Consider the following 288,358-nt stretch of genomic DNA (forward strand, 5'->3'; position numbering starts at 1 on the left):
AAATAATACTCAAGTTTTCAAACATTGTTTTCATGATCTTTCTAATATGCCATGATGTTTGATGCTTTTTCTAAAACACCATGTTGTTTTCCTGACCCTACCTTGTAGGGGTGGAAACCTTGGATCTTGCTTCACAGAGGAAGACTCTGAAAGGCAAAGTTGGCAAACCTAAAAGAACATCATCACGTAAGTGTTTTGGGTTAAATTGTGCGCATCTCCACAAAGGTATGTTTAAAGTGCTGATCTTCTGCACCTGTGGATGTGAGCTTATTTATAAAGAGGAGCTTTACAGAAGTAATTCAGCTAAGAAGAGGTACTAATCCAATATGATGGATGTCTTTATAAGAAGAGAAGATAGAGACATGGAGAGCAGACCACCTTGTGATGGTGGAAACAGATTGGAGTGATAACATCTATAAGCCAACAAATATCAAAAATTTCTGGCAAAAAGAAAACAAAGAAAAAACAATCTAGGAAGAGGCAAGGAAGGATTATCCTACATATTTCAGAGGGAGCAGGGCCCTACCAACAACTTGACTTCATAATTCTAGCTTCCAGAACTATAAGATAGTAAATTTCCTTTGGTTTTAGCCTTCTGAGTTGTGGTGTTTTGTTATGGAATCTCTGGGAATCTAACACAGCAGGTATTTTTATATTCAAGCAGACACTGTACCCTGGCACAAGAAGACTGTGGCAGACACTGCTGTCCACCTAGCCAAAATCCATCACTCTTTTTCCCTGTTGGAAAGCCCTGATTTGTTCAGATGTTGAACACTAACTTGCCCAATGTGTGACTGGCCCCACACAGAGGATCAAATATGAATTAACAGATTTCTCAAGACCATTCCATCTCCTTTACCTGCAATTTTGTTTTTGAAAACTCTTTTTATTTGCTGTTAGAATACCTAATATCCATGTAGCTTCTTCCACCAGCTCCCATGGTTATTTATGTTTTCCAATCAGGCTATAGTTATGAAGGGAAAAATCAAGAAGAGTCAGAGAGACTCAACTTAGAGACCTGGCAGCACCAGTTGACTAATCCACCAATCCTGTGGCTTCTTATGTGCAACAAGGTAAATGTCCTTGTTTACTTGGATTTTCTGTTACTTATTCTTGAAAACATCCTAATGGATACAAATGTGAAGGCAACAGAATGCCATAGACTGTCCATGTCCTCATTCCACCATCCACAGGCAGACAGGACCTTTGACCCTCTCTCCATCAGGTTCAGCATCACAGAGGTCGGCTCTGTTTCTGCTAGAGGATGCCAACTAGATCAAACAAATCAACAGATCATTTCTGCATTACAGATTATTCATTTTATACTAAATGTATTTGGCAAAGACTTTTACATTATTTAGTTAAGGAAGCAACATACATTTAAATAATACATTTTGCAGAATAACAAATAGAAACACAGAATTTAAGGTTTTCACATATTTCAGTTCTAGAAGTACACTTTGTAACTTAAATGACTTCTTTCGATCACTCTTTCTGTGCCCTTCAAACCCCTTTACATTTCCTCTTGTGGTTCAAGATCTAAATGTTATAAAATGACAGAATCTAGGATTTGGGAAGGATCAAAAATTCATTTGACCCCGTTACCCACCTGGTGCTGGAATTCTCCCTGCAATACCCTCACTGAAAAAAAATTTTTTTTCTTAAATCATTCTTCCATTCATAGGGAGGTCACTACCATCTGGGGAAGCCTACTCTGTCTACAAATAGTTTTGATGTATAAAAAGTTAAAAACTATCTCCTTGTATATATTATTTAAGTAGATTTCATTATACTCACTGAAGTCATAAAGAAGTTAAAGTTCTTCTTCCACATAACAGCTCTTACGATGTGAGGTCACCTCATATCAGTTCCTTTCTTCCAGTCTCCTCAATCCTTATTTCTAGGAAACACACACATATTCACAATACCCAGGTCCTCCACTCCTTCCCTGTCCTCTCCATGTCGATGATGATAACTATACAACTTAGATTCCAACTTGGATATTGCTGGGATAATTGGTCCCTGCTCTGGGCCAATCAGATATACAGTATCTAGACTTATTTTTCATAGAATAAATATGGGACACAGTTAGAGATTTCTTTGCCTTATGGTTACATTTTTCTGAACTCAAACCAGTTTATAGAAAATTACATTAAAAATACCTCATATCCTCATATGGCTGCACTCACATACATGTGGACACACGTGTGAACATACACACACAGAGACACACACACAAAGACACATACACGATCCAAGAGCCTGTTGACCACTTGTTGACCAGAGTTGTCTCCTTTTTTCTTACAGTCATTAGAAGTGTAATAAAGCATTGCAAAGTCTATAGAAACCCTTAGCTGCTTATATGTTCTGCAGATAAGCCCAAAGCTTTGCTTAAAGACTTAATATTATGCCCACCTACCTCATCCCTATTACATTTCACTTTGATAGCTTTGACCCATCATTTCAACTATGGAATATTTTTTAGATCCTGAAAAAATCAGCCACATGTTTATCATGACATACTGCTTCCTTCTTTTCTTAAATTTCACTTGCCTCTATAGGTGAACATGATTCTCTTTAATTTTCACTCAACTGGTTCCTTTCCTTCAATTGGAGATCTTAGTCTTTGTAAATTTAAGTTTACACTTGACATTTACCTAGGACTTCTTTTAAATTCCAGGAAGACTTGGATGATGCCCATGAATTTCAAGGTAGATAACAAAGGGAACACATGCTCAGGTTGATGTCTTACCACTTTGGAATCTACTGAGCTATTCTCATGACCACTGGGACCTTGATCTTATTATTTGTAATTCTTGAACTTTTGTTTTTATTATTGTTCTTGTTCTTGTACTTTCCAAAAGTCCCTTTCAGGTCTGTGCCATGCTACACTCTTTGGACACAAACACTCATGCTATTGATCTCTTGCTCATGTGGAACTCATGAGCTCTGTGAGTAATATTCTGATACCTGGCAGCCATATCTACTCTAAATATTGGCATCCAGTTTATTCAGGAAACAACTTTGAATAACTCAATATCCCTACTGCCAAATCCCTATCCATTCATGATGGTGAAACCTGAGCTCAGGGTACAGAAACTAGTTATCGTCAAAATACTATCATCTAAAACCTTCCCATTAGTTCTATCCAGTTCTCCTTCCTCTCCATCCAAAAAACTTTTGTCTTAGATATAGGCATTTATGTCCTTTCATCGTGTATTTTAACCAATGTACTATTGTTACCAGAATCCTCATTGCTCATAGGATTTCAATTTTGATGCCTAAGAGCCAAGAAACAGTATGTTTTCTCTGCTCTACAGTTCCTTCTGACAGCAATGACTATAATATGCACTAGCTGGCCGAATGGAGGGAGTGTCCATAGGAAAGAAAGTTTAGTAGATGAAAAGTAGATAATAAATATTTCAGAATATTATAATGATGCCTACATTTTATAACTAATAAATAATACTGCTGACAGCAGAACTTAAAATTTGGGGGTGTACTGCCAGAAAGCAGAAAATTTCCTTAAAGTTAAAGCAATTCCTGAATTTTCAGTTAAAGTTTTGATGTTTGAAATTGGCATTGGTTAGTTGAAGTTTCAAGCATGAAGAATTACTCAGCTTTTCTAATATCATAAGTGTTTCAATAAATTTGCATTATCCAGTTGACCCTATTTTCAAAGTTAAAAATCTCTGTCTTAATACATTTGATCAAATGGCCTAATTCTACTGATGGAGTTATAGAAGTTTAAGACCTCTTCCATGCTCTCTTGCTATGTGATCATTATTTTGTTCTGAAAAAACGTTCATTAGTCTTTGATAACTCTCTTACTTTTTCTATTATTTATCATAAAATTAATAATTTAAAATTATGCAAAGAATCTTTATATATAAAATAAGTAATGTTATGGTAATATAAAATTAATAATAAAAATTCCCATAATTACCGGGTGCAGTGGTGCCTGCCTATAATCCCCGAGACTCAGAAGGCTGAGGCAGAAGGACCACAAGTTCAAGGATTTACTTAGTCCCTAAGAAAACTCAGTAAGTCCCATTTCAAAATAAAAAATAAAAAGGACTGGGGATGTGGCTCAGTGGTAAAGTGCCCCTGGGTTCAACACACAGTAGGCAAAAAAAACCCATAGTAATAAAAGTTCCACTGATCACTTTTTCCCAGGCTTATTGTGGTATAATTGACAAATAACAGTCACATTATTAAAGATGGACAATTTAATGTTTATACACACACAAATATAATGAAATAGTCACCACACTCAAGCTAATTAGCAACCCCATCATCTCACATATTTACCATTTTCTTTTCTTTTTATATGTGTTTATGGTAAAAACACTTAAAATCTACTTTCTTAAAATTTTAAGTGTACAAAATCCAGCATCATTATCTAAAGACCTTGTTGTAATATTCCACTGGTTTCCTTTTCTACATCCCTCATTAGAAGTCATCCTTTGAGCCATATACATGCCCTTGTATATAGTCTCTTCACCAACCCTTGGCTGAATTTTCCTATTAGTCAGTACTCGTAAAAGCATAATGTTCAGAATACCTACATCAGAATAACTGGTGCTATTGGTAAAATTCAGATTTCTGGGTAGCACTTGAAACTTGCTAAATCATCCTATGGAGATGTGGTTTTAGATATATACATGTGCAGACTGCATCCAAAGTGACTTTCATGCACAAGATAGTTGGAGAACTTAGACATGTTTATTCTACCTTTTTTCCCATTGAAAAGAATTATTTTCAGTATACAAGGCAGAATTAACATACAACCTAAAAATATTTTAGTGTTGAAGGCAAGGAAAACTATAAACTTGATGTTCAATCCCCACATTTCGACAAATGAGGAAATAAGCTAAGAAATATTAGATTGATTTGCCTGAAGTATAAAGAAAAAGTGATCAAGAATTAGAACACACTTACCTGATATAGTTCCAGTATATATGCTTAATCTGCAGTTAATACACAGGGTTCATATAGTGTGATTTTTATTCCCTTGTCCTGAAAATTGAAAATCTTTCTGTAGCTCTCATATTTTTACTAAGAACCAGTTCTTAGCTAAGCATCCTCCTAACAACTTGCTAATATTTATTCTTAGTTACCTTTCCATAGTTTGTTCTTTATAAGACTCCTTTGAAGGCTACCTTATTCATTCAACAAATACATATTGTGAGCCCACTGTTGGTCAAACACAGTTTTGGTTAGCTAGGATATAGCTCTAAATGAAAACACAAAACTTCTTGCATCATGTTTGAATATAATGGCCTTGCTTACAGGCATGATCTCATTGAATTCTTTATATGAATTATTCATGTTTAAATACATTTATGCTTTGTCTTAATAATTTACTTTTAATGTAAGCAATTACTTTTTTCTAAACTCATTGGATTCTCCTCCCCAGAGTCTAAAGAACATACCTCGGTTTGTTTTTTCCTAGTCTCTTTCCATTATTTTGAGTAACACCATATCTTAATAATTCCAAAGAAATTGGCATTGGTTAATTGAAGTTTAAAACATGAAGAATTACTGACCTTTTCTAAATGCTTTAATAAATTTGTATTATTCTGTTGACCCTTGAATAATGTTGGAGTTAGGGGCATCCATCTACCTACCTGAGTAGAAAACCTGTGTAAAATTTTGACTCTTCAAAAACTTCATTACTAATAGCCTGCTGTTGACCAATAATACTTATCAACAGCATTATCAATCAATAAACATATTTTATACACTATGTTTTATGTGCAGTGAAAATATTCCAAAAATATGGAATTCAATTACCACACTGTTCACTTAGGTCAGCACACAGCATTTTAAATATCTCCATGTACTTCACAACACTTCAGCTCCTGACAATACCAATGGTAGGTGGTTAGGAAACTATTATAGTAATTCAAAGTATATTATAATTAATTGTATGCAGTATGATTTATTACTGCATCTTTACATTTATTTGCATTTCTTTCTACTGCAAATGGTGCCATGTCCAGTTTGTATGTGTAAGTTTTGATATATTTTAAAGTTTACAATAGATTTGTAAATGTTTTATGGTAACAAGTGATTAAATATATATTATATACATATATTTTATGCATTCATGATATACCTAACCTTTTCATTAATTGTTTCAACATTTCTAGGCTATACAGTTCATCTGTGAGTTTTTAAATAAATTGTTGCAAATCTTTTTTAAAAAACCTCACGTAAGTGGAACAGAACACTTCAAAATTCTGTTGTTCAAGGGACAAGTGTATATTGAATGCAAACCCTTAATGCTGACAATTAAGACACTTTGCTCAGTTCTCAGCAGAGAAGAGGTGGGAAAAAGAGAAATAAAGGTTAAGAATGCAAAGTTTCAGATAAACAAGAAGAATAAGCTTTAGTGATCTATTGCATATAATGGTGATTAAAATAAATATGCAAGGTGATGGAATGTATAACAACTATAAATGTGCACACATATAAAATAAGCCCCCAAATATATAAAGCATGGCCAAATTAGAATGAGAAATGCACAATTTAAATATATAATGGTAAATTTAAGATACATAAATAGCTAGACAAATATCAGAAAGGATATAGAATATTTGAACAGAATTATCAACCAACTTGATCCAATAGGAAAAAAAATACTTGTTTTATAAATGTACATAGAAGACTCTCCAGTACAGATCATGTATTAGGATGTAAAACAAGCCTCAATATATTTATTCTTATTAAATTCCCTACTATATGTTTGTATTGTAAGTTTTTCATATTTAAAATATGTTTTCATGCTTACATAAGAGGATGAAAAAAGATCTAAAATCCATAATCTAAGATCCTACTCCAGGAACTAGAGAAAGGAGAGTGAATCAATTCAAACTATCAGTAGGGAAATAATAAAAGTCAGATGAGAAGCTAACAAGATAAAAAAAAATTATAACTAAAAAATAAAATAGAATGAAACAAAGAGGTGGTTATATAAACATAGCTAAAAATTTTGACAAAATTTTCTTTTAACTGATTAAGAAGAGAAGGATGAAACACAAATTGCTAAAACCCAGGATAAAAGTCATATAGACCTTAAACCAATTTAAATGATTATGGGAGAATATTAAGGACAAACAAATAAAAGGATAAACAAATAAAAATCTTCATCAAAGATACAAAAATTTGACCTTTACAGAGTAAAATAATAATAGTAATTGAGAATCTTCTCACAGAAAAAGTCTATAGCTAATTGAATTCCATCAAATATTTAGGAACAAAGCTGATCCTATATAAATTCTTTTAGAATACAAGAGTAAACACTTTCCAAGTATTATTTAAAGGCCAGTATTACCTTGTCACCAAATTCAGACAAGGATATTATAAGTTTAAAAATAATGACTATGAACCAATATTTTCCATAAACCCAGATCTGAAGTGTCTTTTTTATGGCGGGAGGATACTAGGGTTTGAGCCCAGGGGCATTTTACCACAGAGATACATGCACAGTCCTTTTTATTTTTTATTTTGAGACATTATCTTGCTAAGTTTTTGAGGGTCTTTCTTAATTGCTGAAACTGTCCTGAATTTGAAACCATCCTGCCTCAGCCTCTGAGTCACTGGGATTATTGTGCACCATTGTCCCCAACCAGACTAAAAAAAGAAAGAAAGAAAGAAAGAAAGAAAAACAAAAATAAAAACACTTAACAAAATATTAGTAAAGAAATCCAAAAATATACATAGAGGGTACAATGTGGGGTTTATCCAGGAATATTAGGTTTTTTGATTTCCCAACATTATTTATGTAATATTCCATATTCATAGAATATGAAATAAATTTATATCATTATATTAATATATAAATTCATAAAAAAGGTTTTCAAAAAATATGCAGCACAGATTCAAGGTAAAAACTCTCAAAAGCTATGAAACGGAAAACTTTGGAACTTGATAAAGGGTATTTATGAAAAACCTTTACTTAAGATCATACCTAATGGTGAGGAACAAGTGATTTTTCTTGAAGATCATGCACAAAACAAGGATGTACACTTTTGTCACAGCTGAGTAACTGGATCTTGTGGCAAGTGTAATAAAGCAAGAAAATGAAATCAAAGTTTATAGATTAGAAACAAAGAAGCAACATTATCTTTGTTCACAAACAAAATGATTTTGCATATGAAACACAAACACTACTAGAACTTAAAAGCAAACTTAGCAAGGTGACAGAATATAAAATCAGTATGTAAAACTATATTTCCATATATAAGCAATGAAAACTATGAAAATAAAATTGAAACAAAGATATATTTGCAAATAATATAAAATGCTTAGAGATAAATTTGACAAAATAAAATCAGAACCCACACACTTAAAACTACAAAGAATTGCTAAGAGAAATTAAAGATCTAGAGAGATAAAAAGACATTCCATAATCCTGAATTGAAAAATTAAAATATTAACATGGCTATTAACCCCAAACTTTATCTGTATATTTGAAGCAATACCTATCAAATTCCCAGAATACTTTTTTGGGGGGAGGAATTGAAGGAATTTGCACACTGATCCTAATGTGTATGTGGAAATAAAGAGAACTCGGAATAGAAAAATATGTTAAAAAAGAATAACAAAATTGGAAGGATAATGCTTTGGTGTTGATATATGAATAGATATAGGATCAAAAGGACAGAAAAGTCCAGAAATAAACACATATTTTATTGTGTTTATTTATTTTATAAATAAAAACATATTTATGGCCAAGTAGTTCTGAACAAAGTTATCATGACAAATCACTGGGGGATGTTGAACACAACATCTCTAGCAATTAGAGAAATGCAAATTTAAACTACACTGAGATTACATCTCATTCCAGTCGGAAAGGCAATTAATGATACAAGTAACAATAAATGTTGGAAAAGATGTGGGGACAAAGGTACACTTTTATATTATTGGTGGGACTACAAGTTGCTGCAACCACACCTAAAAACAGCATGGAGATTCCTCAAAAAATTAGGAATGGAACCACCATTTGACTCAGTTATTCCACTCCTTGGTATATTCAAAGGATTTAAAATCAGCATACTACAGTGGGTGCAGCCATATCAGTGTTTATAACAACACAATTTACAATAGCTAAGCTACGGAGCCAAGTGTCCTTCAACAAATGGGATAAAGAAATTGTGGTGTATATACACAGTGTATATATTTGGCCATAAAAAAAGAAAGACTTTATGACTTTTGCCAGTAAATGGATGGATCTGGAGACTATCGTAGTAAGTAAAATAAGACAATCATCAAAACCCAAAGGTCAAATGTTTTTGCTGATATGTGGAAGCTAACACAGGGGAGGGAGAAAAGTTCAGTAGATTAGACAAAGGAGAATGAAAGGAAGGAAGCGAATATTGGGGGGGAAAGTTGAATAAATCTAACATCATTTTCATAAGTATATATATATATATATGAAAATCCCTAAGTGAATCCTACCATTGTATATACTCACAAGAATGGAGTCCTAATTAGAATAAGATATATTCCATGCTTGTACAATTTTATCAAAATGGATTGTACTGTCATGTATAAAAAAAGAACCAATAAAAAATAAAATAAAATATCTGTATTTAAGAGCTAGTGTAATCCTAGCTCAATGGCCCATGCCTGTAAAATAAATAAATTAGAGGGGGAAAGGAGGATAGCCTTTCTAATAAAATTGTGTTTAATCAGTGGATAAGCACATGCCTAACTCCCCTCCCAAATCACCTTAGAACATGTGGTAGACAAACCCGCACGTGACCCTCCAATATATGCCACTTCATATCTATGCCTTCGTTTATTACTCTCCTTTTGAAGGGTGGAAGCACCTATGGCTAACCAATAGAAAATGTCACAGGTTCCAGATGTCACTACTTTACTTAGATAATATTGTACAACATAGTCATGGTAATCATGTCTGTAACTACAAGATATTACATAAAAATCTGTCCTAGCAGCAAATCTTTACCACAAGCACATCAGATAGAACACTGATCTCTAGAATATATAAAGCACTCAAAAATCTTAACACCAAATAAAATAAAATAATCCAATTAATAAATGGGCCAAGGAGCTGAACAGACACTTCTCGGAAGAGAATATACAATCAATCAACAATGTTCAACATCTCAAGCAATCAGAGAAATGCAAATCAAAACTACTCTAAGATTTCATCTCACTCCAGTCAGAATGGCAGCTATTCAGAATACAAACAACAATAAGTGTTGGCAAGGATGTGGGGAAAAAGGCACACTCATACATTACATTGCTGGTGGGACTGCAAATTGGTGCAGCCAATATGGAAAGCAGTATGGAGATTCCTTGGAAAGCTGAGAATGGAACCACCATTTGACCCAACTATCCCATTCCTTGGTTTATACCCAAAGTACTTAAAAACAGCATACCACAGGGACACAGCCATAGTTTATAGCAACACAATTCACAATAGCTAAATTATGAAACCACAATGGATGTGCAACTGATGTGATTCTGCAATCTGTATACGGGGTAAAAATGGGAGTTCATATCCCACTTGAATCAAAGTGTGAAATATGATATATCAAGAACTATGTAATGTTTTGAACAACCAACAATAAAAATTAATAAAATAAAATAAAATAAAATAAATTATGAAACCAACCTAGATGCCCTTCAGTAGATGAATGAATAGGGAAACTGTGGTATATATACACAATGGAACATTACTCAGCATTAAAAGAGAACAAAATCATGGCATTTGCAGGTAAACAGATGAAGTTGGAGAATATAATGCTAAGTGAAGCAAGTCAATCTCAAAAAACCAAATCCAAATGTTTTCTTTGATATGAAGATGCTGAGTCGTAATGGTGACTGGAAGTGGAACATGGGAGAAATGGAGGAACTTTAGATAGGGCAAAGGGGAGGGAGGGGAAAGGAGGGGGCAAGGGGGTAGGAATGATGGTGGAATGAGTTAGACATCATTACAAGTAAGCACATGTATAAGATGCGAATGGTGTGAAAATACTTTGTGTGTAATCAATGTCTTGAAAAATTGTGCTCTATATGTATAATATGAAATAAATTATATTCTGCCATAATGTATAACAAATCAGAATAAATTTAAAAATATATATATAAATATTGTCTCAGCAAACTGGAGTAAGAGCTTCCTCTTGCTGGCTTGAAGAAACCCACAAAAGCAAGAAATATGTGTGGGCTCTAGGCCCCAAGGCCATAAAAATACAAGCCACAGAATCACAGAATATAACTGTAAATTACTTTTCTGATAATGAACTCCCTCCAGAAAATATAAAACTCTTATGACTTAATAATAAGAAGAAAAATAACCTGAGACAGGAGGATTGCAAATTCAAGGCTAGCCTGGGAAACTTAGCAAAACTCTGTCTCAAAATAAAAATTAAAGGAAAAGGCCTGTGGATGTAGCTCAGTGAGATTTTACCTAGCATGCACAAAGCCCTGGATTCAATTACCAATGACTACAAAGTAAAATACAAATAAAGGAATAAGAATAAAATCCATTTATAAGTGGGCAAAATACTTAAATAGACATTTCACTGAAGATATGGCTAATAAAGCACATGAAAAGAAATTCAACATCAATAGCTATTAGTGAAGTGAAATCAGAATATGAGATACAACTATACAATCAAATGGTAATTAAAAAACATGAAAATGTAAAGTTTTCGTGAAAACTGAAAAATATGGAATCCTCATTAATTGTTGATACAATTGTAGTAAAGAACTACAATTACTATAGAAAACAGTGTTTGTTTGTTAGTTGGTTGGTACTGGGGATTGAATCCTAGGACGCTTAACCACTGAACCACATCCCCAGCCCTTTTTGGAATTTCATTTTTAGAGGCAGGGTCTTGCTGAGTTGCTTAAGGCCTCACTGAGTTGCTGAGACTGGCTTTTAACTCGAAATCCTCCTAACTCAGCTTCCCAAATTGCTGGGATTACAGGTGTGCACCACCGCATCTGGCCAGCATTGTTGTTTTAAAAAAAATATATAAACATACACTGCCATACGTAGTATTGAGAATTCAAAACTGGAGCCCCACAATTTCTTGTCCCAAATCCCCAGCACTGTGAATATAATACATACTGTTCCTATGATTATTAGGTTGTATCCGAAGGGATTCGCAGATGTTATTAAAGTTAATAATTTCCCTTTTGTGGGATGAGATTATGTATTTGGGCCCATTGCAATTGCCTGAGCCTTTAAAAGCAGAGTTTTCTCTAGCTGATAGGAAAGTGGAAAACTCCCAGATATCTGAAAGAAAAGAGTTTCTCATTCCACTATTGGCTTGAAGATAGAAGGGACATCTGACAAAGATTGTTGGTGAGCTCTAGAACTTGAGAGCAGCTCAAAGGAGAAAATAGCGACTACAGTGCAACAACTAAAAGGAAATGAATTCTGTAATATAGATAAGCTTGGATCATCATTATTTTTAATTGACAGACATAGGAAACAATCCAAATGCCTATCAACTGGGGGAATGTATAAGCAAATTGTAGTACCTACATACACTGAGACACTATTAGTAATGACAGAAACAGGTTGTGATCAACAAAATCATAATGGTTGTACCTCTAAGTATTATTAAAAGTGACAGGCAGATGTAAAAGATTATATAATGTGTGATTTTTACATGGGATTTTGAGAATGATCATATTATAAAGAAGAAAAGCATATTCATGGTTTTCTGATTTGGAGACAAGAGAAATGACATTACATTCAGGCATGTGGGTATTTTTTGGAAACTTTGAAAGTGTTCTACAATTGAATTGTTGAGATTGTTGCAAGGCTGAATAGATTTACTGAAAACCATTAACTATACACTTACAGTGAAATAAATGTACAGAATTGAAATTCAACTTCAATATAATGGCAAGCAATGCAAAATAAGATGAAGCCAAAGAAGAAAATATGATGCCACAACACATTCTTCTGCAAAATAAAACTAAATATTTCCGAGGACATGCAGTAAATGAAACCTTCATACACTTCAGTAGGAATATAAACTATTTCAAAAAACTGCTTGGCAATGTGTATGAAACCAAAAACAAACATACTCTGTGAGTCAGTAATTATACCACTATGTAGGTAGTGTAATTTTGTAAGTGCAAATTTGTACCAAAAAACATCTTAAAAGAAACTAAAAATTTTTGCATAACCACTTTGTTCATAACTAAAAACTAGAGAAAAGTCCTCAACAGTAAACACTGTTATGTGTTCATAAAAAGGAAAACTGCCCACTATTGTAAAAAAACACGTCTGTATGACACAAGAACTTAAATAAATCTAACACATCTGATGCTGAGCAAAAGAAACAATACATTAAGGCTAAGGCAGGAGGATGGCAAGTTCAAAGCCAGCCTCAGCAAAAGCGAGGTGCTAAGCAACTCAGTGAGACCCTGTCTCTAAATAAAATACAGAATAGAGCTGGGGATGTGGCTCAGTGGTTGAGTGCCCCTGAGATCAATCCCTGGCACACCCCACCCCCTCAAAAAAGATAATATATAGTATGATTCATTTAATATGAAATTTTAAAACAGATAAATGCAATCTTTATAGTAATCAGAATAATGTTTATCTTTCCAGGGAGGCGTTGTCCTACACAGGACAGAGGGAAGACTTCCAAAATGCTTGCTATTTCTGTATTTTATCTGGGAGAGAATTATACAGGTATACACATTCGACAAAATTTATTTAATAATTGTATATCCCAAATTTATCACTTTACTGTATGAAAGTGATATATCCACAAAGCATCAACAAAATTATATCTTTTTAAGATTATAGTAGAGGGACAGAATAACAATGAAAAATAAAACAAAATGATAAACATTAAGAAAAATTAAGTGAAAGATACAACATTGAATTTCATGGAAATTATAGCCAAAGAATAATTTTAAAAGGAGTCATGCATGCATATAATAAGTAAATATGAAGTTTATAGATATAACAATATTTAGAGTGAGAAATTGAAGACTTTTCAGGCACCTAATATTTAAGTATTTCTATTATGCCATTTTTAAGGATAAAATAACAGCCATATTTACCCTCCCACACACTTCAGAAATGTAAGCAGTGTGTACTACTGAATCAGAAAAATAAATTCTTACAATCTATCTGGAGAGCAGTTCAGCTTTCTAATGTGTATGCTTATAATTATACCATAAATTAATGTAAAACTTTTATTTAAAATACTCATTCTGTGTCTCAATTCTTTGCAATTACATATCTTAAGTTATAATCTAGACCAGTAAAATGTAAATGCCTTATGCTTTTTCTTGATATAACCAAATTGAGTCAATGAGAAAAAAAAATACATGAAATTTATTTCAACCTGGCTTGAGTTTACAGTAATCAAATTCCCATCAAAGGAACTATAAATGGAAAATATTTTACTCAATATCCAGCTCCTTGCCATAATTGTCCAATTATTGCTTTTCACATTATCCTTTCTATGTAGAAGGCATATTACATATTTAAAGTCTTAGGAAAATAAAAAACTGGTTTGTATAGGAATGATAGGAATGATAAATAAAACTCATTAAGCACTTAGTATGCACTCTAAGCATTCTATGACCACTCTTTCATTTAATCTTCACAAGAAAGCTATGATGTAAGTGCTATTATTCTATTTAAAAGATGAGAAAACTGAGCCATAGAAAGTTAAGTTGCCTGAAGTCACGAGCAAGAAAGTGGTAGTCAAGAGTAGAATTGATCATTCTTATTCCAAAGGATGTTCTAAGCCATCAGGTGGCTTAGCATCCATGAATATACCAAAAGAAACACATGTAGTTTAAAATATAAAATAACTGCAATATATCAATCAGTGAGGTGGCTTCATATTGATGATTCTGTTAAAATCTCCCAAATAAGGCTACCAGTGTCCACATGATGTCATAAACACACCTGCTCAATAGTGACAGATGCACTGATTTATCTGTCCTGTGCTCCATCTCACGGTGGTTTCTCCAAGAACTAGCTGCCTGAATAGAAAAGGGAATGTTAGCTCAGCTCTGAGAGTCAACACTCAGTCCACCTGCAAGTTAAACAAAGGTTTTCTAGGCCTTAACAAGAAGCACTCACGTACATCACACAAACCTCAGACACCTGATGACATGGGAATGGTCCTGTCCAGTGCCATTCATTGGATCAATTCAATGCTTTCTGGGAAAATAGCTATATAATGGGTTATAGGGAAGAACCTCAGCATAGCACAATGAAGTGAGCATGGACTTTGGAATTGCAAGATCCTGCAGTACTCTCTGGCCCTAATAAATTCTGTGTGACCTTCTGTAAATTGCCTCTCAAGGCCCAAGACCTTCATTTGACAAAGCACAAACTATATACACTTTATAGAATTTATGGGCCCATGAAATGAGGTAGCCACCATGATGCTTATTAACAAAGAGCCTGGCACAGCAGATTCCTCCAGGGGAGTAAACTCTAAGAGTACCACTGCTCAATCAATCTAAGAACAGACTTTTCTCAAATAAGTTAGAATGAAATTATTTATATTTTGACATTTTTAAAATTTACTTTCCTTTGAAAAATTAATACATACAAAATAATAGGGAATATGATGGAAAATAAGATACCCACTATCCTTCCTCCGTTGACTAAAAATTCTTTTCCTCAGGGACACCAAAATCACAAACTTCCAGAGATAGTCTATGAATATAAATATATATCATAAATTGCTAAACTAGTTGATTTTTTGGGGTCAAGTCTCTCTCTCTCTCTCTCTCTCTCTCTCTCTCTCTCTCTCTCTGTATATATATATAAAGTCTTAGGAAAAATAGGGCATTATGTAAAAATGTGGATGTGTAACCGATGTGATTCTGCAATCTGTATTTGGGATAAAAATGGGAGTGCATAACCCACTTAAATCTAATGTATGAAATATGATATGTCAAGAGCTTTGTAATGTTTTGAACAACCAATAAAAAAAATTGGTTTGTAGGATAGGATATACACACACATAATTTTAAACAAAAACTATGTTGTTTATTGCTCTACATCTTAGTTTTTCTATTTTGTATATTGGAGATTACTGAATATCATCAATGCTTTGGGAATTTTGAGAGAGTCCAATAAAAAGCATGTCTATTTCTCCCCAGGCTTTCAAACCAACCTAAGTGTGACAAGTGTTGCCAGAGAGAGAACCTAAAATCTACCACTGATACTGACAAATAAGTGAGAGGAGTTATCTTAATATGAGAATCAAAATGGCCTGGTGCTTCCTTCTTCCCCAGCAGAGACTCACTTGGCAAATTACTTCTGCAGAGGGCATCAAAAGGACAGATAGAGACCAAACTGAAAGATAATTCCACCCAATTAAGAAGTATGAATCAGTTCTCATCTCTCACCAATCAGATTGTTGACATAAACTAAATGCAGAGGAGTAAAGAATCAGTAAAGCTCACAACTGTTTGGAGGCAGGATATCTCACTATTTATGGAAACTTTAAATGAAGCAAAGAATACCATCCCTACCTTTAACAGATGTGAGAAGTTAATTTTCAATTATTACATAGTACTCAACTGGATAAATATATATAATAAATTACTAAACTAGTTTTTTTTGGTCAATTCTAATTTCTTTCTTCTGTTAACAGTGCTATAATGATTATCTGTGACCACAGTTGCTATACACATGTAAAAATATGTTATTGTTTGGATGTCAGGTGTCCCCTGAAAGCTCATGTACAAGAGACAAATGCAAGAACACTCAGAAGTGAAATGATTGGGTTACGAGAGGCTTAACTCAATCAGGGAATTAATCCTGATGAGGATTCACTGAATGGTAACTGAAGGCAGGTAGGGTGTAGCTAGAGGACTGGGACATTGCAGGTGTGTCTTTGGGATGTATATTTTGTATCTGGAGCGTGGAGTTTCTCTCTGCTTCTAGGTCGTTCTGTGAGCCACTTCCCCTCTGCCACACTCTTCACCATGCTGTTCTGCCTCACATCCAGGCCTGAGGAATGGAGCCAGACTTCTATGGACTGAGACTTCTGAATCCAGGAGCCCCCCCAATAAACATTTCCTCCTCTAAAATTGTTCGTGTCAGGTCTTTTGGTCACAGCAGCCAAAAAAATCTGACTACGACAATATGCTTAGGATATTTTTCTAGATATGGAAATAGTATTTGGCAGTTAAATTTTGATAAGTACTATCAAATTGTCCAGGGCAAGCAATGTATTAAAATGTATAACAGGTACCCATGTCATCTTTATTAAGTCACCAAAATATGGTGTTAGTTTCTTGCAAAGCACAAGGCAGAACTGGAAACTACAGATCTCTACCTCAACTCAGTATTTCATCTTCTTAATGGAAACATGCCCTCAGAACTAGGAAAGCGTCATTCTGAGGTCAGAGTCCTCAGGGACATCATAAAGCTTCCAGGACATAACTTTTCCGGGCTCATCAACCTTCAGGCAACTCATTTAGTCAACATGAAAAAAATTTTTTGCATAAATGCACCATCTTCTTTATAGACCCAAACAGCGAGGTACCAAATCTGGCAAACGAGACAAAAGGGGACCTGAAAGACTGGGGACAACAGTAGCTCATGTGTAAAAAAACACTAATTTTTCCACACTGAAAATTGCAAAAATTCTCTTTTTGAAAAAATTTCTCAGGTCTTTTGGTTTTTTTCAAAATGTGACACATCTTTTCAACCAAAAGTTTTGTAAAAGCAAAACATTTATGTCTCACATGTGTGTTCGTCAAACATTTAATGCATACTATATTTAGCCTTTAAATATTTTATATAAAACTGCAAAAAGCTTTTATTTGAAAATAGAGTGAATATATAAAATATTTTTGATTGTATACACTTAAAGTTCATACCTATCTAATCCTAGGACATTTCTTGAAAAATTAATTGCCAAACACCACAACCAATAATTTTGACTTTTCTTTAATACTATAGCCAGGGGCATGGTGGCACATGCCTGTAATTTCAGCAGCTTTGGAGGAGCTGATGCAGGAGGATTGCAAATTCAAAGCCAGCCTCAGCAATTTAGCGTGGCCCTGAGCAACTTAGCAAGACCCTGTCTTAAAACAAAAAGAAATTTTTTAAAAGGGAAAGGTATATGTTGCTCAGTGGTTAAGTACCTCTGGGTTCAATCAATAGTAAACCCCCCCAAACATAAACACACACACACACACACACACACACACACACACACATACACACACACAAAAACCATAAAGATCCCACCTTTATGAGCAAGTAAACTGGACACATTATAAAAATAAATATAATACTGTGAATACAGAGGCAATCATAATATGAAAAAATGTGTTTGATTATTCTAAATGGGAAAATGGGACTCTCATTTACTTAAAGATTCATTTTGGAATATCGCCTTATATTCAGGAATCTAGAATTAAATTTTCTCTAATTTCTATTTCTTTCATTCTTAAGGTTAGGCAACAGAATTTACAGCCCTCTTGCTCCTATATTTCACTTCTATTGAATAAAAGATCCAGTAAGATCCACTTTTATTCAGTAGATCCGTTAAGATAACTTGCCATCCTGTTTTTTCAAACATTCGTGTAATACATATTTCTTGTTCTCCAATTAAGTACCAGGAGGATGCTACATTTTAGGAACAAAATATGGAGCTTAATTAGGCATAGCCCTTTCCCTCAGAGAGACCTGCTTCAGAAATCTTAAGTTAAACATATAAATGGAATCTTTAGTCCTATGAAGGAAAAATATAGAGGGATGAGAGAAGATGTAACATCATGTTTAATTAGAAAGTTTCATTGGAAAGAAACATTGTGATCTGAAGGATGAGTGCAAGTTAATTTGAGGAAGACTGTACCAGGCTAAGGGAACAGACAGACCCAGAAAAGCAGAGGGGTGAGGGAAAAATCAATGTGGAATCATGCTAGAGTGGCCCCTGAGTGCCAGAATTTTCACAGGCTTATGCATCATATTATCGGGCTTGTTCTTCTTCCTTGGAACAAAGGAAAATTACACTAGGGTTTCAAACAGGGGGATGACATGGTTGTGTTTGCATATTAGAAACCAAAATTCTAGGTACAGAATTCAGGTGAGAATTTGAATGAGGCAAGGGAGGCTTTGGGGGAAGAAGGGATTTGCAGTGGCTCAGGAAAATAATATTTGTGGTTCAAATGGGAGAATGGTAAAGGAGATGGAGAGACTGGAATGTATCTGAGAAACACTTTGAGGTAAGATTGGTAGGACTTGATGAGTGAGTGATTGTATAGGTGGGATAGTGAGAATACCAAGAGGTTTAAAGAGTTTTCATATTGGGTTGTCAAAGTGCAGTGATTCTCAGGCATATTTCTTGCTGATGTGTATGGTTTTTAAATTGTGATCTTCATTGAAGAATAGGTCTAGAATCACTTTGCAGTTAGTATGTTAGGAGGTCCTGTGTCCATCAAGTAATTTTCCAAGAGTCTTGAGCAAGGTCATATGCAATAGGCGGTTGGAATCCCTTAAGAAGCTACCAAGAGTTAAATATATACAAACCATTATCAAAGGCTGCAGTGATAAGACTCCTGAGAGGAAAACACCCCAGCAGTGTTGGAAAAGAAGCAGATAAAAACTAAACAAGTGTTGCAGAAGAATAATTTTCTCAAAATAATACACACCTGGGTCAAAATGGGTCACATTTGTAATTTGATCCATGATTAAGATTTCCATGAAGTTATTGCTGTGGTGTCATGAAACTTACGTTATTGAAGCAGTATTTTGAAAACAAAGTTGATATTTATCAGTTATCTTGTCACCCTGCATGACTTAAGCGCCTGAGGATATTAAAATACTGCGCATAACACCTTTAAAACATACCTTTAGAAGCCATCAATCTTTCAATAATCTAAGATCTTTAATTCATGCATAAAGACTTGTGAAAACTTATATAACCAAGTTAAATAAATACAATAGAAATATAATTTTTATTCCATTGGAAATCTATTTTATTCTGAGTTTGAAGTATAAAGATATTTTCTCTCATCCTCCTCTATGGTGCATAAAAAGGATTACTCTTAAGGAAAAAAAAGAACTTCTTTTAAAAAATCATACAATTAAACGAAAAAGTAAAGTTTCAGTATATTTTCCAAGGCCAATTCTAATGAAAAACTTACTATCATATTTCAGTAGCAATTAAAACTACAAGAATGGTATTTTCAGGTAATTAAAACTAGCTAACACAACAGAGAAGCCTCAAAATCATTGGCTTAACAAAATAAAGGCTTAATTCCTGCTCTTGCAAAGTCTAATGCAAGCCAGGCAACCCTCTTTGATTTAAATACTAGGCCATGTGGGACATTTGAGGTCTCCAAAGCAGTGGAAGAGAGAGAAGCTGCCCATTAACTCTTAAGTGCCTTAGCTCGGAAGGGACAGGTATCATTGCACATACATTCCATTGTCCAGAATTCATCACCAAAACCCAACAGAGCTGTGAGGGAAGCTTAGGAAAATCTACAGACGGCTGGCAAGTCCTAACTGACTTAAGTAATCTTCCGCATGGTAATTCTCCCAGATGTATCTCTGTTTGGAATAGTTCATTACTTTCAATTCCAGCCTACAGAAGTACTTCATACTAGATAGCAAAATAAAAATATTTTTAGTTTTCTGTTCAGATTCCCCACTCAGTTCTCTATGAACATAACTTCTCGTATGGCCTTGAACACAGCTACAACAATGTGGTATTATTACTATACTATGATAACTTAAGAGTCTTCACCTCCAAGATCTTTGTCTGAAGTGGCAGCCCAGCCATCTCAGTAGCATTCACTATGTGACTACAGGAAGCTGATTACCAGGTGTCTGACAAATGTATTTGCCTCAGGATTCAGGTAATGATGAATGCCTCCTAAAACATATTTAGAAATAGTTCTTCCTTTTCTCTTTAAAGTAAAAAACAAAAAAGGAAGGCCTGGCCTGATGGCACACGCCTGTAATCCCAGCAGCTCGGGAGGCTGAGGCAGGAGGATCGCTCCTCAAAGTCAGCCTCAGAAAAAGTGAGGCGCTAAGCAACTCGGTGAGATCCTGTCTCTAAACAAAATACAAATTAAGGCTGGGGATGTAGTTCAGTGGTTGAGTGCCCCTGAGTTCGATCTCTGGTACCTGCCCCCAATCTAATTTGTGCTCAAATATTGATCACGTGCCCTACAACTTCTAATAAAGATCAAGTAAGCTTCTGTGAGACTGATTCTTCTCAGATAACAATAATAAATGCTGGGATAATCATCTAAACAACTACAAGAGGGTGTGGAAAGCAAAGAAAAGGAGGAAGGGAAGGAAGATGTGAAAGAAAAGGAAAAGGAGGAAGAGGACAAAGAGTATTGAGGAGTAGAAAATTCTGGAAAAAGAATCATCACTTAGAAGGAGGAAGCAGCCCTGGGTCCTTTTCACTTTGTAGGTCTTTCTGCTCTGAAGGAGCTTCAAAGTCTGGCATAGTAAGAGGGGCTGAAAATGTGATAGAAACCCCACCTTATTTCTAGGTTAAGAACTAGAAAATGGGGTTTGGGTCAACCACTGGAAAATGAGAAAGAGTTCCTGTAGAAGATGGGCAGAGATAGGTAGACCAAAATTTCATACCTTCCATACAACTAAGCCTAAATCCCTGGCTCCTACACCATTTCTGTATATGAACAATGCCAAGAAAAGACTAGCATTCACCTGAGATGTTTCTTGCTGCCCAAGAGAGAGTTTGCCATTTGAAACAAACTAGTTTAATTACTGAAGCATGCCAAAGTCTATACTCTTTGGGAAGAATATAACAGAATATGAAATCTTCACAATATAACCCTGGGTCAAGTTAATCAACATACAAACGAGCAGGAAAACATGACCTGTTCTCAAGGTGGAAAAAATCAATCAACTGGCAATGATCCAAGATGATTCAGATGTTGGAATTAGAACTGGAAATTAAAGGCAATTATTTTAACTAGGCTCAAGAATGTAAAGAAATAATGTTACAGAGAACTAAAAGTAAGAAATCTTAACAGAAAAAAAAATTAAAAACCATAAAGAAGAATCTAATCAGATTTGTAAAATCATGAAAATAAAGTATCAAAAATAAAATACTGGGCTGGGGTTGGGGCTCAGTGGTAGAGCGCTTGCCTAGCATGTGTGAGGCATTAGGTTCAGCACGACATGTAAATAAATAAAGGCTCATTGACAACAAAAAATATTTTTAATAAATAAATAAAAATAAAGTACCCAAAGAATTTATTTAATAGTAAAGTGGAGATAACAGAAAAAAACCTCTGTAGATATGAAAAACGTTTTGAAAACCAAATAATTTAAAAACCTTCAGTGACTGGTGGGATGATGTCAGTTTCTGAGGCACAACTGGAATCTCCAAAGTAAATGAGATAAAGTATAGAGCAGAAAATGTTTTTGGAGAAATGATAACAAAATATTTCTCAAATTTGTGAATAATATAAATTTATATATTAAAAAATTTTCAATAACATCAGAATAAATTGTATCTACTTACAAGATAGTCAAACTTCTGAAAAGAAGTGATAAAAAGAAAATCTTGGGAAGCATCAGAGACGATGACACTTTAAGTGTAGAAGAAAAATCGAATGATCAAATGATTGTAGAATTCTCATGGAAAACAATGAGGCCAAAAGATAATGGGATCTTTGTTATGGTTTGAACGTGAGGTGTCCCCCAAAAGCTCATGTGTGAGACAATGCAAAGGGGTCAGAGGGAAAGGACTGGGTTGTGAGAACTTTAACCCAATCAGTGAATTAATCCCTGATGGTATTAATTGAGTGGTAATTGAGGTAGATGGGGTGTGGCTGGAGGAGGTGGGGCACTGGGGGCGTGGCTTTGGGGTACACATTTGTATCTGGCAATTGGCATCTCTGTCTCTGATTTCTGATCACCAAGTGAGCTGCTTCCCTCTGCCATACTCTTCTCCCATGCCTGGAGCCCCAGGAAATGGAGGTGGCTGTATATGAACTGCAAACTCTAAACTGTGAGCCCTCAAATAAACTTTGCCTTCCCTAAAATTGTTCTGGTCAGATCCTTTAGTACAAGCAACAACAACAACAACAAAAAAAAAAACTGACTAAAGTAATATTTTTAAAGGAAAGTTGTCAACCCAGAATTCTATATACTTGTGACAATATCCTTTGAAAACAAAGAAGGAAACAAAGCATTTTCAGGTTTAAAAGGAAAAACAAAATGTTTACTTTTTTCTACCAAAACAGTTGTTCTGTGTAAAGATGATATAGTAGAAATAAAGAGGACAGAGATATCACACAAATAGTAAATAAGTCTAAGGAGATAATGGTATGTGTATTAATACTGGACATAGTGAAAAATATCAAGGAAAGTCTTATTAGAGACAAAGATAAATAATTCATAAAAATTAAAATATTAATGATTTCAAATAATTTCTTTTTTTATAATTGTTGTATATGTCTAATATAAATTCAAAGTGCATGAAGCAAACATGACAGGAAAGAAATAGTCATATCTATATTAATAATTGTATATATTAATGGTTTCTCTCAGAAATTGGTAGAACTATCCCCTTCCTCCAAAATAAAACAGTCAAAATATAGAAGATCTGAAAAATACTACTCGTGACTATGACCTAATTGCTATTTGTAGAACTCTCTGCTTATGAACAACACAATGCTCAGTGTTTACAAGTACACATGGTAACTTCACCTGGAAAGACCATATGTTGGGCTAAACATCAGCCTCTATAGACTTAAAAAGTACAGAGATCATGGAGGATGTTCACTGATGTGTTTTTTAAAATTTGAAATTGATAATATAATATTTATAGTAAACCTTACATATTGAGAATTTTAAGAACTTCCACATAATCAATGTACCTAGATAAAATTATAAAAGACAGTTTTAAAATTTTAAACTAAATAAAAATAAATCAACACTTTCTTGGTATATTTTAAATAGTGCTCAGAAAGAAATCTATAGCTTTAAATGATCAGGTAAGGAATGGAGCATTTTAATAAGAAAGTAAAAATGGAGAAATAATTAAAAGTAGAAATTAATTAAATGAAAAAAGAAACTCAACTGGGGCTGTAACTCAGTGGTAGAGCGCTTGCCTAGCTTGTGTGAAGCACTGGGTTCAATTCTCAGCACTGCATATAAATAAACAAACAAAATAAATGTCCATTGACAACAATTTTAAAATATTTAAAAAACAAAAAAAGAAAGAAAAAAGAGACAACAAAGACCCAAATTGGTTCTTTGAAAAATTAATAAATTTGATCAGCTTTCAGGTAAAATGATGAGAGAGATATACAAATATCTTGGAAAACTACCAGTCACCAAAAATTTACCCAAGATTTGAAAATCTGGATCAGAAAACTTGAATAAATTTATTGCGGCAAAAGGCAATTTCTTATCCAAAATCTTCCTATAAAGAAAATTCCAGGCCCATGTGGTTTTATTGTTAAAGAAATCACAATTTTCTTACTCCTTCAGAAATATAAAGGTAGGGAGGAATTCTCAACTCATTTTATGAGGTCAGCAAAACCCTAGTACCAGAATTGGGAAAATAATATATCCACATTGAGTGGGGAAAAAAACATATCAATAACCCTTATAAAGAAGAAGTTAAAATCCTTAACAAAATATTAGCAAGTTAAGGGCTGGGATTGTGGTTCAATGGTAGAGCGCTCACCTAGCATGGGCAGGACTGGGTTCAATTCTCAGCACCACATAAAAATAAAGGCATTGTGTTGTGTCCATCTACACCTAAAAAATAAAAACTAAAAAAAAAAATTAGTAAGTTAAATCCAGCAATACATAAAAAATTAACAATAATTCACATCTGTAGACTTTATGGTTTATTCATTTATTCAGCAAATATTTACAAAAGATGGGAATTGAAACCACAATCTTGCTATAAAGAGGAGCAGCTGTAGTTTCATTCAGTAACAGATTTGAGGCACCATTTTTTTCATGGCCTATTTGACCTGTTTGGACAAAAAAGAAATGTCAACAGTATTTAAATGTGTGATGTAATTTGACAAAGACTTCGCTTTCATTTTCTCCTTCTGCTCTAAGACAGACAATCAGAGTCATGATGGACAGCAAAGTTTATTTTTCCAACTTGAAACTGTTATTGATAATGTATCCTGGGAGTGATAGCAATTGTGCCTCCCCCCATTGTTATGAATAATCTTTCCCACCAAGCTTTATGATTAAGAGAAACCACATGTGAATTGTTACAAATAATGAGGTGCCACAAGATCTTACACATACTCTTAAGTGGGTGGACAAGTCAAGTCTGTATTTCTGCCAGAAGGGCATGCTACTGGAACCTGGCTAGCAAACACACCTGGGTGGGCACCCACGGTCTGGGTGGTGTACTGGTTTATATACCTAATGTAGCGCTGCCCTTCACATTGATTGGAAAACTCAGATGTACAATCTATATGATTGGCTAATTTTAAAATTAGGGCCAGCAAAAGGGAAGTGCTACAATTGGAACCAGTTTAAGGATGAATCCTGTATTCTGAAAATGGACAACCAGACTTTCTATTTCTGACAGAATGACACAATATGCTAAATTCTTTTTCTTTTTTATTTTCTTATTCCTATTTTTTGTTTTGTTTTGTTGTAGGGATGCACATTTTATTGTTTATTTCCAGTAGACCACGTTCATTGAAACCTGAAAGAGTCATTTCCCATATCCCACTCTGCTTCCCAGATTTTCAGAATTCATTCATGACTCACGGAATCCAGACTAATATCTGGTCTAAAACCATTTTACTTTGATACAAGGACTTTGGCTAAATCAAATGATGGTTCAAATGAACCATTTGATGGTCAAAGAAAGACATAAATTATCCAGGAAAAGAATCTAAGTTTAGGAGTCTGAAGCACAAATTTTCCGGATGTCACTTCCAGGGTCAGATATATGTCTCCACCTATGTGTTTGAGAATCCATTACCCATACAGTTGGTGCTACAGTTTGGATCTTAAATGTTCCCTAAAACCTATGTGCCTAAGGCTTGTTCCCCAGAGTCAAACTGTTGGGAGGTTATGGAAGTTTAACAGGTGAGGTCTAGTGGGAACTCTTCAGGCCATTCTGAGGGTGCTCTCCAAAGGGACTGTGGGACTCTGGCCCCCTCCTCTTTTTTGCTTTTGCCCCCTGACCATGAGGGGATCTGCTTTGCTCTCCCACATGCTGCCACCATGATGTGCTGCCTTCTCACAAGCCCCAAAGCAACAGGAACTTCATGGAACCTTCAAAACTGCCCAAATCATCCTTCTCTTTTCACAAGTTGATTATCTCCGGTATTTATAGTGTTAGAATATGACTGACACAATAGGTGTAACAGTTGCCAAGGAATGTAAAATCATTTCCCGATTTTTGCCCTGATGCTTGACTAAAGCAGAAAGTTAAATTCTCTTCAATGTACTTGTAAGATCCAGTAGCGGAACTTCTGACCCTTCATCTACAGTCTGTTGTTTTGTTGTTTTTTTTTTAATCTGACCAGGATTTTACCCTTCACTAATATGTCCCATCTCGGGTCATATAAATGTTTCTTCCTGCTTACTTGAAGATTTTTCTACATTCTCCTTTCTTGGATTCCTTATGTGGGAGGTAAATACATGAGTATTTGGTAAGTATAGATTGTCCCCAAGATGATGGCATTTTACTTTCAGTGTGCCACTATCTCTGTTAGTGATTATCCAGGCCATGTATAATGATATTTCTGACAATGTGATTTAATGTGATTCATTTTGGCTTAGGTTTATTAAATTGAGAGAGGAAAAAAATGTTTTTAATAATGGAAAAGTGGTATTTTATGGCCTGTTTGATAGAGATATCTATTCCAAAAATGGTGAAGGGTTAGGGACACCCATTGGTAGAGATAAGATTTGTGTTCCTCCTGAAATCAGTTCTATTTTCATCTAGCAGTAGCAACTAACACCTTCTCCTACTCACCCAGACTCTCAGTTTTATTAAACTAATTGATTTTACCTCACCAAATTCAAGATGGAATTTTTAAGGAGAGAGATACAAAGCAGAAGAGTCCCAAGACTATTTGTTTAACCAAAACAATGTACTGTAAACACAAAGCACAAGAAATTCCCTGAAGCATATGTTCTTGATATCAGGTTTAAGAAGGGCATATATTATTCAGATTAAAACTAAAAAAAAAATTCTATCACCAATGAACTTCTAAATCTATACAGTCTAAACACTCCTCCATGCCTGGAGAGTGAGCAGAAAAATATATTGTACTTAAAATATATATTTACTTAATATTCACTTCACGACCATCAGCTAATTTGAATTGAGGAGTCACTGGGTACATAGCAGTGTTAAGCATTTGACAAGGCTAATTCATCAGTGAAACTCACTCTCCTCCTCTCAAAGGACTTAGATTCCAAGGTGAACAACACTGAATTAATTAGGATGGCACAAAATTTTTCTTTTTCACTTCTCAATTAGAAAATGGAACAAAGGGCATAAATTCATCTTTTTGGGGGGTAGTGGATAGGATACTGGGGATTGAACTCAGAGGGGCTTAACCTCTGAGCCACATCCCCAGCTCTTTTTATGTTTTGTTTTGAGACCTGGTCTTGATAAATTGCTCAGGGCCTGCTAAGTAGCTGAGGCTGGCTTTAAAATTGTGATCCTCCTGCCTCAGCCTCCTGAGCTGCAGGGATTACAGGAATGGACCACCACACCTGGCTCTTCCCATATATTCTAAGGTTTACATTTGGGTAGATGGAAAACAATTTGGCCATTGCCATATTTTACAGCTTTTGGACTATTTGATCTTACATACCCATTTGCTCATGATTCACCTGTGTTTGCTACTCTTAGTAACTGCCTTTGGAGCATTCCCAAGCATCTCAATATGAGGAACAGTGTTGGTCAGAACCTGTCTTTGCCTCACCTCCCTAGGCAAGCACTGCACTTGACCTCCTCTTCTTCCACAGTCCAACCATGGGAAACATCTTATACCCCACCTCCCCTGAAGCTTCCTGGAGAATCATTAATTTGGAAAGGAAGGAAGGAAGGAGTTGGTTTAGTTTGCATTTCAAAAACCTTACTGAATAATTTCTTGTGTATGCTTAAAGAACCTAGAATTTTAATTAGAGAAATGACATGATCAATTTTATAGTTGTCTAGGGGAATAGAGAGCATCACATATTCTTTCCTAATTTTCTCCTAGATACTATACTAGGAGCTATGGCTATGAAAGTGACTAAGAAATGGTCCTTTATAGCATAGTGATGATAGTACAGTAACAGATGCAGGCCTCTTAGAAAATAATTGAAGTATAATGTGATAATTGTTTTAGATAAGATTACATCAGTTACCTTGTCCTGCATAACAAACCACCATAGAATTTAGCAGTTCAAACCATAACCATTTATTAACTCAAATTCTGTGGGCTGCCTGGTTGGTTCTTGTGGTTTGAATGCACTTAGATACTCTCTTCAGAAGCCTATAGAATATTGAGTTAAGAGGGTGGCTAGTGACTTAGATCCTCATTGAGACGTCTAGTGATTGGCTAGGGAATATAGGGTAATAGGGTAATCCAACAGGCTAGCTATAACTTCTTTACACAGAGGAAGCATGGATCCAAGATCAGGAAAAATACAAGCCCTAAGCCACAGTCACTTTCAATCTTCCACTTAGGTCAAATTTGCAAATGTACCATTTGCTGGAGTAAGTCACATGGGAGGGCAAGTCACAGGCAGTGTGAGAAGGCCACACTCCTAAGTCAGAGTGTAAGGACTCTGATAAGAAATGAGGATACTCTTGGTGGGAAGGCCATTTAGCAGAAATTTTGCCTAGTTCCATCTGATACCCACCCCCCAATTCCTATCCTTCCAACTTTTACAAATATATGCATCTTCTCCAAAGACTACCGAAAGCATCATACATTATAGTATCAAAAGTAAAATCTACAACCTCATAATCACTCAGGTACAGATGGGCATTGTGGATACAGCTCCTCTTGATTAGAACATATAAATTAAAAATATAAGTTATCTAACTCCCAATTCACCTGAAATATAATGTTGATACAGAAAGAGAAAGTGTGTGTGTGAAAGAGAGGCTGCAACAAATAATCCTACTCCAAAAGAGAAAGAACAAAACAAGTATAATGTTCAAACCCTTTCAACACATTTCCATGCACTTTGTTCATTTATCATTGCCAATAAGTTATAAGGGCAAACTAGAGTTGGAACAGGAAGTCACTGTGAAAGAGTATAGACATATAAAAATAAACTATTCTAGTCATTCTAGCCATAATCTATCAGAAACTTCAAGAACACAACAAATAGGAAAGGAGAAACTGACTACCTATTAGAAAATGAACAAATCTAAGTCATATAAGTTTTCATAACATATGCTCAGAGATTTAAATCTAAAGAAATATAGAGAAGTCTGGAGTTGGCTTGGTTTTATAAACACTCAATTTAATGGGCCACACACTGCAACTTATGTGCACTATATATATCATGGATGCACATAGAGATCAGAAAGCAAACAGGTTATCTACCCAGGCACTCTTCCATCTTATACATCAACTCACAGAATATTATTTTGATCATGTTTTAATTTTCTTTGAAATAAAAAGGAGTATGAGTTAAGATGACATAATTTCATTTCATCGAGCTCAAGCGAGGGAATTGAGCTGAATCATGGGAAATGTGTTTGCTATCTTGCAGCATTTCTTAGAAAGATTAGCATAGGTAAATACCAGTAATAAATTATAATTAATTGTTCAGTACAGGAATTAGGGGTCATTTAATTCTTGAGCCACAACATTTTTATCAACTAAATTTAAATCTGAGATCCTTCTCTGTACTTAGCCTCTAGCTTGCATGACAAAAAATTTTTAAAAGATAGGTGTCCAGGGATATACATGGATATGCTCTGCCCTATTCAGGGAAATAAAGCACACACCAATTATTGTAGTTTTGTCTACAGCATAAATTAAGAGATAGTATTCCCATAATGTACAGCAGGAAGAGTTAATAAAATTATCCCAACAGTATAGCTGAAATGAATTAAACCTAGCTCCATGGTAATCAATCCAGAATATCTCATGATAGCCCAGTATAATCTAGTGACTTTAGTGTCAGTGCTACTTTATATCTGTTAGAAATTAGATTACTTGCTGGGAACCAAGATGGTGGGCTAGAGAGAGGCAACATTCTGTGTCACTCCGTGCTCTGTGATTCAAGTAGTGGGAATATGGCTTCATGAGGAGTGATAGAGGATACCCCACAGCTGCTCCCGCACAGGAATCATGGCCACCATGCCTGCGCAGGGTTCCAGACCTCAGTGGCAGAGCAAGACCCCTGACTACTCACCCACACAGGGCTCCTGGGTGCCCGAGTGGGACCACCAACATCAGCACCCTTAGTACTCCTGAGCATCCACCTGCTCAGGAATTCCAGATGCCAATCCCATGCAGGACACCTGCCACTAGGCATGCACAGGAACTCCAGCTGCCACTCCCGTGTGGACCCCCATCTACCAATGTGAGGCTCCTCTGGTCACCTCCATCTTAGGACTCTTCAGCCACTGCCATAGTCCCCTGCCACGGAAGCCTGCATGCACCTAGAGATATCGCACAGGCTCTGAAGACAGCTGACAGCCACAACACTGCATGGCACAGAGCTGCATCTCTGCATACATCGCCCAACACCATCACCCATCCCCTCACCCAGTCAGACTCCCCGTCCCTGAAAGCAGCCACCTCCATCTTAAGTCACCTTCATCACCATCTTTAGTTGGAGCAACTCCCAGTTTGGAACACCAGCTGGGCAGGTACCTAAAATCCCCAACTCCCCACTTTTCCTGGAAGGCGCTAACCATTCACATTGACTGCCCGATACAAAACAGCTGTCCAGACAGGTGCACACAACCACAAAACCTCTGGAGAGAAAGGTCCCTGTTAGGAAGTAGAAGGGAGAGGGTGAGTGATGAGCCACAGTTTAGAGACTAATTTAGAGACCAGGAACTCTGAGGTCTACAGGTGATATAAGGAGATAAGACCAGGCACCCATATCACATGAGTGGGCCCCAAAGGAGATCACTGGGGTGCAGTCACCCATCAGGGACTGGAGGGTGCCATACCCCACTTCCAGGTCCCCTGCAACCAAGACCAACCCTCTCACCCTGTTAACCTTCACCATCCTGAAATGGAGATACCAGCAAACAACAGACAACCCCATCTATGAGATGAGAGGGGAAGCATCAGAGATACTGATCTCCAACCAAACAATCCTTGTTTCTTCATTCTAGGTTTTTGTTTTGTTTTGTTTTGTTTGGGTTTTTTCTTTTTCTTTTTTCTCTCTACCTTTCTATTCTCTTGACCTCACATCCCCAACATAAGTGAGACCAAGTACTTTGCATGAATTAGGATACTGAGGACTGGGATGTCTAAATAGTATATTACAGTTGTGTTGTATAATCTCTTTTCTCCTATTTTACACTTTTTGTTTTTATTAATATTCCTATGTTTGTTTTATGTACTCTATCTTCCCACATACCTGTCTACCCAAATCACTTCCTCTCTCTTCTCCTGCTACTATCTTCTTTATATTCCTGTTTCACATTTCTTAAGATCTAATAACTCTATATCCTCACCTCCTACCCCCTCAATATCTCATCCTACACCTCACCCCCAGTTCTTTGTCCACAATCAGAAACTGTAAATTCTATTGCAAACCTACTATTTATAATGAAGATAATAATTGAACTCACCATTTCTGTATATTGTGACCAAACTATAAATGTCTTAATAGCAACTATTTGGTATAAGGTTGTATATTGTTTGTATTGAGATCTGTTAACATTGCTCTTCTCCTCAAGGGAGAGGTATTGGAACCCTGTAGGGGCACTATAAGCCCACAGGGTAAAACCGGTAATGCCTCAGATCCACAGTGCTAGAAGGGAAGACACATGAATAATATGAAAAAACAAGGGAAGAATGTGTCCCAAACAAACCAAGATGCTACATTATTAGAGTCCATGGCCAACAAAGCAGAAGAAATAACAGAGAAGGAGTTAAGGATTTACATAATTAAAATGTTCTGTGAATTAAAAGATGATATAAGAGAGCAAATATAGGCACCAAAAGATCATTTCCATAAAGAGCTACACAAGCAAATATGGGAAGAAAAAGACTACTTCAATAAGGAGATAGAGGTTCTGGAAAAAAAACCGGAAATTCTTGAAATGAAAGAAACAATAAATTAAAAGCTCAATTGAAACCATCACCAACAGATTAGACCACTTGGAATACAGGACCTCCGATGATGGAGATAAAATATATAATCTTGAAAAAAATGTAGACCACACAGTGAAGATGGTAAGAAACCATGAGCAGACATTCAAGAAATATGGGATTGCATAAAAAGATGAAATTTGAGAGTTATTGAGATAGAGGAAGGCATAGAGTTTCAAACCAAAGGAATAAGCAATCTATTCAATGCAGTAATATCAGAAAATTTTCCAAACATGAAGAATGAATTGGAATACTAAATACAAGAGGCTTATAGGATGCCAAATGTATAAAATCACAACAGATCCACACCAAGGTACATTATAATGAAAATGCCTAGCATACAGAATAAGGAGAGAATTTTAAAAGACACGAGAGAAAGGAATAAGATTACATATAGGGGGAAACCAATTAGGATCTCTACAGATTTTTCAACCCAGACCCTGAAAGCTAGAAGATCCTGGAACAATATACATCAGGCTCTGAAAAAAAAAAAAACAACAACATATTCTTGAAACTCTAGCCAGAGCAATTAGAGAAATGAAAGAAATTAAAGGGATATGGATAGGAAAAGAAGAACTCAAACTATCACTATTTGCTGATATAATTCTGTACCTAGAAGATCAAAAAAATTCCACCAAAAAAGTTCTAGAACAAATAAATGAATTCAGAAAAGCAGCAGAATATAAAATCAACACCTATAAATCAAAGGCATTTCTGTATATCAGTGACAAATCCTCTAAAAGGGAAACAAGGAAAATTACCTATTTACAATAGCCTCAAAAAAATTAAAATATTGGGAATCAATGTAAGTGGTAAAAGACCTCTACAATGAAAACTACAAAACGCTAAAGAAAGAAATTTTAAAAGACCTTAGAAGATGGAAAGACCTACCTTGTTCTTGGATAGGCAGAATTAATATTGTCAAAATGACCACATTACCAAAAGCTCTATACAGATTTAATGTGATTACAATCAAAATCCCAATGACATTCCTAATAGAAATAGAAAAAGCAGGCATGAAATTCATCTGGAATAATAAGAGACTCAGAATAGCCAAAGCAATCCTTAGCAAAAAGAATGAAGCAGGTGGCATCACTATACCAGATGTTCAACTATACTAGAGTGAGAGCGACAAAAACAGCATGGTTTGGCACCAAAATAGACTTGTAGACCAATGGTACAGAATAGAGGACAAGTAAACAAACCCACATAATTACAGTTATCTTATACTAGACAAAGTCACCAAAAACATATATTGGAGAAAAGATAGCCTCTTCAACAATTGGGGCTGGGAAAACTGGAAATCCAGGTGCAACAAAATGAAATTAAACCCCTATCCCTCACCATGCACAAAATTCAACTCAAAGTGCATCAAGGACCTAGGAATTAAAGCAGAAATGTTGCACCTAATAGAAGAAAAAGTAGGCCCAAATCTCCATCATGGCAGATTAGGCTCTGACTTCCTTAATAAGTGTAAGAATTAAAATCAAGAATCAGTACATGGGATGGATTCAAACTTCTCGCAAAAGAAACAATCAGTGAGGTGAATAGACAGCCTACAGAATGGGAGCAAATTTTACCACATGCACATCAGATAAAGCACTAATCTCCAGGATATATAAAGTACTCAAAAATCTTTAAAAATAATCCAATCAATAAATGGGCCAAGGACCTGAACAAACACTTATTAGAAGATGATATACAATCAATCAACAAATATATGAAAAAAATGTTCAACATCTCTAGCAATTAGAGAAATGCAAATATAAACTATTGTAAGATTTCATCTCACTCATAGCAGCTATTAAGAATACAAACAACAATAAGTGTTGGTAAGGACATAAGGGAAAAGGCACACTCATACATTGCTGGTGGGACTGCAAATTGGTGCCGCCAGTATGGAAAGCAGAATGGAGATTCCTTGAAAAACTGGGAATTGAACCACCATTTGACCCAGCTATCCCACTCATTGTTCTATACCCAAAGGATTTAAAAACAGCATACTACAGGAGCACAGTCACATCAATGTTTATAGCAGCACAATTCACAATAGCTAAACTGTGGAACCAACCTAGATGCCCTTCAATAGATGAATGGATAAAGAAAATGTGGCATTTATACACAATGGAATATTACTCAGCAATAAAAGAGAATAAAACTATGGCATTTGCAGCTAAATGGATGGTGCTGAAGAATATAACGCTAAGTGAAGTAAGCCAATCCCCAAAAAACAAATGCTAAATGTTTTCTCTGATATAAGGATGCTGATTCATAATGGGGATGGAGGGGAAACATAGGAGGAATAGACGAACTCTAGATAAGGCAAAGGGGAGGGAGGAGAAGGGAGGAGGTACAAGGGTAGGAAAGACAGTGGAATGAATGGACATCGTTACCCTAAATACATAAAGACATGAATGGTGTGACTCTACATTGTATTCAACCAGAGATATGAAAAAAATGTGCTTTATATGTGTAATATGAATTGAAATGCATTCTGCTGTCATATATAACAAATTAGAATAAATTAAAAATTAAAAAAAGAAATTAGAGGGCTGGGATTGTGGCTCAACGGAAGAGCGCTCGCCTAGCATGGGTGGGGCCCAGGTTCCATCCTCAGCGCCACATAAAAATAAAGGCATTGTGTTGTGTCCATATACACCTAAAAAATAAATATTAAAAAAAAGAAATTAGATTACTTTTCCTATATGGACTCAAGAGCTCATGCTGTAGAGGAAAAAAAATGGCAAAAGAAACATTTAGTATCTTTTAATCATTTGGGGTCGGGAGGGAGAGTGTATGTCCTAGAATATTTTAGTGGGCAAATTATTTGGTTTGGTTATAAAAATAAATGATATCAATGAAATAAAATTAAAAGGCTGAGGTAGAAGAATCAATCTTAGAATATATAACTAGAATCAATATTTTTTAAGAATCAATAGGCCTTAGATTTTTCATTACTTTTATTACTTTTCCACATTTTAGAGAGGAAAACTCATATTATCAATTAATTTCTTGAGATGACTTCATTGTAATACATATTTAAAAATATACAATCAGTACCAATCATATTTCAGCCTATCATAACACTGCTGTTTTCTCCTCAACTATTTATCTTAACACATTATGCCCCATCTATGGGTGGCCTGTATATGTACAGGTTTAATACACACACACACACACACACACACACACACATGACAATGCGACCTAATGGGTTAAGATGTAGGCAGTAGTATGATATATCTGAAAGGAATTCAAAGATGTGTCTTGTAATCTGTAGATTGGTTCTGGGTTCTCCCTGCCAATTTTAATTATTGGCAGATTAATCTATCCTTCTAACTAAAGGACATTGTTATAACAATGTATTTTATATTTTCTCCTAATTGTTAACATTTTGTTTATTGAAATATGACAAGATTCTACTAGAAATACATTTGAAAATTTCTTATCTGAGGAACAGCACAGTAGGGAAAAAAGAAGAAAAAATTAATTTGTAATAAGACTAACTTCTTTTCCAAAATAAACAAGCACAAAAAATAAACACAAAAATTTGCTCTTTGAAATTCACATTGTGCATATTAAATCATCCATAATTCATAATCCTCACTGAAGATAGTCTATTACTTCATGTGCTATAAAATGAATTAAATGTAAATCTTAATTAACAAGGTTAATAAGAGGCTGCAATCAACATAGTTAATGTTGAGGTTTATTTTTTGTTTTTCACTTTAGAAAGTGAAAGCAATAGTTATATCTTTAGTTTAGACCCTTAATATGAAGCATAATATATTTTATTGAGGTGAAAAATATATAACACTAAATCTACCCTCAGCGTTTAAACAACAGTGTTTAAAAATAATTATCATTTGAGAACCTGATAGAATAAACTATTTTTATATCAAAAGGAGACAAATGAGAGAAAAGTATAAATTTATTTGATGCTTGCACAAATCAAGTTTTATGCCCTCGACACAATATGTTTACAAAAAAAGAATATAATAAAATTAGTAATTCAGCCATTATTTATTGTGTGGATGCAAAAATGACAAGGATGAATAACATGGTCCAAGCCTTCAAGAATTTCATGCTATACTTGGGAGACTAATCTTGAAAATAAATTCCACCAAAATGTGCTACATGTTAAAATAGAGGTAATCCCAGCACATAAATAGAACACATAAAGAAGGAACACCTGAGTGCATTAGAAGCACCTATGAGGTAAACACAAATGCAAAGCTGGAACCCCATCACACTCTTTGGCAGAGGATATTTTTTAAATGTCTTTAAAAGCTAATATTAAGTGTCAAACATACATCCAGACTGAGAATCCATGAATAAGGAGGTAACCTTGATATTGAACACAGCAGGGGAGAGTTTCGGTGTAAACAGCACAGGCAACACTCTGGAAATCTAAATACACATGACTTAATTTGGAACACATGTAGTTAAGATACGCTACAGAGCAGATTCTGGACAGCAAGAGATATTTACAAGGGACAATATAACTTAGGTGGTTTTTTGAGCCAGTACTTCTCCATCTGTAAAGAGAAGGGCTACTGAAAATGTTAAATGTGATATATATCTAAAATAATTATCCTAGTGCCTGCAAAGGAGAAAGAAGGCAGTATGTCATCAGCATTTTCATTTGCAGGTAGAGGAGGTGCAGCTTAGCGGCATCTGAGATGAGTAAACGGGTCGGGTGTGAGGGCAAGGAGAAACCGAGGAGGATGTTTCTCCATGCATTCTAAGATGAGAATCTGTTCTAAGAGATCTGTGGATTCTAAGGATGACAAGTGCCAAGATGAAGATCCCATCAGGAAGCAGGATAGGAAGGAGGAAATGATGACGAGGCAGATGATGTTTGTAAAACTGTCAGGAAGGAGTGATAGAAGTTTACAAATTTCTTGAGAGCAAGCTGAGGCTTAGATGCCTATGGTGCAACTAGCTAGAGATATCTAGGCACTTGGCTATCTGAAACCAGACCAAGAAATATTAATTATAGGAAAAGACTCATATGGCTATCAAAGCTCTAAATCTGACTTTGAGCATCATCATTGTCATCGGCATCATTATCATCATCATCAATATCAATACTATCTACTGATGTGTCCTGCAATTAATTGAGCCATTTATGTACATTATCTAGTTTAAGTCATCCAACAACCCAAGAACATGGAATCTTGAAAATAAAGGAACTAAAGTTTATACATTTTAGTAAATTATTCGAGTATTTATATTATTAACAATAATAACTCTATATATCACTATCTCATAAAATAATTAAGAATGAAATGTGTATAACTTTTCAATTGATTGCAACTGATGGTAAATTTGAGTGTCATCCATTATTCTAGGACTTCCCAGGTGTCCTGACTGACTATCTTTGTTTTGGAAAGATTCCTATGGTTATTCTCTGAACCCAGGAACCAATTTGTGAACCCAGCAGGTCTCAGAAACAAGCTCTCTCTAAAGCCAGCTAAAAATTAGAGTCAGTTCTTCCCAAGCTGCCCATATCCTGCTGCTTACCAAATCATGCAATTCCCTGTCCCTTCTGAAGATGCCTCATGTTGAGAGGATTGCTTATCTTTAGAAATTTTGATATGAGGGTTATATTTCTTTATGAAAAATGCCAATATATTTTTGTGGAACAGAAGTCCTCTTGAGGCTAAAGTTAATATTAGGAGAGGTCTTTGTTTCACTGCTACCTCATAGCAATAAAAATATAAGAAAATTCTCAACTAAATTGGTATCTGAAAATGGAAAGGATGAATAAAACCTCCTCCTTCCCCCCAAAAAAAGGAAAGACTGAAAAGAGAGATGAGAAGCATGTAAGAGTGTTCCAAGAAAAAAGGAAGAAGGAGGGAAGGAGATGGGGAGAGAGAAGGAAAGGAAAAGAAAAATGGGGAAAGGGGAAGGAGAGATGAAGGATAGATCCATGGCAGAGAGACTGATGCGGACATACACATAAACTATACAAATTTAAATTAAGCCCTAAAATATATTTCATTCGTTTATTTTGTTCTTCCTTTCCTCCTCTCTTTTTTGTGTTGCCATAGTGGAGACTGAACTCCGGACCCTGCACTTGCCACACAAGCGCTCCACCCCTGAGCTAGCCCTCAGCTCTTCTAATTTTATTTTGAAACAGCATCTTGCTAATTTTCCATGTCAGATCTGGAACTTGCGATCCTCCTTCCTCCTAAGTAGCTGGGATTATAGGTGTGCACCACCACACCTAGCCTTTTGATCATTCTTGATCAAAATGATATTCAACCCAAAGGTCATCAGTTTCAACTACTGGTTAATGAGGGAAAATTACTGAGATATGGTGAAACACTATTGGTTCTAGTGCTGAGAGGATAAAACTTTATATTAACCATATACTTTTTAGAGTTAAGAAAGAAGACTGCAGAATGTTTACATATGGACAACCATAACATAAATTAGGTTTACATTTACTTGCTATTTTGTTATCATAAAGTTGAGTTTCTGTTAACTAAAATATGACAAAGAGATTTCCCACACTATTAAAAAATGCCATTACAGAAAGATTTCATAAAATGATAATTTGTGATCCTAAGATTTATAAATGATTATTTCAGAAAATGCATTTGTTAGCATTTCTTTTTTGTAGAAAATTGTTTTGCACCTTTTTTGGAAACCATGCTTATAATAGATTTATTTTTCTCTCAAACTTGTGATAACGAACACACTGATTCTGATCTCACATATCTAATATATCCTATTAGTTAAAAACACAAGAGAAATTACCTATAACTAGAGGGCTGGAGGGAGGATTTGTTAAGGAGAAGAAAAAAATCGTAGTTACTTCTCAAAGGTCTATAAATTATTTCCATGAGTCTACACCGTATGCTCCAAGAGCTTAGTTTGCAGTAAAACCGATGAAGTCCATGCACATGGTATTTGAATAAGGTACTGATTTTTCAGAGCTTCGGTTTTATCTTTTTTTAAGGGATAAAGCAAATAATATTAGCATAGTAACTAGCATATGTAAATATAGGACATGTATTGAATAAAATAAATAAATAAATGAAAAAACATGCTTAACATTATACTCAGCTTATAAAGTTCCCCCAATATCTTTATATTCTTCCACTCTAGGCATTAATTTATCTCCGGTTTACAGCTAAAATAAAGCTATTTCTTATTCACAACTTTTGAACTATTTTGGAACACAGGCAAATGGCCACATTTCAAAGTCCATATCTGTCACCTGTTTCAAGCTCAACTCAAACACCTTGTTCAGGGGTCTCTCAAACGTAGTGCTCCACCGTCTTCTTTCACAGTTTGTTTCCCTTATGACACATGCTTCACTGCTATGGAGTTTGTCATTGTTTTCAAGCTGTTATGAGTCTCCACTTTCTCTTCTGAACCAGATCCCTTCTTCAAAGACAGAAATGTCTTTCACAGCACCTACCAAAATGCTACATTTAGACACATAGCAGATAGGACCAGAAGAAATGCATGCTACCAAACCAAGGAGACACATACGACTTTGTCATAAACATCTTTGTACAGAGCATGTGGGACAAAAATGGCTTTGACTACAGTTGACTAATGATGTCGACATTCTTCTCTATGACATGGCCTAAGAAATAACTTCACTGCCTTTTTGATCTACAACAAAAAATCATTATAGTTTTAGAACTATTGAAAACACTGAGTAAACCAAATCAATAAAGAATTTTTTAAAAATACAAAAACCAGATCTCTCATTGTAAGGAAATGAATCAAGCCAGTAGTCCACAATAATAACTACTATTGTTAGATATTTAATATGTGACCAATGTGGTACCATGTGCTTGCAAAAAAGTATTCATAGAATATTCCTCATTATAAGCCAAGAAAGTAAATGACAGCTGGGGAGATAGAGTCAGATCAAACACACATCCAAATCCACCCCACTAGCAAGAGGCAGACTTGGGACACAAAGGTTTTTCTAACTCTATAATGTAATTAACTTTTCCAGTTGTGCTCTGCAGCTTCTCCAGGGTCACAAGCTTTCATTTGCTTAGAGAAAGAAAGTTTATAGGTACCTAGTGACAGAGAGAATATACTAAACTGAAAAGAATACAAAAGTATCTGTCAACTTTCTCATCTCTAAAAACAATGACTTCCAGTTCAAGTTAAAGGAAGCTCAAGGTGAAAACTGCATGTTGCTTTCTAGTAGGCCTTGAAGATTCAGTGGCTAAGAATGAACTGCTTCTACTTTCTCAATTCCTGATTGACTTCCACTTCTGCTTTCATGACTCTAATGTAATAAAATCATTCACATTTCCCACAGGCTCAGTAGTCATTCTGACTGATGTCCATCAATCCACTGGATTTATCAATGAATAACATAAGGCTTTGGAAATATGTAGCACATGAAAAAAGGAAGGTAAGACAGACAGACTTGATAGTATATCATAAATTCAGCTGCAGCTAAACATCCCCTCTAAAACAATATGCTTCCCCAAACTTCTTCCAGATCTAACTAGCTTCAGTGTGTCAACTGCACTTCCTGCAGCCATTCACTCCACACGCCTAGTTTAGAACAATCACATTTCAGTGCCACCAGGATGCAGCTGGTTTATGGTTCCAGGGTGCATTTTTCAGTGTCTGAGATTCATTCTGTCTGTTCATTAGTGAAGAGTGAGGGGCTGAGTCTTATAGTGTCCTATTTTTTAAAGAGAACCTCAGCCAAGAAAAATATTATTTCAAGTCAATAACTATGCTTAATAAAAATGTGATTCTTTTCTAAAATTTGTGAAATAATAGTGTCTTATACAGATACCCTACTTGCAAATATTAAGCCAAAAAGATGCTGTAACAACTCCAATTCCTTTTATGTCCAAGGTCTGCCTCCTTGAAATGGCTGGTGACAGATCTGTTCTCTCTTCACACACTGCTCCAAAAGCTGTATCTCAGCTGAGGATAAAAGCATCTCCTTGAGGTCAGCACTATTCTTCAGGCAAGTGCATATGTACAGGACCCCAGTTCCTTAAGAAATTGTTCATCCACGGCACAAGATTTAAATACCAGTTGTGAGTCTGTGATTTCACAAGGAGTTCTGCAGACTCTCTCTCTTTCTCTCTGACCTTCCAGTTGGACCACACAGTCTCGGTGCATCTCCTCAAAGCCTGAGATGCTTGCCCACTGTATTCCCACAGGTCTCCTGTGACTCAGTCCTAGTGCACATAATATCATTTCTCACACCAAGTCCCTGTCTATTCTCTTGTGTTATGAACTTCCAAACATTTCATGATTTTAATAAGTCTTATAAAATCCAGGGTTAGAGTCATTGTTAGGGGGAAGATCTTAGAAGAAGGTACTATTATAGAATATCTAACAATTTCCCAGCCTAACTGGTTCCTATTCATTTTCTTCTCTCACCCATATGTGCCTAGATTACTTTCTGTCTGAAACCTTCACATGTCCATAAATAGCTCACTGGTACGTGTTATAGAACACCCCTCCCACTCTGCTCATCCTTTCCTTCTTATTCTTCATTGTATTTTCAAGGTCTCCCCAACTCAACCTCAGCCAGAGGTCTGAAAAATAACCTCAGCATTTCAGTTGCCCTCTTTTATTGCCTTCCAACATCGTAAACAAAGAAATGTAGAAGAAATAAGCAAGTGGGGCAAGGAAACAAGCAAACCATTTTCCCTATGATTTTGTAAATGAAACAAAAGTAGTTACATGTCATAAAAAAATGAAATGAACTTTTCCTTCGCTCAGTTTTCATACTGTTTAAAACCCACAAACCTATCTCCATGTAAAACTATGACTAGATCAAAACAAAATTGCTAACATTCATTTTCCCTAATTAGTGGCTTCATGTGTAAAGAAAATATTGTATCTACGTAATTAGTAAAATAAATAATTAGGATTTAATTGAATTGTTGGGCTGTTTTCAACTCTGGAAGTTTAAATCACTTAAGTATCTATAATTTAACATTTGGCATGCAAATAATTAGGGTGACATAAAAAGCTTGCTCTTTATTAGCACTGTTTTTTAATTTTTATTTTTTATTTTTCAAATGAGCCAAAGGTATCCATGGGAACATATTGTATACTGCAGAACAGGAAAAAAATAGTTATGGATCTGTCACTGCAATATTAATATTGTAATTTTTGCCCCTGGAGAGTCATCTCAATGATGACACAGTTCGTGGTTAATGCGGCCTCTTTCTTCAGAGGAAGCTCAAGGGTTTTTTTCACAGTATCTCTATTCACATTCTTCAGCAGGTGGTTTTAATGATTCAATTTCCCAATGGTATTTCCATCGCCCCTGAGGAAATTGGAGTAAAATTAAGGAAAGTTTCATCTCAGGGCAGTAAAGAGACTTCCAGGATAAACTTGCGACTTTCATCCCAGATCTTCTATGTATGAGCCGCTATCATGCTAAGGTTGAGACATTTATTTTTTAAAACTCAGGTGTAATAATATGCAAAGAACTTAAGTGGGTCCTGTTTCTTGCTCACCTAAAGTATCTTTGTGTGTTTGAGTGTGTAGGGGTGATTATACTCCTCTGTTACACATATTTCTTACTTTCATGAAAAGTCAAAAATTTAACCTGATTGATTGGAGTCAACAAACAAAATCTATGTATTGTTCACATGTCTTAAGTGTAGAGAAGAGGTCACCTCCAAGGAAAATAGCCTATCTTACTCACTTCCAGATCCCATGTATGGGTCTTGCTAGAGTTAATGCCTTCATGACCAGCAAGTGCAATAAACTCATCCTTTGAAAAAAGAGTCTTTTGGAATTAGTAAAGGAAACTAAGATTATTAATAGAAAAGTATGAAGATAAAAAAAGTATGGAAAGAAGATTATTAATAAAAAGTATGAATATAAAAATTATATCATGATATAATTATAGTGAATTGTAAAATTTGTTAAATGCATGCACTTACCAGTGGGTCCTGTATTATATTCTTTTTCTAAATTGAAATAATATGCATTCTTATAAAAAAAATAGAAAGTACTAGGAAGCAGAAAAATTTAGCTTTAATCCCAATACCAAAAGGTCATTTTATCACTGTAGAAACTTTAGCATATTTCCTTTTAAGTTTTCTTTTTTCAAAATACATATTTACCTAGTCAAAATTCTATTTATTACACTAAAATTTTAGCATAATTTTTTTAATAGTTGTTCAAGACAATACAACGATCTTGACATATCATACATTTGATTCAAATAGGGTATGAATTCTCATTTTTCCATGTGTACAGATTGCAGGGTCACATTGGTTATACATCCATGTGTATACATACAGCAATCCTAGTGTCAGTTTTATTTTGTGTTATTCTTCAAAATATTGGCTGAAAGCAGCTGTAATGTTCTGTACCAGCCCTGTTTAAATGAGGATGAACTCAAATTAGTTTCACCGGTGACCTTGGCATCCAGTAGCAACAGCAGCAGCACCTGCTTTCAAATCTTATTCCTCAATGCTAGGCAATAAGATTGTAAAGCCAGTGCTGCTGCTGTGCTAATGGCATGCCAAGGTCACAGGGAAACTAATTTGTAGTTCTTCCTCTTAAACAAGGGCTAGGTACAGAACACTTAATCAGATGCTGTAGCCAATATTTGAAGTTTTGATATTTTTTTTAATTTAAAACACTCTGTATTAGGGTTCTATAGAGGAACAGAATCAACAGGAAGAATAATTATAAAAGAGTGACTTATTAAGTTGGCTTATAAGACCAGAAGCTGAGTAGTCCACAACGGCTATCTACAGGCTGGAGAGCTGGAACAACAAGGCTGAAGCCCCAGAACAAGATGGATCCAGGGTGCTACCCTAGTCAGAAACCAAAGGCTTCTGAAGAATCAGCTTTGGAAGAGTGAAGAAGGGAGAGTCCCACATCCTCAAAATTGCAGCAGCAATTAAGAATCCATTCAAGAAGAATCTAGCTTGCATCAGCTGCTGCTTCCTTGTTCTTCCAAATTTTATTCCATCCAAGCCATCATCCTGTGGGTCAGTGTGTCCACGCTTAGGGAGGGTCTCCATTTATCCCACATGCCAATCATTCCTAGACACATGCTCACTGACACACCCATAATTCTTGGCATCTCTTAATCCGATCAAATTGATAATTCAAATTAGCAGAATACAACAGACACTAGTATGGCAGTATGTGAAAAAGTGGATGTGGAACTGATGTGAATCTGCAATATGTATATGGGGTAAAAATGGGAGTTCATAATCTACTTGAATCAAATGTATGAAATATGATATGTCAAGAGGTTTGTAATGTTTTGAACAACTAATAATAAATAAATAAATAAAAGGGAAAAAAATAGCCATTACACATTGGAAACGAATTTTTAAAAATAGTGTTGCCTTACTGGTCTGAAATTTGAATGAGATTCTTTCATTTGAGACATGGATAGAACTAGAGATCATCATGTTAAGTGAAATAAGCCAGTCATGGGAACACAAGTGTCATGTGACATGCCATTCATCCGTGGAATTGCAAAGAGTTGACCTCACAGAAGGTAAAAGTAGAAAGGTGGTTACCAGAGGCAGGGCAAGCAGGCAGAAGAGGAATGGAAAAAGGTTGATCTTTGGGTACAAAGTCACAGACAGGAGCAGAGATTATGGTGTGCTACTGCATGGGACAGTGGCTACAGATAATGATAATGCACTCTCCATTTGAAAAAGCTAAAGAAAGAATTTTAAACTTTTAACCACAAAGGTATGATAAATATTTGTAATGTGACTTTAAACATTACACAATATGTACATGTATATATACATCATGTTACCCATTTCACATGTATAACTTTTATATTTTTATGCATCAGTTAAAAAGAAAATTTAATTTTTAAAATGAGAAAAACAAAGAGAAAAATTTTAAAAAGAAAATTGACATCAAAAATTTTGTTATAAGTTTAAATACTGATAGAAGATAATTTATGGCATACTATAAATATTGATATTTTTAATAAGTTTATTGTGTTACTCAAATGTATCTAGAAGACTCTAAAAACACAGCAGTTTGATATTTAAAACCCTTTCAAATAATCCACGAACAAGTATTTTTTTTAACATCCAGAAATTTTATACCATTCCTTTTAATCTTCCACATTGTATTTCTATTTCATTTATCCTGGATAATGTTATCTAAAGATAATACATTATTATAGTTCCAAGTATTTCCTGGATCACCATAACAACAAAAAATGAATATAAGTTGAAATTCAATTTTACTGATTGCCATATGGATTAATAGATTTATTCTGAACCGAGAAAATCCAAAAAAGCAGGTATTCAGACTGAAGGAAGCATAGTGTTATATTTAGAAGGCTACAGGAGAACATTTAAATGATATTTACACAACCTCATATTTCACTTGGCCAAAAACCAATTGTCATCCATCAGGGGACTCTTAGCTCGGGAAAAATAAAATTAAACAAAGTAACTAACCACTATGATAAACGAGTGGTATTTGCAAAAGTAATTGTGCCTGTAAGCACCAATGGAGGGCAGACCTTGAAGGAACTCACAGACTTTATTGTTTTTGTCAGAGAAAAAACTATGAATTAGAAGAAAAACACTAGCAAAGATGAGGATACATAGTGTATTGGTGATAACTTTTGACATTCAATAATGACCACCTTCTGACCAAAGATTTCAAGTGGAGCTGGGCAAAGCACTTCACTGTTTTAAACACAGAGCAGATTGTTAACAATTTGAAAATAACACTGGCACCTAATTTTAAGAGTACTGCTGAGAAAAATCTCCAAAATGCATGTCCAACTTGGCAATAACATAATCCTAACAAAACTGAAAGGGCAGGCCACTACTAAATGGTATACAGTGCTCCAAGAAATGGGCTTTGACCAAATTATGGATATTGTTTACCTATTCTTAGGGTGAAGTAAGGTTTTCCTGTAGCTCTAAATGTTCTGATGTTAGTAATAATGACTGTTTGATTTTGTTTTCTAGATCTGGAATGAGGTAGGGTAATGGGATTCAATTATCTCTCCAATGACAAGGGCTTACATTTCACTAGTGTTGTGATTCCATAACATGGAAAATCATCCAGTTGCTCAGACACTCCTTTGTCTTTCTCCTTCAAAGTCTTCAGGAAGAGTGGAGAGAACCACTGGAATTCTTAAACTATTATGAGGAAAGCTCTCAGAAGTTCTTGAAATTTCAATGTCTGCAATATTACCATTTAGACTTAATAACAAGTCTGACTCTTTAGGACCCAAAAGTTTTCACCTCTTGACTTAATAACATATCTTCCCATGTGATTTGAAATTTTGTTTCCAACCTCTCAGTATACCATTAACAAAGTAATGACATTAACTCTTATAAGGGGCTCATATGATATCTCCAACTTTGTGATCAATAGGCTCAAGCTTTATTTTTAGAAAAACATGTAAGCAGTCACTGACTAGATCTGAAGCCAGAAAATTGGATCCTCGGAGAAACACATCAGAGAATTCTTCCCCTGAACTATGATGGAAAGAATATTATCATGCACTGTTAAGAACTCAAAGGCAGTGCCATTCCAAGATATTAATCCTTAGATTCATACTTCTCAGTTATAAGGATATAGACCAATTGCCTCCAGCCCAAAGGATGTTCATTCCACTGGTAACAGTTTAACAGAGAATTATGAGGAAGCATGCAGAAATAGACAATTGGAGAGGACAAACAGTATCTTCCTATGACCCTGTGATCAAACTGATTACTGCAAACATAGACTACTTACCCCCAAGACAATGGCACAAGACAAATTTTCTGATTTCCTAGTTTTTCATTTTCTTTGTTCACATCTAATCTTGATTATTACAATACTTTGGCATACTCTATAAACAGAGTAAAGGTATTCAGCATATTCTCCATTATCTTCATTCTGTTATCATTAACCCCAGCCCCTGGAATCATCTTCTGACTCTAACGAAAAATGAGCCCTTTTGTTCATTTTTCCCTTAGCTACTATTCTGAATTTAATTCATAGCTAGATCTGTCATCTTTCAATTGACAATGCTGACAAAAAATATAGTAGTGATTTCCTTTCAAAACTTCACAAGGTAGATTTTGTATTATAGATTCCTTCTAGTTCTTAAATTCTATTACACTATGAATTTCAAACTTCCTTCTTGTAAAAAAGTGAACTTTGCCTGCACATCAACAAGTTGCTTCTTCTCAGGTCACCAAACCCTATCAACAAAAGCTTGCACACTAGTAATGAAAGCTAATATTGGAACTATCATTGCAGTCATTATTAGCTTCTTCTCTTCAGAGGTACTCTAACCAAGAAAAATCCTTCTACTTTAAAGGAACAACTACTGGCCACAACTATTGAAGTGAACACTAAATATGTAGATATATGTAGGATCTATGTCCTTTATTGCTTTGTGTGTGTGTGTGTGTGTGTGTGTGTGTGTGTGTGTGTGTACTAGGGATCAGACCCAGGGACTCATGCATGCTAAGAATTTGCTCTGCCACTGAGCTATATGCCCCAGGCAAGCCCCATATCTCTGTACTTTTAAGATACTCTTTATGAGGATGATTTCTGCTCTAGAAATTTCACAAACTGGGTTAAATTCAGTACTCCGTATTGTTATGAACACTCACAGAGCTTTAATTTCCTCTAAGTTAACCAAGGGAAACCACATACTCTAGCTAACACTTCTGATTACTGCAAACATAGACAACTTACCCCCAAGACAACAGCACAGGATGAAGTTAATCTGTGACTAAGGAGATGGATTTCCCATGGATTTTTAGAAGCACCCAATTTTCTGGCTAAAATAGGCAAGAGAATATGCAGTCATGTGCCCGTGTGCACACACGCGCGCACACACAAAACTTGGTGCCATTTCTCACACTTGAAGCTTTAAAACATGGTGATTTACATGCATTATTTTAATAGCTCACTCATACCTTGTTTGTCTCTAAAACAGTTTTCAAAATTGAACCAGAAACAATGTGATTGTGAGAATTTCAGAGAAGCGAGGGAAGATAGAAAGTAACCTCTTTAACCTAGCTACAGGAAAGAATTGGGATCTTCTGGACTAGATAAAAACATGGTGTTTTTATTTGCATTTGTTTTATCCTCCTAAATTTTCAAAACCCTTTTCTCTATGAACAACTCAAAGGAAATAGTGTGAGAATTTCAAAATGAAGAGCTAGCAGAGGTGATGGGTGCGCTGTCCCGACCCACAGTGGCTGCCTGTGTCACTGAAGGGCTCAGACCTGTCATCGCTGGAGGAATTCTCTGGGGGATGCTGCTGCCTCTACCTCTAAGGTTACAGTCCCAAGAAGATACTTGAGAGAGGGGTTGTAAAATTCCAGCCCTCTTACCTTAAGGCAAGGTAAAATTTTTGTGCAATTTACAGGTCAATCCTTCAAAGAAGGTTAGACCAAGACTAGACTCCCTCTGGAATTGCATTCTACCTGGATTTCTTCCTTTTCCCTCACCTTTCTCCCTATCTCCTGGATCAGTCTCAACAAATTACTTGTACAGAATTCCTCTTATTGGGCTTCACTTCTAGTGAACCTGACCCATTGATTCCCAGGTATAATGCAATGCGCAATTTGGTCCCTGTCCTTTCTGATTAAAATCACATTCTCACATCTAAGCCAAATTGTCTCAATATGGCTCTTCTGCCACCGTTCTTGTAAGAGCATCCATCCATCCGTTCACTATGTGTGTAATGTGTATAATACCTGCTCTGAGCTAGATTTCTGGTGACCTCAGAGGATTCATTAGGGACCAATACAGCGGCATTTCTGCCTTCCTAGAGATTTGTATTTAGTGACATCCCAGTGAGAAGCATTGTGTTATGGTTTGGATATGAGGTGTCCCCCAAAAACTCACTTGTGAGACAAAGCAAGAAGATTTGGAGGAGAAATGATTGGGTTATAGCCTCAACCTAAACAGTGAATTAATCTGGGATGGGAATACTGAGGGGTAACTAGAAGCAGGTGGGATATGGCTGGGGGAAGTGCTTCCCTGGGGCGTGGCTTTGGGGCATGTGTTTTATATACGGAGAGTGGAGTCTCTCTGCTTTCTAATCATCATGTGAGCTGCTTCCCTCTGCCACACTCTTCTGCCATGATGTTCTGCCTCACTGGAGCCCTAAGGAATGGAGCCTGCTGTCTATGGACTGAGACCTCTAAAACTGTGAGCCCCCAAGTAAACTTTTCCTCCTCTGAAGTTGTTCTGGTCAGGTTTTTAAGTCACAGCAGCAAAAGAAAGCTGACTCACACACACTGATTTGCCTTTCACTTTTATTTATGGCATCTCCCTTACCCGTAATGCAGTATCTATCTCATTTTATGTCGGGCAGAGAACTGAAATAAAATCCTGGAGGTTTTATGGAAAGAGGATTAATCAACTTTAGATGATATTCAAACCTCTATGCCATCTCAACTTCACTCCTCTTTCTCTACCACTCAACAACTTCATATTTTTCAAATCTGTGCCACGTGCATGATAAACTATTTTAATAGCTCTGAGAAGCAGTTAAAACACTGAATAGCTATTATTTCTTCCAGAAATCATCAGAAGTTCTGATATGTGGGGAATTACTAAGTTTTTTCTAACATGTCCAAACAACCAAGTATTTTAGTATCCAAACTTATTAGAGTATCCATATTCAGTGTTCTCTAATAAGCTCTTTTTATTTTTAAAATATTACCCTTTCATAAAGAAAATTGTAAAAAAAATCTCTTGACCTATCATATTTAATAATTATTTGATTATTATAAATAAAATCTTATTAATGAATCACCTTTTTGTGAAGTCCTTCATGGTATCTGTTGCTCTGAAGGCATTATCAAGGGTGGGAGGTGTAGCTCAGTGGTAGAGTACATGCCTGGCATGCACTGGGCCCTGGATTTGGTTCCCAGCACTGTAGAAACAAAACAATAATAAACAGTCTTGAGTTGAGAGAAAAAGCTGAACTAAGGGTATAATGTTTATATGTTGATTTGTGTTTATGCTCAAAGAGAGTAATACAGGGTAGTGAGAACTTGTACTCTGAATTCCAAATGCATGGTTTTGAATCCAATAAATGCTACTTCCTGTGGATTAGTGGAATTTTCTACACCTAAATTTCTTCTTTACACAATGAGAATGAGAATAACAATAGCATATGACTCTTAGGGATCTTTAGTCTCTAAGGTGCTTATAGGATTAAATGACTTCAATAATCAAGTGCCTCGAAGAGTACTGTGTATGTAGTCAATCTCTGATACATGCTGGCTGATGGTTATGATCAATATTATTATCATTATGATAACTGTTTCTAATCACCTTTTCACAAGAAGAAAATGTGGCCATGATCTAAACATTTTGTAGGTAGTTCACTCTGGGTTATTTAAATAACTGCAAAAATAGAATATGACTCCAAACAGTTCAAGATGATGCATTTTACTCTCACTGATATAATAACTATGAAAGAAAGCTAATGCAGAACAATTGATAGATTCAGGCACAAACTATTGCTTGCAAAAGGAGATTCAGCAAGTGGTGAGTTTTCTAGGACCCCTGGCTGGGTGTATATGTATCCTTCCCACTCAATTTCAGTGTATTTGTTGGGCAAGGATTGCTACTCTACAATAGGCATTATGAAAGGCAACTGAATTTGCATGGTTACTTAAAGGACCCTGCCCTAAAGGACAGTCTCCTAGAATGAAGAAAGACCCACTGTGACAAGCTGACTGGGTTATACCACTAGGACAAAGACAGAAGAGAAGTTATCTGGAGAGAGCTGCTCCTCATCAGGGACCATAGCACAGCCTCAGAGGCTTGAGTTTGACAATGGACTTGTATCATTGCTCAATGAAAGAAGGACCCATGTCATTCATAAAAGTACATTTGATATGAAAAAAATCTTCAAACTCTCTAGCTAAATAAGACGTTATCTCCTTCCCCAGATGCATCATGAAAATTGAGGATAAAGAAGCTAAGACAATAGTTAAGCTAAGATGCTAAGCTGGGGGAGAAGAGAGATTTGAATCAGATTATAGATTGAAACTTCAATGTCCATCAGATTTGTAATATCTGAATTATGAGATCTGCATGAATGATGATAAGTGACCAAAAAGCTATGGTTCTTACAAGATTATCTTTCAAAGATGAAAAAAGCAATGGACCTAAGGTTGAAGGGCATTGATGAGAACACAGCAAAGATATTTCCTCATTATATTAACACTCAGTGTAGCTAACTCCATAAACTAGTTGCATGTGGAAAACACCTGGAATATGGTATGAGTTCAAAATATGAGACTTCCCTTCTTTCCCATGTTATTCTTCTTATAACCTATAGACCCTTCACAAGGCTCAGTCCCTGGGAGTCTATAATGTTCACCCTGTGAAGTACTAAGAGTCACTGTGATATCTAAAAGAGACTGGTTTAATATTTTTTTTCATTCACAATCTTGGGACCCTTTATTTTCCTATGTCCATTTTTTTTCAGTTGGCAGATAACATTGTATGTTTTTATCAGGTACCACATGATGTGTTGAGTACACAAATATTGTGGAACTAGTTAGCAAATGCATGGTTATTATTTTTGTGGTGATACCACATAACTTCCATCCTCTGATTAACATCTGTCCACTTCCTTCTTCCCTAACCATCCCAGTCTTTGCTAACTACCATTATATAACCTCTTTCCATGAGATCAATTTTTTGACATTTGTAAAGTCATGCAGTATTTGTCTTTCTCTACCTGGCTTATTTAACTTAACATAATGCCTTTCAGGTTCATATATGTGGCTCCCATTGGTAGGATTTCATGCTTTTTTAAATAGCTGAATAGTATTCCTTTGTGCCTATATACAACATTTTTTCTTTACCAATTGATGAATGCTTAAGTTGTTTCATTTCTTGACTATTATGAATAGTGCTGTAATAAACATGGAAGTACAGATGTCTCTTTGACATACTGATTTCATTTCCTTTAGATTTATACAGAGTAATGGGATTACTGTATCATATTGGCAGTCTTATTTTTAATTTTTTAAAGATTCTCCATACCCTTTTTCATAATGACTGTACTAGTTTTCCCAGCATCATTTATTGGAAAGAGTTTCCCTTTCCCCAATGTACACTCTTGGTACCTTTGTCAAAAATCAGTTAGCTATAAGTGCATGGATTTATTTCTGGACTCTCTGTTCCATGCCATTCTGACTGCTTTTATTCTAGGATTATGCTGTTTGGGTTGCTATATCTTTGCAGTATATTTTGAAGTCTGCCAGTGTGATGTCCCCTGCTTTATTCTTTTCACTCAAATTGCTTTGGGCATTTGGGGTCTTTTGTAATTGCATACAAATTTTAGAATTTTTTTTCTATTTTTGTGAGGAATGCCACTGTTATTTTGATAGAACCTGCATTGAATCTTCAGTTTGCATTTAATAGTATGGACATTTTTAATAATATTAATTCTTCTAATTCATGAACTTGAGCCATCTTTCCATTTATTTGTATCTTCTATAATTTTTTTCCATTACTGGTTTATAGTTTTCATTATAGAGATCTTTCAGCTCTTTGATTAAATTATTTCTAAGTTTTTTTTTCTATTCTGTGTTTTTATTGGGAAATCCCAAATATAGGGAAATAATATCAAGAAAGAACAGGAAAAAAAGAGATAACTGAATCTAAGTTGACCATATACTGACCTCTCATGATTAGGCCAAACATGTTTTAACATTGCTCAGATTTACAAGTTTTTGATGAAGTATAGAAAAAAAAACTATCTTTAGTAGTTATCTCAAATTGAGAGTTTGAGTCCCAAAGATTTGCTATTACATGTGATTGTTAAACTCAGAAATATGTGTATATGACAAACAGTTTAAATTATCACAATAAACTCTTGCTAATTGTGCCCAATAAAGAGAGAGCAGAAAATTAATATACAAAATCTTATTAATCTACAAAGCAAATGGAGTTTATTTAAAAAGTATTCCTTAAGGGAAGGGCTGTTGTGAATACATAAGATACCCCAGGAATTTATCAGTAACTTATGTAAATAGGTGAAAAGAGCTTAAATGTGTTTAATAAATGTATTCTCTCAAAAAATTATTTGTTTTTAGCAGATTGTTGTCGTAATGTGATATTCACATCTAATTTAGCCTCCATTCACATTCCTCCAAATTAGAAATCTATAGAATTGAGTGTACAATCAAAAATCTGTATGGGTTTTTTTTTTTCTGTTATCATTTCCATCAACATTGGGAGATGCTGAGCAAACTGAAAAGGGGGTGATGGATGCAGAGGGAGATACCTCTGGAGAATGGAGATACCCATAGCACAGTTGGGTGGTCTTCAGGGACTGGGCACTGGCCTGGAGCTCTTACACCAGGGCTGCGGTGGATTATGGCAGGCAATCACCGAGGGGGGTCCAGCAGGACACAGTGCATGCCTTGCCAAGTGAGAAGAATGCAGGCACAGGATAGGGGTTAAAGTGGGACCCACTGGCAGCAAACTTGTCGCAGGAAGCAGGGTACCTAGATTTGGCTATAATTTTAAAGCAAGAAGTCTAGTCTTTGGGAGTAATTTATATAAATAGAAAATGACAAAGTAGTGGTTATGGTTTTGATATTAGGTATCCACCAAAAGCTCATGTGTGAGACAATGCAAGAAAATTTAGAGGTAAAATGATTGGGTTTTGAGAGTCTTAACCTAATCAGTATATAGCCTACAGTCACCACTCAGGGATTGACTGAGTGGTGACTGTAGGCTGCTGGATGTGGCTGCAGGAGGTGGGACATTGGGGCGCATGCCCAGGTCACGTATGTGTGTGTGTGTGTGTGTGTGTGTATACTTTCTGTGAGCTGAGCTTAGTCTCTCTCTGCTTCCTAGTACAATGTTCCCAGCTGCTTTCCTCCACCACACACTTCTGAGGTGATGTTCTGCCTCACCTCAAGACCTGAGGAATGGAGCTGGTCATTTGTAGCAGCAGAACTCTGAACCTGTGAGCCTCATAATAAACTTTTCATCTTCTAACACTATTCATTGGGTCAAAATAGCAGCAAAAAAGCTGACTAAAACAACAGGTTCCCCCAAACAGATCCCATCCCAGAAAATGTTATCAGAACTAACACACAAAGTAAGGATCAGACTCTCCAAGGGTCATCAATCCCTGATCACAGAACTAGATAAATTCTTTCTGTTCAAGATCAGAAGAAATGATTCTAGCAGTTGGTGCCACCCTGAATCTGACTTCAAGTGAATTTTTTTGTTAGAAACACAGAGAGGCAGAGAGCAGGAACTTAGTGGGATTGTGTGTGTGTGTGTGTGTGTGTGTGTGTGTGTGTGTATACACTTTCAGATTTGTTAGATCCTTGAAATAACCATTTATCATTTTGACTCTGTTTTTCCATTTCCAAGATGAGTTAACATTTGTGTACATTTGTTAAGGGTAAGTTGAGATGATTTAGTGTGATTATAGATCTAGAATGCTTTGCATTTATTTTCTATGTTGGAAAGTCTCAAATTAAAAACTTGGTTTAGACAGGCTTAATGGAAAGAGTTTAAGTGCTACTGTTGAATGTCCTATACTTTGAAAATGTCACATTAAGTTTCACTGAATGAAAGAATCTTATTATCACCAGTCCCCCAAATTGTATATTTATACACACATAAATACACAGAGATGCACTCCATGTGATTGCACTCTTGGTCTTTCTCTATAAATGTATACATCTGTTTAGATTGTATATACATAAATATATGGCACAAGCTTACTCTTTATGCAATAATGAGAAAAGAAACTAGTTTCTAGAGTTAAACAAACAGAAAGAAATGTTTACTTTGTCGAAAGTTCAATGCAATCACTTCTTTGCTTTTACAGGAAAGAGGCTAGAATTCAAGACCAATTTTTCTACACAGTTTATTAGAAGATAAAATATTTCTCCAATCAAAAAGAAAAATTGAAATTACAAAAGGATAAACTCTGACAAAGCTGTCTGTGATCCTTAATGGACTAGAATAAGTATTTCCATCCTCTTGGAAAAAATAAATGTAATTTCCACAGCATGGAAAATGGAAACAGACTCAATGCATTGAAATTCCTCTTCCCTTTTGACATGCCTTCTCATGAGACTTAGACATCTGCTCAATTCTCCTCTAGTGCACCTGCTCGTTCCATCATGCTCTGTAGCCATCTGATGGAACTCTAGTTACTATAAACCATTGGGTGCTCAATTGACCTTTGACTTTTCTTTCATTCATTCTCTCTGGTCATTTCTAGTCACCTTTACCAGTTTCCTTTCTTCACATCTACTTCTTTACTTGTAGAGTTTCATTTCATTATTTTTTCCCCGTCTCCCTCCAGACTCAAAATTACATATGATTGAAATACATCATGAGGATTTAACTTCAGTTACCAAATGGAATCTCTCACTTCTTCTCCTTCACCCTGTTCCTCCACCTCCTGCTCATCCCCTTCCCTCTCACTCTGGGCATATAGAAAAGTGCTCTTGGTCCATCCCTTTATTTCAGAAGTGTGCGTATCCTTTCCTCTGGGCAATTTTTTAATTCTTCCAGGTAGTTTAGTCTTCTTCAACAACTTATGGAGTTCAATTTGCATTGTCTTGACATTTTTCCTAGAGTTAACTTATACACAGTGAAGCTATTTCTTAGATGAATAGAAATCCTTCAATGTAATAATTAGACTGTTTGTTACAGTTATTGATCACAGTTGAATTGTATTTTTGTAGTTTGTTTTGCATACAGAGTATAGATTATAGTACATCCATCACAGCAGGCCTGACTTCACAAAAAAAAAATCACAAAAGAGGAACAATCTCTCATTAACAGTTTTATAAGAATTCTAAATCTGTGCACATGAAAGGAGCATGAAGTTTTATGTTCTGAAGCATGTGCAGATAAAAATTTAGATTTTTGGGGAGACTCAGGTTAATGTCCTTATGGTCACCAGTGAGTTAAAATTTATATATTACACATGTAAGGGAGTGTTTTTATATTAAAATTTGTTGATAATGTTTTAATTAAGTTCTATGACTTTCAAAAGTGCTGAAATATTTTTCAGGAATAATAACAATAGATAAAACACAGCTTCAAACCCATTCTTCTATTTTTGTATTTTTTCATCGTTCCCTATCAAAAACTATTTTTTGTATATTCTACTTTCTTTTTGATAAATGACAATTGCCTCTTATTTTCTGTTCATGCATAATCACCAAATCATCTTATTCCTAATTTCAAATTTCACTCAGACCTTTCTTTCCTTACTGCATTGCAATTACCCTTGTCTAGACTATTGCTTCCCATTGGATTACCATCACAGCTTCTTCACAGGCTTCCTTTTTATCCCCCACACTGAACCTTATGTAAATACTGCTAGCCTCACATAGTTTTTGTGAAAAACTGTTCACAAAAATTCAATAGACTCCTATGGCCAGAAAATAAGTGGATACATAGAATGAGATAAATACTTATTACAGAAAATAAATGCTTGACTTCTAAGACTAATTGTTGCTTAAATCTTTACTCTTTTCATCTCCAACAGTAGGCACACATGCATGCCCACATATCTATGTACACACATACACACACCCCATTAACTGAGACTCTTCAGTTGGTTTCTCAGAGTAAGACTTAATAATCTGTGATTATCCCAAATTGATCATATCTTATTCATTTTAAAATTCTGTTCTAGGGTCTTCCTTCACATCTTCCCTAACTTCTTAGAGCCATTAGTTTCTCATGATTTCCCATGTTCTTGTGGCCTGTATCACTTGCTTTGGCAAACAATCATATATTGTTGATTTGTTCTCAATGTTCCATACACATGTCTCCTCCACACTAGATAGTATGTTCTTAGGGAAAAGGATTTTGTGTATGCTTCATCACTGTATGCACATGAGTGCGTGAACATGTACACATGTACACACCACACACACAGTGACTAAATATACTGGGCATATGGTAGTAACCTCTCAAGATGACTTGAACAGTTTCAGTCTTTGGTCTTTAAGACCCTACTCTTTTTTCCCCCTTTTTCTCAAGAACTTCTTTTGTCTTTATGACTTTCTCAAGAAATGTTTCCAAATCTGCATAATTCAGTTTGGTTGAATCAAAGTCTTGGGATGGAGAAGGACTTTCCATACTAGTAATGCTCAAATTCCTTTATGGAGTTGAAAGGATACAGCCTTCTTAATATTTTGGAGCAATTAAAGAACATTTTAAAAATTATACATGACCTTCACACAAACACACACACACACACACACACACAGAGAGAGAGAGAGAGAAAGAGAGAGAGAGAGATGTGCATTAGGCAGTTATACTAGGTCCCCTATTCACACAAAAAACCTGTGCCCAGAAAGGTTACTAATGTGCCCTTGACATGTCTCCAAGATTGGTTTAAATGAAGGAAAAAATAAGAAATGAGTTAAAATAAAAAAGGAAATATTATTTACATTTAAATATGACTGCTCATTTTGGCAACAACAAAAAAAGATCTAATGGAATTAAAAAGCAAATAATCAGATTTAGATTTTTTTCTTACTTCCTACCTTGGATCAGCCTTGGAGAAACTACAGAAGATAGACAGAATCAAGGATCTGAAAAACTAATACAAAACCTTAGAGCCCCAGAGAGACTGAATACCCAGTCACATCTGTAAGAGAATGTCAGAGGTGATGTACTAAGGTTTATTCATCCCTCCACATTGCTTTAGATAACCACTGCATGATTGATCACTAAGGAAATTCCCTCAAGCCTAGACTGCCTGGTCTTAGGGCAATAGATGAATAATGAAAGAACTCAAAAGTAGTAAGAAAGAACTCTTTGATCTGTAGGATCAAAGAGCTGATGCAAATAACTGTTGGTGGACCACTCTACTTAAGCAGTCATTCTTTACCCCTCTCTGTTCTAAAGAACAGGGTTGACACCAAACCAAGGAAATGACCTTTTCTAAGCAGCCTAATGCTGCTTCTCCCTAGGAAGATCTCATGGGGAATCCTTCAGTACCTAACCGTTTACACAAAGGCTCTCTATACCAGGAGCTGTGTGCACTAGTCTCCCCTCCTCTCTTTTCTTAAACTCACAGAGATGACATAATTCAACTCAGAGCAGAAAGATACTTGAAAAAGACATAAACTTACAAGCCAACATGACTAGATGCTTAGAGCAATCATTTTAACAATAAGTAAAATCAACAATGCACATCACATGTCACAGTTACTAAAATAAAGAATTTTGAACAAGTTTCATAGATGCTTTTGAAGATAAAAAAGATAAATATCAGTAATGTGAAGTAGGAAGGAATCATAAATAGGTCATGAAAATGTTCTGAAAAAATAGTTTAAGATTAAATAATAGGGTGAATACAGTTGAGAAATGATTTAGAGGTTTTATAGATTACACAGAAGAACTTTTCTCAAGAGTAGCAAGAAGGGGAACTGAAAAATAAAATGTAAAAGAAAAGCTAAGAGATATAAATGAGAGAAGCAGAACTACCAGCATATGTAAAATAGAATTATTATAAAAATATGAAATAAGACTGATAATTAAACATAAGAACATCAGAAAATTCTAAAAGCTTCTGACAAAAAAAATCAGAATCAGATCCACATCTAATTTTTAACAGTGACTTTGGTGACAGGAAGACAATGAAGTTAATATTTTTGAAGTATCTAAAGAAATAAACTTTAAACCAATAATTTTAAAATCAGACAGACTGTCATTTAAATGTGAAACATACACACAGTGAGACTACTTTCCCCACTTTCTTTGAGGCTGGGTGTGGTCCTGTGATGATTATATTTCATACAAGGGAAAATGGACAGAAATATACCAGTCCAGGTCTTCCCCATAAGTATCATGTGTGATTCTCCTGTTTCCCATGCGCTGGCTGACACTGACACCCACAGCAAATTCTGGAGCTATGTTCTCGAGGTAGCACTGTCTATCAGCCCTACACCCCCAATGACATTGTGGGACACTCCACCCTCTGTAGTTCATTCCTCTTGGTGTGACATAAAGAGTATTTTCTGTTGTGCTAAATCATAAAGTTTCACATTTCATTGGTTATCTATGGTTATCTAATAGCAGTTATCTTTCTATTTTTAGTTTATCCGAGTCCAAAACTGAAGATAAAGTAGGAAAAAGCTAAACAAAGATAAAATCAATAAGGAGAAATATAAAGAAATATAAAGAATTTTATATTGTGATAAAGAAATCTTAGAGAAGGAAGTTATAGCAGTCATAGGCCTATTAATATGCTTCCAAAATGTATAAATCAACAACTGCAGTGCTACAGGAAAAAAAGATAATACAATGATTATATCTGGAGATTTTAGTTTATCCCAGTCCCAAACTGAAGATGAAGTATAAAAAAGCTAAGTAGAGATAAAATCAATATGCCTGAACTATTTGCTATTGTTATACTTTATTAGACATCTACACCTAACAAGTGGAAAATGTTCTTTCCTTGCAGGTACGCATGGAATATTTCACAAAGTGCATGAGGCAGGAGGACAGAGAGAAAGCTTCAATAATCCCCTAACTCAGTATCTTACACACTGGAATGCAATGACTAGAAATTAGTGACAAAATAATGTTAAAATTCCTTATTTCCTTTTTTAATTGTAAATTTTATTTGATTTAGGAATTGATATCATAAGCTTCATGAAATGAGTTAAGCCATTTTGCTCTTTTAATTTTTTTTCTAGAAACACTTTTACTAGAGATTAACTATTTCTTGGAAGGTGGCAAAACTGTTTCTAAAAGTGTCTTAACCTAGAGTTTAAGGGAAAGACAGTGTCTGGAGGCTGTGTTAATTTCTTTCAAGTTTACTGGCCATTTCAATTTTATATTTATTCTTAAGTTTTAGCATTTTTACTTTTTCTGAAAATGTGTCTATTTAATGGAGATCTTAAAATGAATTAGCATTTGGTTTTCCATATGTCTGCATTTGTGATTGTGTGTGTCTTTTTCTTTGGGATATAATGCCAGAGGATCAATTTAATCATACTCTCTCGGGTCAAGGTAAAATAGCCACCATTTTATGTCCATGTTAAGGATAACACTGCTTCTTTAAGTGTTTAATTTTACTCTTTTTTAACTATTTCACCCACTTTAACGACCATTTAAGTGTTTGTTTTGCATATATTTCTTTGCATATGCTTTTGCAAAACCTAGACAATGTTGTCACACACATTTTAATTTAAATAAATGATGTCATATTACTGCATTTTTCTCTGAACTCAATTTTGCTACATGTCATCTAATCTGTTTAATTCTACTCCTGCATGATAACCTATAGTTTTCTGCCACTGTATTTTACATATATACTCTTCTCTGATGGACATTCCAGATGCTTCTACTCCTTGTCTTCTCAAGTGTCACTGCAATACATATAGTTATAGGTGTCCTCTGATGGACCAGTATGAAGACTTTTCAAATCAGGCTGCAGAGTGTGTGTGCAATTAATTTGACCAAGTACTTTAACACTGTTCCTACTATCCCCGCACAGTAATTGCTGTGTCCCCAAAACCCACCAACACTCAGCATTAAAAACTTTCTAATTTCTTAATTCTACACGTCTAAAGTAATACTTATTGTTATTATAACTACATATCTCTAATCACTTATAATTTTTTTGAATTAAAATTTGAATATTTTTATTTTTATATTCTTAAATATTATCTTCTCATCAATCACTTATAATTTTGAGCCTGCCAATCAAGCAGTATTGGATCTGAGTCTTCATTTGTCATATATTATTATTCAGGATAGATTATAAGACAGGAAATGGAAGTAACTGAATCTTTCTTTGAGGAAAATAAGAACATTAACAGGCCAGGCCCAAGAAGAAAAGGGTAGGTATAGATTCCTCACCTGTCTGTCCGACACATCCTGTATCTGCTAGACTGTCTGAAGGTTTGCACCCCGGGGGAAAATATTCTCTGCCATCATTCTCCCTTCCTGTAGGACCAGCATGAGAGCTTCCTTGACAGTAGATGACAGGCAGCTAGACAGTCTAGACTTAGATGGCAACTTTATACAGCTGTCTGGAAGTGACAGCTGTTCACGACTTAGAGATATTGGAATAACCCATGGGTTTGTTCAACAGCATGACTCTTCCAGTGATTTACACCAGAAATTTCATAAGCATCATTCTGCTGACTCATTTCCTTGGCAGTGAGTTGTGTTCTCCACATTCTTCCCTGGTGAGTGGCTTTCCCTGGCCCAGTGTCTTAGAAGGAGCTCCATAACACCTGCTGCTCTCCTTTACACGTGGGTCTGGATGCTAAAGAATCTGCTGCTCGGGTGTCATAGGATCCTGTCAGGAAACAGAAACCAACTCAGGATTTCAAATGGAGGGAAAGTAATATGGGAAATTTGCTACACAGGTGTTGAAAAAGCTGAGAAATCAAAAGGAATAGAGAGATGGCTCAGAAGTTAGTAATGTAGAAAATGGTTGATGTCTCTTGGGGCTGTGGTAACAATGGTGTGTCAACTGAGACGTATGAAAGTGAGACAACCGTGTTGGGGCTAGACTCATGCGGGAAAGGCCCCAGGACCACGGCTGAATTCTCTGAAGGGAACAGCCTCTTCCAGAAACACCTTCTGGAAACAGAAGGGAAGATGTAAGCCCTTCTTCCCTCCGCCCTCCTGGACTTTCATTTGTAGAAAACTAGACAAGGAAAACTGAGAAATGTAATTTTAACTTAGCTTTGAAATTGCAGAGAAAAACAGAGATGTACAGGTAGGTACAGGGCCAGAAGATAATTGGTAATGATGAGCATAGGGGAAAATAGGCACATGATTTTGGAGTTGATATAATTTTAAAAGAATAATACTAGAAAACTTTTAATCAGTTTCATTTGGGAAGGATTTTTTTTAGCTATGATTCAGTGTTTACCCTAGCCCCAGAAAACACTGCCTGCATTAACAGAACTTGGTCTAACCTCCAACTTACTAAACATAAATTATTCCAAATGTTAAAAAAATACTTGATTCTGAATGTTTCATTTTATTTCTTATTTTATTTATTTATTTATTTATTTATTTATTTATTTATTTATTTATTTTGCTGTTGTTATTTTGTCCTTAAAGGATTCTATATTGAAACCTTTTAGGGGGTGAGGAAAAATAGCATAAAGAATGAAAATAGGTGAAAAGATTGGCAGAAATTATTACATATTTTTAGAAGACATAAAGAAAATGAAATGAATAGCAGTTTGAAGTATTCAAAAGAAAATCTGATTTTACGTAACTCAATCCTACAGAATGGACTGTATGAAAACAAGACAAAATACTGATGGCTGATACTAAAGGTATGATGTTTATGATTCAAGTTTGTGAGATAGTGTCTAGCATTCAGTGAATCAGTCGCAAAATTTTGGTCATATTAATAACAGTTTTCTTAATATAGCATGTGGTAGATTTGATTACTGTCCAAAAAACTTTAACAGTTCCTCACCCTCTCCCTCCATTGGTGAAGTGTAGTCTCCTGCCCTCTGAATTTAAGTTTGAATATGGATTTGCTTCAGTCAATGGTAATGGACACAAGGTGACCAAAGACTTGAAAAGCATTTGGTGATTTGGTGTGTTCTCTTGTATTTCTGCCTTAGAAAGATAGTAAGATCATGAAAAGAACTTCCAGGATAGCTCACTGGCCTCAAGGGGAGAATGACACGATATTATGTAGAGCTACCCTATCAGATCTGTCCCAACTAAGCACCCCACCCCCAGGTCATCCAGCATGTCCAAATTGCCTATGTGTAAGTCAGTCACATAGCAGAGATTGCTATCTGAGCTGTTTAGGTCACAGATCAGTCATCTGAGCAAAATAAATACTCATCTCTGTAGGATACTGAGAATGGTTATTCATTATACAGAAACATTACAGAGCAGAAACTGTAACAAAACTTTTAAAAATAGTATAGGAAGAAATTTGTGCAGAATATAAATATCAGTGACAAATAATATAATAATTACAAAGGAAATAAGTTATAAAAATAAATAATTAATCACATTAGTTCATTTTGAAAATGTAGGAAACTCCAAATGTTACCCAGTTTTTTTTTTGTTTTGTTTTTTTTTTTTTTTTTTTTTTTTTTTAGATTCCTCAATAAAAGGCATGTGGAAGAGATAATGATTAGAGTTGGACTACTCATTTCCAAGCTGCATATTATTCCATAAAAAAATAATTTGAAGAATTTTGTCCAATAGATAACAGGATCAGGATTGCAAATTTATTTATTTATATGAATTATTTATAAAAATCTTACTAAATAAAACGTTAGAAAAAAATGAAGGACCAAAAACATAATACTGTAAATATGTTGTAATATAATTTATGGAATAAAATTTTGTATAAAAAATCCATAGCCTTTATATATCTTGCTGAGTGTCTTTAAACATTTTATAAACACAGTAATAAAATTAACTTCAGAATTGATACTACTTACTACTAACAAAGATTGGAATTTGTTGAAAAGGCATTTGCCCAACCAATTTGAAGCATTATAAAATAGAGAAGGGAAAATATAATGTTATCAAGTCTCTGAAAATTAATAATCACTTATTACTATTTTTGAAGAAGTCATTGATAGTAAGATATTAATTACAGGATACAAAAAAGATATCTTTAGAAAATGTTCACTGATACCTTTCACAGCTTAATGCCAATTTGGCATAATGTAAGTAAAATTAGTATTTTAAACACATTTGTGCTCAAATTTAATATATTTACTGTCATTAGAAACATTGAGAGTAATTAAAATGATTTGAACTTATATTGTTTTTAAAGATGTACTATGGAGGCTAAGACCCTTTGATGAAAAATAAACATAGGAATGCTAGAAAAGGAAGAAAAAGAATTTGCTTTTATAGCATATCTCAAGATCTTTCCTTTTTCAATTTAAAACCAAAGTTTAGAGTTAATTCAGTTTTCTACATTGGATAAAATTGCATCAATTTTTAAAGACAGATTTATGTTTCTGAGAAAAATATCCTGACTTTTCACTGTTATATATTGCATGCAGCTATAGAGTCATAATAAATATAAATGGTATAATAATGTAAAAATTTCACAATTAAAATTACTGAATATTGACTATAAAAATATATAATGAACTGAAAATATTTAAGATTTTTAAAAAAATTTGTCAGAACCCCTTTGAAGTATTTTACATATTTATTGAAATACTTTCCTATACAAACTTTTGAAACTTTTGCAACTCTCTAAAGTATCTAACTTGTAAATTGGTCTCATGCGGAGAAAAGAACATCTCAAAAACTACTGCTGAAAAATCACAGATAGACCAGTATCAAAAAAAAGAGTACTAAACCCAGCATTTTTTTCTAAATAAAATCCAATAATGGAGCACATAAGCATTGAAGCTGTCATAAAAATTCTTATCCATGAAAACAAACACATAACTATTTTATTGTCATTATTATATTTTATAAAGAATTTCTAGCTATTATCATCAAAATTTTTACATTAAAATTTTTATTTTTGAGATTTCTTATTTATGCCTGTAATATTATACAATTGCTGTAATCAGACATAATTTATATAGTTGTTATATAAATTATACACTGACATATATTTTATTTGAAGAGCAGATATTTTCTAAAAACTATTAACAGTGTTCCATTGGCTGGAAGCAGCTCTTTCTACAGTCAATTTTTATCTTCATCAGGAGTTGTTGGCTTTGTAAGGAACAGAACACATTCAACTTAGTTTAAATTTAAAATGAAAATTAATTTTAGGATAACAGGAAAGTAGATTATGGAAGGAAAGTATTGGGAATGAAGCCAGCCAGTCCTTTTTCCCCCCCTGTGGTGCTGGGATCAAAATCAAGGTCTCACGTGTGCCAAAACAAGTGCTCCTACCATTGAGCTCCAACTCCAGCCCCAAAGTCCAAATCCTGTAAGAGTTTGAAACCAGAATGTGGAGAAAAATCAACATTCCAGGTGCCCAGGGACTCTGGCTCTCTTTCTAGATTCGCATGGTCAGTTACATGTTTCCTTGAATGATCCTTTCTACCTTCTATCACTCTTCATTTCACATTCTCTACTGCTCTTGTATACAAAGGATACAGCCAACTTGATCAAGTGTGGACACTTGCTAGATCTTCTTTGTCCCATGTCCAGGTGTCTAAAAGATAAGTTCTGACTGGCCCAGCTTGGTTCAGCTGACTCTGGCTCAGGGGACTGGACACTGTGATGAAGACACATTCAGCAGGAACCATAGGCTTTCTGTCCTTGGGCAGCACAGGTGAATGCCTCACCAATGAGGGTCAATTGCTCCGTTTCTGATCACAGAGGTCTTTTTCCCTGTCCAGTATTACAGGATGCTCAGTCCAGCCTGCACAAGACCCAAGTTTTTCAAGCTTCAGCACCAGGCTGCTCCTACCTTTTAGCTTATATAAATCCTTCCAATTTTTTGGAAGGATTCCAGAGGAATAATCATTAAATGATGTCATAAACAGGGTTCCCTTCATTCAGGAAATTCAGAAGCACTCTCCACAAAAGGAGGTCTTTGTAGGTAAAATTATTTTTGACCCCAAAGGCCACAGAAAACAGTCTCAGGGACATGCTCAGAAGTACATGGACTACAGTGCTGATTGACTTTATTCCAGTTTTCCTAAAGGTTTATTTTCAGAATAAAATTATTTCTCATGGAATCAAAGAGCCAGAATTGAACATGAAGGGAGACTGCTGGATGAGTAATTGCAGGAAAGCAATGAGGGAGCCAAAGCATGGTATCACACTGAACATTTTATTGGTCTTGCCAGGCCTCACAGCAGGCAGAATCTGAAGGAGCTTCTTAGATAGGGATTTGGGGGGATGTGGGAACAGTGCTGCATGACAAAACATCATGCTTCAGTGCATAGAGAACCTCAGTCTTTATAGGGTTATTTAGAACACCAAGAAATAGAACTATGGTTACAGACATCAGCTATCTGCGGTGTGGAGTGCCCTCGTGGAGTAGAGAGAGAAATGGGCATCTAGGAGGCATCAGAGCAGATCACTGTGTTCCATACATTTATGTTCTCATGGTGACGTTCCTAGAGTCTCAGCAATAACTTCATAAAATTTGAAATGATGCTAAAGATACTGCATTACCATTTGGATCCTGAGGTCAAGGACATACTGGTGTCACCTCATTTGTACCTATAGCAGGAAAGAATTATGCATGTGATCATCATCTACTTATTAAATATATTTCCAAGACTCCAAGGAAAGTCTTTGGGTGATATAGTATATTGTTTATCAGCAGTTTTAATTTTAATATTTTTATGGCCTCACCAAATTTGTGTTAAATAATTGAGGTGTACCACGCTGTTCCATTTTCTGATTGGTAACTAACAAGATTATGGCTTCTTTCATTTACAGGAAACAGAGCAGAAAATGGACCTTACCGACTTGATTTCCCCCCTAAAATTGGTTCTTATAATGAATCTTGAATTGTTCTTTTCCTGGCAGCCGTCACTTGGGTTTCCTGGCAACAGTCACTTGGGTTTCCAGGTATTTTCAAGCCCAGCTTGTCGGATTCCAGCATCAGGGTCCTATGAAACCACAGGGTGCATCAAGTATGAGCAAATGATGAGTAACTTATATTCATGGGAGAGCTCTTTCCTATGGGGGAGAAAAACAATTATCTCTTGGCCTTGGTTTTAGTCATCTTCATTGCTGAAACATACCAAATTGTTTCTAGTTTATAATCATTTCCAAAAGCAAGGGAGAAAATGTGTTACCAAGGAAACTGATAGCATACAGAGGAAGGAGGGGTTAGGGTAGCCATGACCAGGCATCTGGGATCTCTCCTGCCTCCCTCTCTTGACCTGCAGAACTCATAAAAGCTTCCCTGAGACTAGGGCCACATTAAGACATTGGGAAATCCCTCACAGTCCTCAGATCGCCTCTTGTGCCAGTTCATTTCAATCTACCAACACTAACATATACCTTAAATAATTTCCTTAATGGCAATAAGAAATCTACCAGAAGGTATAAGCCGCAGTCAGAATTTTACAACTTCATTGTGGATGTGGAAGATAATTTTCTTACCCCTGTATTTAGATGGGAAGGAATGTGGAAGCGGTGTGTTGATTCACATGGTAATTATCCGAGAACTTCAGAGAAGTACACTTTAGTGCCACAATATCCTGAAAAGTCATGGGGGTTTTCTATCCTCATCTAACCTCTTTTTAATAAAACCCAGGATATAAGTTCTCATGTCTTCTTCGCAAGAATAGTTACATTTTAAATATCACTTCATCAACTCAAGTCTTATCATTTCCATAATTTGAAAACCTAAAATTGCTAAGGCCACTGAAAACAGCGTGACCTTGACACACTAGCAATGTCAAATTATACCACAAAGAGGAAGAACTTGGCCCAGGATCTGATCACTGGATGAAAGTTGTGAGAAAAAGATAAAGGAAGACTTTTTCAGAGGTAAAGTCCAGGTGGAATGTTTCCCTCAAGTGGCTCCAAATAGCAAATTCATTGGAAAATTTAAAAATCATAATTTTGAAAGGAAACCAAAGATAGTGATACATAAGTATGACCAGGTTTTCAGACTCACGATGAGAACAAAACCAAAAGAATAAACATTAATTGAGAGCAAAGGGTCTGCAAGGTGCAATGTTGAAGCAGGACTGGACACTATGAACAGCTGCGAACAATACCTCTGCGCTGGCAACTGCCTGGCACAGGTCAGGAGGGGGGGTTTGCCAGTATTGTTCACTAGCAGTCAAGAATGGAGGGTAAAGTTCCTCTAATGCTCAGCTTAAGTCACATAGCAGTCTTTATTTTTATTTTAAACATTTTTAAGTCTCTGTGTGCTGCAATCTGGCTGGGCACAAAATCATGAGCCACTCACAGCTTTGTAGATTCAAACAGCAATTCTTTATTCCCGATCTCACACCGACACTCTACAATCACGTTCTGGGGGAATCCACGTTCTCTGCCCAAATACTCTCTGAATCCCGTGAGAACTCAACGGGGAACTACTGGAGCCGGCACGCCTGAGGCAGCAAGATATGCCCTATTCCCAGCAGGGTACACCTTAAACCTGGAACCACCCTAAACCCAAGGAGAGCCCTAAACCCTGATCCGCCCTAAACCTGGATCCGCCCTGGTCCTTGAGCAAGGTCGCCTTACATGCAATGTCACTGCAAAATGTCGAAGGCAAGTCCATTTTACCACGAGTTCTTCCTGTAAGCAACATAGGGTACGCTGGCAAGGAAATTGTCATACCTACTTGGCTAATGGCTCTCAGCATCTGTGAAAGAAACAGCCACACATTATGCAATTGGTTTCTATTTGGTCAAAGGTCATCGAATACCAAAATCAATTAAAATTCTAAGATCCTCTAATAAACCTATGTAGAATGAAAACAAGCCATTCTGTAGCTGGCACATTTTGAAAAACCAGTTGTTTTTCTTTTTTATGTTATTTTTGGGAAAGTAAAATTAGTCTTCACATTCAGTGCATTAGCAGCAAATTTATTACTTTACTAATAGTAATTGCATTGTACAACTTTTACATTACACTAATATGTAGTGTTATCATGTGTTTTTCAATGGAATGGAGCTTTTGTTTATTATGAAAAATCCAAAATTGATTAGACCATATCAGTCACTAACTTTACCACTACTGGTAACATATCCTCTGTGTGGAATTTTTTTGGTGCTACAGAAGCATGCACCTTATTGGCTATAAGAAAGACACAGAAATTCCTTCCTGGCTAGGACCCCACAAGCTCACAAATTCATTCTAGATGAAGTGATTCTTAATTACTAATTCTATAAATGACCGTAATTGACTCAAAGGCATTCTACTGAATCTTCTTCAAAGGCTACTTCCTATGCTTATTTTTTAAAAATCTGGTGGAATTCTGAAACAAACAAACAAAAAAAGCATATTACTAGAATCTGAAAAAGTAATTAAATACAAAAGGAATAAATAAATAAATGAAGAGTATGCATTCAAAAATACAGACTGGCTGATGGTTTACCCAACAGCAGGTACTTTCAGTCATTGGAATTGTGTTTGATATGCATGTAAACCTCATGAGGAATCCCTTCTACCACAATGACAAAAATCACTCCAAGTAATTTTTAGCTCATGAGGGCAAGATATACTACCACAGAAAGATTAAAGCCCCTCACTATTTGCATTCTCTAGTTATTGATACAGACTGAGGTTTACCCAATAGAAAAAAAAGGCACATATTTAATCTGAAAAATATATTGCAAAGGTATGAATTCTAAAAATCCCAGTTATTATCCAGTGTATCGGCACTTCATTTTATTCACTCATAACCAATGTTGCAGCATTGAGAAGAAGGTGTTCTCTACTCACAGGTGAGATTTTTACTATTGACCTCTGAAAATCAGGGTTCTTAGAAGCACCCTCCGTCTTGCCTTCATTACTGCCACCACTGTTGGTTTGCTTTTGCCATGACCTTCAGACCCATCTCTGCCCTTCTCCTCCCCTAGGCAGGACCAAACCTGGTCAGAACTCCTCCCTGGGACTCTCCTGTGGATCTTCTCCCATAATTCAGACTTGCAGATTTGTGCCACAAACAAAAAGGAGGTGTGGCAGCAGATTTAAGGAGAACCCTTTTGTTATTATTAAGTGGAAATAAAATGTGAAATAGATTGAGTTCAGCTGATAACAGTGATTTAGCAGTGATATAAATCACAAATGGGGATTTGATGGCCTCTTTCATATTTAAGAGAGTAGGTCTAAAAATCCCTTTTTTTCCTCTCTCTTTGTAAATTTTTACATTATTCACTAAGTTGTATAGTTATTTGCTTTCTTTCTGGAATATCTTTTGGTATTGAAGGCTTATGTGTTTATTTTTTAAATTTAATTAACAAATAATAATTGTATATATTTATAGTGTACAATGTCATCTTTTAACTCTAGTTAATAAGAATGTAGTGCATATAAGTATCTTAGAGCTTTCAATACACTTGTAGCCTTTTGGATTATATCTAGTTTTGTGCTTTATATTGAATGTTATTTGCCTGGAATACCCCCAATTTGTCACTTAATAACCCAAGTCAAATATCATCTAGGGAGAGTGAGTTGATCCATCCCTATGCTTCCTCAGTTCTTAATATGTGTTTATAACAGGTGTTACTGTATAACCTTGCATCTAGATGGGTCTACGTGACTTACATCTCATAGGTATGTGGAGTGTTTCCCTCTGCCTTTATGTCAATAAGGGAAAAGTTCTTACTTAAAGTAACCAAAATATAGAGATTTGTCTGTCATAGCTCATGTTCCCTAGGTAACACATGCCCCTGTCATTCATTTTGTTTACTGAAATAGTGACCATCCACTATTTAAGGCACTGAAAATAACAATATGAACAAGACACGTAAACAGGCTGCCTTCGTAAACCTTACGCTGTAGGGGAAGTATAATTTTAATGCAGCAGTCAGGGACCTCAGGAGGGACATCTGAGCAGGACTTGAACTCTAGAACGAGTTCATCATTTCCATCTTTTGTCAGAGCTGTTCTGGAGCAGCTTCCCTAACATGCTGCCTTACAGCTGGTGGGTGTTCAGAGATGGAAACTTAAAATTATTAATTTCATTGCAAAATGTTTTTGTGTAATAAATGGATGAGTGAATAAATGAGTTGTGAAATCTGTATCTGGTAAAAAGCTCCCTTAAACTTAAAATAATTACATGTAAATTGGCCTAAATCAAACTTAGTTAAACATGCTAGATACTTCATTTTAGTCATTTTTTAATTTAATTAGATAATTAACATGTCTGATCATTTCACAACACTTTTACAGATTGCTGATTACAGTTGATAAATGTGCATTGTACCATGAATATTTAATTTCTTGTTCATAACAATAAGAATTGCACATTTCATAATATAAATTAGAGTCAAAAAGTCATCATTTTTTCTTTCATGGAATACTGCTACGTTTTGACAATATATCCTTACAACTTTTTCTTTAACATTCACTTCACTTAAAATTTCCCACAAATAATCGCTAGTCTTTTCTCAGTCTTGACCCAATTGACTGTGAAGGCATGTCCCTCCACTGGTCGATTTCATTTCCTTTCAAATCTTCAAGGATAAAGTTGTTAAAGGAAATCATACCTGTATCCTTCTGGGGAAAAAAAAACATGATAGGGAATTTGAATTTCTAATTAGAATTTATCCATTTAGAGAGACAACATTATGTAAAAAATCATCAGCATTGTGCTAGTTATTAAGCAAATACCCATTTTATAAATAATCACTAGTGTTATACTTGTATTAAAAATTCATTGACAAAAACACATCCAAATAAGAATCAAGTCCCGAATAGCTTATCTACCAAGAAGAAAGGACATAAAATAAATAAGCATACACTGTACTCAAGATGGGGTAACAATAAAATGAATCTGAGTTACTCCTTTCCCCACCTCTTGAAGGGTCAGCCTTCCCAAGGGAATTAAATGTTTTTCAACAGAGAGATTAATCCTGATAAATAAATTAATTAGTAATATGAAATGTCAGGTGTCAGGATCAGTTTCTCGATGGTAGCACTGGCCAGCTAGCAGTCACAGCATGGTTAATGGGAGTAGGGACAGGGCTACTTTTTCAATTTGGCCTTAGAATTGCTGTAAACTCTCTTGACACTATCCATCTAAATGGCACCAACATAGTGATAAGAATAAAAGATCAAATCTCAACATAAAATGCCTGGCTATTGTATGATCAATGTATGGACAGGCTAAGATCAAAAAGGGAAAGATTATAATTCAATTAAGGCAGTGTCTTGGTCCCTTTCAACTGCTATAGCAAAGTAACATGGATTGGGTGGCTTAAAAGCAAGAGATGGCCAGGCGTGGTGGCCCACTCCTGTAATCCCAGCAGCTCAGGAGTCTGAGACAGGAGGATTGCAAGTTCAAAGCCAGGCTCAGGAAAAGCGAGGCACTAAGCAACTCAGTGAGACCCTGTCTCTAAATAAAATACAAAATAGGGCTGGGGATGTGGCTCAGTGGTTGAGTGCCCCTGATTTTAGTTCATAGTACCACCCCTGCCCACTACAACAACAACAAAAAAAAAAGATTTCTCACAATTCTGGAGACTGGGAAGTCCAAGATCAGGGTTAGCACAGATTCAGTATTTGGGGAGAGTGAATCTTATCATTGTAACCTCAAACAGCAAAATGGACAAGAGGTCTCTTCCATGCCTCTTGAATAAGGCCACCAATCCCATTCATGATTTAATCATCTCCCAAAGGTCCTGCCTGCTGATACCATTACCTTGGGGCCAAGCAATGTGAGAATTTAAGGGGATATAAATATTCTTTCATTGCAATCAGGAGACTATGAGGACTTTTTTCTAACGTTTTATTTTTAACCTTTACCTTTTAGCTTAGAATATGAGGATATTTGCTCAGGGAAGACACATTGTCTTTTATTCAAGAAGTCTAGAAACAGAAAAGGCAGAAATTTGGAAGGAAGAAAGAGGTTAGAAGGAATAGTTAAGTAAAATATCAAGTGAAAATTCTGTAAGGAACATTATTTTTTAAAAGCAATCTGCATATTTGAACCATGAACTCTGTTGAAAGCAACCGAATAAGCAATTATAAAAACAAATATGGGCCTTGAATTAAATAAAAAAAATTCATTTTCTTAAAAACTAAAGGTTCACTCCTTACATGTAACTACTGTTCTTAATGCTATTATAATGAGGTGATGGAAGAGCACATTATTCAGCATATTTTTTGTTTAATGAAGATATTTATGTCATTTTAAAAATTTTCATATACAGGTAGTTTTGTACACTCAAAAAGAGGTTGACACATTGACTTTGAGTACTCTTTCCTCTAAAAAAGAATATTAAATCTTTGAATCTCACCATAAAAATTATCTTCCTAAACATGCAATGTGGTTTGCACAGCAAATGGAATTTCACATTTGGGAAATTTTTAAATTCATTGCTGTGAGAGAGCTGCTTCAGAATTCAGATACACAAGTTTAAAATAAAATGATGGCAAAGCCTTTAAAAGTCAAATTTTTATATTAAAAATTTAATGAAACATCAGTACAGTATGCTCATTGCTTGCAGAATGATTATTCTTTCAAAAAACTCTTTATGATATTTAACTTTTCCTCACTATTCAGCTTCCTATCTAGCTGAGATAATGCACTCATCATAACTCCATTATGTCATTGTTTGGAGGTAGACCCCCAAACTCATTTCTTGGAGGTGTGATCCCCAGTGGAGTTTAGAGATGCAGCCTTTAGGAAATAATTGGTTCTGGATTGGAAGGGCTGTAACCTCAGTAGTGGATTAATTCATCTGATGAATTAATAATTGAAATGGACAATTGAGTGGTAACCATAGGCAGGTGGGATGTGGTTGGAGGAGGGGAGTCAGTAGGAGAATGCACTTGGGGAATCTGTCTTGTCCCTGGCTATTCTTCCTCACTGCTTCCCAGCTGCCATATACTGAGCAGCTGTCCTCCTCCATGCCCTTCCATCATTAAGTTTCTGCCTTGCAGTTAGCTATCTATGGACTAAATTTTCTTAAACAATGGGCCAAAATAAATTTTTCCTCCTCTCAGTAGTTATTGTCAGGTAATTTGATCACAGAGATGAACAGCTAACAGCTGGTGTTAGTTGCCACATTTTTCTTCTTTGTAAATACTTTTGATCAAGAATGACTTTTCATTGTAATTCATGAGAGCCCTGGTGAAATACAGTATCTCACCTGTCAATTTAATTCATGTTGCAACCACAATTCCTCCCAAAATAATTAAAGCATGATCTTCCCAGTCAACCTCAAGTTAGAAATGCTTAGTGACAGTCTTCAAATTATGGGTTAAGCAAACCCATTTTCCCTCCCTCCTAGCCAATCAAATACCTTGGCTATATTTTCTGATCTCCCCAACAGCTATGTGTCTTGTGCCTGTGAGCTGTAGCCCATGGCATGTGAGTACAAGTGACAAGTCTATGGAATGTGAGTACAAGTGACTAGTCTGTGGAATGTGGGTACAAATGACAAGTCTGTGGAATGTGAGTACAAATGACAAGTCTGGCTTGTAAATTATCTCAAGTATGATCCTCCATGTGCTTTCCTCTGGCCTCAGCTTTAGAAACTTCATGAAGAAGATCACAGAGCCACAAAATCAAAGGTATCTGGATCAGGAACACCAGCTTGGAACTTCATGTGAGGAGAAAATAACTGATTGAATTAATAAAGAAGATTTTAAAGTTTACCTGTTACTGCTGTTAGCATTAACTTTACTAACAGATAACTGTAAAAAGATATCTTAAAGAAGCAGGAGTTTAAGAATTAGGGGGTAATAGACACGAAACAAAGATAAAGCACAGTTGGAAAAATCTTTAGAAAACGCAAGGAATGCAAAGATGTGTGATTTCATCCAATTTTGTTTATATTGTGTGCTCTGATTTCACATTATAAGACACCTAACATGTTGCCCAAAGACTAATCTTGTCTTTAGTAACTTGCCTGCTAACCATTTTTCACTATTTCTAGGAAAAGTTGGAAAAGAAACCACAATAACTAGATAAGTGGTTATTTCTTTTACATCAGCTTCCTCTCTTCCATCTCTCTCTATTGTAATACATACTGCCAAATTATTTGGTTAACATCTGTGCAGCTAAAAGAATAATTTGAATTGGATATCATGATTTGGGAAACAACCTCAAGCAAACAGAAGAGATAAACAATAATTTTGTTCAGTCTTGGCACTGGAAGGATTTTTTCCTGATTCATGCCAAGAATGAATGTGGGAAATGAAAAGATTGCAGAAGTATAACTTTTGTACGGTAACCAGCTTTATGTCACAATAATAAGCACCTGAGGTAATCAACTGAAGTCTTTTCTCAGCTTATTTTGGCTCATAGATTTGGAGACTTCAGTTCATGATTGACTGGTTCCTCTTGGGGCCAGTGGGGAGGAAGAACAACATGGAAGGGGCACATGGAAGGGCAAAACATCCCATCTCATTGCCAAGGAGCAAAGAGAGAGAGGAAAGAACCAGGGTCCCATCATTCCCTTTCAGGGCAATTCCCCAGTGACAGAAAAACTTCCCATTAGGTCCCAATTCCTAAAGGTTCCACCATCTCCCCAGAGTACCATGCTAGGGACCAAGCCTTTAACATATGGGTCTTTGGCGGGGGTGGGGGATCAAGATCCATACTATAGCACATTTGAATCAATACTCCTTACTTTATATGTTCCTATCTGAGGACAGAGGTATACTATATCAATGCACATGCAAAATCAACATTTTCACCTTAACTTATATATGGGTACAAAGGGGAAAATTGGAGAAAACAAAATTACAAAGCACTTCAGTCAACAGAACACCACTCTTCATTTATTGAACAAAGCATTTATAAATGATAATCACACTGGAATCCTCAAAGAAGATGGCAGTATATCTTGAAATATATACATTCTTCTAAAGGTTAAGAGTAAAATCAAGAATTTCTTTGCCCAATTTCCTTTCATATGAAAAGAGAACATAAAATGATTAATGTACCCTCAGAATCTTCCTGAAGAAAACACTTGTATTCCTTTGGCCTTGTTTCTGAATTTTTATTATAATTTGTTTTTCAAGTATCATTATTTTTTTCTTCTAAATAGTATTTTTTGATGCACTCTTCTATTTTTCTTAGATTCTTTAAACTGAAATTCTATTGTTTGGAAGCCATTCACTTTAAAATGCTTTGTTGATTAAAAAATAGAAAGGATGGAAAAACAGGGAACATTAGACACAGATTCACCCCAAAGTCAATACATTTGTCTTTATTTGTATCCAGATTTTGATGTCTCAGAACAGATGCATTTTAAATATGAAAGTCTTTGTACAATAAGAAACTCATATTATTACTCATAGAAGTTTTTTTTTTAATGATAATGGGATATTGAGTTTGATAGACCCTAACATCAGAAAGAAAGTTACCCCACTCTATGTGGAATTAACGATCCAAACTTTTCTTCCTATGTGTTCAAGGAAAAGTCTGGTTTGTAATCACAATACTTTAAAAAATTGCAAGACTGTATTATTTCCATTTTAAATATGAGAAAACATATGCAGAATGCTAGATTTTTAATCTAGGTCTCTCTAGCTCCAAATACATATTCATTACCATTAAACAGCCTCATGTAAACATAATCAGCTAATTGATGCAATCATATTTGGTACTTGTGCAAGGTACCACAGTGTGATGGCTGATTTGGGGTGTCAATTTGGGCACTGAGCCCATCGCTTTTCAGCTGAAAATGAAAGCAAGATGGTTTCACTTGTGATAGAAATTAATTTTAAAAAAACACACACATACCTGTCATCTGGATGGAAAATTAATTATTGCTGGTTAAAGACAAGATATACAGTCTTTTCTCTGGGCACAGCCACCGCTGTCTCCAATGCTACCTGGGAGGTCACTACCACTGACACCCAGAGGTCTCTTCTCCAATCAGCTTCTGCCTGCATGGCTACCACCATCACCACTGCCTCTGATGATGCAGCCTCTGCTGCTACCCCAAGGTCACCTGGAGGTCTTCTTTCTGGCACTGCTGCCACAGAAGACACCACTGCCCTGGATGTAACTGACACTGACACCACTGCTGACCCCCAGAGATGGCCTGGTGATGCTGCATCCACAGCTGCAGTTGCAACCACAGCTGCTGCTGACCTGCTGCCTGTTGCAACAATCACCTCCACTGCTACCACTTCTGTGGGGGAGACTCCAGGTTTGGTTGCATGTGGCTGCACCCATTTTGGGACACCAGCCAGGGCCTGGGGCCTGGATGCCAGCAGGCTTACCACCATAAGATCCTCTGTCTGGGGACTCCCACTGGGACTGGCAGGTTCAGTGTAGGGGTGCCTGCAGGTTTGAAGGTGCCTGGGGTCTTCCTGCTGGGAGTGCTGTTGGCCTTTGTCTTGCTGCTGCATCTCAGGGTTGCTCCTTTGTATGAGTGTGTCCCAGGTGGTCTCTCTGCAAATAGGAGCAGCATTGAGATCTTGGGACTATAGCGTGGCCAAGCCTGAGGTATCTGAAGCCCAGATTGGTGCGATAGTGACTGGGTCTTAGAGGGCTAATCTGGGCCTTGTGATCTCGAGAGATGTCAGAGACAGGGCTGAGAAACTTTTGAATGCTGATGGAGAGAGTCCAACTTTCCAGCATGATTTATTTTATTTTATTTCTCAATTCACTAATATCTCTACCATATTTGGAACAGGGTGTTCTTTATGCATCAGTGTGTGGAGGACAATGATATATAAATGGTGTTTTGCATTTTTGTTTTGTATTTTTATGTCTTTAATTTTTTTTCCTTATTCGTATTCTTCTTCTTTTGTCTGTTTTCTTGTATTTTCTTTCCAACTTTTCTCTGACAGCCAATTTCTGTTAGCTCTTCTTTTTGTGAATTTTTGCTTCTAGCTTCTCTCTTCCTCCCTTGTGAATATTGTGTTCTACACTGCCTCTATCCTCTTGTCTACCATTTGAGATTGAAAGCTGTTTTACTGAATTTTCTGTTTATATTATAGATAGTTATTGAACTTGTCATTTTGGCTTAATGCAAGAAAGCAGTAAACACCTTAGTGGGAGCTATAAGGTTTAAGGCTACATATTGATTACACTTGGTGCTGTTGATATTGGTCTCACCACTAAAGGCCAGGTGCTAGAAACCTTCAGGGACAATATAGATCTGCAGGGTAGAATTTATGCTGCCTTATATCCATACTTCTAGATAGGAAAACACATGAACAACATTTTTTAAAAATTAGGGAATAAAGTGCCACAAACAAACCAAGATGCTTCAACAACAGAAGCTACTAATAACACAGTAGAAGAAATGTCCAAGAAGGAGTTCAGAATGTACTTATTTCAATTGATCTGTGAAGTAAAGAATAATGTAAGGAGTGAAATCACAGAAAAAATACAGAAACTGAAAGATTGCTTCAATAAAGAGTTAGAGATTGTGAAAACAAAAAAACAAGCAGAAATCCTCAAAAGGAAGGAATCAGTAAACCAAATTATAAATTCAATAAAAAGCATCACCAATAGACCAGACCACTTGAAAGATAGAACCTCAAACAATGAAGACAAAAATCTCTTGAAAGTAGAGTTTACTATGAAGAGAATATGGTAAGAAACTATGAACAGAACATCCAAGAATTATGCAATAATATGAAAAGGCCAAATTTAAGAGTTATGCAGAATAGATAAAGAAGCAGAGATACAAACCAAAAAAATCCACAATCTTTTCAATGATATAATAACAGAAAATTCTCCAAACCACAGGATCCCAAATGTATGAAATTTCAGTAGACTCACACCAAGACACATTATAATGAGAATAATTAACAGAGAATAAGGATCTTAAAGGCTGTAAGAGAAAAGGAAAAAATTACATATAGGGGGGAAACCAATTCGGATCTCAACTGATTTCTTAACCCATACCCTCAAAGATAGGAGGTCCTGGAATAATAATATTCAAGCTCTGAAAGAAAATGGATGCCAACCCAGAGTTTTATGTCCAGCAAAATTAAGTTTCAGATTTGAAGATGAAATTAAAACCTTCCATGATGAACAAAAATTAAAAGAATTTACAACTAGAAAGTCTATACTACAGAACATTCTCAATAAAATATTCAATGAGGATGAAGTGGGGAAAAAAGTGAAATCAGCAAATAGAGGATCTACACCAAAGTAATATTCAACCAAAGGAGAAATTAAGTCAAAATTAAAAACCAGAAATAAATCAAAATGACAGGGATATAAATCATATCTCAATAATAACCTTGAATGTTAATGGCCTAAATTCATCAATCAAAAGACATAGATTGGCAGATTGGATTAAAAATCAAGAACCAACAATATGCTGTCTTCAAGAGACTCACCTCATGGGCAAAGACATCTACAGGCTGAAGGTGAAAGGATAGGAAAAAACTTATCACTCATATGGATTATGTAAACAAGCAGGGGTTTCCATTCTCATTTCAGGTAAAGTAGACTTCAAACCAAAGTTAATCACAAGAGACAAAGAAGGACATTTCATACTTCTTAATGGAAGTATACATCAGCAGGACATAAAAATTATAAATATTTATGCCCTAAATAATTAAGCATCTACATAATCAAACAAATTCTTCTAATTTCAAGAGTCAGTAGACCACAATGCAATAATACTGGGTGACCTTAACACACCTCTCTCAGTATGAGACAGATCTTCCAAACAAAAACTAAACAAAGAAATATAGAACTAAATAACACAATCAATAATTAAGGCTGAACAGGCATATATAATGTATTTTATCCACCAACAAGCAGCACATGGCTCCTTCTCTAAAATAGACCATATCTTATGCCACAAAGCAACTCTGGGTAAATACCAAACAAAAACAAAAAGAGATAATACCTTGCATTCTATCGGATCACAATAGAATGAAATTAGAAATCAATGATAAAATTAAAAATACAAGCAACTATAACAAATGGAGACTAAATAATACACTATTGAATGATGAATGAATAGTAGAAGCAATCAAGGATGAACTAAAAAATTTCTTATAGGTAAATGAGAGCACTGATACAAATCAAAATTTCTGGGACATGATAAAGGCAGTACTAAGAGGAAAGTTTATTGCATTGAGCACATTCATTAAAAGAATAAACAGACAACAAATAAATAACCTAACACTATATCTCAGAGACCTAGAAAAAGAACAAATCAATACCAAATGCAGTAGAAGACAATAAATAATTAAAATCAGAGCTGAAATCAATGAAACTGAAACAAAAGAAACAACTGAAAAAAATTGACAAAAAAATTTGGTTCTTTGAAAAAAATAAATAAAACAGATAACCCCCTGGCCATGCTAATGAAGCGAAAGAGAGAAAACTCAAATTACTAAAATACAAGATAAAGAAGGAAATATCACAACAGACATGTCTGAACACAGAAGATAAATAGAAACTATTTTGAAAATTTATATTCCAATAAAATAGAAAATAACAAAGACCTTGACAAGTTTCTAGAGACATATGACCTATGCAAACTAAATGAGGTGGTCAACCATGACTTAAACAGATCAATTTCAAGTACTGAAATAGAAAATGCCAGCAAAAGCCTACCAACCAAGAAAAGCCCAGGACCACATGGATTCTCAGCCAAGTTCTACAAGACTTTCAAAGATAAATTAACATCAATACTCCTCAAAGTATTCCATGTAATAAAAAAGGAGGGAACCCTTCCAAACTAATTCTATGAAGCTAATATCACAATGATTACAAAACCAGGCAAAGACACATCAAGGATAGAAAACTTCAGACCAATATCCCTTATGAACATAAATGCAAAAATTCTCAATAAAATTCTGTCAAATTGCATACAAAAACATATCAAAAAGATAGTGCACCATGATCAAGTGGAGTTCATCCCAGGGACACAAGTTGTTTCAACATATGGAAATCAATAAATGTAATTCATCACATCAATAGACTTAAAGATAAGAACCCTATGATCATCTCAATAGATGCAGAAAAAGCATTTGAGAAAATACAGCACCCCTTCATGTTCAAAACACTAGAAAAACTAGGGATAACAGTACTATATCTCAACATTGTAAAAGCAACCTATACTAATCCTCAGGGCAACATTATTTTAAAGGAAGAAAAACTGAAGACATTCACTCTAAAAACTGGAACAAGATGGGGATGCCCTCTTTCACCACTTCTATTCAACATAGTTCTTGAAACTCTAGTCAGAGCAATTAGAGAGATGAAAGAAATTAAAGGGATGTACATAAGAAAAGAAGAACTCAAATTGGCACTATTTGCTGATGATATAATTCTATACCTGGAAGACCCTAAAAGTTCCACCAGAAAACTTCTAAAACTAGTAAATGAATTCAGCAAAGTAGCAGGATATAAAATCAAACCCATAAATCAAAGGCATTTCTGTACATCAGTGACAAATCCTCTGAAAGGGAAATGAGGAAAATAACCCCATTTACAATAGCCTCAAAAAAATAAAATAAAATAAAATACTTGGGGATTAACTTAATGAAAGAAGTAAAAATCCTGTACAGAGAAAACTACAGAATGCTAAAAACAGAAATTAAAGAAGACCTTAGAAGATGGAAAGATCTCCCTTGTTCTTGGATAGGCAGGATTAATATTGTCAAAATGACCACACTACCAAAGCACTATACAGATTTACTGCAATTCCAATCAAAATCCCAATGACATTCCTCATAGAAATAGAAAAAGCAGTCATGAAATTCATCTAGAAAAATAAGACACCAGAATAGCCAAAGCAATTCTTAGCAAGAAGAGTGAAGCAGGTGGCATCATTATACCAGATGTTCAACTATACTACAGAGTGAGAGCGACAAAAACAGCATGGTTTGGCACGAAAATAGACTTGTAGACCAATGGGACAGAATAGAGGACAAGTAAACAAACCCACATAATTACAGTTATCTTCTACTAGACAAAGTCACCAAAAACATATATTAAAGAAAAGATAGCCTCTTTAACAAATGGTGCTGAGAAAACTGGAAATCCATATGCAACAAGATGAAATTAAACCCCTATCTCTCATCATGCACAAAATTCAACTCAAAGTAGACCACAGACCTAGGAATTAAACCAGAGACACTGCATCTAATAGTAAAAAGAGTAGACCCAAATCTCCATCATGTCAGATTAGGCCCTGACTTCCTTAATAAGACTCCTTATTATAGTGCAAGAATTAAAATTAAGAATCAATAAATGGGATGGATTCAAACTCAAAAGCTTCTTCTCAGCAGAAGAAACTATCAGTAAGGTGAAGAGAGAGCCTACAGAAAGGAAGCAAATTTTTACATACACACATCATATAAAGCATGAATCTCTAGGATATATAAAGAACTCAAAAATCTTAACAGAAAACAAAACAAATAATCCAATCAATAAATGGGCCAAGGAACTGAACAGACACTTCTCAGAAGATGATATAGAGTCAATCAACAAATATATGAAAAAAATGTTCAACATCTCTAGCAATTAGAGAAATGCAAATCAAAACTACTCTAAGATTTCGTATCACTCCAGTCAAAATGGCAGCTATTAAGAATACAAACAACAATAAGTGTTGATGGGGATGTGGGGAGAAGAGCACACTCTTACATTGCTGGTGGGACTGCAAATTCATGCAACCAATCTGGAAAGTTGTATGGAGATTCCTTGGAAAATTGGGAATGGAACCACCATTTGACCCAGCTTATCCACTCCTTGGTTTACACCCAAAGGACTTAAAATCAGTATACTACCATAATGCAGCCATGTCAATGTTTATAGCAGCGCAATTCACAATAGCTAAACTATGGAACCAACCTAGGTGTCTTTCAATGGATGAATGAATAAAGAAAATGTGAGATGATATATATATATATTTTTCCAATGAAATATTGCTCAATTTTAAAGAAGAATGAAATTATGGCATTTGCCAATAAATGGATGGAGTTGGACAATATCATGCTAGCAAAATAAGCCAATTCCAAAAAACTAAAGGCCTGAATGCTTTCTCTAATATGCAGATGCCCACTCACAATAAGGCAGGGGGCACTAGAGAAGAATAGCATTAGATTAGGTAGAGGGAAAAGAAGGGAGGAGTGGTAAGGGGATGTGGGGATAGGAAGGATAGTAGTACAAAACAGGCTCTATTACTTTATGTATATATGTGAATGAATGACCAATATGATTCTACAACATGTACACTCAGAAAAATATGAAATTATATCCCATCTATTTATGACATATCAAAGTGTATAAATGTATTCTACTGTCATGTATCACTAATTAGAACAAATTAAAATTTTTTTAAACGATTGTTATTAAATTATCAGATAATATCTATAATTTTGCGAAGTTTAATTAGAAATTATGCGAATTAGCATGAGACCAAACAATTAAACCAAACAAAAATAAATGTATAAAAAACAAGAGAAAAAAGAAACTCATCCACAAGAGATAATTAGACACACATTCACTAAAGCAAATGTGCTTAAAGAACCTCAATAAATTAGAGGAAAGACAGGAAATTGACTAGAGAATTGGTGACTATGAAAAAAACATAATAACAAAGTTATTGTAATTGATATGTTATTAACACATATTAGTTATAGTTGAAGAGAAAATTAATAAATTAGAATATAAGTGACTAAAATGTAGATTAGAGAATAGAGAATTACACAGATGGAAATGTCATAAAAGAGTATGAGGGAGAAAGGGGGATGATAGGATCTAACTTGTTACTGAAGTTCCAGAAGCAGAGAAACAAGAATCCACAACACCAATAACTTAAGAGCTGATAACTCAAAATATTTTTAAACTGTTAAAAGGAATTAAGCTATAAATTCAGCAAAAGATAAAAATGCCAAGCAGGAAAAACATGACTTGGCATAAAATGGAAAAAAAAAAAAAACTTCTTATGCTCTTAGAGGCAAAATTCCTGAACAAATATTGGAAAGCTTAATCCAATATTACATGAAAAAGACTATTATATGGCCATATTTGTTTATTTTAGGGAAGGGTTATGGCGTGAATTAAAAATTCAACCAATATATAGTTACCCCAATGGAAGATAAGGAGGAAAACTGCATGATGCATGGTTATCTCCAGAGATACAAAAAAAAGCAACAAGCATAATTCAATAACCACCACGAATGAGTTTTTTAAATGTCTAAGCAAAGGAGAATTACTTAATCTGATTAAAAATATCTACCAAAACATGTCTTAGCTAGACTTAAATATTGTGAGATTTCCCTTAAGAAGAAGAATGAGACAATAAAACCTACCATAACTTCTTTTCAACATTGTACATGAGGTCATAGCCAAGTAAAAGTATAAGAGATTAAGAGTTGGGAAGGAAGAAATAAACTTGTCATTATTTGCAAATGGCATAATTATGTGCACTAACAAATCTCAAATATATTTATTCACAAACTTAGAATTATTAATATGAATCTATCAAAGTTGTTGAATATAAGATTAATTTTGAAAAACAATTGCACATCTTTTATAGTAAATTGGGTTATTGAATCCATTCTTCACCCCTGTCTGCATTCTTTTTTTTCACACAAATTCTCTAATTTTATTACCAGTTTCTTGATTTGATGTGGCATAGATAGTACTTATAGCTTTTAGTTACTACTAAATCAAAGCAAAAAGTCAGTTGTACAAATTGGAATCTTAATCATCAACTGACTCCATTCAAGTAAGTCTACATATGAACTTTGAATTAAACTTAAGTACTTTTGTTTCTCTGACCCTGGGGATTGATCCCAGTGGGCACTTTCTCATTGACCCACATTCCGGTCCTTTATATATTTTCATTTTTAGACAGAGTCCTACTAAGTTGTTAACATTGGCCTCAATCTTGTGATCCCCTTTCTACAGCTTCCAGAATCACTTGAATTACAGGCATGTACCACTGCACCTGGAAAATATATCTATTTTTATACAGCCCTGTGGGTCGCATTGTACCACATTCATACATGCATATAACATAATTCGATAAATCTCACTTCCCTTTACCCACCCCTTGCCCTCCGCTCCATCTGATCTTCTTCCTCTACACTAATGTTCTCCCTTCTACATCCATGATTTTCCCCCTTCCTCTAATTTCCACATGTGACACTTGTCATTCTGAGTCTTATTTCATTTAATCTTATTTCGTTCATTAATCTCCAGTTCCAACCATTTTCCTGAAAATTACATAATCCCATTCTGTTTTATGGCTGAATAATACTATGCTGTATACCATGTCTTATTTATCCATTCACCTGTCAACAGGCATGTAGAATAATTTCATATATTGCCATGATAAACATGGGCATGCAGGTATCTCTAAAGTATGCTAACTTTAATTCTTTTGAATATATACCAAGGAGTAGTACAACTATATCAGATGGTAGTTCTATTTTTAGTTTTTAAGGAACCTCCAAATTGATTCCCATAGTGACACTAATATATTTCTACCAATACATATCCTTTTCCCCACATGTACTCACTAGCATCTATTGTTATTTGTATTCCTGATGACTGCCATTCTGACTGGGGTTAGATGAATGAAACTTCCATGTAGTTTTGATGGCTAAAGATGTTGAACATTTTTTCATATAATTATTGACCATTTGCAATTCATCTTTTGAGAAATGTCTGTGCAGTTCATTTAACCATTTATTTAATGGGTTATTTGGGATTTTTGTTGTTTGGTTTTGGTGTTGTTAAGTTTTTGTGTTCTTTATATATTCTGCATATTAATCCTCTGTTGAAAGAGCAGCAGGCAAAGATATTCTCCCCTTCTCTTTGTTTCCTTTGTTTTGGAGAATTTTTTTTTTTAACTCAATCCTGTCTCATTTAACGATTCTGGCTATTGTTTTCTGATCTATAGTAGTTTCATTGTTTATGCCTATATCCTGAAGTGTTTCCCCTGTGTTTTCTTCTACTAGTTTCAAAGTTTTAGTTTTTATGTTTAGGTCTTTGATGCATTTTAATTTTCTTTAATTGAGAGATTGGGCCTAGTTTCATTCTTATGCATATAGATAATTACTTTTCCTAGCATCATGTGTAAAAGAGGCTGACTTTTCTCCAGTTGTCTTTTTGGTGACTTTGTCCAGAATCAGGTAACTACAGCTCTGTGTTTTTATTTCTGAGGTATATACTAATTCCTATTATTTTATTTCTAATATTTTATTTGTTCCTAATTCTCCTTTGCTTATATATTCTTCTAATAAGAGGTATTCTTTCCCATACTCTCTTGGTTATTTCTATTTTTCTCTTCTCTTTGTAAGATTCCTTTAAGTATCTTCTGCAGTGCTCACTTAGTGGTTATAAATTCCTTTAGTTTATGCTTACCTTGGAAGCTTTTGATTTATCCTTGAATTCTTAAAGATATATTTGCTGGATATAGCAATCTAGGTTGGCAATTAGTTTCATTCAGGGCCTAAAATCAATAATCCAATACTCTGAGATCTTTCAGTATTCTGATGGGATGTCCTTTATAAGTGACTTGGCATTTCTCTCTTACATCTTTGAAAATTCTTTTATTTCTGAATTTGGGGACATTTTAACCATAATATAATACGTAGTAGCTCTTTTCTAGTCATGTCTATTTGGAGTTTTAAATGCTTCAAGATCTGAAGGTCCATTTCCTTCCCAAGAAAAAAAAAGTTCTGCTACAAGTTCACTATGTCATTGGCCTGTATCTGCATTCCTTCCTCAAGACCTATGGGAGGTACATTTGGTCTGTTAAATTGATCCCAAAGCTCTTGTCTATTCTGTTCTTAGTTTCTTATTCTTTTATTACTCTCCCAGTGTTCTAGTCCATCCACGTTCTTCAAGCCCTGATGTTCTTTCTTCTGCTCAATCTAGTCTATTAGTGAGAATTTCCACTGAGTTTCATTGAGGTTTTTATTTCCAAGATTTGTATTTGGTTCCTTTTCAGAATCTCTCTTCATTGAAATGCTTTTTCAATATCCTGTGTTTTCTTCCTAATTTCATTCATATATTTGTACTTTCTTTAAATTCACTAATCATTATAACATAAAATTTTTTTAATTCATAGGCATTGCCTTCACATTGATATCTACATATTTAGATATTAGGGAGTTGTGAACTTTGAGAGGCATCTTGTTACCTTGTTTTCTTCTGTTACTTGTACTTCTTTCTATGTTGAGGTTTGCATATTTGGGATGAAATTTTCTTTCACTGTATGTGAAGGACTATTTAATGAGCTGCTGTTTATGATGTGACCCAGGCTAGATGTATATCTTAGCATCATAGAATCCACACATCATAATCCCTAGCACAACTCCAATTGGAGAAAAAACACAACTAACAGCAACAGCTTGAAAAAGAGAGTTAAGAACAAAGATGGAGAAGGGAAGATAGAAAAAGGAATAGGAAGAGAAAGAAAGCAAAAAGTTATGGGGTAGATATACAAATGAGAAATTTTAAAAAAAGTGAGGGAGAAAATCCAATTAACAACAACAAAAAGCCACAAAACCAAACCAATAATGACAAGAAAAAACAACACAGAAAATAGTACAATAAAATAAAGAGAAAACTCAAAAATGACTAAAATTCATCCTAGTCCAGATATTTAAGATGAAGAAACTTCCTTTAGGGTCTTCCAGTTTTAAAATCTGCCAGGTATCTGGATCATGGCCAATGTTTAAGCCTTCATAGCATATTATCTGAATGACTCTGTGTCAAGGAACAACCAAACTAATCAGTTCTATGTTATTTATTTTTTCCCCATTTCCAGATTAATATCCTGCTTAGTAAAAACTGTTAGGCTCAAACTCTGGAGCCTAGCCATACAATTCTCTACTTGCTTTTCCTCAATGCATGCTTTGGTGGTTCTGCAGATTACACAGCAGGTCTGGGAAACTGTGAGTTTTGCTGCATGGAGGGGTGCCAGGCATCTCCAGGCTGGCAGCCATCCTTTCCTGGGTCAAGCTGTGGCTTTGTATATCCCTCAGGAAGTCTTTGGTCCACAAGGAACTGTGCCTCATGCCCAAGGAAACTCACAATGTCCTTTCCCATCTTTCTTTGGGTGCAACCCTATGCAACTCTGGAATCTCAGAGGTGGGTCTGTATACAGGCAGGCTGCCTAATATCACAGAGAAGATGATGTGAGACTCCTGCCCAGTGGACAGTTCCATCTCTAGTGCAGGCAGGAATTTGCACAACTAAGAGTCTTCAGTCTGTGGATGGCTCAGTGGGTCCAGTTCTACTCCTGCTGCTGGCAATCAGTAGGTCCCAGAGGCCTTTAGCTGGCAGGAATCTCACTGCATATATTATTCAAATGTCTTGCTGTAAAGGCATTTTCCCCATAGTAATATTTGCTGTGATCTCCAGGGGAGATGAATATGCAGCCAAGCTACAAGTTTAGGCATGACTCCAACAAAATGGTGCCAGCTCTTCACATATAAGTTGGGATAAATGGAGCACTTTTAAAGCACCAGCCTGCTATGTGGCTTCTTGATCAGCTAATTCCACTGACTTTCTCTTAAGCAATTGATTCTATAACAGTTTTAAAATTTTCTTCTCTATATTTCCCTTTTTGTCAGCCCTTTCCCTATCCTTCCCTGGCACCACAGGTGCAGGTTTGGCTCTGATGAGCACTTTCTTGCCCTTTATTCCAGTAACCAGAATCTCTGAGTCTCTCCAAATCCCTGACTACCCAATAACAAAGTTCAGTGCTTTTCCTCAGTCATCCACCTTACTAAGTAGCTGTTTTCCAGCTGTTTTAGTTCTGAACTGAGAAAACCTGAGAAGTACAGTCTGCTTCTGCGTCGCCATCCTGATCTCACCTCATGAGATCTCTCTTTGCCTACGTTTTATGGCTGCACAGTGAATTAAGTGTACTTGCACACCAAAATTTGGGCTGGAGCATTTGTCATAGTTTAACTAATGGATTATTAAGGAATGATGCAACAAATGTTTGAGGAGCACTTACCCAGTTAGCATTGCCCTCTCTTGTTTCTGCCATTACAATGAAACACTTCCTTTAGGAACTGACAAATTTTCACCCTAAGGCTCAGAATGAGCAGATGTTTCATCCAGCTATAATGAACCAAGCATAATTATACCTGAAGTTGGCAGCAGAGCTGCCCACCTGAATCTAGCCTAGATGAGCTTTTCCAGTTGAATGATACAACCATGAACATAAATTATTTTTAAGCCACTAGGTTTTTCTGTGGAACATCATTGTATTAATATATGATAGATATATCTGTATGATAGGAATTTTTTAAAACAATTCTAAAATTATGTCACTTAAAATAGGACCAGCAAACACCAAATATCAAGCAATAAATCCTTCAGAATGAACATACTTTCCAAACTTAAGTTATAGAACATTATATTAGAAACATTAAAGAAGATCTAAATATGTAAGTGAAGGAATACAATGTTTACATGGATTATAAAATCCAATATTTCAAAGATATCAGTTTTTCCCAAACGAATTCATAGGTTCAATAAAACCTAATCAAAAGCCTAGTAGTGTGGAGTTTGTTTTGTTTTGTTTGTTTATGGAAACTAACAAACTTGATTCCAGAATTCATAGGAAAATGTAATAGGCCCAAAATAGTCAAAACTCATAAGAACTAATATGATGTATTTTTATTGCTTAATATTATAATTTATAAAGTTTATAACAAGTTTTGCTGAGACAGGGATAGAAAAATAGGCCACTGCATTTATACATCTATAGACATAACTTATGACAAGTGATACTGCAACACAGTAAAGAAAGAACAATTTCAAAAAGCTAAGTTTATATAAACTGGTTTCCATATGTGGAAAAAGTTCCTCTTGAGTTTATTGCATAGGAAAAGTAACTTTCAGGTAGAATATAAATGTGAAAGTTAAAATGACAGATCTTCTGGGGAGTAACATACTTACATGTGAGAGTAAGTTCCTGACTTTGAAGTAAGAAAACTCTCTCTCTCTCTCTCTCTCTCTCTCTCTCTCTCTCAATCTCTCTCTCTCACACACACACACACACACACACACATACACACACAAAAGGTATGTTGGGGGTACTTGTTCCTGCAACTCATGTACTAAAATTAAAATGACACAGAGATCAGCATGCCCCTACGAAAAGATGACATGCAAATTCTTGAAGCTTTCCAAAATATACATAAAAAATACTAACGGTAGAAACATATTAACAAATTTTTTCACATTAAAATCAAGAATATATCCTCAAAAGATGATAAGAATTATTATAAGAACTAAAAGGCAAAACATAGAGTGGGGAACACAATTTGTATTACAAATATCAAAGAATTCAAATTCAGAATTATAAAACACTCTTAAAAATCCATGAAAAAAAATAGAATTTTTTTAACAATATGCAAAAAAAGTGCTAGAAATAATTAGCCATCAAATAAATGCAACTTTAAAGTGTTTTTTATGCCGTTTTATAATTATACATAGCAGTGGCATTCACTGTAACATATTCATACATGCACATAACAAAATGTGCTCCATTTCATTTCCTAATACTTCCCCTTCCTTCCTTTCCACTCTCTCCCTGAACCCCTTCTACTACTCTACTCTTTATCCTTATATTTATATTTTTAATTGGCAAAATAAATGCAATTCAATGTCACAATATGATACTACTTATATGTAAGAAGGTTTAAGACTGACAATGTAGAGTGCAGACTAGGAGATGGAACCCTCAAGCACTATTGATAGGATCCCAATTAATACAACATTCTCAGAAAACTGCTTATTCCATTGTTGTAGTTTGGATATGGACACTTACCAAGCTTCTGTTGAAAACTTGGTTCTGAATGCAGCAATGCATAGAAGTGAAATTTTGAGAAAGAGATTGGATAGTGAGGGCTCTAATCTCTTTAAGGAATTAATACATTGATAGATCTTCCTTTCTTTCTGTCTGTCTCTGTTTCCTGTCCACCATGAGGTCATATCTTTTTCTCTACCACATGCTGTGTGTTATGATAGTCTGCCTTGCCATGGGTGCAGGAAGCAAAAGAGCTTCATCATCTTGGGCTGAAACCTCTAAAACTATGAGCCACAATAAACCTTTCCAACTTCAAGTTGTTTATCTCAGGTATTTTATCATAACAACAAAAAGCTAACACATTGTATATACTAAACAAAGCATATCTATGTACTATACCCAGCAGTCCTACCCCTAATTATATATCCAACAGAGTGATATATATATATATATATATATATATATATATATATATATATATATATATTCTCTCTAAAGAAGTATTAAAATTATTTATAGCAGTATTATTCACAATATCCAAATTCTGGAAAGAATTATATTTGGCTTAAAGCTGCCTATATATCTTGATTTCATATGCAGAAAACTGTTACCTAAATTTGTATATAAATAATATGACCCAACAGTCTAACAAGAGTGAAATGGACAAGGCAGGCGTGATATGTGTGTATACTCTAGTAATGACTATATGTCATAACATGGCTAAATCTCATGAATACAGTTATAATTCAAAGAGGCTAGATGCAAAAGAATAGGTACTATTTGATTCCACCTTATGTCATGTTCAAGAAAACATTAAATTCACCTCTAGTGTTAGAAGTCAACATATTGGCGAATTGTGGAAGGGGTGTGTACTTACTTGAAGAAAGCATAAGGAGGCTTATGCACATTTGCATATAACTTGGGAGATATATATCTTATTTAAAATACATATACATATATAGTGATCTATATACACATACAAATATAGTGATATATATTTTTTCTTTTTAGTTTTTTTTTTATTTTTAAATGTTTTACCAGTGCAGCAAAATTATATGTAATAGTGGGGTTCATGGTATATGAGTCTGGGGAGGTTGGTTGTTTTTTTCTGTATCAGGGATTAAACCCAGGGGCACTTAACCACTGAGCCACATCCCCAGCCATTTTTATACTTTATTTAGAGACAGGGTCTTGCTAAGTTTCATAGGGCCTCACTAAATTGCTGAGGCTGGCTTTGAACTCACCATCCCTCTGCCTCAGCCTCCTGAGCTGCTGGGATTACAGGCATGCACCACTGCACCCAGCTAGAGACATGGGATATGGAGAACTCATAAGTGTAATAACTAATGAAGAATATAATGAATCTATTAATATAAAAATCAATGAAAATTAATAACAAATAGAAGTTGAATCAAGTGAAGCCTTTGCTATGAATTCTAAACTATATATAAGACTGTAGTAGGGCTATGAAAAGTGAGAAAAATTGGGGGTTCACCAGATAGATGATTGGGACAAACCCAACAGGACAACTTTCTAAGTGCAGGTAGCCAGGTTTCTAGCAGAGGTTCAAATTTACAAATAGAATGCAAAGTCTCTGCAAAATGGAGATGAGATGTAGTCCTTAACATAAGGTGCAGAAAGCCCGGCTGGCTGAAGACTAGTTCGTCAGTCACAACCACATGGCCAGGTCTAGTTGTGCATGTATGAAGAATATGTGGGTATATCGGGTATACCATATGCATAGACATGATTTATTTATACCTTCACTCTATTCTTCCTATTGTCAACTGAGAAGAATGATTAAGAGAAGTTTGTGTTCTGTAGGAAAGTTGATTATTCTATTTTAAAATCACATTTATACTAGAAACCCTTCCTTAGAATTGTATTTTTCTAGCCTTTCACAGTCCTTTAAGAGTACCTTTTTTCCTTCTTTCCCTTTCTATCTGGAAACTAATTTTTCATTTTTGCATGCCCAATCAGGTTGAGAAATTTTGTAAGTGTTTAGCTAGGTACTGACCATGGGTGCCATGTATGAATGGAGTTAAGCAAAATGACTTGTGTTTAATTCAGTTTGCCATGCATTAGTATTTGTCTCCATATGTTAGATAAAACTTAGCTTATTTTAAATGTAATAATCACCACAGAAGACAACATAAACCTTTAAAACTTTTGTTTGTTTTTGAAAATAATATTTCTTTAAAGATCATAAAAATTATAGATCACTATATTTTCTCAAGTAATGTTCTACCTTCTTGCACTGAAGGATAAAAATATCAGAATTGTTCTTATTTATTTCTGACAGTACTTCATCACGGGAACCAGCTCATCAGGAGCTGTTAGTCATCTGAAATTCTACCTGTTTGCACAGCAACAGGTTAGCCTGTCTCAATTCATTAGCAGTTCATGAATGCAGGAAGAAGATATAAGCCTCCTGGGTCAAAAACAAAGGACTTTATTACTAAAGTATGGTAAGAAGCATGAGCATCAGCATATTTGTATTGATTCCTTTTGTTGCAAGTCCCATAGAGATGACATGAAAAGGCTAAGAAAGATTCCTCTGCACAGAGTGGTTCTTATTAAAGGAGAAGAAACTTAGTCTTCTATAATTGCCAGTATGCCTGTGTATCCTTTGCTCTAAAAGAAAACTATCTTTTTACTAGACAATGAGCATATCTGGTCTTTGTTTTGGAGAAAGACACACCTTTTCAAGGCTTAGATCTACAAACTCAAAAAGTAGCTCAGAATAAAAGAGAAGTTATTGTTCTGTCATAGGATAACATGAAAGACCCATACAGAATAGTCTCCCAAGAGTATAAAGAAAACCTTAATAAATAAATAAATAAACAACAACCATCATTCTGCTAATTCTCAAATTCCTCAAAAAAAAAACCCTCCAAATAATAATAGACTTGGAAGACAATTAAATGTGTAAATAGAAATGATTATTTTGTATTTGACAGCATTTTTTTGCATTCATTGAGTGAAGCCTGAATAATGTACACCAAGTAATTTGCACATGAAATAGAACCTCCTTCAGGATGATGGTGAAAGTTGGATTGCTCTTCACCACTTCTCACTGTCCTTCTCACTGTCCTTCCTCTGCCCCCTCCACCCTGTGATACAGCAAATTACATGAAGCAATGGATACTTCACAGAGATTGTAGAATGAAATCAAACAAGCAAAGAATATTTGCTCAATAATATAAGGATAATATTGAATATCTATGCAAACCATACAACCAACTCTAATCTATGAAAACTCCAGGTTTAAGCATGAAGGAGAATCCTGTTGTCTTAACAGAACAATTTTTAGCCTCTATGAAGATGTTGTGTTATAAAGGTAGAACTTCTAGAATCAGTCTTTCAAACTCAGCCTAATAGAACTGCCCATTCCCAGGAAGGCTATCTCACCAATGTAAAGAAAGTGTGGAGTGGTGCTTATATCATTATTTCAGGTCAGACACCCAAAGGTTAAATCATGTTTATATTGCTTAACACTTTGTGGCATTTAAATAACCTCTCAAGTTGACAATTTAGTTTTCTGTAAGGTGATATTCATATTATTTAGCTGGCAATGGCAAGGACTCCCAGAGATAAAATACTTCATACCAGAGACCAACACCTAGCAGGTGCTACATTTCCAATTCCCTGGTTTTTCTATTGTTGCACAGATTCTGACAATCCCAACAAACTCTCCTTCTCAGCTATACAGGTAATGAGCTTAAACCTAATGCGCTTATTCTGACATAGTAACTATTCTGTATCTCATTTTCAATTCCCTTTTCTCCATTCAATTTTTCTTTTCCCCATTTGACCTGTGTATCCAGCCACATTTCATCCAGCTTAGACCCAGAAGCTGCCCCTGTAATTGTCTAACCTCCTCTGGCTCCAAAGCTGAGCTGCCCTTTTTATAATCATCATCATCATCATCATCATCATCATCATCATCATCATCATCATCTTATTTATTTATTTATTTTACTATCCTCCTATCCTCTCCCCAGGCTTCCCGAATAAACTTCTTTCTAAACTTCATAAAGCAATGGCCCAGATTAAGTCATTGGTGTGAATCTTCTTTTTAATTATGCTATTCACAGAAACATTAAGCTCTTTTCAGAGTGCAGCATGGCTCATTCTTTTTAAAAAATGTGATAACCCGGGTTATGTGAAAAGGCTATAAATGAGGCAGATTAGAGGCTCTTTGATCAGCTTCCTCTAGCACCAGGAGATTCAGCTTGAAGTTGTTTTATAAAAGGCCTCCTAAATATGGTGAGACTTGTTTTACCCTGGGATTTTATTTCACTCCTTGATTCTCAGAAAAAAAAAATGTCTTTAATTCACTGACATTCAAATGTGTGTGTATCTGAGAGAGAAAGGAAGGGAGGGGGAATGAAGAGAAGAAAAAAGGAGAGAGAGAAAGACAGATTGGAATTCCAAAGAAAATTCAAAGGAAAGATTAAAATTAATACTACATCTCTTATCAAAGTAGAATCTGAACTCACAGAGGGAATTTTCAGTATCAGAGAACATTAAAGATTAGATGAAAGGATTTAGTTCAAATTCTCTATTTCACAAACGAGGAAATAAAGTCCAAGGTCACAGAGGGAGTCAGAGGCAGAGCTTGGAACAGGACAGAATCAAGGACTGAGAGGTCAATGCTATTTCCATTTTAATGCAGGCAGTAGTAGGCCAGTCAAGTAATATGTGGAACACTTGCTGATATGAATTCCAAAAGGTTTTATTTTATTCTAAGGATGTTATCATAACAGACTAAGGAATTTACAAGTCCTGAGCTAGTACTCACCTCTGCTTTCCTGGGAATAGATGAGAAGACTCTAGGAAAAGAAGAATCATCACCCGGGGAAAGAGATGTTTATTCATAAGCAAGCCAATATTTGACTCTATCAAAGAAAGATCTTTTGTAGAAATCCAAGATAGAGTTGGACTGTGTGTCTAGACTTGAGCTTTAACAGTACTCCTACATCCTCTAAATGCAGTGGGTGTGCTGGTGGGGCCAAAGGTTGCAGGATGAAAACAACAGAAACCAAAGTTACGTGCATCTTCTCAGACACTGCATTATTTACTCAGAAGAAACAGGAAAGGGGATAACACCCTGATCAGTAGAAAACAACTCAGGTGAAGAGAGGGCCACACAGGTGCCAACCACTGATCCACAGCAAGTCTTCCATCTCAACTACCGAAGCAAGATTCAATGTGCATCCAAACTCTGCTCAATATAATTTTTTTTTTAAAGAGAGAGGTGAGAGAGAGAGACAGACAGAATTTTTTTTTTAATATTTATTTTTTAGTTTTTGGCGGACACAACATCTTTGTTTGTATGTGGTGCTGAGGATCGAACCTGGGCCGCACGCATGCCAGGCGAGCGCGCTACCACTTGAGCCACATTCCCAGCCCTGCTCAATATAATTGATAATCATTTCTCTCCAGGGAGGGACTTAGGAAGGAGATGATCAGAGGAGAAGAAGTGGGACTTAGAGGACAGAACACACTCTTACCAACAGTGGTGCTAGAGTAAAATCACAAATAGGAAAACAACTTCCAAGAGGGGCCATGTATCCTCTTTATTTGGTAAGATAACCCTGAAATGTTTGATTAATACAAAGCAATAATGCCATTAAGTGTCCTCATTAGCCACAAATGTAAGAATCCACTGGTATTTGAACCATACACTTAAAAATTTATGATTTGAGTCAAGGGTAAGATGCTCCCTTCAATATTTCTTAATTTTAAATTACATCCACCTATTGGTTGATAAATTACACCAAGAAAGAAAACATAGAAACCAATACACACACACACAAAAAAAAAAAAAAAAAAAAAAAAAAACTGGCCTCAGAAATCTATCCCACAGTTTCTACTCTATCAGCTAAAAAGACAGAGGTACCAGGCTTAAAGGTGCCCATTCACGTAGAAAGGTGGAAAGACCCTAGGTTCTAGGATCCTAGCTCAACATGTTTTTCTTTATTACATCATGGTCTCTGAATGCAGGAATTAAAGCATGCACATCTGTTATTGTTCCAAATCATACACATGAAGGTTTGCTGCAAATATGCAGGATCTGGTCTGCCTAGAAGTAGAAAAACAAATTAATGACCAACTGGTCACAGTTATGACCTTTAGTTTATGATCTTGCTGTTCCTGACATTCCAAAACAACTCTCCTTTAAAATGATCCTCAGAGCATTCTTTGCTACCATTTCAAAACAAGGCTACTAAACACATGCTAAATTAGCACATTCAGTAGCAATGAATTCCCCTCAGCTACCAGAAAGCCATTGAACATTTCCCTAAGTTCTCTGAATTCCAGTACAAATGTTAAGAAGACATCTGCCAGCTATCCTAATGGCGCATTCAGAAAAGTCCTCCAGCAACCCCTAATCAGAGAAAGTTGAAATCAAAATCAAATCACTTCTCCTCTTCCCTCTTGCCATTTAACTGTATAAAACACAGACATAAAAGATGGACCCCCACCTGCCTGAAGAGCAACATTTCAATCTTAAGCGAGCTGTCAAAATGGGTGAATTTGTCAGAGCCTGTTCACCAGGCAACAACTGCTGCCACAGGGAGGCTCCTGAAAGATGTGCTCAGCCACTGACCTGAGGCAGAAGTAAAAGTCCAGCGGCTTGAGTGCCCTCTGAATCAACTTTCCTCCTCCCTCGCTTTTTCATAAAAATCTAATAATTTTCAAGATGAAATTTTTTAGTGTCTACTTAAACTGGAGCTTTGCTTCTCCTCCCCAATAGGAGAGCCTGAGAGACTACAATTCTCAACTGCAAAGGACATCTCTCAAATCTAAAGCTAAGTCCAGAAGAATAAATAGACTTTTCTTTGCCAAATTATTTATCAATCTAAGAGCCTCCTAGATCATTTTACTTTAAAAGCCGGGACATTTGCTATGGTTTAAAGTTGTCATTGATGGCATTCCATCACCTTACCTTGATATAAAAGAATAAAACTCAGAAAGGTTTTTTAGATGCGCTGAGTTTAAATCTCATTACAAGGCTGTGCAGAAGGCACAAAAGATACAGATGAAAAATTCTGACTGAAAAATGTCAAATGCCCCCGACTCTCCTAGTCGATGTGTAGCAGAGATGGAACTTGAATTCAAGATGGCACAAATTCAACTCAAATGATTGTTTCCACTGCTGCATTTTGTTACCCATTTCCCAGAAAGTAGCACTTAGACTGGCCTGGCCTCTAGAAGTCAGGGTAAAAACCTGCAAACTCTCCTTCCACCCTCTGCCTTTGTCACTGATCCCTAGAACCCTTTCAAGTCCCTGGAGCAGGACTGCAAACTTTGAACTCTGACTCTGCAACAGATTATCTTGTGACTGGGGACTTGGCAAGTTTCCTCTTTTGCAATATTAAAATAACGGTATAAATTTCATGAGCTTTTGCAAGGAATAAACCAGTTATCTCAAAGAAAAGGTTAGAGGAACATTGCCTGCTATAAAGTAAGTACTGGGTAGATGTAAAGGATTTTTATTGTCCCTGATACTTGGTTGAGAGATATGTAATCTGGTTTAGTTTAAGAATAGTGAGCTCCAGGTACTTTGTCTTCCCAGAATCTGTTTACCCTGAAAAGTAACCCTCCCAGGACCCTTCTTTTCCTACCTCCCTATTACAGCCATCTGTTTTAGTCAGCTTTTTCACTGCTGTGAATAAAGACCTGACAAGAACAATTTTAGAATAGGAAAAGTTTATTTGGGGCTCTTGGTTTCAGAAGTCTCAGGCCACAGACAGACGGCTCCTTTCCTCAGGGCTTGAGGTGAGGCAGAACATCATGGTGGCAGAGTGTGGTGGAGGGGAACAGCTCCAGACATCATACCAAGAAACAGAGAGAGGGCTCTGTTCAACAAGGATAGAATATATGCCCCAAAGGCACACCCCCAAGGGCCTCCTGCAGCCACACCCTACTTGCCTACAGTTACCACTCAGTTAAGTCCTATCATTCCCTGATAATTCACTGAGTAGGTTAAGGCTCTCATAACCTGATCATTTTGCCTTCTTTCACTGTCTTTATACACTTCTCTCTCTTTCTTCACTAAAACACTCATATGTGGGTTTCAATTGCTCAGAGGCTACAGATAGATGATAACTTCACAATCTAACTGGTGTCTATGGGCTAGCAGGTATTTATCATCTTTTCCTTCAGAGACACTATATTTACATTTTGACAGTAGTTTTTCAGAGGTAAAATAGCATAATTAATGCCTCACAAACTTCTCATAGTTTGTAAATCATCTGCATCCCAAGGCCACCCCAAGCCTGAATCAGAATCTCTAGGAGAAGAGCCTGATTTTGTTTTAAATAACAATTTATTGATATCCAATTCACATACTGCACAACACACCACTTTAAAGTGCTGGTGTGCGTTCATGGAATTGTGCGATCATCATGGCCATCTGATTTCAGAACATTTTCATCTCCCTACAAAGAAACCCTATGCCCACACCACACATTGCCCTCCTTCTCCTTGACAGTCACTAAATTACTTTCTGTCTCTATAGACTTGTCTAATTCATAACGAAGCAGATTAACAGACATGTACAGCATGTGGCCTTTTTTTTTGCTCTCTTTAACATAGCATTATGTTTTCAAGATTCATCTATGTGAATAAAACATTTTATTCCTTTCTTGATGAATAATATTCCATTGTATGGATATACCACATTTTGTTTATCTATTTATCAACTTGTAAATGTGTGATGTTGACTGTTATGAATAATGCTACTGTGAACACTGGTGTATAGGTTTCTGTGTGGACATACATTTTGATTTCTCTTGGGTACGGCCAAGAGTAGAATTGCTATGATGTAATAATACCTAAGGAACCACTGCATAACTCAGGGCCACAGACTTATCCCTATGTTTTCTTCTAAGAATTCTTTAGTTTTAGCTCTTATATTTAGGCCTTTGGTCCATTTTAATTTTTACCTTTGGTGTGAGTCTTATGGAATCTAGTTGTCCTGGCACCATTGTCAAATTTAATTGGCTCATAAATGCAAGGATTTATTTCTGAATTCTAAACTCTATCCTTCTGATCTATATGTCTATCTGTATCCCAGTACCATGCAATCTTGACTACTACAGCTTTATAGTAAGTTTTAAAATTAGGAAGTATGAATCCTCTTATTTTTCTAAAAAGCCATCTGGGATTCTGATAGGTATAATATGGAATCTGAAATAAAGCTAAAGCATATTCCTATGAATAATATTAAATCTTTCAATCCATGAGCAAAAGATGTCTATTCATTTGAGTGCTTTAACTTTTTTCATTCATGTTTTGAAGATTTGTTATAGAAATATTCTACTTCTTTGTTAAATTTATTCCTACAGATTTTATTCTTTTGAATGATCTTATAAATATATTTTTTATTTCATTGTTAGATGATTCATTGCTAGGGTACAGAAATATAGTTGAATTTGTTAAAATATGGATCATATATACCTCGATCTTGCTTAATGAGTTTATTATTCAAACAGTTTTCTAATGCATTCCTTAGGATTTTCTGTATACAAGATCATGTCGCCTGCAACAGAGATGGTTTTACTTTTCTGTTTTCATTGTGGATTCTTCTATTTCTTTTTAGTGACTATCTGTCCTGCTTAGTACTTCCAGTACAATGCTTAATAAAAGTGATAAAATTTGAACTCTTGTCTTGTTCCTGATCTTTGAAGAGTTTCAGTCTTTAACTGTTAAGTAAGATGTAGCCATGATTTTTAAATAGGTATTCTTTATTAGGCTAAGGAAGCTCTCTTGTATTTCTAGTGTGTTGAAAGCTTTTATCATACAAAGATGTCTCCTTTCATCAAATGCTTTTTCTGCATCTACCAAGGTGATCATGTGAGGTTTTATTTTTATTCCATTAACATAGCATATTAAAATTGCTTTTTTGTTTTGAACCAATTGTGCACTGTTGGGTAAATCCCTTTTAGTTATTTTAATAATGCACACACACACACACACACACACACACACACACCGCGCCCCATATGTAGAATGTTGTTGTATTTAGTTTGCTAGTTTTTGTGAAGGATATTGGTGGTCTGAAGTTTAGTTTTCTTATAATGTATTTCTCTGGTTTGGGCAAAAGGTATGACCATCCTCAAAAAATGACTTGGGGGAAATATTTCTTCTTTGTAATAAGTTGAATAGCGGCCCCTCCCCAAAGACATGTTCACACCTATGAATATGACCTTGTTTGGAAACAGGATCATCACACAGATAAGTTAATGACTTAAAATTAGATCATCCTACACTTTAGGTGGATGTAAATGGTGCTTTTATAAGAGAAAGGAGAGAAAGATTTGAGACACAGAGGCAGAGGGAAGAAGACTTAGTAAAGACAGAGACAGACACGAGGAGAGTTCTATTGATAAAAGCCAAGGAAGATCTGGAGTCATCAATAGCTAGAAGAGGCCAGAAAGCATTTCCTATTGTGCTAGCCAGCTTTCCGACACTGTGAGAATAAACCTGAGCAAATCAACTTGGAGAAGGAAATATCTGTTTTGGCTCATGGTTTCAGAGATTTCAGTCCATAGTCTCTCGGCCCTTTGCCGTAGGCCTGCGGTCAGGCAGAACACAAGGGCCAGGAGACTATGGCAGAGTAAAGTTGCTCACTTCATGGCAGCTGGAAAGCAGAGAGAGAGGGAAGGGAGGGAGTCAGGGACAAAATACAAAATATGCCCTCCAAAGGCCCCCTGCAGTGAACTACTTCTCCAACTAGACCCAACCCTGAAACTTCTATCACCTCCAAGTAATCCATTCAGTTATGAACCCATCAATGGCTAACCAGTGGATTAATCCATTGATGAGGTCACAGCCCTCATGATCCAATTACTTCCCCAAAGTCTCTCCTCTAAACATTATTGCATTGGGTATCAAGCCTCCAATATGTGAGCTTTTGGGAGACATTTCACATCCAAACTGTTATGCCCATCGGTCCTTCAGAAGGCAGGTGGCACTACAGACATTGTGATTTTGGACTTCTGACTCCAAGAGCTATTAGTAAATAAATTCCTGTTGTTTTATGCCATTGAATGTGTCATAGTTGGTTATAGCAACCCTTAGGAATTGAGAGTTCTATTTTGGGGGAGAATTTGTAAAGGATTGATGTTATACTCCTTAAATGCTTGACACAGTTCACCTTAAAGTCACCTGGATCTGAATTTTCTTTGTGAAAAGTTTTGGTGTTGAGTCAGTGTCTTTAGTTGTAATTACATTTAGATTTTCTACTTCTTCTCAAGTAATTTCCAGTCATTTGTGTTTTTCTAGGAATTTGTTCAGTTTTTCTAGGTTATCTAATGGTGGCATATGATTGCTCATATTATTATTTTAGAATCTTTTTCTAATTTTTATAAGGTCAGCAATAATGACCCATCTTTCATCTTTTCATGATCTCTCCCCCTCTCCTTCCTAAAGGTTGATTACTTTGCTGATCTTTTTGAAGAACTAACCTTCAGTTTTATTGGTTTTATCTATTTCATCTTAAAGAACATCATTCTGAAATTCCTATTTCATTTGTTTGTCCTATTCTTATGATGACAATTCTTCAGCTTGCTTTGACATTAGTCATCCCTTCCTATGTACTTAAGGTAGAGAGTCAAGTTACTGATTTGAGATTTCTTCTTTTTTCAAGTTAGGGATTTGCAACTATAAATTTTGCTATAAGTGATGCTATAACAGTGCTATAGTATCCTATAACAAGATTTTTTATGTTGTGTTTTCATTTTCATTTATCTCAAAGCACTTTCTAATTTCCTTGCTATAGTTTGGTTCTTGGGATGTCCCCAAAAGGCCCATGTTTTAAAAATTTGGTCCCCAGGCTAATGCTGTAGGGAAGTGGTGGAACCTTTAAGAGGTAGGATCTAGTGGGAGATCCTTAGATCACTACGTGGGGGGCATGCTCTTGAAGAAGATTGTAGGACCTAGACCCTTCTCCATCTTTTCTGCCAGGCTCATAGTGGGGTGAGAAGCTTTCTTCCCGACATGTTCCCATCACTATATACTGCCTTTCCACGGGCCTGAAAGCAATGGAGACAACAAATCATGGACTGAAAGCTCCAAAACTGTGAATCAAAATAAACCTGTTCTCTTTATAAGTTCATTATATCAAGTATTTTATTGTAATGATGAAACATATTCCCCACAGTGTATTGTTTAAATTTCACATATTAATATATTTTTCAAATTTTCTCTTGTTCTATACCTCTAATTGTATTCCATATGCTTAGAGAGTATACTATATCAGTGATTTAAGGCCTGAGAGGAAGTAACCCTGATTTTCCTGGGAGTACAATTCCTATGAATCATTTTAAAAAAATAAATGTATTAAAATTTTTGACAAAGGTGAATAAGTTTGATGAGTTTATTCACGAAGCAAAAAAATCTTATGAATCATTTACTACAAATTGTTACATGCATAATATGCAAAGAGAACAAAGCTAAAATTTTGTGTTTTCTTTCTGTCAAAATTGAAATGTTTTTTTTTTTTTTTTGGTACCAGATAGTGGAGGTTCTTTTTTTAACAAAATATTTTGTTATACTGTGTGCTTTTGATGCATTCTTAAACCATTTTAACAGAATTTCTTAATAATCATTGTAACTTACTTTTAAAGACATTTCCTGCAACCATTTATTTCATTTAAGTAATTATGAATTAGTCATATCTTGACTCCTCTAAAAACTCTTCTCTTTTTGATTTTTCCTTTATCTAATTCAATACTCAGTTTTAAACTTTGAAAAATGTCAGTATTTTTTTCATTCATAAAATAGTTTTATTTTGTTTTTCTATACAGGAATTGGTAGTACAAAGAATTTCTTCTTTATTTTATAAAGGGAACATAATATAAAAAAATTAAGTTCATTATCCTCTCCAAAATTTAGTTAACCCAACCTTATTGAGACCAAATTTAGGATTAAAATAATCTGAAAGAATAAAACAAAAGTTCAGACTTCTTAGTTAATGGTCAAATGTGTTAACAAAATGTTTCACTGTGTACTTTTCCAATATAAAACAAAACACACGCTTAGATTCAAAGATTGGTGAAATACTATAAAAATATTTTTTTCTTTCCTTAGTTTATATGTGGATGCTCTATAAAATGGTGAGAGAGATGTGTTGAAATCACCCAGTATTATGGTATTGTATTCTATTTAATTCCTTACAATGAGAAGGTTTTATGTTCATAGATGTACTATTTTGATGGGGGGCATAAATATTTACAATCATTATATCTTTTTGTTAGGTGATTCCCTTAACTAATCAATATAAAGTGACCTTCATTGTCTCTTCTGGTTAATTTTGGCTTAAAATCTACTCTGACAGATATGAGGGTAACTGACCCCTTGCTTTCAGTTTCCATCTGTATGGTCTATCTTCTCCTATCTTTTAATGTTCATTCTGGGATGTCTTTGCCTGTAAGGTGAATCTCTTTATAAATAGCATATGGTTTGGTCTTTATTGTATTCAAATATTGAATCTTCTGAAAATGAAATTAGGAAAACCATTCCATTCTTGATAACTTAAAAAAATAAATAAATAAAAATTTTAAGAATAGAACACTGAAGAAAGAAATTTAAAATATACTTAGAAGATGGAAAGGCTTCCCATGTTCCTGGATAGGAGAATTAATATTATCAAAATGGCCATACTACCAAAAGTATTATATAGATTCAATGAAATCCTCATCAAAATAGCAGGGAACTACAAAAAGCAGTTCTAAAGTTCATTTGGAAGAACAAGAGACCCAGAAAAACTAAAGCAAGAAAAGCAGTGCTAGAGGCATCACAGCATTGGACCTCAAATTATATTACAAAGCTATGGTAACAAAAGCAACATGGCACTGGAACCATAACAGACATGAAGACCAATGGAACAGAAGACACAGAGACACACCCACCCACATAGATAGAATCATCTGATATTCAACGAAGGTGCTAGACATGTATGTTGAAGGAGAAATTGCCTATTTTTAACAAATGGTACTGGGAAAACTGGATATAGATATGTAGAAGAATGGAACTTGATCCCTATCTCTCACCCTGAACAAAGGAAAACTCAAAGTGGATTAATCACCTAGGAATTAGGTCAGATACTCTGCAAGTGCTAGAAAAATGTCGGCTCAATACTCCAACATATTGACACATGCACTGACTTCCTTCATAAGACTTCTATAGCTCAAGAAATAAAATCAAGAATCAATAAGTGGGATTGCATCAAATATAAAAGTTTCTGTACAGAAAAAAAGCACAGTTAAGAGCATGAAAGGAGAGCCTACGCAAGCAGAGATCTTTGCTGGCTGCTTCTCAGACTCGGAATTAATATTCTGAATACATAAAGAGCTCTAAAAGCTTAGCACCAAAAATAAATAAATAAATAACCCAATCAACAAATGAGAAATTACATTTCTCAAAATAAAAAATACAAATGGTCAAAAAATATAGGAAAAAAAGATTGGACATCCTTAGCAAATGGGAAAATGCAAATCAAAACTATGCCAAGATTTCATCTCATTTCAGTCAGAATACCAATCATCAAGAATACAAAGAATAATAAATGCTCATGAGGATGTGGGAGACAAGGTACTCTCATAACATTGTTGGAGGGACTGCAAGTTAGTACAACCACTCTAGAAAATAGTATGGAGATTCCTCAAAAGACTAGGAATAAAACCACCATATGACTTAGCTATCCTACTCCTTAGAACCATATCCAAGAAATCTAAAATTAGCATAAAACAGGACACAGCCACATCAATGTTTGGAGCAGTGCAATGTACAGAACCAACCAAGTTATAGAACCAGCCCAGATGCCCGTCAACATAAGGATAAAAAAATGAGGTATATACACAAAGAAGTCTTACTCAGTCATAAAGAAGAATGAACTTTTGGCATTTGCTGATAAATTGTTGGAACATGAGAATATAATGCTGAGATAAGCCAGACCCAAAAAGTCAAGGATCAAATGTTTTCTCTCCTATGTGGAAGCTGGACCAAAATAAGGGGAAATAAAGAAAAAGGGGAAGGGAAAAAAATCCCATGAAAATAAAAGAGAGATAGTGGACTGAAGGAAAGGAGGTTGAGGGGAAGACAGGAGAGACAGAATAAAGAAGAAATAGTGAAATAAAACTGGCCAAATTATCTATGTACATACATAAATGTACCACAGTGAATTTCACCTCCAAAAATGCACTAATTTTTTAGAAACTATAAATACAGGAAAGGGAACAGGGGGAGGTTGGAGGGTAGAGAAAGGGGAAATACTGGGGACTTATTTGGAGCAAATTAAATTCCATCCTTGTATAATGATGTCAAAATGAACCCCAATATTATGTATGACTATAATTGGCTATTTATATTTTTCAAAAAGGATTTGTTTCTAGGCTAAATTATGACATTCCAGGACAGTCATAATATACCTAGTATAAAAGTAAAAGGCCCTGAAGATTTATTAACAGTCTCTATATTCATTATAGCCTCTTACTTCCCCAAATATTAGTTAGTGGAAACAAATTTAAATGATAGGCTACAGCCAAAGAGTTCTACTCTCTTCTATTCTCATAGTTTGATTGCTACAATAAATCACCCAGTGGTATTTAGTTGTATGATTCATAGTTGAAGACTGCCTTCCCAATACAGCTATCTACATAGTTTACACATGATATTCAACAAGATACTGGGTATTATAGGAAAAAGACCACCATTACCTTTGTCGGAGAGAACCTTGCAAGGAATTGGTTCTTAGATACATGTTTCTAGACCAAAACAACATTATAGCTCCAGATTTTAAAAACAAATTATCTACTGCCATATGTGCTTAGAGGTAGGCTATTTGTGCTTAAGACCACTGAAAAACATGTTAATTACATGTTAATTATATCAGTTATTGGGTAATACTCTTTTATTCAACATGATAGTGTCACTTTTATGGAAACTATCTATCCAATATCTATTACATTGTGATTATCATTTGTGAGTCAGATCAATCTGTGATGGTTAATTTTATGCATCCATGTGGCCAGGCCATAACACCCAGATATCTGGTCCAATACCACTAGAGATGTCTCCATAAAGGAATATTTAAGATACAATTGGTGTTTAAATCTGTAAGCTTAGAGTAAAGCCGATTACCCTCCATAATAGGAACAGCCTTATTCAAGCAGTTGAAGGCCTTAAGAGACAAAAGTCTAAAGTCCCTCAAGAAAGAAGGAAATCTGTCTACAGATTGTCCTTGGACTTGAGCTACAACATAAATTCAGAATCCCCAGTCTACAGCCTTCTCTACAAGTTTTGAACCTGTCATCCCTACATTCAAAAGAACCAATTCCTTAAAATGAAGCTCTCCCTCCCCATCCCTCTCCTCTTTCTTTATCTCTCTTCATCCTATTGGTATTGGTTCTGTTTCACTAGAGAATGTTTACTAATACATTTTAAGGCTACCTTGTTGCCTTTTTACCATTTCATATAATGTAAATTGCCTAAATACAAATTGTTAGTATTTTCTAATATGTAAATGTCTTTAATTTATGTTTATTTGGAGTGATACTTTTGCTTGGTAAAAAACTTAGGTGGGCATTTTTTCTTTCAATATTTTATAGAGTTAACTTCATTCTTTTTTAAAATTTTTTATGTGTTCTTTTTAGATATACACGACAGTAGAGTATATTTTGATATATCATACAAACATGGAATATAACTTATCTGAATTAGGATCCCATTCTTGTGGTTGTACATGATGTGGAGTTTCACTGGTCGTGTATTCATATATGAATATAGCAAAGTTCTATCTGATTCATTCTACTATCTTTCCTAATCCCATCCCCCTTCTCTTCATTCCCTTTTGTCTAATTTAATGAATGTTCATTTCTCCTCTCCATCACCCTTATTGTAGGTTAGTAGTCATATATCAGAGAGAACATTCAGCATTTGGTTTTGATGAATTGGCTTATCTCACTTAGCATGATAGTCTCTAGGTCCATCCATTTACTGGCAAATGCCACAATTTCATTCTTTATGGCTGAATAATATTCCATTGTGTATATATACCATATTTTCTTTATCCATTCATTTGTTGAAGGAAACCCAGGTTGGTTTCATAGCTTAGCTATTGTGAACTGAGCTTCTATAAACATTGATGTGACCCCCTCACTGTATCATGCTGATTTTAAGTCCTTTTGGTATATGTCAAGAATTAGGATAACTGGGTCAAACGGTGATTTCATTTCAAGTTTTCTGGGGAATATCCATATTGTCTTCCAGAGTGGTTGTACCAATTTGCAGCCTCACCCTTAACATATGAGTATACCTTTTTCCCCACATCCTCACCAAATTTTATTGTTGCTTGTATTCTTGATAATTGCCATTCTGACTGAAGTGAGATGAAACCTCAGTGTAGTTTTAATTTTCATCTCTCTAATTGCTAGAGATGTTGAACATTTTTATATATATTTGTTGACCATTTGTATTTCTTCTTCAGTGAAGTGCTTGTTCAGTTCCTTTGCCCATTTATTGGGTTTTAATGTTAAGCTTTTTGAGATTTTTGTATATCCTGAAGACTAATGCTCTGGGGTGCAGGTAGCAAAGATGTTCTCCCATTCTGTAGGCTCTCTCTTCACATTCTTAATTATTTCCTCTGCTGTGAAGAAGCTTTTTACTTAACTTCGTTGTATTCTGACTTAAAAGTTTTATATCATCAACCTGATATGATTTATGTTTTCTCTCTATTTTGGTTTTCATTTTTCTCCTAGCTGTTTTTAAGATTTTCTCATTATTGGTCCTTAACAATTTGATTATAGTATGGTTTTGATTCTTTTCTTTTGCTTATTCTGTTTGAAACCAATTGAGATTCTTGAAAGTGTGGGTTATAAGTTTTCATCAAGCTTGGAAATATTTTGGCTATTATGTCTTCAAATATATTTTACCACCTATTAGACTTCTTGATATTTTTCACAGGTTATTGAAGGTGTGTGCTCTTTGATTTTTAAGTCTTATTTCTCTCCATTCTTCATTTTTGGAACTTTATAGCTACATCTTCAAGTATGTGGTATTTTCAGTTAGTCTCTATGATTATGCCATTTAGTGTCCTAAAATTTTCATTCTAGTTATTATCTTCTTAACTCGATTTGTACCATTTATAAATCTTCCATTTCTTCTCTCATAATTTCCTATAAATCCTTGAACATATAGAATATGTTAATAATGACTCTATGAAAAAGTTCTTACCTGCTAATCCCATCACCTCTGGCATTTGAACAACTATTTCTATTACAAGATTTTCTTCATGTGATTATAGACCATATTTCCTTAGTTCTTTGCCTATCTAAAATTTTTGTTTGTATGCCAGATATTATGAATTTCTCTTTGTTAAATAGTAGATATAATCGTGTTTTAAAGTAGTCATGAAGTACAATGGAATAGGATAGAAGACACAGAGAAAAATCCACATAGATACAGTTCTCTGATACTTGACAAAAGTACCGAAAACATGCTGGAGAAAAAGTAGCCTTTTTAAGAACTGATGCTGGGAAAACTAGATATCCACATGTAAAATAATCCCTGTCTTTCACCCTGTACAAAAGTCAACCCAAAGTGGATCAAGGACCTAGGAATTAAACCAGAAACTTTGCAACCGCTAAAAGAAAACATGGAGTCGACATTCCAACATATTGGTGCAGGCACCAACTTCCTTAACAAGACACTTCAAGCTCAATAAATAAAACCAAGAATCAATAAGTGATACAGCATCAAATTGAAAAGCTTCTGCACAGCAAAAGAAAGAACTAAGAGCATGAAGAGAGAGTTTAAAGAATGGGATAAAATCTTTGCCAGCTACACCTCTACAGGGGACTAATATCCAGAATATACAAAAAAAAAAAAAAAAAAAAACCTCAAAAAACTTAACGCTAAGAACCAAATCACCCAATCAACAAATATGCAAATAGTTCATAAAATGTTTTTTTTTAAGTTTTGAGCTTTATTCTAGCAGACAGTGAGATTATTTGAATGTAACATTGTAACTTTAAGGATGATTTTTTATTTTTTTATTTTAAGATGGATCTGGAGTAGTCTTTTCTCTCTTAAGCCCAATGACTAAGCAATGACCATCTGGAGACTTTATTGAATTCCCTGTATATTCAAAGAGATTTCTCTATTCTTCATGCAAAGGATTTTGTTTCTAGCTGTTGAGAGCCATCTGTGGGCTATGTGTGGATCATCAGCACAGAAGCCCATTGAATAGGAAAATCTGGTATTTGGGAACTTCCAGTAACAATCCTGCTGGCAAGACCGCCCAGATACATGAGAGTCCTATTCAGCTCTGCCAGGTCCCACACAGACTCCCAGAGATGGGTACAGCCTGCCAAGATGCCAATCAACCTGTTGACTGCAAGACATCATGAAGCAAGACTCCACCCCTGACCTGAAACCTTATCCCTGCCTTTGATGTACTCTCTTAAATAAACCATGGGGGCCATTTTCTAGTTGTCCAGCTCCAGCGTATATGCTGGCTGAACCTATCAGGTGCTCCATCCTTTAAAACTATAATTCTGAATCTGTCTTTTGTACTAATTATTTCAGACTTTTAAGTTCTTCGGAGGCTTATCCTTCTGAGCAGGCAAAAGTACCCTGGTGCAGTGGGTGCTGGCCACCCTGTGATATCTAGCCATGTGTAATCTCTAGGAATAGGTTAGCTTATGGCACCCTAACTGTTGCCTTTTCTCAGGAATTATTCTTTACCCCTGCGCACAATGGTATTGATCAAGGATAAGAGGATGGCTGTGCACACTTCACCTTCAGTCTCTGTATTCAACCCAGCAAGACTGCTGATTTCCCTTTGTTCTGTGGCCCAGCAATTTCTTTCAAGAAAAAAATCCAGGACAATAAAATGACGCCTACACCACCCTCATCCATTCCCAGCTTTTTTGTTTCCCTTTTCTCTGACACCAAGGCCAGGTGTCTGATGTATTGCAAATAGTTGTCATGCATAGTGTCCAGTTTTTCAATAGTTTGGGTGAAAATGTAAAAATTCTTTTGAATTTAAAACTTCCTTTACCCCATCATACAGAGAGTTTTGAGACAGGATTTATATAGCCATGGATTTCTAAACCCAGAATTTTTCATTTCAAGGAATGTAGCAATAAAATATTTTCTGAGTCAGAACATTAGTATTATTTCATGATTTACCTCCTCATATGCAACTATAAATCTGACTCTAAATACCATAGGTGTTAATTCTGTGACAGTATGGAAAATATGGGGGGAAAATTCTTATTTTGCAACAACCATCACCAAATCCTGGCTCGGCTGTTTACATGCCGATGTTCACTCATTTGAGGATTTTATTACCAAATCAAAAAAGAGATAAGAAGTGGATTTCTTCAGACACATCAATTCTACACACTATTAGCTTCTCTAAAATTACAAAGAAACTAGAATCTCTGAAGAAATCTTTTCTTTTGCTGCAGGTGACAGCTATTTGGTTTTATGCTACTTTTCTTTGCTTGGTAAATAGTTTGTGGAAAAAATCATAAGTGTGTTGCTGTCACACTACAGAAAAGATATTCAAGATCCAGAATGGATGCAAGGTTAAATGACCTTCTGACATTCAGCACAGCTGCTGAAAAGTAATGAGTGATGTGGCATTTCATGACCTGTGAATTGAAAGAATTTGGCATTAAAATAGGGTAAACACGTAGTACATGGAATTTTTATGTAATAGCATTAACATTAAAATCAACAAAACTTTTCATAGATTTCTTTCAATAGATGCCTTTGGATCAGTAAGCATTCTGGGTAGAATAAGATAATATTAGATCCTTATAACACACCACACAAAAAAATAAATGTTTGGTACAGATGCAGCCATTGTAGGTGTAACTACACTTGAACCTACAGGTGTGGAGGACCAACTGTACGTGCTTACTGAGTGAACAAGGTACAATATAAAAAGTAAATTACAAAACAGAAAGTATAATACAATATAGCTCATGTAAACTTGATAAACATTCAAAATAATACTACCCATAAGTACTTAAAACATTTAAAAATTTATTATAACTAATAGTGATTGTCTATGAGAAAAAAATTTAATGGGTTAAAGGAAGGAAAATAGCACTTCAACTTTAATGTGTATTTTCTGTTTAAAAATACCGGATATAAATATGGCAAAATTTTTATTTTAAAATTCTGTGGATAACTTCTGTGTATATTTAAATTAAAATGAAAGGAATCTGAGGCCATTTATATAGGATTGGACTAATACTCAAAATTCAGAAGTTGCAGGTGGTATAACACCTCTCAGTATAATTTCACTAGAATTCAGCTTCCACCTGGCGTCCTTTCCATCTTTACAACCAAACATCCAATACTTTGATTTAGTCTATTTATTTAAATAAAATAAACAAAATTCTTCTGACCTCAAATTTATTCTTTCCAATCAGCTAAAGTAAAAAATCAGTTTCCTGTTTCTTTTTACCAGAGATGAAGTTGGTATCCACTGTTGGCCGCACCTTGAGGATTGAGAAATGGGCACCCTAAATGCCACGTGTGTTTGCTCAGACAACAGCAGATCCAGGGGGAAGGCCAAGAAGGAGCAGCCCACAGTGCCTGCTGGAGCTCCAGTAGGTGACAGAAGATGAGCTGCCTGAGAACTTACAGTGGGGCTGGCTCTGAGAACCCCATAAAGTTTCCCTGCTGAGCCTGGGTCCTCAAAGTTGTCAGCAGGCAGCATGACATGACGATGGTGTGCTCAGGTACTCTTCACTCTAGGGAAGAGGCTGAGTTCAAAGTTCAATCTGACATATAATCAGCTCTCTGAAGCTGACCCTCCATAAAAATCAACCTTCCTAGAACTGTGTGGCCATTGGTCTATTCGGGTCTCAGAAATAATATGTCTCATGAATCATCAAAGCAGATGTTATAGGTCAAGAAGAAAACAGTTATTCCCTACTAAAAACCCCTTTAAATAATGTCCTCCCACATAATATATAAATACTATTTCACTATTTATAAATTTAAAATGTATCCTTATATATTACTGTATTATATCTGATACAAGAGAATATTATTTAAATACATAATGAGTTCTCCAATATGAATCCAATAGGTCTATCAAAGAAGTTTTATGAAAAAAATAGTTTTACAAAATTTTTACTGCACAAAGGATAAGAGAGAAATAATAAATAACATGAAATGAACAAAGATACTGATGCTATTCCAGCCCAAAACACAGAACCCTGATATTTGAATTTTATCCCTCCTAAGATAATTAAGTGTATGATTTCCACTGAGCTTTTATACTTACAGAACCTCATCTCTACCTCTCAGAATCTTACTGTCCTAATGCTTGCTTATCTAGACTTTATAGGGTAAGGTTAAAATCAAACCAGGGGCAGGAAAGTTAGAATAAAAGTTGTTCTTTTCTTACATTTGCCAAATTGTTGGATTTTTAAAGTTATGAAATCCAATTGTTCCTTCACTTCTTCGTGTATTACAGCTTCATAACTGTGAAGCCATCTCCATGGGGCTTGAAACAGATCATCTATCCTGCAAAGCACATCATCAAGAGTTTCAAAGACACAGATGGAGTTGGAGAACATCGTGTTAAGTGAGATAAGCCAGGCACAGCAAGACAAATACCCCTGTTCTCACTCCCACAGGTGGAAGCCTAAGAGGCTCTTTTCATAGAAGTAGAGGGTGGAATAGTGGTCATTGGGAACTGGGAAGGGTTTGGTGTCACTCCCTGCGACAAGGGTCCGTGGGATACAGGATCAGCCTGTCGTCTCCAAGGCACCAGCTGTTGGAACCATCCTCCAACAGAGGTAGTGTAGCGCACTAGACCAGTTAGTGTCTCCTGGGCTGAGCGAGAGGGTAAGTGCCGCGACCTGGCCCGCTACCCAACCTGGCCCACAATCACACAGAGTCCGGAGTTGAGTCAACCATCTCAACTTTATTGTGTCAGGGACAAGGTTATAGAGTGCTAGAAGGAAGGAGTAAGAAGAGACAGTAACAAGAACCAATAAGGGGCAGTTATGTCACTATCACTAAGGGCCTAGGCAGATTTCAGATTAAACCATTAGATGGGACTAAGGTCAAAAGCCCACGCGCGGGCTAAAAGCCCCTGAATGCCAATCCAGCCAGGTCACGTATATGGAAATGCTCTGGAAGAATCCATGAGGCCACCTCAGCCAACACCCAATAATGGCCGCGGTCCCAAGGGAGGTAAAAGGTCCCAACAGTAAGGAGGGGAGATGGAGGGTGGTTACAAAATAGCTACAAACACAATTAGGAAGGAGTTGTAAGTTTTATCGTGTTATAGCATGGTAGGGTGACTATACTTTACAATAATTTGTCATGTATTTTTTAAAGAACTAAAAGAAAAAAGATCAAAGTTTGCCCCAAACAAAGAAACAATCAGTGTTTTAGGGGATGGGAATTTTAATTACCCAGGTTTGATCATTATATATTGCATACATGTATCAAAGTATCACACTTTACCCACTAAATATGTGCAGTTATTCTGGAGAGGACATAGGTGACAATGGAACATTGGACAGGATCCTACCATTTCAGTGTCCTTTCCTTCTGGTACATGTAATTACCCAAAGACAGCTATCCCAGCATTATGACTTCCTTGCCCGGAGATATGCCCTGGGAATGAAAATCAAAATGATAATAAGAGGTCAAACTGTCAAGCTTCTTTGAACTACATAAAAACAAATCTAATAAATGTTGCTCAGAAGATGAACATGAATAATCATTAGGGGTGTTCTTGTCTGCCTCTCTTTGAAAATGCATACTTCTCTCAGGATCCTTCTTTACCTGTAGAATTGCTCCATTGAGCTGACTTCGAAAATTATTTCACTGATAATCCAAGCTTTATGCTCTGACTTGATAATCAACCCACTATCAGCATCAGGGAGTAACTCTTATAAATTAGTTGAATAATTCTATTAGAAATCCCTTTAACTCAAAGAAAATAATCAAGTAATCAAACAAGCTTAAAAAAAATCTCCCTCCTTACACAAGCAGCCAATGTGTCATTTAAATAAAAATGATATGAACCAAGTAAACTATCTTTAGAAACATAATTATCATGATAAAGCATGTAAGAATGGTAGGTTGAATGCTGGATCCAAGAGTAATAATACTTGAGTAAGCGGAAGGCTTATCATTACATTCTCTTGCCCCTAGCCTTGCAAGGAAGTTAAGCTAGGCTAGTTCACTACCTAATGAAATTTTTAATACTGGGAATGGTTGAATTTCATGTAAATGATGTTGACCAAAATTCTTATGACCGTAATGTATGCAGTTTGAATCTTATTATGTAATGGTAGTAAATTTTTATGGATCCACAGGCACATTTACACCCTGCTGAACTTCTAAACAGTGTTTTATGTTGTCAGGATGAGTAAATGAGGCAGAAGATGCAAAATATGAAAAGTAACTATTTCATTCAGCATGGAGTGAGACACATACATGTGTCTGAGTTAAATGAAATGACTCTAAGCATATGGAGCTCACTGGGCAGACTGTAGAGAAGCCAATGGAGTTTTCAATCCATCTTAACACAGCTTTTGTCTTTAACTCAAAGAAAATAATCAAGTAATCAAACAAGCTTAAAAAATCTAAGTGTTTTTCTCCCTCCTTGCATAAATTTATTAAAAAAAAATCACAAAGATCCAGTTAGTTGCATTTTAGTTGCACTGTAAATTTTATTTCTCTTAAACCACTATCAAGAAACTACTGAAAATTTTTCTTGTTTTGATAGGGGAGTAGGGAGAAACTTCCAATCTTGCATGATATTTCTTCCTAAAGAATCAGGAAACAAATGTATTAGAAATAGAACATTTTTTTCCATTCCAATTCCAGGTTACACTCCTTGAATAGACTCTACGGAGCTGGTATTAAAGGTAGTTCTTGATTTTTTAATTATTAAATATCACCTGATACTAATTATACAAATTAATGGTTTTACTGTGGCATTTTCCACATGCATGTATCATGTTTTAATCACACTTACCTTCCCTACTGCCCTCTCTAATGCTCCCTTTTCTCTCTCCTTCCCTTAATTTACTCCTCTTCTCCTTCCCTAATAGTTCCTCTTACACTTTTATCTTTTAATTTTTTTTTTCTTTTTTAGTTTTCATATATGAGAGAAAGCATTTATGCTTGTCTTTCCGTGTCAGGCTTATTTCTCTTAACATGATGATCTCTAGTTCCATCCAATTTCCTGAAAAGAACATTAAAGGATATGAAAAATAACATTCCCCAAGACAGGAAAGAAGGCAAACATTCATCCCTTCCCAGTAACCACGGGTCCTGAAGGGAGAGTCCACTGAACACTGGGCCCTGAACTTTCACCCTTTCCCATTGCTGATGAGTCCTAAAAGGAGAAAAGCAAACAGAGAAGCTCTGGGTAACAATGGATCCTGGAGGAAGATAAGCAATGAGTCAGGCTTTTATCCTTTCCCAGTAACACTGAGTCCTGGAGGTGAAGGCAAACACATAAAGTAGGGGCTCTAAATTTTTATACCGGTAACAATACATTTCAAACTTTTACAACTGTTTCCCTGAATTCGATTTTTTAAAAATGATTTTTAGTTGTTGATGGACCTTTATTTTATTTACTTATTTATATGTGATGCTGAGAATCGAACCCAGTGCCTGACCATGCAGGGCAAGCACACTACCACTGAGCTACAACTCCAGTCCCCCCTGAATTAGATTTTTAACCAGCAAAACAAGTTTCCTTACTGCTCAAGTCTCTGATGATTAAGTCACACTAAACATTCAGCTGATTAACTCTCATTAAGATCTATAAACAGTGGGCCCCTCTTGTAATCAGGGCCCATTTTCTCCTCTGAAAACTTGCCATGTGCCATTTCACCACTACTTAATAAAGACAGCTTGCTGATCCATTTGAGGTCTGCTCTTGTCTCTGTTATTTGTGCTTACAGACATGATTTCATTTTTCTTGAAAGAGGCTCAGATAATAACTGATGCTTGAATAATATTACATTGTAATATATATACATATATTGTATATGTAACATATATGTTATAATGTAATATATATATATATATATATATATATATATATATATATATATATATATATATTATATACACACACATAATTTAATTGTATTTTCTTTATCCATTTATGCATTGATGGGCACCTAGGCTGATTCTATACATTGGCTGTTGTGAACAGTGCCACAATAAAAATAGGTATATAGGTATTGCTTTTGTACGCTGATTTCATTTCATTCAGTTATATACCCAAGACTAGTATAGTTGGATCATATGATAGTCCTATTTTTAGTTTTTTGAGAGCCATCCATACTGTCTTCCATAGTGGCTATACAAATTACAATAGCATATCGGGGTTACTTTTTTCCACATTCATGCCAGGCTTTTATGCTTTAATAATAGACATTCTGACTGGGAGAAGGTGAAATCTCAAAGTAGTTTGATTCTTATTTAAGAGTGGACTTTTCTGAACCTGAAGATATGTCCCACCATATCCTGAGGATCAACAAGTGTTTATGTAAGTGTTTTCTTTCTTTTTTAAAATTTTATTTTATTTTATTTTACTTATATATGACAGCAGAATGCATTACAATTCTTATTACACATATAGAGCACAATTTTTCATATCTCTGCTTGTATATACAGTATATTCACACCAATTTGTGTCTTCATATCTGTACTTTGGATAATAATGTCCATCACATTCCACCATCATTAATAACCCCATGTCCCTTCCCTTCCCCTCCAACCCCTCTACCCTATCTAGAGTTCATCTAAATGTTTTCTTTCTGTAAACCTAAAAATACTGTTCTCAGAAGGCAGAGTTATATCCTACCAACTGGTCAGACAGAAATAAGAAGGAAGATGGAGAAAAAAACCTGAAACTGGGTTGGTATACTCTATTTTTTTCCAGAGTTTGTGTGGTTAACTGTTCTGACCTTTACGTACCCAGTCAAGAGCCTAGTCATGACTGGGTCTAACCTGGTTCAATAACTGCCTCCCGCACCACAAGGTAGCTGCTCCACAGAGGGGAACACTTGAAACTTCTTTGGCCTGGAAGAGGAATATAATTGGGTGTGAAAGACCTAAAGTTCTCAGAATAACCCAGAATCAGAGTTGTGAAGATTCCAGGAACCCTGTAAATACTCTTCAAATCGGATTGCCTCATCTCTCAGGCAATTTCCCCCAAAAAACCTGGTGAGCAGCTTCTGAGGAATCTTTCCCTCCAGTTCAGGAGCATAGTCACATCCACTCCCACCCTCCCACCACCCCTGCCTAGCTGTCCCATGTTCTCAGGCCTCGGCTGTCCCTCCTTCACGTCTGACAGAAAGCAGGCAGGAGAAGGGTTGAGCTTTCTGCATTACAGTCCAAGGGCAAAGTTTCCATAGCAACGTGGTCACTGGAGGGATTTCTGACCCACCAGATCTCAAATGCCCCTATTACTCCCTCCTGCTCCCCTGCACGCCCCTCAGCCAGTCTCTGTTATCAGCTAGACTCTGCACTTCCTGAAGAAGGAGCCATAGCATTCATTTTCATAGCCCTTGGCAGTTTCCAAGAGGCTCAGATAATAATTGTTAATTGAACACTATTCCAGCATTGTTCAGAAAAGACATACAAAGATTCATTAACATTAGCTCCAAAGCAGTCTAGGAGTCAATGTTGCAGGGACAGACGAGGGAGAATTTTACTTTTTGTCTTATACTTTTTGTACCATCAGGATTTTTTGCCACATGGACATATGAACATTTTTTAAAATGAAATGCTCACTTCTAATCCTGCTTCTTTGGGGCACTACATCTGTGCTTATGCTGTGAGATGGGGGTGTTGAGGATTTCAGTAAGAAAACACAGTGACTAAGATCTATAACATGAGAGAGAAAGAGAGACAATTTTTCAGAGAGACACCAGCCCCCCTCTCCTCTAAGAACCATGACATCCTTTCCTGCTGGGCCCAAGGACCACATATTTCTCTTTTTCAATCCAGCATCCTGGATAATTATTATGAATTAAGTGGAGTAGACATGTAAGATGAAGCTGTGCACCATAATTCTGCAATGTATTGACAGCCCCCTTTGAATTGCTAACTTATGCCAGTGAATCTAAGTTAGAAACTAGAGGAATAGGTCTAGACTAGCGAAGAAGGAAGAAACCAGGGATATAGAACATAGTAAAATGGATTAAAATAAGACTACAGGGCCATCACCAGTCTCCAGATCAAAAGTAAGTCTAAGAAAGAAGTGTTTCTTGTGAAGACGCTGCTCTGAGCCTGAGTGGTTGCCTCCAGACCTTGGTGAGCTCCAATTTGGGCAAAAAAAGCAGTGGTCACCAAGGCAGAATGCTACCTCCCACCGTCAAATCCTTTTGCTGACTTTCCTGTCAAAGATCTGCCCTTACTGGCCATCATTTCATAATTTTATTATAATTTCTCAAACTATACGTAGTCATCTCATCAGAAATACCATAAGGATATGGATTTTTAAAAAATATTTTCAATATATTCTTTTAGTACTATGATGACTATAGGCAGAGAAATGCTTTGGGGAAAAAAAATGGCTACTACTGGAACCCTAGCTCTCTTTGGAAGTTCAATAATTCACCTACTTGACAAAATAAGGCACTCCTAAATCTGCTAGAAATAGTAGAGGAAAATCACATTTCAATTCAATTCCAGTATAAAGGAAAATGGAGCATTTATTTGTCCAAGAGGTCACAAATAAGTAAGTGGCTTGCTCCAGCCAACTGGAAGAACTGGGCCAACTACTGTGAGGTTCTTGAATGCTCTTCAGAGTTCTGAACACTTGCTAAATGACATAAAATGTTCTTGATAAGCAGAAACATGAAGTTATCAATTCAGATAAATCACTTACCATGTACCACTGTGCTAAATGCTAATTGTGGCCTTTGCATCCAAAATGTTTGCACAGTCAAAACCAAGATATCTGCTCTCAGTAAATGAAAAACAACAGATGAGCAGGGGACTAATATCAGAACCAGGAAATAGCCACAGAAGGCCAGAGTCAGGAGAGACCAATGTGAAACCAATAGCCAGAGAAGCTCCCTGGACCAGACAGATCTTAAAGACAGTGAGTGTCCAATCACAGAGAAGACAGGGAAGCACATCAGTGAGGGAAGTGGCTTAAGCAGGCCTTAAAAATGGACACTGAGATAGATGATGTGTTTTGAGAGTCATAAACCAAGCCAGGTAAAGCTTCTGATGTGAGTCATGGCAGGTAACTCGAAGCAGGAAAAATGGACCCAGATTATTGAATCATTTGATAATGTATCAGACCCAGCATAAGTGGTGCTAATGGAAACCAACACAACCTAAACTCCTGCAATTCTTCCAGTGCTTACACCCCTGTTGGGCCCCCAAACCCATAAATCTAGAGTACATGCCCTACTTTGGATTTTATCACTCTATGTAGGATTTTAGAAATCTAAGCCTGGCATCATTGTGGGACAAATTCAGGAGCCTTAAAAATTACTCAATGATAAAAAGTGGAAGATGGCTTAGTCATTTTCTGATCTGACTACTCTGATGAATATGAGCTGCGCATCTGTGACAATCACTATGCCCTATCATGAAATCCTTACAGCAAACCACTGAAGTTGATAATTGATCTTCAAATTAAAAACGTGGCACAGTGAGAATAAGTAATTTTAGCAAAGTTACACAATTAGTGAGCAGTCTAATTGATCATGAATCTTTGTGACCCTAAATGTAAGTTCTTCACACCCTGGCACTCTGTGCTTACAATGACCTAACCTGAAAGATCCTTGTCCAGACAGCACTAAGGGGACTCATGCTCATTCATCATGGCCATTAAGGACATGAGCAGGTTACTCACAGATTATCATTTAGAGTCACCCATTTTGAGACTCTTTCCCTATTAATGCAGCTAAGCATCCTCTTGGTTCTTTCACACATTGCAAAAGCAGCACATCTTGTTTTGTGACTGACATTTCTAGAGGGTCTGGGACAGAACCATGAGCAACACTCTGCTCCTGCCTTCATTTGTGTACCTTCCCATGTGGAATAGATGAATGCTGGGGGGTAATTAGAATTTGTTGATACACAGCATATAACAAACTATGAGCAATTATTATTTAAATTATGGCATGTTTCCTAAATTACTAACATAAGCATAAATAATACAGCAAACCATAAATAAAACACAGCTATAGATATGATAGTATGATCTTGTATTTGATGACAATCTCAATTTCAAAATGTCATTGTCCCTTTCCTATGTGCAACTCTCCTTTGCATTCTGCATCCTTTACTAGTCTATTTCTGATGCCTGTGGGATATGCAGAAAGTGAAATTTCAAAGACCACTCAGTCTAGCCTGCAATCGCTCAAGGTAGAGACTTTAAAACCACAAACTTTTGTGAGTTGGTTCTCAGTTCCTGCCACTGCTCAGGTATACGCAGCCTTGGGTTTTCGGGCAAGGCAGCTTTTCTGTACCAGGTGCCCTGCGAAAGGCCTGGTGGCATCTTCCTTTCCATTGTGCCTTCTCCTCTCTCCCACAGAGATGATGTAGTGAGCATTGTGGGGGAAGAGAAGAGGCAGAATCCTCTAAGTTTCACTTTGACTTTTAAAGAAAAGAATCTTTTCTAAAGGGTTATTACTATGAGGTTTTCTCTATCACATTAGGAAGTCATTGTTCTGCTTCTCCTCAAAACTCTGCCATCACCCTCTCCTCACACTTTCCTTCTGCATCACCCATAAAATACAGTTCTGGCTTCTGAGCCACTGTGATGCTTCTAGTGGTGACAGTCAGAACTCTGTTCGATTCATCAAGCTAAAGCAAAAAGTACTTCAGTGTGTAACATGGTCTATTATGGTTTGGATGTGAGGTGTCCCCCAAAAGCTCACAGGTGAGACAGTGCAAGAAGGATGATTGGGATTTAAGAGTCTTAACCCGATCAGTGATTTAATCCCCTGATAGGGATTAAATGAATGATAGCCAAAATGGCAGGTTGTGGCTGGAGGAGGTGGGAATTGGGGCGTGGCTTTGGGTATATATCTGGAAAGTGGAATCTCTCTTTCTGCTTCTTGATCACCATGATATGTGCACTTCCCTCTACCACACACTTCATCATGATGTTCAGCCTCATCTCAAGCCCTGAGAAATGGAACCAGCCTTTTATAGACTAAGACCTCTGAAACCATGAGCCCTCAAATAAACTTTTCCTCCTGGACAGTTATGCTGGTTGTGTCTTTAAGTTACCGCCGTGAGAAAGCTGACTAAAACATGGTCTTTAATTTTTCTATGAATTAGATTTTTTAATCCTGTAACTTCAAAAGTATTCATAAAGCACTGTTGAAATAAAAATGTGAAAAAAATTTCAAAAATTTTAGCACTTTCTAAAAATGAGAAACAAACTGATTGACTTTCAATAGGTCCCCACTTTAGCTCATTGCAAATTGTGTTTTTTGTTAAATTTTATTGATTAAAAACAAACATTTTGTTTATTCAGCATCATACAAGCCAGAATGCAAAAAAGTCCTCATAAGATGTGAAACTTTTACATTTTCACCATGTGTCTATGGTATCTACTGTAACAGAGTAAAATCAAGGCAGATACAGTAGAAAAGTTCTAAAGGAGTATAAATAAACAAAAAATATACCTTAGAACTCAAAGTTACACCTCCATGGTAACCACTCCACTCACTCACCATAGTATCTCTCTAGGAAGAAAGAAAGCAGACAGGTTCCTGGAGTAGAAAAGGGACATATTAAACTTGGGAGCAGTAGCTGAGTCCCACATGCATCCCAAGGCCAGGAATCTACGTCAGCTTAAGTGCAAGGCTTATAATTTGCTCAGGCATAAAATTGCCTTGTTATCCTTCAAATTTTCAACCACTAGCAACTACTTTATAAGTTGAGAGGGTTAAATTTGAAGGATGCATTTGAAAATATTAGTTATTAAAGCTCTTTTTTTTTTTTTTACTGCTGTAAATTCTATTTCCATTTAAATGGAAGCAGAAGCAGACAAATTGCTTTCATGATGCTCTTCCTATTTGTGTTTCTATGGAAATGGATTCTTGATTAGGAAGGGGAAAGCTAAAATCAAAGTCTCAGAAGCAGGCAGAGCCTAACTGAGGGTTTTCATCAAGCAGTTGGTCAGGTTTCATCCACTACCCAGGAACACAGCATTAAAGTAGCCCAAACTTACGGGAATAAACACTTTGTCCCCATTTCACCTCTCCCTGTGCTTTCTGACCTTTTGAACAGATCTTAACCAAAGTCTGTCAAACATAGGACAAACACAGGAACACCAGATCGTAACTACTCCACACAATGTCTCTTGCTGTTTTTTTAAATATTTCCCTTTTAATTAGTTCCAAAAATATGTTTGCTCTAACATATGAATTTAAGAGCAATGGAAACTTTCTGGGATATTCTTAAGAGAATTCAGTTTAAAAAGAAAATTTTAAAAATAAATGAAGCTGCAGGGCAAAAAGTAACAACTTAGGAACACGTTCAACTTTTGTCTCAACCATTTTTTTAGTAAATCACATTAGAATTAAAAATAAATCTGATTTACACTGTTTCATTTTGTGAAGAAATGCCATACAAATCCCATTACTAAAATCTGCTATTCTACAAACTGATTGTTAACTACTATCAATTTCCATACCCTTTTGGCTTCTAAAAGGCCATTTCTACCCAAAATGCTAAAAAAAAAAATCTCTATTATGACAGAAATTTTGCGTCAGGAGAGGATAGGAACAAATTACACTCATATTTTTTGTGAATGTTCAGTGCTGGAGAACTGTACTTGATATATATTTTCATGAAACAAAATAGAAAAATCTTGGTCTAAAATAATTTCACTTAGCTATATAGAATATTAAACAATAATTCAACCAAAACAGAATGAATAAAAATATATCATTTAGATGACAGTGTTGATGTTATTCTCTTAGCTGTTTGTCAGGAAAGCAGAGCAGCACATTATATATGTACTCACTACCTCTAAACTTCTGAATCAGCATAAGAATGAATCTGTGATCAGTACAGAATGTGATCAGTACAGAATGCACGAAAACTCTAGGATGTATTCACTCCAAACACCCTTCTACTATTTCCATACCAGCAATTAAAGGTCTAGCATTTAGGTGGAATTGAGTGATTAGTCCCAGGGACTTTGAATTTCTTTCAAGTACATGATGACTATAAAGTAATAATATCACAGGGTTAGTATAATAAACAGAAAATCAGAAGGAAGAAAGCAAGGGAGGGAGGGAAGATGAAGGGGAGTAAGAAGGAAGGAGAGAGAAGTCAAAAAGGAAGGAGAAAGAGGACAAGGAAGAAAAGCAAAGGTGAAAAAGGAAGGAAACTCTGAAGTAAGTTAAATAGGGAAAGAAAGGAAGAAAAAAAAGGAAGTAAATGTGGAGATCAATTAACCAATAATTATTTTGAATGAAAAGGAAGGAAGGAAGCAAGCAAGCAAGGAAGGAAGCCATGAATCTTCAACATCACTGATCAATTCTCCTTTCATACATTGATTGTATAACATAAGGAACAGAAGTAAAGGAATACAAGATACATAGAAATCGTGTCATTTGAGATTACTGGAGAGTTATATCCAATTAAGTTAGATGAACAGGTAAAGAAAGGTCGGGAGGGAAGGAGAAAAATTCCAATAACACATCATTGTCTCTTCAACATATACCAGTCACTCATGTTTCTGTTGATGAACAAACAAAAGGCATATATATTAGCCCTATTGAAATGAAGGCTCTATGGATGTTGAGTATTATGGTTTGGATATGAGGTATTTCCAAAAAGCTCCTGCTAATGAAGAAATGTTCAGAAGTAAAATGATGAGAATATGAAAGCTATAACCTAATTAGTGGATTAATTCTTTTGATGGATTAACCCACTTGATGGATTAATAATCTGAATGGACTAACTGGGTGGTAACAGGTGGGGCATAGCTTAAGGATGCTTCATTGGGAGCATGACTTCAGGGTTAATATTTTATCCCCTGGTGCCTTGTGCGCATGTGTTCTCTCTCTTTCCCCCCTCTTTCTCTCTCTCTCTTTCCCTCCCTCCCCCTCCCCCACCTCTCTCTCTCTTCTTCCTGACTGCCATGATCTGAGCATTTCTTCTCCATCATGACCTTCCCCCATGCTCTTCTGTCTTATCTCAGTCCTAAAGCCATGGAGTTGGTTGTCCATAGACTGAGCCTCTGAAACCATGAGATAAAGTAAATTCTCCTCCTGAGTTGTTCTCATCAGGTATACTGATCACAGTGATGATAAGCTAACACACAAGACAAAGAATAAGACAAGAGCAATGGGCTCAAGATAAGCAAAGGAAAAGCAACATGTCTGAACAAAGACATGCCATGAAAATAGCCACATTGATGTTTGGGACCATTTACCTGATTGTACATTTCAGAACTTTTGTGTATGCATGCGCATGTGTGTGTGTGTGTGTGTGTGTGTGTGTGTGTGTGTGTAGTGTGCATTTGCTTTTTGTTTTATCCATTAGAGGAAAATAATACCAGCAAGGTTAAAAATAGCATTAATTAACTTGAAAAACTCTCTGGAAATCTATTATTCAATTTTTCTCAAAGGGCAATACTTCCTCAATCTTTTTTTAAACATTTGTATTACTTTTTTCAATGGTGAAAGATCACACAGTTATTATAAGTTTATTTTTGACTAGATGTGCCAGGTAAGGAAATGTCCACAAAAAAACCCAAAAATAAACAAAGAAAATACACAATAAAATGTTTGAGAATAATAGATAGTGGAAAGCTACTAAAAGATTCTGTTATAGAAAACTAGAGACCATTTTCCTTTTGAAGCATATTACAACTCCCCCAGTTCAAGGCCAAGGAAGAACACTGCTAAAGCCGTAATTTCCTGTCTTCCTATGAATCATTTCTATAACTTCCCTAGATTTCTTCCCACACAATCCTGTCATCCCCTCTGGCTTCCTTCCTAAGCTCTTCCACCAGGCCACATTAGTGTCCTGTGAAAAGACTATTTATATACACCATACCCTGTTTCTCACTTACTTCTTCTAAGAGGTCTAAAAGGAAGTGGTGGTAGTCACTGGAGTGTACAAAGAGAAAATGGTGTGAGTGGAGGATGGTGTGGTCAGGGCCAGGCCAGGCCTGTGGATGGCCAGCCGGCAAACGTGTTCTGTGAAGAGCTCAGATGCATGGGCTGAAGGTGGCCAAGGCTCCTCTCTAGACTCAGAAGAGATTCAAGAATCGAAGGGATCCAGGAGGGTAGTCCTTGAGGAAAAAGGCACGAAAGGTGGTGGTGGGTGTTCTGAGAATTATTTTATCTAACCTCGTTAAGCATCACTTTTAAGGCACAAAAGAGAAAACACCTGGTGATTGTTACATTTGCTGGAAACAGGTGCTAAAAGGATGGTTGTAGTCAGATGATCAAGTTTAATGAAATAATTGCTGTAAGGGAAGAACTAAAGTTTCCGTTCATTGCCCATAACAAGCTAATTATATGAAGGTCTATTCTTCATTTTGTAGCAAAATGAAGTATTCAATGACAACTGATATTCATCAAATACAAGGCAAATAAAAGGACCGAGTGCATCAGGGGAAGGCAATAAATGTACACAATGGGGCTGTCAGCTATGATCAACATGTGGGAAAATGCATCCAGATCATTCCCTTCGCCAGTAAATAGGGCAGTGACTCAGATCGGCAAATCTCTTAGTCACACTAGTAAATAGAAAACTGTGGACCACAGAGAAGGAGAGAACCAGGTGACAAGCTGGGGTAGGGCCAGATGGGGAAGGGGAAGGAAATGAACACTGAGATGATGTTTTCACACTTTCTTGGTTCACCATGCTCTTAGTATCTTATCTCAATAATGTTTCATGTCCTCAGCACCTAGACCACATGCAATATCTAAGGGTTATTGAAATACACACACACACACACACACACACACACACACGCACACACACAAAAAAAAACTTCATAGGTTTGTGTCTGGCAGCTTTATAATTATTTAGAAAATAACCTACATAATTTAAAAGAGGAAAAGAATATTTTAGCCAGGCATGGTGGCATACACCTGTAATACCCGAAGCTTGGGAGGTTGGGATTAGAAAGATCTCAAGTTAAAAGCCAGCCTCAGCAACTTAACAAGGCCATAAGACACTTAGCTATACCCTGTCTCAAAATAAAAAAAAAATTAAAAATGGGTTGGGGCTTGGTGAAGCACCCCTGGGTTCAATCCCTGGTACCAAATCATCATAATAATATTTTACTTATATTTCCACTACCATGACTTATAATGAAATGTATGTGCCTGGTGGGTACAATGCTATTTCTCAATGCTTGGAATCAAAATAAATACTGAAACCCTCATTTTCTGTCCTGTATTAATGTTCACGTGCTACTTTCTTTTTATCATAGTAACTATTAAATATCAGCTTCACAAAGACACACTGTCATCAAAAGAGATGTAGTATTGTGATGGATGGCAAAACCAGGCCTGGTTGTAAAATGAAATTATAAGAACGTTAGCATGAAAATCTAGTGTCTGGGGAAAGTGTGAGTTTCCCTCCCCTCTGTCAGCCCTTCTTTAGGAAATCTAATTAACCAAAGGCCCCTACCTTTTGGATTATAAATAACCACCCCTAGAGTCTGACTACTCCCCTTTGAAGTGTAAACACCCCTGCTCTTGCTAAGGCATCAGACACAGGGCTAGAGATTTATCAGACACCTATGAAGAGAGTTAGTTTTTTCCCCTCATCCTGCTGGGCTCCTGTAAAACTCCAGCATGCAAGGCGTACTTTCATGTAGACTAGAAATTTTATGGCACCCTGGGAATGGGGGCTCTGAATTTGGAGTTTGATCTCCTCTGGGCCCTCCAGCGTAAAATTAAAGTTTGAGTTCTCCCATTCTTCAAGTGCCATTTGCAGCTTCTTGACCAGTCTGATTCCTGCAACAGCATAGTCTACTGTGAAACCATGATTTTGCTGTATTTTCCTCAAACTTTCTGAATATTCTCCAGCAAACCAGGATGTTACTGAATTTACCCCCAAATTTTAAAATATTCTGCAGTGTCTCTGTCAACTGTCTGCTGCACCAAGGTACAGGTTGGAGAAGCACAGACAAAAATGCTTCTTAGACATACATGGGGAAAACTGGTTTATTAATAAAGTGGGCATGTGAAATACAAGTGGGGAAACAGTATTTTGTGCCTAAGATATAGCATTAAAAGAAGTATATAAGATTAAAAATGCATGTGATGTTTGAAGGATGGCAAGTAATTAATTAAAAACACTATAGTGTACTGGATCCCTACTATGCACCAGGTGCTATTTAGCAATGGAGATGCTGACAGGAACAGGACCAACATGGTCACTGCCTAACATTTCTAACATCAATAAGTTAGAAAGCAACTATGACACGCCAGGATAAGGACAAGGATGGGTAAAAAAAAAATCAGGAGAGGATTTTTGAGCAAATGATGCCAAGAAGAAAATCTTAAAAATCAAAAGTTATGAACCAGGTGAAAAAGGACTTAGGAAGGACTATTTCAGACCTATGGAATAAAACACGTACAGCTCCAGAGGTCCTTCAGTTATTCAAAGATTCAGTAAAATTTTATTGAGCATTTGCTATGTACCAGGCACAATTCTATGCTCTGGGATACAGCAATGAATAATTTAAAAGACCTGATCCCTTGGAGCTGCATTACAGTTGGGAAAGACAAACAATAAACATACAGATATATGTTACAGCAGAGGTTGATACATGCTGTGAAGAAAATTAAGACAGAATAAAGAGGTATAGAAAGAGCAATGAAGAAATTCTGTGGCAGGAAGTCACAGAATTTCTGGAAGTGGCCAATTGCTGGAAGTCATTCTGCATAACTGGAACTCCGATGGAAGGGTGGGGTGAGAGGTATCTGGGGATGAGTAGTAGGAGGTGGGCTGAAGAAGTTCCCTGGTCTTGAAAAATCCCTGTACAAGACACATAACCTTATCTTAAGCAGTGGGCAGAGTTTGTACTTTATGGAATACTAAAAAAAAAAAAAAAAAAAAAAAAAAAAAAGAGAGAGAGAGAGAGAGAGAGAGAAATAACAGCATCAAAAAATCATTTTAATCAAAGAATAATCATGTCACAAAATAAAGACCCATCAGAGGTACAACTGGGTCCTTATTTTGTAAGATCTGAGGCTTGGTCTCCAAAGGCTGAGGGCTGAGCACAGTCCAACATGGTAAACTCATATTGGACAACCTCCCACAGACCTCCTGGGGCCCCAGCACCAAATGACATTTGGCATGACCAGCTTGAAGGCATCACTTTTGCACAGCTATTTTGGCACAATGTCTGAGTTCCAAATATTGTAATGCAGCTTTGAAAGAATTAAGTTTTCAGAGATTTTTCATTTTAAAAGCTTTGTTGTTTGTGCAGATTATAAAAACCAGTCAAGCTTAATTCTAAAAGCATCCAACAACAATGAATTATACAAAAAATTATTGAAAATATTCTTATAAAAGAATGTTTAAGAAATATTTTAATGAAAATAAAAATCACTTGTAATCCAATATTCAAAAAGGACCCCTGCAGGCATTTTAGAGTAGAAATCTCAAGGGCTTTTACTATGGAAATAGGACAGAAGAGGCTGGACACCTGAGGAATTTTCCAGAAGCAGGTTTATTGACTGCAGGGTTCAGAGGTAGCTCTGGCCTAAAAATTCTTCCTCTGAACAAAGATTTTGGAAATTCTTTGAATTTTATATCCAGTGGGAGGAGGAGCTTGGAAATTTTACATGACAAGTGCTTTCTGTTCCATCCTCCAGACCAGACACAGGTTTCATAAGCTTTTACCAAGAAAACAGAGAGAATATTTATTTGTATAATAAGCTTGCAGGCTAACTCTGACACAACTTTTGTGTGCAAACCTGGCATTTACAAGAACAAGCTTCAACCACATAACTTCGCCAGACATCCTGCTAATCTGACAAGAGGAGAAGCTTAATGATGGCAAGGGTCTTTTGGGTGGGGGTACCTGGTCTGCTTCACTACGATTTCTTATTAATATAAGAATTGATGTCATTCTATTAACTCAATATCCCTTATCTTGAAGAAAATACAAAGACCCCTATAACTTCTGTTAATTGTCAATGCCTGCAACACATTGTTATGTTATTTCTGCAGAATTTTAACTCTCATTCATAAATTATTTCCAACAATTATTTTCTTCTATTTGTTCCACACTAACCTAGGCATCAAAGTCATCTCATTTCCTTTCTATTCCTGAACACCATCCTCCCAAATATGTCACCCTAGACAGGTGTGTGCCAGAATTCACGGACCATTTGAAAAGATGGAGAATTCTCTCATTTCTCTCTCTCTCTCTCTCTCTCTCTCACATACACACACACAAACACACACACACACACACACACACACACACACACATACACACACACAATTCTCCATGGATGAAGATACTTTAAGAGACTCTGAGGAGGAGCAGAAATTGAGAATAAAAAGCTAAAAGCAATATAAATAATTCTTGTTCATAAAAATGTAAAATATTTGTCTAGGAGAAACACAACTGATTTCCATCATGCAGAGGAAATGAGCTTAAGCATAATGCATTCATTGCACATATTATATCACATGAAAGGGTTTTAGCCAGGTTTGTATCTATTAGCAAAACCATTTCAGCTTTCCTCATTGTGTGGGTGTTGGTGGGCAGCGGTTCAGACCTTACTTTGAATTATTTTTTACATCTTACTGGTTTCCTTATTAATAAGTTAAATATAATGTTTGATGTACTCATTTCATATTCATCGAACCATGGTTTCTACCTATAACATAGCCCCATTCTTAATAGTCAGCATCCACACTACTATCATTTTCTCGATTTTGCACTTTCTCTAAAGGCTCCAGCTCCCTGCAGTATTCTGAGGCCTTCCTCACTTCTCTTTCTTCTCTGATCTACACCACTTCCAAATTCCAAATTCCTTTCCTTTTCTAAGAAGAGAGGTTTAACTATTTTATTGTTTTGTAATCTCCTTGTGAATCAAGCCCTTGATTCTGCCCCCCACTATACATAGACCTAAACAGAGACAAGTTTATCTCTAATAGGAATTCTAGGGCCGGACCATTGAAATGATATCTTTAACCTATTTTGTGGTGTGTATAGGTGTGTGTGCGCACACACGTGTGAGAAAGAAGCTGGTTTATTTCCAGATAGAAATCTAGTATGGCTATAGGCTTTGGAAGATGAAATGTCTAGCCTAGAATTTTGGACCTAGAATATATTTTACCTCTGCATTGTTAATTTAGTGCAACCATATCCTACATAACAGATTTTAATTAATTTTGTTAGTGTAAAACAGTTATTTACATTCTCTGTATTTTATAATTTTAACATTAGTTCTCCCAAGAAATAGAGAATGAAAATGGACATTCTAAAATTCTGCCCTATCATTCCAAAATGTTGAAGATCATCCTATGGTAGATGTGGTGGTGTGAATGATCTTATCCTGCACTGTGTCCAATGCAGCCAGCACACCCCAGCATACCTGAGAGCTAGAGTTAAGATGCAAAACTGTCACTCCTGCAGACATTTTTCTGTCACCAGTTATATTCCACCAGTTCACCAAACTGATGCTTCAGTCTATCAGATCAGCAAAAGTGACCTACACACTTCAAAATTTCTGCTGCTTGTGGAGGGAAAGTCTTCTCTCCAGGACCCTACTTAGACTTATACAGGAAGATTTCTGACCAAACTTCCATCTCCTGGAGAAGTGTTTTAGAGGGGCTTCTGCTTATCACTACAACCTGTTATTTGCTCTAAGATCAAGGGGGTTGAGTGGAGGAGAGTGACATTAGGCAATACACCTAGTTTAGGAAAATAAAACCACTACCAATGAAATATTAACTGAAGTATGACTTTCCTGGCTCATTTCCTTATGAACTGTAACTATTCCTTGTTCTCAGTCATGGCATTTCCTTCTAGAATATGCATCTTAAAAAGAAAAAAAGTCATGGCTCTTTCCTTATGCACATTCTATCTGTTCATGCCCTCATGGTGACAGGCTTTTAAACGAGCGATGAGAAATGCCCTGGGAGCTCAGTGTGCTCGCTCTAAACAGTCCTGATAGCCCAGGTGGTGCCATGATGTGTAAGATAGCAAGATGGAGAAGTGTCCAGCTAGAATCAATCACATAATGTTTGCACGATTGTTTGTTACTGGTATTATTCCTGGGCGTTGGCCTATTTCCTAAATAAAATAAATCTTGTCCATTTTCTGCTTTGAGAAAATTTCACATTTTCCTGTTTTCCCTCTTTCTTTTCAAAAGTTTATAGTTTTAGGGGCGTAAAAGCAACTTGACTTCTTGTCCAACCTAAACCCTGCTCATCTTCCTGGACCAGTTAAACTCTTCCCCTCATAGCTGTTTGCCATAAGAACTGTGCCCCACATCTGCCTGCATCTTCTCCACAATTCAGCAGGGCATATAAGCTCCAGCACCCACTTGGCACTTGGTCATAGTAATAGTAACTATGTGACAACAATTCTATAACCAGTTTGACTGGGAGTCTCACCACATTAGGGTATACTTGTAAAGATCTTATTTTCAATCAACTATGTTCTCCCTACTCTCCAACCTCCTGTTGAGTAGCAGATTCCATTTATGAAACCCTAATCTGATATACAACTTCACTTTCCTTTTATTATTGATTATTACAATTTAGTTAAGATTTAGTCCTCATCACTTTTAAGTTTCAATCTCATATCTGCCTCTTTGACCTCACCAATGGAGGATTAAGCTTGAATTGGAGTGGGAGGGAGGTGAAGATCTTTTTCTTCACACTTCTTTCTTACATTTATCACTCTGGTGTTGGACCGGAGAATGAGAAAAGTCATTTTATTTATGTCAGTAAACTTTCTTGGATTGACTCTTTCTCTTTGTTAGTCAAAAGCAAACTTGTACCCAAAGTGGTCAGTTGCTATTCTCATTCTGTTGATACTCACCACTGATCTGAGTTATTGTGTCCAGATCAGTGGTAATTATCAAAAAATCACCACATAAATGAGACCCAAGAAGAACTTGTTAACATCCCAAACTCTTTCCACAGAATCAGTTCTCCCTTGTAAGAGTTTTCCTGGCCCATGGCCTCATGCCATATTCCTCTATATTTAAACCACATTGTACCATACTGTGTTGGTTCCAGGGCACATTTATCTCTTAGTTTCATCCATTCTTTGTTACCCCAGTTCCAGGGCTATGGGAGCAAGGAGTTTACACAGCCATTACTAAATGGAAACTAGGAATATTGGTGGACAATCTCTAACTGTAGCTATGGGAACATTTGGGCAAAAAGACCTGCCACTAAGTGAGTTTTCAACTTGGCGTTAAGATGTAGTGGTGGAGAGAACAATGGCTCCCCATATATATCTACAGCTCTATACCAAGAACCAGTATATATGTTAGGTCACATAGCAAAATAGATTTTGTGATGTAACTAAAACTTTTGAGATGGAATGATTACCCAGGATTATTCTTATAAGAGGGAGGTAAGAGTCTCAAAATTGTAAAAGGAGATGTGATGACGAACTGATACGTTCTGAGGATAAAGGAAGATTTCAGGAGCCAGGGAATACAGGTAGTCTCTATATTCTGGAGAAATAATGAAAGGCAAGGAAAAAGTATGACAATGGGCTCTCCCATAGATCCTCTTGAAGAAATGCAGTCTTGTCTTCACCTTGATTTTAGACCCTAAAACACATTTTGGACTTCTGATTTCCAGAACTGTATTTCTGTTGTCTTCAGTGACAAAACTTGCTGTAATTTGCTACAGCTGCAATAGCTAATACAGATGTCAATGGCACATTTTTCAAATGCCCACGACATTTACAAGTCGAGTTAAAGTATCCAACTCTGAAGCACACTTCTGCCACAAGGAGTGGTAAACAAGATAGGCATCTTCCATAATTTTATTTGTACCAAAAAACTGTTACTGAAATATATGTTCATGATATTACACAATATTCTTATCACAAAGACCCACAGGAGAAATTTCATTTTTTCCTCTTTTTGTACCAGTGGCTTAAATCATGAGGACAGACCAGTGGACCACCTGTAGCATTTTTTTTCTAACCTCACTTTTGGCTTTGTCATCTGTTCTCTGTTCTTATTTGCCTTTGTCCCATTTCCTTCATGCAGTTCTTTTTTAGTCTTGTATTATCAAATTATCTATTTTGTTATATAACAAAGTCCCTTAAAATTTTGAAGTTTAGAACAACAAAGGTTTTTGTTGTTGTTGTTGTTGTTGTTTTTTCAGTCTCTGTCACTTAAGAATACAGGAGTAGATGATGGTTCTGGCTCAGGGAGGGGCTACAATCCAAATGTTGTCTGGAGCTTCAGTCTTCTGAGGTTTAGCAGTGGCCGGAGGTTCTACTTGTGAGTTCCCTCACATGGCTGTTGGCGGGAGACCTCAGATTCTTGTCACATAAGCTTTTTCATAGAGCTTCTTACAACAAGGCCACTGCATTTCTCCAGATGAAGAGAGAAGGGGGAGAACAAGCTGAAGATAGAAGCTCCACATTTTTAAATCCTAATCTTAGAAACAACATGCCTCCTTCTATGTATGCAGTACTAAACCAGCCTGGTTGGATATGAGGAAGAAGTCCATCCACAAGGGTATGACTACTGGGAGAGGGGATCCCTGGAGGAATCTTGGAAGTTACTGCCATATCCCCGAATATTCTCTGAAAACAAAAAAAATCAATGTGCAAAGTGTGTGGTGAGAGAAGCTTTCAGTAACCTTCTGTAAGTCTAATTTTATGCCCATTCATGATTAATCTTATGGACTAGAGATCATTAAGACAACAAAGACACCATGCACAGGGAAGTGGAAAGAAAAAAAAGGAATTAGGGTTTTAACTGGTCTTAGCAAATTGATCAAATGGTTAGCAACAAAAAGAATCCCAGTGAAAGTAATTTTATCACTCTATACCAAAAAAAGAAAAATACTCTATTATGGATATTTATTAATGAGGATACTCTGGGTCATAAATGTCTGAAAACAACCCAGAGGGCTTTAAGGAAAAACGTAGTGTGGCTCATGTACAGATAGGTATAAGTTCAATCTCTGTGTGTATTTTCCTGCCCACCCCTTCCTTCCCTTAGAGAGTCCCACCACAGCATGACTACAAAGGAGGCTGGAAAGTGGACATTTGGCACTTTCATATTTAATGGTGAAAACAGACATGATCTGATTATTTGTGGGATTCCCCAACAAGTTAGCAGAGCTACAGTATAGGAACTATTCTAAATAAGGGAGAACTTTAGATGCCTCACTTTTGTTTCATTTGTAGTAGTGTTAGGTGGAAGGCCAAACAACCATTTCCAACCACCTTCTCTTGACCTCATATTCATTAATGAAGCCAGCAAAATGATCTCTGTACAAGGTGTCTTACAGCAGTAGTGGCCAAAGATATAGCCAATGAATGTCAGCTTCTGGTTTGTCCAAAAGAGAAAAGAAAGTGTTGTAGAACTTCTGCTCTTCTTCTGCTTCATGTCTGGTGCTACACATCCCATCTGAAAATCATGAGACAAAAACTGTAAAACTGAAAGGCAGTAGAATAAGAAAAGCTGAGCTAAGTCCCCATAGTGCTGGCAAGCTACTGAACCAATACTAGCAGCCACCTACCTACCCTCTGATATCATGTTTTGGTAGCAAACAAACCCTGACTTGACAAGCCATCTTTAAGATAGACTTAGCATAACTTACTGCCTAATATACACTTTACCTTAAGCAGTTTTCTAATATATAATTTTTCTTCTAGGAAAAAAACTAAGAAAGTCATCAAACTGACCCAAGGTAGGGGCACAGGGGTCAAGTGCCCGGGAGGCAATTTCCCTACGGCATGAGCTGGTCCTCTACCCAAGTCTTGGCATTCGGCCAGAAGCAGGGTGCCCAGAGGCCAACAGCCCTTGTGACCAAGAAGAAGGAGTCCATACACAGGACCAGTCTTGGGGGTTGTGCTGGAAAGGCAGATTCATGGCAATCAACACTATGGCATCTACAGAGCTATGGGACTTGGAGAAGGCTTGTAAAATGCCTTGGAAATCACTCCCTGCTGATCTGGAAAGTAGGAATGGACTGGGGATGGGCAATTTGGATCAGTCTGTGATGTATCATTTCGCCATCCTAGACCCTCACGAGCCATATGCTCGGCAATTATAGCCTCAGGAAATACTTATTACAGGAAAAGAGTCAAACAAGCTGATATGCCGGCATCTCCAAGAAGAGCTGGTTATCTAGTTATCATGGAACAGAGCTGAGCATGACTTGCGATTCAGTACAATCATAAAAATGATGGAACCAAATCTGGTAAAGGATAAATGATTATGAAATAGCATTTAAAATCCTAATATAACCTTACTATGTCCCTCAGCATCAAACAGATCTTTTACAGATCCAGAGCCTAATTTTAAAAACAGCTATGAGGATCTGGAGGGAAAAACAATAAAGATGAACAGGCTTGGAAATTGTCTAATTCTTTAAAAGACCAAAATAATTGTGTATATTTTGCCCGGAGAAAAGGAAGAAGCCATGGTATGAATTTGATAATCAATCATCTCTAGACTCATGACGTGCAGTTATAAAAAAAAAAAAAAGAAAAACAAGAATGTTATCCACAGCTGTTCTTTTTTCTTGGGGATCAGAACTTCATAAAAACATTATTTGGGTGTGTATTTGTGGTTGTTTTGCTTCCTCAAGAAAATTGTTCTCTTTCCTTGGGAAAGAATGTCTTACCAAGATGTAATGAAAGCTTCTCATCTCCTCCACTGGAGAGATTCTGAGAAATTAGTCTTGGGTTTCTAAGAACAAGTCCTGCCTTACCACAGTGAGATGGTAACCAAGTTTCGTATGCTGTGTACCATTGTGGATAGAAATCCAAAGAGGCCGGATGTGGTGGCACATGCTTGTAATCCCAGCGGCTCAGCAGGCTGAGGCAGGAGGATTGCAAGTTCAAAGCCAGCCTCAGCAAAAGCAAGGTGCTAAGCAACTCAGTGAGACCCTGTCTCTAAATAAAACACAAAACAGGGCTAAGAATATGGCTCAGTGGTCGAATGCCCTTCAGTTCAAAGCCTGGTATACCCCTTCAACAAAAAAAAAAAAAAAAAAAAAAAAAAAGAAGGCCAAAGAGGAACTGGGTAAAATATAAGAAATAAGGAATAAAAATATTTATTTATTTATATTTTACTTCTTTTATAAAAGGGAAAAAATAATTTGAGGAGACTTATAAGAATAATATTCCAAAAATAAAGGATAGGAAGGGAAGCATTCAAGTGGAATGATGAATTAGATGAAAGAAAAATGTAAGAAAACACACAGGTGGGCTTTTTGCTTAGCTAAGAGAGTAAATCATGCCACCAGAGGTAGCCAGTCAATTTGTAGTGGTCAGGTCATTGCGCTAGAGTGTCCCTAAGAAATTAGTAAACTTTGGCAAACGGTCTGCAGTACTCAGAAACACTAACTTATTCCCTGGCAACTGATTAAATGCTCAGAACACAGTGCTCCAAGAGAGCATGATTTGACAAGGCACCTTAAGATAATTCTTGTGTCGGGTTTAAGAACCAATAAGGAAACCTGGAAATTTGCACCATATGACATGACCTGCAATTCCTAGCACAGTCAGTCTAGGCTACTCGTCCTGGACTTTAAGTTTATTATTTCACATTCCCTCTATTCTTTTCCTGTGACACTTTGTGTTTGAAAGAGGCTTTGATCAACATCCTGCTATAAAACACAGGTAAATTGAGCCAGATTGCCACAGGAAAACAGGAAGGTGAAACTCCAAACCTCGGTCCTTGTGTTCTGTCAAAAGAAAATTTAAGGTCAGACACCAAAAGTCATGCAAGAGAAATTTACAAAAGCAAAGAAGGCTCAAGCAGAGAGCACTCTCGAGAGAGAGTGGGCTGTTTCTGAGCAAAGAATGAACGACAAAGGAGACAGCGCTACCTCCAAATGCATTACTGTTTAATGTTTACCAGGAGATGGGGAGACCACCTTTGTATGCTTTGCAAATCAGGTGTTCAACTCCTCCTTCTCATCGGGTGGTAGAGTTTTTGACCTTGGTTGGTCATCTCCGGAACTGTCATGGTGGCCATCCTATTTAAGGAGCTTCATCTACCAGTCAATCCCACGTTAATGTGTGCACTGAGTTTAATAGCTGGTCAGATGTTACCTTAGTGCATCTGCGCTGCTAAAGGAAACTTCCTTCCCAGACAGATGGAGACACTTACAGCTGTAATTCCTAACTTCACATCAACATCAATGGACCCTGTCAAGGGTTAGTCCCATTAATCCTTTCCTTTGGACATATTCTCCCATTAGCTCCTTTGCTTCTGTTTATCTTTTTTACGAATTAACTACCACCCTTTGCTTTCTCATCTACTTTGGAAGCAGTTTAAAGAAGATCCTAAAGTAATTTAAAGAATACTCGTGACCTTGCTTGCATTTCACTGCTCATTGCTAGCTACTGTTAGCACAAAAGGACCCTGCCAGGTGCAAACTTCACAGATCAGCACAGCTTTTATTCAGAACAGAGTGATGCCTCTGATGGATCCACTTTCCTGGTGGAAAATGAGTCCCCAGCCAAAGGGGAGTCTATACTTATACAGGTTACATTGAGGGATGACTTCATTAATGACAGAGTGTGCCTGTTTGGGAGGTGACTTAATTAATGATAGAGCGTGTCACTCAAGAATTTTAGATTTTGTTTTTACTGGGCAATGGAGCGTCTGGGGTCAGTGGCCAGCATCTAGAAAGGATTTATTTGGGAAGAGATCAATGTTTAAGTCTCTTCCCAGGGACTGTCATTCTAGGTGTGATGGACATCTTCTCCCCAGGGCTTGTTTTGTAACTGGGAAAGGATCAATGTTATTAATGTATGGCTTTCTTTTCCACTCCCTTTTCCCAGGCTACACTATTTTGGGGTTTGTCATTTTCCATATCTGATAGGTACTACCTAACAAGATGATGTTCTAGGTCCCTTTAATTATTTGCTAAGATAGAAAATGAATAAACAATAAATCAGTATTATAGACTTGTAAATTGCTGAATTAATCAATCATGAAGTTCAGGCGTCAACCAGCCTTGGACTTTCCTGGGCTGCTGTTCCTGTGACAGTGTCACCTCAGATCCTCCAACTCCTTGCTTCCCCTTCTCCAGGTTGTTTGCGTTGGCTCCCACAGAGAGCTGATCACCAAGGGGCTTCCAAGGCTACTGGAGAACCCTGGTCAAAATATTCCTCCTACCTGCCGTACTGCCCTCTTTCTTTCTAACCATCTCGTCCCCACCCCTTTCTTCAAGACCCATTCCTTCCACAAAGCTTCTTCCTTCATGTCCAAAAGGCAATCAGTCATTTTCTGGATTCCTACAGTTTTTAGTCTGTTCCCCACAAAATAAGATTACCCAACTATTGCCTTAAACTTTTCGTGAGCTATTTTGCTTATCTATATCTTCTTTTCCCAGAAGTTTCATAAGCTCATCAGGATTATATCCCCATGACTAGACATCTCCATGGGGCTTTGGTCAGGCCCATGTGAGGGGGCCCTGTGGCCATGAGTGGCTTGGCTGTGATCTGGATAAGGAAATGAGCAAAAATGTGTCAGAGGTTCAGAGTGCTTCGGGGACTCAGACTAAAACATGAAGTACTCTTCCTTCTTCCCTGTCCTTCCCCTTTTCTTGACTGCTGATATTAAGTGCCTAATCCTTTTAATGCTAATGTTAAGTGGTCTAAATAGAGCAAATCCATCAGAGTGAAATACAGCTCCACTGATGGTGCTGGGGCTGCACATCCCTGCTGCTCTTCTGTAAGCATCTCACTCGTCTTGCCTGAGGGTCTTGGCCTCCCAAGTCCTCATCACTGCAGAAAAATGATTCTGTGCAGTTAATTCCCTGCCTTTGGTCAGTGTCCCCATCCCTTCCTCATGGATATCTAACAATTTCATAGCAACATTTCTTTTCTATCTCAGCATTAGGCATGGGCTCTCTGATAAAAGGAAGTTAGTTCCTTAAGTTACCTGTCTAGGCAATGTCAGGTAACATCTGACAGGTAATTCTGGAGGGGTAGCTTTGGGGGAAGAGGGGAACGTAATAAGAAAGTATGCAAGGTTGTATTTCCTTTTGGGGAGAATTAGCTCTGATTTAAAATAAAATCTGCTGGTGATCCTATTAGGTATATCATTTCGTCTCCTTTAGTTTAGCTTGAAAATATATACTAAGAAGCTTTTCAACCTTCGGTTTTTTATACCCTTTCATTCACCGAGGGTCTGCCATTATTAGTCCATCCAGAAAATGAAGTCTCCCAATGGATAATGTTAGAAAGAGAAATATTGACAAAACTTCTGTCAAGAAAAGGTGACACAGATCATTTCTAGGCATCAAAATGATACTCAGCTCCTGAATTTTGACTGAACTCCAGTTACCGGGTTGGGACTCCAACTTCCAACAACAGCAACTACAAATTTATCTGAACTTGTAGCCTAACTCCCCTCTTCCTCTTATAATAACAACAGTTTCTTGCTCAACAAAATGTCATCCCTTCCTCACATATTCTAATTTTTTTTTTCCTTCTCAAGGATCATGCTGCAGTCACTGTATCTTAAATTTCTCCATCACTACCAATTCCATCCCACTGCAAAATTGTTCTATTTAAAACAAAAACAATAATAAATCATCCACTTTCCCCTATCACTTTCTTCTTCCCGACTCCTCCAAAATGGAGACATGGTTCTTTATTTTCTTTAGCCCTCAAGAAGTTAGACATTCTAATTTACCCTCTTCCAAAAACTTCCCGAGTTCTCTCTTCAGCCCAGCCTCTCCTCTGACCCTCCCTGTCCTCCCACCAGAGTTTGGGGATGAGACTAGTTTCCATGCTTTGCCAATTTTCTTCTGGGTTCTTGTCTCACAGATTAGAAGAATAAAATCCGTGGGCAATCACAGAAGGGAAGAGTAAACGCAGTAGGATTTATTTAAGTGAAAAGAGAAAGAACCCTCATCATGCAGGAGGGGCCTGATGGCAATAAAACCCACACTGGCTTAGGAGATTTTATAGTTCTGGGTAGAGCATGCAGAAAAGCTATGTTAAAAAGGCATCGTAAACAGCACCAAAATCATTGATCAAAATCTATATAAAACAGGCATTGAAAACAGCACCAAGGCTATGGTCTTTGTTTTAATTCTTTCTATCAACTTCCATCTCAGTTCACCTCCACCTCCCATTTTCCCATTTCCCATTCTCTCACCACAGAGACAAAGGAGGGGACAGAGGCGAAGTTCCCACAGGTAAGCCTAGGGGTCTTTAATACGTGAAATAGGGCCTCCTAGTGCCCATTAATTCCTACCTATTAGCCTCCAGGTGTGGTTTCTGCACTTAAACAAGACCTCAACTGGGGCCCATCACTTCTGATTGCTGACCATTCACTAATCTTATTCACAGCCATCTCTACCTGCACAGCTCACGGTATCTCCTGCTAGTCTCAAGCTATACTTGGGATCTCTGCCCCAATGTCAGTCCCTCCTAGTTATTCAAACCAGTGATCTGAGAAGTATTTTTTTCCACATTCCTCTTTCACCCTCTACCTTCAAAAGCTCACCTAGCATTGTATCTTTTATAACCAGTTCACCATTTTTTCATCTCTGCTGCTAAAAAGAGAAGGCTGTCACACAAACCTCTGGACCAGTTTCTTCAGTAGCTCCTAAACAGATATTGTGTGGAACTTCTTTGTCTTGTTGTTGGCAACTGGGATCCAAAGCTGAACCAGGTGGATATGGACAGTCAACAGATATGGCCCTTCCCTCAAGAAGCTAATCCTTCACAAGGGAGCCTGTGCTGTACTATTACGGTACCTTGTGCAGGTTATCCTGGAAACATAAAAAAAAATAGTATCTAGCAAAGATGGAGTGGAATAGGTGTACCGCATGATGATATCTGTGCTGTGTATGAAAGCATGAGTCTCAGATGACTAAGTCATTACAGGTGAAGGGAGGGAAGAGCCAGAGCTTATGCAAAGGCCCCTAGTAAGAGTAGGCACAGCTGCTTGACAGAATGTAAGGAGTGCCTAAAGGCTAAAGCCAAGCCTCCAGTAGGCAGGGAAGGCCAGGAAGAGCATGCTAAGCCACTGGAATCTTATTTCAAAACTTTCGAACAGTTAAAACAAACTTTCTAATTCACTATTGTGAAAAATCACTGCTATATGGGAAAATAGACGAAATGAGGCAAAATGAAGATAAAACGGTGAGAAAAAGTCAATAGAACCGAGAGATGTTAAAGGAGTGAAGTTGGCAGGACTTACTGATTATGTGAAAATAGTGCATGAAGGCAAAAGAGAATTCAAAAATGACTCTAGATTCTTGATATGTGCCCATCCTGATTGACAGGAGGCCAGAATCTGAACTGAGCTTAAACCTATGCACCTCTCTGCTTTCCACTATAGAGTTAATCCTATAGTTCCAGGCATTCTTGGTTTTTATTATTAAAATGCCTCAATGTCTCATTGATTACCTTGAAAACTGATTTGAACTTCAGATGCACTATGTTCTCAAGTATTGCAAAGGAATGAATTAGATTACTTTGGAATGAATTTCATTTTCTTCCTAATTTATTATATGTTTCCATTTAATTCAAAAATTGGAGAGCCTTTTGCCTGCGGCATAAATAGTAGTCTGTTCTTCCAATTTGGGTTTCTGTTGTTTAAGAATCAAACAACCTTGACTACTCACTCTCAGTTTAAACCTCACAGAGAATTCTTAACAGATGCCTAGAGCATGTGGGTTAGGGGTCAAGTCCCCAAATGAGTCTTATTTCAAGGTTTCCCTGTATTTGTCCTACTGTTAACACTGCAAATTTTTCCTCTTGATTCTCTCATGAGCACATGTGTTTTCCAGAAGAAAGAAAAGATAAACTCAAGGAGTAGAAGTGAGTTCCTTTTGGATTCCATAATGGATAAACTTTTAAAAAGGATATTCTACTTAATGTTAGTATATCTTATGTACCCCTAAAAATTCATGGCCTGCTTAGTTTCCTGAATTTCCATATTTCATTCTACAAGGCCTTAAAATGTATGTGATTTCTGATATTGCCAAATCCTGATTCTTCATATCATGTACATTCTTTCTTGGAAAACACAACCTTTATCATATAGATACAAATGCATCTATTTCTTAGCCTGCCCTAGCAGGCTCCACATTCCTCCTGGGTTCTTACATAAGTAACAGTGATTTATTAAAAAAAAAAAATTAATTCTCGACCCTCTATATAGGAGCACTCCTCTTTGCATTCAGTAGAGAGGAAAGGTCTTGTGAAAGTCTTGTATTGTTTCCAAAGAGATTTTATTTGACTGGTGAAACAATTCAAGAAGTGCTAGCTCAGCCATGAACCTGAGCTGTGAGAGAAACCCTGAGTGCTACCCATTTTGACATGCAGGGAGCTCCCTGCACAGGAGAGGGCCAATGTGGGGCAAGGTTAGGACATCAGATGGGATCTATACCAGCACAAGAAGATGTGCCACATAATGTGCCACCGCACATTAGAAGACATTGTAGCAAATATCCCTAGGGATTAAAAATAGCTTTCATTTGAAACCCCCACAAAATGAATCCAACTACACTGCAGCTGCTGATTCTTTAAGTAGAAAAATGGGACCATGTCCCAGGGCCATTGTTTTGTTCAGTCTCTGGCCATTTGCCTTGAGGCCCAAATGTTAACAATTTTATGCCAAAAACATTTAATTGCATCAAATGCTGGAAAGAAGTTTCTACAACCCTATTTTCTGGGTCTTGTGAAAGCCTCATCTCTGACTATAAGCCAAAAATTAACATTATTTTGTTTTTCCAAAAGAGTTTCAATTTTATAGAAGTCCCTTTGCAGATATTACTGATAATCTTTTTTTAAAGGCTCTTATGTATCAAACCAAATAAGCATAATACTAAATAATATTTATTTTTAATATAATATATAAAAATATGTTTTTAACATATTTTTTAACACAAGCTGAAAATACAAATGGCTCCTGGGCACAAATTCTTCTTTTTGGTTTTGTGAATTTAAATAGAAAATACTGCCCAAAATGGAATGTCATTATGAATATTTCCTTGCTTATATGATTGAATACTCATAATTCATTTTACTAGGATTGAACAGGACTCTTATTTTCTCAGGCTCCAGCTGAAGCCCCAAAGCTGACAGCAAACAAAAACAACTACCTGGGACTGGGGTTGTGGCTCAGCGGTAAAGCCCTCGCCTGGCATGTGTGAGGCGCTGGGTTCAACACCACATAAAAATAAATAAATAAAGTAAAGGTATTGTGTCCAACTATAACTAAAAAAAAAAAAAAATTAAAAAATAACTATCTGCATGCTCGAGAAACAGAGCTAGACCCATCTATGCATAATGTAATAAAGATATCTCAACTGCTCTCCTCAATAACCTACACAAACAGAAACTGGAATTTAGAGAAGGTGCAAATTTAATTGAGGGAGTGCTGGAGAGTAGGTGCATTAGCATCTCTTTCCCTCACTGGAGGAAGTTGTATCACCTCCAATCAGCAACCAATGAAAAGGTCTTCAGAAGAACCACACCTGGAGATCAGAGGTGTGTACTAGCTCTCCATCCCTGTCCAATGCTTGCTGAGAGCCTAAGACCCTCTAAATGAGGTGCAGAGAAGCTTCCTGAAAAACATGTCTTGAATCTAAGGGGTTTGCAAGCACATGCAACCCCAGGTTATGATAACAGTGATACCAGTCTTGGAGATCAGTTTGTTCCCCTGGTGTTGAAGATTAAACACCAGAGAAACACTGAGGCAAGCATAGAAAGCATGTTTTATTTAAGAAAGAGATAGAGACAGCATATTTCTCCAAAGAGAAGGGGGCACAGAAGACTGATTGTGTCTTGCACTTTTATAAACCCCAGAACTCCCCTACCTTCTCTTTCTTCTCCTTGTATGTGCCTAAGGGCTAGAAGGGGTAATCATTAGCAACTCCTTGTGCCAGGAAGTACAATCCCCATGGAGCCAGAAGTGCAAAATCCCAGAGGTATTAGCAACCCATGGAGCCAGGAAGTTAGCTGTTAGCAACTCACTGTCTTTTCTTTGCTAACAGCCCTCATCTTTTCAACCCCCATCATTCATTTCCTACACTGACTACCAGGCCTTCACCCCCTGCCTCAGTTTGTTGAGGAATGTGACATATCCTGTCCCCTCAGACCAGGCAGGGCTGCAGGCAGACTGTTTTTGGCAAAGAAAGCAAGTGGGGATTCAGTACAGTGGGGTCATTTTTATAGAATTATTCTCTTAACCTCATGTTCCCACCATCCTCATCTGCCCCCTTATGATAGCTGATGGCAGAAGGTGAACTACAGCCATTCATAACTCCATAGCTGGGACGGAAGGAAGCAGTGAGAACTGATTACCCTTCTGCCTTGGAGCTAGGTAAGTGTGTGTGAGTTTCCCATGCATGACTCTTCAGGAAGGTAGACATTCATGGACTGTTCTGGTGGTCTGCCTGCCAGCATGAAAAGGCTCCAAAGTGAGAATGTAAAGGGAGAAAGGTTAGAGGTAGAAGCTGAAGAATGTTCCCGAATGATCAGATACAGAGTCAGTGCATCACGGTGGAGTTTTCTATGGGGACTCCAAATGAACCTCCAATGCATCCTGTGAGGGAGAGGCAGGACAAGGTGGTTTAGACTCATTTCTTCCTGCTCTTCCTCACTAAGCACAACTATAAACCCTGTAAATAGTGCAAGAGGAAAGCACAGGGGGATTCTGAAGTTGTTAAGTGGAAGATGAACTAACTTGGGGTCCCAGGACTAGAACAACAGCACAGCAACAAGTTGTGTTAGGTTCCTCTGACCCAAAAGAAGATGACCTCAACTTGGCATTTCCTGACACTCAACTTAGCAATAGAAAGCAGCTCACATAGACTCACTCACTCCTTTCCTAAATCCATGGGAGTATCAACAGGATTAGGCAAGCAGCCCTATGCCAACACATTATGGACAAAGGGATTGATGGGGAACCCTGCCAACAATAATCAGGAAAACACACATCCCTTTCCTGGCCCCAGGGAGCCTCTTTGTCCCTATGGGCCTAGAACCTCCTTCTTCTACCCAGCTACACTAAGCAACCAGCCTAGGGAAATGCTTTCCACCCTTTCAGACAGCATCAGAAGAGGTTAGTGGTAGCACCAACTGTTATGGCTTAGATGTGAGGTGTCCCCCAAAAGCTGATGTGTGAGACAATGCAAGAAGGTTTAGAGGAGAACCTAAACCTAATCAGTGAATCAATTCCCTGATGGGATTAACTGAGTGATAACTGAACGTTGGTAGGATATCACTGGAGAAGGTAGGTCATTGGGGGCATGCCTTTGGGGTATATATTTTGTATCTGGCAGGTGGAGTCTCTGCTTTCTGATCATCATGTGATCACTTCCCTTCACCACACCCTTCTTCCATGATGTTCTGCCTCATCTCCAGACTGGAGGAGATGGAGCCAGCTGTCTATGAAGTGAGACCTCTGACATGAGCCTCCACATAAAATTTTTCCTTGTCTAAAATTGCTCTGGTTGGTCTTTTAGCCATAAGCAACCAAAAAAAAAAAAAAAAAAGCTGACTAAAATACCATGTTAACCAAGCGCACCAAATAACATTGAATAGCTATGAAAATTAAACTCACATTGGAACCACAGGCCACAAAATAGTCCAGGACTTGAGTGCAAAACCTAAACAGAATGATTGCCTAATAAAATAAAAGATTAAAATCAGACCCAGAGTCTCCTGACATAATAACAAAGTATCCAGGATGCAACTGAAAAATCACCTGCATTACCAACAACAAAGAAAATCACAACTCCCATGAGAAGGGATGATCGGATGCTAACACCAAGATGACGCAGATGTTGGAATTTATGACAAGAATTTTTAAAAGCTGTCATAAAATACTTCAATAATCAATTACAAAGGGTCAGGGTGGTGAAAGAGAAGCAGGCTCCAAGCCCAGCCTCTCCATAGTTTGGAATCAATACAACAGAAGTGCTACTCAGCGAGGTGGGTGACAGAAAGGAATGCACTGTGCCACATCAGAATGCCTGAGCTTGAGGAAGTGAACATCCAGGCAGGTCCCAGGAGCGAGGTGAAAAGAAAGAAAGAAAGGAAGAAAGAAAGGAGAGAGAAGGAGATGACAAGGGCATGCATGTTATCACCCCTGCAGAACTTCCAGTGGGTCAAAATGTGAAGGTGGAAGACAGAGATAGATAGTGATGATTCCGACTTTTGTAGGCTTAGGCTAATGTTCATTGTTTACAAAAAAAAAAAAAAAAAAAAAAAAAAAAAGCTTAAAAAGTAAAAATATTTACAATTTCAAAATAGAAAAATGCTTATAGATTATGGAAAAAAGAAAATATATTTGTGTAGTAGTATAATGTGCTATGTTTTAAGCTAAGTGTTACTACAAAAAAATCAAAAAGTTTTAAAACTTAGTTATAAAGTAGAAGAGTTATAATAAACTAAAGTTAACTCATTATTGAAGGAAGAAAAATCTTTTCTAAAGTTAGTGTAATTTAACCAAACCGTGTTTCTAGATTCCACGGGAGTGAACATAATATCCTAGGCCTGCATGTTCACTCACCACTAACTGAGACCAAATTCCAGCTCTTCAAACTCCATTCACATAGTGACCTACATAGGTATACCATTTTCCTTTCTTCTTTCTTTTTTCTTTTTCTTTTCTTTCTTTTCTTTTTTTCTTTTTTTTTTCTTTTTCTTTTTTTTTTTTTTTTTGGTACCAGGGATTAAACTCAGAGGCATTTAACCACTTAGCCACATCCCCAGCCCTATTTTGTATTCTATTTAGAAACAGGGTTTTATTGAGTTGCTTTGTGCTTTGCCATTGGTGAGGCTGGCTTTGAACTAATTATCCTCCTATCTCAGCCTCCTGAGCCGCTGGGATTATAGGCATATGCCACCATCCCTGGTTCCATTTTCTTTTATACTGTATTTTTACTGTACATTTTCAATGTTTAGATACATAAAGAATTACTATTGTACCACAACTGCCTACAGTACAGAAACAGTTTGTACAGATTTGAAGCCTTCAAGCAACATGCTATACCATAGAGCCCCCGGTATAGTAGACTATACCATTTGGGTTTGTGTAAGTACACATTTCTCAGAACTTAACCTCATCATTAATCAATGCACAATGATAGATAGAAAACTAGATAGATTAAAAAGAAAGAATTTAAAAGTCACTTAAACAATTGCAAGGCTTCAAGCCACAGTTCAAGACTGAGCTTTGAATTTTAAGTTTGGCTACCAAAATTATAGATCCTGAAAAGCTACTAGAGATTTCCAAAGAACCATGGCTTTTTCTGCCTTTGGGACACTTCTTGAATTCAGCAATCCTCCATGTATGGCTCAAAATCAAAACAAAATTTTCATCCAAGTAAGCTCATAATAGGGGCTATGTCCTCGCAAATGCCTGACTCCAGGAATATGCCAGGATCAGTTACAAAACAGCTCATGTGCACAGAACCTGTAATGTATGGTAGACCCTCAGGGTACATATAGATGATTAGGTAGAGTACCTGCCCTCAATGAGTTCCGATTCAAAAAACAAAACATGACTTCTGGTTCATTGTATCTCAGGAGCTATGTTGAATCTGCTATTAATCCAATCTAGTGAGTTTATATCTTTAGTTCCTACCTTTTGAAACTCAAATTTTCATTTGGTTCTGTTTTCATGTATTCTTGATAGAGAACTGTAAAGTACAAAAAGCTATCAAATTTCTCAATATTGACTTTGAAATGCTTTATCCCTGAGGGGCCTCTTCTCAAACTGGAAAAATGCCCCCCAGAGAGAAAGAGAAACACCAATGATGGGCTCATTTTTATGGTTTCTCTTTTTCCTAAAATTGACTCAGTTATTCTTCACCTATTTATCAGCTTTCTGGTGAGTGAAACTGGTAATACATTTCTTTATTACTTGGTCTCAGTTACAAGATTGTTCCTCCTGTGACTGGAAATAGAATGTTTATATTATATGATTATGATTGCCAATATCACTATACTGTGATGTGTAACTATAGTGAATTCTCCCATATGTGACATCAGGTTAATTCTAAAATTTAGTCATTTACTAACAAAAATGTAGTGAGCACTTACTTCAGGTCAAGTATCATTTTGGATTTGGGGAATGCCAAAGTGAGCAACATGGGCTAAAATGCTTACCTTTGTAGGGAGTCACATTCCAGTGGAGGAAAAAAATAAACAAACAAATTAAATATGTAATATGTTAGATAATTAGTAAAGAGTCAATGTAGTATGTAAAGAAGAATATTAAGTGTTGGGGTGGAATTTTGGTGTTTTAAGTATGGTGGCTAGACCTCACTGAGAAGATCCATTTGAATAAAGATATGAAGAAAGTGAGGGGGAGGTTCATGTAAATATTTGGAGGAAATGCTTTGAAGGAACTAAAAACAGTGAGTACACCATCCCTTCACTGGGAACATTACTAGACTATCAAGTGACTACAGCCAGGGCATGTTAAATCCAGGAAAGTGGCAAGCAACAGGGACAGAGAGAGAAGAGGGTGTCATATCACACAGGACCTGGTAGGTACCTGGTAGGCTCTTATGCTGAATCACCTGGGAAGAGAAGGGAGATGTTGAGAGAAGTGACCTCAAATTGCCTTCATGTAAGAGGCTGGCTCTGAAGCTATTTCCCTAATACAGAACCAGAGATATCAGGTAAGAGGGTACTGCAAGGATTTTAATGAGAATGGTTTGAGAATAGGTGCTCACTTCTTAGTGAGAAGTGATTAGATTCTGATTATATTTTGAAATCAATGCCAACAGAATTTGTTGATGAGTAGGATATAGAACGAGAAAAAAAAAAAAAGAAGCATTCTTTGACACAAAGATAATCAACCTGAGCAACTGGAAGAATGGAACTCTTACTATTATGGGGAAGATCACTGCCCAAGGAGACAGTCAGCTGGAATATGTCAGACTTAAGATGCCTTTGTAAGTAGAGCTAGCAAGTAAACAATCTGGAGTTCATGGGTGAGGACTGGGGTACAGGTATGAATTTGGAACTCATTAGCACAAATCTGGTACTTTAGGCTTTGGAACTGAGTAAAATTACACAGGACAGTAACCATACAATAGAAAGAAAATGACTTTATGCTTCAACTTTGAAAAGTGGTATTGAAAGACACAAATGAATGTTTCCAGTGGCATCCGTTGTTTTCTAAACATACTCTGCCCTTAAATCTTTCAACAAGGAAAAAATAGAAGGAAAGTCATTGATAAAATTATAGGAATTCAACTTAGGTTCTCCAGTTGAGAAGACTTCTTTTGGATACAGGACTAGGCATGGATTAGGCATCCCTCCAGACAGTAGGGAAATCCCTTCAGAAAGAAATCTCTAGGTAACACTGTGACACCTGACTGGAAGCCGGGCTCCTCTGTGAAACTGGAGGAGTGCCACAATCACACAGCCACGGATTACATCCTGGTTGGGTCAGTGGCCCTATTATAAAAATCATGTGTGTGTGTCTCTTGAAAGGCAAAATTTAGAACACTCTCAGGAAAAACAAATTTGCAATCCCCAGTCCAGTATTCTTGATACCCTGATAACCAAGCTTTACCTCCCTCGTGAGCAAAAATGACAATAATCATCATTTGTAAATTGAAAGCAGCCCCAAGGATTGAGCTGAGAGAAAAACAGGAATGTACACTGTACAAGATGAAAGACAAGTCTTGGGGGAATTATTCATGTCAACTGAAAAAGATCAAAACACTATAGCTGTTAGATAAGCATACTGCCTGCTACATACGTCTGTCTTACACACAAGACAGACAGGGACAGAAATGAGGGACACAAAATGCAGCCTAGAACACAGCATAATTCAGGAAATAGGAAGGGATTTCTAAATTTATTTGGGACCATGGAAAGAACCTAATAAGAATATAAATTTAGTAAACAAGTAGGCAAAGACAAGATGGCAAAATTACAGAACAAAATTGAAGTAAATTGTCAAGCTAATGAAATAAACTGATAATGACAATGTGAACATTTTGGTGCTTCTAAACAAATATGAGCAGTGAGGAACAAAAAAAAAGTAACTGCTGAAAGTCGTGTTAATGGCACTGAGGAAGAACTGCAATAATCCTAATGAGATATTAAAAATGCAGGGATCCTAGCAACTGGAGAGATGAAGTTTAGCAAGGTCAGACAGAAGGAGTCTGTGCTGCAGGTTAAATGTTAATGTCCCCCTAAAATTCATATGTTGAAATGCTAATCCCAAGGTAGGGTCTTTGGAAGGTAGTTAGGTGATGAGAACAGAGCCCTATGCATGGGATTAGGTCCTTAGAAGAGCTCCTCCCCCAAGTGAGGACCCAGCAAGCAAGCTTCACCATGAACCAGACACTAAATCCCCTGGTACTATGATCTTGGACTTCCCAGCTTCCCAAACCATGAGAGGTGAATTTCTGCTATTTGTAAGTCCACCTAGTTTATGGCACTTTTTAAAGTAACCTTAACTGACTAAGATAATTAACATCTTTAAAATGTGGAGACTCTCCCAAAGTGGGACTGGGAGTAAAAAAGAATACAGAAATCAAGGAAGATCTGAATTCACAGATCAAAACAGCAAATTTTGTTGAATAAAACTCTGACACAGAGCGACCACCACTGAAGAAAAAAGAAAAAAAGAAACAACACTTGGTTATTTGAATAAAAAATACGCTGGGCAGAACAACAAACAAACAAAAATGCAAAAATGCTTTTTTGCAAAGGGGTGATAACCAGGAGTCTCAGACTTCTTCATTACAACTTCAATGGTAGAAATATATCTAAAAGCATGTGGGGATCCAGGTGCAGTGATACAGTCTATAATCCAAGCAACTCAGGAGGCTGAAGCATGAGGATCACAAGTTTGATGTCAGTCTCAGCAATTTAGTGAAACACTCAACAGTGAGAACCTGTCTCAGATTTAAAAATTTGAGTTTAGTGGTATAGCACCACTGGGTTCAAACCCCAGGATCTAATAAATAAATAAATACATGTGGAAATATTATAAACAAAAATGGGAAACAGTTTTAAACTGAAAGTAATCAAATAGTATACTAATAGAACCCTTTCTTAAAAAACAAAAACAAAACAAACAACTCTACTACCTCCAACAAAAACGCTACTGAACCATAATCCCAGCTAACCAAGATATAAATAAATTATGAAATTATAAATATCTCAGGAATTCTATTTATTTTTTTAAAAAGTACTATGCTAGTATTATCTTTAGGTAGGTGTTGAAATGTAGTGGTTAACAAGACATGCATTCCCTAATTTTACGAAACTTTCATGATAATTGATGGAGAAACCATAGAAAAAGGGAACTAATATTAAACAACTAGAGATTGTGGTTGCACATCTGAAATACAAATATAATAAACTAACAATGTACAACTGTAAGTAAAATTCATCAGTGGGTTGTTACAAGAAAGTGGGAGGAAAATTTAAAAGTATTAATCCTTCATATTCCTCTTCATGAAGGCAATTCATTATCTATATAATTGGAATATACTGACACCAGAGTCTTATCTTGTTTTCATACTGTCTTTTCTGAAGTTTAAAGGAGGTTTTTTAAGTAACAAATTGTACCTCAGAAGTTCAAAAATGTCCTTATTATGATATTCCAGTAGCTCAGGAGGCTGAGGCAAGAGGATCAAAAGTTCAAAGCCTGCCTCAGCAACTTAGTAAGGCCCTAGGCAACTAAACAAATCCCTGTCTCAAAATACATTAAAAAGGGCTGGGATGTGGCTCAGTGGTTAAGCACCCATGGGTTCAATCTCTTGTTCCAAACAAAACAAAACAAAAAATGTCCTCAGTTATATTTAAATTTTGTTTTCTTCGTGAACTTCAGTAAAATTAAATGTCATTTAAATATTTAAAATATCATATATAATAAGATCCTATTATATTTTTAAAACTCTACCTACTCTTTGTATCTGTATATATACATAAAGAGATATTTGAGATATTCTGGTTATTTCTAAACAGGAGAACAACATATTTCTTTGTCGCTTTTAAACACTACATTCTTTGAATTTCTTAAAATGTGCACATGTGTTTCTATAAAATGTGTAATATCCATAGTTGAAGATTTTTAATATTTTTAAAAACATATGGATAAAGTTATATGAGATATTAAAAACCTCTTTTTAATATGCCTCACCTTGCCAATTATTCACTATATTTCCTGTGCCACACCATCTTCCGCTAGTGATACTAATAAACTATAAAATGTAAAGTGAGACATCCAAGAATGGAGTATGAAATTTAGCATGACTTATAAATGGACAAAAATTTATTTTTAATAACTGATAATGAGCATATATGGCTAATACCATAAATTTTATGACACTTGGAAGTGCTGTGTTTTTCCCCAATAGGGTCAGCTACAAACCAGGCAAGTACCAAAACATTTGTATGTCCAATATTTTAAAATATGTGATCCTAGTCTTACAGTAATATGATACTAGGGACCCTTAAGATCTTGTTAATCAAATGTTGTCACTATAGAAAATGCCTGGAACAATCAACTTATTAGGAGAGAAAGTTCATCTTAACTCCTATGTTTGCAGGTTCCAATCCATGATCAGACAGACCTGTTTGCTTTTAGGTGTCTGGTATGCTTGCTGACTGTCAATTGTGGGGAGCTCACAGAGAGGCAAAACCCACATCAATAAAAGAAGGGGAAGAAAGAGAAGAAGAAGCTGAGCCAGGGTTACATAATCTTCTTTGTAGGCATCCCCCTCAATGACCTAACTTAGGCCCCACCTCGTAAAGATTTCACCACCTCCCAAAAGCGCTACCTTGGGGACCAACCCTTTAACATGTAGGCCTTTGGGGAACATTAAGATACAAAGCAGGGCTGGGGTTGTGGCTCAGTGGTAGAGCACTTGCCTAGCAAGTGCAAGGCCCTGGGTTTGATCCTCAGCACTACATAAAAATAAATAAATAAAATAAAGGTATTATGTCTAATTACTACTAAAAAATAAATATTTTTTAAAAAAAAAACAAAGCATAGCAGGATCTCTGGTGAAGGATGTTTCTAAGGAGTCATCTTTCTTGAGAAGAGCCACAACTACTTCCTACTGGAGCAATTCTTATATTTGCCTGAAAAAAATGTAATCACAGGGAATTTTAAAATACTGAGCATGAGGCATCACGGTTTGGGGGGTTAAAAAGTACCAGGTGGCCAGGAGACAGAGTGGGAGAAGGGGAAGAGGCAGAACTAGGCTTTGCCAGAACAGCATTGCTGTATTGCCAAAGAACTTTCCTAATGTATGCAAGAAAGGGGCAGAAAAGATGAGGAGCAAGAGGCAGTAGAGATCAGAGGGTAGTTAGCTGAGCAGGGAGATAGACCATTCATATGGTCTCATAGGGGGAGATGTTGAGTGGCTTCTTGGGAGGGTCCATAATCTGAGAAGAGCCAAGTGAAGGAGTTCAGTCCAATCTAAATTTCATTCAAGGGATCAGGACTATTATCAGACTGGATCGAGGAAGGGAGGCTGAATTGGGGAAGAATGTGTTCAATGAGGATGTTGACCACCATAGGGGCACATTTATTGTTGGCAGGAAAAGCCTCGACCCATCCCAAGAAGGGGTGGACAAGTACCAAGAGAAATTTGCACCTCTTGACCAGGGGCATATGGATGAAATCCAGGTGCCAATCAGAGCAAGGGAGATGTCCTCTTGCCTGGTGTAAAGGGAAGGCAGCTGGGCAGAGATTGGAGGTGGGATTGGTTTTTTGGCAGTTTTCACAGGAGGCAGAGAGGGAGAGAGAAATTGTAGGTCCTCTGGAGAGAGTTTAAGGTGGGCAGTGAGAAATTGTTTAAAAATGTGGTGTTAGAGGAAAGAGTTTGTGAAAGAAGGTGAGCATCTGTTGAGTGTCAGATGGGGAAGAGTCTATGGTGGGGGCGAGGGGACTAATAAAGCAGAGGGCTCTAGGTGGAGTAGGCTATTGGTGGGCAGTGGCCCTCACCTCAGTCTGCCTTGTTGTTACCCAGTGTCACAGGGGAGGTGACTGTCTGGTGGGATTTACAATGTGAGAACCCAATGGCAGTGGGAAGCTTTGAGGCCTGAAGGAGGTCAGAGATAAAGGGGGGCATTAGTAATTGAAGTTCCCTTGGTGGGAAGGAATCCACGCTCCTTCCAAATAGCAGAGTGGGAGAGGAGTATGTGGAAAGCGTATTTACATTAGTGTAGATGCTGAGGGAGGCTCCCTTTGCCAAAGTGAAGGCTCTGATGAGGGCAACAAGGATGCATTATTGGGGAGGGGAGCCCTTTCCACCACCGAGGTTAGAGAGACTACAGCATACCCTTCCATGACGAACTCACCCCTGGAGGAAGGAGGAGCATCTGTGAACCACGTGTATGTTGCCTGGAGCAAGAGGCCTTCCTGTATGTGGGAGGGACTGAAAGAAGCTAGTTTCAATGCATGACTGGATAAGAGAAGAGGTGGAAGGGTCCTGAGGAGCGGGGAGGAGCGTAGCAGGGTTTAAAGATGAGCACCTGTGGAAAGTAAGACTGGGATCTTCCACCAGGGAAACCTGTAGAGATAAAAGGCGGCAGGGGGGTAAGGAATGTAAGCCCCTGTAGGTGAGGAGTTCCCTCAGGTGATGGGGAGCCAGGATAGTGACTGGGGCCCCAAAGGTGAGTTCCTTCGACCCATTAATGAGTCTTCTGTCCCTTTGGAAGCAGGCCTAGGGGAGGACTTATTGAGAGCTAAGAGGACTTGTTCAGGAAAGTAAGAGCTGCAGAGAGAGGGCTTAGAATGCAGAGAGGAGAAGCCCTGAATGCATTTTATCTCTTTCCATTATGCGCCCATGTCGAGTACTTAGGGCGTCTGCTCTCTGGAGCCCACTCGTAGCTGAATGGACAGTAAATAGCATAATGATTCATTAAAAGCAGAAACATGAGAAAGATGCTCAAACAACCCCTATAGGCACATTAGAAGGGAATGGATTCATCTTGAAAGAGAAAAGGATTAAATCCGAAAAAATGTGTGTCAGAACAGTTCTAAATTGAGGAGTGGATAAAAATTTCAGCTGACAAAAGGACTTTTTAATACATGACTTTGAAAATGTGATGGTTATGAAATTGAAATGTACCACATTTGTGCTTGCCTTTTTATGTGTTGTGGCTACTCGTTTCCTTTAATGTTCAAACACTTTTATTAAAACAAATCTTGACTAGGATTTGTGTGGTCCTTGTGCTAGATACACTCATGAGACAAAAGCGTTATTCACAAACATCACAATTCTTTTCATTACCACTTCTCTTCCAAAAGTCATGAACATTCTCCATGAAATATATCAGGACATGGGGCACCCATTTCTTAGAACACAAAACACAATGCAGCAGAAGGAAAAAAGGGAAAGGGAGAGGAAAAGAAAAGAAAATCCTCTTTACCTTTCCTCTCAAGTGCAGATCTGAGAGTGGGCAGAGGTGTAACACCAGGTGAAAACTCATTAATCACATACAAGTCTGGTGCTGAATACTGTTATTACCAGGTTCCCAACTCCCAGCAAGTTCTCCCTCCCCTTTTACTTCTCTTTTGTCCTCCCTTCAGGATCTTGGCTCCTTCCTGCATTTTTGACCCTTGTGGCCAAGGCTTAGGCCTGTCTTGGGAATCACAAAACGACACATCTTTCATTCTCTGAGTAGACAATCAACAAGAAAAATACTGCTCTTACTGCTACTGTCTTTCAAAATAACCCCAATTCATAATTATATTAAACTCCCTTTCCATCGAAAATGAGGAAGAAACAAAAAAGTAGAGGGACAAAGCCTCTCCCCCTGCCACACAACCAAGAAAAGCAACAGCAATACAAAATTCCACAATGACCTGCATCCCTCCTTCCCTTCAATTCGTATTTTCAAAAGACCCCTGCTGAGAATTTTTTTCCAAACCAGCATTCTCCAGGTCCAAGTTCCTCTTCACCAAAAAGGATACCACACTGCTCTCTGCCAGTTCACCACTCATCTCCACAGCATCTGAGCCCACCCATCATTCAATGCTGGAATGGACTAGGAATGGACTAGGAATCCCTGACAATACCTCTGCTCTCTCAGTAATAATCTCTGCCCCTGCCAACAGGCAGAACTTGCTCAGAAATGCTGCCCTCTTTAGGACAACTTAGCTATTTAAGGTTGAGCTGCTCATGTCAAATGTCAAATGGAGTCTCTTTGACTCCCCTACTGAGGTTCTTGGTTTTGTTGCTGTTTCTGAATCTCATGGAAAACAGGATGGGCTGCAGACTTTATGGCCCAAGTGTTAATGCACTCAAGGTGAAAACCCCTAGTCCCAACCTGTGTGGGCTGGCAGTCCACATATCCTGTAGTTTACTCTTATTCCTCACAAAACAGCAGTAGCTAAATAACTGAAGGCCCTCAGATGTTGCCTACAGATATTGGGTGACTGTTGAAATGAAGAGTGAGTTTGAAAAAGGAAACTGTCTTCAAACCCCAAAAGTTAGACTCTAAAGTCCTTGTTTCAATTAAGGAGAGTCAATTTAATGACATTCCCACAACAGTCTAGATATCATTTTCTACCTCCAAAGAGCAACAGTTCATTATTTTAGTCCAAAATGTCTTCTCTGATGAACCAAACTATTTCTTAAAACAAAATATTAAATACAAAGAATATAAAGTAGTTGACCTTTAAATTGCTATATTTCCAAACATTTATGTTTTCTCATAAATATGTCCTGGGAAAACAGATATTCTCTCTGAATTTTGCTTCCTCATTCTTTGTTTCAGTGCCCTTGAAGGAAGATAAGCTGAGTGCAATTAATCACAAAGAATTTAGCAGAGCACAATTTAGATAGAAATATTGCGTTACATCTGCCTTACCAAATCTCTGACCAGGAAAACTCCGAGAGAATTTTGAATATATATATATCAAATTTGATCATGTTTTTGCCACCTCCATACAGGCATGCATTCTAATAAATCAAGCTGATAAAACAAACCAAAGAACTTCTCTATTAGCATAATTGGTATCATGAAGTCTTTTCCCCAATGTCTTCCCTACTCTGGAAAATATTCATGGGTATAAAGGCAAATAAGTTGCCAACTAAAATTGCTTGACCTTTACCCACTTGAGAAAACAAAAAGTAATATCTGATTGACAGTCTTTACTCCTTATTTTAATGCTCTCAAGTTTGGTTCTCAAGGAAAAAATACTTCTCAATGCTACTTTCTCATCACTTTTTTTTTTTTTTTTTGCTATCTTTTTCCTGGTGTTACTTTCTTGGTTGTACCAAGAATCTAATTGTTAATAGAAGTTGCACCAAGAGTAACTTAGAATTTTACTTATGGAGACAGGATGATTCACTGGACCTGTCTATTGTCTATACTGGCAGGTTATACAGACATTTCTCAAAATCCAATTCATCTTTGATGTTTTGCTCATGTTCTGGATGAATCATGGCTCATGATTTCCTCGCCTAAACTCTTTTTATATAGTTGTATGACAGCATAAGTCTTCTTCACCCAAATCAGGGAGATACAGATGAAGTTAAATAACATCAGTCAATAGTTCTCAAAAGCAAAATGTTAGGTTTTCTCTCATCCCTCTGCAGTGGCACCTAATAGTAGGTTGACCAACCTTCCTGCTTGGTCTTGTTCATACTTACTTTAGCACTGAATTTTCTCTATCCCAATGAATTCCTTAGTCCTGGACAACATGCAACACAAAAACAATTTCTAATCTGAACAACTTAATATGACATGAGAAAATGTCCAGTTACTTGTATTTTCTGGAATCCCTGAAACAATTAAGATCATGGAATAACCTGGACTCCATAGGCAAACATCTGCACAGGCTTTGTCCCCCCAACATGAAAACCAACTTGTCTTAAATGAAAAGTTTTAGAAAGCCTGCTCAGAAGAATCTGTACCTGCTCAAAGTGTATCCCCCAAAGCTAAAATACCATGATCCTGACTTAAAATTGTTGGACTTTGCTGTTTGTTTCTCCTAAGTTTCCATTAATGCTTCTTGCCTGAATTCTTTTCTAACTGTCTTACTCCTATAAACAGGAAAATATCCAATCTGTGGTGTTTCTTGCCAATGTCACATACTCAATTGCTTAAGCATTGCTCTACAAACGTTAATTTCCCTGGACTTTTAGGCCCCACTAACAGGTAAAAATTGATCTATCTCCCTAGGCTTCAGAGAAAGCCATGAGGCAGAGAAACAGGAAATATTGACTAACTTCATTTTGTCAAATAGGTTATAATGTATTCATATCCCATGTAAAATATAATTATGTATCATAAAATATGAAAAGATTTATATAATCTTGTTTTTGAAATTATCAATTTTGATATTGCAAATATGTTTTGTATTTTCATTTTGTTTATTGACTTATTCTTAATTAACAAATAGTGATTTTATATATTTAATGGAGTAAAATGTGATGTTTTGATCTATGGATAACACTGGGGGAAAATTGGCTCAAACTAATTAACATACACATCACCTTACCAACTTTCTTTTTGTGTTGAGAATATTAAAAATCTGTTTTTAGCAATTGTGAAATATACATTATAATTATCATGATGGTATTTTTGATACTATTTTTGTTTTATAATTTTTAACTCTATTTTTTGTGTGTGTGTCTTAAATATTTTAAATGTTTTTAAATATTTTATTCAAATGAAGAAAGCAGTTCTGCATCCCCCTCATATCTGTTCAACAGACCAGATGAGGGGATACACACCTGTAATCCCCACATATTCAGGAGACTGAGGCTAGAGGACTTCAAGTTCAAAGATAGCCAGGGCAACTTAGTGAGACCCTACCTCAAAATAAAAATTAAAAACAGACTAGGAATATAGCTCAGTGGTCAAGTATCCTGGGTTACCAGAAAGGAAAAAAAAACTATTCAGTAAAACAAGTAACTACAACTCTACTTAACACTCTACCCACAGATAATTCTGAGAATTCAAATTCTCTGAAGTTGGGAACACATGTCTTATCTATCATCAGGCTATAACAATCTCCAGTGCAAACAGGAATGGAATAAGAATGGTTCAGGGCAAAAGTAAATGATCAGAGAAACAGAATAACAAAAGCAGAACGGACAGAGAGCAGACCAGGAAAAAGATATTTCTATCAACTTCACCTGGTAAAGACTCAACAATTTCCTGGTAAAATGAAATTATAAATTAACATCAGAACCACGGAAGACTGATGTAATCATCCTAATCCATTTAGTTATTTCATTAACTCTTCTGAATTCTGATTCCTAAATGTGGGATTGTATTGTCAAATCAACTTTTGGGTTTTCTTTACAAAGTCCAAGTCAAGAATCTTTCCAGGCATTAGGAAAACTGACAATTTTAAGTATGTTCTCTATAATAAAAGAACAAGATAAGCTACTCTTCACAAAATACTATCTTACCAAGGCTCAGAGAGAGTGAGAGAGAGAGTCTTTATTACTATTTTACAAGATTCCTCCATTCTCCAGTTCACCAGTTCATGGGCATTTCCAGTTACCCCAGCAGAGCTGAGGACTTGAGACAATCATTAATCACTTTTAAGTAAATAAATCAATGGTGGCACACAGCCAGGACTCTATTACTTAGAGTTGCCCATATAAAAAGAAGCTCAGTGGTATATATGTGTGTGTGATTTAGAATCTGTTCTTGAGATTTTGATTAAAGTTCATATTTGAAACTGCTCTTCATTTCAACTGTCCTCAGACCCCTAACCATCTAAGAAACAGCTTCTCTTCCTAAACACTGAAAATTTGGTAAAACAAAGAATCATTTTTAGAAATCACAACATGCACAAACTTCAAAGTTATAAATATACATTAATTCACCAAACTTTGGAGAGTAGGCCAGTTTCTTCTTGTTTTTCACACCAACAATACATGGTTGGTGTTATGGTTTGGATGTGAGGTTATAAGATTCTTAATCCAATCACTGAATTAATCCCCTGATAGGGATTAACTGAGTGGTAATTGAAGTGGTACAGTATGGCTGGAGGAAGTGGGAAATGGGGTGTGGCTTTGGGATACATATTTGTATTTGGCAAGTGGAGATCTTTCTCTCTGCTTCCCGATCATCATGTGAGCTGGTTCACTCTGCCACACTCTTCCACCATGATGTCCTGTCTCACTTCAAATCCTGAGGAATGGATCGTACTGTCTATGGATTGAAATTTCTTAAACTGTGAGCCCCTAAATTCACTTTTCCTCCTCTTCTGTTTTCTTCTTGGGTTCTTTCAGTCACAGAAGTGAAAAAGCTGACTAAAACAGTTGACCATGTCAATCTTCATTTTTCTTTTCAGTCATGAGTTGCTTAATGATGAAGCCATGTTCTGAGATATGCATCATTAGGAAGTTTCATAATTTTGTGAACACCATAGAGTATGCCTAGACGGTATAAGGCCCATCACTGGACTTGGCCAATTGATACAATCAAGAGACATGGTAACAAGGGTGTGACCTCAATGGTCAGTGCTTGCCTAGCATGTGCCAGACCCTGGGTTCAACAAACAGACAAAATTGAAGTACACAAAAGGTACATAAAGTTACTGCCAGGCTAACACAGCATATGGTTTTACAGTAATGTTTTTTTTTTTTAATTTTTATTTATTTATTTATTTATTTATTTATTTATTTATTTATTTATTGGTTGTTCAAAACCCTACAAAGCTCTTGACATATCATATTTCATACATTAGCATACATTAGCTTCAAGTGAGTTATAAACTCCCTTTTTTACCCCAAGTACAGATTGCAGAATCACATGGGTTACACATCCACAGTAGCAGAATACAACAGTTACTATTATGGTATTACAGTAATGTTTTTTAATACATAAAAGTAGTACACTCTAAGATAATGATGATTTGTATACTATAACAAACACATTAACCAATAACATGGTCATTTATTATTATTATCAAGTATTATGTACTGGATATAGTTGTGTGTGTTATACTTTTGTAGGACTGGCTACATAGTAGTTTGTTTATATCAGTGTATTAGGGTTCTCTAAAGAAACAGAACCAATAGTAGTTGTATATGTATGATCATAAAACAGGATTTATTAGATTGGCTTATAGGAGCAGAAGATGGACAGTCCATATGGCCATCTGGAGACTGGAGAGTCAGAGGAACCAGTAGGCTGCTCAGCAGAAGAAGCTGGAGCTTCAGAACAAAAAAGACCAATATACAGTCCTGGTCTGAGATTAAACATCTAGAAACTCTTGGGGGAAATACTGTTCAGAATCCACATAGAAGAGATGGCAGCAGCTATCAATGCATTCACTCAAGAAAAATTGATCTTGCATTTGACTTGACTGCCTCCTTCTTCCACCTTTTGGTCCATCTGCATCCCCAGTCTATTGGACTGTGTTCCACACTCAGTTTGCTGTCCCATATCTCAATAATCTCTGGACATATCCTCATAGACACACTCAGAAGTCTCGTCATCCTAGGCCTCTATCAATCTCATCAAGTTGACAATCCAGTTAAACCGTCACAACTGGCCTCATCACAATTTGCAAGTAAAAGATTACTCTGATGTCAAGATGGCTATGGTGTCACTGGACAATGGGAATTTTTCAGTTCAACCATAATTTTATTTTATGGGATCACATTCATATGTGAAGTTCACTGTTGGCTAAAACAAAGTTATGTGGCACGTGATCATAGTAGGAAGAGATAAAGGATGGAGACAAAGCAATCTGAGGACATAATCCATTTGTTTTTTGTAAATTACTTTGCTCCCAAATCTGTTGCAGCCTTCTCACTGATACCAAAGTGTCAGCAATTGAATCTCTTCCTTATGAATCTCTCATTTGATATATTTGCACCCCATTGCTCTGAACTTCACCAGTCTTAACATTACATTTTCTTGTATTATGTGTCTATGTTTTGTTTTCTAGAACATCGGGTTAGCAGCAATGGCCATGTACCACTAAAGTTTAATTTCAAGGTGATGGTCATGTGATCATGATGCCGGTTTGTGAGCAGTGATATTCATTTAGTGAGTCCAGGCAAAATATTTTAAATGAAATTAAATAGAATGGGAAATATCAGAGTGAAACACAAGTAGCACTTCCATCGTAAAAATTGTTGTTGTTGTTGTTGTTTTTAGTTCTATAGGCTGTGCATGACTGTGTAAACTGTATTACAATGAAGTTTAGAAGCCACAAATTTAGACCAGGGCTGCTCAGGTAGTTATTAACCTGACAATGTTCATTGATTTGCCTTAAAGAAAAATCATGGCTAATATAAAAATACCATCTCATCTGAATTATATGTAAAACATCAATATAAAAAACTATTTATCAATACTTATTTTGCTAGCCAATGTAGATACAATAAATAAAAAGACAGTTCTTTTCTTCAAGGAGTTCACAGAGTAGGGAGGACATATAAAGAGGAAATTTTAACTCAATATAATACAGCATAAATTAGGAAGCCAGGCACAAAAAAAAAAAAAAAGTGTTCCTTTGTCTCCCTGTGGTTTGTTTTCAACTGCTCTCAAACTTCAGAAAATTCCAGTCTGTAAGAGGGTCATATTTTTGGCCAAGAACCTCATGGGTTTTAAGCCAATATTCTGTTATTGTTTGAATCATAAATGTCCCCAAAGGCCCATGTGTCAAAGGCTTGGTCCTAGTTCATGATACTGCTGGGAGGTGATGCCTAGTGGAAGAATTATCCCCTTGAAGGGAACTAGGACCCAGCCTGTTACCCTTTCTCTTTTTTGCTTCCTGGCCACCAGAAGGTAAGTGTCTCCTTTCTACCATGCATATTCCCCGCCACTGTGCTCTGGCCTGCCCCAAGCCCAAACACAATACAGCCAACTGATCATGAACCAAAATTTCTGAAACCATGAGCCAAAATAAATTATTCCTCCTCCTCATTTACCAGGTGTTTTGCCACAGCTTCAGAAATATGACTAATACAGTAAACATCATGTCAGGCCACACAATGGAAACTCGGTTGGACTGACTCATCTTTCAATCAGACTTCTAATTGTTACAGGACTCATGAGGCAGCTTACTCTTCTCTGTTCACTTTTTTCTGAGGATTTAAAGAACACAGCCCAGCACTTCCAATCTTTCAGGAAGCATGTGTATTCTATTACGTATGCTCTTTGTCTCTAGTCAGCCCCCAAGAACCACTGAGATTTGTCTGCAGGGTGTTAATCTGTGAAGGGGAAAGCAGCAGGATTGACAGAAGAAGAGAATGAGCTGCACAGAAGGATGAAGCAGGGCTCAGGCAATCTGATGGGAGTTCTGCGAAGCACCCCTGGAAATTCCAGAGTAAGACAAGAGTGACATGACAACTCTCATGATTATCAGTCACACATTGAATATGGGACGCCTCCAGGGAGGTGGCATAACCTTGACTGATGGGCACCATGGAGCGATTCCTGATGGTGGCAGAGGTATGAGCTATCAGCACCAAGCCTTCTGGGGGCTGGAGAGACAAGGACGTTGTCCCCGAAGAGGAAGCTGGTGTCACACCATCGCATCCACTATACTCTCACTGTAGAGTCTGTGTTTTCAGTAATCACTTCGCAATTTATCATCTCTATGCAGATATCACTAGGAACCAATCTAAGCACAAAAGATCAAACTATTATTTTTTAATTCTTTCCTGAGAATTCTGAGTCAAATAGTTACTCATGGGAAAAATGTGACCTCTATGAAAACAGACTCATCTCCACAATTGAATTGTTCAATAATTCAAACTTCACAAAAGTTTGTATTTTAAAAGTACAACTATTTTTCAGCATTATAGGAGATCTGTTCCAGGACATCCTCCTGATACCAACCTCCACGGATGCTCAAGTCCTTCATGTAAAAAAACATAGTATTCGCATGCAATCTGTAGACATTCTCCTGTGTACTTTAAATCATCCCTAGATAACTTATGATAACCAGCATAATTTAAATGTGGTGTGAATAGTTGTTATACTGAATCAGTTAGGGAATAATTGCCAAAACCAAAAATCTATATATGTTCAGTACAAACAAAATTTTTCTCCAATATTTTTGATCTGTGATGGTTAAATACACAGATGCAGAACCCACTGATACAAAGGACCAATAGAACCACATATTTGTGATCCTGAAGCACAGGATAGGTGAGAGCTATTGCCTCATTTAGGAATATCTTGGCTATGCCCCTTATAGGAACTCATGACAGACTAATGCCAATTTTTGGAGTAACAACCCAAAATCTCATAACTGTGATGTAGAAAGAAACTTACCATCAAAGAATTAAAACTCAATTGTTTAAGACTGTCTTATTTTCCCATTGTGATTTCAGACACTTATATATGAAGGTTAGGCTCAGAGATGCCTGTGGCTGAATCCTTTAAAACAATTTTTGAGTTAAATAAAATTATTGGACAAGTTGAGAACTCAAGAGTTTTATATAATATAAGAGGAGAAATAATTTGAGCCTGGAAATTTTTATGTGCAATTATTTTTGTTTCACTACCCCAAACTCCAGTGTAACTCCAGTATCATCCTATCAGATCTTACATACTCTCATATTTCCGCCAAAGATGAACTGGCTGCCTCCAAAACTCACACCAAGGTGGTTGGATGAATTGCTCCAGATTATCAGGGTACTCATTATTTCTCATTAAAGGCACTAAAGTCCTCTAAAGATACACTTTAAAAAAAACACATTTTAGTTGTAGATGGACACAATACCTTTGTTTTATTTATGTTTTATGTGGTGCTGAGGATTAAGCCCATATGTTAGGCAAGTGCTCTACCACTGAGCTACAGCCCCAGCCCTAAAGATACATTTTTATTTCAGTACTCTAAGATAAAGAAGTACTGATCCTTGGCCATCAGCCTGACAAAAATCACCCACTAGGATTGACCCATATGAAGAATTTGAGTCTCAGAAAATGATATTATCTTCCTAGCACAAAGTAGATACCTGATTGAGATGTATTGAAGATGTGTATCTAATTGATTAGAAAGGAATACATTAAAGGCATCCTGCAGGATAAATACTAGTTAACCAAGCTGGGAAAATATTCCAAATCGAGGGAACAAAAAAAGAAGGGAGAATAGTTTGTTTAGATAGTTATAAGTAGACCTTCATGACTGGAAGGAGGAAGAGACTTTGAGAGGGAAGAATCTAGGCAGGCTGCAAGGGCCAAGGTCAAGAATTTTAGATGATGTGTAGGAATTCAAAAACAAGTGTGAAAGTAAGTGAAGTATAGTCTCAATTGAGGCCGTGTATATGTAACCAAATGTACACTAGTGGAAAAGAGGCCTTTTCTATTTACTAGTATCTTGTCATGATTATTGAAACTACTAATAGCCAGAGACCAGGAGAGATGGCACAGTTTTGTCGTTCTGCAGCTCTGCCTTGAAGTGAGGAGCTGGCGAACACCCTTAATGAGCTCACAGCAGTTAGCTGTCTGCATTCAACAGAAAAGTTGTCATTCATAAAACCAATCCTTCCGTTTGAAACTTATGTGGGCAAACCAAACTATGCAGTTTTCTATGAAGAATCACAAAGGAAAAGATTAATAAATTTACCAAAATTTAAACATCAGTGTATATGTTAAGAACTGCATGTTTGAATCCCCTTTAAATTTATATTGAAATCCTAATCCCTAAAGTGATGGTATTAGAGGTGAAGCCTCTGGGAAGGATAAATAATTTAGAAAAAGTTTAAATTTCTTGCCATAATTACATGTTATTTGTATGTATCAAATTATCATATGCTACCCTATACATATGTACAATTAAAATAATAATTTAAAATAAAAAATAAAAGCACATGTTTCTCTTTGGGGAGTGAGTTTATTGACATCTGAATCCATTCTGAGGGAAATACACCTAAGAAGAGAAAAAAAAAAAGTAAAAAATTAATTGTAGTAGTACATACTAAAGATAATTTTGACTGCAAAAGACTCATGAAATTCCTCTGGTTCCCTTATTCTACTACATAATGCAACAATAATTATGCTTCCTGTGCTTCCTCTGGCAACTAAAGAACCACGTTTCTATCTTCCAAGAAGAATTTAGCAGTATGGCAAGAACACGACAGGTGATTTTCTCAGAACACCATGTGCCTGTTAGTCATTACCTGCTTAAAAACGCAACAGCACAATGGGGTACAAGCCACCTCTTCTGCCTTCCCATCTGATTCAACATGTCAAGTGTATAAAATCCAAGGAGTGATTTCAAAAATAAAGCTAATATAAGGGCAGAGAGGAAACATGATATAATAAAATCCTTTTCAAATATATCTCACCCCTTTCTAAACATTTGCCACAATCTTGGCTCTGCTTCACTTAATCGTTCTTATTCTATATTAAAATTAAAATTAAATTTGCATTCATAAAAATTCTCAGACAGTACATTTTTAATTAGGAGCGCCCCAAGTTATTCTTGAAGCCTTTTTGTTGTTGTTGTTGTTGTTGTTGTAGATGGACATGATACCATTATTTAAATTATTTATTTTTATGGGGTGCTGAGGATCCAACACAGGGCTTCACACATGCATGGTGAGTGCTCTACCACAGAGCCACAACCCCAGCCCTCTTTAAACCTTTTTATTTGAATTGTTCTTTACAGATTATAAAGCAGGTTTACATATGGTATAGATATAGTTAGGCTTCTGACTCCTAGCAACTTGCTCCTTCTGAAATTCCAGGCTTTACTTCCGTTTGTGCAGGCCTGCCAGGGAGTCTGGTTTTTAAACCCCAGTGAATTTTTCTAGAAAACCAGAGGTTTATCCTTTTAAGTGGAAAGATTATGAATATTCACCATTCTTTCCAAAAACTTCACACTTTTACACACACACACACACACACACACACACACACAAATAGCTTTTTGTTCCTCTTCGAAGGAAGGCCCTGCTCTGTCCTGTTCTGATTTCAATAAAAAAATGATTACAGGAAAATGGCAAGAAAATATGATGGGAAATGTTAACATTGAAAGTCAAAATTGTGATTTTAGTGTTAAACACATTTGGATTAAAGACAACTGTTTGAAACTATGACATAAAACCAAATGACATTTCAAGTTTATATTTTGTTGAATATCTACAAGGTTGATATCCCTTGAATTCTACCCTCCAGGAAACGAGGATGGGATTACCAGGAGAGGCTGCCTGTAATAGTGAGAAGCAGCTTTCTTTCTAATTTAATTTTTTTTAACACTGCTGGGGACGGAAACCAGGGCCCTGCACATGAGAGGCAAGCACTCTACCACTGAGCTGAGCTACATCCCAAGATTCTAGGCCCTTCTTAAGATTCCTTTATTTTCCTTTTTTTTCCCCCTAGATAGGGTCTTGGTATTGCTATGTTGCCCAGTCTGGCCCTATACTTCTGGGCTCACTGATCCTCCATATCCACCCCACAAAATGTCTGGGACTAAGCATGGCAAGGCTACATCTGACCGGCAGCTTTGTGAGGTGGAAGGGTGTGGTCCAGAACTGAGTCCTGGCTCTGTAACCATGTGTATGACCTTCCATCTGCAGGAGCTCCGACTCTCGGAGTGTCTCTGCTCATCTGTAAACTGGCAATAATTTCTAACTCATGTGACGTCTGGCATATGCTCTGTTTGCCCCAGGTCTATACACTGTGCTTCTCCGTCCCATTTTCTGGTGACCTCTAAGAACTTCACCCCATTATTCTGGCTCTTTTCAACCAGTGGAAAGGACTTTTAGGTGGCTGGGAGGAAAGAAGAGGGAGACTCTGGGAAGGTCATTCATCCTGGCTCCTTCCCTCCTTCGCAGAGATCTTCCATCCCTTCGCCTCTTCATAGATAGAGCTGTGAATCAAGCCCAGAACACCTTCTCCCCTGCCACTTTATGTTGGGGGCTGATAAGGACTTCCCAGCATTCTTTTGGGTTGCCTTTACCCTGCCCACACCTCTGTAGAGAGTTCCTTCATAAAAAATTCCCTTAAAAAATCCTAGCTAAATGCATCATCTACCTCCTGGACAGATAACACTGTTCAGTAAATGCTATTATTAGCATGAGTCCTAAAGTTTTCAAACTTTACACAGGCACTATGCATTTGGAACACACAGTCATAAACAAAAGCAAAGCAATTGTGAAAGGTTTCTATAGAAACTGGCATTGAACTGGACCTTGAAGTAGAAACTTGGCCAGGCAGAATAAAAGCAGGGGAGGGGAGGTGGTCATGCTCTCTGGTCATACATTTGCATTCTTTGAGATGCATGTAAGCATTATGTTTTTATACGAGCTCACATTGTGCACAGTGTCTTCTATGCCATCAGACTGGAGGATCCTCCACAGGTAAACCCACGACCATGGGAGACTATTCTTGCTGTGCTACAGTCAGAGACCTTAGCATTTTATTTTTCACTTTATCTTTGAATCCAAATCATGTCTCATCATGGCCCATTACAGGGAGTCAGCATATAAAAGATAATCACAATGTGGTAAATGTAATAAATACATACTTAGAACCAAAAGTATGAAAAAGAAAGAGGTGAACTGTGAATGAAGTTTTTCTCAAAAGGTAGAAGAGCCACATATATCAGAATCATCTGGGGAGCTTGATAAAAGTACAGATCCTTGGGTCCTGATCCAGTTCTACCAAATCATAATCTGGAGGACTGAAAATGTAAGCCTACATTTTAACAAGTGCCAAGAGGTGTTCATTATGCACACAAAAGCTTGAGAACCACTGGACCTGAGAAGGTGCAGGTACAAAATAATAACAGCCTTTTATGCAACATGACATAGCTTGTGCTTTATAATACAGGATGTGGAAAATCACCATTTTATGTAAGGCACCCTGGCAGGGGTGAGATGGGGACAGCAAAACTACTAAGGAAATTGCTACATTAGGCTAAATAAAAAAATAAAAAATAAAAATAAATTAAAAATGATAAAACCTAAGGATAGTGGTAATCAGGCTGGGAAAGAACACATATCCAGAGCAATTTAGGGGGTAAAGTCAATCAAAACTTGACAAAGAAATGAAGAAGACAAAGGGTCAGAGATTATTATCAGGATTTATCTTGGGAGAATGATGATTGCTTGTTGCCTGTGGGTATGGGAATAGGTGTCTGGTAGGTAGATGAGCTGCAAACTGTGACATCAGGAAAATGGGTGTCCTACAGGTGTCCTCCAGAATTTAGTTTTTGGCCCATATGATGACTGAAATCTATCTTCCCAAATTTCACACCCTGAGACGCTGAGCCCCACTAGGACTGCACTGGAGATTTAGGGCCCACCTGCATACAGACACCAGAGAGCTCTCTGGCTCCTTCCACATCATGTAAGGACACAGTAAGAGGGGAGCCATTTGCTGAATAGAAACATGAGAAATTGAACCAGCCAGCACCTTGATCTTGGATTTTCAGTCTTCAGAAGTGCAAGACAATAAATCTCTGTTGTTTCAGCCACTCAGTCTAGAGCACTTTTTGCGGCAACCCAAGCTGACTAATACAGTTCACTTCTCTTATTGTTCTATCTGCACTCCTCGTCTCACCTGAATGCTTCCTATAGCTAAGGAGGCAGGTATCTAGGATATGGGTACCTACAATGTAGTGACATACTGTGAAGATGAGAATCTGTAAAGATGGAATGAGAAGTGGGCCAAGGAGCAAATCCCAGAGAACTCCAAAGATCCAATGATGAGGGACAGATGAAGAAAGAAAATTGAAAAAAAATGAAATTCAGGGTAAGTGGTTGACAATGACCAAGCCTAAAACCAGTAAGGACAGAGCTAGAAAGAACATGTTACTTTTGTCAATGATGCAAGCCAGTCCACCAGGTCCAGTCGTGTGAGTTGTGCTCTGCACAACATTAGAAGTTGCAAATCACCTCTATGTAGACTAGAATCTATACACCCCGAGGTGGTCCTAAGGCAGACAGCCATGAGCATAAAGGAAGCAATTTTGGCTGAGAGACAAAATTTGCAGTTAAGTTGCTGTAAGTTGGAAAGAAAATGAAAATTTAGAAAGTACAGAACATGCTTGTAAGAAGTGTGGAATAGAGAGAAAGTAGACCAGGTGGCAGGCAGGAGAGAAACCCAGACAAAATAGTTAAGACTAAAGAACACAAGATTAGCTGTGCCAGGAAACCTATTAAAGAGAGCATGAAGCAGAAACACCATTAATAAGACATTAGACATGAATCCAAACATCAGTCTAAGAATAATTCATCAATATCACTTCAACCACCCTGAAGAAACATTTCTTCAGAACTACTCCACCTCAGAGGAACCAATCCTGCTCCAGGGGATGCTAGCATTTGCTGCCCTGGTGACAAAAACTGTATCAGACAGGAATCCAGGAACAGTGGCTGTATGACTAGGGTGAGCATAAAGTTGTAATGAATGAGTTTTCTCCCAATTGTATACTTTTTTTTTTAACAGAAAAAGAACAAAAACTGTGACAAAGAGACAACTTCCCATGAGATTAAGTCAAAACACTAACTACCAGTTTTGGCTGGTGTTAATCTCCATAGTCAAAAACCAGTAACTTTGTTATCTATGATGATGCATATAGAGAGATTCAGGATGTCGATGCTGAGGCACACCAAGATCATCAGAGATATTTGTTCTAAGAAAACAATTGGGACTGAATTTAAAATGTTATCAACAAGATTTTTATCAGAGGATTACTTGTAATTCTAAATATACCAGGACCCAACTAAATATCTAGCAAGGCTATTACCTAAACAAATAATAGTACCCCCATTCAGGAGAATATTACACAGCCCTAAAAATGATGTTATCAAATAGGATTTAAAATGTTTACAATACAGGACACACTGAGAATAGAATAAACTATAAAATAATATGTAGGAAATCATTTTTGTAATGTGTATGTGCAAAAAAATATAGTTAATATTAACAGGTTTATATTTGTCTACTAAGATTACTGAGATTGATTTTTTTCTTGTATGTTTCACAAGTTTTATTCAATAAACATATCATATTATAAAAATATATAAGCTAGTGAAGTAGAATAACAAATACTAAATCCTTTACAATACATTAAATAACAGGTTATTAAAAAGATTTCTTATTTAAAGAAAATTAATAATATTTTTTTTACCTCAAATATCAAAATTTTACTTTCTCATGGAAGAAATATAATTTCATCAATTTCCATTGTCCCAATTTCTAAATCAGATAAGAACAATCTGGAAATGAAATGAAAAGGGTAAATCAAGGACTCTTGGTAGGAATAGAAGGATTACTAGTTAGAGAACTGCTGTAATCTGATTACTAAGTACTGGCTTGGGGTAGTGAATACTTGAAGAGCCAGGCCCTGACATTCTGGCCATGAAAGTTAGTAACTAGCTCTCTCATGACCTCAACTGGTAACACTGTGTGCATATTATATTGCTTATAATTACTTATATTACTTATTATTATTTATCTCATTTTATGGTAAATAGCAAAATTAAGCTAGTGATTTCCCAAGCCTGTTTTGGTGCTATGTGGAAATACAGACAATGTCAGAGATACAACAATGACACATCAACAACCCTGCCATCTCCCGTCTTCTAAAGGAAATTCTGGAGCACAGAGAGCAAACAACTACAAAAACAACAGTCCAGTTAACTATTTTTAAATAATCAAGAATTCTAGCCAGGCATGATGGTACAAGCCTGCAATTCCAGCAGCTTAGGAGGCTGAGGCAGGAGGATCTCAAGTTCAAAGTGAGCCTCAGTAACAGTGAGACACTAAGCAACTCAGTGAGACCTGTCTCTAAATACAATACAAAATAGGACTAGGGATGTGGCTTAGGGGTCGAGTGCCCCTGAGTTTAATCCCTGGTACTACCTCCCCCCTAAAAAAAGAATTTTAAAGTATTCTCTTGATTAAGCCAGATCATCATCCTATCTAAAGCAACTGTGTCTGTCACCACACAAACTTGTGGCTAAATTTGAAAGGGGCAATGCCATCTCCAAGGAGATTTTCATTTCCTGGTCCAAGAAGGGGACAGACACCAAAGGGACAAAGTTAAGAAGGAGCTTGAAACAAAGGTCACTAAGGATTGTTGAATTAAATGTGGATTACATGACCTTATAGAAAGAAGCGTCCTTTCCTATTATCTTTGAAGATTCATTTTTCAAGAGGCATGTACAGATGCATATTAATAAGCATGACATGATAAAGTTCCTAAAAGATGTGAGGTCTGCAGTACATTTCTAAAGTAAGAGAAATTATATCAGAAAATGAATGCCTCCCACATAAAAAAAAAGACACTTAAGGAAAACAATATTCCCTAAGATGCATGATCTGTTGACAAAAGAATAGACCTTGAAAAGACTCTCTCAGAGACAGTTTGAAGTATTGTAACAGAGTGTCAGCAAATTCTGTGCATGAGATCACACTGCAATCACACAAGGAGTCATAGAAAATATTCATGCCTGGACCCCACCCTCAGACTTCACTGCAGTAAGGTATATCCTGAGCATGGGGATTTTTAAAAAACCTTCTCAGATCATAATGTACCATAAGGTTCAAACACCAGTGAAACTGACTTTATAAAATTAGGGGTATTTTTCCTTTTCAACCAATGCAGCATTTATTAACCTATTCTATAATTTCACTTTCATTAAAAGTAAAAATAAAAAAATTAATCACCAATTAAACATAGTGGAATTGGACGAAGCCTAGAGGACTGTTTCTTCTACCCACTGTATCTCTGTGGGCCTCTGCGGCCTCCAAGCTTTCCTGGGCCTGCTCTTCTTCAAATATAATATGAAAAGAAGAAGCTAATAAGACTTGCTGATCAAAGGGTATGTTCTGTGGCACTGTGAAGCATTGTGTCACTTACCCCACTTTAAATTCTGTGATGATGTATCCCATTATTATGGATAAAAGACCCGACTCCGAATATTAAGTGACTTTCTAACGTCACATAACTGCAAAGTGTGAAAACTCAGGGCTCGAAAACTGGCCTAACTGACCTCCTAGTCTAAGTTCATTCCACTGTCACTGTGCTGCTCTCCCGAGTCCCTCAGAGCCTTGAAATTCTGTAAAATGTGAGCTATAAATATCAGGAAAACTACCATTTGCTCAGGAGCATTTCCTCTTGGGGTAGAGGTTAAAAGCAGTTGACACATTTAGCTTTTTCCAAAAAGGGCCAAGTGGCCGACATTACCAAAGAAGTCCTTCCAACTTAATGAGATTTAATATCTTCTTATATCCAGAGGCTTAACAAATGCATGAGAGCTAACTGCAGAATGTGACTGAAGGGAAAAAACCACCAAACAGGTTAATAATGAAGTTCAGGGGCAAAAGAAGTAAGAAGACATAGCAACACTGGGAAGATTCTCCACATAAAAATCTAGTGATATACACTAATGTGCAACATGTGTCTTCAATAGGGATTTTGTAATTCTATTTCTTCTGAAACACTAATACAATATTAATTAATATAAGAGAGAAGAACAATTATATTAGCAGGATGACTAGAAGATAGGAAACCCTGGGAATTCTTTAGCATTATAATAAACAGTTATAATATTTTCATTAGACAGATTGGTAGATCATTGCTCTCAAAGGAAATGCAAACTGAAATATTTGGTCTAAGCCCTGAATATAAAGGATTTTTAAGAAACCAAAGCACAAATTGGATATGTTTTTCATGAGGAAACTCATTTTAAGAATCTTCCAACATTATTAGATATTTCTGCTTAATAATAAATAATCAATACCTTTGTGAATCATGTAGGAAACTAAAGGAGAAGAAAACTAAAAACTACACTAGGAAATAATCATCAGATAAATGGATCACTTCCTTTATATCTAATCTGCCCAGCAGAAAGTACTCAAACCTATCCATGGCATTGCATTACTCATTCATTCACTTAACAAATATTTATGGTGTGCCTCAAAATAATCCTGTTAAGCACTGAGGTCACAGCACACGCAAAAGCAGCATCTGACCCTACACTCAGGTAGCTCACAGTCTTCTAGAACAGGGAGCATCAATCACCCAAAGAAGTGAGCACATAATTACCTAAGGCAGCTGCAATGAAAGACAGTGAGACAGTCCTAGGACACCCTGAAACAAAGGGTCCTGATGTCATCTGTTGGAACAAAGAAAGGTAACTATAAAAAGTAAGGAGAGGGCTCCTAAAGAGTCAGACTTAAGTACAGATGAGGAAAGGGAAGTGAGTTATTGGCAGAAATACCAACAAATGCAAAGTCCCCAAGGCAGGGGAGCATGACATATTCTAGGAATAGAAAGAGGACCCAGTGACCAGGTGTGGAGGGCAAGGGTGAGAAAAAAGAGAGACTAAAGACATAATCAGGGTCCAGATCAGCTGGGGACTTTGAGAGCAGACAGTGGAATTGTTCAAAGCTTCTAGGGTGATTTCTAACTTGAAGCAAGGTTCTAGAACCAGTGAAAACTACTATATTCAATCACACTATATTTTCTTTTCAACCAAGTTAGCATTAATCAACTTCATCTATAACTGTATTTTTGTAAATAGCAAAATCACATTATTAACTAAATGTAATGAAATAATTTGTCATTGTAACTTGAAGTCTAAAGGTCTGGACCCTTTAGATGCCAGAACATTGGAGCCGGAGCAATATAATGTTGGATATGCATTTTGGAAAAGTCATTGGCTTCTGTATGAAGAATGACTTGGAGGGGCAGGGAATGCAGGAGCCCAGCTAAGAAGTGACCATAGTATTCTTGGAAAGAGGTGATGGCATTTTCCTCTTTGTACCTTGGCTTTCTCCTCTGTAAAGGACAAGGGGGCTAGATTAAATAATCCTTAAGGGTCCTTTCAGCTAAATGTCACCAAATGCAAAGGGAGTCATTTTTGTTGAATAATAAAGCTATATTAAAGGTTGTATTATAAACTAAGTTCACAGCATGAAGTAGGAAAATGTATGCTTATGGTATTCAAAAACTCTATATTCCACAGGATCACTATAATTCTTTTTTAAAACCTTTACTCTATATCATCTAGCTATTGTCATGCAAAACTATTTGCAACAGAGTGTCAGCAAATTCAAAGCCTTCACCATTGTCTTAGTCCATTTTTGTTGCTATAACAAAATTCCAGAGAATGGGGACTTTATAAGGAAAAGAAGTTCATTTTTTTATCACAATTCTGGAGGCTGAGAAGTCCAAGGTCATCTGGGGAGGGTGTCATAACATGGTGGAAGGTGAAAAGGAAGAAAGCATACTAGGGCTGTCTTGATAACAAACCACTCTTGCAACAACTAACTCTCAAGAGAATTAACCTACCCGCATTTTTCTTTATATCAAATCACATCTTAAAGGCTCTACCTCCCACTACTGCCACAATGATAATCTAATTTCAACATGCATTTTGAAGAGGATAAACCATATTCTGACCACAGAAACCATAATTACAGGGTGGTGGGGCACCACCATATTACTTCTGGAATTTGTGAAAATAGTGTGCTTAGCTAGAAAAGAAAATATATTTGGTTTAAGCCTTAATAAGGACAGAGTGAAAGTTTTCTAAAGAGTGGCACCTTCCAAAACCATATACATGGATGTTTTTATTCACAATAAATTCCCTATTTATCTTCATTCCCCCTTCAGTAGGCAATATCCATAACAGGATTTTGCAGACAATAGATGAACGAAGAAGATGTGTAGCATGAATGAATAAAAAGTGAATTAATGATAGATGTTTTTCCCTTGGAATGTCTTTTCTTGATGAAAATTCATCCTGATTGTTTAAAGAATTTTATGCCTTTACGACCTGATCAGCAACTGATCCATGTATACTTGCCATAGAAAGGAGCTAATTAAGTACATGGCTCTAAAATCCCTTCACTATTTTTCCTGCAATCTAGAGACACTAATCTAGGGCCTGGGCATACGGAAATAGACATTAAATCTGTGTTCCTGGAACTGGCTTTCCAGTGGGGAAGACAGATTAAGAAAATAAACCAATATAGCATCAACATCAAATACTGTTAGGAAACTAAGGTTTTCTTTTTAAAGTAAAACTCTACAAGGCTTTAAAGATATCACTACCCCGTTCTGGTAACATTCACTTCAAAAGACATCTTGAGCGGCTGGAGAAATCAATCTGGCCAATGACATCTCCAGAGAGAGCTCTAAGGAAAAGCTTGGAAGGATGCGGAACATGGAATTTACAAGACGAGGCTGGGGAAAGGATGGTGACCCCCAGGGGGGCCACCTCAAGGAAGACGTCAGGCCCAGCGTCAGAGACACGAGTGGGGTGAAGAGGAAAGCATGTGAAGTTCTGGGAAAGAGTACTTGAGGCACCAGCAACAGAAGGTACAAAGGCCTGTTTGGGGGAACAGCTTTGCACTTGAAGGAATATCCAGGAAACCATGTGGAAGGAGAAGACAAGAGATGAGGGAGAATCGGACGAGGTGCCCAATGACAAGCATTTCTGTTTTTTTTATGGAGGATTTGAAAGAAGATTGATAGTCAGCCTCTCATCTCCTTAAGCATCTCAGTGGCTGATGTTTGTGAATTTGGCTTTAGAGAGCATGAGAGAGGACAGCAAAGATTCCATTACAGAGGTAAGGATGGCCTAGAATCTTTGTGGCAACAGAGACGGCAAGACATGGCTTTGTGCAAGATACACTGTGACTACAGAACCAAAGGATTGCCTGGATGTTGGAACTGAGAGAAAGGATTTGAGAAGGACTCCAACACATAGACAGTGAAAGCCTTGACATTAAAAGAAATGGGGATTCTGGATACAGGGTACTGGATGGTATCTGGAGAATTCATTCGGTAGCATGTTAAATGTGGGCGACTGCCATGATCTGAATGTGTCTCCCAAAATCATGCATTGGAGATTTGACATCCACTGCTGCCATGTTGACCGGTGGAAACTTTGAGTGGTTTTTAGGTCATGAGAGTAGAGCCCTCGTGAAAGGGTAACAGTCATTCGAAAAGGTTTTAATGAAGAGAGTTTGATCTCCGTTGCTTTTTCACCTTCCACCACAAGGGGATGCAATAAGGACCTCGCCAGATATCAATAACTTGTTCTTAGACTTCGTAGCCTCCGTAACCCAGAGTCAATAAATTTCTGTCCTTTATAAATTCCCCTGTGGCGTTCTGTTACAGCAACACAAATGACTGAGATAGAAGTGGGGTATGGCTTTAACAAATACCTAACAATGCGGAAGCAGCTTGGGAACTGGGTATTGGGTAGGGCTTTGAAACACGTGCTGAAAACAGCCCGAACTGACATAGAGCATTAAGGGTGATTCAGGTGAGGACTAAGGAAAAAGGAGAGCTGTAGGAAAAAAAAAAATAATCTCATGGAGATTATTCATTTGATTATGAACAGAATGTTGGTGGAAATATGGAAGTAGAGTCCACTCTGATCAAGTCTTAGAAATAAGGAGTGTTAGAGCAGGAAGGAAAGACCATCCTTTTTACAAGGTGAAAAAGAACTCTTCTAACCTGTGTCTCTGCTCTAGAACTTTGTGAAAGGCAGAACTTAAGAGCAGAAACTAGCATATCTGGCAGAAGATCTCGCTAAGTAGAAAATTGTTCTGGGTACTTTATAACTTCTCTTAAGTGCTTATAGTAAAATATGAGAAAATGATTTGAAGACAGAATTTATACTCCAAAGGGAAGCAGAACATAAAAATTTGGAAAGTTATATGCCAGGCAAGGCAAAATATAAAAAAAAAAAAAAAAAAACTTTTTTAGGAAAGAAAACCAGAGTATGGCCAAGCAACTCTTTGGTAAAGAAGAATGATGACCCTGAAATCATTTTGGAGATCTTAGAGGTTATCATGCCCATCACAGGCCCAGAGTGTTAGGACCTTGAGGGCAAAAAGGTTTTAATGGCAGAGCTCAGGGCCTCTGTAGGGCCTGGGGACTATCTTCCCAGAACCACCTCAAGTCTCTGGCCCTGCATTCCAGAGAGTCACTGGTCTCCTAGCCTCGCTTCAGCTCATGCCATTGCTCCGGAAGCCACAAGTGGTATACCTTGGCAGTGTCCACCTGGTGCTAAGTCTGCCTGGGTGCCCAGGGTGCAAGAGTTATGGAGGCTCTACCACCTCCACTTCAAAGAATATCTCAAACAGCCTCAGAGCCAAGGCAGAGAACTTCCACTGGATCAATCCACCACAGAGTCCCTGCTCAAACAATGCTTAGTGGGGCTGTGAACGTGGATTGCCTCCAAGTCCTTAGAACTGTGAAACCACTAGCTGCAGCACCAGCCTGGAGAGGTTAGCTTACAGGCATACAATTTCAATGTGTGCAAGTTGAAGCGTGGGCTGTGCCCAGCAAAGCCATTAGAACTGGGTTGCCCAAGGACTTGAGGAACCAACAACCACCCCAGTATTTCTAGGAGGTAGGACATGGAGTCAAAGAAGATTCTCAAACCTTAAGATTTAACATTCCATGTCAAATTCAGTGTTGGATTTACTTGGGACATGTTAGCCCTTCCTTCTTGCCTATTTCTCCCTTTGGAAATGTGAATGTGTATCCTCTGCCTGTCTCATCATTCAACTTTGTCAAACCATAACTTGTCTGATTTCACAGGCTCAAGGTGGAGAATAATTGCCTAGGTTTGAATTGTGCTTTAAGTTTCACCCATACATGATTTAGGTGATATCCAGATGGTCATCTAGTTAAAAGTCTTAGGGGTAGAGGAATGGAATGAATGTATTTTGCATGTGTGAAGGACATACATTTTGGTGTTCAGAGAAGTATACTCTGGTCTGAATGTATGCCCCCAAATTCTTATTTTGGATAATTCATCTCCAGTGCAACAGTGGTAGGAGGCAAGGCCTACGGGAAAATGTTTAGATCATAATTAATGCTATTGTTAAAGGGCTTGATGGAGGGAGTTTAGACCCTTTTCACTTCTGCCTTCTGCCATGTGAGGACACAGCATTCAAAGAGCCACGCTGGAAACAGAGATTACACCCGCAGCAGTGAACCTGTGACAGCTTGATTTTAGATTTCCCAATCTCAAGAACAGTGAGAAACAAATTTGAGTTCTTATAAATAATCCAGTCTCATGTCTTCAAATACATCAATAAAGATAGACTATCCTCCCTATTATACATTCAAGCAGGGATGTCAAGAAAGCAGTTCAATATATTCAACTGGAGTAAAGAATGACTAGAACATAAGATAAATATTGTTAAAAGATGTGTGTCAAAGATATTTAAAGTGATAAGCCTGCATGAGATTATTAGGAAATGAGCATAGGTAGAGAACCAAAAAGGTTTCATTCCTCAGTCCTAGGACCTTCCAATATTTAGAAATCCAAGAGAAGATGGAGAGCAAAATGTAAAACAGATCCAAACAATGAACATGAGAGTGTAACAGGAATAAAACCAAGAGGATAGGATGCGCCAGAATCCACATGAAGAAAATGTTTCTAGAATGAAGAATGCTAATACTATTAAGAACATTAGAGAGAGATGAAGACTATAAATTAACCACAAGATCTGGCAATGTGAAGGTCACTGGCTATCTTAACAAGAACATATTTACTTCCAAATGCATTTTAGGATTGTTTTTTCTAGTACTATAGAGAATTTCATTGATATTTTGATGAGAATTGCCTTGAATTTGTATAATGCTTTTGATAATATGGCCATTTTGACAATATTAATTCTGCCTATCCAAGAACATAGGAACTCTTTTCATTGTCTAAGGTCTTCTTCAACTTCTTTCTTCAATGTTCTATAATTTTCATTTTAGAGGTCTTTCATCTCCTTGGTTAGTTTTATTCCCAACTTCTTTTGATTTTTGTTTTCCTTTTTAAATTTTTTTTTGTTTTTTTAAGTTATTGTGAATAGAATTATTTTCCTGATTCTTTCTCTGCAGATTCATTACTGGAGTTTAGGAAAGCTGTTGATTGCTGGATTTAGACACTGTAACCTGATACTTTGCTAATTTTATCAGCTCTAGAGTCTTGTGGTAGAGATTTTGGGGGGTCTTCTATGTATATTATCATGTTAGCAGCAAACATATAATTTGATTTCTTTTCATGTTTGTATTCCTTTAATTCTCCTCTCTTGCCTGATTGCTCTGGCTAGAGTTTTAGAACCTTAGTGAAGAGCAGTGGTGAAGTGGACTTCCTTTCTCCTTCCTGGTTTTAGAGGAAGAACTCTCAGCTTTTCTCCATTATGATGCTGGCTTTGCATTTGTCACATTTATTCATTATGGTTTTGAGGAAACTTCCTTCTACCCTCATTTCGTCAGTGTTTTCAACATAAATGGACATTGAATTTTCTTGAAGGCTTTTCTGCATCTTTCGAGATGATTATGGGATTTTTTTCCTTAGCTCTGTTTATGTGATGAATTACAATTTTTTATTTCCATGTGTTGAACCAACCTTGCTTCCCTGAAAAGGAACCAACTTGACCATAGTGTACACTATTCTTAAAATGGTTTTGCATGTGGATTACTAAAATTAAGGGCTTTGTGCCCATGTTCATCAGGGATATTAGTCTGTAGTTTTTCTTCCTTTATGTGTGTGTCTGGCTTTGGTATCAGTGTGATACTGGCTGCACAGAATGAATTTGGTGGAGGGGGGAGTCCCACCTTTCCAATTCAGGGAATAATTTGAGAAAGATTGGCACTAGCTTTTCTTTAAAGGTCTAGTAGGACTCAGCTAATAATCCATCTGGTCCTGGGCTATTCTTAGTTAAAAGGCTTTTAACTACAGCTTCAATTTCATTGTTTGATGTTGATCTGTTTAGATTTTCTGTATCCTCTTGGTTTAATTTAGGCCAAATGTGTCTACAAATATGTCAACATCTTCTAGATTTTCTATTTTGATGGAATATAAGTTTAAAAAATTGTTTCTAAAGACCCTCAGGATTTCAGAATTGTCCATGGTGATATCTCCTTTTTCATCTCTAATTTTGTTGATATGGGTCTTCTCTTTCTTTGGGTTAATTTTGGCTAAGGATTTATCGGTCTTCTTATCTATTTAAAGAACTAACTCTGTTGCATTGATCCTTTGTAATTTTTTTATTCTCTATTTCATTATTTTGGCTATGATTTTAATTCTTTTCCTGTCTTCTACTGCTTTGGGGCTTTGTTTATTCTTGCTTTTCTTGAGGTGTAACATCATTTACTTGGGATCTTTCTTTTTTAATGTAGGTTTTCAATGTTATAAACTTTCTTTTATAACTTCCTTCATAGTGTCCCAGAGATTCTTCACAGAATTACAAAAACACAGTCCTAAAATTCATTTAGAAGAAGAATAAAAGACCCAGAATAAAGAAAGCAATACCAAGCAAGAAGAGTGATGCTGGAGCCACCTGATCTCTTATTTTACAGAGACAGAGTAATGAAAACAGCATAGTACTGACATCAGAATAGACATGAAGACCAATGGAATGAAATAAAAGATACCAGGAAGAACACACATAGTCAGTCATCTGATACTCATCAGAGATGCCAAAAACAGACATTAGGAATAATAAATAATAAATGGCACTTGAAAAATTGCATATCCACATATGGAAGAATTGATGAATTCTAGATAGGGCAGAGGGGTGGGAGGGAAAGGGAGTGAGCAGGGGATTAGCAAGGATGGTGGAATTCGATAGACATCATCATCCAAAGTACATGTATGAAGATACGAATTGGTGTGAAATACTTTATATACAAACAGAGATATGAAAAATTGTGCTGTATACATGTAATAAGAATTGTAATGCATTCCGATGTCATTTATTTTGAAAAATCAATTTAAAAAAAACCAAAGAAAAAAGAAACTAGGTCCCTTCTCTTACTCTGAGCATTCTACTCAAGGTGAACCAAAGACCTATAGTTATTAGACCAAAGCTCTGCAATTACTGGAAGAAGACATGTGGTCAACACTCCAACATATTGGCACAAGAATCAACTTCCTTAACAGGACTACTAAAACTTAAGAAATAAAACCAAGAATCATCAGTAAGTTGGACAATACCAAATTAAAATGACTTTGCACAGTAAAGGAAACAACTAAGAACATGATGAGAGAATCTACAAAATGGGAGAAAATCTTAGCCAGTTACTTTTCTCAGGGATTAATATCCAGAATATATAAGAAACTCAAAAAATGTAACACCAAAGCAAAAAAATAGCCTAATCAACAAATGGGCAAATGAACTAAACAGACATTTCTCAAACAAAGAAACGCAAATGGCCCACAAAAATATGAAAAAAAATGTTTAACATCCCTAGCAATAAAGGCAATGCTAATCAAAACTACATTGAGATTTCGTCTCACTCCAGTTAAAATGGCAATGATCGAGAATATGAAAAATAAATATTCATGAGGATGCAGGGATAAATGTACAATCATAGATTTTGAGTCAACTGAAAATCAGTACAACCAATTTGATAAGCAGTATGGAGATTACTCAAAAAAATAGGAATGAAAACACAATATAACCCAGCTATCCTATTCTATAGTATTTATCCAAAAAAGCTAAAATCAACATATTGTAATGATACAAGGACATCACTGTTTATAGCAGTGCAACTCACAATAGTCAAGTTATGGAACCAGCCAAGTGCTTACCAACAGCTGAATGATAAAGAAAATGTGGTAGATACACACAATGGAGTTTTATTCAGCCTTAAAGAAGCATGAAATTATAAAACTTGCTAGTAAATGGATGGAAATGAAGAACATTATACTAAGTGAAATAAGCCAGACATAGAAAATCAAGGGTTGAAGGTTTTCTATCATATGCAAAGACTAGAGAGAAGTAAAAAATTCAAAACAAAAATGAGATCCCATGAAAACAGGAGGGGGATGAGAGGAGTGGAGGAAGGGGATCGAGGGAGAGAGAAGAAGGATAGGAAAGGGGAGAAACAACAGAATGAAATTGACCAAATCATTTCTCTGTGTATATATGTACATTGAATTCTACTTTTATGCACATCCCTAATGCATCAATTTAAAAACTGCAAGTAGATAGAAGGAAAACCAGTAGAGTAGAGGAGCAGAGGAATGTATGAGGGGAGGGAATGTGGATTGAAATGGACCACTTATGTTACATCCACACTGAATGTTGACATAAACCCAAATATTATGTATAACTATAATACACTATTAAAAACATTTTTAAAAGAATGAATGGAGGTCAAACTATGTTTTCTTCAAAGTATTGCTCTCACTTTTGTTTTAGTTACAATTCCAAATGGTATGGTGAATTTTAGCTTTCATTAGGACTATTTTAATTGTTCATAGGAGACAAAGCCTGCAGATATAATCAGAATTCTGCAAAGCAAGCCTCGATCACAAGCAGTAACCAGTTTCAAGTTTCCATGTTTCTGCAGTATTTTTTCTTCTCAAGATGTTAAAGATCTAGAAGGCAAAGCCAACTTTTAATCTCCAATTGTTGTCTAATTTATTATCAGAAACCATTATGTCAACTGTGAGACTGAGAAGTAAAAGAAGTAAATAAATGAAGGAGAGAAATCAATATTTAACCTGCATGATAAGCTATTTGGCAAGCTTTGTCAGAATGACAAATTTCTAAATTGTTTAAAGGAATTCAATTACAGTTTCTATTTAAAGAAAACATTAAACTAGCAGCCAAGCAGCATAATTTACAATATAACAAATATCTTTATCTCTATATTTATTAATATATTTGAAGGAGATTCTGTGTGATCATTATAGATCTTATGAGTTACACATAAGCAATGTATCTTCCCTTATAAATATAGACCATAACAAAGAGAGTTCTCTAAGGCCCCAGTCTTATTTATGCAAGTTTCTTGCTCTGTGTAACATAAAACCTGGAAAAAATAATTCATACATAGTAATAGCTTATTTTAAAACATTAGTCTTTACTATAGACATACGGAGGGAAAAACACCCTATCATAATCACATTATATAGCTATTACTTTTTCTGTTTACACAACATTAAGATGTTAGACACAATGAAAATCATCTTTAAATGCTAGAAAAAATTAGTAATTTACACCTGACCTCCCAGTGTCCTATAAAATTTTATTGCATATAGTTTTTCAAAGAATCTCAGAAAGATAATGTTCTTTTTATGGAAATATGTTATTTGAATACATATGTATCTAGAGCTATTTCACCACTATGACTTCATAAAAGAGGAATAATACCAACCCCTTAAGTTTAAAATCTATCACCTTGCAATGTTTTCTCTACTGCCAACAACCTTATAACCTTGAAAATGAATCGTTCCCCAGGTAAGCCTTGAAACAATGATCAAGATTTGTCATTGACTGCTACCTTGCTGAAGAAGTGGTCATGGACAGACTCCTGACTCAAAGACTGTGAGACATCTATATGTGTTATTTCAATCTGCCACATGTATAGTAACTTGTTATGCTGAAATAGAAAAGTAATTCAGAAATTATGATAAAGAAATAAGTCTTGCACTAAGGAAAAAAGAAATTGGAGGAAGAGAATAATATCTAGCCAAAACTTCAGCCAAGACTCAACCCAGCTCAGTTCCTAATTGGATTGACATGATTAGCCCTCATTCCTATGTACCTAATACAATGAAGAGCAGACTGCCTTGGGAGACAATGAGATACCCTTCACCATCTCTACCAGTTCTTTTATTTAAAAATTCCTGAGGTCTGGATGTGTAGCTCACTGGTGGAGCACTTGACTAGCTTACACAAAGCCCTGGGTTAGACTCCTAGTAGTTGGGTTGGAAAGGGGGAGGGGGCTGGTATATTTTTAAAAAAATTATGAAGCAGGCAAAAGTAGAAAACTGTAACCAATAATCAAGAATAAAACAGTAAAAACTTACCCAAAGATAAGCCAGGGTTGCAGCCAGCAAAAAGAGAGAGAGAGAGAGAGAGAGAGAGAGAGAGAGAGAGAGAAAGAAAGACGGGGGGAGGGGATTTAAAATAAATGTATGTGAGATTAAAATAAAAAAGTGATAGCAAAAAGTCTGAAAATATGGAGAATTTCATCAAATAACTCAAGTTAAATTTTTAAAAATCAAGTGGAACTTCTGAAACATAAAAATTCAGTAATTAGTGTTAAGAGAGCTGTAGCTCAGTGGCTGGATTCCATCCTTAGCAGCACCACATTAAAAAATAAACAAATAAAATAAAGGCATACTGTCCATTTAAAGCTACAAAAAAAATTTTAAATGTTTTTACAAAAAGAAATGGTTGAACAAGATAAATAGTAACCTGAATATAGCAATGGAGAAGAATACTAAATATGATGACAAGTCAATAAAAATATACCAAAACTGAAGCATAGAAAAAAAAAAAGAAAGCAAAGAGCATGTGTGTGGCAGAGTCAAAAGATCTGATATGCATGTCATCAAAGTCCTAGGAGAAGAGAAAAATGGGACAGCTATAATATTTGAAGATATAGTGACTGAATTTATTTCTAATTGATGAAATCCAACAACTCACTTAAGAAACTCAGAAAATATCCAATAGAATAAAAGAAATGTGAAAATCTGATTACATTATTTTTAAATTCTTAAAACCAAAGACAAAGAGAAAAATCTAAAAACAAAAGCCAAGAAGAAAAGAAATATCATTTCAAAAGAAAAAAAACACTGAAAGAAACTTTTCAAAGAAGCATTGAAAGCAAAATAAAATTGAAAGCATCTTTAAAATATTACAAAAAACTAATATAAATCTACAATTCAAAAAAGAAAGAGAAGTGGCCATGATACAACAAAAGTAAGCCAAGTGAATTTGTTTATCAGAAGACTAGCCTCATAAGAAATGTTAAAAAATATTTCTCAAAAGAAAAGGAAAATGATACAAGGAAGACAAAGTCACAGAATGTATTGAAGATCACAGAAATTTTTAAAGATGAAACATAAATGCTGATGCTTAAATTAATAATAATTCCTTGTTGTTTTTACAATAAATATTGAAATAAAATACATTATGACAACAGTAAAGGAATGGAAGTGAATTTAAATTATTGCAAGATCCTTGAACTTTTTTGAGAAGTCATCAAAAGTATATTTTGTGATAGACTATAAAAATTTAAGACTGAAATCCATGATGTCTGGTTTAAACACTAAGTAGAATATAAAAATAGATAATTAAAAGGATAATGTAAGAGGCAAAGTGAAATACTAAAAACAAATTGAAACCAGTTTTTCAGAGAAGGAAGAATAAAGTATTGAAAAGTAAATGAAATGTAGCAGGATATAAAATCAACATCCATAAATCAAAGGCATTTCTGTATTCTGTACATCAGCGACAAATCCTTGGAAAGAGAAAATAGGAAAACTGCCCCATTCACAATAGCCTCAAAAATAAATAAATAAATAAATAAAATATTTGGGAATCAACTTAACAAAAGGGGTGAAAGACCTCTACAATGAAAACTACAGAGTGTTAAAGAAAGAAATTAAAGAAGACCTTAGAAGATGGAAAGATCTCCCTTGTTCTTGAATGGGCAGAATTAATATTATCAAAATGACCATACTATCAAAAGTACTATATAGATTCAATGCAATCCCAATCAAAATCCCAATGATATTCCTCATAGAAATAGAAAAGGCAATCATGAAATTCATATGGAAAAATAAGAGACCCAGAATAGGAAAAGCAATCTTGATCAAGAAAAGTGAAGCTGGTAACATTACTATACCAGAACTTAAACTATACTACAGAGCAATAGTAACAAAAACAGCATGATGTTAGCGCCAAAGTAGACCTGTAGACCAATGGTACGGAATAGAGGACACAGAGACAAACCCATGTAATTAAAGAAATCTCATATTAGACAGGGGTGCCAAAAACATATATTGGAGAAAAGATAGCCTCTTCAACAAATGGTGCTGGGGAAAGCTAGAAATCCATATGCAACAAAGTGAAATTAAACTTCCATCTCTCACCATGCACAAAATTTAACTCAAAGTGGATCAAGGACCTAGGAATTAAACAAGAGACACTGCACCTAATAGAAGAAAAAGTAAGCCCAAATCTTCATCATGTCGGATTAGGCCCCAACTTCCTTAACAAGACCCCTAGAGTACAAGAAATAAAGTCAAGAAACAATAAATGGGATGGATTCAAACTGAAAAGCTTCTCCTCAGCAAAAGAAACAATCAGTGACATGAATAGAGAGCCCACAGAATGGGAGCAAATTTTTACCCCTCACACATCAGATAGAGCACTAATCTCTAGGGTATATAATGAACTCAAAAAGCTAAACACCAAAAAAAGCAAATAACTCAATCAATAAATGTAGACACTTCTCAGAAGAGGATATATAATCAACCAACAAATTTATGAAAAAATGTTTATCATCTCTAACAATTAGAGAAATGCAAATCAAAATTACTCTAAGATTTCATCCCACTTCAGTCAGAATGGCAGCTATTAAGAATACAAACAAAAATACAAACAGCAAGGATGTTTGTATTGTGGATGTGGGGAAAAGGCACACTCTTACATTGCTGGTGAGACTGCAAATAGTACATCCAATCTGGAAAGCAGTATGGAGATTCCTTGAAAAACGTGGAATGGAACCACCATTTGACCCAACTGTCTAACTCCTCGGTTGACACCCAGAGTACTTTAAAACATCATACTACAGGGAAGAAGCCACATCAATGTTTATAGTAGCACAATTCACAATAGCTAAATTGTGGAACCAACCTAGATGCCCTTCAGTAGATGAATGGATAGGGAAAATGTGATACACACACACACACACACACACACTGGACTATTACTCAGCATTAAAAGAGAACAAAATCATGGCATTTGCAGGTAAATAGATGGAATTGGAGAATATTATGCTAAGTGAAATAAGCCAATCCCAAAAAACCAAATGCCAAATATTTTCTCTGATATGAGGATGCTGACTCATAATGGGAATGGGAGGAGCATGGGAGGAATGGAGAAACTTTAGGTAGGGCAAAGGGGAGGGAGGGGAAAAGAAGGGGCAGGGGTGTAGGAAAAACGGTGGAATAAGATGGACATCATGACCCCAAGTATATGTATGAAGACACAAATGATGTAATCTACTGTGTGTAAGAGACATGAAAAATTGTGTTCTATATGTGTAATATGAATTGAATTGCATTCTGCCTTCACATATAACGAATTTTAGAATTTTTTTAAATAGATGGAATGAATAAAAATGAATATGAAGATGATACATTTAAACTAAACTATCAGAAATCAAATCTAAGTAGCTACAAATTTAGTAGACTAAAATTAAGGCAAAAATATGAAGACTGAATGGAAAAAAAGAGGTAAACTATATTTTGTCTAAAAGAAAGATATTTTAAATATAAAGATAAGTAAGTTGAAAGTAAACAATTGGAGAGCTAGGGTTGTGGCTCAGTGGTAGAGTGCTTGCCTGGCATGCATGAGGCACTGGGTTCAATCCTCAGCACCACTTAAAAATAAAATAAAGATACTCTTTCCACCTAAAGCTAAAATGTAAATTTTTTAAGTAAACAACTGGAAAAATATTTGCAATGCAAATGAATAAACAAAACGCTATGTATGGATACATTAACATTGTGCAAAATGTTCTTCAGGGCAAGGACTTTGTAAAAGATAAAAAGGATCACTGAAATTATAAAGACCAGCATGGTTGAAAAATGCAACAATGCTAAATCTCTATGCCTCTAATGGCAGAATTTCAAAATGTATGATATAAAAATTGAGGGAATTAGAAGGAGAAATATACAGACCTACAGCAATAGTTGACGATTTTAACATACCTATCTAGTAACTAATAGAAAAGCAAAAAAGTAACCTGTAAAAAATTTTTTTAAAAATTGAACAATACTGTCAAATAACATGACCTAGATGTTATTCAGGTGATGCCACATTTTAAAACCTGTGGAAAACATTATTTTCAAATGTACATGGAAGATTTATCAAAGTAGATCACATGCTGGACCATGGAAACTACCTTTATTCCATGTGATCTTTGCTGCTTTGTCAAAAATCAGTTGTCTATATTTATGTAAGTTTACTGCTACACTTTCTAATCTGCTCCATTAATCTATTTGTTTGTTCAGCCAAAACTATATTTTTTGACTACTGAAGCCCCACAGAATATATTGAAGTCATTTACCCTCAGTCCTCTAACCTTTTTTCTTCTCATTCAACATTGAGTTGGTTATTCTATATCTTGGACCTCTCTTCACTTCACATCAGAATAGCTTTTTCACATGCACAGACAACTTGCTGAGATCTTAACAATAATTGCATTTAATCTACAGGTCAAGTTGGGAAGAAATGACATCTTGAAAACACTGAGTCTCCTACATGAGAAATATGGCTTATTTCTTCATTTATTTACTCTCTTTAGTAAGCTTTGTAGTTATTTTCATATAAACATTAACCTTTTTTTTTTTAGATTTATATTTAGGGTTTTCACTTCTTGAGGTGCTCATGTAAATATCAATTTCAATGTAATTTAAATGTTAATTCTAATTCTAAATTCCACTTCTTCATTGATGGTATACAAAGTAACTGAAATTTGTTTATTAATTTTGTATCCTACAACTTGTTATAATTACTTATTAGTTGCTAGAAGGTTTTTTGTTGATTCTTTCCCATTTTCAAAGTGACTGAAACCATTTTATTTCCTCCTTCCAATTCTATATATTTTGTATTTCCTTTTCTTGTCTTAACACACTATGTAGGCCTTCCAGTATAATATTGGAAAATGGTGATGAGGAAGGATATTGCTGCCTTGTTCCTGATCATTCTGGAAAAGCTTCGAGTTTCTCACTGTTAAGTATGTTATAGGGTTTGGGTTTTTGTTGTTGTTGTTGTTGTTTGTTTTTGTTTTCATTTTGTATATATTCTTTATCTACTTGAGGAATTTTTCCTCTATCCCCTATTTACTGAGTTTATCATGAATAGGCTTTGAATTTTGTCAAATGCTTTTTCTACATCTATTGATACAATTTTTTCTTTACCCTGTTAATATACTGGATTACATTAATTGGTTTTTTATTGATTTTTTAAATAATATTGTTCCATTCTTACATACCTGGGGCAAACCCTGCTTTGTTAAAGTTTGTATTTCTTTTTATACATTGTTAGATTTAATCCACTAATATTTCGTTGAGATTTTTGTATCTATGCTCATAAAAGATATGTCTGTAGTTTTCTTATAATGTCTTTGTCTAGTTTTAGAAATAGGGTGATGCTGGCTTGTCACCAGCTGCCTGGCTGGTGAGATGAGCTGGGTTCAAAGGAGCTGGCTGTATCAATAACAAAAACGGTGAAGAAACCACACAGCACAGGAACATGAATTTCTAAGAACAAAGGCAGGACAGCTCAGTGACCCCAAGGGTCAGCTCCACACTGGGCAGCGCTGGAAAGAGCAAGAGAGTGAGAACACCTTAAACACCCTTATTTATTGGGGAGAAGATATTCAATAGAATATTCCACCCAAATAAGGCAAGGGGTAGGGTTTCAAAGGGTGGAGTCTTGCTTGGTGATGTCCTGTGGTCAGCAGATTGATTGACATCTTGGCAAGTCACACCCATCTCAGGTGCTCTGTGGGATCACAGGCAGAGCAAGAGGAAATGCACATTTGCGTGGCAAATCCAATCAGCATGCACTGCCAGACCACTCCCCTCATACATTCAAATGCTCATAGTCACACACACAGCCCATGGACGGCTCTGGACACTGGCTCAAGAATGATGTAGAGCTTGATGTGGTGGATACCTATAATCCCCACAGCTCAAGAGGTTGAGGCAGAAAGACTGCAAGATGGAGGCCAGGCTCCACAATTTAGTAAGACCCTGTCTCAAAATTTTACAAAAATAAAAAGGGGCCGGGAATATAGCTCAGTGGTAGAGCACACTGGGTTCAGTCCCCATTACCACAAAAAGAGTAAAAGAGAGAATTAATTTCTTCTGATTCAATATTCTGAAAGAGAATGTAGAAAATTCTTTTTGTTTTTTGTTAGTTTTCAGTATATATTTGAAAGGACTCATTAATGAGCCCATCTGAGACTGGTACTTTGTTTCGGAAGGTTACTAATTATTCTGTTTCTTTAATGAGGTAGGTATATTCGAATTGTCTATTTTTTTCTAGTGTGAGTTTTTGCCAGATTCTGTCTATTAAAGACTTGCTCCATTTCATCTCAGTTATCAAATTTGTGGGAATAGAATGATTCCTAACATTATTTTATTATCTTTTTAATATGCATGAGATCTATATTGATGTTCTTCTTTCATTTCTGATATTTATAATATGTCTCCCTCCCACTCTCTCCCTTCCCCTCCTCCTCCCCTTCTCCTCCCCTCTCTCTCCCCCCTTTTTCTTAGTTAGCCTGGCTAGAGGTTTTCAATTTTATTGATCTTCCCAAAGAACCAGCTTTGGGATTTGTTGATTTTCTGTATTGATTTTCCATTTTTAAAATTTATTTGTGCTCTAACTTTTATTATTTCTCTTAATTTACTTTTTATTTAATTTGCCTATCTTTTTCTAGCTTCCTAAGACAGAAACTTAGACTATTGATTTTATGCCTTCCTTCTCTATGTATTCAATGCTACAAATTTCCCTTTTAAGCACTACTTTTGAGGCATCCCACAAATTTTGATATATTGCATTTTGATTTACATTTAGAGTATATTTTAATTTCTTTTGAGACTTATTCTTTGACCCATGTATTATTTAGATTTGACCCATTTGTTATTTAGAAGTTTACTGCTTAGTCAGTAAGTATTTAGGGATTTTCAGCTATCTTCCTGTTATTGATTTCTAGTTTAATTCTATTAAGGTATAAAAGCAGACATTGTATGATTTTTTTTATTTATTAAGGTGTGTTTTGTAGTCCAGGATATATTCTGTCTTAGAAATGTGCCATATGAGGTTCACATGAATGTAGTACCTGTTGTTCTTCTACAAGATGGTCCACAGCTAGGAAGCATATCTAGTTGATTGCTGATACCATTGAGCTTGATGATGTCCTTCTGATTTTCTGCAGGTGAATATCTATCTCTAATAGAGGGATGTTAAAGTCTCCAACTCTAAGAGTTGAGTCATCTGTTTATCTTCTAGTTGTTTTTGTCTCATGTGTTTTTACAATCTGTTATTTTAATCTTACACACAACTAAGATTGTTAAACATTCTTGAAGTACTAATCTATCATTATGTAATGCCCTTATCTCATTATTGATTTGGAAATCTGCTCTGTCTGAAATTAATACAGCTATTCCTACTTTCTTGGGATTTGTATAGGCATGGCATATCTTTCTTCATCCATTATTTCTAAATATGTATGTGTCTTTAAAATGGATCTCTTGTAGAAAACATACAATTGGCGATTTTTATCACTGTTGTTGAGGGCCACAACCAAGTCAAGATGGCACCTGGCAGTTTGCCAGGAGGAGTGGTTTATGAAGTAATGCCAGTGAGCCATTAAGATGATGAGGATGCCTTAATGACTGACTGCTGTATCTAGATGATGTTAATTAAGTTAAGCTGTGTGTAATTAGTTGGGTATATATACCTTTGCTGTTCTGTAATAAAGCGGCTCCCGCTGTTTCAACCTTCACAAGTTGCTTGTCACCCCCAGTTATTTTGCCCAGCCAGACTGCGGCAGATGGTGGCCCATACGGGAGCCCCAGGACGCTCGGGGGTAAGTGACAAGGAAAGCTGCCCATCCCTAGAGTTAGGACAGGAGCAAAGCTGCTCATCCCTAGAAGGAGATAGGGCAAGAGGAAGGATGGCCATTTCAAGAAAATGGAGAAGATTGATACAGTGTGTTTTTGTCTTGTTTTGTCTTGGTGTGTTGTATTGTCTTTATTACGGAAATATGGGATCAGAGGTTGGGTGGAACCAAACCAAAAGGATGTTAAGTAAATTGCTGAAGGAAGGAGGCACCCCAGTAAAACCAAGAACACTTAGGGCATACATTGATAAAAGCCCAGGAACTCTAGTCAGAAAGAGGAAGAAAGTTCAGAGGAGGAAGGACTATCAGGGAAGGAGTTGCAACAAAAGGCTACTACTAAATACTTTTCATTACTGGAGGGTGCGTGAAGTCGCGTGGTGGCTGCCGCTTTCTCGAGCCAGTCACAGTGCAGCAGGGACTTTCCAAGTAGGCGGTGGCAGCGGTGGCGGCCACCAGCCTTTCCCCGCCCCCCCACCTGTGGGGCGGGACACCACTGCCAGGAGCCCAAACCCAGACCTGACCTGGAGGCACAGTCTCGCAGGCTTTTGCTCCCTGTGCCCGGTGGCAGTTTGAGTCCGGGGTACTCCCCAGGGCCCTCTGGGGCTGCCCGGGGACGCTATAGCCAGCAGCGGAGAACGCGCCCAGCCCCCCTGAAGTTTGGTCATTTCCAATGCCAATAACTAATGGGTCGTCAGTTTTTCCCTATTTGCTGCAGGTGCTGCCATGGGACTCCTCGATATTCCTGTGGATAAATGCAGGATTAGCAATATCTTAAATCTATAACAGCTGATATCCAGAACTCCAATTTAGCTGCAATGGTTCTCCCACACCTGGAGGCTAATGAATAATGAGCACCATTGAGGCCTATTTCAAATGTAAAAAAACCTTGAGATAATGTACTAAATTGTTCAGAAGGTTGTTTTCTTAGTGCCTGCTGGAATGATACACGATTTTCTTTAGCCATCATTGCCAGAGTTCCTGCCTTCGTCCCAGTGCCGGTGAGGACAAGGGTGGAGGGATTTCCAGTGTTGCTGAGAAACAAACAAGCTACCATCATCACAGCTGTTTCTGTTTCTGCTGCTGCTGCAACAGCTTCTGCAATAGCTATCACACAAACTGTACAAACTGATGCATCAATGAATAATGTAACTCTACAAGTGATGCTCAAAGAGTCGATTTACTTTAGGAGGAAGTGGACATATTAATGGATTCCTCTGCTTTGAACTGCTTGCAGAACTTTCCTGGACTATGTATCACTTATATGCATCATGAACTATCTGTTGATGCATAGAATTGTGGTAGTACCGGGGTATCTTTGCTGATGGTGTCATCGGTGGTACAATTTTTCCAAAAGGAGCCGTCAATTGGCTTGGTATCCTGGCATTTTGTATCCTCCTCTTTCTGCTTATAGCAGGTTATTTATGGTGTTTGTGTAAAAACCACTATGGTCGTTATCCACAAGTATGGCTAAGTGTGTTGGGCCGGTAGTCAAAGATGGGTAAGATTCAATTACAATGGTACCAACCTAAGACAGGAGACTGACGATTTGAGGTAAGACCATCTAATGACGGGTAAGGACCATATGTAGTATTGGACAACCTAAAACAGGCACGGTCCCTAAGCCACATACTTGTTGTTTAATTAAACAAAAAGGGGGAGTGTTGAGGGCCACAACCAAGTCAAGATGGTGCCTGGCAGTTTGCCAGGATGAGTGGTTTGAGAAGTAACGCCAGCGAGCCATTAAGATGATGAGGATTCCTTAATGACTGACTGCTGTATCTAGATGGTGTTAATTAAGTTAAGCTGTGTATAATTAGTTGAGTATATATACCTTTGCTGTTCTGTAATAAAGCGGCTCCCGCTGTTTCAACCTTCACAAGTTGCTTGTCACCCCCAGTTATTTTGCCCAGCCAGACTGCGGCACACTGTGACAATGCCTTTCTCTTAACTGGCATGTAATGTGCAATGTGATTATTTACATATATTTTTGGATTGATATTTACCATATTCACTATGGTTTTCTACTAGTCACCCTTGTTCTTTGTTCCTATTTGGGGGGTCTATATTTTTTCTGCATCTTGTGACTTATATGATCCCATTTTCTCTGTTTTTCTTAGTATATCCATTATGCATTTTTGTTTGTATTTACCACTACTTGCCATAGTGTTTACAATATGTATATACAACCAATCCAAGACCAATTTAAAATAACTCTACCACTTCACCGGTGCTAAGTACCTACTAATAGCATAATGCTCCTAATTCCCCCTTCTGCCCTTTGTATCCCTGTTGTCATTAATGTCATTTATTCATAAGCATATATTATGCACATATAATTAAATAAAATGTTTATGTTATTATTTTGAATAAACTATTATATGTCAGAGTAATTAAGGAAAACAAGCTTTTATTTTACTTTTATGTATTCTTTGTCTGATGCTCTCCCTTTATGGAGATCTGAGCTTCTGTCCTACATCATTTTCCTTCTCTCTGAAGAACTTCTTTTAACATTTCTTTGAATTCAAGTCTACTGAAACAAATGTCCTTGATTTCTGTTTATGTGTAAAAGAATTTCTCCTTTACTTGTAAGGCTATCTTCACAAAGGACAGAATTCTAGGTTTTCTTGCAACACTTTATATTTTTTTACTCCATTCTCTTCTTGATTGAATGGTTTCAGGGGAACTTCTCTTTATTCCTCTATACATATTTTCCCCTTTGAAGTTTTATTTTTTTCCCCAAAGTTTGAATATGATACACCTAGGTCTAGTGATTTCTTTTTGTTCTTGTTCTTGTTCTGTTTCATTTTGGGGCATGTGCCCTATTTTCTCTGACATTTCTGGACCTATGGTTTTGTTTTTAACATTGATTGGGGGAATTTCTGAGTCATTATTACTTCAAATACTGCTTCCATTTCTTTTCCTCTTTCCTCTCCTTCTGGTATTGCTGTATGCATACATGATACATTTCATAGTTGCCTTGGATACTCTGTTTTGTTTAGTTTTGTTGGGCAGGGAAGGCATTGGGTTTTCAATTTTGGAAGTTTCTATCTTCACATCCTCAAGCTCAGAGATTCTTTTCTTAACCATGTCCAGGCTACTAATCAGCCCAATCAAAGGAATTCTTCATTTGTTATGTTTTTTATCTCAAGCATTTCTTTTTATTCTTTCCATGCATTTCATCTGTCAGTATTTCTCATATGTTGTTTAACTTTTCCAGCACCCTTAGCACATTCATCATATTTTTTAAATTTATGGTTTGGTTAATCCAATATTCCTGCCACACGAGATTCTGGTTCTGGTGCTTACTCAGCCCCTTCAATCTATGTTTTGTTTTGTTTTGTTTTTAATCTATATTTTCTAACCCTTTAGTGTGCTTTGGAATATTTTTGTTAAAATGTAGACATTAAGAACTAAGTACAAGGAATGGCAGTAATAGGCCTTTAATACACAGCACTAAAGTTTGTGGGTGGAGGGAGCATTCTACAATTCTATGCTTAGGTCTTGTTCTTTTGGTGTGCCTGTGTCTTGGACAGCAACTTCACCTGTGCTTCTCGGTTGTTTTCTCTCTCTTCTAGGTGGGACATGATGGCCAAAGAGGGTGGGACTGAATTTTACCTTTGCCTCAGGTTAGGCTCTGATAAAGCCGAGCAGGTAAGCTCTGGCAAATGGTTTTTAATGAAGAAAAAAAAACCAGTTATGTTAAGAGGAACAGAATGATCTGGGAATTTTGAAATGGTTCATTTTCCCTTCTCTGAGGAAGCACTAGGAACTGTTCTCCAATGTGCACTGTGACAAACAGGTTGGGCTCCTAAAGATAAAAGTCATAGCGGTGTGGAGTCCTCCTTGCTAACTGGAGCTTTTACCTCTCAGACTGTCCCACGGGGCCTCCAGCAACCACCAACTTCAGTCCAGCTTTTCCCACTCCCACTTGCACTGGCTCCTGTAGAAGCTTGTTTTCCTCCAAGCAGATATTTGCATGCGTCTGTCTGTCCCTTCAATTTTGGAGGCTGCCATTTGCCTTGTGACTTCACCAGTCGACTGGATCTAATACCTGTGGATTTCTCAGTATGTTCACCTTTTTACTTGTTCTTAGAATGAAGTGATGACTTTTAAGCTCCTTAAATGCCATTCTAAAAACTGGAAGATCTGAGTCACCTATTTAAATATAACCTGTTGCTTTTCATTTGTAAAATGACTATAGTAATAACATCAATCTGTCAATCTCAAATATTTTTAATATAGTTTTGAAGAGAACCAAGAACTATATAAATATAAGGAAAGTGTTGTTTAAATGAATGGCAGTTTGAGCTACCGCAATGTCAATTATTATCTCTGCAAAAATCTTGGGCAACATTATTTTAATAAAATATTAGGTCATCCCTAATTTTTTAGACTTTCTTACACTTTGCTAAACAAATAAATTGCATTTCGTTAAATTGACCAGTAAAACGATATTACATAAATTTCTAGCATGGTAGGTATTTCCGGAACCACTGAATCATTCATTGACTAAAAAGACTTTGATGCTTCCTCAAAATTTAAAACTTCCTCAAATTTAAAACTTTTACCTTACACAAATAAAATCTAACATCCCAAATCAAAGAATCACTACCCACAAAAAAAGAACTGAACTTCTACATTATAAAACTGAACTTAAGGGCTGGGGTTGTGGCTCAGTGGCAGAGCACTTGCCTAGTATATGTAAGGCACTGGGTTCAATTCTCAGCACCGAGGATCAATAAGTAAAATAAAGGTGCACTGATGACTAAAAATATATTAAAAAAAAAACTGAACTTAATAACCCAAAGACAGAACTTCTAAGCATAGTATCAATGATTTTTATATATCAATCCTGAGAATAAAACCTCAGTGCAAAGATTTTTTAGAAAATCACAATATGGAGGATCCTAAGTTCAAAGCAAGACTCAGCAATTCAGCAAGGCACTTAGTGACTCATCAAGACCCTGTCTCTAAATAAAATATAAAAGAGGTCAGGGATGTTGCTCAGTGGTTAAACACCCCTAGGTCTAATCTTCAATACCAAAAAAAAAAAAAAAAAAAAAAAAAAAACAAGAAAGAAAGAAAAGAATAACAACGGATATTAAAATAAACTGAATATGTGAAAAGAAAATTTCACAAACATTGTTTAATGACACTAGTAAACTTGAACACAAGTTTTCCCCAAAAGTATTGCAATTTCCTTGATTTCGCACAAGCTATTTTCTTAAATGCTTTTGTAACATTAGCTACTTTGAACTTTTGATGCACAATTTAAGAAGAAAAATGCATTGCAGAGGTAACTAACTTGTTTTCTGTCGACCTTATCCAAAGGCATTAAATTGAAGTTTCTATTCTGTGCTGTGAACCTTTGCTTTATAAGATGGTGATGAGAACACTTATATTCCTTGCTCTCATACTGAGTCCCTGTAACAAAACAGAGATAACAATCTTCTGAGTGCTTGCTCAGTACCATAGGAGACATGCTATCTAAAAAAGGTTTATAGGGTACGAGAAGCACAGCGTGTTTACTGAGCTCTACAGGGAACACATAGTTTACTGAGTTTCACAGGATACAGGGCAGTTTCTACTCTGCATTGTTTATAATGTGCTACGTTAGGTGGTCTATCTTAACAGCTGTGTCATGGTGCCAGAAAATTTTGAGAATACTGGCAGAGAGCCTCAGAATAGGTTACTAAATCTGAAAACATAAAATGAATATAAAGACCTTCAAGTTGAATTTTAGTTGGCAAAATTCCTACTAATCTTTCCACCTGGCTACTGAATTTTAAAAGGATCATAATATAAAAACAAATTTCTAAGTCTAGGAATTAAGCTACATTTAATGTCTAATGGCAAATACGCTCAAAACAGCAACATCCTGGAAGCACTTCCTTTCAGTTTGTTATCATAATTATAATCTCTTTAATCCCACTTCAGGACTAGAAATAAAAGAATATAAGGTAGAGGGCTATAGTAAAAAAATAGAGTAAAATTCTAGAAATCATCAACAACATCATTTTGCAGAAAAGCAGCCCATTTTAGTGGACTTGATAAACAAAAGTCACCCTAACAGTGAAACAAAAGGCAGCCCAGTCTCCTGACCCCTGGTCCGCTCTCCACACTTTAAATCACAACAAATTTATGGAAAGAAATAATAAATCCCATTAGACGCTGAAACATCACTTGTCAACACCAGAGTGAAGCTGGTGATAATGGGCAGCAACAAAAGCTGGGAGACAGCTAATGACAGCAGTAGGTGAGCAATTAGGTACAAAAGGCATGTAGCTCCCAAAACAAAGAGAGGAGCGCTCTAAGGTTATCATTGCTTGTGGTTGCATTACTTACCACCAAGAAAAATATAGAGAGCTATTGGGAAGATGAACACTGTCTCTAAATAAAATATAAAAGAGGTTGGGGATGTGGCTCAGTGGTTAAACACCCCTAGGTTTTAATCTTTTTAATCTAATGTATGGACTGTCTGGGCTATTTCTTTTGCCCTTAGTTGGGAGGGAATATTGTCACGGGTCATTTTTTATAAAACAACAAAATAATTCATCTTCAAATAAAATTTAGCATATTATCAACTTGTATTAGACGGTTAAAGAAGCAGTATTGATTTCAGTGTTTGCTTCTATAACCATTTACATCAGAAAGATGTTTGTTAAAAGTGCAAGTTCTCAGAACCCACCCTAGGCCAACTGAATGGGCATCTCTGAATCAGGTGAACTTCTGACTTCCTGCCTACCTATAAATTCTGCCCTGAATGCTATAATTTCTTTCTAATGTATCAGTAAAAGAAAGTTTAAAATGTGGTAAAAAAAATTACTTAAAACCTCCTACTTTTTATCCTGAACAATTTTAAAGGCTCAGTTTCTTAGTTCTTAGAGCTCAGGATAATATTGTTTTAAGTGTTTCCAATTTCTGCTTGAACCAGAATAATAATGGTGGAAAATAAATGTATTCAAGAGATATAAGGGGAGTAATAGCTAAATCTTCTAATGTGCCAGGCATTATTATTACTGCTTTATATGTATTAAAACTCAAACCTCAAAAAAGCTCAATAGTAAGATTTATTACTACTTAGGACATGATTCCCATTTTGTGGTTATAGAAACTGCAATACCCAAAGGTTTAATAGATGTTAACAGCATGAAGAATTAGTAAGTGGAAGAACCATGATTCAAATCAAGTTCTAATGGTCAGTCACTATTCTAAACCACCTCCCCAGTGCTCCCCATGGAAGTCTATGAGACTGAGTGACCAGTTGCTTATGAACTATAATGTGAAGTTGACCCCAAAATTTGTGCTACTTTTATGTGTCAAATGAAATAAATAATCTTTTTCAAAGATGGCTAACAGAACAAAAGAAAAACTGCAGTCTGGTAGAAAATAATTGCGGCTCATGTATCTGATAAAACTGTCAAATTTCTGAATTCTTAAAACTCGATAGTATGAAAACAAAAACTGAATTAAAAATAAGTGAAAGAATCTAGTAGACATTTCACAAAAGAAAGCAAAGGGTGACAAATAAGCATATGGAAAGATGCTTCTTATCATTAGACAAAGGAAACAAAAATTAAAACCACAATGAGACACCTCTATATATCTGGAATGATGGAGGGAGGGACGCCTTGACAGTTCCAATATCAAATCCTGGGGAGGAGACAGAGTAACTAGAACTCTCATAAACTGTAAGTGAGAATGCAAAATTGTGTAGCTGGTTTAACAGTTAGGTACTTCTTTTAAAGAAAAGCATGCAACTGGGGAAAGTTTTTGTAATCCTAGATATTCAGGAGGCTGAGGCAGAAGAATCACAAGTTCAAGGCCAGCCTCAGCCACTTAAATAGACCTGTCTCAAAATTTTAAAAAGAACTGAGGAATGTCACTCAGTGGTAGTGTCCCTGGGTTCAATCTCTAGTACTAATAACGAAAAATGAAAAACATGCATTTAACATACTTCATCAACTCCAAGATAATTAACACCAGTTTTGTGGAGATCAGGAACAGGTTCTTGTTCCCCAGTATTGAAGAAAAAACACCTGAGAAATGCCAAGGCAAGGGTAGCAAGCAAGTTTTATGTAAGAAAGTAATAGAGAACAGATTCCACCAGAGAGGAGGGGGCCTCAGAGCCAAAAGTCCATGGAAGGGGATGCAACTTGTTTTCTTATAGACCCCAGTAGCCATCTCTTTAATCATTGTCTTCTCTCTCTTCCTTGTATATATGTCTAGGAGCAAGAGATGTAATGTTGCATTGTGTTTACTGATATTCACACAGACTCAGGAAATAACATATGGGACCTTTGTAAAATAATAGTTAAGAAAGAGGCAAAGATTAGCTTCAGAAAAACAATCTGCCCAAGATTTGTCAAGAGGCCACCTTACCTGAATTAGGACTCTGCTTCTCACCTGATTTCATGTTGGAATGACTCCGAAGTAGGCTAGACTTAACTTCATTTGCAGTTAAGTTCAAAACATTTTTGTTAAAAAGATGATTGTGATCTCAAAATAAACAGGGGATATAATATTACAACATTACATCTGAAACATGAATCAAACAAGGTAAGAAAGTGGCAAAAATGTCTTCATATTTCAAACTGTCAAACTTTAAATACATTGGGCTCTCCTTTTTATCTTCCAAAAATATATGTTATACATAACTTATTGATGGGAGGTTATTTTTATCCAGTTAAAAATATTAAATGACCTAATAAATTCCCATCTAATTTTACGTAAGTCTGAAAGAGATTACTGCTACAGAAAGCTTTAGTTTGGAGAATACAGCTTGGTAATATGCTTTCTTAAACTTTATATTTTAAAGACCAGTGCACTTGGAGGACATGAATACATCTACTAAACAAAGAAGCCAGTAACAGAATCACAATTACAATGATGTCTTTATATTAAGCAAGTTTAACTTATAAACAAATTTAGAATCCGATGTGTAGTGTAATAATCTAAAATAATAGTTGTTTGTTTTAACAGAGTTGTATAAACCCTAATTCCTTTAAGACAGATTTCCTAAATAATAAAACCTGACACAAGAAATTATCTTGATAATTAAGAGTGAATTGGTGTTTTAAGAAACCCTTGTTACTTCAACACATAGAGAATTAAATTCAGGTTTATATCAGTACCTTAAAATTTGACCTTGGTGAAAAAACCCTGAAGTAATTTTAACTGATTGTGCTAATTTTGACCAACTTAATCACATACAAAGTTTTTGAGTTTAATCTCCACAAATGTTGTATAATTTACTTAATATTCTATAACTTGTTTACTTTACCATAAAAAAGACTTTCTCATCCAGAAACATTTCTTATTCCCCCTAATATCCATACTGAAATATATTTCCATACCTAGACCTCTCTTCTATCTCTTTCCAAATTGCTGACCCTTTTTAAAATTCACATCTGAGATAATCCTCATGAAATTTCTGAATTTAGAGATATTACTCCATGTTAATAAGATAAAAACCTTATTGCATTTTTACAATACTTTAATTGAAATAGCTGAAACTTTTTAGACTCTTTGCATATAGAATTACACCTGTTCAAATTTTAACTCTTAGTAACCCTGCTTTTAGTGAGGAACCAGAAACAAAGAAACTGTAAACTCCTTTTTTTTCATTTATCAATTCATAAAAACACATTTAATATTTAAATATATATTGCCTTATGGAGTTTAAGAAGTCAAGAGTAGTGGAATTTATATACTGCAGTTGATGTTTTAGCACTTTAACTTTGCAAGTGAGTCAGATGTCTCCACTAACACATTTATGAACATTAATCCCATTTATGTTAAATCTAATTACTCAGGTATGTGTTTTTTTGGTTTTTTTGTTTTGTTTTGTTTTGTTTTTTTGTGGTGCTGGAGATTGAACCCAGGACTTTGTGCATGTGAGGCAAGCACTCTACCAACTGAGCTATAGCCCCAGCCCATAATTTACTCAGTTTTAACTATTAACTTTAGGTTACCCATAAACAAACAAGATATCAGAGAAGTGTAATTAATTGTATAAGCCATCTTTTCCCTGTTGAAGAAAATCCTAGAAGCAATGGATATTGCACTTCAAACATTTTATAGAAACTAACACTTGATTAATTGACCACCTTTAAAAACTTGTGGGTTAGTCATTTTAAAGACATCTTTACTCTTATCTGTTTACCCAATTTAAATTGAACTTTTACTTAAAGGTTTAGGTCACATGAACTAAAAGGTATTTGGATCCATTTCTTTTTCTTAAATTTTAATATCAAATTAATTGATTTATTAATTTAATTTTCATTTATCTATATGCCAATTTTGGTACCAAGTTAATGATATGTAGATAAAGACACATATATAAACACACACAAAACACAGGTGCACATAAATATACATGAAAACTAAAAGGAAACAAGGATTTTTTGAGCTTTCCCTTGACTAATTGTGCTGTGAGTAGACAGAAGGAAAAACAATGCAAATAAAACCTTCTATAGTTAGGTAAAACAAGACTGATCACAATAAAATATATTAATTTAGGTGCGCAGGATTCAAATGTGAATTCACCACAAAACCATGAGTTCAAAAAATACAAATTTTTTTTTAAAAATACAGGAGTACTAAAAAAAAATTGATATGACCATAATTATTCTAGTAAAAGAGCATATAGAGAACATCTTTATCAGACCAAAGTGCGGGATAAGATTAGAGTCAGTCCAGATGATGAAAGAATGTGGGAGCCAGTGAAATCCTCAGGTAGTTCTCCAGGTAAAGAAAGAAGACTCACTTGTACTTAGGGGATCATTTTATTTTCCTTCCTTTTACAAAACAGGCTAAGCTGCAGAATGGTATTAGAATTTACATTTCCCTCAGATGGCCATGATTCTCCATCAGAGAGTTTGTATTGAAGCCATGCTTGGCAGCAGAGGAAAATTAGGTGTTTTTTCATGAGCATCTGTGGGTCAACCTTGTCCCATTATTTCAGTATGCAGGCTGGTGGTAAACCTGGCATGACTGTTGAGAGCTCCCATCTGAGTAAGATGAAAATAGAACTCAGGTGCCTGCACCAGGGAACCTGCCCACTTTCCCAGACACTCTCCCTAATGAGCTTCTGATGGTCTGCAATCCCGCCTCTTACTCCCATGGCCTGCTTCATTTATTGCAGCCTTACTAGCGAGGATGCGAGTGTCTTTGTTTGCCACATGCCAAAGCCCCAGAAACTCAGAGTTAGTGGTTCTTACTGGCTTCCCCTGGCCACTATCCAATTTCCAATTGCAGTGCCCAATGAAGAAAAAAAAATTATGGCCTACATACAGTAGAATGTATTCCTCTGCTCTGTGCATCTATATGATTATGTACTCTGGTCTGTAAAAATTGTCCCCATTCATATAGGGCTCGTGGAGACTATGGAGGGCCAGAGTCATTAGGGGTAAAGGCTGGAATAAAGAACTTACTCTTGAAATGTTATGGGCCAAAGGAATCTCCAGAGGGCAAGAGGGATATATAGTGGTTGTTGAATACTTAATGTCCTTTTCCTAGAGGAATAAAATATCCCTCTCTCAATGGTTAGAGTCTGATCAGCAAGAGAAAGGAGGTGCTAAGGAAGAAAGGGCACAGGAGGCAAGTGTCAGCTCACATGGAGGTATACGTGTTACTGGGGTATTCACTCAGCACTGCCCAATCAACCATTCACCATAGGATACCCAGAGGGCTGTTGGGAGATGGAGTCAAACAGGGAATCTTTGAGATCCACTGAGGAGTGGCCTTAGCCAGGACTTCACAATTGTTGCCCAACTTTGCCTAAATCCTCACCTCCAAATTTAGACTAAGATCTGCTGGAACCAGACATACTCCAAGCCAGGACAGAAAAACAGAAAACCACTTTTGCAAAGTGCAACATGCCTGACCTGCAGGGCAGGTGATTAGGAGCCACAAAAAGTCCTGAAGCCTTTCACCTGAGACTTGAGGTTGGCAACTGTGCTGAACAGGTTTAAGTGGCTGATGGGTACTCAGAATTGTCCTGCAGGAGGAAACAGTCAGAAATATGCGGATAAGCTTACCTCGGTGGTGGTCCTGGGTGAGCACCCAGCTGATACCTGTCATGTGGAGATCAGGAATGATTTCTTGGTTTCCCAGTGTTGAAGAATGAGCACCGAGAAATGCAGAGACAAGTGTAGCAGGCAAGTTTTATGTAAGAAGTGACAAAGGACAGACTCCTCCAGAAAGGAGGTGGCCACAGAGCCGAAAGCCCATCGAAAAGGGTATGACTTTCTTCCTTGGAGACCCCAGAAACTGCCCCCCCTTTATCATTGTCTTCCCTTTCTTTCTTTTATATATTAGGAGGAGCAGGAGTATGAGGTTAATTGTCAGCAACCCAGAGTGCCAAGGAGAACAATCACAGAAGTTAACTATCAGCAAGCAACTCTTTGTTCTCTCTCTGATAACTAGTCATCACTCTCTCTACCCCCATCATTCATTTCCTACACTGACTGCCTGACCTTTGCCCCTGCCTCTGTTTGATAAGGAATGTGACATATCCTGTCTATTTAGGCCAGGCAGGGCTGCTGGTGAATTGCTTTTTGGCAAAGAAAGCCTGTGGGTGTAAGCACAGCAGGCCATTATAGAACTGTTCTCTTAACCTTGTCCCCCTCACCAATTCTCATCTATCTGTCCCCTAATAGAACCACTTAAAAGATTGGCAGTTGGTTACATTGACTTTAATGGAATTTTAAATACTGTAGCCTGGAGTGTGTGACAATATATGTATAGAAGTTAACTAAAAATTAATGTTTAAGCATGAAAAAGGTCCATAATCTATAAGTTGCTATTGAAACCAGTTTTGAGATGAGACTAGATTCCCCGCTTCACCAAATTCCTCCTGGGTAGTTGCCTAGTAAAATTTGAAGAATAAAATCCACAGACAATAATGGAAATGAAGAGTTCATACAGTAGGGTTTATTTAAGTGAGAAGAAAGAGAACTTCCACCACTCAGGAGGGGCTCTGATAGTAGAAAAACCCATTTTGGTGTGCTATCTTGGGAGCTTATTCAGTTCTAGGTAGAGCATGAAGCAAAATCCATGTTAAACATGGATTTTGAAACAAGTCATTGAAAACGGCACCAAAATAAGTGATCAAAATCTATGTGAACCAGGTATTGAAAACAGCACCAAGGCTATCCCCTTCCTATAACTTGCATCTGGGTTCAGTCCCACCTTTCATGTTTTCCCACCTCTGGGACAAAGTAGTTACCTGGAAGCATTCCCACAGGTGAGCCCCATGGTCTTTTACATTTGAAATAGGCCTTGATGGTGCTCACTAATATTTCCACCAGTTAGCCTTCAGATATGGTTTCTGCATTTGAACAGACCTGGATCGGGGCCCCATCATTTCCAATTGCTGACCATTGACTATTATCATTCACTACTATAAATACTTCTTTTATCCTGTGTTCATCAGCCATTGAAATATTGGAAATTATCATATTGGCTGTCAGACACAAATCTTTATAGCCAAAAAGTATGACTGTTGACTGGTATATAAGTATCAGGAATGTTGACTCTAAAAGTTGAATCAAACATATTCATGACATATAGATTGACCAAAATATTTGAGGCATTCCAACCTTTGCATCAAGAGGGTATAAGATGCAGCAAAATTCTTATCTTTCACCATTAGAGATGGAACCTGAAACTTGATTGCCTAATCTGTCCTGCTTGTAGTCCTCGATATGGGAGGACTGATGCTAACTATATGGATAGAAGAATCTGACCTCTGCAATGCTGTTGTGTCCATTTCAAGTGAATTTTTCATTCAAGATATACTCAGATAACATAGAAAATAAAGAATTAAGACTTCATTCAGCCTACAAAATAATTTAGATGAAATTTTGAAGACATTGTAAGACTGGAAGACGCTGCACCACACAACACAGATCACCAAAGAGGTTCCACTTTATTACAAAAGGCGGTGTGTTTATATAGGTCTAAGGAGAGGTCGCAGGGCTGAGGTAGATAACAGGTCACCTGTTTATTGGCAAGCTCTTCCATATGTCAGTTCCGGAGCCCAAGAAGTTAATTCTTATTGGGGCTAAGGCTTCCCACCAGCAGGATTTGAACACTGGTGCCGGCGGGAACGTTTCGCGCCAGTGAAAGAAACAAAGAGGAGAAAGAAGGTCGTTAGACGCCATGCTGGGGTTTTTCTCTGGGGTGCTGCTGCCGTTATATGTTTGCCCAACAGACATTATCTGCTAATAAACTTCAAATTGCTCCAAAAAGTCATTATTTTTTTTGGATATTTAAAGGTGAAAACCCAGAATGAAATAATAAATATCTGTTATTTTGTTGTTATTATAAGTAGTTTGGTTTCCACATTACCACAACAGAGAAAAACAAAACTAAAACTCCTTGGCCAACTGGAAATATTTTAACCAGCCTTTCTCAAAAATTCAGCCTCTGAAAAACCAGCCTCTACCTCAGAGCAAAGCTTGTCCAAGAAAGGGGGCGTGACCCTTACCTTGGAAAGACCCACAGAGCACTCCTAGGCACATACACACATTGCTGAGTTGTTTATCTATAAATAACAGGAGAGATCTGCTGGCCAGGTGTCCCTGACTCAGTCAGGCTACATGGGGACCCATAGCAACCCCCTAGCAGCCACCAATCAGCATGAGACAGGGAAATACCTGGGATGCCAGATGACCCCCCCAGTAGTTTATGGTGGTTGATAACATGTTGGGAAACCATGTAGTTCAGCACGTTCTCCCCTCATGGCTTAAACCAATCAGTTCAAATGAATCGCCCTCTTTTACTAGCCAATCACCCCTACCCAACTTGTTCCCGCCAGTAAATGTGCTAATCATGTTTTAGAGTTGTTTTATGATTTTCCCACAGTGTGTGATGATTTGCTAAGAGATGCAGTGATGTATGTGGGGTCCCTGCCTTCCCCAAAGAGTGTATAAAACTGCTGCAAACCCTGGGCTGGGGCCTCTCAGCGTCACCAGCTGCTGTGTGCGCAGAGGACCCAGCTAGCTCGCAATAAACACCTCTTTGCTGCTCACATTGATCTTGGTCTCTAGTGGTCTTTTGGGGGTCCCGAATTCGAGCATAACACCTCTTCCCAAGAAATTGATATTCCCAAATTACAGATACCCTGCTGTCACCTCAGGCTCAGCTCCTCTAAGTCAATTTCCTAACACAACTAAAGATAATTTCTTCTAGTCTTCATGTCCACCTTATAAGCCTGAATATTTCCAGGAACTCACTGGTGTCTTCCACTCAGCCACCTCCTTTCACATTCCTCCAGCATTCTTTGACTTATGGTTTAAGTCCTATTGACCTACTTGATCTGCATTGTCAGGGTCAATGCCACTCCAGAGATCTAGAGGTCTCCCTTCAATTAAAAAAAAAAAAAAATTGACTCCTAACAATTATCCATTCTGAACAGAGGCACAGAAACAAAATCACTCTAGCAATCACTTTCCTCCATTGTATAGTAGCCTGTGGGTAATACAATCTCTTTCCTTTCAAGCTTGGATTTAGACATGAAGAGGCAAAAAGAGAAAACAGGTAGGAAAGAAGGTAGTAATAGTAAAATGGGAACTGAAATGCAGGGATTGAGATAATGTTTTCACAGATGAAAAAATTAGTGATATTAACTCCTGGGTTTTGGAATAGAGAGCTGAACCCAAGAGTGTAGTGCTCTCTCTACATGATTTTGGAAATGGTGCAGTATTTTGAGGTGTCAATATATTTCTCGTTAATGTATACTGGTTCATTGATTCAATTAAATGACAAGTTTAATTGGGAGTTCGCTAAATTCTGATGCATAGTGAACCACTACCTGACTGAGACTAACAATGATAGGAAATCATTTCACAAAGGAAACTATTTGACTATGAACATCTCCAGAGTAGTCTCAAATTATGGTTTTTAAATGCTCCTGGTATCTTCTTTATATCATACTAGACAATGCCAAATTTTCAGAAAACATAATCATTAATATTGAATGAATGTTGGCAGAACTGACTTAAAAATGCAAATATAATTACAAAGACAGAAGGTAGAAGGCTCTTACCACATTTCAAGAAAAACTTTGTACTCATGTGCACTGTTAGCAAGATCAGAATTTGTATACCTTACCCTGAAATATAGGGATCACTGACAGGGAAATTTAGCAAAAGAGGGAACTAAGTCAGGGGTATAACCTTGCACAAATCACATAATCTCCCTAGGCCTTTTTCCTCCTTGTTAAAATAAGATGACTGTTGTGAGTGAATCTGACAACCTTATTCTGCTCCTAAGTACTTTAATTCTATATTTGGTGGAAATATTCCAAGAGAGAGTATCCATCATTCCTTCTTTTTCTCCCTTTCCTTCAGAATAGTGATTTCTAAAAATCCTTGAAATCATCTTGGTTTGTATTTAGTAATCACTTCCATCTATGCAAAAAAATAAATTTTAAGTTCTTTGCACACTGTGCAGAAGATACATTTTAAAGTAATAAAAATGATAGAAATAAAAGTATATCTTGCTGAGTGCAGTGGAACATGCCTGTAATACCAGTGGCTTGGAAAGCTGAGGCAGGAGGCTCTTGAGTTCAAAGCCAGCCTCAGCAAAAGTGAAGCACTAAGCAACTTAGTGAGACCCTGTCTCTAAATAAAATACAAAATAGGGCTTGGGGAGTGGCTTAGTGATCAAGTACCCCTGAATTCAATCCCTGGTATACACACACACACACACACAAAAAAAAAAAAAAAAACTGATCACAGACAAAATATAACAGATTCAGAAAAGAAATGCAGTTGTAACACAGTCAAAAAAAGAAACAAAATATAGAATTCTTTCAAGAAAAAAAGTCTAGAAGATTACCGAAATACTGTCTCCCTCCCTATAGGAACATGTACTTTTATTTATTCTGTTTTCTAAATTGACTTCAATAACTATACATAGATCTATCATCAATAAAAGAAAATATATTTGTTTATAAAGAAAGAAAAGGAGGAAATAATTTTTTATGTCTGCTTTCTCATAAAGAATATGTCACTTGGAGTGCAATTTGCATAGTACTTTGGTTCTTTCCATTAGGAGATATTTTCTATTTCTTAAAAACAATTTATTCAGTTTTAAGAAAAATTGAGGCATATTATGCTTAAATTTAGACTGAAGGATGAAAGAAAGCATCCAAATGGACGATTTTAGGACTGTAAGAGTTTTGTAAATATCACTCGTTAAGACAAACTGTCTTCACTTATTTGGCCTCAGCAAGAAAATAGGATTTGTCCAGAGTAATGCACCCACATAGGGAGAGCTAAAGGGTTGCAGGATTGGGTTAAGGGGAGTTGATGGTAAAGAACACACTTCACAGAGCATGTTAATCACAGATAGGACAGCCACAAGTCCCTAGTGGATCCTGTGAGCATTCAACAGCGTCGTCTTGCACAGATGAGTGTGGGATGTGACAGCATGAGACCCAGAAAGCACGTGAAAGGTGAGGAGAAGGTAGGTTCTCCGTGAGTGCAGAGGCTTCTGGTATTCCCAAAGGTCTTTCTTCTCTCCAACCAGACAGTTAAATTCCTGAACTTGGAGCTGTGTCTTACCCATCCCAGTGGGCCTCAGAATTCCTTACATAGAGTAAGAATAACAACCAACTGTGAATAACTATGAATAGGCACTATTATAAACGCTGTGCAGGTATTAACTTAGTGAATCCTCTAAACAACACCATGAAGCAATTGTTTCTGCAGATTAGCAACCAAAAGCATACAGTAATTCTACAACTGCTCTAAGGCCCAGAGCTAGTAGTGCTGGGAGCAGCATTCAGCTTGGGCAATCAGACCCCAGAGCTGGCATTTTAATTACCTCACTCTACACCCTCTCTACATGCGTGATAAAGAAGGGAGGGAGGAAAGAAAATATCTTATAATGAAGAGAGTGTTTATTCTCAATTTAGGAGACAGTTAAAAAAACAAAAAAAAAAATCAGTCAAATGCAACCCTAAATATCCCACAAGGGGATGTGATGGGAGGAATCTGGCTTTAAACTAAGGATTCCTGTTGTCTTAGATGAAAGTCTCCTCAGGCTCCAAGATCCCTAACTAAAGAATGACTGAAAGGCAAGAAGATCAATAATGAAACTATCTAAGTTCATTAAAGACATACATCCCTCACACTGAGAGGAGATTGAACCTCCAAACAGCAGTGCCAAATAAACCCTTTCCAAAATAAAAAGCTCGTTTCTCAATAATTCCACAATCTAATTGAAATCTATGTCAAGGGGACAGATTAGACCATCTAGAGTCACAGACTGCAGATAAACCGTGATTTGATAGTTTCATCACAAATAATATTTGGGCTAAATTCTCAGCTGCAAATTAAGAGTAACAGAACAACAGCACTGTCTTGATATGTCTGAAATATACATGTAAAAATCTCCACTTGAAAATGTATGCTTATAATTTTTTCAACATAATAGCTGAATTTACGATGAATCCAGGCTATAGCCTGAGATGGAGACACAACTCTTAGCAGAAGCCTGTAATGAAGTGAGGGAAGCAGACTAAGGCAAAAGAAGAAAGGCAAGGTATGATGTGGTGTCTACTGGAGATCACAGGAGTGGTCCTTCCTTAATGCAGAAACGCCAGTTTTGTACCCTGGTGACAGTGGGTCATTGCTCATGGTCTGCAATGAAAGGCAAAGTAAAGTCATAGCAGCATGACTACCTGGTTGAGATGGCTCATGTATGCCCAAGGTGACTGTCAGGAGAAGGGCACATTAACACATAGCTGGATATGCCTGCCATGGTCTAGTGCACCAAAAGCATCAAATGCAATGCACTGTCTTTAAAATTACGGTTGAACTCCATCCACACATCAAAAGAGATGGAAAAATTCTAAAAAGAAACAGTAGAATGAAAAAACATGTATCTACTGATGATTTCCATTAGGTTAAAATTAGAGTTGGGATTATGTACACAAAATATCTTTCAGATAAGAGTTCCTGTCTTGTCATTAGGTTATCTTCTATCTGTAAGCAATGAATGAAGAATTACAAAGTTGTCAATTGGGCTACTTACTATTGGCCAACAACCTGCTGCCACACCAATCCAGTAATTACCCATGGATTCTCATAGTTTCCGTCAGTGCTCCTGAAAATCACTAGACAGACATTGCCTCCTTGTGATTCACAATAAGACCATCTTCAGAAATGTAGCCCTGCAACAAGAAAACTATTTAACATGGATGTGTTTCTCCTTCCTGATTAAACCTTCTTTCCCTAATGTATTTTTAGAGATTATTGAAAAGCAATACTACATGATTATAACTGGATTTATTTTAAAGAAATTCAAACACCTAATCCAACATCTTCATTTATTCAATACCAGAATAATTGTTGAATATTTATGAAATACAAATGGTAGTAGCAACGTTCTCCTATAACCCTCTTACTTAAAAGTGGCAGTTGCAGCTTTCCATGTGTTTAATACATAACAAAGCTATGAGCCTTATTAAAAAGGATAGCCCATACACCATCCCAGGGTGCCCAGGGCCATTCAAGCTTATGCCTATGTTGCCCTATGAATAAATGCCAGCCTCAAAGGGAGTTAAAAAGGCTCTGACTGGTGCCCAAACTTTGGGAATCTGAACTTTGGTACAATCTAATCAACATTATCAGTTTTAAGCTATTTTTAACCCCATCTCTACCCTTCCAAATGCTCTCGTATATCCTTTTTCATCCCTGTGAACATAAGATCCAACAAGAACAACTTAGAAGACAAAAAAGTTTATTTTGGCTCACGGTTTCAGAGGCTCAGTCCATGGTCAGTTGACTCCACAGTCCTGGCCCTGAAGTAAGGAAGTGTGGCAGAAGAACACAACTCAGGACATGACAGCCAGGCAGCAGAGAGAGATTTCTGCTCATGGGGGCTGAAATATAAACCCCAAGGTACATCCCCAGTGACTATTTCTTTAAGGTTAAGGTTTTCACAACCCAATCATTTCACCTCTGAGCTTTCTTACATTGCCTCACACATGAGATTTTGAAGGAATCTTCATATTTAAGTCAGAGCAGATGTTTGGGCTCTTTCATGCGGTGGATAACAGAAAGTGGGCAGTATCTGAGTGTTCTTGAGTCTGGTGAAGCACAGGGCCAGTCTCAGCAGTCTCCTCTTAGTCCAGTGGCACCCAGTCCCAAAAGAAATCTGGAATCTGAAGTCCATTTTGTGCCTAAGGACCATTTTTTAAATCTACTTCCCTTTTCCATGAGTACAAGGCTGGTTGTTTTTTCAGATATTATACAGCCGTCATCAGTATTCTTTATTCTAATCAATAACACTTATGTTTCTCTAAGTATACAACCAAATGCCACTTAAATAGAGAAACCTTTAAAAATATAAAACTAAAAAGAAAAGTCAATGTTAAAAATTGCCATAATTCCAACAGGTCAGAGAAAAATCACTGCTTATCTTCTGGTATGTTTTTTTTTCCTTAATAAATTACTATCTGTGCTAGGGACACATATGTACTGTAATATTATTTATAGCCTTTTTACTTACTGTGTTTTTCCTATATCAACCTTCAACAATATGAATTTTAGTGACTCACTGGAATCCCCCTGTGTGTACTGAGAACCACTGTTGACCATCTATCTCTTCCTTTGTTCGAACAGAGATAGTGAACCAGGGAGAAGAAAACAGAAGTTACTGGGGTGGTGAAAGAAGCAAAAATGCCTTCAGGCTGGCTTTTATAATAAGATAGTAACAGCCCCAGCCTCAGTGTATGCCACAAGCTACACCTTGCAGCGTCCTCAGGACAATCTTTTGATGGGGATGGAACCCAGAACTTGCACCATGCTAGGCAAGCTCTCTAACACTGAGTTGTATCCTCAGTCCCTCAACACAGTCTCTGAGGGCTTCTTCAGCCATGACTAGGTATGACTGCAGACTGTTCTTTCTTTTTGCATCACGTTTTACTCTGTGGTCCAAATTAGAATTGGAAAAAAAAAATAACTTTCAACTTCTGTTTCTATTGTAACTTACATTTTTCCTATGAAAGATATATTATATGAGGCCAAAAATTTAGAAAAATTATGGTTGGTTTCTCTTTTCTATACCAAATCTGAAAATAAATTTGAAAAGCTACGCTTCGTAACTCTGACATTTTCCTGTTCTGACTTTTTGTTCTGGATAAGACCAAAGACTTTTGATATTTATAGAATAAAGTTAGTTATCTCTGGTACAAAGTGAACTCAAACTCAAGAGTTTAGGTACACAAAGGGATGGATTCTTTCCTAAATATAAAACACAGGGAATGGGATTATAATCAACATGAGAACACAGACAAATGGGTATCTATTTGAACAAGGCAATCAATGCTGTCCGTGCCCAAACTGATAAGTGAGGTGGATTAAAACAACAGGACTGATAGAAATAGTCAACATCAAAATCACTCATTTTAAATGAAGTAATTTACTACTTGTCAACTTGAACTTGCAATTGGAAATAGCATCACCCCTAATCTCCCACAGGGTTAGTCTTATTTTTGATAAAAAATTTCAAAAGTGTGTATACTATAATTTTGTACCTTTTGCATATAATTCAAATGTTTTCACCCCAAAATCTTTGTCTTTGGCCAGTCATATAGCATAGGCTGGAGTCACATCTCTGTGGGGAAATAGTTCAATGTTCTTCAGTTATTCCAAGTATTTACAGGAATGAAGTCTTATGGATTTAGATCAACCTCTGGTTTTGAGCTCCTGTTTTATATTATATATTACTTTAATCTCATTCAGTACCATGTCAACTCAGATCTAAAACTCGAACTTCTCTGCTTTTTTTTTTCCCCTACCAGATCTACACACTTGCATAAGGCTTTGGTGTTTAAAGTAATACACTGAAAGCTTTGGTGAGAAATGGAGAATTATGATTTATAACTTCAAACCTACATATAAAAATTATGTATTTTTCTCCCAGTTATATTTTGATCCCTCCTTTGCCTTAGTGTATTACCAAAAATAAGTTCCTTTCCAAGATCTTGAACTACCTGCCATCCTTGCAAGACTCAGATTTTTGTTTCCCTACAGCCTCTTCAACCCTGGGCAGCACAGATTTGTGTGTGCCTTCCTCTTTATGTCAGCCTTACTGATAATACATTAGTCAAAACTAGCACTGTCATGCATAGTGAGTGAGCTCCTGAAATCTGGTGGCACAGACACATAACCATTATATGTGTCAAGATGTTAGTAATTGCAGTTAAAAATAAATGTCACATTATAAGGCATGCATTAGCCCATCTTATTGGAAAGTTCAGAGGTACATGAGCTTCAGAGTTGGTTTATACATTGATGTCATAAAGGAGAGTATCCTTTATAATCTGCTTCATTCCATAGTTGACTCAGCTTGCCATGACTGTAGGAAAGCTTTGACATTTCCCCTTATCTTCAGTGGGAGATAAGGCTTAATTTCTGCAACCATTGAACAGCATCACTTACTTAAACCTCACTTACTGGAATGCCACAGTCCAGCTGGGAAAATAACCAGGAGGTGACAAGCAACTTGAAGGTTGAAGTGGGAAATGCTTTATTAAGGAACAACAGTGGTATATATACCTAACTGATTACACACAGCTTGACTCAATTAGCATCATCCAGATACAGCAATCAGCCAATAAGAAATCTCCACCATCTTAATGGCTCGGTGGCGTTGCCTCACAAACCACTCCTCCTGGCAAACTGCCAGGCACCATTTTGACTTGATTCATGGCCCCCAACATCTCCCCCTTTCTGTTTTATTAAACAACAAGTATGTGGTTTAGGGACCGTGCCTGTTTTAGGTTGTCCAATACTACATATGGTCCTTACCTGTCATTGGATGGTCTGACCTCAAATCATTAGCCTCCTGGCTTAGGTTGGTACCATTGTAATTGGATCTTACCTGTCTTTGACTACCGGCCCAACATATTTAGCCACCATAGTGGTTTACCATAAACAACCTGCCACGAGCAGAAGGAGGAGGAGGATACAAAATTGAGGGCTCTAAGTAAGAAGCCCTTGGAAAAATTGTACCACCGATGACACCGTCAGCAAAGATACCCTGGTACTATTACAATTTGTTGTATCAATAGATTAGTTCATAATGCATATAAGTGATAAATAGTCTAGGCAAGTTCTGTAAGCAGCTTAAAGCAGAGGAATCCATTAATATGTCTATTTCTTCTTAAAGTAAATCGACTCTTTGATTGAGCATTACTTGTTGAGTTACATTATTCATTGATGCATCAGTTTATACAGTTCGTGTGATAACAGCTGTGATGATGGTAGCTGTAATTCCTTCCTCCTGTAACTTGCATATGGGTTTGAAGGTATTCTCACAAGTAAGCCTCAAGGTTTTTTACATTTGAAATAGGCCTTAATAGTGCTCATTATTCATTAGCCTCCAGGTGTGGAAGAACCATTGTCACAGATGTAAGGATAGCTAAACTGGAGTTCTGGGTATCAGCTGTTATGGATTTGAGCCAAATCATCTTCTTTTTGGTCTGTAGAAATCGCTTTAGTTAGTCTCTCTGGAATCCAAATCAGCTGCTGTTCTCCCTGTGGAAACACACAAACAGACCCCCGACTCCAGACAATCACTGGGTCAGGAACTTTAATGATAATAACTGTAAGCTGATGCAGCTGTGGTGAAAGTTGTAAAATACTAAAGCATCCGAAGGTAAATGCTATCACCATAATTGAAAACTGGAGTTTTGGATATCCCATGGCAGCACCTGCAGCAAATAGGGAAAAACTGACAACTCATTAGTTATTGGCATTGGAAATGGCCAAACTTCAGGGGCGCCGGGCCTGTCCTCTGCCACCAGCTGCAGCGTCCCCAGGCAGCCCCATGGTGGGGGGGGGGAGAAGGGCCTCAGGCCGATGCCACCAGCTGGAAAGCCCCTGCTGCGCTGCAACCGGCTCGTGCATGCAGCAGCCACAGCGCCGCGCTGCTTCATGCACCCTCTGGTGACGAAAAGAGATTAGTAGCAGCCTCTTGTTGTAACTCCTTCCCTGATAGTCCTTCCTCCTCTGAACTTTCTTCCTCTTTCTGACTAGAGTTCCTGGGCTTTTATCAAGGTATGCCCTAACTGTTCTTGGTTTTACTGGGGTGCCTCCTTCCTTCAGCAATTTACTTAACACCCTTTCGGTTTGGTTCTTACTAACTTCTGATACCATATTTCTGTAACAAAGACAATACAACACACCAAGACAAAACAAAACAAAAACACACTGTATCAATCTTCTCCATTTTCTTGAAATGACCATTTGTCCTCTCGCCCTATCTGCTTCCTCAGGGTCGAGTAGCTTTCCTCCTGTCCTATCTATTTCTAGGGACAGGCAGCTTACCTTGTCACTTACCCCCAAGCGTCCCAGAGTTCCCCTGTACAGGCCACCATTTGCCGCAGTCCGGCTGGGCAAAATAACCGGGAGGTGACAAGCAACTTGAAGGTTGAAGCGGGAACTGCTTTATTACGGAACAACAGCGGTGTGTGTATATATACCTAACTGATTACACACAGCTTGACTCAATTACCATCATCCACATACAGCAATCATCCAATAAGGAATCTCCACCATCTTAATGCCTCACAAACCACTCCTCCTGGCAAATTGCCAGGCGCCATATTGACTTGATTCGCGGTCCTCAACACTGGAATGATGGCAAAATGAGTGGGATTACCCCCTTGGCTTATCTCCAATCAGGCTATAGAGGGGATTGTTCCATTCAAACTGAATGTGTACCATTCAGACTCTCACTGTCCACAAAAAGAAGGAGTCCCCATCTGCAGGGCCAGCAGCCCACCATCACATACTATAAGGAACCACAACTAGAGAGACTTAAAAGTTTCAACAGGTCTCTGAAGTACTGCACAGTCTACATGACTTACCTCTCCCCCCAGTCTACATGACTTACCTCTCCCCCCAGCAGGTACTGAATGTGACATTCAATGATTAATCCACCATGAGCTGTTCATGCTCTTACTTCCACTTGGTTGGACTTGCCCCATTTCCTCACTCATGACTCTATAGAGCAATCATGCACTTCCAACTCAGCCACTGTTGCCTGCTTCTGCCATAAGAGAACATCTCAGTCCCATGATCCCCCAACCCTGCTTTCTGCTCATCCCTCCAGACTCCTACACCCCTGAGCAGTCCTTTGCACACTGGAATCCAGTAGGATGCATAGATGCAGAAAGTACATTTCTATATAATAATTCCCATGGTAGCCATAACTTTTTCCTAACCAAGGACATGTTTGGTTTATTATTTGTTTTCATACTTCTAGCCACCATTGACTTGGCATATGTTCTGTACTGTATTAGAATTTCCTTTTCATTGGAGGTCTTTTTATTTGTTTGTCTTTGCAGTGCTGGAGATCAAACCCAGTATCATTTAGGCAAGTGCTCTACCACAGAGCTACATCTCCAGCCCATACTAGATATGTTATTAATCCTAACAAATCTTCACAGTAAGATCATGTTTTACAGCTAGTTCACAGATTAGGAAACTGAAGAAATGGTGAAATAACTTGTTTAAATCATTTACTACAACCACAGTAGAATGTAACCTGGCCCATCCCTACCTCCTCCCTGAGGAAGACATACATGAAAAGGACAAAGAGATGCAAATTACTTTATTATTTGACTGAAACCCAAATCCATTTCAGAAACCTAGGAAACTGGGTTGGTCACAAGGAAGTTTTCTTCTCTACATTAAAGGCAATAGAGGCAGAGGAGGCCTCCTTCCCTCCAAATCCAGACTCATCTTGAATCTTGAATCTAGTGAGAAGAATAACCAGGAGCTGAGGTTGTAGATCAGTAGTACAGTACTTGCCTAGCACGTGTGAGGCACTGGGTTCAACTCTCAGCACCGCATATAAATAAATGAACAAAATAAAGGCCCATCAATGTCATATGTATATATAAAAGAATAACCACACATTAGCAGAAAGGGGACATTACTCAGTATTCCTATTAGAAAAAGACCACACACTGATATTTTCCAGGCTGACGTGGTAGCAACTTGGTCATATGTGGGGGAAAAAAATGGAAGCAAGAGCTGGCTACCTTTAAGACCAGACTTACAGAAGAAAACAAATTATATACATGTGAGTGATGCAGCAAACATCAGCTCCAGAAACAAAATACAAACCAACCAAAAACAAGAATTGCCATAAGAGTCTAGCATTTGTGCAATACTTCTCCTTTTAAGAAATGAAATTTCCTGGGCTGGGCTTGTAGCTCAGCAGTAGAGCACTTGCCTAGCATGTGGGAGGCACTGGATTTGACCCTCAGCACCAAATAAAAAATTAATTAATTAATCAAAGGTACTGTGTCCATCTACAACTAAAAATACAATATTTTTAAATGAAATTTCTTGCCCTAAATTTTAATAGTATTTTTTGGGGGGGGTGTGTGGGGAGGTAATCAGGGTAGAGAAAATTCCCCCTTTACTTAAGCATCACAGACACTGATTAAAACTGGAAATGTTTGTTGAAAGCTTTCATTTTTCATTACTTGCAACAAGTGTAAGATTATAAGAAAATGCTCTGGGATGTGTAGTTGGTGTGAAAATGCAATCCTGTGCTACTCCAATATAAATCCTATTTTATACATTAAATATGGGCACATTTCAGGAATGATATAATATTCAAAAAATTTAAACAGAAACCAAGTGTCTAAAATCAATGCCTCCTGACAGAATGCCAACATGGAATAAATTCCTAGTGGTTTAAAATGCATAGAAAGAATAAACACTAAAAAGATAAGTAGTTTTATTAGAATATAATTTAAATTTCACGTTTATTGAAAATCCTCCATTGAGCCCTCACATTTACTGTCTGCTCTGCATACATTGCTGATATGCATCAACACTATTTTTATAACCAATAACAGAAAATTCAGTACCATTCATCTTCCATACAGTGATACTTTCCTTTTCATTCCTTCTGTAATATCTGCAAATGTCACAAATAAAAATACGCAAATACACTATAAGAGAATTGGAGGACTAAATCCCATTATATAAATATGATTTACATAAAAATGAAGACTTATGTATGGAAAAAGCTAAAAGGCCTTTGTTAAATTGTTTTTTCCTCATTGGAAATACAAATTGAAATGGAAGAAAATATTATCTATTTTTCCTTCTTTCTCTGCCATTTAAGATCATGTTGGTGTTGAAGATGAAAACTCCAACATTTCTCTTCTCATTGGAAGGGGAAATCAATGACAAACTTCTCTGAACATAGAATTATAAGGCAAGTGGCTACACTCAGCTATAGAGTCTTCCCGTGCCATGCACCATTTGATAAGATCCAAAACAATACCATTTTGATACTGTAGGAAGCAAGAAATAAAGAGGGGGGGGATGAATAAAAAGAATGAAGACTTTCACATAAGAAAGGGTCTTAATAGCAGATCACATGTTGCATTCATATTCTACTTCCAGTAGATCATTGTTAACCATTTCACAATACAGCTGTATATAGAGTATGACATCAGGAATTACCACACAAACACCAATTTGGACAACTATTCATATATGAAAATACCTTCACAAGAGTTAAAGAATCCAGACAAGAGATTAGGCATTTGAGCAGAACACAGAAATAAGAAATAAATGCATTAAAAAAGATAAGGACATACACAGCTCAAGGACTGTGTATGTCCAGCACTCACCACCTGCCTATCATGAGAAATGCTCTGAGGGATGGAGAGTATTATGAGCACCTGACCTCACCATGGATACCATGCTCACTCCAGAGAATACCAAGTGCCAGGCCAACTCCCAGACCCAGGCTCAAGGCCTTGCACAGCATTAAGACAGCCTCTATAGCTCCAGGCTCCATACCCACTCAAGCCTCTAGGACTCCCCCTGAGAAATCTGGGCTCCAGAATTATCTCAGTGCCAGACCATGTGCCCAGGCCCCAGGCACCATGCCCAATCCAGCATTAGGCTGGAATTTACAGGTACAGGCTCTAGGCTGATCCCTAAGACCTAGACCCAGGGCAGTTACCACACCAATGGTCCTCAGACCAACCCCTATACTCTCAGAATCCAGTACTAGACCACCAAACCAGAATTTAAGCCTACACTCATGGACTCAGACATCAAGTCCACTCACTGACCCAGGCATCAGGCTAACCCACCGAAGACCACAATACCAACCTCCCCATGTGCCCCACCAGTCAGCTGACCCAAAATATGTGGACAGGCTCCATGGTGAAAGGATTGTTCTGCTAAAGCCCATCTGTAAAGACTGGAAGAGATATCTACTTCTTCAAGTGCACAGACACCAATAAAAGTTCACAAGAACAAAAAATAATCAAAGAAACATGACAGCAACAAGGGAACAAAAGAAATAGAAATTTTCAAACTGTTTGACAAAGAATTCCAAATATTCTTAAAGAAGCTCAGTCAGTAACAAGAGAATATAGATATAGAACTAAAGTACATCAGAAAAACAATGCATTAACTAAATGATAATTTCAACAAATATAGAAATTGTTTTTTTTCCTTTAATCAAACTATGCTGAAGTTGAAAAACAAATTAATTGAACTAAAAAATTCTAGACAGAGCTTTAGTGGAAGATTCAGTCCAACAGAAGAATCATTAATTCATAGACAGGTCATTTGAAATTACTCAATTAGAGGAATAAAAAGAAAAAAATGAAGTCTACAGGACTTCTGGGATACCATCAAGTAAACTAATATATACATTTTGGTGGCCCAAGAAGCAGCAGAGAAAGAGAAAGGGGAAGATAATTTATTTAAAGAAATAATGATGGAGAACTTCCCAAATGTGGAGATGAAAATAAAAATCCAGACCATGAACTGCAATGATTACTAAATAGTTTTAATCTACTTGATATGGGTTAAACATATAAATAATTCTCCATCATGATACATTATAATCATATTTTTAAAGTAAAAGAAAAGGAGAGAAAGAGTAAGGGAACTCGATGTATAAATGAACCCCCATAACTATTAGGAAATTTTTCATCAAGACAAGGGAGAGCAGGATGATATATATTCAAAGTGCTGGAGAAATAAATAGAAGACCTAACTATAATAAGGTACCCATCAGAGCTATCCTTAAGAAATGAATGAGACATAAATAAAGACTTTCCAAGAAAAACAAAACCTGAAGCATTTCCTTACCACTAGAGATATTTCACAAGAAATACTAAAGGGATTTCTTCAAACAAAAGGTTGCTAACAACAGGAAAACACATGAAAGCATATAATTCACTGTAAAAGTAAGATTATCCTAGTACTGTAATACTGTATATAACTCACTTTCCACTCTAGTATAAAAGTTAAAAGATAGTATAAGAGTTTTATGGTTTCTATTAAAAATAACTATAGTTATGATAACTTACTAATAGATATACAATATATGAAGATGGCAATTCTGAAATCAATAACATAAAATGAGGGAGAAGAAGTTAAAGTGTAGTGTAGTGTTAATGCATCTTATCAAAATTAAGTTTTTATCACCTTAGACTGTTATAACTATAATATATTTCATGTAAGTTTCATGATAATCATAAAAAACTGTCACACAAAGGATAAATAAATCAAAGTATTGGTATGAAAATTATACAAGCACACAGGAAGTCAGGGACAAAGAAACTACAAAACAGGTAGAAAATAATTAACACAGTGGTAAGACTAAGTTCATACCTATCAATAATTACTTTAAATATGAATGGGTTAAATTTTCCAATAAAAATACAGAGTGAATGGATGCACTAAAAATAATATCCAACTATGCATACTGTACGAGATTTACTTCAGGACATACATAAGATAAAAGTAAAGGGATTTTAAAAATATTCTATTCAAATGGTGACTGAAAGAGGTTGCCTTTTGGGGTGGTTGTAGTGTTAGGTAGCTATACTGGTATGAGACAAAATAGACTTTAACCTAAAAACTGTTTAAAGAGACAAAGAAGGTCATTATGTAATAAGGGAATAAGACATCAATGATCTATAAGTATGTGTGAAACAAATATTGCAGCATCTACTTATATAAATCAAATAGTAGATCTGAAGAGACAGACATTAGCACAATAAAAGGAGACTTCAAATTCTCATTTCAATAATGTGCAGATCATCCAGACATAAAGTCATTAAGGAAACTTTGAATTAGAACTACACCTAATGAACCTGAGAGACACACAAAACATTCCACCTAAAAGCAGTAAAAGACACATTCTCAAATGCACATGAAATAGTCACAAGTTTAGACAATGCACTAGGCAACAAAACTACTCTTAACAAATTCAAGAGGATTAAATTCATATCAAGTATATTTTCTCATCAAAACAGTATAAAATTAGAGGTAGACAAGATGAGGGAAACTGGAATATTCACAAATAGGTGAAAATTAAACCACAGGCTCTTGAATAACCAATAGTACAAAAAAAATAAAAAAGAAAGTTTTTAAAAATCTGAGACAAATGGAAATGGACATATAACACATTAATAATATGGGAAGCAGCAAAAGCAGTACAAAGAGTAAAGTTTAAAGCCTTCACTTACAAAGATAAAATGTCTCCAACAGCCTAACATTACACCTCAAGAAACTATAAAAAGGATAAGCCCAAAATTAGCAAAAATTAGGAAAAAATGAAAATCATAGCAGAAATAAATGAAATAAAGGCTGGAAAAGCAAAAGAAAATATCAATGAAATTAAAAGTTGTTTTTTTTAAAGACAGACAAAATAACCAACCCTTAGCTAGACTAAGGAAAAAAGAGAAGACTCAATTAAAGAATATTATAAATGAGAGCTGGGGGTATAGCTCAGTTGATAAAATGCTTGCCTTGTAAGCACAAAGACCTCGGTTCAATTCCCAGTACCCTCTCTAAAAAAAAAGTATTATAAATGAAAGAGGAGCCAATGCAAATGATACCACAGAAATATAAGGAAAACTACCCTCACCACTTTTACTCAACATAGTACTTGAAGTCTTAAGAGCAATTAGGTAAGAAAAAGAAACAAAAGTCATCCAAACTGAAAAAGAAAAATAATCTCTACAAATGATATGATTTACATATAAAACATCCTAAAGATTCCATTAAAAACCTATTAGAACTAATAAACAAATTCTTTAAATAAGGTTGCAGAATATAAAATCAATACAAAAAAAATCTGACATAATTTTACCATATACATATATAAAAACAACACAGTGAATCCCACAATCATGTTCAAGTGTAAGAATGGGATCCAAACTTGAATAATATATATTCCATGCTTGTATATCAAAATGGTTTCTGCTTTCATGTATAATCAAAAAGAACCAATAAAAATAATAATGAAAAAATATCTTTAAAAAAATCTATTTAAAGAGACAAAGAAGGTCATTATGTAATAAAGGGGTCTTGGAAAAGAATCCTATTTTTAATATGCAATGAATTTAACCAAGAAAAGAATTATCTGTACACTGAAAACTGTAAGATACTTATGGAAGAAATTGATGAAGGCACAAATAAAGATATTTTATGTCCATGAATTAGAAGAATTGAAATAATTAAAATGCCTATACTACCTAAAGTCACTTACAGACTCAATTACAATAAAAATTCCAATGACTTTTTTTGGTAGAAATAGAAATTAAAATCCTAAAATACATAAGGAACCCCAAAAGACCCCAATCAAAGCCATCTTCAACAAAAACAGCTGAAGGCATCATAGCACTGGATTTCAAAATCTACCACAAAACTTATAATAATCAAATTATCAAGGTCCTTTCATAAAAGGAGATACACAGAAGAATGAAAGAGTAAAAAGGGTCTAGAAATAAACCCATATATTTAATTGACGTTTGACAAAGGTGCCAAGAAACCACAATAGGAAAAGGATAGTCCCTTTATAAACAGAGCTGGGAAAATTGAATATCCATGTGTGAAAAAAAAATGATTAAAATAAATGTATTTCACATTATGGACAAAAAGTAATTCAAAGTGAATTAAAGACTTAAACATAAGACATGAGAGTGTACAACTACTAGAAAAAGACAAAAGCAGAGGGGAACCTTCTTGACATTGTTCTGAGCAATAAATTTTTGGGTACGATCCCAAAATCTCAGGCAACAAAAGCAAAAATAGACAAATGGGATTACATTGAAATAAGAAGCATCTTCACAGCAAAGGAAACAATCAGCAAACTTAAGAAGTAATCTAAGGAATAGTAGAAAATATTTGCAAAACACATACCTGGTAAGGGGTTCATATCCAATATATAAAGAACTCACAATAGCTCAATAGCAAGAAAACAAAGAGCCTGACCACTAAAAAAAAAAAAAGTGGGGGAAGAGCAAAGGACACAAATGGATATTTCTCTAAAGACAATCTGTAAATGAACAACAAATATATTAACAATGCTTAACATCACTAGCCATCAGGAAAATGCAAATCAAAACCACTTGCCTAGCACGTGCAAGGCCCTGGGTTCAATCCTCAGCACTACCTAAAATAAATAAATAAAATAAAAGTATTGTGTCCAACTACAATGAAAAAATAAATACAAAAATAAAACACAATGGGATATCACTTCACATCAGTTAGAAAGATAAAAAAATAAAAAATTGCTGGTGAGGACGTGGAAAAAAGGGAACCCTTGTACACTATTGGTGGGAATGTAAATTGGTACAGCTATTGTAAAAATCAGCACAGAGGTTCCTAAAAAAATTAAAAACAGAACTTCTATATTATTCAGCAATTCCAATTCTGTGTTCTTTTCCAAAGGAAATCAGCTTGTCAAAGAAATATCTTCCCTTCTGTGTTCAATGTAGCCTTATCCACAATACTAAGATATTGAATTAGCCTACATGTCCCTCAACAGATAAATGGATAAATAAAAAGTGATACATATCACTCAGGCTTTAGACAGAAGGAAATCTGCCATTGGTGACAACATGGATGACATTATCCTAAGTGAAACAAGCCAGATGTACTGCATGACCTCATTTATATGTGGAATCTAAGGATGTCAAACTCATAGAAATGGAAAGCAGAAAAGTGGTTTTCATAGACTAGGGAGAGGGAAAATTGAAAAGATATTGGTCAAAGTATACAAATAAGTTCTGAATGGCCAATACCCAGCACTGTAACTAGAATCAATAACACTGTATTTTATACTTGAAATTTGCTAAAAGACTATATCTTAAATGCTCTCACCACAAAAAAAAATGTAAAATGGCAACTGTCAAGTCATTTATATAACAACTAGTTCGAGTCGTAATCTGTTTACAAGATATATTTATATCAAAACATCACATTGTATTCTTTAAAAAAATACTGATTTTTTTAAAGAGAGAGAGAATTTTTTAATATTTATTTTTTCAGTTTGGGTGGACACAACATCTTCATTTTATTTTATGTGGTGCTGAGGATTGAACCCAGCGCCCCGCGCATGCCAGGCAAGAGCATTACCGCTTGAGTGGTATACCACATTGTATTCTTTAAATATATGCAAGCATTACCTATCAATCAATATAGCTGGGATGGTGGAAAAGCTATGTATGGGTTGGATGTAGTTTCTCTTCACTTTTCCTCCAACCCCCTTCAGATACACAAATGTTCTCATATCAATTATCTATTGATTTGTTCTATGTAGTTCTGAAACCTTACTGTGCCCAACTGAGATCTCTATATGCTACTATTATATTTGCCCGATATTTTCACATCATGAAAATATCAGCGTTAAGGCAATGTAACATAAACAGAAAAAAAAAGTTTATCATGAAAGTTCCTTGGAATCAATAGCTACAGATGATAAAGGAATTAGGACCAAGCAAAAAGAGGAGATGAACTGCAGTTTAGTCACAAAAGCCACAAATGATCCCACTGGGAACTCTGGAGCTAGGAGAGCTGTTGAGGTTAACCTCAAATTGAGGAAAAGAATCAAGTGTCATATTCCCAGATATTAGATTGAGGCTAGATAGGGAGGTGGATGGGGTGTGGCTTTGGGCCAGGCTGCTGTCTTTAGCCAAGAGCAATTCTTGGAGAACATTCAGCTGCCAGCTTCTTAGGAGCTGTGGGAATAAGCTTTGAGGGTTGATTTAGGGCCAGGGAAATAGTCCAAATATTTAATATCTAGTAATGACCCATCAGATGAGGTCCCTAATGAATGGCAGCCAGATGGAGAGAACTATTTGGATATCATCCCTCACTTAAGGCACAGCCTTTCCTACAAAGGGGACATGGGCATTGCCTAGGGAGCTCTGTGGTCTTAAAATTATCTTTAAAAACAAATCTACAAATTTGACAACCTAAATGATTGATTACAAAGAATATTTTAAATTCATTAAAGTAAAAATATAGATGAGAAACATTTTGTTTTTATGTGATGTTCTTCTAAAACAACCAACTGGGAAAGACTTTCATTTAGAAAAGACAAATAAATAAGTAATTATCTAAATGAAAGTAGATGTGAGCCATTTCACAACGAAACTCTCCATTTTCCATAATGTATCAGTTACCCTTTCTGAAGCAACAAATCAAACATTTGGTTCATAGAAAAATGTGCTCGCCATCAGCCTGGATTCACAGAGTGTGATTTCCCACCCTCTGAGTTTCAAGTTGAGCTGAAACACTGAAGAGATATTTTGAACAAACTCTGATTTGTTTCCATTGAATTCTCTAATGGTGAAGTGTTTTCTTCTTTATGTCATTAAGGATGCAGTTAGCTGACAGATGCTGTGGCTGCAAGGACGAACGAGGGCCCTGTATTTTAAAGAATATTGCAAAGTAAGAGGATGTAGCTGTTGAAAGGCCACTGGCTTTTAATATTACTTATAATTTAGAAATAATAGTGAATAAATGTTCCTGTTTTCAGAAAAACCTTTTAAAATATTATTTACCAAATAGCAAATTTTGGAATAAACATTTTTTAAATATCCTATTCATGTTTTTCAATTTTCAAAATAAATATGTTATTTTCAGTGACACAATATTTTTACATGATTTAGAAATTCAATCTAGTGCATAATTTTCAAAATCCCATACAAGTTCTAGAAGGCCCTTCACTTATATTTGTCATTAGTGGGCACCATGAGAACACAGAGCAGATGTTCCAAGGACACAGTCATGGGTAAAGAGCATTACCAGCAAAGCCACTCAAAGAGAGAAACCCAACTTAAATACCTGTGTAACATCAAGGGGAACAGGTGCTATATAGATCATCTTCCACAAAAGGCAGTGTTTGCTGTTTGGTTTGGTGCTTCTCAAACAAGACCGTGGGCACTTCTTTGAGGAAAATATAATTTTGTAGAAATGAAAATGGCATCTACCTAGTCTTATATAAAGAGTCATTAGAAGTTAATGTCATGGAACAATTGTTAAACAGGTCATTTCAAAGTGAAAGTTTCCTAACACCCCCATTATTTCCATTTTTACTGCATTGTTATGGGTGAGGACATTGTTAATCTGAGGACAGAGTGGGCTACTAAATTCCTCTTTCATGAGTTTTGCAATGACCTGACTAGCATATAGTTAATTGTGAATGATAAACAATTAGAAAATGAGAACAGCAATGGAACAAATGTGGATATGATCCAATTTATGCAATCTTGAGCAGGTTACCATCTCTCTCTCTCAGTTTCCTCTTCTATAAAAGATAATACCATGTATTAGGACACTTGTAAGCACTATGTATAATATTTGAAAAATGTTTGACACATCTTAAGCTGTTAACTAAAGAAAATTATTACCACTAAAGTCATACCTGAGTCTGTGGTCCAACCTCAAATATCTTGCTGGCACAAGAAGCAAATGCTATTCTTAGGAGATCCTGAAAACTAGAGGGAGTACTCACACTGGACTTTACAAAAAATGTTGTTTTCCATGTGTTACCCATGTTGCCCAGGCACAAAGTGTGTTAAATTTCTTACTCTGTCAGGAAAAGCACCCTGAGCAGAAATTCTTTCAGTTAACATCTAATAATCCTAGGCAGAGACTCACCATGTCAGCTATGGATGTGTGCCACTCACATATCCCACTAGAAAAGAACTCATTGGAAATATAAAGAAGAAAAATTAAATTATCACTGCATACCACCAGCAAGATATGGATGATGCTAAGTTAAATTTAATTCCATGCCAACCTCTAAATCTGTCATTCTACATTAAATATTCAAAATTGTATAATTATAGATTTTTACTGATCTTTTTATTGAATGCTTTATTGTTAGCATGTTCAAACCATGCTACTGTTGCTATTTAAATTTTTTTTCATTACATTCATTAAGCAATTTTCACATGGTTTATAATTAAATTGCTTATAATTTTCCCAGTCAAAATTCTTCAGCAAACATACACACACACACACACACACACACACACACACACACACACACAAAGATGAAGAGGACCAGGAGGAGGGGAAGAGGAAGAAGAAGGAGGAGTTGGGGTGGGGAGGAAATGAAACAAAAAGAACTGTTGCAGAGTGCAGTTAACTGAAGGTTCCAGCTGCAGTGCCTTCAAGATCCATCTTCACTGAAGAGCTCAAACCATAGTGCAGATCTGACCAAGTCCAGATAAGCCAACAGGGAACTTTGGAGCAAAGATTGCTTATGAAAGGCTTGTGTTCAGAAGAAGTGGCCAGGCCTAGAAGCTAGACAGTGCTGATTTATCAGTGGTAGCTCTTCAGGCAGAGTCTGGCCTTGGCTAACTCCATCTCAATGCCTGTTCTCCAATGGACCCCGAGTGTCATAACTATCCACTTACCAGTTGCTTACTCTAGCTAGGCACACAAGTTACTGGCAGTCTCTAAGCGGAAGCTAAAACTTTCTGGTTCAGGATCAGGGAAAGCAATGCTATAGCATTCCCTATCCACACTTCAGCTATCCATCTATACATACATTTTGTTATCTTAAAAATCTAGACTCCAGGAATGCACATTTCTTATTCAAGGAAGATTTAGATAACAGCATCAATAATAACAAAACTTATCTGTATACAAGACATACTTTCATAAGTAATGGAGTCACAGTACTTTTAACCTAAGTAAAATATATACCCTGTAGAAAAAGTGAGAATGAACAGCTTACATAGACAGGGAATTATCCTGCCACTCCAAAACATAAATCTGTACCTATGAGTGATTGGAGTAATCAAGCCTGAAACAGTAACTACATGTTCCATAAAACTGCGAAAGGAACGCATGAATAATTTTAAGTTTTTTGTCCAACGGCAAAGAAGTGGAAAACTTTGTCTAGACTTCTAGGTGAGTGGTTGAGTTGACTTCTTTCAAGAAGAAACTGAAAAATTATTTAAAAAGATCTCAGAACTGATAAAATTCATAGACAATGTAGAGGAACAAAAAGAACCTATGACTTAGAACAGCACAAAGTAAAACTCCCAAGTGATGTAATTTCTAAGTATGATCATTTTATAAAACTGTATACTCTCCATTATGTTATACTTTATACATTTCTAGATACACTGGATGGCACAGAGGTATATACACAAAAGCATGAATTTTGTCTTTTATGAGTAAATTCATGTTATATTCAAGTTTAATTTAAGCATATATTATGTTTGCTTTATATTCTAATATTACAATATAATCCCCATGCAAGATGAAGCCACTGCTCCTTAATATCATGGCAATGTTGGAGTGCACAATAAGGAAGCCAAATGGAATTGACGTCTGTAAAATATGATAAAAGGACACCCCAGTGTTTTGACTCTTGTACAAATTCTGCACAATAAAGAGAGAATGAAAAGAAATTTATTGAAAATTTCCTCAGGCTAAAATCCTGACACATATCATCTTACCAAGCCCCACAAGATAGACATGATATCACAACTTTTTAGATGAAGGACCCAAGATTTGGAAAGGTTGGGTAAGTTCCTCAGTGTCATACTACTAATGAGTGAAACAAACATTCATGAGACCACAGTCACAAAAGCAAATAAACAAGAGAACCTGTAAGCTTGACAATGCAATAGCTCTCCATCCTGAAGTAATCCTACCAGTTCTTTGCAAGAGCACCTTTAGAATGAGCATAGCAAGATTCTGAAGAGGGGCTTTCTAGTTGGATTACATGATGAAATCCTCGATGAAGTAGGGCAACTTTGAACCAGAAGTACCCTCCCTTCCATTTTTGATCACGCAAAGCCCGGAGTCTTTCTACAAAATGATATATTTTATTTATATTTTTCCAATGACAAGCTTTTCCCCACAATCTTTGCACTTTTTAAGGAGCCTTCCAGTGTGAATCTAATATGAATATTTGAATCATTTTTTGTAGCCATTTCTAGAATGTATATTTTGTGAATGTTAACTAAAACTCTGTGTGGAAACCTGATGAGGGAGTGGCCAAGTCCTGGGGAGAATGGGGACAACACTGGACAAAGCTAAAGCCAGGGAGGGCATGTCAAGGATGGAGAGCAGCATAAACGTCATCCAGAGCCAACTAAGCCCCCACACAGCAGGCAATCTGGCCAATTAACTGGTTGGTGGAAATGAAGAGATCAAGAGATAAGAGCAGATGGTGCTCCCAGAAACAGAGGGCTTTTATCTGATGCTCTCCACGTTTTCTGAAGTCCATTAGTCAGGAAACACTGAGAGAGGCACTGATGACATCTTGTACAGAGCAAGACTGTTATATAATTGACTCTGGGCCAGAGAGATCTGAGTTCCAGTCCACCAACATTATTCACAAAATGAATAACCTGGTTAGGCTTACTTTATGTGTAAGAGCCTCCATGTTTTCGTGAAAGGGGCAACGATGCACCAACTTTTCCAAGTTATTACCAAATAAATAAAACAGGGATGCAAATTGCTTCCAAGTAAGCACTCAGTAGATACTAGTTGTCTCTTCTGATTATTTTCTTTTGCATCTTTCTTTGTACTCTCAAGGAGTTAGAGAGAAGACTCACTTGTTTAGCTGATTAAACCCAGTTTCCCTCAAGATCCTAAGAGCTCTCAGCTTTGGACAGGAGAGCTATAACTTAAGGATTCTCTGAGGGATGCTTGACCATTAACTGACGACAGTTCAGGACAGGACTTTCTCTTCTTAAGTTTTGTACAGGTTTTTGGTCTCTTCTTATCCTGGAACAAATTCACCCTTAAAAACTCTGAGGAAAAAAATTTTTTTCACTATACTCTGTGCATACTGTTCTTCATAAATTTGACAAATTTACCAAATTCAATCATAGTCAAAAAATGTTATTCATAAACACTATAAAACATAGAAAAGTGCATTAATTAATGCATTTTGTGAAATAAAATTTTGCTGTTTCTTGTGTCAAATAACACGTGGATGGCTGAGTAGTTCAAATTTTCTAGTTAGCACACCAAATGGACATTAAAAATTAGCAAGAAAATGAAATAATGAACTTGGTCTCTCTCAATTTTAAGTATTTAAATGTAAAGGTTTTCTTCTATCCACCCAGGATGTGCTTCTCATTTTGTGAGTAATGCATTGCTGATCATTAATCCAAATCCAGATTTGGTATATAAACTCCTCCCAACCAAGGGAGATTTACTGATATATAAAGATGCAAATATTTGAAATGAAAATATGGAAAGTGGCTGTGAAATAACTAGAGTATCCAACCCTGCTGACTTCTGACAGCTGTCTGGAAAATTCACAGTTGAAACAGAAGAGAAGTGAAAGAGAAGAGAAAGGACTGCTGGGAAAATTTATTACTAATGGCTGCACTAGAATGGGGTGATATGTGTCCTGAGTGGAACTCATGGAGGGAATAGCAATGGCTGAAGATGGAATGTCTGGGAGGACACAGAAATTTTGGCCCCCTGAAGCATAAAGGCAGGTTGTTTACAATACTAACAGGCATTAAAGAAACAGCAGTGCTTTAGTGGAAAGGTCATCTCTAGATCACTAAACCAGATGGGTAACTGAAATGGGACCTACACAACAGAACAACCAAACTCTTATCACTTCACTGAAACAGATTAAATAGCAGCAAACAGGAAGGAGTTGTACAGTTGTTCCTTCCCTCATTCATTCCTTTCAGCAGCCTGCAGTGGTGGAGAACATACAGTGTTCAGAGCATGACAGACATATCCCACCTTCAATTGACCTTTTCTGCCATTGGTTTTATGGCTAATACCCCTTTCCAGAAAGCAACTCAGTTCCATTTTGGTGAATTATTTTCCAGTTCACAGTCTTGAGGAACTGTAAACCTCATTTCTGTGAGTCTCTCCCTAGGGAAAAAAAATCCCATATGTAAAGACATATTTACCAGAAAAGTACATTACAGCCTTGATTACAGAGGCAAAAGCAAGAAGGAAAAGAAACAGTCATCAATGGGACAATGAATGAACAGATTATGGTTTATGCATGACATGAGCTGTTATGCAGCATTTTAAAAGAATAAGTCCAATCCATAATAGCTAACTTGAAAAAAATTTCCACTACATATTATTAACTTTAAATTTGCAAAATACAGAGATGCATATATAATGAATTCCTTTTCTAGTAAAATAATGAGTTTTAAAATACCCTGTGATATGTGTTTATATGTAATCAAGGCATTGAGGATGGTATGGAGGATATATATATATATATATATATATATATATATATATATAAAATTTAAGTATAATTTATAGTATGTCATATATAAACAAAATGTTAATGGTAGTTATCTTAGGTGTTAGGGCTTTAATATTTTCTTCCTTATGCTTTTAAATATTTTTTAACTGTATAATATTTTTAAATGTGTTAAAATTACAACACTTTCATTATAACATTTTTTAAGTTTTTACAGGAAGTTTGCAAGCCACAAGTGATTTTTGCCTCACTGATTCTGAAGTCATAAGGTCTTGAATACCAGGATCCTGTGCACATTTCCCTCCCACAAGAATATGTGGGCGACAATAGTAATGCTGATAATGATTTTGATGGTGGACATATGACTGTAATTTTATGCTACCTCCTACACACCTTACTCAAACTTCATTTACTTAATTTCACCACAGAAGACAATATATTCATTAAATGTTATGCAAATGCCATACACAAAAACCAAAAGGCATCATGCACAGGACAATTTTTTTTCTTAACTTTGTTTCCCCTAACTCATAATTCTACCTAGAGTAGGCAGCAGATCTATATCCTAGAACCCTTACCCAGAACATAACAGGACTGTATACAAGAGATAGGATCAAGGTAACAACTATTTCCTGTGTCTTAGTCTGTAGATCTTGAGGACCTCAGCTAGACATGCTCATTGCAATAGGACTGATGAATAACATAGGACAAGAGGGCAGAAAAATGCCACTTACTTTGCTCCATAGAACAAGTTAAACTTAAGGATAACACTTTTTGTAAATGTTAAAAATGAATTTTAGTTTTTCATAAAGATTATATAGGGCAGAGTCCCAATGAGTGAGTCCCCTGAGATGGGTTTCAAAGGATTTTCAGTGACCAATGAATCCCCAGCAGTAGCACTAGAAATAAGGAGGAGTTTACCAGCCAGATATGACTGCACCTCCCCCACCCATGACCAAGTGCAAACATTCACAGACCAAATGGCCTCCAACATGGTCTGATCCATAATAATTAACAAATTAAATAACATGGTCTTAATTATATTTTTCATTAACACTTTGCATATATCATCCCTGTCTAAAACATTCATTGAGTATTTGACTATTTTCTAAGTATTTTATCATCAAAACAACCTTATTTTACAGATGAGGAAACTGAAGCAAACAGATTTTAAAACTTGCCTAAGAAAAATAATTGATTCATAAATCAGAACTTGTCTCTGTCCTCTTTGCAGGATATCTAGAATGTAAGTCCCATGAGGACAGGGATATTTTTGTTATATTCATTCTGTATCCCAAAGATGTCCCAGTGCCTGGGACACTTGCCCACATATAAAAGGTATTCAGTAAATATCTGTTAATAGATGAATGACTCCATCCACTAGAGTGTTCTCCTTTATATTCAAACTAAAATCAAGAAAGGTTATCAATATAGGATGTTTAAACCTATTGAAGGAACAGCATAGATTAAACTAATCATTCTTATTACAAATGCTCTAAATATTTCCCAGAGATTAAAAAAACAAGATTGCAAAAAAAATGTAATTATACATTAATTTTAAGAAGACCTTTTATCTGTTCTTCTTGTGCACATATCTTCATAATAATTTTCATAATGGAAAACTGCAGGGAGTCCCATGGCAACAGGGCCTCTGCTTTGACGAGAAAAGATACAGTTTCCATCATTTTGTGATTCAATTTACCCAAGAAGCAGGGAAGAGAAACTACAGGAAGAGATTAAAAAGAAAATGCAGGAAGACCAGAGAAACCATTCACTCAGTGAATCATTAATATTTTCTAGGAGAATGAAGTTAATAAATTGGTAGGCAGATCTCCTATTCTCTTGCTGACTCTCACAGTATATTCACTGTCCTCCCTATTCTCTCCACAAACACCTAGATACTCATCCCTGGAAACTCTCAGTGACATCCACTAACAGTGCGGCAATTCACTATGTGCAACCCATAGCCACATAGCTGCAGTGTCCTTTGGCTTCTCTTAGTTTTCCAATTCCCTTCCTGTCTCAGATCACTGCTTTCCTTCCCAGCTTCCTCCATGCCCTCAAAACACCATTATCCTCCCAAGTTCCAAACCAGTTCTCTGCATCTGGGTACCCCAGTGCCCACCACTGATCTCACCACTTTTCCCTTCATAAACCTGGACCTCCAGCCTCAGTTTTCTGCAGGGCCATAACATTTTCTGACAGGGAAGGTAGACCAGAGTTCACAGACTGTGGAAAGCAGGAGAGGAGAAGAACTGAGATAAGGCCACAGGTTTTGTGATTTAATAAGTCATTGGTAATGCACAAAAGAACATTTTTGTCAAGTGTCTAAAGAAGCCACATTGGGAAGGTATATATGGTCAACTCAGCCACAAAGAAAGAAGCTCACTTAACTTCTAATCTTTCCATATTTTGATATTACCCTCTTTATGCAACCTTAGTATTCCACTACACATGGACACAGAATCTCCATCTCTTATTTGCCCCCTGCCTTCTCTCCTGCCAGTTCCTGTTTCATCCATTCTCCAAGGTTCAGCTTCAGTTTTATTCTCCCTGCTCCTACCCCTATCTCCTTAGACCCTTCTGAATTGCTGACCGGCCTTCCTGGTCATACTGAATGACTTCTCCTTAATACACCCTAGTCCATTCCCTTTTGTTGTGAACTAAAACTAATTCAATATGTTCATATGTGATTCTTAGGATAGATAATATTTTTAGGATGGATAAATTTTGCAGGCAAACATGCCTCTCAAAAAAAATGATGTGGCTGAGAGTTCGCTTCTATTCCACAATCTCCCCACTGGACTATAATAAAATCAAGTCTCAGATTAAATTCAGCCACATAAATTTATTTAACATGTACATTAGGAGGTAGATGCATAACTCTTCACATAATCCACTTGTAAACTTCATGAATTCCAGTTTCCTTAAGCTTAGAGTGTGCCAATTACCACCACATATAAAATGTTTAATCAAGATAACATAATGGTATTCCAGAGACAGGGTTCTATTTCCTTATACTTGGCATCGGGAAGCTAGAACTCTGACTAAAAAGACTAGATCAAGGATGATTACGGATTAAGTCCTGGATGCTCCTGGTCTTCCAAGAGAAGAATGGTAGAGTGTTCCTATTATGTAAACCAACTCACACAATTTTAATGCCTATAATTAATTGCATCAGTAAAAGCACATTTCTGACACTGTTATTAAGCAAAGATCTAGTGTTGAATTGCTTTTATTTGTTTAAAAAACATCCATATAGCACTTAATATGTGGCAGATACTGCAATGCACATATTAACTTATTTAATTAATCCTCAAGGCAGCCTTCAAAGTAGGCACAAATATCTTTCCCATTTTCAGATTCAGAAACTGATATGCAGGTAGATTTCTGACCTAACTAGTAAATTGTAAAGTCAGGATTGTAAAGCCAGGATTCAGAATGAGGCTGTGTGGTTCCAGGGTTCGTGATTTTCACAAGTCACCCACCCCTCCAGATCACAGAAGCCTGTAGACGTTATCTCTGGAATAGGGGCTTCCTGATTAGAATGCTAATTAACCCAACTGGAATACTAGAAACATATGGATTGTAACTTAACCTGACTAATAATGGAAGTCATGCTGTTCCACACTCCATATTAAAGTATTTAAAGTAAATAACACAACACTACCTAACTCTGTACTTTGTTACTATATTCGTGGAACAATGATGGTTATTACAAGCCGTATTCACTAATTATTTAGGCTTGTAGATCTTTTTTTCAACACTGGGGATTGAACCCAAGTGTATTCTGCAACTGAACCACATCCCTTTCCCTTATAATTTTATTTTGAGGTAGGATCTCACTCAGTTTCCCAGGCTGGCCTCAAACTTAAAATTCTCCTGCCTCAGCCTCCAGAGTAACTGGAATTACATATGTGAGCCACTGCACCCAGCCAGCTTATAGATCTTGATTCCACAACTCTACTATCTATGCCTTGAATTGGTAATCATTCAGGTATTCTTTTGGCATGAATGGAATTAGTCTCAGCCAAAGGAGTTAGAGCTCAACTAAACTAATTTCCCTTCTGAAATTTTCAGTTATCTCTGGCATTATCATTGTCAGACGCTCGTGTAACTTTTGCTTGAACAATACCAAATTTGGGAATACTTCATCTCTTGGGAGGCCTTCTTGTTAGTAGATATTTTTTAACTGTCAGAAAGTTCTTCCTTATATGAAGTTGGGATTTGTTTTTTCTCAAAATATTCACTAAATTGATTATAGTTCTATATGACCATTAAGGAACAAAACTTATAGCTGTGCCCCCTACAAAATGCTAACACAGTCACGGTGTTTCCTAGTTTTGTACACCATGAAGGATATGGTTCACTGCAGAAGAGCTCGATGGGATAGTTATAGGACTCAGTAAGCTCACAAACAACAGGAGTCAGAGAGGTCAATAAGGATTTGTGCTCAGACATGGCTTCATTAGAACAGAACCACAATGACCAGGTTAATAGAAGACAATTTACTAGTGGATGGATTGAACTAGTATTAGTAAACTTGCTACTTAAACATAATTTTATTTATCAGAATACCTGCTTCCTGTTTCTGATTGATCATGGCTTAGGACCCAGCTGTGGAAAAGCCCCAAATGTGGCTAATTGCTAATTGTTTGGTAATTTGTTGCAGAAACAAAGAATCAGCAAGCTTTGGGTGATTGGTTCACACTTCTGAGTCCACCCCCAGTAAGTTGCTGATTTTGAATTTGGAGTTATTGATTGCTGAGTGGTTTATAGAAATCAAGACTGCTGTGCATAACTGGGCAAGGTGCAGAAAACAAATTATAGATTTGTCCAAGTTAGAAAATTCTGATTTTCCCAAGTAAAAAAAATAGAAGGAATATTACTAATAAGAATGTTTAGGCAGTGCAAACACTCAGTCCTCTTAACTCATATTCACACAGCATCCTTTTATGAATACAGAGTCACAGGAGTTGTGAAAATCCTTAAATCAAACACCAGTCAACAAATTTGATACTCGAGTTCAGATATTCAGATATCTGGTTGAAACAGTAAATCTACAATCAAAAATAAAAAAAAATATGGTTCTGTACACTTAAGATCTATGCATTTCACTGTGTATAAATTTTATCTCAATAAAAATAAGCTGTAGTAATAGCCAGAAAGATGATTGAACCAGTTATAAAAGCCAATTGTAAATGGAAAAAGAAATTAATCCATGGTGCACCTCCTCTTTGCCTGACCTCATAGTCACTGACCTCTATCCATCATCTCACTTACCTCTCTCCTATAAGTTAGAATCTGCATTTTTTCAGATAAAGAATTTAAGTCTCAGAAAGAGAACTTGCCCTCATGGGAGATCCAAGACACCTACCAAAGACTTGATCACTCAGAATCAAAAATCTATATTCTTTCTGTTATTAGTTTTTCCCAAAGTGCACTGTGGATACCACTGGCAAGACATGAGAAAATTTCTGGTATACACTGATGGACAATTCCACATTTATAAAGGTATGATACAAAAATTCTTTAAAAATAAGTTTTTAAAAGTTGCCCAACTTAAGAGAAAAATTGGAAATATTATAAATAATAATACAATTATCTTACAGAATTGTTATCACATGGTGCCATGGCAATAAAAAAACTTAACATGGCAGCATGGAAATGTCTGATATTTGAGAAACTTAGAGAGACAGTATGATGCCTCCCCACAGGTAATAGTTAACAACTCAGTCAACAGCTCAAAGGGAGCCTGTACTGTTTTCCATTCTAAACCTTCTACAGAAAACAATTCCAGAGGAATGACATCAACAAGATGGTACAATAAAACATTCCCAATCCTTGTTCCCCAGAGAAATAATGATTTGGCAGCCATACACAGACAAAAGTGCCCCTGTGTGCACCTCAGGATCCAGGGAGGAGGTTTCCTTCAGGGGATCCCAAGACTGAGGAAATCCACTTTGAGAATACAGGGCTATGCCTTGGTAGCAGGCCCACTGACATGGACTAGCTGAAGACCATGAGGCAGCCCCACTCCTCTGTAGCCTGCTTTCCTACAGTCCTATCTCCAGCCCTGATACCCATGGAAATGACAAGAGCCAGGCCCAATCATACCCCCAGTAGCAATCTCAAAAACTGGATGTTCATTTACAAACCAAAAGCATTACCATTGCCCAGCTCTGGTCATGCTCACCATAGTCCCAAAATTGGTCCACAAAGACTAAAAGACGTGACTGCTGTTTGAAATGCACAAACACCAAGGATCTCAAAAAATTAGTCCAATTTGACACTACCAAAGGAAACCTGTAACTAACCCTAAAGAAATGGGAGTGAACTGCTTGAAAAATAGTTCAAATCAATCATCTTAAGCTCAGTGAGCTCCAAGCACATATATGAAGTCTTAGGGTGAATGGATGGATGGATTTTTGGAGCCAGAAAGTATATTGAAAAGAAAGGTAGAGGAAATAAGATAAAAGCATCTGCTAAAAAAAAAAAAAAAAAAAAAAAACATAACCAAAGAGTAAAATTCCCGCTGCCAAGAACAACAGAGAGTCATTTCTAAGGATCTAGCAGTCAGTATGAGAGCTCTTTAGTGCTTTGGGGCCAGAAAAGTAGCCTATATCATAAATTCTGCCATTAAAGATGCTTTGGGAACTAAAGGAGATGAGAGATCACAAAATAAGTCAAAAATAGGCACAGGTGAAGGCACATCAAGGTCTCCTATGACCTACAGATTAAACCCATGATCTTCAGCAAGCTGGCCAAAGTCCTCAACTCTAGAATGCAGCCCACCATTTTGACATCTACTCCTCCCTACTCCCACTCCAGTAATAAGGAATTTGTACTCGTAGTTGTTCACACACATGGTGCCAAGTCACTGCTCTGAAATATGCCCCAACTGATCTTCTAGCGTTCTAGCCATATTTGTTTCTGTCTAAACTCCACTTCAAAAATTTTAGTTCATATGTCATTTCCTCTCAGTAGTCTACTCAACTCTTTCTTCATTTTTGCCTAAAGTACCCTCCTCACAGTGCTACTACCCCTCAGTATCAGTGCTGCCTGCTGCCCTCTGAGCTTCCTGACCTAAGTCCCAAACTTTCAGAGCCCTGAGCCTATTCTCCATGGAGGAATCCCTAGGGCCAAGTAAAGATGCCCACAAAGGGCCCCATCCATCCCTTCCTGATTATGCCTACGTACCCTGGACCCAGAATTTTCTGCCCAAATGGCCAGAACATACTTCAAAGTCTCAGGATATACACCCTTAGGCTGAGGAGTTGCCAAAGTCAGCTACCGTAGCTACTGGTGTCCGTATAGTTGCATGTGGATATTTAGGCTGGGGTATTCAGATGCATGCTTATGAGGCCACTCACAGTTATGACCAGCCAGGAATAGAAAGAGAAGGATTTGGGCTGCCAATTGGCAGCTAGTGTTCCCTTACTGCCATGCTTCTGTGTGGAACTGCAGGGGCCCATAATTCTAAATTCAAATCTGGCCACACAGGTATATTTATCCATGTTGAAGGACAAAACATGTCTTATTTAGTAATGGTCTATTATTTTCATGTTTGAATTTCTAACCTCCAGACATACCTTTATTCTTGCCCTAGACTCTGCAAATGTTATATCTATGAGAATTTGACCACCATTTATTGAAATGTTTTTGCTTACAAGAATTCACCATCAGGATGCCAATATTTAGAAAATAAGAACCATTTTGCTGTCCCCACGAATCAGTCCTGTGCCTAATGAATAGCAGATGCCTAAAAAAAATCTTTATTTAACTGAACAGTCTCAGAGAATGAAGCTCAAACACCAATCACAGCTACTGAATCATCCTTAGTAGTGAAGAAGAAGAGAAGAAAGTGTAGGCAGAACTAAAGCTGGGTGCCCCATGCCTAGAGTTCTCTCAGTAATATTTGATTCCTGGAAAAATGGGGTAATAAGTGTTAAGAAGAAAGAAACCCTTATGACAGAGGACAGCGATGGTTTTTATTTTCATCTACAATCTAAACTGTAGATGCTATAAAGGGGTAGTAAGCCAGGCATGTGACACACACCTATAAAACCTCAGCAACTCTGGAGGCTAAGGCAGGAAAATCACAAGTTCCAGGGCAGCCTCAGCAACTTAGTGAGATTCTGTCTCAAAATAAAAATAAAAAGGACTAAGGATGTATTCAGTGGTAAAGTGCCACTGAGTTCTACCCTAGTACCATAAAGCAAATAAACAGAAATAAAAAGATGTGAAAAAAGGACATAATCTTATAGCAACATATGACATAGACAAGTTAAATTTCTTTGCCCCAAAACTTAACAAATGCAATTCAAAGGTAAAAATCTGGTAACCAGACTTTCTAAATAGGCAGCCACCACAAAGCTAAAGGCATCTCCTCTCCTAAACTCTTCTAATACATTCAGTCAACATAGAACTGTTTCCACTATAGGGGTTCTGTGTTTGAGATTGGGGTCCCTGATGACTTCAAGGCTGTGGCATGCTTGGTACCTGGGAAAGTTTCCGTGCAAAGGCATAGGTTGCTATGGTAAGGCCCTCCATGCTAGAGTCTTATCAGCTTCAACCTTAATCTTAGGCACATTTCTCCTGGGAATAAAGGAACTTGCTTGCTTGATAAATATAATGTTTCACCAAGCTCTGGTGTTCCTGGAGCTGCCTGCCTAACAGTAGCTTCAGACAATGGACCTTCTCGAGAACTGCACAAAGCTCCTAACATTGCATATTGTAACTATGAAATGTAATAAGAATAAGCAACCTTACTGATAACTCTGAATAATAATGTGGTTATGGTACTAATGACCTAATGTAACCTATTGTTATAAATACACGTGGCCGCTTGGACAAAGACCCATTCTGCCACCTTTCCCTGCCTCTGCACCTTGTCTGTCTGTCTCTTCTTTATTATTATTCTTTACAACTGGCGACCAACATTGGGGCACAAGAAGAGTTCTCTCCCCAAAAGGCCTTCCAGTCCACAGAGAGTTTGGGACAACAGAATCCGCCTTAATAGAGACCCTTCCAGAAATTGACAGGTAACAGGGGAAGGGAGTAGCTTACTTATGCTGGAACAGGCTTTTGAGGTGCATATCTTTCATCAGCTGGTACTGATACCTAATCAGTAGGCTATGGGTAATTCTCTATCTCTATCTGATGCTCAACGATGTCATCAGGCCGAGCTTTCTCTCCTACTTAGCGAGGCTGGACATACTATTAGTGACAATGATCTTACTGCCTTGATGACAGAGATAAGCTCTTGTGCTTTTTATCCAGAAAGTGGGACACTACATTTGAAAGACTAGGAGAAAATGGGTGAAACACTACATGAGAAGCCATGAAATTCTTTTCCTGTGCTTCAAACTTAGTTTCTTTGTAGAGATGAAATTGATAAAACTTCTATTTATCAACCTGCCTGCTCTTCTCCTTCTGTGCCTGGCTATGCAACCCCTTTAAATTCCCCACCACTCCCCACCCTGCAGCAGTGGCACAGCCCGGGCAACAACACTCTGCCAGGTGCTGTCCCTGAGCCTCCCTTGCATATAACTCCTCTAACTAATTCACTGCCATTGCCTCCATGGTCAGCAATGACAGACACTCGACCCCTAGCTAAATCCCAGTTAATTAAGTGTTTGGGACAAGCTGTGGAGCAGGGGGAGTCTCATAACTTACCTGTCTGTCCTATTAAGATAAATTCTGCTAACCAACTGAAAAAAAATATGAAAAAGTTACCTTTTGCTGTATTTAAAGAGTTAACAACCTTTAAATGAAAGGGTAAATACAAGGTTTAATTCCAATGTCATTGAAACATATTTATCAATTACCGTAAGAAGACCTAAATTAACTCTTTGTTTAAATGAGCAGTCAATTACAGGGTTATTGGACACAAATACTAATGTCATGGTAATAAATACTTTCATGGTATGGCTTTATGCATGGCCTCAAGAGGCCACCCTGGTCTAGGACAAAGGAAACAAAAATAAACGAATGTCCACAAACTGCCTGTGTTCTATCCTTTCCAATCCACTACAAATCATTACTTATATTCAAACATATGTGGAAACTGTTACAAGATTTGCAAGGTTTAAAACAAAAGATAAAAAAGAACTCTCCACAAAGTATGTTAACTACAACACCATGCTTTAAGAGAATTATATTATAATAGAAAAGAAAAAAAAGGTGTTTCAACAGTTTTATTTACCTTTTAACTTCTGCTGGATCTATAACTTTCCTAGCCTTATATTAAAAATGTAAATTACAGGACCTACAAGATTTACTAGCCCTATGAAAAACCAGTTAAATCCAAACTGCTTGGCTGTCTTCTGTGTTCAGCTAGCTTTCTTGAGCAGTTCTTCCCTAATGTTACAGCACAGAAAGACAAAAGTAGAAACATTCTAAATGTACAAGCTTTCTTTTTGAAAAAAAAGTTTTTTCTTAAAAATTTCACAGGATTCCAAATGGCTCTTATTTGAGCTAAAAGTACACTCTGATCTGATTTTAAAAAGTTAGTATTACGGTGATGTAAGTTTTTAAATATTCTATATAAGTTGATGTATTTTTCTGATCGGTCTTGTTTTATCTAATTATAAAGGTTTTTACATTCTGTCTTTATCCAAAGGCCAATTTCTCCAGAGTTAACTCTCAAATACACTCAAAAATTTCTTTTAATAGATCCTTAGGACAATATAAATATGGTTATGTTGGGAATGAGTCTGATAAGTATCAAGGACAAAATGTCAGCTAACCTGAAACTCTTTGATTTCAGTGTCCATGATACCTTTTATGATTTCTATAACTGGCATTTCCCAGTTATACAGGCCTGCCTTATATCTATATATCATGCACTTGCTACAATTGATATTTAGACAAATGAGCACTCATAAATAAAAATTTAAATTAAAAAATGAATCAATAACTTAATTCAAATTAAGTAATCAAATAAAAATATAAATGTCTTTAAGATTCTAACTTATGGATTTTTCTAGGTGACCAAATAATAAAGTCTTAATTTCTAAAAAATATCTAAAATATGATATCTATTACTTCTAAAATTTTTCTTCAACAAACAGGGATGATTAATACTATTAATCATGTTTTCTTATGTTTTTATGTTACAATTAAAATAAGTAAATTAGATTTAACATAAGTGGGATTAATCTTCATAAGTATAGTTTCTTAAATACATAAATTAAAAATTACAGCTAATGCCAAACTGATCTCTCATTTTTTCCAGTTGTTTAAAAAAACAGGACTCTGCCTCCTTTCTTTATATAACTCCTTCTTTAAAACAGGCTTTACAAAAAATTAAGAAGGATTTTCAACAACAATAGTGAATCAACTTTCAATATCTAATGTGCCATTGTCATTGATAATTTTTGTTAAAATACCTTATGGTTTTACAACAGTAGTTGCTAATTATAATCAAAAATTATATATATTAAAATAATTATATTGTCCTCATTTTTCAGGCTATGATTTTTTGCCTTTTACTGTTATGTACGCTCAATTAATTACTGATGGTCATACTAAAATTTTATCCTTAAAAGACATGGACATTCATGTTTTAAACCATACTTATGGAAAAACTATATCTCCAATATTTACAGTTCTTCTTCTACTATCAAGTTGTATTAACAAATTTTTTTAGCACCAATTGATTTTCACATGCCTTATGACAATTCTCTTTGTTATATATTTAGGTTATACATTTCCCTTCTTCCTTAATTTCTACCATTCCTCGTATAAATGGATTAAAGGTGTATACAAATAGAGGTAAACAAAGAGGAATAATAACTGTTTTATTAATGATAAATGGACTATTATACTCTACCTCAAATCTCTCCATAGCAAGCTGAGTTAACTACCATTGTCCTGGCGCTAAAACTATTTTCTGCTACTTTGAATTATTACAGATTCTCTATGTATGACTAAACTTGTTCCTCATATTTTTATACTGTGTTATGCCCTCGTTTGGATTCCAATTTACTATCTCTTTTATTAATCCTTTAAACTCTTTTGCAGCGTCACATATCTCCTATCTTCTGCTCTCGTATACACAGCTACACCAAAATTCCTGGACTTTGACAGAAGGTAACACTCACACAGATAAAGCTATAAAATCCTTTTATCCTTTATTTTCAGATGCTTTGAAATCTCATGGATTTTTTTCATCAAAATGCTCGGTCTCTAATGAAAATGTTTTCCATCTTTTCTCAACAGGTTCATGCTATAGTCAACAACTTTTCTCATCTTTCGGGCCCCCATGTAAAAATCTACGTTCTAATACACTTTAGAAAATGGATGTTACTCATTTCCCTCCTTTTCATCATTACTCCTTTCTTAATGTTTCCAGTGATACTCATTCTGGGTTCATTTGGGCTAGTGCCCAAAGGTTTGATAAGGTATCTTCTTTCATTCTTCATATATTACTTTGTTTTGCTACCATGAGCAAGCCTATTCACTTAAAAATGGATAATGTCCCTACCTATACATTTCATGCTTTTACACAACTTTGTAACCATAAAACATAATTTTAAATCATAAAATTCCTCATAATCCTACCAGGCAAACTTTGGTTGAATGAGCATATCGTACTCTTAAAACTTGCCTTAAAAAAAAAAGATGGGGCAGGGTGAATCTAACCTCTCTCATATTAATAATGCTTTAGATATTGTTTTATTTACAGTTAATGCACTCAACATGCAAAACAAAGTAAATATTCAAAATTGGTTATCTGCTTTAGGTAGAGATTTTATTCCCAAATAGCCATTACCAAAAATTTATGTAAAATATAGGGTTCCACCAAACCCAGGATGATAAGATCCTATGCCTCTGATCACATGGGGAAAAAGATAGATTGCTATGCTTACACCAACAGGTCCAGTTTGGATTCCAGCTCTATGCATGAGACCTATCAATTATGAATGGACATCAGAGACCTCACAACCTGATCCCCAAGTTTCATTTGATTGTGGATGAGGAGAATACCACCAAACAAAAGGACAATGATCATTCTCCTCAAAAGAGAAGATACACTGAAATCGGATCCCATGCTACTAGAGTTCCAGTGACTTGGGGAGATACAAAATCATTAATACTATTGGCTCAAATGGGGTTAGAATGTACTCCAGAAAACTTAGTTACTGCTTTGATTGCTGAACTCACACAGAACTCTGTAATTGCTTTGGTCTTAACAATAATGTTGCTCTGTCGTTGGATCCCAGCTATAGAAATTAAGTACAGTCAGACTCCTTAACTTCTAAAACCCACTATATATCTGGGTTCACTTGGCTAAAACTGTTATATACCTACTAAAATGTCTCATGGTACCCACTGTTGTCTTAACAGGCTAACTGTGTTCTTACCGTTCCTATAGGATTTAATAGGCCACCATCCTGCATAATATATTCATAAAAGGTCTATTCCCCTTTATAAAAACTGTGATGAATCAGTAAGCCTCCTCTATAAGGCAAAACTTGACGCTTGGACATTTTCCTTAGTGGGTATCCCTGGACTAGCTGTTGGGGCCTAAAAAAAACACTATAAAACTGGACTGTGCTATGGTAAATAATATTAATCATGCCTTTTTGGCAATTAATATGCTTCATGAAGAACAAAACAACATTGTCAAACCACACTTGACAATTGGGCTGCAATTGATTATTGGTTATTATTACATCATAAAGGATGTCAGGAGTTTAATAACATGTGTTACTTTAACTTAAGTGATAACCGTAATTCTACTTCAAAGGAGTTAGATTACTTTAATGATATCATTGATAAGGTCCAATAAGATGATGGAGGTTTAAACCTATTGGATTGGCTAACTTCGTGGTTACCCAACTTTACTTGAGTAAAACAATTATTCATAGGTGGATGTTTACTAATACTGGGATTGTTATGTTGTGCTTGCTGTTGTCAATGCCTACCCTACTTTTTGCCTCCACTAGCATTAAGAAGAAATCAAATATTATTCATCCACCTAACAGTAACTTCAGACAATGGACCTTCTCGAGAACTGCACAAAGCTCCTAACATTGCATATTGTATCTATGAACTATAACTGCAGAATAAGCAACCTTACTGATACTCTAAACAATAATGTGATTATGGTACCTATTGTTATAAATACACGTGGCCGCTTGGACAAAGAGCCACTCTGCCACCTTCCCTGCCTCTGTACCTTGTCTCTCTATCTCCTCTTTATTATTATTTCTTTACACTCCACCCCAACCTCCTCAAGATAAAATAAAAAATCCACAAAGTAGACAAAAATTGTAGGAGATCAGGTAGCTATAATAGCATCCCACTCCAGAGCAAAAGATATCAAACTACCTACTTTTTCATGCCTATTCCCCCAGCTATAAACATTCATCTCAAAAATTAATATTTTTTCATATTTATAAAGCAGCTATAATGTTCAAGGCTATAGTCTAGACTCTTAAGACACATCATTTTACAAACTGACATTATCCCTGTCTTCATGGAGCTTACCTTACAATGAGAGACAGCCATTCCCGGCCACACATTAAAATCACCAGGGAGAACTGCAAGACACTGACATTCTGGTACAGTATGTTTAAGGTGTGTATTAAGACTAGAACACTTTTAAAAGAGTCGAGGTGAATCTAATGTATATCCAAGCTTGAGAATTACTGGCCCAACTGAAGACAAAGATTAGTTATTCTTTTTTTTAAGAATGAAAACATCATGGTGGAATAATAGAACTTAGATTAGAGATGGACAGGGCTTTGGTTCAAGAAGCATTTTTCAAAGATGGCTTCCATCCAAGCATGCTCAAAGGGGAAAGAGTATGGCCAAATAAAGAGAAGATGATGCTGTAGGGAAAAAAAAGAAAAATATAAAGAAGCTTAATCCTCTAGAAGATGAGAAGGGATGGGAGTCAAAGCAGGGTGGAATTGGCCTTAAACAGGTTTGGAAATGCTTTCATCCAATGAAACAGGAAGAACAGAATCATGAAGATAAGTCCAAGAGAGTTGGGAGATTTGGTGGATCTGAATCGTGGAGCTTTCCCCTAACTGGCCCCATTTTCTCAATGAAATATGAAGAAAGGTTATCAGCTAACGGCAAATAGGGTCACACCTAACTTGAATGGGAGTGGAAGACAACACCTTTGGACAGGCAAGGACTTTGATTCTGAATGTGTATAAGAAACCTCTGGCAGAACAAGAGGAAGTAGCACAAGGAGTTTTAGAACTTTCTTTACAGTTAAAAGATTGAAAGGAAAAAGGGACTTGCTCTCTCACCTAATGCTAGGCAGTTCCTTTTAGCCAGAGGCACCAGAATTAATAAACAAATGCATTTTATCTGGTAACCCTGTCACAGCTCATCAGGATATAAAGGAACTGTTAACTCAGACCCTGGACTTCAGCTAGATATGAAGGGTATGATCAGGCTGAAGCATCTCAGAGGCCAGACTTCTTTCTCCGAAGAATGACCTGAGCGTGAGCAGTGGGAACAGAACAGTGAGGCATGCTATAAATCCTCACCCACCACCTTTAACATCAGTGAAGGGGAATAAAACCAGGATGTTGTCGAAAATCATTCTTACAACCAGAATTCTTTAGCAGCATAAGAAACACCCCACCTCTCAGTAGGAAGGAAGAGAAAAACAAATTGCACCCCCTGCAGCATTTATGTCTCCAAGAATGACTGATTTGTGTTGCAGCCCTCTCATGCACTCCTGAATCAGAGGTTCTTATTACGTTACCAAGCTGGTGGACAGGCCAAAATAGTGTGACACATTGCTAGAGTGCAGTGTCTGGAATGAGATGCTGGATTTCTTTGCTAAGCAAATACAGCAGGCACATGCTGCACACGTTATCTCTTAATTCTATTTCTGCATTAAATATTGCTTCTTCCATATTACAGAAAAGGAAATTAAGACCTAGTGAGTCTACAAAGCTTGTCTAAGACCTCAGCTACTCCATAATACAGCTAAGAATAAAGCAAGAGCTTAGAGTCTATGCCTTTGCTCCTAACCACTATATTTTATTACCTCTATGTTTGAACCCCATCCTTACCACTTATCGGTTGTGCAACTTGGTGTTCAATAATCAAACTGGGGCTCATTTTTCCTCACCTGTAAAGTGAAAATAATATTACCTAATTATGTGAAGATTTTGGCACTTTAGAATAATTTAAAAGAACACTGCGCAAGTTTATTATTGCTGACTACGACACTTGTTTACATTCTGTGCTGGCTCTGGCCATAGAAAGTAAAGGTTGGAATTTTAAAATGGTAGTTGAAAATCAACACTATCATTCCTGATTTGTTAATCTAATTAGAGTTTTCCCTTCAACCTTTTTGCTTATATAGAACAACAGACTTGAATAATTCTCACATATTGAGACTTACATTCATGTCCATTATAAAGCACTTATCTTGATTTGATACAGAACTACTAAAGTCAATAGAAATGGATTTCAAGGAAATTGATTTCACTGCTAAGAAAATGGAAAGACATATGTTCATTTTAGAAATAAAATATCTGCAGCCAACTTTTGGTTACTCTGCAAATCATTTGTGCCAAAGACGAATAGTGCCATTAAAAAGCAAACCACTCCTAGATATGTTCCCAAGAGAATTTGAAAAATACATCTAAACAAACACTTGTACATGAATGTTCATATCAGCATTATTTATAATAGTTGAAAAGTAGAAACAATCCAAATGTCCACCAGTTGATGAATGGATTACACAATGTAACATAACCATACAATGGCATACAGTTCAACCATTAAAAAAATGAAGTTCTAATATATGCTATGGCATGAATGAACCCTGAAAACATACTAAGTGAAAGAAGCCAAAAACAGAGGGCCACTTTGACTTAATTCCATATATGTGAAATGTTCAGAGGAGTCAAACTTATGAAGGCAGAAAATATATTCTTGGTTGCCAGGGGTTAGAAAGAGGAAGGAATGTGGAGATAAAGTCTCTTTTTGGAGTGATGAAAGTATTCTGGAATTGGATGATGAAAATGCATACACAACTCTGTGAAAGCACTAAGAACTCTGAATTGTACACCATGAAGGAATGGTTTTTATCCCAGTAAACTATTATTTTAAAATCATGTTATTGTCTATTGTACATCTCCTCCTCAGAGATGCTGTGCATTTGAAAATAGGTACAGAAGGGATTCTGGAGAGAAAGAAAGATTTATAACATGAATCTCACACCAAAATTCCAACAAAATGTTCCTAAGGTTATTAATAAATACAACTGAGAAATGATATGGAGGTGTTGGGATTTGTTTAATGTGTTCATTCTTAAAGGAGACTCAAAGTTGCATAATGCTCATAAAATTCAGGTCATACTGACATGAATCTAATTAAAAAAAAAAAAAAACTCAACCTTGGGTCACTGGCAAAAAAAAAAAACAGGTTTTCCATGGAAAATGTTACCTACATTACTAAAGGCCTCCACCACTCCTAGGGCACTTTCTCCAGGAAGCAAGAATGAAGTAGAAAATGTATTCACCACTCCTAGAGCTGTGACCATAGATCATACTACATGGCAGAAGTGGACAGAACCCAGCACTTGAATACAAAGTTTGTCATTTCTAATATTTCAGTACAATTTCTCACATCAAACTACTAAACTGCTGAACAACACTCCATTTGAGCTGAAATATCTCATCTTTAGAGAACTGCCCATTATCCGCGGTGCTTCCCAGAACAATAAAGAATAAAAAAATAGCACCCCATATCTGACCAAGTGATCTCAGTGCATCCTCTTCAGAGGCCAGGAAAGTATACATCTTTTTAAGGCTCTTTCCACTGTTAGTGCTTTGAAAATCACATTTTACACTGAAGTAACATAGTATTAAAACAGGTTTGTAATAATACACTATAATAGAGATTTTTTCACTAAAAATTTAAGGCCTTTATTTCTCTCCCCAACAGAGAGGATGATAAAACTGATTATTCAACTAACCACCCCTAACATATTTGTATACTGGTCTTCAAATTAATAATGCCTCAAAAATAAGTATATGCATAGTGTGTGTGGCTTCTTCCTTTCTGGGACTATGCCAACTTTTTCTTCCCATTACTAAAGAAAAAAACAAATAAAAAGAAACACAGTATAACTGCACCACCATTCTGAGGGAAATCTATTGAGTGCTACACTCTGCTGCATGCCATTAACTAGCTCTGTGATCTGGAGCAAGTCACTTATGCTCTCTAGGTCTTGGTCTATTTCACCATAAAACAAATGCATTCTGCATCCCTTTGATGTTGACAATACCGTGATTTTACTTCTGCATTTTGTCTCTTTGGATGCACACACTGGTTTCAGCCATGTGGCCTGTGGCCTACAAGAGGCATTTACTCTTGTGCTGGTTTCAGTTGCTTGTGTTTTTGCTTTGCTGTGCCCTTTTCAGATGGTGTAAAGATGGTGGCAATCCAAAAATGTAAAAATATCCCCAGGGCAAGATGAAGGCTGACACATGTCTTTTCAATTGAAGGGTTTTATTTTTCATGGATTACTTAGCAGATTGGAGCCTTTCTCATGCTTCAAGATGAAAGCCTGAGTTAGCCTTTGCAAAAAAATAGAGAAAATGAATATGAGATGGTTTCCCTTTAGGGAGGTGGATGAAATTTTAATGGAGCAATTTAAAAAATTGTTTTATCAATCTGAAGCCACAAGGATGCAGATCTAAGGTCTCAATTACACTGAAATCACACCCCACCCCCACCAAGTCTTTCTTTCACCTAAATTTGCAAACAAGTTCAAATTATAAAGTTACAATTGATCACTGGCTGGCTCCACTTAGGGATCCTCTTAAGGCCTCAAATTCAGCATTTCCAAAATTGAACTTATTCTCCTTCTCTGTATCAAGTTAGTTTTCTAGCCCTTGACTCAAACATTTACAATATATCACAGGTTTTTCCTCCCTTTTCTACTCTTTCAGTATTCTGCTATCTCTACCTTCACATTCGGTCTATTGCAATAGTTCTCTCGCCAATCCCACCACCAAAGTTCTTTTCTTCTTCCATCCTGCTGCCATAATTATCTACCGAAGGCACACATTCCATCATGCCACTCAAATTCAACAGTCCCTGACAAACTACCAAAATTCAAACTCCTTACTTCAATCGCAAAGTCCTTTCACTGTCTGACCTCAGTCTACTACCTCCAAACAGCCAACCTTCTTTTAAATACCACCTTCCTTTTCAAACTCTCAATTGGAATTCCCCTGCCCTGTATCTCTGTAGGACCAAACTACCTACACTATTGGTCTCTTAGATTCTGTCTTCCTCTCACAGCTAGAAAGCAAAACAAAATCCTGAAATCCCATGTAACATTTCTAAGCTCATTTTATGGTGTGTTCCCCTTACGCGTACCTTGAGTCGTAGTTATCACTGTACATGTTTTATCCCCGGGGCAAGATGAAGGCTGACACTTTGTGGTGGTGGTTTTGTTTTCCTCTCCTTCTGCCCCTCAACTTTCCTATGAGGAAATTATTGCCACAAAGAAACTCCAAATCACATAGGTATCAATGAATAGAACCGTGATTAAGTTTCTTTAATACATCGCCTGAATTATAAATACAGGGTTATTTAAAAATAGTATGGACTTATAAAAATTATGAAATGTAGGCCACAGTATACTTGCTAAAATTAGGAAGGACTTGCCAGGTTTAAAATTTTGGGTAGGTGTCTAACCACTCTTGATAGATGTCTAACTTGATTAATGTCAAGTTGCCTACTTAGTGAACCTAACATTGGTCTACATAAACAACAACAAAACTGCATATCAAAGATTTATTTGAGGGCTGGAGATGTAGCTCAGTGGTAAAGCACTTGCCTTTCATGCATGAGGCCCCTGGGTTTCATCTCTAGTCTCACACACACACACACACACACACACACACACACACACACAAAATTATTTGCTATTCTTTTTTTATTGATTTTTTAAAAAATAAATGACAGTGAATGCATTACAATTCTTATTACACATATATAACACAATTTCTCATATCTCTTGTTGTATATAAAGTATGTTGACACCAATTCGTGTCTTCATACATGTACTTTGGATAACGGTGTCTATCACAGTCCACCATCTATTGGCTTCTTCTGTCCCTTTAAATAAATTAGAATATGCTTAAAAATACAATTCATTCAATGCTTCCAATATCATTATTTTTTTTGAAGGAGTTTTTGTTAGATGATTTATAGCCCTCTGAAGAGAAAATAATGGTAAAGAACGTAGGTCAATAAATCACTGATTTGCGAGAAAAAAAAATCTATAAAATATGTTCCACATTAATCACCTATTTTATGGATGAACAATCCAGAGAATGATTGCTTAAGTATTTAATTTTTAAAAAGTGCAGCAAGGTAAAATAAATGTTCAAAATAGTATCTTTTTTTAACCCCACAATTTCTCTTACACTTTTTAAAGTATTTTTCATGTATACTAAGTCTATGTGAAAATAAACAAATTCCATAATTTGGTTTATGAATCCAATGTAACAAGAGTTTATTTTCATAATTACATGAATAATCCCACAAACCACTACATTTTCCTATTATCAATATGCTAAGATTCATTCAATAAATATTTATTGAGAACCCATTATGTGCCTTCTCTTGTTCTTGATGCTAGATAACAGCACAGAGAAAATCACACTCTTATGATGCTAACATTCTATACGAAGGAGAAAGAAAATGAGCAAGCAAATTATGAAGACAACAATTTCAAAGAATGACAACCACTTTGGATAAAATTAAGAAGGGTGATGGAAAGAAGAGTGACCAGCTAACAGCTGCTAGAGATCGAGGAGAACATCAGTCAGTCTAAATGACAAGAATCGTCAGACACAGACACACACACACACACATACAAAAAATACACAAGAAAACAACTTCAAGGAGAACATTCTAGGCTGAGAAAGAAAGCCAATGTAAAAGTCTTTGGTGAGGAATATGCTGACAAAGTTCAAGGGCCAGCAGGGAGGCCAGGAGATGGAATGGGAAGGGCTAAGAAGAAACCAAGTTCTGCACTGCTCCTATGTTGGCTAGATACAATTCTATCTCATTTAAATTTTAACCAGAAACTTCTAAAAATTTCAAACAGAGTGTATATAATTTTGTACACTGTTTCAAAAGAGCATTTTGAATGTGGTATGGAGAGAGAGTTGACTGAGAGAAAGACAGGAATCAAAGGAATTAAATTTCTCATTAAGGTTTGCTCTGATTATACTTTTTGGCCAAATTTAATGTAAAAATAATAATGACTATAATATAGGACTACAAGTGTTCTTTTCCATGCTTAATTAAAATGCAGAGACTGGGACCTTACAACAGGGAACTCTGACTCATTAAATTCAGGATAAAGCTGGAAAATCTCATCTGCATTTTTATCAAATTCTCTGGATATTTCTAATGAAGCTGATTTTCCTTTAGTTCACACTTGAGAAACATCAATTTTGACTAATGAGCTTAAAGTTTTAGGGAACTATAGAGAAATTTGGCTTGTTTTACAATGATTAAACCAAAGCCCAGAGAGATTCAGTGCTTGTCAAGGACTGATCTCCTTAGGCTTAATCTAACTCCAACTTCCATTTGAGGTTTCTTCCAACCCAGGGTCTGGGACACAAGGGTGAGAAAATGAAAAGGGACCCTGTGTGTGATCTGTAGCTTCTGAAGGCTTCAGGGTAGTGTTTGGATGTTGTTTGAGAATTAAGTGCACAATCCATAGAGATATATCCTGTCTTTTAAAATACAATAAAAATAAACCTTTCATACAGAAATTTGTGTATCATAGGGAACTTGCACATATTTTCTGCATCTCTGAAAATCTCCATGAGATAAATACGAACTATTTTTCACATTACCTAGACAATCTAATGGAAACCGTTTAAATTGTTTAAGTCAGCTTTTTCACTGCTGTGACTAAAAGATCCAACCAGCACCATTATAGAGAAGGAAGAGTTTATTTGAGGGCTCACAGTTTCAGAGGTCTTAGTTCATAAAAGGCTGCTCCATTCCTCAGGGCTCCAGGTGAGGCTGAACATCACGGTGGGAGATGGTGGCAGACAGAAGCAACTCCCATCATGGTGATCAGGAAACAGAGAATCCACTTGCTAAATACAAATATATACCCCAAAGCCAGGCCCCAATTCCCACCTCCTCCAGCCATACCCTACCACTTCAGTTACCACTCAAGTTAATCCCTATCAGAGAATTAAATCACTGATTGGGTTAAGACTCTTACAACCCAATCATTTCTCCTCTGAACCTTCTTGTACTGTTTCACGTGTGAGCTTTTGGGGGACACCTCACATCCAAACCATAACAGAAACTGAACTCAGATAAATTGACTACAATGGAATTATGGCATAGACATAATTGATACACCAAAGCTCAATAAGTACAATTTAGCCAAATGAAAAAGAAAGGAATCTCCTGGAACAGTGTAGGCTGAGTTTTCCAATGCACTCAGTGAGTAAGGGCACCAGGGCAAGCAAGTAGTCTGCCCTTACTCCAGCTCAGGTCTGTCATGCTTCTCACGGAATAAGGAATAATCAACTCTCCAGCCTGTATGGGAAGCTAATGTTTAAATGCATGCATGCATACACCTCATTTTCACTACACCCAAACACAATTACTGCCTCTGATGTCTGCCCAACAAAAGAGAAATCTGTTCCAACAGGAACCTGGGTATGTTGGTCTCATTCAGAGATGGTGAGCTGATTGACAGCTAAGCAGGTGGAGCCTGGAGGGGGTGGTGGGCTGCTGGTGGAGCCACACACACACTTCCCACCTGTTTACCCACCCACCCCATCATAACACAGAACATTCCATCCAGGTCATCAAGATCTGAAAGAGAGAATATTTTAAAGCCTACAAACGCTGAACTAAAGTCCCAAAAGGACCTATAAGGGTAATTTTGACTATGTAGAATTTTGCTTTCTGCTTTGATTTTTTATAACTTTCCTACTGACACCAAACAAAATCAGCAGGGCTGTCCAGATATCAGGATGACCAAATGAAAAATTCAGTTTTTAAGGAAAATGGGTAATATCTACAAAGGCCTCCTTGAATATTATCTTAGTTTGGATTCCCCAAGAGGCACACCTGGAGCAAACAGGTTATATGAAGGTTATCCCAGGAATCACTAGGAAGGGAGATCCAGGAAGAAGGAAGCCAATACCAGGAGTGTCCATGAACAGGATACTCCTGTGGGAGACCTCTGGGAAAATGAGTAGCACCAATCTCTGGGTTGTCCCACCAGAGGGGCAGGGAAGCTGGGGTACTTATCTATTAAAACCTATTCACTCACTGATTGAAATTAGACCCAAGATTGTACTTTTTCTACCAGTCTTGAAGGGTCAAGTCCATGCTACCAGGGAAAGCAGAAAGTAGCAGGTGCTTACAGAAAGGGGCTAGAAGATGTTTATAAACACATAAGTGAAGCACTGAAAGCACTGTATCTTTAATATAATAGATGACAGCAACTAAAAATTATTTATAGAAAACTCTTGATATAAAAGATGATCATAAAGTATGTAACCAAAAAACAGCAGGATACCAGTAGGCATACACTTTTGGGAAAAAAATAAAAAGAAATAAAGTATATCAAATGCATCTGTATGCTTAGATATAAATTGTAAGAAACTACAGCAAAATAGTAGCTATTTCTGGGAGGCTGGACTACAGCTTCTTTCAATTTCCTTATTTGTGAATATTAGTATTTCTAAATTTTCCACAGGGAATATCCATTATATTTGTGAAAGAAAAAATACTTTTTAAAATTAGAAATGGAGGCATGCCTTCATTGAGGAACTTGTCTAATTGCAAAGGATTATGTGGTGAAAATAAAGCTGAAAGAACAAAATGTTAGGAATGAGCACTATTGTGAGCTGTCCTTGCCTCCTGTTCTAGAAAAACAGGATCAGCATTCACCCACTCAACAGTACGGAGGGGAAAGTAGAATCAGCTAATAGCTCTTCCAGTTAAGAGCAAGAAAAATGCATTACCCTACCTCCCTGACCATTGCTGCAATGAGTAGGAATGAAACTGAGAGAGAAATAAAAGTGTTTATAAGATTGATATGTGAAAAGAAAACAAAGATTGCTAATGATGTTCCCTGTGCCTGACCATGATGGGCAGGAGTAGTGCCAAGTGGTCAATTACATACAGAGAGCAACTGACAGGAAGAAAGGCTGAGGAAATTAGGTCCAAGGAGAGAGAGGGGCTACCCAAGATAAGAACTTATCCCCAGAGGCCACCTGGTGAGATAGTCTTTCTTCTCTATGTCTTTAATTCCCTCATGTTTTCTATCTACATGTCCATCTCTACTACTTTCTTAATAATTTCTTTGTTGGGTTTAATTTGTTTATAAGAACATCCAGGGATTTCTAATTATAATCGTATTGTTTTTATCTCTATAATTTCTTTCTTTCTTTCTTTCTTTCTTTCTTTCTTTCTTTCTTTCTTTCTTTCTTTCTTTCTCCCTCTCTCTCTCTCTCTCTCTCTCTCTCTCTCTCTCTCTCTCTCCCCCTCTCTCTCTCTCTCTCTCTCTCTCTTTCTTTCTTTCTTTCTTTCTTTTTCGATGTGGGGCTGGGGATTGAACCCAAGGCCTTGTGCATGCAAAGCAAGTACTCTACCAACTGAGCTATGTCCCCATCCCCTTTATTTCTATAATTTCAATTCTTTTTTTTTTTTTTTTCACAAAAGTGCTTGTTATTTTTTTGGTCTGTTGCTCTTTGTTTATATTTTCAATCCTCTCTTTTATAACCTTAAATATATTTATATTCCAGAATTAAATTTCATTTAATTAAATTATATTTTATGAGTTTATTTTCTGAGCCTGTTTTGTGATGTAATTTTTCTCCCAAGTCTCACTTATCATTCCATATTTCCTTCTGCATTCTATGTTTTGCTTCCTTTTGTTTTGTTCTTCAAGGAGATGACATGAGTTCATACATCTTGTAACTTTATTAGGCTAGAACTCCATTCAAGAGGATTTGTGTTTGCTTCTGCTATGTGCCTAGGGCCATGCCCGTCTGGGACTGTTTTGATTTCTATCTGGAGAGTTTTTTATACTACGCAGAAAGTGCGAATTTGGATGCAAACCCAAGAAAAGACCAAGGTATGTTAAAAATCTCAAGGAAATTCATGTAACCTCTATCCATCAACTATGTGTAAGACACATAAATCTTTCTCACCTTAATTTGCCAAAGGCTTTGCGTGTAAATTTATTTCTAGTGCATTTTTGCATTTATGGGCTGCTTTCCCACAACCCAGATTTATGTGTGAGGCTTCTTATAATAAAAGAAAGAAAAAGACCATACACTTATCAGCAAAATGAATACCAAATTAATTTTGCCAGATAAGGTAACAATGATCCATGAATATCTTCACCAAACGACTATGAGAAATGAAAGAAGTTTTATATACTAGAAAATTCTTGGTAGTTATGCTGATTGTGGGTGAAGTCTATACCCTGGATTATTCATGATGAGTCCATTAAGTATAGCCAGTTGTTCTCCTTGTACATCCAGAAAAATGATTTCTAAATTAGACTTACTAAAATTACTAATATTTTAATCATTTTTTGGCTTTGGCTGATCCGGGCTCCAGCATAAATATCATGGACTGCTCAAACTTAAGAAGCACTCACTCGGTCTGCGTATCTCCTAGACAGGGCTTTTGCAAATGAAAATTTTTTCCTCCAGACTAGACAAGATTCCCACCTTTGACAAATGTGGAATCCTTCAAGATAATTAAAAGCTTAAGTCATGTGGGTTCCCTGCTTATCTCCCTGCACTCCTCCTTTCACTTAGTCTTTATACATATTCCTTTCTTGCTAAACAGCTCATTGATATGCTTGAAAAGAGTATTTTAAAATATTTCCCCAGTATTTATAGTTGTTCTCAGTGAAACAGAAAATCATGATGTTCTGTTTGATAAACCAAAGTAAAGGCAATATTTTGTAGGTTCTTTCTGTTTAGTGGTATTCAAAACTTTCATTGGAATAATTTCATTCTGGATCAACACAAATCAACATATATGCAGTGAGTATTAATTTGCCCAAGGGCAACCCAGTGGTCTTGAGTCTCTTCCTTCCATTGTAAAAAACTTCTTTTTCAAAACAAGATAGTTAAAAATTAAAATGGCTGAGGCAGGAGGATCAGGAGTTCAAAGCCAGCCTCAGCAACTTAGTGAGGCACTTAGCAACTCAGTGAGACCCTGTCTGTAAATAAAATATTTTTTAAAAAAGGGCTGGGGATGTGGCTCCTTGGTTAAATGTCTGAACCTGGGTTCAATCCCTGGTTCCCCCTACCCAAAAAAATGCTTTTGAAATGTAAGGACAAATTATAAAATGCTTCAAGACAAAGGACCCTGTCTTATCCATCTTATATTCCCAATTCTGAATGAATAAAGAACTGAATGAATGTTTTACATGAACAGTACAGTTAGCTGTGTGTGAGGATGTGAGAATTAATCTAAGAAAGGTAGAGGCAAAAGAAAAGTAGGATTTTATGTTTGTTTGCTTGCTGTTGCCACTTAGGTTGTGGCATGCTTCAAGTACTGAAGCCTGTTTAAAATGGAAATGTCTTCATCTGCACAGATAGTTTTAAAATTCCATAGAAATGGCCTCACATGAATCATTGTACTTCACTTTTTTGACTATTCACTTAAATCATTGCAGAAAAGACAAGACCTGTAAATAGTACTGCCAAACAGATGCATATTTTTACTGGAACTGAATAACCTTCTGTTTCTGGACTTACTAAAATTTGTTGAGGTATTACCTTAAAGGAAAGGGAAAGGGAAAATGCCATCAGCAGAAGAAAAAGAAAGCAAGAATTCTCCTGTGATCCAACATTGGAGTTGGAGAAGATCCAACATAGCATTTCATTTCAAAGTAGGCTTTCTGAAAAACCAAATAGGCAGAAATTACCATACATGAGTTCACTGAACACCTTTTTTTACTTTAAGTTCCTGTCTTACCCATTCATTGGCATTTGACAAATATTTATTTCAACAATATTTTTGTATCATGTACTATTTGCCAGAAACTGTGCAAGCTCTGAGCAATCAGAAAACTCACAGACAAATAAGGCAGAAAGATTTATAAATATAATACAAAATAAAAGCATGTATTTTTATTTGTCCTCACCTTCTAAATAAATTATAAAATTATATTCAATTAAATACTATTTAATGATAAACATAGGTTTTATTTCCCAACTCTCAGGTTATGCTTATTCCAAAGTTATCTAACATGATAAAGTGAAAATTTGGACCTTGAGGGAGAGAAAGAGGAAGACAAAGAGGGAAGTGGGGGGAGGTAGAGAGAGAGAGAGAAGGATGGAGGGGTGGAGAGACAGAGACAGTGACAGAGAAATGAAACTGGGCCCTGGAAGCGAGTCCATGAGGGACAATCACAGTCTCTCATTTTCAGAAGTTAATGGCCCTTATCAAAGAAAAAATATATATAAATAAATGTAAAATCAATTTTCAATGAGCTTGGAAATTTCCTCCTCCAACATGACAACTTTGAAAAATCACCAGTAGAAGTGCTGTGATAGGAATCTGAAGTGTCCCCCAAAGAGCCACCTGTTAAAGGTCTGATCCAAGCTCATGAGACTACCGGTGGGAGGGGAAACCTTTAGGAGGTGGGGCCTGGTGGGAGGAAGTTAGGTAACTGAGGATGTGCCCTTGAAGAATGTATTAGGACCCAAGCCTCTTCCCCTCTCTCTCTTTGCTTCCCTGCCACCATGAGGAGAGCAGTTTAGGACCGCTATGCATTCCCCACCGTGAATACAATACACTTTTAGTCTTCCACTAGCTTTGCTGTAGATGATACCTCTGACACATGGGTTATAATGATAAAGGTTGCCTAGGTTACTCTTCAGGGACCTGAAAGCTGCTTTTGCTGAAATCACTGGCTGTTCACTTGAGCCTACAGATGTTTGTTGAATGACTGGAAAGGATGAAAAGGCTTTGCATCTCTACCTTCATATTGTGTCTTTTTCGCCTTAATCTTTGTGTTAGATTTTACTCAGCACTGCACATGGACATGTTGATCATCAGTTTTTTTCTAGAACAATAATTTAGGGTCCACTTGATCTAGACTTGCCTACTGTCTTTTTTTCCTTCCCTCAAGGTTAAGGACACATCCCAGCCATCATGATCAGAAATACCAGAATGTGAAAGGAATGATAAGAGGTAGTACCTGAGTTCCTGAAAGATCTCCATCTATTCCCAACAAAGACATCAATATTCCTCCCCTTTATTAACCTATCCCTCTCTCACTGCTATCCTATATGGTAATCTCTTAAGCCCTAAAGTTAAAAGGCTGATTTGTGAGCAAAGCTTCCTCTTCGCCATTCTTTGGCCACTGAACGAAGCTTTTCATTCCCTCCAACATTCATCTCCCAGGCATTGGGTTTTCTGTGAGCTACGTCTCTGAAACTGGATTCAGTAACAATGCTAAGATGTTCAGTCATAGAATAAGGCAGAAAGATGTAGAGAGGCACAGTGTGATGACAGAGAGATGCCATGAGCAGCCAGATAAAATACAATAGAGTGAGCCAGCAAACCAAGGGCCCATAGAGAATATAATGTAAGAACATTTCCAGTTAAAACCTAACAATATCCTTGTTATCTTCTTGATTAGAGACTGAAATTTGCCTTTGGAGCATAGTCTCCCTTAGTTTAAAAGAACTGGAGAAATGAGATCTTTTGTTATGAACATAAAATTTGAGTTAACCACCCATTGTTTTAGGGGATGACAGATCTGACAACACTTCCAGATTAGCTGGGGTTATAGTTTGGATACGAGGTGCCCCCAAAAGCTCATTAATGCAGGAATGTTCAGAGGTAAAATGACTGGATTATGAGATCTGTAAGCTGATCACTCCATCTCAGCTTGTACCAACTAACTAAATGGTGATATTGGTCAGTGGTGCGTGGCTGGGGGAGGTAAGTCACTGGGCTCTTACCCTGGAAGGGTTCTTTCTATAGTCCCTTCCTCCCTCTCCTCTCTCTGCTTCCTTGCAGCCATGAGAGAAGCAGCTCTCCTCTGCCAGGCCCTTCCACCATGATATTCTGTCTCACCTTGGGCCCACAGCATTGGGGTAAGCCATCTATGAAATGAAACCTCAGAAACCACAAGTCCAAATAAATTTTTCCTCCACTAAGTTTTTTCTTGCCAAGTGTTTTGGTCACAGTGATGCAAAGGCTGACTAACAAAGAAGGTAGAAGATACCTATTTGTTATATGCTAATTTAAAAAGTATCTAAGAAGCAGAGAAGCCTAGGAAAAAGAAATAAGAGAAATGATAAGAGCCAGAGAGTGAATTTTCAAAGTGCATTTGGTTTTATTTTCAAAAGATGTTTTCCCTGAGTACAGAATTCTAGGTTGGTAGGTGTTTTCTTTTAGATGATGTTTCCTGTAGATTTATAAAGATGATGCTCTGGTGTCACCTCAATTATTCCTGATGAGAAAGCTGCTGTCATGCTTATCTTTCTTCCTCTGAGCATTATGCAATGGTTTTTTTTTCCTGACTTCTTATATAATTTTGTCTTTGTTGCTAGTTTTAAGTAATTTGATTACATTATGCTTTGGTGAAGTTGTCTTCGTGTTTTTGTGCTTGGGTTTGTTGAGCTTCTTCAATAGGTAGGTTGTCACCAAATTTTTCAGCTATTATTTTGTCAAAATTTTTTATGTATTCCTGTCCTTTCCATTCATGACTTGGAGTATATGTTAGATCAAATTAATTTCTCCAATGTTTACTTCATTTTTTGTTGGTTTTTAATTCTTTCTTCACTGGATGTTTCTTTTTGGATAATTTTTAGTGCTATTTTCAAGTTTACTAATCTTTTTCATAGGCCTAATGACACCATGGCATATTAAAACGAATTGAATAACATCTAAAAAACAGAATTTGGCTCTTAAGACATCTATACTAATACTCATGCCTACCTACAAGAAGTTGTTAATATTGACTATTCTGCTCTTAAATTGGCAACATTAGTAAAAATAGACATATCTTCATTTATATGCATTATAAAGAACCCTGGATGGAATGGGATAAATTAATGAATTCCTGCTATAGACTGGGTACCAGCTAATGACACCAACCTCCTACGTGATGGTGGGAAGTCCTTCCTGTTCCCCTAAATCCCTGAAGATATGAACTTTCCTAGTAGGAGATGATGGAGGGAGATGATGTTGCCAGTATTGGTAATATAATTATGCTATAAGACAGAGGCTATGATATTTCTAATTGTCAACCTAAGCAGTAATGAGAGGAAGCACCAGCCTTTTACATAAGCATGCAAAAGCATCTAAGTGGTATATAGAGAGAGTGATATCATGTAAACAGGATACTGACAGATTTGTATAAGTGAAAAACTGGGCCAACTAAATTAAGACTTGGCCCAAAATGCCATCCAATGCCTCTGAATTGCCATGGGAATTCCATGTTTAGGAAGTTTTTAAGAATTCAATATTAAGCTATAACCTGGAAGAATTTCCTTAAAAACATTTGTTGCACATCTCCATTTTATCCTGGGTTTAGTGATATAGCCACAGTGATCAGTGGGCAGTGTATATAACTGACATAAGGCACTATGCAATTAGGCTCCTGTTGTTTCAATGCCACTGTGGCACCACATTGACCACTACCCATATTTTTACCAGCAAGCCTTCAGGTTTCTATGCTTGCTATTATAGCAGTAACTGTAATGGTACTACATTTCAATTCTAAATAATTGGAGGAAAGCACAAATTTATTTCCAGCTTACTGAGTTGTTTTACAATATGCCACAAGTCTTACTTCTGTACTCAAGAACTAGAATACAATGAACACAACACTGTTTTAGGAAGGCTGCAAGAACACTGCATAAAATAATTAACTGTTCCTATTCTCCTACCTGTCCCATCTCATGGGGGAAGAAAAAAATTTTTTTAATTTATATATTTGCCAGGACCTAGGCCATAGGCTGCTGGGATTTCAACTAACTGGATTCAGTTGCCTGCATTATTCTGAAATAAAAGAATATTATATAAAAAGGAAAAATAAATTCAATCACAGTTTGGCCCAAACTGGCTCTAATCTATCTTTGCCCTCCTACAAAAACAGTATAAATTATAGGAAGAAAAGTCCAGGAAGTATACATATGTAGATTTAGCCAGGCTCAGCCAGCCAGAGCTATGCTAGAATTCTGACTTTCTGACCTTTGCCAGTGCCAGGGTTTTGGTGAAGGGCAGTGTGAGCTTTCATTCTCAGCATGAGATGATGGCTTCTAGGAAGCTGGGATAGAGAAAAGAGCTTAGGCAAGAAATGGAGAGGTAAAAATAAATGGGAGCTTCCAAGTTTAAACAGGCCCTATTATACTATGAACATGTATTTTAAGTTTTCATAAGTGGTTTTAAAATATATATTGGCATCTCGAATCTCATATAATTTTTCTAATAATTATATTCTTACCAAGTTTCTATGTAAAAATCTAGCTTCAAATGGTGGCATCATAGTTCCTAGTAGAAACCTTTTAATTATTCATCCTCCTACTCCATTCCCTCCAAGTAAGTACTAGATCACCTCTAGCTCCTTGCTATCAGAATCGCTGCTATGATGAACATCTGTGAAATATACCCTTAAGTCCTGTGTGAGAATTTTGTTTTTGGTGTTAATTTTCTCCTAATTGCCTTTTAATGTTCCTTTTGTTCTCTCTTTTTTAGTAATTTATTCATTCAAATAGTGTAGCCTTAGTTTTGTTAAAATAGGCAGACAGAGATATAGACTGGTGCAGTGGGGTGGGAGGAAGAAAAATAGGGCTGAATTTACCAGGAGTGATTTGTTACCAAAGTCCTAGGCCAGAGACCAGACTCTGGCAATCCAGTAAATCAAGTCTAGCCACTCATTCCAAAAACCAAACGGGGAAAAAAGAAAAGTGAAAATCGTGAAAGGGACTTTTCTCAGTGCAGCTACCCTGGGAGGTACATTACATTAGTCTTTAATAATTCTTCCCTGCTGGGTGTTCAAGACCAAATAGATAACCAAAAATTAACCTCTTTCCTCACAACTATTAAGGTTGGCCAGGATTCCTCAGGGGTTACATTTAGGAGCTTTTAAGTAGCTTCTTGACTCCTTCAGCCTTTTTCTCCACCAGCTGCACCATCTTCCAAGATGGGTCAGAATTCTCACTGACCACATGTGGCTTCCCTTATAAGCATTAGGGACATTACCCTCTCCAATGACCCTCCTCTTTGCAGAATGCAAACGAGTTGGCCTCCTGTTCTCAAGGATACTCATAATCCTTCTGAGTTTGATGCTGGGGACTCACTACAGTTGCAGGGCCCTTAGAGTAGTTCCATCAGGCCCCAGGTCCTAGCTGACCTTGAAAGATAAGAGCCAAAATATTGGCTATTTTTTCTGAGCCCATTTGTGTTCCTTGGCCTTGGTATCCAAGTCTCAGTGTTTATTCACCCAAAAAGTCACCAGGTTCTACCAGTCTAAAGTGGGAGTAATGGGTTGTATTTTAACTTCTACAATTTTTTAAAATATTTTAATTTTATAATTTTAACTTCTACCATTTAATTTGGGTAGTAGTATTGGAAATCAACATCATATCCTTTCTGTCCTGTAGTGATGGCTTATTATCTCAAATTAACTCAGGTTATGGTCATAAGTTGTACTTCTATAAAACACTAACAGGCAACAGTTATAAAGTTTTACAAGGAAAATATAAAATGAAATTAGCAAGGGAAAAAACATTCAGTCTTTGTAATAGTTCTGAACTAAGTTCTGCTTTTTATAATAACACTAATGTAACTATGATGTCTATTTAGCCTCTATAAAAACCCATAATTTGTCAACTCAATCACATACAAATTTTTTTATAAATTCCATTTTTAAGAAACTTTTTTATAACCTTTAAATATCTTTTACAATTTACCTAAACTTTTCCTTAGTTTTGCATTATAATCTCTTTCTATTTTGGGATCACAGTAATTTTTGCAAAAAAAAAAAAATTTATACTTTTGAACAGCACTTTAAAGGAGCTTAATTTTAGCCTACTTTGGGGCTATCCTAACATTGAGGGGGCAAGATACAATGAACACAACCCTTATCTGAGAGGAGGCTGGCCTTTTGACAAATCATAACCTGTTTTACACTTGAAGCTAATATTTGCTCCCTTTCTAAACATTATTCTCTTTAGAAGTATAAGAAGACAGAGTTGTCATCTATTGTTTCCTGAGACTATTTGAATATCAGTTAACATAATATCATCACATCTGAAATGTGAATAAAATAGAAAGGCAGAGAGAGTTCTTAACTTCTTTCTTTGTGGAAAAAGTGGCAAAATGTTTCCAAGTTCCACACTGCCTGCCTTTAAACAAATCAAGCTCTCCTTATTATCTTTCCAAAAGTCCATTTAAATTCCCACCACAGGGTAAAGAATAACATAATTATCCATATACAACTTATTATAACAGGTTATTTTACACAGTTAAAAAATATTAAATTACATAAATCTCCATCTAAATTCTCTGTTCTTATATACGTCTGAGAAAGGCTATCACTGCTAACAATTTCAGTTTGAAGAAACTAGCTTGTTAAAGTGTTCTCCTAAGCTTTACATTTAGAAGGCTTACACACTTGAAGAACATGAATACATTAAACGTACAAAAAAAAAATCCAGTAATAATCAGCATCACAGTTACACATCTATCCCCATGTTAATTTAGTTTTAACTTTTCAATCAAAATTCAATCAAAACTCATGGCTTCATGGGATAAGTATAATTGAGGGTCTACATAGATTACCAGCACAGATAAACAAAGGATAGTTTTAGACCTCTCAAAAGAAACCATGCTAATGATCATAAATAGGCTTATTACCTGATGTACAAGTACAACTCATATATAAAATAACAAAATGCTTAAACCAACAGATGCAGGCCAAGTACAAATGGCCTAAACACCAAAAGTTTCACTGACCGTTACTGTATGCTTAATATCCAGAAACTATATTGAATAAGAGAGCACTCCCTGGTCACCCTGCCTGTATGAAACCTACACAGCTTTAATTCTGCAAACATTTACATAATGTTTAAACAACACATAGGCAAATATATTTAGCCTTCAGAAATATACATATCTCTAGTCATAATTATTTAGGGTGTCAAATATACTATAATAATCTAAAAATAATAGTTGTTTATTTACTAGAATTATGAAGTGATTATTTAAAACAGACAGGTACTTGAACACAATATTTTTAAGACTTAGTTTCCAAAGTAATGAAATCTTAACAGATGCAAAAAATTATCTTGATAAAACATAAAAATCTTAGTTCTTTAAACCAGTTATTTGTAAATATTATAAGAACTTTTAAGATATCCTTGTTATAAACAAAGATAATTAGATTCTGATTTTATATTGGAACACTAATTTTTGACCTTAGACAAATTCTTACATAACCATAACCATGTTAATTATAGCCAATTTAATCACACATACAAATTTCCTACAATTTATCTTCCATAAACGTTTTGTGATTTACTTAGACCCTCTACAACTTGTATACAACATTAGTTTTGTCCTCTTTATTCCCATCTTGGACTTTAGAGCAAAAATATTATTTTACCATACAAAATACATTCTCCAAAAAGATGTCCTCATATTCTTAACCTTTTTATATATTTTTTTCCTACTTTCCCTTTTTGTCCTTAAGTTTATATTTTGAAACAATTGGTCCAAAATCTTTAATTTACACAAAGGATTTCTTTTTTTTCCAATACAATGAAATACTTTACACTTTCCACAGTATTTTAATCAAAAAAGTATAAATTATTTGTATATTTGCACATAGAATTACAACTGTTATTGAGAATTTTAACTCCTAGTAACCTTGTCTTTTAGTGAAGACTTAGAAACAAAGCAATCTTACACTATTTTTTCCATATACAATTTATAAGAATATGGCTGGGCACAGAGGCACAAGCCTGTAATCCCTAGCTAGGGAGGCTAAGTCAGGAGGGCCACAAGTTCAAAGAGAACTTCAACAAATTAGCAAGGCCCTAAGCTACTTAGGAAGACCCTATATCAAAATAAAATATAAATAAGGTCTGTGGATCAATCCCTGGTACCAAAAATGAAAATTTTTAAAAGGACACATTTAATAGACCAAAATACATTTTTTTCTCATTAGAATTTAAGAGATAAAGAATATGTGGATTTATGTTTAGCAATTGATGCTTCAGTATTTTAACTCACAAATGACTCAGATCTTTTTCTTGAACAAATACATTTATAAATGTTTATCCCATTTATTTGAAACCTAGTTTACTCGTTTTAAAACTATATTTAGATTACCCATGAAAACCAAGCTATCAGACAAGCATGGTTAATATTATAAGTTATTATTTCTGAAAAAGAAAAACCATAAAAACAATGGATGTTGTACTATAAACATCTTAACAGAGACAAATGCAATCCCAACTGACTATTAACCTAAGCAAAAATTGTGTGGTTTTTTCTTTTCTTTTTTTTTTAACTTAAAAAAGAAACTTTATGAGATATAATTCACATACTTGACAATTTAAGTTGTACAATTCAGCAATTTTTATGCTCTAATTTCTCCCCAGGATCCTATACCCTCCCTATCAGCCCTAAGTAGCAATTAGCTTCATTTTTGTATATGTAGATTTTCCATTTCTAGGAATTTCTTTTTTTAATTATTTTTTATTTATATATGATGGCAGAATGCATTACAATTCATATTATACATATAGAGCACAAATTTTTCATATCTCTGATTGTATACAAAGTATATTCACACCAATTCATGTCTTCATACATGTACTTTGGATAATGATGACTATTACATACCACCATCATTTCTAAACCCCTGCTCCCTCCCTTCCCCTCCAAACCCTCTGCCCTGTCTAGAGTTCTTCTATTCTTCCTCTGTTCCCCTTCCCTACCCCAGTATGAATCAGTCTCCTTATATAAGAGAAAACATTCAGCATTTGGTTTTTGGGGGTTGGCTAACTTCACTTAGCATTATCTTCTCTAACTCTGGGAGGTGAATAGAGAGCCTACATCTTGGGAGAAAATTTTTACTCCTCACATATCAGATAGAGCACTTCTCTCTAGGGTATATAAAGAACTCAAAAAGCTAAACATCAAAAAAGTAAATAACCTAATCAATAAATGGGCCAAGGAACTGAACAGACACTTCTCAGAAGATAATATACAAACAACTAATATATGAAAAAATGCTCATTATCGCTAGCAATTAGAGAAATGCAAACCAAAATTACTCTTAAGATTTCATCTCATCCCAGTCAGAATGGCAGCTATTATGAAGACAAACAACAATAAGTGTTGGCAAGGATGTGGAGGGAAAAGGTACACTCATACACTGCTGGTGGGACTGCAAATTGGTGCGCCAATATGGAAAGCAGTATGGAGGTTCCTTGGAAAATTGGGAATGGAACCACCATTTGACCCAGCTGTCCCTCTCCTCGGTCTATACTCAAAGGACTTAAAAACAACATACTACAGGGACACAGCCACATCAATGTTTATAGCTGCACAATTCACAATAGCTAAACTGTGGAACTAACCTAAGTGCCCTTCAATAGATGAATGGATAAAAAAATGTGGCATATACACACAATGGCATTTTACTCAGCAATAAAAGAGAAAAATTGTGTTTTAACGGGACTGGACTTTCAGCCTATGCTGCTATAATGTTGCAGCAGACCCCAGCTGCCTGCCATGCCTTCCTTCTAGGTTTTTGTCTCACAGATTCAAAAAATGAAATCCATGGATGAGGAAGAATGAGCATAAAAAAGCAGAATTTATTCAAATGAGGAGAGACAGAGCCTCTGCAAGGCAAGTGGGGACCAGATAGGGGTTGCCATTTAAGTGCACTGGTCTTAGGTACTGCAAGTTACTGCACAGCAGCATTGAGCAATATCTATGCTAATCAGGTCTTGGAAGAGTGTCCGGGCTATTGGTTCAGCCCCTGACTTCTAAACGACTATCCCCTCTTAGCCTTTGAGATTCCACTTTCCCGTAACTTCCATTTGAGTCTGTCCCCTTGAGTGGGGACACCACTCAAGGATAAAGTCTTGGCTGCAAAGTTTGGAGTATTTCTGATTATTTTCATGGAGTCACCTTTACATTTGGAAAAAAATGTCTTAATTGTGGTGCATTACTCTGACTGCCTGACCATTTTACTATCTATCACCTTACTCTTTAATAACTTTTAAAGACCTTTTTATTTTTATCTTACCTACAAATTTAACTTATTTGCCAAATATTTAAGTCATATGAGTTAAGACCTTTGAATTTGTGTTATCCTTAAATTTATGAGAGCTTATTTATTTACAAGCCAATTTTGTACCAGGTGGACAAAATATACAATACATAAAAAGAGAAAATAAGATTTTTTAGCTTTAGTTTAGATTGATCATTTGACAGTTTTTTTAAACTTGTCTATTCCTATGATTACTATAGTCCTAAGCAATCCAAGATCTTATATATGCATTTCAAAGTTATAACTTGGTTAAAACAGTAGAAAATTTGTATCTCAAAAGGCACAAAGCTAAATATCATTAAGAGGGTGAAGGCAAAGGCCCAATGGAATCAAAAGGTTTACCAGGTGAGGCTTGTTAATTTGTTAATACAGGACTGTTAATATCATTACCTATCTTAAGAACAATCAACCAAGTTACCCTTAAAAATGGAAATTTCTTTTGTAAAGCTTTAGGATTTAAAAAAAAAAAAAAAAAACATGTCTTGGAGAACTATCTAGTTGGTAAATCCTTCTGACCTAACTTGTTTTATATCAGAGATAGCCCTTCAAAGAGTAGGGCAAAGGGCACTTTCTATACACACCCAACCTGGACAGCTTATTTAAGTTTTCCAAAGCCTTTTTTTTTTCTAGCTTTAATTTACCACAGGCTTCAATCGTTTTAGAAATAGCTTGCTTTTATTTTTACATTTCCCACTGTATCAGAATTTAGAATGGCTGTTCCAAAACGTGTATATAATTTTTATTTAGTATATTTTATTGCTCAAGGACTCTAAATCAGTACTCAAGAAAACCAAATTAGGAATATTAAACGTTGTACATTTTTTAAGTACTTGCAAGTTGAGGTGTGGTAATCACCAAACCTAAAACTAGTTAGAGTACCAGATGAGGTTGTTCTCCTCCCTTGAATCTATTTCCCATTTTAGTGGAGCTGCCCTTTCTCCTGATATTATAGCATTCTGAGCTGACAGACTTGAGTTTGGGACTAAAGGGGGCAGGCAAAGTTACAATGATCAGGAGAAAGAAATAAAAACCAACAACACAAATCTACACAATGGAGTGGCAGAGGAAAAAAAATGCTAGCAAACAACATTCTGACAAGGGTTCTGACAAAGAATATCCAAAATAACCAACTCAGAATAAACCAAAAATCATCAACCATTTCAATGACAGGAGAGACTGTCATTGTCAGTCATCAGAATAGATTTTTTTTTTATTTTTGTTTTGCCTTTATCAAGTCAGTCATCATAAACAGACTAACACCCAAACTAAAAGATAACAGAACACATAAAACAATAACATGAAACCAGAGTGCACTTTCAGATACACAGGCCATGCTGAATCTTTTTTCTAGTCATAATTTTATAGTTTTAAATACAGGCAGTCAAAATTCTCCCTAGGGGCAATGACTGGCACAGAACTAGCACTTTCCATTCTTAATGCAAATCACAACAGAGATCTCACCAAACCAGCCTCGTTTCTCTGGGTACCTGACATCCATCCCTTCCCTGTTAATTGGCACCACAAAAATCACAGAATCCAAACTTCCCCGTCAGACAAATGGCAAAAGCCCAAGTTGGTTCAAAAGAACTCTAACTGGCTCAAAAGAGCCCCTTCTGCCCAAAGTGGTACAAAAGAACTCAAATTGGCTTAAATGAGTACCAAACTAGGAAAAGGAAGGGGCAGGCCCAACATGCCCTCAGGAACAGCTCACCAGGGGTCAGACTTCAGGGCCCAAGGAGTCCAAAAGTGCATTTCTCAGCTCCCCAAAGATAGTGAAAAGCAGCTGGTACCATCCTGGAGGAAAAAGAAAGGGAGAGACCCCAAAATGAATGTACACAGGTTCCTGCTTTTGGGCCCTCTTCTTTTTAGGGTCAGCTAGCTGCCAGTTGCTAATGTCCAAATGGCTTGCTTTCTCCTGCTCCACGCCAAAGCTGTACCTGAAATCCTAGGCCAGAGAAGCCTGATTTGGGGGTCGGATAAATCAGGTCCAACCCCTCTCCCCCAAAATCAAAAAGGTAATGGTAAAAAGCAGAAAAGGTTGGGGGCACATGGCCAGGCCTCATTTATTGGATATCCAAAGAGAGGTCTCTGGCCTAGGATTCCAATAACGTAACAAAAAAACCATTCCACCTCAGTTGGGGGGAACCCAGCCCATAAACCTGCCTCTTTCTGAGTCAGATACCTTCTTCAACTGGAAGAACCAGTGAAGCCAGCAGAAGGAACTTTCAAACGTCAAAACAGAGGCAGAGTGCTGAAGCATTGTCATTCGAAGCACCCTGATTCACTGAAATTGATATTATGACTTTAAACCCCAACAGATTTTCCTCATATATTAATGTCAAATCGCCAACGTGATGAATCCAGCGCAGGCACACTGAGCCATGACTCGGGAAAAAACAAACAAAAAATTAAATCTACCCAGACGCTCTACAAATGGGAACTTTCCAACGTCACACAACCAGCGCAGGCGCACTGAGCCCTGGCGCAAAAACTGCTGTTGGCTCCCCAAATGTAATTGGTGAGCAGGGAGATTCCCAGACCAAACTTAAAAACCTGCCAGGTCGAAAACTCCTGGTGGTTTCCTCTCTTGAAGGTGACCTGCTCCAAATGGAATATACTTTCTGTCACACTAAATAAACTGTTCTTAATAAGTCTCTTGACCAAAATCTTTCTCTCAACAAGACGAAAAGTGATCAGTGATATTTTTACCCAGTAACAGTTGTAGATTTTGCAAATAATTTAACCAAATTTGTCATTTCTCTGTTATTCTAGTCACAGTGTTAGGATATAGAACCATAAAGAAAATCTAAGGATTTTCTTTATGGTTCTATAAAGAAAGATATCTTGGTATTGCTCAGTTGATATCTCTAGGACTCAAAAGGAAATGTTAAGGGAGGACCTAATCCACTCCCCAGTAGACTAGTTTTGTCAAAGTGTTGGGTTGCAACAACATAATCTAACTGTACAACAGTAACCTGAAATGGAAACAGGAGCCTTAACAATAGTCATAGAGATTGAAAACTCTGGGGTTCCCAAGGGTGCCCTTACTATAAATGTGGCATTGTTTCATTGCCTTTTAAAAAGCCACTCAAACATCACTCCTTGATACTGAGCCTAGTTAGGCATATAAATAATTATGTATTATGAGCCATTAAGCATCAGAACGAGGTCAGCCAGGGAGACTGAGTGCATTCATTATTGTGAGTGTCCAGGGAGTCACCAAAGTGGATTTCAAGGGAGAAAACACAGAGCTGCTGCTTTCAAAACTAAAATAGGAATATTTCAAGATATTAGAAAATAATACGTCAGTGAACTTCCGAATGCTAAGATAATTCTAAATCTTTTGAATACTGATTGGAGAGCAACTTAATGGAAGCATTTACATGGAAATGTTGAAACATAGATATGTCATTAGGTATTACTTCTGTATTAAACTAAAGCTATCCATTTGCATCTCCTTTTGCAAGTGGACACATTCCTAATGCAAGGAAGAACCACCAAATTGACCTTGGACTTTGCCTGTATGTCTTTGATTAAATGAAATTTTAATAATATGGTCACTTCTCTTCTTTGGTTTCATTTCTCACCAAAGAAATACAAATCCTGAAAAGGTTAATGTTAGCTCATTCTGGTTCTTAATATAATTCTCTGCTAACATTTCCATTTTCAGAAAGTTGCTATGTCATATTCCTCATATATTAATAGCAATGTGCTGTTATGACACATGTATGCATGAGACATGTATAACAGCAATATATAGACACAAAGATGGAAATAAAAATAAAGATGAAAATACATAAGTTTCTCCTGCAAAGATGGAACAGCATTGAAAGCCTTTATCTAGTCCCTACATTAAGACTCAATCATGAGACAAACTATTGTTCTCTGTCAATAGGCATCTTAACATCTTGTGAGACAGAATTCCAGCATTGTCAGAATGAGTTGGTTGATTTTGATTATAATAATATATAGCCATCAGAGGCTATTTTGGTACTTAAAAAAAACTTAAATGTTAAATAGACTATTGATAATTCATTTCCCTACCATAACTTCTTAAGGTGCTGATTCAGTGAACTAAAACCCTTCTGACAAGGTGGAATTAAGTGTACCTACAGAATAGAAGTCACACATATTAGGACTTATATTCTAATGAACAACTTTCCAGTGGGCATTATTAGGGAAGAACAATAGTTAACATTAAAAAAAAACACAGAAAAAAATTTTTTAATCATAGATTTAGAAAAAATAAAGTTGAAAAGAACTGTGAAACAAACATAACTTAACATGTATTGATCCTCTGCAATGTGCTTGGTATTAAAAGCTTTCACACCAGATATTTAGGTTGTCTCATATAATTTTCACATCTTCGTACCACAGAAACATGCATCTCATTTTTTTTCCCATTTTTCAAATACAGATAGTTTGAGGTCGTTGTGACTACTCCAAGCAACTTCATGCTAATGCTAATATTATCCTCAATAATAGGTGTTATACAAGGTTTTGGAATACTATGCTGCAGAGCCTAACCTTGGACCCACATGGAGGAATGTTTATCTTGTTCGTTGTGCAACAGGAAAGTCCTAACATAGAGGTATGTTTGGGGACAGAGTGCTGTCAGAACACTGACAAGCACAATTTCCTTGCTCCTTTGACAAGAAGTTATTCCCCTGTTGGTGTAGGATCGGGCTACGCATCAGTTTCTGGACTCTTGGTATCTTGACTTCCGTAAGATGATATGTACGTGTTACCCCTGGCCTATCATGACTGTTATATGTAAATAGGTACATACCCACTGTAAAAACTATTATCGCTGTGCAATAAAGCAGACGCTAATCTCTGAAACCATCTCCAGAGGGATTTCTCTGATGTCTCTGCATCCTCAAGCTCCCCACAGTCAATGCTGGAAGGATAAGCCCACCCAGCAAGAATAGAATTGAAATTTCTGGAAATCCTCTCATTCATACTCTCCCCTGCCCCCCTCCCCACACCCTACCCTGTCCCTCTGTGTATGTCTTCCATCACACACACACACACACACACACACACACACACACACACACCCCTCCATCACTCCTTCCCTTCCTCCTTTCTTCTCAATAGACAATAGAGCAAGTAGAGACAGTAGTGTATTATGGTTATTCTTTTATTTACTTTTCAGGAATAAAAAAATAGACTAAGTTCCAAAGATCTATAAAGAGAGGAACAACTTCTACTACTCATATTTCAAAAGATGTAAAGCATAGATAGCTCCAGGCCTAAATCCATAGTCTCCTAACACCAGAGTTAATCAAAATATTTATAAGCTTTAAATAAGATCATAAAAAATAAATAATGGCAGTCAGAAATATACCTACCAAATGTATTTTTGATTCTTAGTAACTTGTTATTTGGTCAGAAAAAAGAGCAAAGAAAGAGTCCTCTGTTTCTATTGAAGGGATTGGAAAAAATTCAAGAATAGTGAAAAATAAAATTTGCCTTTCTGCTAATGTGAAAGTCGAGAGGCTCCATCTTCATTAAGGAAGGTTTCATTAGAAATTGTGCAGGTTATTCTTTCTCAAGATTTTGACTTTCTCAATTACTCCTTTTCTCTCATAATGTCAATCTCCTTCCCCCACCACTAATTCCTTTTCTCTTATAGATAAATATGCCCGTCTGCTCCACCCCAACAAGCAAAGGCGAACAACTGAATCCCCAGTGACCTTTTCCCCTTCCAGGTCATTTCCCCTGAGCATGGCGTCCTCCATTGCCAAGCTTCTCAGAGCAGCAGTCTCAGCCACTGCTTCACTTCTCTGCAAGTTCACCCTCAGTCCTGCTGGGAAATGACATATTCTTCACCTCTCACCGGAAGCTCTTTTCCTCCTCCTCTCCCGTGTTGGTGTTTTTCTTACCACTCTGTTCCTACTCAATCTCCTTGTGATCTCCTCATTTTCTAACCCCTTAAATATAGATATTCCTTAAGTCTGTGTCCTTGGACACCTTCTTATTTTGTTCCTTGTGATCTGATATGAATTTCCAATTGTAGGATATCAAAAATACTGAACTAATATCATTTCCACCACCATCCCCCAGAAATCTGCCATTTTCTCCCCCATATTATCTAATGACATTCATATTGCAGTAGGATGATTCCAGCTGCTATAATGGATGGTCTCTCAAAATCTTAGGTGCTTGGCACAATGAAAGTCAAGGCTTACATATATATAGTTCAAAACAGAGATTCCTCATCTAGAGGCCACTCTCTGCCAGCGTGATTCAAACACCTTCTCTCAATGACTCTGCCATCTTTAATGGATGGCCTTCAAAGTCATTTAGCATGTCTTCAGTGAGCCATTAGAAGAGAAAAGAGCAGGGAAAGTAGGACAAAAGTGATTTTTTGGGTCAGTTCTAAAGTGATGCATATCACTTCTGTTCATATTCAATAAACTAGTACTCATCCCATGGCCACATCTTAAGGAAGGTATATTAGTTGGCCTTGGCTGCCTAAGAAAATACCATAAATTATGTGGTTTAAACAACAGAAATCTATTCATTACAGTTTGGGGGGGCTGGAAAATTCAAGACCAAGGTGCCAGCTGATTAGTTTCTTGGTGAGGGCCTCTTTCTGACTTGCAGATGGCCAACTTCTCTTTGTGCCTTCACACGGAGATTGTCTTAGGAAAAAGAACTGTCTCTTTTTCTCTCCCTCTTTTAATAATCCAATATGGTCTTTTTAAACCTTACTTTCCTCTTAAAGATCCTATCTCCAGACACAGTCACATTGGAGTTTAGGATTTCAACATATAAATTTGGCAGGACACAATTGAGTCTTTAGCAGGAGGTCAGGACATGCAATTAAGTGGTATTCACAAGAAGAAGAGGAAATCAGTGTGACTAACAGGCTTTACCACATTCTACCTTTCTACCCATCAAATATCCATTCTACTCTTCTTTCCACACAGAGCCCAAGTACTCTCTCCTTAAGGCATAGAAGTCAAAGTCCCATCCAGTTACTCAATCCAGCTCTAAGTCAAGGGGGTCTGGATGACACGTTTCTTCCCATAAAGTATGAAAATGTTGCTCATGGTTCAGTGATTTGTAACATAAAAACATAAGTTATTTGACCTCCTCAACACACACACACACACACACACACACACATACACATACACATGCTCTCACACTCTCAGTCACATCTACCATGCATGGTAAATGGAGGCACATAAACACAATATGTCACAAGCCGTCCATGGCCTGTGGGTGGATTCTGCTGCACGTAGTAGCCTCTTGAGGGGATAGGTCTGGCACTGGGAATTCCCTGTGTCAGGGACTGATCACAAGATGCAGGTGAACCTCCCCCTCTAGCTCTGCCTAGGATCCCACACAGCACCTGATATGGGTTTGACTTGCCAAGATGTCAATCAACCTGCTGACCACTGACATCATGAAGCAAGACTCCACCCTTGAAACCATATCCCTTCTTCTGATGCCCCCAGCTATAAAATAAAGGAAGTAGGCTCACTCTCTCTTTCCAGCGTGGAAGCTTGTCCCTTAGGGTCAAAGAGCTGCCTTGCCCTCGATTCCAAAATTATTTCTGTGTTGTGTGATTTTTCGCGGCCTTCTTCTTAGTTTAATGTTGCAGCCAGCCCGTTTAAACCCTGTCTATGCAGGTTGTGGCAGAGAACAACAAACATTTTAATTTGTGAAAAAGAAAGGAATTGGAGAAATAATCACTGGTCTACAGCAAGGATGAAGTGCTTCCAGAAGGGAATTATGAAGACATTCTGTCCTGGGGATGGGCAATTTCTAATCGGGTCCTGATTCTGCTCTCTGTGGTGAGTTCCCTTGCCTGTTGTTCTTTGTGAAACCTGGCTTCGCCCTTCAGAAGTTTCTCTCCTGTGCATTATGCTCAATGGCCACTTCTGAAGCGAGGATTTAGAAACATGTATTTGGGCAGAGGGTGGGGGTATAGGGCTTTTGCAACTGCTTCCTACTCATGTAAGTTTATGTTGCAATGGAAAATGGTGCGACATCTGCAGTCGAAGGGAGAGATAAAGAGTGTCCACGTGCTTCTGCCCTTTTCAACGTTTTATTCATTCAAATCACTTAATACAATTTCACGCTATAGGTTCTTAATCAAGAAAATGACAATCCTTAATGCTAGGCACTGCAATAGACATAATCAATTCACAACAAACAATTCTAGATTAATTCTAAGCACTGCAAGCACACTCAATCATGACAGGCTCATGACAGACATGCCTTCTGCAGCCGAGTTCAGGTGTCAGATCAAAAGTCTCAAGCCTTAGGCTTTAAGTCCAGCAGATGCACACTCACTCAGACCTTGGTGATCAGATCAGGAACCAAGGCAGGCTTCTCCTGGGGTGGAGCTGACAGCTGCCTGAGGAGGCGGTCATAGGGAGAAGTCCTGTTATCCCCAGAGTCAAGAGGCTGCTGTAGAATTTGAAAGAGGTGAGAACAATGCAGAGGATCAGGAAGATGAGAAGAGTTTGGGATGTCAGTCCAGGTCCTCATCAGTTCTAGGGCTTGTGAGCATCAGTGTTGGCTGGCTGAATGTCTGTTCATTTGCTCCATCATTTATATCAAATTTTGGGGCCTTTGACTCCCCTTTCAATACTTATCAGTTGCCACCCTGGGGTTAAAACCATCTGATCTGGAGGTCCCCACCCTGATTTTCTCGCCTTTCCCTTTTATCGGGTGAGGACAGCCTTCCAGAGACTTCACTCTGAGTCTATCAGGGTGGGGGAAAGTGACTTGTTTGTGCCAGAGGGCCATACTGGAGGGCTCCTTTAGGCAGGTTTCAAACTGGAGTTTTAAAATGGAGTTGCTTAGGCTCAGGCCTAAGGCCATCCTTACAGTTTCGGATCTTGGGTTTATTAAAAAGGCTTATCCCATTTGTAATATAATTTCCTCCAACAATTTCTAAGCGTCTGGACTATTTGTTTCCAGTCATTTCCAAGTACCAATAGTCCCAACTCCATGGCCTTTCCTAGACACAGTGTGCTGTAATTCCTTTGTCTCTCACCCAGGACACCCATCATCAAGCTTCCTCTTTTTCAATGTCATATGGGCTAACATGAGGCTCACTGCTCCCAACTCACCTTCACGGCAGGACTGAATCTCAACACACCCTTTCAGTTTTACCTTTTACTATGTGAGTTCTCGAAGCTTCCTGGCTTTATCAGTATCTTGGCTGCCTTAAGGCTGGGGCAGCATACTGTAAGTTCTATTGCTAGAGGATTATTTCAGGTGCCAATTTCTTTAGTAGTTAGAATATTTATTTAGTCAGCTTTTTTGCTGCTGTGAATCTGACCAGAACAACTAGAGAGAAGTCAGAATTTATTTGAGAGCTCGCAGTCTCAGAGGTCTTAGTGCGTAGAAGGCAAGTTCCATTTCTCAGGCTCGAGATGAGCCTCAACATCATGGCAGAGTATGTGGCAGAGGGCAGCTTCTCACATCATGGTGATCACGAAGCAGATAGAGAGAGACTCCACTTTTCCAGATATAAATATATACACCAAAGCCACAATCTGATTCCCACCTCCTCCAGCCACACCCTAACAAATACCATTAGATCCTGAAACAACAAAACTTTAAAATTTGTGTGGCTTCTTTTTTCTTCTCATTTATAGAAAATCTAACGCTGATATTCATCCTCCAAGCCGTGACCCTGGTTCCAGTGTTCATTCCATAGGTGGCTCTGCAACTGTCAACATATGGCATCCAAGGTTGCCGCGCTCTCTGAGTCTGAAGGAAAACTGCCCATGACACTGTGTGGGGCCAATTGTGGAGGTGATACACATGGGTCCTGCTCACATTCCATTGATTAAAATTCAATCGTAGAGTCACCTTAACTACCTGGGAGGCTGAGAAAATATAATTAATCCACTTTGTAATGGATTTTGTAAACTTGTAACAAATCTGTCACAAACTCCTTCCAACTTTCATCTTTTTTTCCCAAAATTACTAGTCACCACGTCTCTTGTCTACCTGATTTCCACAGCATCTTCTGTACCCATGTCCTCCTTCCCATTCCCTACTCAATATCCCTCAGTTAGTTATCCTGATCCATCCATCCATCCATTCACTTATTTAATAAACATAGTTTCCTCACAGCTGGATCTTACAGTCTAACTGAGGGTAGATAGAAAGACACACAAACAAACAAACAGGTATACCACCATTTGAACTAAATACAGACTAACCTGGGAACTCTGGAGTATGTACATGGGGTGGGGTTGGGGGGTTTCTTTGAGTTTAATTTTGAATGTTGAGCACAGAGGACAAAGGAAAAGAGGAGGGTCTCTTAATCAAGGTGAAAGAAATCCAAAAGCATTGATTAAATATTATTGATTAAATTTTATTCAGGTATCTTACCAAATGTATTCATCAATCATTGTTGACTTCAAATATCAGAAAAATATAAATAAAAAGTGATTTAAATTGGCAATCTTCAAACTGGCATTTTATAATCCTGGGAGTACAAAGAGACTTTTTAAGAAACACTGGAATGTGGTTTATACTATGAGATCACAGTCCAGATCCTTCATTTCTTCACGTAATTTTTCCTAAAACATGTCTGCCTGGGGCAATACCTGAATTTCAGGCATTCTTCTGGCTCTTCTCTCTCACCACAATTCCTCTCTTCATAATCTCACTTCTACTTCATAAAACAAAGACATTCCTCCTATCCATCAAGATTTGTAGTGAAACATAGCCTTGGAGTGCTAAGAATGATCATATGCCAAGACAAACTGATGGTTACAATGCCGGTTTCAGGCTGAGAAAGTGAATGACCCTTCTGACTGCATTAAAAATCCCCATTGTTATATTTAGATAATTTTCAATTCTTTGCTTTCAATAAAATTAAAGTTGGACCTAATGTCAGCTGATAATCATCAAAAATAAATTTTCAATATTAGAGCAATTATTCAGGAGCTCAAAGAAATAAGACACCATCAAAACAAAATAGCTTCCATTCCCCTCTACATATACAAATAAACACATTTCTCAGCACTTATATCCATTAGAGCGAATAATATGAATAGAATGGTTGATGGGCTCTGTCTCATTTGGCAGTAAATAACGTTCATGCACAAATACAGGAACCAATGTCTCAGCTTATTATCTTTGGCTGGCTCCTCGTGATCACAAGATAGATGTTCATATTGGAGTACCACATCAAAGCTTTGAAAATGTACCTCTCCAAATAAATCTCTTTTTTAGGGCTAGGAAAAATTACCCAGGGGCCTCACCCACCAAGCCTATCCTGTGTCTCCTTGGCCATATCTAGGTCTCATGGCTATTCCCTAAACCAATCATAATTTACCTCTGGATCCAGATGGAACCCAACAAATACCTGGAAAAAAATCACAGTTCTATTAGCAAGACTAAAATATTGGGCAAGCAACCAACAAAGTCTGCCCCACTGAGATAATTATGATAGGTTCCACTGTTCTTCCTTTCTCCAATCTGTTTCATCCTCTATCCACATATTGCAACCATAGATTTGCAGCTTAAACAAAAAGCAGACCACCTCATTCCGCTAATAATAAACTCTTCAAAGCTTCTCGTTGAATATTTCTGTACTAGGAGATGTGGAGGATAATAACTCTCAAAGAAGAATATGATAATACTAGGAGATGTGGAGGATAATAACTCTCAAAATAAGAATTTCATTCTTATTTTCAAGGAAGGTCAGAGGCATTAGAAAATGTGTGTAGAGAGGATGGGAAGGTAACTCAGAATCAGGTAAGGGGGATCTTGCCTATAATACCAAGAACTGGTTCATGCAGAATGAAGGCTAGCTCTTCCCTCTAACTGTACACAATGTTGTAAACTCTTGGAAAAAGAATGAAACACATTTATCTTTGAGAGTTATTACCCTCTACAAGTCCTAGCACAGTTCTTTGCATGTAATTTAATAGTCACTGAAATTTATTGAGTGTTTCCCATTGCCAAGCACTATTCTGAATGCTCTTTGTACAATAAATGATTTAATCCTTCCCACAAGGGAGGTCTTATCATCTCCAATCTATAAGAAATGAAACTGAAGTGCAGAAAATTGAAATACCTTACCCAAGGTCACAGGTGTAGGTGATGGTTTGCACTCATCATGTAAAACTGCTTCTAGTTACCATTCAGTAACTGGTTATCTAATGCAACATGAGGGAAGATCTCTGGATAGAATATTTCAACTTGTTACCCAGAAAACTAAGATTGCTGATTGCTAGTTATATTTCAGGAACAGTGATAGATATTTTCACATGCATTAATGGTCTTATGGTATGGGGTTTTATTGGTTTATTGAATTGCGTTTTTTTCCATTTTGCAAGTGTGGAAAGTTAAATCTAGAGATATTAAGTACTTTAGCCTACATCATCAGTTAGTAATTATTAGGGATATTTTGTTTTTCATTACATCTAGCTAATCGGGTGCTGACAGATGTGAGTGGTGTGAATACAACATGATATTAAGAGATTAATTCTACAACACGGGCCCTCTGTTCTAATCCCCATATACTTTCTTTTCCGAGAAGCAATTTATCTGCAGCCCCACCTGGCTTAAATGGACAAGATATGTCACAGTCCTCAGCCAATGAACAAGTAATTTGCTGAGAAGGCAGGCATAAAATAAACTGGATAAGAAGAAACCAGTTATCCTGAGGGGGAGACCTTTGTGACCCTTTTCACAGACCAGATCCCAGAGTTCTGGGAGATAATGATAATTCCTCCAAACCATAAAACCCATAAAAAATGTATGGTTAAGATTTCAGTTAGAACCAGTAGACATGGGCCAAGGGGACCCAGAGTTTTCATGGAAGTGAGGACTTGAAAGTCTCATGTCATCCTGCTGTCAGTCAAGTGTCAAGAGACAGACTGGGCAGGACTCTCTGGAAACTTCTCTGAGATCCCCAATGAAACTGAAGTGAAGGAAAGTCTTCCCTCTCCTCTCTGAGAGAACCGACTCCCTCCCTTGTTAGTGTCCTCTTTTTCCTTTTCCTATTCCTTCCATAAACTCAGGACAACTGTTACTCTGAGAGACATGTCTGAAATGTTTCTGACTGGATGACAAGATTTACGGTTTTAAGGGAGTATGCTATGGTTTGGATGTGAGGTGTCCCCCAAAAGCTCACATATGAGACAAACCACGAAGGTTCAGTGGAGAAATGATTGTGTTGTAAGAGTTTTAATCCAATCAGTGAATTGATCCCTTGATAGGGATGAACTGAGTGGTAACTGAAGTGGTGGGGTGTGGCTGGAGGAGGTGGGAATTGGGGCCTGGCTTTGGATATATATTTGTATCTGGCGAGTGGAGCCTCTCTCTGCTTTCTGATCATAAAGGGAGCTGCTTCCCTCTGCCATGATGTTCTGCCTCACCCTGGGCACTAGGAACGGAGCCTGCTATCTGTGGATTGAGACCTCTGAAACCATGAGCCCTCAAGTCAACTTTTCCTCCTCTATAATTATTCTGGGTGGTTCCTTTTAGTCATAGCAGCCAAAAAAAAAAAAAAAAACTGACTAAAACAGGGAGTGTCTTCATGCTGCCTCAGTTTCCCAGAAGACCCCAGCCCCATAACACTATCAGGTCCACCCTCAGGAGTTCTCTCTCTTCTCACTTATATAAATCCTGCTCTGTTCACTCTTCCCTTTTGTTGTTGTGCATGGATTTTATTCTTCAAATTTATAAGACAAGAACCCAGAAGGGAATTGGTGAGGCCTGCAGCCTCAAACCCCATCTGCCAGCAGAAGTGTGGAATCTGGTTTTATCTCAAAACTCCAGTTTTATATCTGCAAATATAAACTATACAATCATTTATGAAATGAGGTAAAACAAATGAAATGACCTCTTTCTGATAATGTGGTGGAGCCCACAGTCACTATGGCATGTTGGAAAATCTACCCTCCATTAATATTTTATAGAAATTCTATTGAGTCTATTGTTTGACCAAGCTCTTTCAACAGGGAAATTTCTCTTTGTATTCTTAAATTTTGTATGTCGACATGCGTTACTGTAAGGTAACTTGTTGTGAATTCTTAGGTCTGTGAAACATTTAAAGGAACAATGACATGACCAGGCTCAGTGGTGCACATATAGAATCCCATCTACTCAGGAAGCTGTTGCAGGGAGATCACAAGTTCAGGCCTGACCAGTCAACTTAGCAAAACCTTGACTCAAAATAAAAAACAAAAGGATTGGAAACCTATGTAGCTCATTGGTATAGTGTCCCTGGTTTCAAATTCTAGTGCTTGGAAGAAAAAAGAATAAGAACAATTGCATATATAAAATTGATGTCCTGTGTCACAGAATTTACTTAAAATGTTAGGTGGACTTGATACTAGATCTATACCTTCCTTCTCCTTTTCAATCTCTATCTCATGTCTAGAATTGTGTTACATACAGGAAAATCCAAAGAACTGTTCAACATGTGACCGTCATATGAGGAAGCTTTGATCTCACTGAATAAATATTTCAATCATTAAACAAATATTTCATCAAATTTTTGTGTGGATATATTGTTATATTGCAAACACACACACACAGTCCCAAGAAATCTTAAAACATCAAAAACTTTGTAAAAGTCAATTTCAACAGATGTGGGTAGAGCTATACTCACGATACAAAACTGTTTTCCCTGGAAGAATTTTAGTAACAAGCGTAGTTTTTACAGCAGAATATTCTGTAAGTGTTTGCTGTTACTGCGATATCAGGAGTTGACAGCCAGCATCTCATTGGGAGTTTTTCTTGCCCAGGGGAATCCAAGCCACCCTAAAACTTAAAATCTCAAATAATTAGTGATTAATAAAACACAAATACTCAGAAAGATATTTACAAAAGGCGAAGCCCCTGATCGGTCTAGTCTATACGGGTTCTGGAACTAGACAAAGACAAAATTACTCCGGTGGATTATTTAAGGGGGTACATCAAAGTAAGGGATACGGTTTCAAGGGCGGAGTCTTGCTTGGTGTTGTCTTGTAGTCAGCAGGTTGATTGACATCTTGGCAGGTCACACCCATCTCAGGTGCTGTGTGGGATCTTGGCAGAGCTTGAGGGGGGAGTCAGGTGGTCAATCCCTGTGGGGATGACGCAGGAGGTTCCCAATGCCAGACCCATCCCCTCACAAGGCTACTATGCACAACATAATGCACACACAGCCCAGAGATGGCTTGTGACACTGTGAGTTAAAAATAATAACTTTCAGGATTAATGATGGCAAAAGCAAATGTAAAAATCTTCCTCCTTTGATCTTTAATCCACATATTCAGGAACTGTTTTTCCCAGTATTATTTTTGCCCTTCAGTTTGCAATTTTGCCTCTATCGAAGTTCAAAAATCTTGAAAGGCAAACAAGAGAACAAAGGAACACAATGATAGAGTGCCACAGAATGAAAGAACAGAAATGCCACAGAGCATGAAGCCACAACACTGCTTTGCCACATGCAAAGGAGTGGTTTCCAATTGTGATGGGCATTTTAACCATGGAGATCCACTTAATGGTAATTTTCCCCGTAATTAATTAAGTTGTATCTAAATCACGTAATGAAAACTGTTAGGGGAATGCACATGTAATCAAAAGCTTTTCTTATGTGTGTGTCATACCTAAATGTCTTAGAGACCATAATCATGGTCAGAAAGGAGTCAACAAAGGCTTCATGAAGACGTGTAGTTTTAAGATAGGCCAAGAAATGAAAAGATAAGATGTTCCTATAGAGGTACTAATGAAAATACTACTCTCCACAGGGAGCGGTATTTATCAGAAGAGTTCAAAGGTAAGAAATGCATCTGGAATAGATATGGCAGCAAACTGATTGAGCCAGTATGGTCATCTAGAATCACCAGAAGTTATGGTAGATATCATTAACCACCAACAGGTAACAAAAGTCAGTGGTAAATAACAGCTCTAGGGAGCCTCCCACTCACCCAATCTCAATACCTGTTTCCAATAAAAATAAGTCTCATTCTGAATTTGTCTACACCTATAAACATTAAGTAAGCAAATAAACAGAAGTGAGTTTTATAAGGTTCAGTTTGAACTCTTTTTAGGCATTCTGCTCACGACTAGCATGAGGGATAGGGTAAAGACAAAAGCAATAATATTCCAAAGACAGAATCAACCAGCCATGTGTTCAACATGAGGCATCCAGACTTTTCTGAAAAGGAGGCCGCCCACAGGCAACATTTTGGAGTCTCAGGCACCATTCCAAAAAGAACACATCACTAGGCCTGCTAGATTCTTATACAAGGTCCATTCCAAGCCACATATCTTAAACATAATTCATTTCAACTAGTAAAACTTAAACTTTAACATTTATTTTGCTAAAGTTACATGGCATCCTGTTGATTAGAGCTTAAAGACAGTTGAGGAAGTCCTAGGAGCTCTTGCTGTTCAGAGTACCCTTTTAATTAAATACCAACCACACCACCACCCCTAAAGTATGCTTTTTCTCTTCAAGCAACTAACTACTGCCTGTGTGGGGTAAAACTAATTAACACACTCCTGAAAATCACATTGAGTCTGATGAAAGATTTTGAAAAGTACATTACCACTGACCAAACAGGTGAAAAGAGCAATAAACCCTTTGGTGGAATGGTATTTGAAGTAGAGTGAATGTTGGCAGATGTAATAGAACAAGAAGATGCCAGATTATGGGAAGTGCTGACTGTCAAGAGAAGTAGATTCAGTAGGCATCAGAGAACCACCGAAAAGGAGGCTGAGTAGTAACCTAAGAAAGCAGCGTTTAAGAGCATGGGGGCTCAGAAAGAAGACTCCTGAGTGTGAACACTGATTTACCAGCTACTTGCCAACTGTATGGACGTGACAAATTGTCCTATGCCTCAGAATATTTGCTCATAAAACAGGGATAATTCAAATACCTAATTCATATTTTGGGGACTTGTTAATTTTAAAAATATTTGTGTTCTTATAATAGCATCGGTACTCATTAAGTGGTTAATAAATATTAGCCACTAACAGAGAGAGAGATGAGTATACACCTGTAATCCCAGCAGCTAGAGAGGCTGAGACAGGAGGATCACAAGTTCAAAACCAGCCTCAGCAAAAGTGAGGCACTAAGCAAATCAGTGAGACCCTGTTTCTAAACAAAACACAAAATAGGGCTAGGGATGTTGCTCAGTGGTCAAGCGCCCCGAGTTCAATCCCTGGTACCCCACACA

At 36.7% G+C, this 288,358-nt stretch overlaps 1 non-coding gene across 1 annotated transcript; it reads left to right on the forward strand.

Moving 5' to 3' along the window:
* Positions 1-89,857: 89,857 nt before the first annotated feature.
* On the forward strand, positions 89,858-89,962 carry LOC143406568 (U6 spliceosomal RNA). The gene has a single exon (XR_013092219.1). It is a non-coding gene; the product is annotated as a U6 spliceosomal RNA (small nuclear RNA).
* The last annotated feature ends 198,396 nt before the right edge of the window (positions 89,963-288,358 follow it).

This window comes from Callospermophilus lateralis, chromosome 8 (assembly GCF_048772815.1).
Source record: "Callospermophilus lateralis isolate mCalLat2 chromosome 8, mCalLat2.hap1, whole genome shotgun sequence".
In the NCBI taxonomy this organism is placed as follows: Eukaryota; Metazoa; Chordata; class Mammalia; order Rodentia; family Sciuridae; genus Callospermophilus; species Callospermophilus lateralis.